The following is a 226,490-nucleotide window of genomic DNA, read 5'->3' on the forward strand; positions in this document are numbered from 1 at the left end:
CACCCCTTCCCCTTACACACACACACACACACACACACTTCACCCTCCCAGTTAAAGCTCTTACCTGTCAAAGTAGAAGCTTGCAGAAGCCACTAGGCATGCTGCTGGAATCCTACATATTCCTCTTTATGCAGGCAGGCTGACATAAGGGGAAATCTCATAGGGTATAAGGCAATATAATTAAATATTTATTCACTCCAGTCTGTAGAGATCTATTTAACAGTGTGATTCTACCACATCTGAGTTTGCGTTTTCCCGCTAATCAATACAGAAGCACCCCAGTTCTCCATTATATTTTCAATCTACAGCTACAATTCAATCCAAAGTTTTGGTCCAATCCACAGCTACAGTTTTCTACAGTACAGCTTTAATTCAATACACAGCAGCAATTCAATCCACAGCTTCATTTACTTTTAAATTAATTTGGCAGACTCTCTTATCCAGAACGGTGTATAATATAAAGCAATAGTCCAATCTACATCTGCCATACACAGCTTACTGTCCAATCCACATCTAGTCTACAGCTACAATCCAAAAAAAATTAAAAATCACAGCATCAGACCAATCTAGAGCTGCAACCCACAACTACAATCCAGTCCACAGCTACTGTCCAATCCACAGTTACAATAGATAGATACAATCTAGTTACAATCCAATCTACAGTTGTAAACCACAGTTACAGTCCATTGGAGAGCTACTGCCCGCAGCTACAGTCCAGTCAACAGCTATAACCCACAGCTACAGTCCAGTGGACAGCTATAATCCACAGGTACAGTCTAATCCATATCTGCTCTCCACAACTACAGTCCAAGGCAACAGTCCAATCCACAGCTATAATAACATGGCTACAATTCGCAGCTACAGACCAAAGCTGCTATCTAATCCTCAGTTGTAATTCACAGTTAAATAAGTACAGTACAGTCAAATCTACAGATACAATCCACGACTACAGTTCAGTCCATAGCGTCAGTCTACAAGAGCTACAGTCTAATCCACACCTGCTGTCCACAGCTACAACTCACAACTACAGTTCAAACAGTTTAACCTTTCGGAATCCAATTCACAGCAAAATAACATACAGCCTAAGCCCACTATCAGCTAGCTTATACCGTTTACCCAACAAACTTCAACCGCCTGCCATCTCTCTCTGTTCGGCCAGTAGCTTTTGTGTACAGTAGCTTCAGCGTGTCATGCCAGGAAAAGAAATCTGATCACTCCTTTCTTGCCACAAACAGGCCACAATGGTTCCTAAACACATGAATGTTTCAGTGGGGAGACTCTTTCATGATGACGGTAAATTTTTAAAGAAGCAGTTTTTAAGTGAGCCAGGCTCTTCTGTCCCCGCTGAATAATGTCCAAAAGTTTAGGTCCACCAACAAGAAAAGTATTTATTTCATAATTTATAAACATGAGTAGAAAATATTACTTAGTTTATACTTATTATTCAAAAATATTTTTTTCTGTACCCAGTGATGACAATGTTCAAGCTGGCAGTTCAAATTAGAAGGCTGCTGGTCAATCATTTTAAATTTTCAATTAAAATGACATTTTAAGAGACGATCACTATTCGGGAATGCTTGCCTCTGGCATGTGAACCGGTTGAGTGGGGATTTTGCTGTGTTTGTTATTGCGTCCATCTGGAACTCTGCACTCTAATTTTAATGCACAAGTCCTTCAACTTGAACTACTGCAGTATTCCCATCTGATGTCGGCGGCAGGGGCGGGTCGAGGAAGGGTCAAGAAATCAAACCATCTCAGGACACAGTCTAGTAACACTCAGCAGGGATACACATGATATATAATTGTAGGTAAAAACAGAAAGAGAAGTTTTGAGAAACAACATACCTGAACAGATGGTACATATAGATAATAGCTTGAGATAATACACACATAAGCTCCCCACACACAAGGACCGACTAATATACACTACTGGTCAAAAATCTGGAATTAATCATTTCAGTAACGGAAAACAAACGTTGCTACACATACACATTGAAATCCCTGTTTCAGTTCACATAAAACCAGTTTTATTGCAAATATTTGTGTATGAAACGAGCAATAGATTATTCCATAATAATTGACAGAAAGCAGTATATTCATTATAACTTTATCATAATGACAAAAAAAAAACATTTTTGTTGTTTTTCAACAGAAACGTTATGTTGTGTCAAAATTGCCAAACATGACAAATTGACCAATAAAAATGGTCCAAAAATTACATGGAAACAAACGACTTCTCCAATAACTTTCATTAAAAGATAAGATTTCCCTTGTCCTGTTAAATGTTTTTGGAGATATGAGGCAAACGATAAACTTATAATATATAAATTGTGGTGATGCCCAGTATTGTGCCTTATTCATTAAACCATTAACAACTTAATTGTTAATGAGTAGAGCTAAACTGCTATAGGCTGAATAGGTAGATTTATGTAAATGGGCTTGTTTTTCAAGACATTACAGAAACATTTCAAACACAATGATACAAACTTTAACTTTTGAAACAGTGTTTTCACTCCACATCAAGTTCTTTTATTTCAAATATTTCGGACATTTCAGTTTTCCATGAACTGGGCCCTTTAACTGCTTGTTATTCCTAAAATATTCCTTGAATTCCTAATTCCTAAAATAACTTGATAGTGATAGTGTACATGTGTAAAATGTTTCTATTCTAAAAGTAGGACTCAACAACTTTACTGGTTTCAAATAATTATTAGGAAGCTACAAAAAAATAAACGTCAGATGTGCTAAGAATAATAAACAGAGCTGTATGATTCAACAAAGACTGAGAAAGTTGTATGACACTGAGAAAGAAGTTATAATAAAATTAACAGTCTCACTTCACTGAAAATAAAATTTTCTCACTTTCTTGAAAAAACACTTTAACAAATTATGTAAATAAGTATCAAGCTGTACCATTCTCTTCCCAGTGCATTGGTCCATACATGAAAACCAGGCTGAAAAATAATCTATGTAATTCATCGTTTTTTGTGGTGTCAAGAAAACCAACATGTTTGCATATATACAACTGCTGATATGTACAGAACAGAGCTCTGAACAGAGCTCATAAACATACAGCAGTTTTACATGCACAGTAACAAAAACAGCCTTTTTGGGTCTGTTTAAGAGACTTTGGGGAGAAATGTGTACGTATGAATTATGGCTGTTTTTGGTCTATAACCATGCACAAACTGTATAAGTGGAAACGAGGTGGAGCCCAAAGCGAAAAATAAAATCCTAGAAAATTGTAGTAAGCCACATGGGCCCTTTACACCCACAAGATCTTGTATTTTAAAAATGCTAACATGACATGATATTACTATAAACATTTAATTACAGTCTATTGTGCATTATTTAAAAACTTTTTTCTTGCTCACTTCTCCCTTAAAAACAGTGGCATAGTTACTGGAGGGGCAGGAGAAGCTATCGCACTGTTACCTATGGTGCAGAGCAGTCATGGTGACTGGGCCCCACTTAAAGTCTTTGCTTGGCCCTTCATTTAGATACTGACATAATTACAGTGGTGCTTGAAAGTTTGTGAGCCCTTCAGATTTTTCTATATTTCTGCATTAATTTCATAAAGTCATCAAATTCTCACACAAATCCTAAAAGTAGATAAAAAGAACCAAATTAAACAAATGAGACAAGAAATATTAGACCAGGCCATTTATTTATTGAACAAAATGATCCAATATCTCACATCCCTGAGTGGCAAGATTATATGAACCTTTAGGATTAGCAGATAACTTGAGGCACCACTGCATACACTTATGTTTGATGGAAGGATCCCATTTCTTTACTATGTTATTCACCAATTAGCTTCCATCTACGCTACGCAGACATCTGTTTATCTCCCACATATTTATTATGCTTCTCATCAAATGGACTTCAACTTGTTTGAGACATTACAGGAAACAAGCAAATTCCATTGTCATTTTCTGTATGTTAATTGATGGTAATTTTAAAAGAGAGGGGCCCTTTTTCTGCACTGGAGCCCTTTAGATCCACATTACACCACGGGAAAATAGTCTCTTTAGTGTGTGATTTATAATATTTCAGTTTAAATAAGTGTTATTGAAGAAAATATCAGCAATTATTAACCTGAAAGCTATTACAGACGTCTGAACAGTGGACGAAGTGAGGACAGGATGTAGTGAGTAATGAGCTCTAACCTCACATTCACAGACTGATTTAATTCCACACACACACAAACACAACCGGTTAAGCCAGTCTGAGGTGACAGGCTGTGTGTGTGTGTGTGCGCTGACAGGTGGACATTTTAATCAGATGTTTGACAGCAGATCAGGTTCCATTACCCAATCAGGCGCTTGCACTGCTTACTCAGCCCACTCACCCCACATACAGCTCACACACAGCTCACTCTCTAAGCCCTTACTCTCTGGCACCAGTTCAATCAGGGACAGATCATTGTCTCAGAAGGCCTCTGTACCTTCAGAAGGCTTTGTGTTTTTTGAGCCCACTCACAACCCGACAATTATAGTAAAAATGATAGAAAAAAAAATAGATGAGAACAACTATTTCAATAAACAGCTTGTGTCTGTGTCTGTTCTAAACAGCGCAGGACAAAAAGGTAAAGTAAACAAACAAAATTAATCAGTCTCAAATCATTTGTAATAGCCTTTTATTTCTTATGTCTTATATCTGCACATTTTTTTGGTATTTTATTGGGAGGCTTTTGATTATTTTAAAATGTCATAATACTAAGTAGATTGAACAAAACGTGTACATGCATGCCTTGCTGTGTGTGTATTTAGCTGTAGCAGGCTACGTGGCTTGATTTGTTGGTTGAAAAACATGTTGCAAATTCACAAATGTGATGCAAACTTTGAAAACCCTTTTAATCAAAATGACTACACTTGAACTGCAAAAACCAAATGCATGGAACTGCAGAAACGCTGCAAAGCCAATCACAACACAGTGGAAGTGAGCCACAACACAGCTGACATGTTTCTAGAGGACTCTGATGGTGGATGGAACATCTGTGATGGAAAATCACAGACAGAAGCCGATAAAACCACAAGACTCACATTCCAGTAAATTCTCGGTTAACCTGGCTGGTCAGTTAGCTACCTGATCTGTCCTAGCTGTACTATGGAAGTTGTCAGACATGCCTGTTATTGCTATTTGAAAGTTTACACTTACCCTCTACAGGTTTTCCATCATCCCATCTACTTCCTTTGACCGGTCAATGTTTATGCGTTATGTTGTATGGCTCCATCCTTTTCGAGTGAGCTCTGAAAACATTTCCATTGTGCTGTGATTGACCATGATTTCTGTATTTGCAGTGTGTTTGTGAAGTGTAGCGCTGCTGCAGTGATTTTGATGAAAGTGTTTGCAGAGCGTTTGTAAAATTGCTGCACATACAGTGCGTTGCCATCTTGATGAAGGCATTTTCCACGTTTGCAGCTTGTTTTTTTATTTTTGGGTCTTGTCAGCCACTGTAGCTTGCTGGTTACTTTGTATCTGCAGGAGGAGGGAGAATGTGAGCTGAGGGGCCTTTATTTCATTTATTTATTAATTACATAATCAAGGCCTATTCATTAAACTAATTTTTGCATTTGCAGTGGACAGTTTCAGGCCCTCCAAGGCCAAGTGTGCTAAATGAATTAGATCTAGCAAATTATATAAATTTTATCAAATTTATAAAATAAATTATATAAAAAATTCCCCAGCTGTCTCTTAAAAAAATAAAATCCTCAGAGAAACAAACCCACACACACAAACATACATTACTACTATTATTATTATTATTGTTATTATTATTAATTTGATTCCATCTCCAATTAACTTGATACTGAATGTGTACAGAGTTTCTCGAGAACGTCATGCTTTTATTTGGGTCTTCAGTCTTCAGATTAAAACATATTTATGCACTCATTTGCAATTATCATTGAAACAGTCATTTTCTAAAAGACCTTGTTCACAGGACGAGTCTTCTTCAGTATATAATGCTGCAGCCTCTAGCTATCAGCTTCAGCATTGGTTCATCATTGCTCAAACCTGCTCCTTAACCCCGTCAATGGCCATAGCCCACTGGCAGGACCATAGTTGTATTATACAATTCTATAACCTAAAAATAGCTCAACAGGTTTGCATTGAAATCCCTGTAGTTCCTGAATAATCAATGTATGTAATAAACCCGAGGGGTTAATAGACATGAAAACATGCTCTTTAATGCTCAGTGACTAAAATAAAGCTCTGATGAACGTAAATTCAGTTTTTCCCCGAGCTACTTGTGGCATTTGTGTTGTTTTATGTACCAAAAACAGTCATAATTCATATTTTATTTTCCAACTTCTTGTTTTCCTTTAGAATTAAACAGTTTTGTTATTGAGTCTTTAATATAGATATATGTAAATGAGCTCTGTTCTGAGTGGTTGCCCTGCATTGAGCCTTGTACAAAAAAGCAGGCTGAAACTCATTATAACTGCAGCATGAATAGGCGGGGCTAAACTGCCGCAAGCTGAATAGATGGATATACATAAATGTGTTGCTTTTTATGACATCACAAAAACAGGCTGTTTTTGATGCTTATTTTCCACATATGGACTGTGGAGTGAAGGGTATTATATACTACATTAACCCCTTATATTGTTACATACTGAGGCTTAATTTCAGTAACTACAGGAACTTCAGTGCAAACTAGTTGAGCTATTCTTAGAATTGTGTAATAGAACTTTGGGCATTTAAGGGGTTAAACTTTACATTTCATAAAAGACTGTAAAATTGGGTTTCCATGACACGGTTTTTCAGAGGTACTCGTTTGTGGTTCTAAAGGTTCATTTGTACTTTGTTTTAGTTGGTTTGGCACAAGATGCTACAAGGTAGCCTGAGCTGAGAATCTGACAGACATAGCAAGAGCAACTAAGGGAAGCAGAATTTTGTCAAATGCCCATTTTACGTGATTGGCACCAAAAGTACTTGGACACAGTACAAGTGAAAATACTTGTATTACAGCACTGAACATCTGTTATGTTCACATTTTGCTAGAAAGGCTGTATTCATCATTTCTGCACAGGGAAGTGAGACAGGTTCAGACGTCTTCATTATTGCACTGAGAGCATCTTGATGTGCTCCATCCGTCACCAACAACACTCTTTTCTGCAGGGCGGAACTTTTTACTGCCATTCCTTCATCACATTGCACACACAGCTGATTTTGTTGATGTTTTGGTTGTGTTGCGGTGGCAAGTGCACAACATTTCTTGTTAACAGCACCCTTCAGGCATTACCCGCTAAAAGTCTGTTACTGTGCAGCATTTTCCACTGCTCTAATGTGGAAAACACCAGACCGTTTTAAAATGAAACTAATCAGCATATTTTCTGGAAAGTTCCTCTGACTGTCACTTTCAATTAGACAGTGTGACACAATACCTTTTGGGTGTGTGCATGTGGGCGATTTAGGAAAATTCTAATTTAATTCTTTGACTGCATGAACTATACTCTACTATATCTACTTAGAACAAACAATAGTTTTAATGAGTACATTCTCACTGTCATTTCAGAACCTTAAAAACCTCTTGTTTTTTGTTTTTACATCGTTTGAAAAACACCAACTGTCTCTTTGTGGGATGTTTGATGAAGGGTAAAACAGAAACATACATTAAAGGAATCATTTGCTGACAAACGAAATTTGCCATTTTTCTACTTCCCCTATAGTCAATCAGCCAAGACATGTTTGGTCTCCAGATTTGGCTTCTTTAGTTTAGCATTGGGGCTACAAGGCTAGAAGTCAATAGTCACCCAAATCTTTTCCTAAATATGTGTCCAAAACATTCTCACCCCATTTAAACCACATCCAGGTCTTCATTAAAGGCGTGCCTGACTGAGAACACATTATGACTTACTGTGAGCTTTAATAATGAACAATTTGATTAGCGCACATGAATCACACTTGATTAGCCCGACTTGATTGCCATATATTCTTACTTGCCGTGAGCTATAAAAACAAAACTTCACCATACAGCTGAACTCTGTGGTCAGCTAACTCCAACTCCCCCTCGCACACATGCGGGTCATTTGAGTCATGTGGAGATATAGATTTTAGATTTAGATTTAGATTTTTAAGCCTGTCTTAAGGGCCAACGTTCAAGATTAAATAATTCTGTGATAATTTGGTTTTCTACCTAACCTCTTCCTGTAAAGTTACCAATTGGAAGATGTTTTCATATTTTTATATTCATGGTTTTATATGAATTTAGATTTCCATTGCACCATGTTTTGCCTGCATTTTGTCTATGAAAGGGGCAATACAAATAAACTTTAGTTAGCTTTATTATTATTATTATTATTATTATGCAGGGTGAAATTATTAACATGATTATATCAATTATTAATATTATAATATTAATTTTTCATTTTAATTATCATCATATGTACCACTACTGGGATATTTTGCTAAAATATTTATAGCGCACCAGCAGACCAGACCAAGACTATTTTAATGACACAATGAAATTAAAAGAATTGGTACCGTAATAAACAATGATACAGATCGCTATACTGAAGCTGTATAATATTATTCTTGTTAGTAATGTATTTTTTTGTGTGCTTACATTTTGACATTAGGGCATAAGTTGTTAGTACAAGTGTAATTCTAGGCGTACTTTATTTACACAGATTTATGTTTAAAATTGCTGTATGTAAGCTGTAGCATCCTGATGTTGGTGCCCTCAACTTGTCTGAAGTAACTTGAACCCCTTACACACACACACACACACACACACACACACACACTTCATCTCTCTCTCTCTCTCTCTCTCTCTCTCTCTCTCTCTCTGACAATATTTGTGGGTGGGCTGAATGTTCTCTTTCCCATAGTTCCACTTCCTGCCTCTGTTCCTTAGTCGCAGAACTCTTGAAGGAACACAACTAACACTCTCCCAAAGCCCTGCAGATTATTTCTGACCACACCTTCATATTAGCACACACACACACACACACACACACACACACACACACACACACACACACACACACGGGTCAATGGTGTTTAAAGTGCTGCAACGCTCTTTTGTCCAATTAGTGCAAAACGAAATGGGAGAAAGCCCTCTAGGCTGTTAATCAACATCAGAGGATGCTTCTACTGCCATTTAAACTCTATCAACCTTAAACCGCCCTCTAATGATCTGCTCAAGTGGAAAAGTGTGTCTGACACAAAATCTCTAAAAAAAACAGCCAGGCAGACGACAAAGCTTTCCAAACACATTAGCCTGCGAGCACATTAGCTTTCTTGGTAAGAACATGGAGTTTGGTGGGAATAAGGCTTAAGGTGAAGAGGTCCAGTGCTCTGGATTAGAGAGACAGTAGTGTTATATAAAGAGCATGTAGTATTACATAAAAAGCTACAAAGAGGTGACATACACAGCAGTGTGTGTGTGTGTGTGTGTGTGTGTGTGTCTGTGTTTATTTTCATAACAAAAATGTCCTGAGAGCTAAAGAAAAACTGTGCTAACCCACATGATCAAACAAACCTGACTGGATTCACAAAAGCCTCATGTTTCATTTTTAAAACTCAAAGAGCAAAACCATTTCTTTTACAGTACTAAGGTTAATATTATTATAAATAACACATGATTTAAAACAATTAATCTTGCCCATAAGTGTGCATAATTATTATTATTCTACATAGCACACATTTAATTACAATAAATGCAAATAAGCATAAATCCAGAAAAGTAACAAGAACGTCTTGTTTTCTAAAAAGTAATTGACATCTTGTGACTTTGTTTCCGTCTATACGTACACATTACACCTACAGGAGCTTTTATGACATCTCATTCTAAATCCATAGGCATTAATATGAAGTTGGTCCCCTCTTTGCAGCTTTAACAGCTTCCACTCTTCTGAGATCTTTCTACAAGATTTTGAAGTGTGTTGGGGGGAATGTTTGCCCATTCAGGCAGAAGCGCATTTGAGAGGTCAGACACTGATGTTGGATGAGAGGGCCTGGCTCGCAGTCTCTAGTTTATTCCAAAGGTGTTTGGTGGTCCAAAAGATGCAAATTCACTTCACAAGATGGCCTTTAAGGCCGCAGCCACTTTAATCAAAGTGGCTGCGATGTGGCCACGATGTAAATGATGAATGGCATCTGTTAATAAAAGTGTGCACAAGAGCGACCATTCCCACCCGGCACGCAGAGATCCAACTCCTAATGTGAATGCACACGCCAGAGGACCTGACTTGCCAAAGAGAACATGAATTTGAGGGGGAACTGAAACAGATACAACACCGGCATTAGCCGTGTTGAATGGCTGTAGCTACATGCTAGTAACTACAAAAGCACATTAGCTTGCGCACATTGATCTCAGTTGAGAATGCAGTTTTGAACCCTGTAGTAATAGTTTATATTAAAATGATGCTTAGGCCAAGCTTTGAAACAAAACTATCACAAAACAATTCCTCAGGTATCATGCAACGCATTTATAACCATTTTGTGTAATAACTCATTTAGACTCTTTTAGAGCCATTAAATGCTTCAAACATCTGGTCCCCTTCACACATCAAAACTATTGAATGATTAAGTCATTCTGCAAAATCGGTGGAGTTCTCCTTTAAGGGCTGTTTATCTGAAGGAGTTCAGAGTTTTGGTGGTCTATCAGCTCTAGCGTGTTTGTTAACTTTTAATATTCTGTTTGACATCCTGTATCCTGTTTTTTCACTTATCTTCATTTAACGTTCTCCTTTCTTATGCAAGCTTATTATCTTACAAGAAAAATGAAACATCTAATGTGTGTTTTGACTGGAAATTAAATAAAGGGGTGGTCTCTAGCATGCATATGTATATATGCTGTATATACATATGATAAATTTACAAAATATATACCATATACATGCCTACAGAGTAATCAGATCACAGCAACCTGTTTCACTCATATCCATAGCTGACATAAAAAGAGGTCTAAACAGGGCATTTTTGTTCCTTTTACTGATATTCCTTTCTCCTCTCCTCTCTCTATTACTTCATGTGATTCTGCTGGAATGGCCTACAGTACTGCTCACAGCATCTCTTCAAGACACGCACGTTAACCTGCTTCTCTCTTTACTGCTTCGCCTTCGGGGGTATTCAGTGAACTAGTGGCACCAAACACTGTGCAAAAGGAAAGCAACAAAGGAGAGAGTGAGTGAGTGAGAGTAACAAAGAGAGAGAAACAGAGAAAGAGGATAAAAGGAGTATTCAGGCAGCATGACATTTGCCCTACTGGCACACTAAAGGTCTCCTGCAGAATGTGATATCACTGTTTAGAACCTCAGATGAAAGAGATAAAAGAGAGCTGAGAATGTACACAGACACACACACACACAGGTGTGTGAAATCACTCCTTCATCTGGACTGGTGAATAATCCTTCTCCCAGTATACTCACACCACACACAGTGGTTTGTTTTTATAGAATATATATATATATATATATATATATATATATATATATATATATATATATATACATACATAGATCCATCCATTTTCTAAGCCGCTTCTCTGGCAGGGTCGCGGGGGGGTGCTGGAGCCTATCCCAGCAGTCTTCGGGCGGAAGGCAGGATACACCCTGGACAGGTCGCCAGTCCATTGCAGGGCATCGCATATATATGGAAATGTTAGCTGCCCTTTACAATGCATTTAAATTTCATTAACATCCATTTAAAGTTAAAAAACGTTCCTTCCCCTGTCAAGTTACCATGTAGGAAACACAACCATGCCTAACCTGTCAAACAAAGCCCAGATAATCAATCTAAAGTTCTCGCTTTGAACTTTTTATGAGAATTCATTCAGCCAGCAACAAGTTGGATTAAAACAATCAGAGGATTCAATCTACTCAAGGGTACATCTCCATTTTTGTTGTTTTTCCGTTTTTGACGTAATTTGAAAATGCATGTTCCCCTTTACATTGTGTGTACATATCATGATGAATGGACCAAAACAAACGCCCCCCCCAAAAAAACGGAATAAAGTCTGGCTCCATTGACTTACATTAAAGGTGAAGTATGTTTTTTCCTTCTCCTATAGTTATCATTTTTCTTCCGACAACAGCAATAAGTGTATAAGTGTATAAGTATCTGTATGTAATATAAGTATATTTCAATATTCTTATACTGTTCCATGTGTAATAACATTTGTTATTAAGTCTAATTCTAAAATTCACCCCAATCTTGATCTCAGGACCCAAAAAATGGTTTTGCTCTTTCAAGGAGACATGGACATTGTCCAGACATTGCTGGTGCTGTAGGTGAGTCCTGATCTTCTGTGGTTTTACTACAAAGTTAGGAGCATGTGTCCTGAAAATATATGGAAACAAAGACACACACACACACACACACACGTGATGATTTAATTTGGTTTCATGCTGTCACTTTATTAATGATTCAGGTTCCTGTCTCTGACACTCAGGTGAATTATAGATGAAAACAGTTGTGTATGTGCGCATGTTTTCAAATGAAGACTTTCCTGTCTGGCAGGTGAATTTTTTTTTTACTTTCCTTGAGAATTCCTATCATTATTGTCCGCTATGACAGTCTGTTCTGATGACATCACTGTCAATGCCAAAGCCACAACAGGAAATTCCCTGCAAGACTGGAACAAACAAAACCTTATCATGACAATCATGCATGCAAGTGCTTCTATGAAGGTTATGCAAGGCACGTTCTGGCATATACACACACACACACACACACACACACACACACACACGCACACAGGTGTCTACAGTGCCTTTCTATAATTAAAATGTCAGCTCAGCGAAAAATCTAATTCACAGTTTCCCCCTCTGACCCTAAATGTACTTTATCAGACAGGACATGTTTAGTGCCTGAAGTTCACTTCTTTAGTTTTACACTGGAGCTATGAGGCTAGGGTTACACATCATGCTAACTGCATCATCACACTTGATTCAAACTGTATCAAATTGTTAGGTAAGCTCAAATAGACTTGCTTATGCAGCTTCTGACATTTTTATCCAAAGAAAGAAAGAAAGAGAAATGACAGAGATAGACAAGAAACAAACAAGACGAGAGGGAGAGTGTAATGGAGAAAGTGAATGAATGAGTGAGACATGTGAGAGAGGAAGTCAGTGAAGGGAGGGAGAGAGATAAAGAGACAGATACAAAAAGAGAGAGAGAGAAAGAGAGAGAGAGAGAGAGAGAGAGAGAGATACAGCGAGAGAGAGCAAGAGAGAAAGAAAGAAAGAAAGAGAGAAAGAAAGAGAGAAAGAGAGAAAGAGAGAAAGAGAGAGAGAGAGAGAGAGAGAGAGAGAGATGTCCTAACTGGGCCACTGCTATATTTAATATATTAAGTGCCTGGAAATGAGGCCATATGGCTTTTTTGCACCAACACATTATTGGGTAGCTTAATGTTAATATAAAATCAACATCTCAGCTCAGTAATGGCAGTAATGAACTTCAGCTTACAGAGTTACATCATCAAACCCTGACCCAGCACTGTTCCCCACTTATTACACAAGCTAGAATTACAGCCATGTGAAGAAGTACACCGTATGAAAATTCTAAAGATGTTTGGAGATACAGACGCAGATATCAAGTCTTAATTTAAACAGTGTTGATAGATAAATGTGATATAATTGAACAAGTGACACATAAAATTAGCATTTTTATCATCCTTTATACTATTGATGTCAAAGTTAAAGTTTATTTATATAGTGCTTTTTACTTTTTACAGAAAAAAACACATCTAAGCCCCCTTGAGCATCTCCAGTGGTGACAGTGGCAAGGAAAATACCCCAAAAAAAAGAGCAAAAGGAAGAAACCTTGAGAGGAACCAAGAGGATCCCATCCTCCTCTAGTCGACACTGGATAGCAGACAGCATTAGTATAAAATATTAGAATACAAAACGGGAAAACGGGTGGTGCAGTGGTTAATTAAATACTTTGAGTTTATGCTGCAGCAGCAGCATCAGCATCAGGAGGGTCAGTTCATGCAGATGAGGTGCTGATCAGCCAACAGAGATGACTCTAGCAGCTCTAGTGGCTCACATGTGGCGACTCAGACAGATGTCACTCAGGGGTTCAGATAAAGGGAGGAAGAGTGAGAGATAGAGAGATAGATAGATAGATAGAGAGAGAGAGAGAGAGAGAGAGAGAGAGAGAGAGAGAGAGAGAGAGAGAGAGAGAGAGAGAGAGAGAGAGAGAGAGAGAGAGAGAGAGAGAGAGAGAGAGAGAGAGAGAGAGAGAGAGAGAGAGATATTAGTGAGTTAATAGCGCAGCAACTGATATTAGCAAAATGCTTGCACAAACAGATGAGTTTTGAGTTTTGAGTATAGTTTTAAATGTAGAGAGAGTGTCTGAGTCCCAAACAATAAATAAAGAAACTTTAACTATGACTGACATAAGCAGTAATGCTAAATCCTTATGTGGAAAGTAAGAACACCTCTACATACATCACTGTCAAAGACTAAAATCAGGCACACCCGATCAGGTGCTAATGATCAGAGGACTGTCTTATCCACCAAATATCTTGAACTTTTTTTATTATTATTATTATTAACTTATTAATAATATTGTAAACAAACTTTATTTGATTATTAATTCAACCTATTTAATCTATTTAAACCTTTTCATTATTATTACAAACTATTTCAACCTCAGATATCTGGTCTGGTTTGCTCTCTGATATGGCAGCATGTCTGGTATCATCATGCCTAGATCAAAAGAGCTCCCTGAGGCTTTCAAAAAGAAGGTAGTACATGCCTGTCTGAGTCTGGGACGGGATCTAAGAAGATATCCAAAGTATTGGAAATCAATCAGTCCACCGTCAGAAGATCTTCTACAAGTGGAGAAGATTTATAACTTCTGTCAACCTGTCCAGGCCTGACCAACACCATCAAATTTAACCCGAAAGCAGACTGAAAGATAATAAAGGAAGTCACTAAGAATCCCAAATTTCATGACAGGATCTGCAGGTAGCTTTAGCCTCCGTTGATATATGAGCATGTATATCTATCATTGGAAAAAACTGAACACATTTGTCGTATATGGTGGTGCTTAAGAAGGTAGGGCTGCTTAAAAAGAACATCAGGGCCAGACTAAAGTTTGCTAATAAATATGTAGGCAAGTACCATGGCTTCTGGAACAGTGTGAAATGGGCTGTATATGCAAGCAACCCCTCAAATATTGCACAGATGAAAGAATTCTGCATGCAGGGATGGGTAAGACTTGCTCCCAGTAGATGGCAGAAACTGGTAGACAGTTACAGGAAAGTTGTTTCTGCCAAAGGGTGCAGTAGCAGTTACCAAAGGGTTGTACTTACTTGTTCAACATGCAAAATTGACACAAAAGTTTATTTTTTTAAAATAAATGATTTAATAAATGATTAAAGTCTAATTCATGTTTTATTACAGAATGTTTATATATATATATATATATATATATATATATATATATATATATATATATATATATATATATATATATATATATATATATATATATTCTATTTAACTGATGATCAAATGCTGATATGTCTGTATATGTCAAAAAAGAAAAACATTTCATGGTGTACTTCTTCTTATGACTGATTATTATTATTATTCTGATATGGCTCTAAGACACACAATTTAAATCACAAGTGAGTGTATGTATGTTGCTGCAGAGCATACCGAGTTTCCACTGACCAAAGCATCTTGGACTAACCAATTGGCAAACAGGTGTTTGTTGAAGGGGCATAAAAATTTAAAACCCCCTTCTCAGTGTGTGACTACCACACTGTGGTGGGCATTCATTATTGATGGCCTCAGACGGCCATTTCACACAGAGTGAGAGAGGAAGAGAGGAAGGACAAGAGAGATGTACACACACACACACACACACACACACACACACACACACACACACACACACACACACAAATCTGCTAATCAAAGTAAGACAGAGCCAAAGTTAGAATGAAGCCAAAACTCCACTCAGGATATTAGGGAAGCTTTATCCTTTCACTCAAACAGGCCATAAGACTGCTTTTTTGGTCTATTTTGCTCTCTACCGTATTTGGCCTCTTGCTTTATTTCAATTAAGCATGGTATGTTTTGGGAAACTGCTGACATGCTTTTTTTTCCATGGTTCGTCTATTACAAATGAGCCATAGTGACTCTTTGCCTGTAAATCAGCAAACTGAAGTTTCAGTGTTAAGACATGCATATTTCAAATACATATTTGCACATGAGGAAAGACAGAAAGTAAAAAAGACAGTAACCCCCCCTTCATTACCTTTTATTACATTTTCAGTCAAAACGGCTGCAAGGTACAAGTTATTCATTTTTCAAGAGATATTACCAAACAGAGTAGATATAAGACCATCCTCACATAAAAATCAAAGGAAAATCAATGGAAAACCAGGAGTTTCCAAAACTGGATATGAAAAGACGATTAAAAGATGTAGAGAAAACGGGACTCCCAATAATTGTGGCAATAATCTGGTAGACCTCCAGAACTTTCAAACAGCACTCAGAGCTTCATCTTTAAGAAAAATTCCACAGGTGTTTCTGTCCGTCCTATGATTGTGAAGAGACAACTTATCGCTATTAGTCTAAAGGATGTGCAGCTGTCAAGAAGCTGTTACTGAGAAAAATAGACCAAGAAAAATCACACAGATCACACAAAGACGCTGCAAGTGTTCACAGAACATCTACTGACCACTCCAGAGTCCAGACCTCTACATCACTGAATGTGTTTGGGATTACTTGGGTTGCTTTGGTATGTTTGGTATGTGTGTGTTGCGCTGGTACGAGATGATCAGACACAGCAGTGCTGTTGGAATTTTTTAAACACCTCAATGCCACTGCTGGACTGAGAAAAGTCCACCAACTAACAACATCCACCCAACAGTGTCCTGTGGGCAGCGTCCTGTGACCACTGATGAAGGACTAGAGGATGAGCAGCACAAACTGTGCAGCAGCAGATGAGCTGTCGTCTCTGACTTTACATCTACAAGGTGGACTGACCAGGTAGGAGTGTCTAATAGAGTGGACAGTGAGAGGACACAGCATTGCTGTGTCTTATCCATTCGTATCAGCGCAACCCATACTAATGCAGCACCACCACGTCAGTGTCACTGCAGTGCTGAGAATGATCCAAATAATAACCGCTATGTGGTGGTCCTGTAGGGGTCCTGACCACTGAAGGGTGAAAATGGGCTAACAAAGTATGCATTTTTCACATGGGATATTAGGAACTGAACGAAGACGTCACGTTCATTGATCCTACATATCTTTTTGCATATTATGCCTGCATACATTTTTTCCATGTGGAAATCGCTTAAACACAAGAAACACTGCCCCCTACTGGACAACAGCTACTTTCGCACTCACCTCTTCTCTAGAAGAAAGCCGTGACGTTGAAGTGAATCAAGCCACTGCCCCCTGAAATAACAGGAAAGCTACAGTTATAAGGGTTAAGCTGAACTAATACAAGCTCCTAAACTTCAGTTAATAAGATGAATTATTCACCAACTACTATTAGTCTAATGCTAGTTATCAAATTAAAGAGTGAGGAGTTAAAGTGTCCACCCTCATACAGATTACATTAGGTTTTAGGTGGTAAAAGTAAGATTTCTATATACACACATGTGTCTAGCAGTGACACTAACAAGGTGGCTTACCAGAAAAGGGTTGTGGAGAATTTCAGCAGTCATGGTCAGAGCTTTTAGCCGGTTCACTACTGTTACAGTAAGACGGAGAAATGTAAAACAGGATGGCCTCATTGTCTTTCTCACAGTCATCTGACACAACTGTCTGCCACAGGAGTCGAACTGCCTACCTACTTGTGAAATTCTGCAAGTCTTGTCTGCCTAACCCACCCTGACCAACACACACTCTACACATCATTATAACTCCCCCACATATACAAAAGGACCTTCATTTCCAGCTGATATCTATCTATCGTATGACTCAAAATCTCCTACAACCTTGCAGAATCAGTGTTTGCTTTTGTAACATTTTCCAGCGTAGAATCCAACAAAAGAAGAAACTAACCCCCAATCGTAACCATCGAAGTCGACAGCAACACCCACACTTGACCATCACACCTATAAGACCTTGTTGGTCATCCTATTTTAAAACCATGAACATTAATATTGAGCTGCAGTCAAGCTAGAACAAGGGCCTTCCCCAAACTGTTGCCACAAAGCAGGGGGCTTACAATGGTCTAAAATGCCTTTGTATGCTTTGGCATTAATCAAATCAAATCAAATTTATTTGTATAGCGCTTTTTTACAACGGATGTTGTCACAAAGCAGCTTTACAGAGTTTCAGAAAAGAAAAAGTTTCAAGAGAACTCTAAGAATGTACAGAAACCCCCCGGTGGGCAAGCCAGAGGCAACAGTGGCAAGGAAAAACTCCCTCAGAACTGAGGAAGAAACCTTGGGAGGAACCAGGCTCACCAGGGGGGACCCATCCTCCTCTGGTCAAACTACCTACAAGTGATTTTATTACTAATATTAACAGCAGTAATATTGGTATTATGAATAACTAGGAGTCTACGAAAACATCAGCGTAGGGTGGGCAGCTCATCCGAGGTAGGTGCTTGGGGCATGGGCAACTGGTCTGAAGTAGGTAGCAGGAGGGCTCGGCAGTCGGTCGTCCTTCAGTGTCCAGCCGGTCATATGGGTGATTGTGTACTCGGAAAGAAAGTAGGTAAATGGAATTAGTTTTGTTCTATCCATTTGTACATAAACAGGGAATGTAAACATTTACAGAGTGTGGCTAACAACTCCGGCAGATCTGACTATGACAGCTTAACTGAAAGGAGAGTACCAGAAGGACACACAGACACGGCAGCACTCTGAAACAATTCGGCATTAACATTACCTTTTACTGGAACTAGAGGCCTAGCACAAACCCTGAAAAACAGCCCCAGACCATAAACCCCTCCTCTAGTCCTGAGCTTTAACATCCACACTATGCATCCCAGTATGTTTTGGTGTCTGGCTTCCACCAAACCCAGACCGGCCCATCAGACTGCCAGATAATGAAGCATGATCATCAACTCCAAAGAACATTTCCACTGCTCCACAATCCATTAGCGGCATGCTTTAACATGTTTAGCACTGCGCATGGTAATCTCAGGCTTATGTGCAGCTGCTTGGCCATGGTGACATGCTTCAGCACTCAGCAGCCTTGCTCTGAGTTTGTGTGGTCTTCTGCTTTGTGGCTGAGCTGTTGTTGCTGCTCGATGCTTCCATTTCACAATAATTGCCCTTACAGATGACTGGGGCAGATCTAGTAAGGCAAAAATTTCATGAACTGACTTGTGGCCAAGGTGGCATCCTATGATAGCATCACACAAGTAAATGAGTGCTACTAATACAACCCACTATACTGGCAATGTTTGTTTATAGAGACTGCATGGTTACGTGCTTGATTGACGGCAATGACCTGTACTCAATTACTAGGAGGGGTGTCCACACACTTTTGGACATGCAGTGTAGCCTTCTCATGAGAAACTGATAGAGAGTATACCTTGAGATTATACAAAACAAAAGACACAGAGTTAAGTTTTGAAGTTTACTTAATTTACAGATACAAATCTCAGCTATAATTTACAGAATATTCTCCCAACATAGATCAGGGTCCAACATGGCTTAGGGTGAAGAGCCAGGGGTCACTGCTGCCCGACCTTTGGGGGCACCCACTCATGGATCTTCTTAGCAGTGGTGGAATACGGGACATAACAGCCTGAAGTTCCACTCATGTTGAACTGGTGAACCTTAGCCAGGAACTTTTTGGGCTCAGGAGGGTGAGTGGTGGGAGGGTCATCAGTCATACAGTGTAGCCAGCGATGCCTGAAAAAAATAAATAAAAAAGGATTTAACAAACGAAGGTTTTAACAAAGACTAAGGCCTGGTTTAAGCTGGTATTCTGACCTGCCAAATAACATACTTAATGTGGCCAACACAGTCATTTAAATTAAAAAAAAAAAAAAAAGGTTGGTGCATCTGTGATTGGAACAAACTGGATCTAGTTATCCTGAGGTAACCTACACACAACACAGGCAGCTTGTCTACACTGTACAGACTGGAAGTCATGTAAGCTCCAGTCACAGCTTTCAGCAACTGTACTCCTCTCTCTTATTCATCAAAGAGGCATGCAGGTAAATATGATCATAAAATGAGTGCATGCAAATTTCACTGACTTTTGTTATGCATCATTTCATAGATTAATGAGAATCTTAATAAATGTGCACATAACAATGCTTGTACTAAAACTTAAATGCATGCTGATATGAATCACTGCAAAGTACTTACATACATACACATATGAGTAGCACACATTAGCCAAACTCTGTACTCATAGGATTCTGGTAGCCAACTCGGGGAGCAGTGGCAGTTTGTTATAAGATAAAGCCATAACAGATCCAGCAAAGGCAGTAAGATGTGTTTCTAAACGTTTAAAACTACTTTTTAAAGTCTATTAACCGATACCTTTGAGTGTTTATATTTAAGTGAAATATTTTATTGTTGTAGTGACAGCAAATGAAAGCTAAAATCTAAACTGCTCAGATTTCATGCCACATTATTACAGCAGTGGCCCAAACCGCATACTAAGAACATCAACATGAACAAAATGAGCTGTAAAAATATTTTTAGTTACATATCGTGTTAATTCTTCATTAAAAATATTAGCAAAAATCTAACCCTCATCTAAGGTACAATTATTAAAAGAAAAACTCGTCATGAAATATTTTTATTAAATCCACGCGTATCACAATAGTTGACTTGCCTAGAAGAGTGAAATTCAACCGAACTACATTTCCATTCATATTTTACGTTCACTTGAGTTATTAGCAACACTTAAATGGTCAGCCATGACTTTCTGATTCACTGCGGAATAGATACGAGATGAAACACAGGACAAATGACCTCAGTCATCGATTGTTATGATAAAGACCAGAGAGCTCAGCAATGATGTGCTACAAAAGATTGTTGAGCTGCAAAAATCAAGATATGACTACAAGAAAATAGCTATACTGTAAACTTAGGGCAATAATTAAGAAGTTTAAACCAACCAGAGATGTTAAGAATCTGCCAGTAAGAGAACATATGTCCATACTGACCCCACGTACAGTGAGGAGGATGGTTCGAGTAGCCAAAGAATCTCCAAGGATCACAGATGGAGAAATGCAGAAATTAATTAAGTCTTGGGGTCAGAATGTCTCCAAAACCACAAGTTGTTGGGGACATTTTCTATGGTCAGATGAGACCAACATAGAGCTTTTTGGCAACAAACACCAGAGTTGGGCTATAGTGCATAGATCTTTTAATACAATGATGAAAGCCTCATTCAAGTGATGCAAAAAGAAAGCTACCATTCTGCAGGCACCATGCTGCCGTCTACGTCCCACACCGTCCTTTTGCCATTCATCTCTGTAGTGTAGATGACCCATCGGTGACGGCCTGTAAGAGGGAAGCCAAACAAACACCTTGTTATGGCTCCATCATGAATTAAGGTTATAACACAGACTAATTACTACTTATATAATCAATTATATAATCATGACAATCTAGGAACAAGTTATGTACAGAAATCTTTACACGTGGAAAGTGAAATGAAAAACAGCAGAAGGTAACATTGTTTTTAAGGTCCTATCCAGAGCTATCCATAGTTTTTTTTATTCCCCCATGTTTTCTGGCCTCACATGAAAACAATCTTTTCTAAAAACATTTAACCAACTCATAAATCCATAACTCAAACAGAGTGAAAGGCCAGAAAAATCCAGCTTCTGTGCCTCAGGACTGTGGAGACGTTTCAGAGACAGTTGTGTAGCCACGACAATGGAAACAGTTCACCATTACCATCAAAAATATAACTGATACAGAAAAAATTAAATACACAGAATTTTTTTTTATGAAATACATTCTTCTGCTTTCAAAAAAATAAACTGAGATCCAGCATAAATAACCACACAGCATAAACCATTATAGTTAACACTACTTGTCCATTTTATCACCTACACTTACAGACTGTAGTCCATCTGTTTCTTGGCATAAAGTTAACACCTTTTTATCCTGGAGTTCAAATGCCAGGACCCTCAGAGGACCACCACATAGCAGGTAACATACATTAACACGGCATCACCATCTTGCTTTCACTGCAAGGCTGAGAATGACCCCCATTGAAAAAACAGGGTAAAGACGGGGTTCACAAAGCATGCACAGAAACTGTGCCTTGAAGACGGCTATATGTAAATGACCTCTGTTCTGATACCTGCCCTCGTGCCTCATTCAAAAAGCCGCTCAGGCTGAATCCCTGCTTGAATTCTATGTGAGTGAGCAGAGCGACACTCATGCAGGATGAATATACATGAAACGTGTTCATTTCAAAACAGAAAGATCAGCGTGGTCTGGAATGGGCCCTTCAACAGATCAGGCAGATGAGATGCTTGGCAACCTGAGCTTATATTACTTTGCCAACACAATGTATTCCTAAACGTTTTGTGTAATAACTTCCTGTGAGGAAGCTTTTAGAGGCAGTAACTCCTCAGACATCTGGCTCCTGTCACCAGCACTGTCAATAATTATGCCTCTGTAAGTTTCATTTCACACCAAACCAGTGTGAATGACTTCGTTTACATCATAAACGTTTAACTGTGTGGAGCGTTTGAGAACTTGGTAGAGTAGCTAGGTTACCGCTACCCGTTAGCTTACCGAAGAAGTAGCGGTTGTCCTCGTAGTACTTGTTGCCGTATTTGTCGATCCCGATCAGAGCTCCGGTCTTCACATCGTTCGCCCTGTTAAAGTGGTGACAGAGTTTACAGTCTTACTGTGCTGTGTGAGAGACAGAAACAACGCTGACAGGTCGCTCGCAGACTGATTAGCAGCTGTTACCCTGCGCTATGCTGTGCTAAGCTAAGTTAAGCTAAGCTAAGCTAAGCTAAGCTAAGAGAGGTCATTACACGGAGGCGCTCTGTCTTCGTGTTTTCTCATGTTCGGGTCCCACTATGTCTTCTGCATCGTTTCCCCTGCAGAGCGTGTTTCAGCCTCACCTGAAAAGCTGCAGGAGGAAGCCTCTAATCCCGCCGTGGCCGGTGATTTGACCAAAAGCCCTCCGCACTAAGTTCACGTACTCCCCCATCGCAGCCGGGCTGTAGACGGGGAGAGACGGTCGCACACGAATAATATTCCGACTGTGAACGATACAGCCTGTATTTAGTACCGGTTGTGGTCAGAGAAGGTACCACCCATCCATCCATCCATCCATTTATTTTCTAAGCCGCTTCTTAAATAAAAAATAAAAAGACACGAGCAATACGATCACTAGGTCAGCATAACCAGCATTCAAGGTAAAGTATCGGACATTATTTATGACTCGGGTCTACACATTTAACTAAAGGAACAGTGCACCCTTCCTGTTTATTCATTTGTTTTAGTTTTAGTTTGAACTCATTTACGCCAGACTTATATAGCACCGAATGGGTTCTGCTATTGTTACGATATCAAGCTTGTAAGAATAGAAAAAAACTCTTTTGGTATTACATAGAACCACACACAACACATGTTCCATCAATTTACCATTTTACCATGCAAAGAACCATTTAAGCATGCAAACAGAACCACTGCCTTTACTAAATAATCCATTTTTTAGTTTGTTCAGCGTTTTTAAATGATTCATGTTGTCTGGAGTGGAGGGGAAATTTGATTTTTGGGCAAATCATTCTTTTAATCTTACTCATCCTCAAAACTACTTGAAAGAAACAGCAATGCGCTTTTGATCTTCTGCCATCAGGAGACAGTGATGTAGCCAGATCTACAGACAGATGTTTATTTACTAATCTACACAAGCGGCATCAAGCTCTACATACAGTACAGCACCAACATAAAGCACAAACAATTATTATTAGAAAATCACTTAACTGCATTTAGCATTCCACACAGTGAGCTCTGGGATAGGCCCCAATGACCCATGTGTGCATCTGTGTGAACTGCATTCATGGACATGAGCAAAAGGGTTTCTCACCTGTGTAAACTGGTAAACAATGTAATGGTAATGCTAGTTAAAGACATACACACAAAACATTTACCCATCCTACAGCAATGCTGCAGGACTCTCGAGAGAAAGATTTTCTCATGTAAAGACTAGGAAACCTCACCAGAAGGGGATTTATCCTGAAGATGGGAGGAACCTTTGAAAAACTGGAACTGATTTCACAGCCATGTAAATACAACTGTCTTCAAATTCACTATAACAATGAGAATAATGGCTCCTTTTATGAAAGGTGTGTCTGTTCAATAAAGAATCACTGTTTTCTATTGTGTTTAGTGGCTGAGGTAAGTGTTACGCTATGATCTACACTTGTTCGTATTTATCAGCCTATATATCAGTAGCTAGGCTTACAGTCAGGACTGGCTGATTCCTAATGGCTGTATGATGTACGTTCTGATTTCACCGATTTGTGAAAACATGAAACAAACCAAAAAAGAACTTAGTCAAACTGAGGGATGCAATGCTGCACTACAAAACACTGCAAAACACTAAATGCTAGTTCTAGGCTGGATTGCCTGGAACAACATGCATACAGTGTTACAGAAAGACTGATGTCACATTAAATGTTTCATCATCAGGAAAAAAAAAATGTTTGTGGTGGCAAAAGATTTTATGTAGGTTGTGGAAGTTTATCAACTAAGCCAAGGATGTCAAACTCACTAAAGGGGCCATCCATCCATCCCATCCATTTTCTAAGCCGCTTCTCCGTCAGGGTCGCGGGGGGGAGCTGGAGCCTATCCCAGCAGTCTTCAGGCGGAAGGCAGGATACACCCTGGACAGGTCACCAGTCCATCGCAGGGCAGACACACAGACACAGACACAGACAGTCACTCACACACTCACACCTAGGGACAATTTAGCACACCCAATTGGCCTGACTGCATGTCTTTGGACTGTGGGAGGAAACCGGAGAACCCGGAGGAAACCCACGCAGACACGGGGAGAACATGCAAACTCCACACAGAGAGTACCCCGGTCACCCGGCCGGGGAATCGAACCCAGGCCCTCCTTGCTGTGAGGCGACAGCGCTACCCACCACGCCACCGTGCCGCCCACTAAAGGGGCCAGAGAAAAAATATTTTTATTTAAATTTTAATTCATGTTGTGCTGTAATCCCAACTGGCCATTGTTTATGCAAAATATGCAAAAACCTCAACAATAGAGGCATTTATAATAGACCTTGAAATACTACATGAGTACTTGAAAAATTCTAAATTTGAGTTTCCCCAAGACCTACGTCTTTTAAACCTACCTATTTGCTTGAACAAGACATCTGGTATCCTTTCTTTGCTACAAGTTCATTAATGCTTGGGCTCAGTTTCTGAGCAGCTGTGCTAATGTTTGGTGTCTATGTTGATTGAACTGCAGATGAAATGCAGCTAGTGCGTTTGGTGTTATGACAGGTGTGGAATTTGTGGGTGTAACCACTGTCCCACTGTGTTGTTGGGGTAAGAGAGTCAGAGCACACATTATGTTGCAGTGCATGCTGGGTACCGTGAAGTGCATTGTGAAACAGGCTAATATTAATAGAAAATTAAAATACTTTTGCGGGCTGGATAGGATTGCCTTGTGTGAGACAAAAAAAGGTTCTTACAGTACAAACAAGTAATGATTTTCATTTTCAAATGATGTTTTCTACATCATAAAATAGGATGTGCTTATATGACCAAATCTCCTTTCCTTGACTGTAAAACATGAAAAACACAAATTCCTGAAGCTTTGCTCTATGAGAGTTAACATTTATTATATTTATATACACGATTCATGTACATACAGCAAAGAGTCAGTGCTCTAGAGTCCAAACTGGGCACTGCACTCTAAGCCATCACACAAATAAGTCCTTTCACGCTTATTCATTTACACATACTTTCTTTATCTCATGGAGAGCGGAATGCTGAAAAACTGAAAGTGTCCAAAGCAAGAGCACACTGTGGTTGACAACATCCATCATTCAATACAAAGAGCCGCGATCCATACAAACATGAAATTAAGAAGCAACTACAATGTCCTCAGTCTCCAAAGTGTACCTGGCTGCCAACAACAAAACTGCCCCTGCACAACATGCTCACTCAAAAGGCTATGGCCTCACCGGCTGCAAATGTTTGACTCCAGGGGTCGAAAGTTCGCCCTCGGGGCAGTAATATCTTGAACGTGTAGCTTGGGACTGCTAGAGAGTGTGTGTATCTGAGGCCAGAGCTAGAGTTACTCTGCAGCGCTGACTGATTGGCTGTTGTAGTCAGTGGAGTCCATTTTCAGGATGTAGGGAATAATGCTGTCGATTTGGACATTCCCAATGAGCCCAGCAAAGAACAGTTCCTCAGTTACAGCCGCACTCATCAGACGCAGGGCAGGCAAGCGCAGCAGCAGCTTTGATAGACTGAGAGAGAGATGGGAAAGATGGGAAAGATGGAGAAAGAAAGTAAGTCCAACAGTTTACCAACTTAAAAAGTAATGTCAGTAAAATCAAAAAGATATAGTTTCCTAAAATCTATAGATTTTATGGTCCTACAGGAATTATTATTAATTTACTATTAAATTATTAGGCAATGCAATACTTCTTAAGGCCAATAAAATATAAAATGTAACTGCAACATACACTCATCATGTCTTAGAATATGGTAAAAAAAAATAATTTGATTAAATTTTCATTTAAAACTTTTAATATTTAAAAAAAAATTCAGTTAAACCAAAAACTTTAAGCCACAACAAGGTAATACGCCCAGCATTAACTAGAAAACAGTCGCTAAGTTAGCCTGCTAAGCTTTCGCAGCCCTAACCAAAAGATGCTGGTGCTAAATAAAAGCAATGCCTTTAGTGGAGAAGTTTTATTTTGCACTCAATGTTTTTCCCTGCATTAGATTACAAAAATCATTAAAGTGTAGGATTATAAGCTTTAACAACGCAGGGTCATAAAATGAACAAATATATCAGAGTCTAACCCATGTGGAGCAATCAGCATTGTTGTTCTCTTTCACTTCGATATTTGTTTTCTTTTGTGAACATTTAGAGTTTAACAGAATAAAAGTTGTGGAAATTTACATGAACACATTAGAACACATCAGTCATTAGTACTGGCTGTAGGATCTTACCGATAAGTGTCCTCTGGATACACCCTGCTGACATAGTCTTGTAGCTCCATGTAAGCTTTCTCCTGAAACCGCTCAATCTGAAGAGTGCTGTCCACTCCAGAATAATCTAGACCACCAGCACAAACACACACAATAGCTTAGAACTGCATCCTCTCTTTCTCTTCTTTTTCCCTCTATGTGTAAGTCCTTTACCTGGGCTGAAGAGGACAGTAGCTTTTAGGTAGGCGTACTCATAGGCATCAGGGTTCACACGACTCATGCTGTTACAAAATTCCTGCATTCGCCAGATGTGCTCCATCACTTGCTTTACTCGCTCTGCAGAGAGTTTTTCTAACACGCATACACAAATTTGAATGTCAGTTCAGATTCATCATCACAAAATGTTTGTTGCTCTATACCAGTGGTCACCTTGTTCCTGGAGATTTCCGAGTCCTAAGCCTGTATTCATAAAGCTTCTCAGGGTAGGATCAGATTCCTCTCATTTAACTATGACTTTACTGATAGAAACACATTGACAACTTTGAGAAGCTTCATGAACATGGACCCTAGAGATCTACCTTTCTGCAGAATCTAATTCCAACCACGATCTGCTCCACCTGATCCAGCGAATTAGTCCTTGATTAGCAGGATCATATGCATGAGTGTTAGGAAAGGGCAGTACGTTAAAAGCAGGCTGAAATTGAACTCTGTATAAAAACAGATCTATAGGAAAAGGGCTGGTGACCACTGCTCTATTTGGATGCCCAACTTAAATCTCCGGTCTTCTTCAGACTTGCATGAACCTGGCTTGTCATTCATTTAAGCCGTACGGGTGATAATGCAGACTTTCTGTGAACTTTCAGAGAGGCTGCATGCGATGCAGGTTCCTCGACTCCACTTCACTCATGGAGCTACAAAGAATTCATAGCAGTGCACATGATAAACAAAACCAATAATAACAAATGAAAATATAATTTCAGACAAACAAATAATGTTATCCCAAGCAAGGTATACACACAATGTGCACATTTTGCTGTCAATATCAACCATGGAAGAGAGCTGAGCTGAAGTGCCCTCTCATTAGACATGTTTTATATGCTTGCAGCTATGTGGCCTTGTCAGCCCAAAGTTTGAGATACCAGGGCCTAGGTACGGAGATTTAGATTGGGCATGAGTCTAGGCTAGAATAGTGTGTTGCACTGAAATGTATCCTACCTTCTTCCAAACTGCTTTGGAGGTGGCTCACAATGGCGGTGAGGATTGTCTCTACATTCATGACCTGAGCACACTGAGCCAGGCCCAAAGCAAACAGCTCATTCCAGCAAGCCTTTATAAGACTGATCCCATTCTCTGGCCTACAGAGAGTGAAACAGAGACAGATAAAAAAAAAAAAAACAGAAAGAAAGAAAATAAGCAGGAACTGACTGATAAGGAAATTGTAGGGCGATGCCAGTATCTGAGATCTTTCATGTAGGTATCTGCTGATGCCGATACCAATACATAGACATAAAAACTGGGACTAGATCCACCTGGATAAGCATCATGGAGAAATATAGCATTTATTTATACAGAGTTACAAGTACAGTAAATTAAATGAAAGACATTTTAGCTCACTTTGGCAGGGCACCAGCATGTTGCCTAAACATTGTTTTTCTACAATAAATAAATGAATCAATAAATAAAATAAATATACAACAAATGTTTTATTTTGGTGTGATATATCAGTGTGAAATATTGGCCAGATCTAAACATCTGTTCAATCCTGATATTTTTTTGGCCTAGAGATATGATATCATCATGCATCACTAAAAATAAGTCAATTATAAAATCCACTCAAGTTTAGGATGACAGTAAAAAAGCCAAATTTAGTTTCTAAACAGATGAACACTCAGAAGCAGCCCTATACACTCACCCGAGGGCCTGGAAGGCAGGTATAGAGCGTGCCCAGTGCATTGAGAGGAACAGCAGACGAGAAGCTGATTCACAGATGTAATTCAGATTCAGAAACTCTGGCATGGGCAAAGGCATCATTAGCTATAAATATGAACATACAAACACAAAGACAATTAACCATTATATTCACAGTAACTGTTATTGTGTTATTCCTACTGTGAGAAATACATCACAATTTGGTTTTATGAGTATATCCTGGGTACCTCTACACACTGAACAACTGCATGTATTGTTCAGATTCTTTCAGCAAATCCCTTTCAGATTGTGAATAGGATTTGCTGAAAGGCATTCCAGGAGCGCCAGTATGTCCCAATAACAGCATTCCAACCAAATCTCTTTTCACTCTACACTTTTGCTTGTATTCTAGCAATTGACAAGCCGTTAAAAAAGTAATGGCCACAGCAAAGTTTATTACAAGTCACAAGCCTCCTGAAAAGAATATGTTTGTTGGTTATATATATATACACACACACACACACACACACACACACACACACACACACACACATATATATATATATATATATATATATATATATATATAAAACCAACAAACATACTGGCGCTCCTGGAATGCCTTTCAGCAAATCCTATTCACAATATATATATATATATATATATATATATATATATATATATATATATATATATAAATAAAACTGTTACCTATATTAAATTTAAATGTGTTTCATAACTATTGTACGTAACCAGTTAAAGTCTCATTTCCAGTGTAGATATCCTGAAGTCTTTGCAATGACATTACTGTTTAGCACTGTTAAGAGTCTGTGCTATTTTCCTGCGCAGAGTGCAAATAAGCCGTTGCGTCAGTGTCGGGGAATCTCATAGTAAATATCAATAATTAGTATAGTTGCAATAATATACTCGTGGTACTGCTATGCTGTTAGATACAGACACTGGTGTACTGATTTACAGCATGGAGATGACTGCAGCACGCCAGTGCCAATATCTCAGGGTATAGCACTTGTGCATTATTGCCCAAGTAACTAAAAAGCTAATTGGATGTCAGCCTGTTATGTAATTTTTTTTAAAGCAACAAATGTAATACCAATAGCTAATGCTTAAAATGGGCGCTCCCTTACAAATTCAAAATACTGGAGGTCTGCTCTGGCCCCTCCTCCCCAGACTTCAAACTCAAGAGGACACTTCATGAACCAACATGATGACTGCAATGTTAAACTTTGACAAAATTAAACAATAGCAAACAAAAATGAGGCATAAATTGTAATTAATTATAAGCTGATCAGCTAATATATATGCTTGCAATGTTTTTACTGTTTACAAATTATAAACCAGCTCATGTGTATTTTTTATGTTAGCTAGATGCATGGCTGGCTACGTAAGTTACATCCATTATCCCAAAAACAAAAGCCCACTGCCACAAAAATACTGGCTGCCTTGAAGAAGCTAAAGTCTGCTTCTTATTCGCCTGCTTTTTGCTCGAATTTGCCCAGTCCACCTTTAATGATGTAGCAGTTAAGTTACGGCACCTGGGGTGTGGAAACAGGCAGTGGTTGGGAACACAGGCCAAAACACAGACAGACAGTATTTCAACTTTGCATGTCTCCTTAAACTCTGATGACATACCATGGATAATTTATGATTTAGTACAATAAATATATTACATACTGTTCCTATAACTTCTGTTTCTGTACCAATTGTACTCATAGTTTTGTTGATGCATTTTGTCCATCACAACTTGTGCACAAGCATCCAAATAGCTCAATGTTGTGATTCATATCATATATCATGAAAATGCCTTCAAGTGTCAGTATTTTTTCCATATCACCCACCCTTATTCACACTCCAAGTGTAATCCAAACACATTTTTTGTTTGTATGAGGAGTTATGAGACATGCAGAGACCCCTGACCTTAAAGGGCACATGCATCTCCGACAGCAGTGGCCCCTCCAGCTCCAGCAGAGCGGCGCTATGCTCCTCAGCAACACTCCCCTCTACAGCTTCCCCACCAGCCTCTTCTGGCTGCAACACCTTAGTCAGTGTGTCAAAGGCCCTGCATGGACAAATACACATACGTCAACAGCTTAAAGTAATATAACATGAGATCTCCTTCACATTCCATGATGCTAAGAAGCCTATACTGTTCTTTTAATTTTTTTTCATTTATAATGAATCGTATTGTTTGCATTTTTTTTTTGTTTATTTGTTTTTTTTTGGGGGGGGGGGCGGTGCTTTGTTTTTTCTTACTTTCTTAATTTTTTTGCCTTTTACCTTTTCACTTTAGTTAAACTTTATACTCTTGTATGACATCATTTGTAAACAATGTGAGGCATTTTATTATTATTATTATTATTATTATTATTCCATCAGAGTAAACCATCTCTACTCTTACTGAGAGATCTCGCTGGAATTCTGTTCATCTGGTGGGACCTCAGTCATGGAGTTGTCTTCATTACTCATGGTCTCCATTCCTGATAGGTCAGTACTGCTGTCTGTCACCTCACGGCTCTTGTTCATATGTGCAAGCGATGTGACGACATTGGCCAGTGTGCTCAGATCACCCTGACAGGCATCATTCTGGCAGAAGATAAGAAAAAGATTACACTGTGAAGTGAACACTAGTCTGACTAAACATTAGGCCATCACAGTAGATTTTGTCACCGATACCAATTTTAAGTAATTAAAATTCTGAAAACAGATACTGTAAACTGATATAATTTATTACAGTCAAAAATAAAAAGAGAATGTAATAGTTTTAGTGCTTTAATGACTACTATAATGCAAATGGTCAGTTCTAACACTAAGTGCACAATTAATGTTGACAGCCTCATGGTGGGATTTCCACTAATAAAAGACAAGAAACCTTACTAGCCAAACTACACATAATTACTTCATGATTATTACATATATTACCATATAGTACTTGGGCTCAACACCCATTCTTTTATGACTGAAACCTTGTTAATATTATTTGAATAGCATGCTTGTTACCTGGTCTGGTGAGGAAGGGATGAAGATTGTGTTGTCCAATTTAGAGAGGGACTGCTGGATGTTCAGGAGCATGTTAGTATCTAATAGATTGGCAGACCTGTAAATAAAAAAATGTAAATATATTTAAGTCAATATGAAATCACAAAACATTTTCCTTCTGCCGTGTTAGGTATTTCCAAGTCAAATATGCTATCAAGTAGGGTCTCTCAGCATTTTATCTCAAGGATCGGTGGGCTTAAGAGAGGCGGAAGTGAAGCACATTAGTGATGGTTAATATTATTTTCCCCACTTATGTGTTATAAAGGGGAAGAAGACATTTTTTCTTTTTCACAGATGTATACCTGGCGGTCTCTTTGTCATTGACGAAGGTAGGCATGGCAGCGAGAGGGCTGCAGAGGTTCTTGCGGATGTATATCTTCTCAATGGAGGGGGCACAATTAGCTGGTTTCTCCCTTGATACCTCCACTGGCTTCCTCTCACACTGCACAGCTGACAGAAATGAAAGCAAGCTAAACTTCCACTTTGTTAAATACAAACATGAATTCAGGAATAAGAACAACACATTTCAGCAATTCGAAAGGAACAGTTTGTGAATGCACAAAAGCCAGCTAATAACACTTCAACAGTTAAAGCAGCTCCAGAAAACTGTTGATTGTTTTTGCTAACTTAATTCGGTTTATACAGTAATTCCCTGTAGTCGCTATTGTGTTGCTACGAGGTTGCTATAGTATTCTAGCTTGTTGTTAGGGTGTTGTTTGGTGGTTGTTAGCTGGTTGCTAGGTCATTGCTATGGTATTCCAGGTGGTTGCTAAGGTGTTGCTAGAATGTTGCTATACTATTCCAGGTGGTTAGCATACACATTGTATCAAGAGGCTGCTAAACACATTGTGTCAAAGACACAGGATGTTGGATGGTTGATCTGATATAGTGAGTGAGAGAACAAGAGAGAGCGAGCAAGAGAGAGAAACAGAAAAAGAGGGGGAGAGGACAAAAAGGGGAGTATATCTGCATGAGAAATGGTAGAAGTCATAATGATTTAATTAGCCGTAATGTGCACTCACAGTCCTGTTTCATGCCAAGGGCCATGCAGCGCTGCAGTCTGCAGTACTGGCAGCGGTTGCGATGATGCTTATTGATCACACACTCCCCAGTGCCACGGCAAGTGTACACAAGGTTCTTTCGAATGCTCCGTTTGAAGAAACCTTTACAGCCCTCACAGCTCACTGCCCCATAGTGGCGACCTGCAAAAGAACGACAGAGAAAGAATTAAGAAATGAAAGTACCAGTCAGAAACCACTGCTTTGAGGCAGCCACGGGACACCTCTGGCTTCATGAGGCTAAAGCAGTGCTGGATGATGCAACATCTGTAACCATACACTAGTGTAGAAGTCACAAAATGATAGTGATGATTAATTTTAGCAGTATTGAAAGATAACAGAAACTTAACTACAGTTAAGTGGATTACTCTTCAGTCAGTATAAAATACATTAAAGCAAATTGAAATAGTAGATACTCTTTCTGTAAATCTAATTTGCTTCTGCTTCATGTTTACAATACATGAAAAGTGGAAAGTTTCTTTTTGTGTAATTTTAAGAGAAACAGTTCAATCAAAGCCTGCTATGTAAGGTCTCCAAAATGTTATTTTAACATAAAATAGTAGTACTGAGAAAGCATGAGATCATTAACCTTATAAATACAACATTAAATATTATCTGTGATGTATTTGCAAAAGTTTATTATACTGAAATTTGTCAATACCATTCAGCACTAGCTTAAAGTAAAAAAAAAAACAAATCCACATAATTTCAATTAGAAAACTAAGTTAAGCCCCAAAACCTGAGATAAATGAACCTAGATAACAACTTGTGAAATTGTGTTGTATTTATGTCATACTTTTAGAATGAAAAACAAAATCTTTATTCCCCATGTAGTCCATCTGTTTGTCTGCATACCCTGCCAGCTCCCCCAACCTGCTCTCCAGTGACCAGGACCCCCACAGAGCAGGTAGAGCTGGTTCATTCCCTGCACTGACACTAACATGATATCTAAATAATGAGGAAAGGCAATACCCTTAACAAACAGCCTACCATCACTAAAAAGTGAAGTCATGACAATTCTTGTTTTTGATGGCAAGCTCTAAATGAACTCAGACGGGCAGCGTTAATTTGAGAAGTGCTTTGAGTTGATGGGCAGGAATGGGAGGCAGATTCACAGAGAGAAAACAAAAGTTTGGGTGTCGTTGCAAGTCATGTATTCAACTGCTAGAGGTTAAGTATCTTGAATTTTGACTAATGTACTTTTTAAAAGGTACACACAGGGGTCCACACTTCTTTGTACTACCTAGCCATAGTGTGTGTGGGACTAACTCACCAGAGGCCTTGTCTCCGCACACGACACAGTACTCTACAACAGGTTTAATAGGGCTTTGCTCTGTGCTCTCTGTCACAAACTAGAGGGAAAAAAAAACAGAGACATCAAAATGATAATGGAATTCACCATTTAAGATTTTCTTCCATTTTACTACCTACTACAAAAATAAAAGAGTGCCAGTTGGTCACCAAAGCAAATCTCTCAAGCATATGTTCCTCTGGATCCTCCTTAAGAGGATTAGCTTTACGACGGAATCAGCATTTTGTAAATTACAATAATGAGACAAAATAAATACAAAATTGGTATTGGTATTATATGAGATTATGAGAATGATGCTGATGGAAAGTCATATCTTAGCATAGCTAAAATCTGAATTAAACTGGATTAAACTGGATTAAACCAAGCCATAAGCTTGATCACAATTTTACCTGTTCAGTGAACTCATGTATTCACATGGAATTACTTTAAAACAGACCCTTCTCAAAAGAATAAATATCAATTTCTTATAAATTACGTAACTTTTCATTGCTCATCAGCTCTGTCACTAGGCAACCATTACACATAAGCAATAAAAAAAAACAAAAACAAAGAACTCATCAGTGAGGAGGTTCGTCAAAAATGCACCCCTATACAAATAAAACTGTCATAACAAAACCTTGAGTTTTCAAAATGTCTTCAAAATCTAGAATCTTCAAAATATTGGCAGCTTAACACAATTTTGACCCTGTTTTACCTCGTTTAGTAGAAACCAATTCTGCCTGATAGCTAGGTCTCCCTCGATCATGCCATACTTCCCAGCTAGACATGTGAAGCGTCATGGACTCTTTTCAAACTGCCATTAAAAAAACATCACTGGACAGCTCAACACAGCAAGTCAGTAGGAGAATGATAACTGATGATTCTACTACTTCAGCTAACTCTGTGGTTAGCACTGAGCATGGGGGGCATCAATCAGCAGGGAACATAAGCACAAATTTAACATAACTTTAAGTTACTATAATGAGATTGTTTTCAAATTGATTTTGAATAATTTCTGTGGATCCATTCATCGTAAAACGTTGACAGAGATACAAATACATGATAAATGCATGAGCTATGTGTATGCCAGTGTCTTACCTGGATCTGCTGACCCGCCAGTTCAGGTGATGTAAAGAGCAGTTGATTGACAGCTGACCCATCAGCAGAAGTGAGAATAACTTTCCCAGGTGAGGATTCATGCTTCAGTAGCAGTTTGTCCTGGCTGGGGTAATCCACGTTGGCTAATATAAAGTGCTGTTTGCCGCTCCCTGCCTGATCATATGCTGTTACTATCTGTACCTTTTGGCCCAACTGCTGATCTGTTACAATCTGTTGCACACACACACGCATACGTTAGCACCAACTGCAATGAGTGGAGAAATATTAGGCAAAGTAAATGTTGTTATAATGCTAACTATTACCTGTAAGCCTCCATCTGCTGACACCAGCTGAATTCTGGGACTTTCACCTGCCATGGTACTGATCCCACCCTTCTTTGGCTCAAATATGACTCTCCATGAGACACATGCATCCACACACTTTAACACACCTAATAAAAAAATACAATTGATTAGATACACAAACAGATACACCCAAACACAAGCATCAACAATGATTTGCTATGAGAGACTGAGGTTTTATAGTCTGTCCTCCTTTACTGCAGTAATAGTCCATACTCATCTGGGAAGGCTACACTAGATGTTGGAACACTGCTGTGAAAATTTGATTGCATTTGGCCAGAAGAACATGAGAGAGGTCAGATGGGTAATTCTGGATTCCTCTCCAACTCATGATGGAGCTCCATCACTACAGAACACAGTGCCACTGCTGCAAAGCCCAATGCTGGGATGACACTCGGCATTGGGCTCGGTGGCCTTATGCTCATGTGTGGCTGCTCCTGCATGAGCAATGGGGGGGGGCAGCTTAAACTTGAAGGGGTGTCTGGAACCCTTTAGACATATACTGCACCTATGAAAATACATCTGGTTAGGTAGACCTAGAAAGGGCATGCACAGGAGAAAGTTATATCACCTAAACCAATTTGAAAGCTTTCAGGTAATTAATGAGTCATAGCCTGCTAATTATTTCATATTTTTGCTGATTAAACCACAGAGCCTGATAAACACACTGCCTGAATTCCTTATATACTCCTGCCATAACAAAACCAACTACTAAAAAAGAACAATAATATATGTTCGCCCACATAAACCACACACTGACTGCAGGCTATATGCTGTAAACGGGTGCGAAAACGTTTATTTGATCGTATAAGAGAAGCAGAGCTAAAGCCACAGCCTGCCACCAAACTTCGTGTGGCTTCTCTGATGAAGGCTGCGCTAGCTTTATTAGCACGCTGGCTAGTTAGCCTAGCACTACGGTGATGCTTTAATTTAAACGCCTATCCATGTTTCCTCCTCCTTCTTCTTCCCAAACAGAATGAATTAGGGCACTCAAAGGAACAAAGCCCTGCCAGAGGACAGGTTTGATACGGAAGATAAAGAAAGCTTGTCTTCATCCAGGGCTGGGTGAAAGGTCAACATTGAAGGGTTAAAGCAGCGCTTCCACTCGGGAATAAGCCCGGCGAGCTCCAAACCAACAACCAAACACACTTTCCGCTCTCAGAGAGACGCGCTCGTCGGTTACTGACTCGAACTACCGCCTAAACTCACCACATGAACCTGCTTCAGCTGTTTCCTTTTCGTTTTGTGCAACAAATTTGAGAAAACTCTGCGGTTATTGCTGAGACGCGGAGATCAGCAGGTCGTCATTAGCCAACCGTTAGCTCGACGGCGCTACGACGCTAGCCGGTGGTGTTAAATGTTCGAAACGCCGTGTTAGCTAACGCCATGTGTTTGGGAGACTCGCGGGACTCTGGTAAACAATATCAGATCATTTGGGTGGGTCAGGTCACTTATTTCACGGAACTGGAATAACTACATGTTTATTTGACGTTGGCTAAGCTAGCCTGTCTAGCTACTAACTCGCTAATACCGTTAGCTGCAGCTGTACGAGACCGGCTATCCTCACTGCTGCGGACTTCACCGACTGAATTCAGCTTCCCCACTCGCCTGCTTCATTGACGAACTTCCCCGTCCCACCTTAACCGGCGCAGCAGTTTAAGCAATACGTTTCTAACGATTCTGCAGCACCATTTAAGGTGGAACGGGGAAATAGGAACCACATACCAGACGTTTAATGCTCCAAACATAGCTAGCATGTTACGCCGAGCTAACGCTAACCGCTGCACCATTTAAGGTGGGACAGGAAAATTCCGACGGGAGATTTCCGACAGGAAGCTTTTTAGCTTCGTTACGAACCTGTTGCGCTTCTAAAATTCACCATTTTAAAAGTTTATGTGCTAACTCGAAGTATTTGGGTAATGTTAACGCACTGCGGTTCACTCAATCTGCAAGCCTACAGCCAGGTTAGTTAGCTAACCGAGCTGTTAGCAGAAATAGCCGTGCTCGAGTGTTAGCTGACGTTAGCCGAACATGACCGTATAGCTTGAATATAATTTCTCTACTAATGCGTGACTTGAGTAGCGACGATGTTGGCAGGTTGCTTGTTCAGCTGAGCCCCCAAACAGCAAAACGGAAGATGTATGTTGGAGTTTTAGCTGAAGTAAGCTGGCTCCCCATGCTAGCTGGGCTAGCTGCGTGGCTGTGGGAGGCCGGCTGTTTTCAGGGCTCTCGCTGCAGGTAACCGCTGGAAATGCCGAGCCGCTGTAGCCGCTGTGTACGCGCGAAAACACCCAGTCAAAAGGCAGCGCTTATTATAAAAAGATCCTTACCGTGTCACTGTGGATTATTTCCACAACACCTGTGTTTTTAGTATTTTCTTAAAGTGAAATCAGTTCGGCTCAGGTCAGAGTTCGCGACCTGGATCTGCCCAAACGCCTGGGAGCGATCATGCGCAGAACCAGCGCGGAGTAGCTCAAGAGCCGTGATGACATGAAACGACGATATGCGGGAAGACTCCTGTAATCATTCGCTACCTAACTCGCGGTTCCTCACGGTACCTGTTTGGCAGCTTATTCATGTGATTATTCTGTTCATTTGGAAAATGTTTTTATCTGAGTTCTGAAATTCTTGACTTTTTTTTTCTTCAGTCCGCTCATGCTCCCACAATCCCCAGAGCAGAATCCAGTACTACAATGCTAAACTCATCACAAAAAACTCGTCAACTGCTGAAAAGATTATTAGTTTGATTATCAGTCAAGGGAGTTTATTAACACTGAGATTAATAACCGATTCCTCACTTTGGTTTATCAGTCTACTCAGGCTTTAGCATGAACTTCAGTGTCTGTATAGGTCCTCCAATGAGTGCTTGGTACCAGTAACACGCTGATTTTTAAAACATTTCGTAAACGTTAATTGTGTTTCTTTTGAAGATTGTTTTATTTAATGGCTGAATAAAAGTTCTAAAAATGTGAAGAGTAACTTTATTCTGAATACTGCCTTTAGAAAATGTAACTTGCATTGAGTAGTTACTGAATATTCCTGATACTGATGCGTCCCAACCCTGCATATGAATGTAGTACATCAAGGTAACCTAACGTTTGGTATAATCTTGTCTGGTACCAAGTAACACTAAGGCATATATGGCAATACCTTCACATTTGAAAGTCTCCTTGTTCATTTAAAAAGAGAAATTCTCTGATGTCTAAAGTCAAACGTATTTGAATTCTTTTACATTTGTATTAAAGCAAGAAATCTAGTTTAAGATTTAATACCACCATGCCCCTTAACCCATATGGCTGTTTGGGCCAGTGTGTGTGCATGTATGATTAGCACCTGGCAGAGTTAAAGAAGTTTCTGTGCTTCATTTATTTATTTATTTTTTGGTTTATTTGCTACAATCATTTCCCTTATCCATGATGCATTCTGTTTCTTTAAAACATAAATATTCGATGAAATGGATCATTGTAGAGAAATTTAACCACTCAGACTTCTTAACAGTGGTGCTGATAGGAACCAGGGGTCACCATGTCTGCACTGCAAAATGACCATTCTATTTACTATCCAAAAAAAAGCGAGCGTACGTCTTAGTTTTTTATGTGTAATGTTGGTGATTGTAACAGTCATATTTTAGGGGAGAGCTGTTTTGACTCAATAAATCTCTCTAGTATGGTACGTCACGTTAAACCACTCTGTTACTTAGATTTTAACAAATTAGGTATGCAGAAATTCTGAAAGATTGGTGGTCTTCCCCTTTAAAGAGAATAACGAGTTAGTTTTCAGGTAAGGATCGATTGTCAGAGGGAAATGGCAGGAAGCACTGCTACTTTCCTTCTGTATGCATAGATCCACATCTTGGTACATCTGATAGAAAGATTAAACCAGAAGACCAGCCAGTTTACCACTGCTAATCCGGAAAGTCTAAAACCTCCACGTTTTTTTTCATCTAATGTCTAACAGTCATTTAATGGTTAAATGTTAGTGTTTGAAGGAACAGAAGAACATGATTCCTACTTTACAATCTCATACAACCACCAACATCTCATCGAAAAACTTACAGGGTGTTTTAAGGTAGACTGTAGGACACAACAGAACAGTCTAATCTAAGGGACTAGGGGTTAGAAATAAAAGGTGTTGTGTAAATTTGTTCATCAAGGTACAAACAATGTAAACGTACAATGGTTTTACAGTGAAGTGTGGACCTTAAATAGGTTTTCCCCAGTGAAAATGACATGTTTGTACCTTTTCATAACCTAAAGTCTTAAAACAGAACAATGGAATAAGAAGCCTGGAGATCAGACAGGGTTTGTGGAGTCAGTACAGCTTAGAAAATATAATTTCATAATTTCCGCATTATGGTACAATTATGTTCCCTGACTAAAGGTACTGAGATGTGCCCTTGAGGGTTCCACCCCAGTGACATTGTCATACCTCTCTTTCTAGCGTGCAGGCTACTCCTACTCAGCACTCATACAGCAATAGTTAAGTAGCATTTATTTAAATTGTTGCTGTCCAATAGAAAATGTGTCTTCACAACAGTCTAAACAATGTCAATGTAAGTTATTGTGAAGAGATTACATTCAAAGTAATTATAGAGCATTTCTCTTTGTCGAGTCACAGCTGTTGTGTTTAAATGATGTGGAAAGCTAAAAAGCAAAACAAACAACAAAATACCTTTTTTTGGTCAGCAACAATATTTAGCACATAAAAATCTAACATTAATTCTTCTGTTCATATACAGCTGCATCCAAGTCATAACTGCAAAGTGATAAAAAGTGGCCCACTTGACTGGATATCCCCCTTAGCCTGAACTCATCTCAAGTCCATACTGGGAGTTTTGCATATTTTTCCTCCTGTATGTGACACATTTGGAATTTTGGAGTTTCTAACTGGATTATTTCTAATAAGAACATTACTTCAGTGACTAGTTACTGACTAGACATTCAGCTCTTTTTAACAACTTTAAGACGAGATGTGAGGATCTTTATAAAACGTGTTGAAATGAGAAAAAAAAAAAGATATTGGTAGACTTTTAAATGATGTACTGTCACTATGCTCAACTGTAAAGACAAATGTACTCGTCACATCTTTGCTGCGAACTCATAAAATAATTCATCTTGATCTTTAGTGAAAGCTACTCCTCCTGATAGTGAAACAAAACAAGCTGATTTTCTTACTCCTGGTTATTCTGATGTTCTTAACAGTTTCACATAGCTGTATTATCACATCAGGTATTTTGTAAAACCATTTTCTATTTCCTTCATTCAGATATTAAATGTGAAACAAAAACACATTAAAACATCTCGGAAGAAATAACTGATTATATGAGGATGGCGTTAAACAGAATGTACAGACCCGAGTCTGTATTTTATGCTTTTTCAGGTAAAAGTACTTTTCAGTCCCACTTTTGTAACAAAATGTAAGTTGCCCAACATGTGAGGGCTTTTACAGTCCCCCCCCCCAAACACAACAAACATGTACACACAAAGAATAATCAGAAAAAAGCTACTTAAAATTATTTATTACAGTTGGTTCTTTACATCTAAGTTTGACATACTGAGGGCAATACTTCCTTTGAGTGTTTTCAACTTATCGACTGTACACTATAATTAACCCCAACCAGCTGGAACGGTGGCAAGTGACTGAAAACAGCAGATAAAATTCCAAAGTGGTGGCTGTTCAGTGTGCATTGCACAGTGCATTTTGTCCCATTTAAACATCACGTTCCCAAAGTGACACAATATGCTGTTGTATATCTCAGTGGACACAGTACAGAGTACACACACAAACATCAACAAGAACATATTAAACTTATTAAACTAGATTGGGTAATACTGTAGGACACTTCTATAGAAAACTGTGATGGTTAGATCATGACCATTTAACACAAATGTAAAGAAAATAGTTTCACTGTAATACCCCAAAAAACAAGGTGCACAAAGAAATTTAACCAGTAAAGAAACTAACGTTATTTTTTTTTCCCTGATAACAGAGCTAACAGTTTTCACTGAGCTGCGTAATTCTTCACAGCTTAGAATGCTATGATCTGTATTACACAGCGATATTACAGCGATATGAAAACTGGAATTCCTTGTTAAATTACAAAATCATTAAATTCATTCAAGGAGACTAAAAATCCCAAACGGTTTTAAATACACCTGCATTATATTACCATGTACAGCATATTTACATTTATATCCAGTTATTTCCCAGTAAAACAGTTTAATGTTTTTACCGTGAGCTCTACTTTATACAAACGAGGAGATAAAAAAGAGGTTTTAAAAAGCTAAACGTACAATAAAAATGTGGTTTCTTTAAAGGAACAGCTCAATAAAACATGCTAACATGGCTAGCAATGAATAGAAACCAGATGATGTCAATTAGCATGACTCTTTTTTCCACAATGCTAATAACTGGCTATTCACTTTCATTCACTGTTAGCAGCACAATGTTAGCATTATGGACTTATCTATTCCTTTAAGGTGTCTAAACAAGGAAACTACTGGCTTTCACAGCAGCATCCAACATCTCCCACAAAGACCTGGGCAGACATCACATACATAGACTCTGCCACAGAAGCATCTAGAGGCACCTGACATTCCTCATGTCACACTTGCTCGTGCACTTCCACACTTGACCCTTGATCACACCTGTGACCTGTTCATTTGATCTGTAACCAGGCAACCAAATACACCTTTAACCAGACTCTTCCTGTCACTTGCTCCTTAATACCTCCGCCCATTCTAATGTATCAAGAACATCACACTGGATGTTACTGGTATGTTCAAAAACATTCAGTGTTCAAGAACATACAGTTTTGTGTGCTTAAAGTTGCAGAATCTGGAATGTCTGGCTGTCTTCTACTAAAACCCCATTAAAATCCCTTGGAATCCAGCCCCACAAGGAAAAACTATCAATCTCAAACACATGAATCAATTGTTTAGATTGCTTATGGTGCGGGGCACGTTACAAAAGAGGACACAAGAGTGGAAGAGGCTACAATAACCTTAATGTTGAAATGGTGGTTTAATACTAGTAATATAGTTTGATGAAGACTAAAACTACATCTACCAGCATCCTTTGCTTCAAATGTTACTGTAATTCTTCTGAGAGTCTTCTGAGCTCAAGTCACTATTTGCCGGTCCAGTGCAGCAGGTCAAAGGAAGGATTTTAACCAGAGTGACATTAATTTAAGCCACACAGAGTAGTCAAAGAATCATCGCCTCCTGAAACGCCTCAATCCATCTGAAAAACAAACACAGATTTCAACACACTGTGTAAGATTGTGTGTATAACTACATGCTGTGTACACGTGTATGCACGTATTTCTGCACTGTCTTCCCAAGCACTGTAAAGTGTAGGAGTTCTAATAAGGAGCATTTTGCTTCTAAGTGCTTTTTAATCAGCTATTATGTGTGTAGGCCCACGTTTGACCCTTGCAGTTTAAGGGGTTAACGTCTTTATTTCTCTGTGGTGATGGTTACAGTTAGGTTTAAGGCTTAGTGTTAGACATGATCAGTAACAGTGAGGTTTGGGTAGTGAGAAATACACCATGCAAAAAGTTTGGAATCACCATCATCAATATTTTGTAGTTATTTTATTCAATAATAACTTGAAAAACTTTAGACAGAAATATTGTAAAATGGACTACAGAAGGTAAAGAAGCCCTAAAAGACGATGGGTTTGCATTTTTTTTTATCCATGATCAGTTATCTTCTTTAGTTTTCTCAAGATCTTGTGATGTCATTATAACAGCAAAAGAAATTCTGTTTTCTTAAAATAACATTTGTTACGTCGTGATAAAGGCATAACATAAGATGGCATGACAAAGAGAAAAAAAAATTTCATTTTGTGATATAAATAACTTGAGATCTCCAGAAAACAAATTAAAATAAAAGGTTATCATGGAAAAATTGGAGTAAAAAACAAACGGACAAACAAAAACAACTCAATGGCCTTTTGGGGCTTCCATTAAAAAATATTTTTACGTTCTTTATTCAATATTTCTAGGGGTCCCAGATGATACCGGAATCGTAATGGTATTGGGAGATGTTTGCTTAAAAATCTATATGAGACATTTGATGACATTTCAAAATGGTATTTGCGGTACTCCAAAAGAGCAGAATGTTTAGGTGATGCTGGACTACTGTGCTAAAATGTCTGCATTTCACTGATTTTACTGCATTAATAATCCAATAGAAATGTCTCTAATGCTAATCCATCACAGATAGATCTAGTCTCAATTTCTACATTTGATAAACGTTTATGTATCAGCATCGACAGATAACTAAATGAAAAATATCAGATATCAGCATGAGCCCAGAACACTCATAACAGTGCATCCCAAAATAATGTTTTGGGAACAGCAAGATGTAATGAAATAATGGATAATATACTGTATCTACCTATTAATAGTAATATCTTGTATGCCTCAATTGAAACAAGCTTCTGAATGGTAGTGTATATAGTTACATGAGTGTGTACCTCTGAGCTGTAGGGATATCCTCTGCTCTGAAGATATAGTAGAGAGTGTTCTTGTGATAGAGTTTAAACTGTAGTTTCTGTGCCGGTCCAGACTTTTCTTCTCGCAAGAAAAATCCCAGTAATGGCTGACTCTCCAATGCTGCAACATCCTGTGCATGAACACACACAGTAACAATCATATCGCCAATTTTAACCTTGTTGTCATTAGCTCATCACATTCATGCTCACGGAAACAAATAAATGACACAATATATTGAATAGGATATATATAGACAATATATTGAAACCCAAAACACTAGGGCTGGCTCGGATAAATTAGCACACCAACAAGATCATACCATTTTATAAATTATTATTGTAAATATATTTTGCAATGCTAGAAAGTGGGAATGTGTGATTTGAAGCAAAGCATGTGTCTAGTGCAGCTGGTGTGGACTAAAGTACTAGTTAAAATATAGCCACATCTATTCCATCAGACAGATGACTAACGATTAAAATATTATTGCTTTTAAGGGTGACTTTGAAAACGAGTATTCCAGCACTTGTTTACAAATTCGTTACCCAGTATTCAAAGCCTGTAAAATGCTGTTGGGGCCAGTCCTGCACAACATGAGTAGCGTACCTCACTAGCAGCGTAAGTGTAGAGGACTTTATTCTTGATGACAAACCACAGCCTCTTCCAGGGTTTCTTGTTGCCTTTAGACCTCTGCAGATAGCCGCTCATAGAGGAATTCTCAGTGTTGGCAGAGACCTGGAAAAGGAAAAAAAGAGGACATTTAAATAAAGGACTAATCCGTTTTATAACTCATCAGAAACAACATGGCATTACATTTGCAAGAATACACTCAATTGTACTTTATTTAATTCAACTGATTTTGAAATAACTGCTAATAAGAGAAGAATATCCAGAAGTGCTAAACTACAGGTGGTCCTGTCATTTTTAATAGTGGTAAGAACCAACTTCTTATATGAATACAGTTTGTGTCACAGGTCAGTTTCTGACCACAGGTCATTGCTGGCTGGATATTTTCAAATACTGGGGGACTAATGTCAGCTCAGCAGTGACACTGAATTATTTAAAAATCCAGCAACACTGCTGGGCCTGATAGACTCACACCAGTACAACACACGATATCATGCCACTACAATGTCAGTATCACTGCTGTTACGAAAACAGTCCACCACCCACATAACATCTGAAGAGTTTCATTACAATATGCTGCATCTCCATTTGTAACAGTTTTGGATGTAACACTTTCATTCATTCACAACATCTGGCAGACGCTGTTATCCAGAGCGACTTATAATGCGATTGTTTTACACAGGTAGGCGAAGGTAGTGTTAGGAGTCTTGCCCAAGGACTGTTATTGGCAAAGTGTAGGGTGCTTACCCAGTCAGGGCACTGAACCCCAGTCTACAGTGTAGAAGGCAGAAGTGTTACCCAGTACACTAGACTGTCCACTATTTTTGAAAAGAATAACAGTTGACATGAGAAACACATTTTTATTTCTGTAATAAAAAAAAAATATTGAAAGTGGTCTATAATGCATACTGGAACGAAACCCTTTATATATTCAGTGATAGGTCTATGGTGGTCTTTTCCATTGTTGGATGGTGTAGAGGAGGGCTGATAAATTATGAACCTACAATTGATACCTTAACAACAGATGAGCTACAGTCAGTACATTCTACACCTGCAAAACGCTTCAATATGGTAGGTGTTTCTGATAAAATAGCTTTCCATGTAGTGCTATCATTATTTTATACATCCCTGTATAAACAGGGATAACAGTTCAGTCACAATGTATTGGTACAGCAATTGTTGCAGCTCTGTTGCACGAATGCTGCTATAATGATTAAAGATGGGATCATAAAAATATTAGATAAATCAGGATAAAACCACATCTAGGACATTTTCCATTTCTGCTAGGGGAACTGCAAACCCATAAGGCCTCTTCACACCAAGTCAGAGTTTTGACATAAAAAAAAACTCAAAACCGTCAACTTTTAAAAACGTACACATTAACACTAACACTAACGCCCTCTTTCACTCCAGAGCTCATGGTTGCTCTAGCACACACAGCACTAGTGTAGAGAAAAAGATAACTGGTGCAGTCACTACTCGATTGGTCCAGTTCTCCTGAATTGATGTGAAATTTTCAGTTTGTAAAATTAAGAATGCAATACTGTTTTCTTTTTTTCTGTGCTCCAGTGGTCTCCATTACAGCATACTGATCAATCACAGATTGAAGCGTACATGCAGACAAAAACAAAAAAACCCAGAACCAGTCACTATAATCAATAAGTGGTCCTAGCCCTATGGTTACCTCTTTCAGTGCTGAGGGAATCTTCTTCTGTTTCCTAGAGAAGGAGAACGCTGAGCCTGAGCTTCGTCCACTGGGTGAAACGCATACCCCCGATTGGTCACCTGGGGAAGGTGAGACAGGTGAAGATTTATGGTAAGATTCAGCTTAATGTCAGAAAATAAATGGTATTAAAACAAACAAATAAGGAGAGAATTGTGAAACCTTTATCTTTCTGCTGGAGTTTGCCATAGCAGTGGTCACAAACTCTGGCTAGTTGATTCTTCAGGTACTCCAGGTAATATTTATTTGATGAACATGCCTGGCACACAACCTGCCAAAAACAAGTACACTTTAATAGAAATGAAATTTATTTTCAGCTGCACAGATGTACTGACACTGTTAAGGGAACAGTTCAGTCAAAAGTCAAATGCACACAATGTTATCCCAAATGCAACTGATCAGTCAAGACATGTTTAGTGTCTGAAGTTTACTTCTTTACTTGATCACTGAAGCCATGAGGTTAATGTAGCTAACAAGTAATGGAAGCTTAGTGCATGCCTGTATAATTACACACTTAAGTTAAGTGACACTTATTAGTCCCACAACAGGGAAATTTCACCTCCGCATTTAACCCATCCATGAAGTGAAACACCACATACACTCTAGTGAGCATACACACACTTGCCCGGAGCGGTGGGCAGCCCAATCCGCAGAGCCCAGGGAGCAGTTGGGGGTTAGGTGTCTTGCTCAAGGACACCTCAGTCATGCGCTGTCAGCTCTGGGGATGGAACCGGCAACCTTCTGGTCACGAGGCTAGTTCCCTAACCTCCAGCCCATGACTGCCCCACTTGTCTCAAAATCTGAATTGTTAAGTAGTGGTGGGCAATATGGCAAACAAATAATGACATGACATTGCATGATTTATTTTTTCCTAACATCTGATGTGTTGCAACGGGAAAACAAGAGCCAATAGTGCCACATTTAAAAAATACTATCAAAAATGTTCAATACAAATGAGTTATATTTAATGTTTAACACTGTTTAGTGCAGCATCTCACAAAAGTGAGTACACCCCTCACATTTCCGCAAATTTTATTATATCTTTTCAAGGCACAACACTATAGAAATGAAACTTGGATACAAGTAGTCAGTGGGCAGCTTGTATAGCAGTAAAGATTTACTGTCCTCTGAAAATAACTCAACACACAGCCATTAATGTCTAAATAACTGGCAACACAAGTGAGTCCATCTCACAGTGAACATGTCCAAATTGTGCTCAATTGTGTCGTTGTCCCTCCCTGGTGCCATGTGACTTGTTAGAGTTACAAGGATCCAGATGTGAATGGAGAGCAGGGCTGTTAAATTAGGTGTTTTGGGTACAATTCGCTCACTGGATATTCAACATGGCACCTCATGGCAAAGAACTCTCTAAGGATGTGAGAAATAGAATTGTTGCTCTCCACAAAGACGGCCTAGGCTATAAGAAGATTGCTAACACCCTGAAACCGAGCTATAGCACGGTGGCAGAGGTCATACAGCGGTTTTCCAGAACAGGCCTCGCCAGGGTCGACCAAAGAAGTTGAGTCCACGTGTTCAGCATCACATCCAGAGGTTGCACACAATGCATCAACTCAGTCTGCATGGTCGTCGTCCCAGAAGGAAGCCTCTTCTGAAGCTGACGCACAAGAAAGCCCACAAACAGTTTGCTGAAGACAAGCAGTCCAAGAACAAGGATTACTGGAACCATGTCCTGTGGGGTCTGATGAGACCATAATAAACTTGTTTGGCTCAGATGGTGTCCAGCATGTGTGGTGGCGCCTTGGTGAGGAGTACCAAGACCAAATTGTCTCTTGCCTACAATCAAGCATGGTGGTGGTATGTCTCCAGACCTAAACCCAATTGAGCACCTGTGGGGCATCCTCAAGCGGAAGGAGGCAGAGCACAAGGTGTCGTAACATCCACCAGCTCTGTGATGTCATCATGGAGGAGTGGAAGAGGATTCCTGTACCAACCTGTGCAGTTCTGGTGAATTCCATGCCCAAGAGGGTTAAGGCAGTGCTAGATAATAATGGTGGTCACACAAAATATTGACACTTTGAGCACAATTTGGACAAGTTCACTGTGAGATAGACTCACTTGTGTTGCCAGCTATTTAGACATTAATGGCTGTGTGCTGAGTTCTTTTCAGAGGACAGTAAAACCGCTATACAAACTATACACTGACTACTTTGTTATATTCAAGTTTCATTTCTATAGTGTTGTCCCATGAAAAGATATAATAAAATATTTGCAGAAATGTGAGGGGTGTACTCACTTCTGTGTACGTCACACACCGTACATGTCCAATTAAACAAGATTATTTACGCTCTCTTTCTAATGTGACAGAGATGGGCTCTCTTCTAGAAGTAACAAAGCATGCTGTGACACACAGTGATGTCATTTTTCACAATAATGATACACGTTATATTTTCCACTCCTTTTGTAAGTAATCCAACATTGACGTGGTTATATAGTTATTGACACTGTATAGTATACTTTTATCTATAAAAAGGACAAAATCAGGCTACTTAACAAACTCCACAGTTTGAGGCGAATATGATGATGCATGTAGCTTCCACAATACTATTTAGTATCTATAAACCTCCATTACTTGTTAGCCACATCAGCCTCATTGCTTGAGTGCAAAAAACTAAATTGAGAAACTGCAGACATTAAACGTATCTTGGCTGATCGGCTACATTTAACGTTAATGGGGACAACTGTATATATTTAAACTTTAACTATCACAGAGTATAAAAACTGTCCTTTTCAGTAAGACTCTGACCCCTGACCTTGCCACAGGCCCGGCAGTGATGACGTCTCCAGGTAAGTGTGAACTCGCAGGTGCAGATCATACACATAGTGGTCCGAAGGTCCGGGATCCAGATAGGAGCTTTAGAACCCAGCGGAGGACCATCAACAGACATACCCTCAGACTGCAAACAGCAGAAAAACAATAGTTAAACATACAATATATTTCCAAAAGTATTCGCTTTTCTTCCTTCACACACATATTACTTGAGTGACATTCCACTCTTAATTCATAGGGTTTAATATGATGTCAACAAACCCTTTGCAGCTATAACAGCTTCAACTCTTCTGGGAAGGCTTTCCACACAGTTTAGGAGTGTGTTTATGGGAATTTTTGACCATTTTTCCAGAAGGGCATTTGTGAGGTCAGACACTGATATTAGACTAGAAGGCCTGGCTCACAGTCTCCACTCTAATTCATCCCAAAGGTGTTCTGTTGGGTTGAGGTCAGGATTCTGTGCAGGCCAGTCAATTTCTTTCACACCAAACTCGCTCATCTATGTCTTTATGGATCTTGCTTTGTGCACTGGTGCGCAGTCATGTTGGAACCGGAACATCCCCAAACTGTTCCCACAAAGTTGGGAGCATGAAATTGTCCAAAATCTCTTGGGTCTGCTGAAGCATTAAGAGTTCCTTTCACTGGAACTACGGGGTAAAGCCCAACTCCTGAAAAACAACCACACACCATAATCCCCAACTTTATGCTTGGCACAATGCAGTCAGACAAGTACCGTTCTCCTGGCAACCGCCAAACCCAAAGTTGTCCATCGGATTGCTAGACAGAGAAGTGTGATTCTTCACTCCAGAGCTGCTTTACAACAATGCTTTGCACTTGGTGATGTAAGGTTTGGATGCAGCTGTTTGGCCATGGAAACCCATTCCAAGAAGCTCTCTCTACGCTGTTCTTGAGCTGATCTGAAGGCCACATGAAGTTTGGAGGTCTGTAGCGATTGACTCCACAGAAAGTTGGCAACCTCTGTGCACTATGCGCCTCAGCATCCGCTGACCCCACTATCATTTTTCGTGGCCTTCCACTTCATGGCTGAGTTGCTGTCGTTCCCAATCGCTTCCATTTTGTTATAATACCACTGACAGTTGACTGTGGGATACTTAGTAGTGAGGAAATTTCACGACTGGACTTGTTGCACAGGTGGCGTCCTATCACAGCACCACTCTGGAATTCACTGAGCTCCTGAGAGCGACCCATTCTTTCACTAATGTCTGTAGAAGCAGTCTGCAGGCCTAGCTGCTTGGTTTTATACATCTGTGGCCATGGAAGTGATTGAAACACCTGAATTCAATGATTTGGATGGGTGAGTGAATACTTTTGGAAATATAGTGTATATACCAAATAAACCTTATGACAACACAGAAAAGCTAGGAGAGTTTTTTAAACTAACACAAAATATTTATACTACACACTCACATAAAACACCATGAAATGCCAAAATAAGTTAATCAAATTGTGAAGAAATCAGTTTTTTTTATTATTTCTACATAAAACAAGATGTCATGAGTGGTTTGATGTGAAATGCTTCATTGTAGAGAAATTGACCATTAGAACTGTTCACAGTGGAGATACTAGGAACCAGATTTCTGAAGAGATTAATGTTTCTAACGGTGAAATAGGTTTAAATTGCTTGTCACTCGAGAAAACTTATTTTAAATCTTTCCTATTATCAACACTACATAAGACCTCTGAAGGCAGGAAGGTACACTGGCCAGTTTGGATAGTAAATAAAATACAGTAATATGATTTTATATGACCTATGGGCATTGCAACCACTGGAAATAAATCTGTGTCAGTAAGTTTCTCCACAATAAAACATCAAATCACTCCTACACTCCTAAACACACACACTCTCATTCAGTAGACACTACACACATGCTCTTGCACACAGACCTCCTGGCTTCGGCTGGAGATGAAAGAGATCTTTTTCCTGGTGTAGTCCTCTATTGCGGTGGTGATGGCTTCTAGCCATTCATCTCTCTCTGTGGCTGAGCTGCAGATGCACATTGCAGAAATCAAAATCAGGATCAAGACAGGAGTTCAGATGCTCTCAATCTATTAGTCCTTGTGTGTGTCTATGTGTGTGTGAATGGGTGCTTCTTACCTGGCAGACAGGATAAAAGAGCGTTCCACACTCTCAATGTTCAGTTCATTCTGATAAGCCTCCTGACTGGGCTTGCTTACCTACAAGAAATAGAATAAACATTTTAAAAAGATTTAAACCCTATAGAGATATACAAATTATCTTGGCAATGCTTTTCAACTGTCTGAAGCTATTAATGCTGAGTAGAAAAATACTGGCTCTTTTTTCTGTAAAAGGTTGTCTGCAAATTTACACACAAAACTTCAACATTTTAGGAAATTTAGGGAACACATGAACTAGTCTGTTTTTAAAACTGCATATATGGTAAGTGGAACTGATGAATTAGACAAAGAGAGCAGACACAAGGAGGCTGCTCAGGTGTATATACAGTATGTGTGAGCATGTACACATATAAGCCCAGGCATATGCAAAAGTTTGAATACCCATAGTTATTTCCAGTAGGTTAAAAAAATAAAACAAAGAACCTAAAATGTGCCATAACTTTGGCACAAGCCACATTTCAAATTTAAAAACATTAAATTCAGCAGTAACTGTTTTTCTTACAAAGTCAACAAAACATAATTTGACCAGGGACGCCCAAACCTTTCCTTACAACTCTACTTATATAAACTCGGCTCATTTTTGAAGTACATAACCCTTCCTGGTTACTTTAGTACTCTGATATCTGCCAAAGACAGTATTAATAGTTAAGTAAGTAAATTGTCGGATAACTGACCTTCATACCCGCCAGAGAGAGCATGCTGTTGACTTTATACTGCCCAGACTGCACTGGAGTGGTGTACAGCAGGATGTCATTAAACTGCAGAGAGAGAGAGAGAAAGAGAAAGAGAGAGATATTTATTTTTTTTAGATTACTACCATCTCAATTAGTGCCTTGGGTTCTGAATACCTTTTTTTTCTTTGGGCTTGTGGGCTTGCAGTTTGATATACTTGCAGTAAATCAGACACACACTTCATGTGTGCAACTGCATGAGTATGTACACAAGCCCACATACACATACACACAGGTACACACACAGACATACACAAAGCTAGACTTTTATCTCTTACCAGGAAGAACATTCTGGGCTGCATGACCTTCCTTGACAGTTTCATCAGGGTGCCCTCCTTAAGGAATACCTGCAAAAAAAAAAAAAACAAACAAAAAAACCACAAAACAAACTTAGTTCATAGTCCTTTTTATTCTGAAAGAGAGGATTATGACAAATCCTTAGTCAAAAAGGGAGGATTGTGGGTAACGCAGTTCTCAGCACTTACCCTTCCCGGCTGCACGATTTCATGATGGCCGTTCAAACTGTACTGAACCTGCATCAACTTCTGAAAGTTATCCTGAATGATGAATAGGGAGAAAACATTTCATATCAAGGCGTTGTAGCACAGATAACAAGAATTAAAGGAACTGGTGGGAAAGGGAAATAAAAAAATATAATCAGATTAATGAACTCATCTGACAAACTGACAAATAATTAATAATAAGCATAGAAAAGAATGAAAATAGTACAATGAATTAAATACTGAGAAATGGTGGAGATCAGAAAGAGAGATCTGAGGTCAAACAGATTGAGCCCATCCCCCTGTCTATGGAAAATAAGTCTTGGCTTAAGCTCATTCTGTCAGATATGCAACAAATTTGACTTTGAAAAAGTACTTTATGAGACTTCATAAGAGCACGGTGTACCTTCCTGTATTTGTTTACAGGAGGATAAGATTAGACAAGATTATTTTTAGTGGAAAAAATAGCTTTAAACAGTCTTTATATAGTGCTGATGTCGAGCATGTGTGTATTTATATTATGCATACCCCTTGTTTCATGATGTCATTGGCATGGTTTGCAACTTCCTTCACCACACCAAGAGCAGCTGGATAAACATAAAGAGAAAACAAACAAAAATTAGGAATCTAAGCAAAATAAGTGCTACTGATTTCAAACCAACTTCCCAAGAACAAATGATTCATCAGTCAATAGTTTTGGTTGATGTTGACTATCTGTGGTTTTGAGTGCTGAAAATGATTTACTACTTTGGTTTTGAACTTGCAAAACATTGCAAACTCAATAGGGTAAAAACACTGTGCCACTGGGTATATATGAGGCCACACCTGTTTAAAGGAATAGTTCAGTAATGAATCAAAATTAACCAGTTTTCCTCAGATGCAATCGATCAGCCAAGACATGCTTGTCCAAATTTTGCTTCTTAAGTTGAGAAATGGAGCTATGAGGCTAATGTTGCAAACACTAGAATGCAATAGTCACCCAAAATAACCATTTCTGTAAAAATACATAACCAAAACGTTTCGCAACCTGCTCACATGCCATCATAGTCTACATTGAGGTCACGCAGACTTGTTGATGTGGTTTAGAGCATGGTATGACTGATCTTGGATCAGAATCCTCTATAATTATGACAGTCATTGCCATGAATACTGAGAAGATTAGCACTCCTATTCCCGAGGTGGTTTGAGAATACACACCCTGTTGTCTAAACTGACTGCCTGCACTTTTGTTCATTTTTAAAGTTTAAAGAAAGTTATACTGTATCCTAAACCACACTGACAAATCTGCATGACCTTAATAATGGTTGGTGATGTATTTTTACAGAAACTATGGGCTGTTTGGGTAACCATTGAGTTGTTTATTGTTTGTTAACAATGTTAGCCTTGCTCCTGTAATTCTAATTTAACAAAAGCAAAACCTGGACTCCAAATGTCTTGGCCAATTGGCAATATGGAATATAAGTGGAAAAATGACATGAATCTGATATTTTCACCACACCCTTTAACTATTTGATAGAAATAGCTAAAGAATAAATGGTTATAACACAAAAACATTCAATGAAAAGAACTAAAGGAACAATTAAGAAAAAAATAAAACAAAAACACAAAGTATTAAGGGTAACATCTAGTGATCTAGTGATAATTACTTATATTATTTAAGACTGTGAGTTTGTTATTTTAGTTTAAGTAATATAATATATATATATATATATATATATATATATACACAAAATAACAGTAATATTTCACAATTCACAGCTTCCAGTCAGTAAACAACCACTGAACCACTGATAGGAAAATATAAGTTTAAAATTATATTGGTTATCAGAATTTTTCACCTCTTAAAATCAGTAGTGACCACAGACTTTTCATACTGGTCAGGTTTATACTGGTTATGTATTCATATCCATTATTAACACATCCCCACAGAGTTTTCCTCTGAATTATATTTAACCAGCTCTCCTGCAATACAACAAAGCTGTGGAGAGCTCCAGCTAATCTTCATTAACCTACAAGTCAAAGGGTAAACTATTCTACTAGTAATATCTAGTATTTACTAGAAGTATCTCCCTTGCAAAAACTTTAAACATCAGAGCATACATGATTGGTTACACTGCTCATAAAACTGGATGCCTAATCCTGCTCTTGGAAAAAAAGCAGTTCTTTATTTCTAACCTAAATCTTATTCCTTGGTCTAGAACATTCCTGGGGTCCTTGATCAGATCGACCAGGCATGTTGGATTAAGCTGTGACTTACAATCTGTTGGGGCCTACTGATGTAAACACCCCATTAACCCCAGATTAGTTCAGTGTGTAAGTTTACTGTTTGTTACGCATATACAGCACTCCTACAGTGAGATCCTATCAGTATTCATTACTGCCAAGTATTTCTTAAAAATCATTCCTTTAAAGGATCAATATAATGAAACCGAATTTTGCTCACCTTTGTAAAATAGAAAAGTTTAATGCAGCATGTAAAGAAAGTTTTAAATATGCCATTCACTTCCCAGTCTGTATGGTCCATCCATGCAAAGGCAGGTTGTTCTGGATTCAGTTTTTTGTGATGTTTCAAAACCAAAGTATTTACATATATTCACCTACACTCATCAGGCATAACATTATGACCACCTCCTTGTTTCTATGCTCACTGTCCATTTTATCAGCTCCACTTACAATATAGGTGCACTTTGTAGTTCTACAGTTACAGACTGTAGTCCATCTGTTTCTCTGATACTTTGTTAGCCCCCTTTTACCCTGTTTTTCAGTCGTCAGGACCCCCATGGTCCCTCGCAGAGCAGGTATTATTTGGGTGGTGGATCATTCTCAGCACTACAGTAACACCGACATGATGGTGGTGTGTTAGTGTGTGCTGCGCTGGTCTGAGTGGATCAAACTCAGCAGTGAGTTTTTAACCACGCCACTGTCACTGCTGGACTGAGAATAGTCCACCAACCAAAACTATCTAGCCAACAGCGTCCTGTGACCGCTGAAGAAGGACTACAGGATGGCCAACACAAACTGTGCAGCAGCAGATGAGCTATTGTCTCTGACTGTATATCTACAAGGTGGACTGACAAGGCAGGTGTGTCTAATAGAGTGGACAGCAAGTGGACTACAGTCTGTAATTGTAGAACTACAAAGTGCACCTATACAGTAAGTGGAGCTGATAAAATGGACAATGAGTGCAGAAACAAGGAGGCATAATGTTTTGCCTGATTGGTGTATTCAGCCTACAGCAGATTAGCCCCACCCATTCAGGCTGTTGTTAGTAAGAGGGTTTCAGCCTGGACTATTTTTTAAAGCCCATTTAATCCTAAGAGACAAAGAGAGGTTGCAAAACGGTCATGTAGAAGTGAAATAGGACTGTTCTTGGTACATTCACCTACACCAATCATTAGTGGACCTCAGGGGGGAAAAAAAAATAAATACAAGAAAAATGTAGGATATGGGCCCTTTAAGCCTAACGTTCAAAATGTTAATTTCATGTGCTGACAAGGCTTGTTTGTATGCTGTGCTTACTTTGTGTATCTTTGTAGTCAGATGAGTCTTCAGGAAGGTTTTTCAAATAATCTGTAAAAGCATGGAAATAGCAAATAGGAAAATGAGTTGTCAGTCATATTCATATTTGTAAAATTATAAAGCCCCATAGTTTACTACAAATAAAACAAAAGAGAACATGAATAAAACAAAAAGTTTATAGTAAAAAATGTATTTGATGACATCAAAGCCTGTTTTTGCTCATACAACTGACTTCTTCAGCAGATTATGGAGAGCAGCTTAAGACCAACAAGTAAAAGGGTAGTTTGAGTTTACAGCAAGATATAAGTGAATGCCTGGATGTGATTCAAGGCTGAAACATGAACTGTCATTACATGCTGCCCACATGCACCCTTCACACTTGGGTGAGAGTTCGAGAGCACTTTGATATTTTGTTGCCAGATGATGTCTTCATCATGTATGGCTAAATAAAGCCTTGAGTCAAATGTGGGCACAGGAGAGTGGTTTTAAATGCCGTCGACTAAAACTCTCAATTTACTAACACACTACTAACAGACTACAGACAACTAATTATCAGCATCACAGAAAGAAAAGTGGAGAATGGTCACCAACTAGACACTCCATCCCTGTCCAAGTTTAAACCTTAACTGTCACTGTTTTGATTTTTTCGTTTGTTATCGTTTGTGAGATACAAGGTATTGCAGAACAATCTGTGTTCCCCGCCCAGTTTGCACTGTGCAGGTGCACCACTGTCATGCATGCATACACTGCTTGACATTATGACACTGTCCAATCTATGTCCTCTTCTTTTACGACACCATATTAACGGATAAGTTTGTGGCAAACGTTTAATCAATTAATCAACAATCAATGCAATTCACTATAAAGCAGTGGTTACTGCAGAACCCACTATACACGTCTTATTCTCTTTCACAGTTTACCTACTACTAGGTTTATTACATTTCACTGCTTATGCGTAGAAGCCAGTATATAATGACCTATGTAGTGAGCACTACAGTATGAAGTCACATTATTCCATATTAAACCTGCAGTTCGATGAAGACCAAGCAAAAAACATTAGAATGACCATGAAAAAGATGAAAATATATTGGGACGCTTTAGATGCAGTCTCATGAGAACACTACAAGACGATTGGCTGGATTGGTGGACTGGATCCATATAATCTGCACACATCTCATCTTCAGAAAAACCCAATGCATTTGATTTTCCAAAAACTAATAAAAACAGCTATAAAACTGTCAAAGCTTTCACACAGTAGACACAATGCAGCTAGAGCTAGCGTCTTATTCACCACTTTATTATTCCAATTTTCTCTTACACATTTTACACACTTTTCTGTTAAATGCAGCAGTCACAGAAGCTGGCGAATAAGTAGCCAACATCATATCACAGAAACATCTGTAGACATCTAGCTTACTTCAATAAATGCATCTTTAATCAGAAAATACCTTAAACTTTCATCTGTAAACTTTTAACAGCCAACTAACAAGGACAGCTATAATTAGCCACTGGAGCTGCCAGTCTGTTTAATGCATCTCTCTGGCCGATCTAATGTTGCATTCTCATGTTTTACTATACTGTCTGATTTGTCCACCATGTGCTTTTTTATGATACTGTATTAGTAGATTAGCTTGGGCAAACATTTCAGCAGATCTGCTCTAACGTTAGGATTACGAACATGAACCAGCCACACAGATCAACATAAAGCAGTGTTTAATGCAGTAACCACCATACCAAGTACACCAAGTACACCTACTCTCTTTTCTAGTTTAATACTACTCACTTTTAAACGGCCTTCTATCTTTCTATGGACAAAAAGCATTCAGATCAGAGCACAGGGAGAAGAGAGTAGTGTAGACAAACACCTGCTCAGTGTTACTAACCATTTTGATCAAGCAGGAGAGCATGTCTGTGGCTAAATCTTGTTGATATCCAGTTTACTTTGATAAACGCATCCTTAATCAGGAAATACTTCAAATGTTCACTTGGAAATGTTTAATAAGCAGCACAACAATCCTAAAATCAGCCTCTGGAGCTGCTGGAGCTGCTGCACTCAGTGGTTGAGCTAATGCCGTGTCCCAAACCAAAACACACACTCCTATTCTTTTACCTTATACACTAATGAGTGCATTTGTAGTGGTACTTTGTGCTACTATGCGGTTTGGGACGCAACAGCAGAAATCTCAGCTATTTGGATTTTAGCTTTCATTTATAATCAAATTAAACAAAACACACTCAAATATATTGGTTAATAAAATTATATGGTTAAATAATTAGTTTTTGTCTGAGTAGTAGTGTGATTGCGTGATGTCATCATAATACTATATAGGGAGCCACTTCAGATTGACCTTATACTTTGCCGACCCTTATGCAACAGCTATTGTGGTGCCCGTACAAACTAAGAACGCAATCATAAATCAAGCCAAACTGGTCAGGTAGATAAACACACGTTAAAGCTCTGTGTTTTCACAAATAAGGAATAAGGAATGAGGAATAACTAGCCAGTTGAGCAGAAAAGACTGCAAAACACACACACAATGATAAATGCATGGCACAGATTGGGCAATGCCAGGAAGTTCCAGTACAAGCATGTGCTCTACACATGGCAGGTGTGACAGGTGCACAAAAGGTTTCATCATCAGTGAAAATTTGCATGTTCTTGCTGAGTGAGAGTGGACTAGCACCCTCTACCTGTCAGGAGGAGCTGATACTGTGGAATGCGCTGCACTGGTTTCAGCAGGTAATGCTTCAGAGCTAGACTGGCACACCGAGGACTTGTCTAGCACCACACAGAGAAAGAAAGACAAGGAAACGCAAGTATTAGACCACTCCTAGCTCATATGCACCTGCCATTAGGTCAATGGCTCTTAATTACAGTCCTGGAGGCATTATGCACTGCACATTTCTGTGTTTGCCCTATTGCCTTAATTCAACTCAATAGGAAATTTCATAAGGTGGTACTGTAGTAGGGAAAACAAATGTACAGAGGGACTATGTACAGTTTACTTCAACAAACTTGCATGTGCCTCTGAGCTACATATAACACTAAACAAGTAATGTTTTTTTTTTTATGATCTCAATAACATCAGATAACCCTTCCAAGTCGCAGTTGCCACGGCAGGAGCAATAAAATGCAATAAAATTTTACATTGTTTCTCACTCATAACTCATTGAAAGTAGCAAAGATATTCTAAAGTGTGGAATCAAGTTTTTCAACTGATAACACATTTGTGCTTAAGTAAGTAAACTAAGCAGAAAAGAAGACCATTTTATTATGATTTAAATTTGATGAAATCTTGTTTTTGCCATGATTTTGCTACTTTTGACCAAAAAAAAGTGGCAAACTCAAATCTGAAAAAACATGTAAATTTTATACAAACTATGCCACTGATTACACCCTTATATAATTATGTTCTAGAGAACAGTAAAACTGCAGTAATAACTAGATGTCTAAGGGTAAAATAAAGCTTTCACATGAAGCAAAGATTAAGATGCAAATTAAAATCATTCACAGAGTCAGAAACACATGCAAAAAGGCATACAGACAGAGAAACACACAGAGGCCCACCTCAAACTGGCGCACAACTGTGGCGAATGAGGGGTTTTTGCGGCACTGTTCATCCAAGAGAGCCACATTGCGGTCAAACTCTCGGATATAAGTGGAGTACATCTTCAGATACGGCCCCTTCTGCACAAAAATGTCAGCTAGCCTTTGGTGATCTGACCTGTGTGTTAGAGAGATCACACAGACAGTGTTTGAGCATTAAGAAAACTCAGTTGGCTGAAACCCAACCCATTTTCAACCTTTTTCTAGCCGAAATTCTTCAGTGGCTGAAAATTTGGTGCATCCCCAGTTTAATCTGAATAAATCTTTGATAAGCTGTGAGCAATGTTAGCAGCTAGCTATCTAACTAATCTTAACATTGTTCTGCAAGGTTATTATCATTAGCTTCAGAAATAAAATAAAAACAGCTGCACCCTCCAGATGACCAGGATAGCACGTCTGAATTACACACTCCTCACCTTTTTACACCTCTTAGCCCAAGAGTGCTCAATCCTGCTCCTGGAGATCTACCACCTCGGAGAGTTCAGACCCATCACACCTTGCTGTAATTGTCAGAGGCTCCTGAAGGTGTTCATTTCCTGGATCAGGTGCGTTAGATTAGGGTTGGAGCTAAACTCTACAGGGTGGTAGATCTCCCGGACCAGCACTGAGCACCCGTCTTAGCCCAGTAATGGGGACTAATTTACTGCCATCACCATTAAACTCCACATCTGTTCCGAGGACATTTTTATTCACTTATCAGAAAAAGTACTGCTTAGAAATGGCTGCTAAGCAGTGACTGATTGAGCATCCTGTTAGTCATTCTGCAAACGGTCAGACTGTGGACCACAAGTTGGTTTTAATTTAGAATATGGATTCCAAATTCATCTGGTGGGCCGGGTAAAAACATAACTGGGCTGGTTCTGGGCGACGGGCTGTATCTTTGATATTTTATACTGTTGGTGAACACTTGTGTATTGAAGCGTCGGGGTGTGTGTGTGTGTGTGTGTGTGTGTGTGTGTGTGTGTACCAGTGTGCCACTCTCTCCTCCAGCTCTCTCAGCAGGTCTTTGTTAAGCTCATAGAGTTGGGGCAGGTAGTAGAGGATCTGATTCAGCACCCGCTCCTCCACCACAGGTTTTCCGCTAGCACGGGTTGCCTTGGCAACAGCATCCCGGAAGTCCTGAAGTGAATACAGAAATGCTACAGCAGAGTGTTGCAGAGTGACCAAAAGTTTACACTAGGGTCTGACCGATACGAACATTTTGTGATAAATACCGATACAGACTTTAAGGTGATTAAGCAGGGGGCAGTATAATTACATTTTATATTTCAGATTATTTTTTATACTAAATACATTTTGCCACAGTTCTCTTTATAGTTAGGAGTATATATCAGTTCAGACTTTACAGCATTTGTGAGCAGATGATTTTCAGTTTAGCAGACAATATAAGGACCGGAAATAAATAATTAGATCCTTTAACATCAGAGCTTCATAACAATATAAGACAAGCTAATCAACAGTCAACAAGCTAATCATGATCGAAGTAATCCCAAACACATTCAGTGATGTTGAGTTCTGGACTCTGTGTTGGTCAATCCATTGTTCTGAGAACACTGACAGCTTCTTGTTTGTTCTGCAAATTTTCTTTTGTACATTTCTTTCTTTCTTTTTCCTCAATATTAACTTCTCGACAGCTACGCATCCTTTCAGATTCATAGCATTGGGTTATTATCACAGTAGAAGGATGGACAGAAACACATGAGAATTTTTTCAGATCTGAAGCAAGAGTGGAGCTTGATTTTCTCCTCTCTCTCTCTCAAAGATGAAAACTTTAAGCGCTGTTTATCTGATGGTGAAAGTTTTGGTGGTCTACCAAAACCGTGTCTTGCACGGTTATTAGGAGGCCCATTTTCTGTGAATCATTTAACCATTTTTTAAATTTCTGCCCCCCCCCCCCCCATATTTTCCTTTGACTTTCCCCTTTATTATGAAAGTGAATTATATATTATCTCTTTAGACATAAATGACTAAAGCTGAACCTGATAGATGAATAACTTGTGCTTTTTGTCTGTTTGACTGGAATGTAATTAAATGAAGGGTCGACTTTTGGACTTCACAGTATGTACACAGACACACAGACACACACAGACACACACATAAACTCACAAAATTCATCAGTCTAAAATGTCACATTACACACTTGCAAAAAATTTAGAAATTGGAAATTGTACTTTAATATTAATCGCCAGTGTAGTAATTCTTAAGTACCCTTAATTCAAATGTTAACATTGTCAGACAATACACAGCTCAGCAACCCAAAAACAGAAAACTGAACAAGCACCAGACATAACCAAACAAGCAACAACCCTGTCTGCACCCAAAAAAACAAAAAAAAAACCAAAAGAAAAACCTGCAGAGAAGTACACATAATTTACACAACCACACGCTTCACATTCCCAAAGTTATTATTTAGATCAGTTTTCATGTGAAGAGCCCAGGAGAATCTACTTAAGAGTTCTGGTATGAGGATAATCTCTCCCTCATTCACACACGCACACTCACACAACCTTCTCTGGGGCAGCTGTTAAGGGTCATAGCCAACTGCGTGGGCAGGACAGAAGGGTGGGTGTGACCTCTTTCCTAAAAATCTCACTCTCTTCTCTTCCTTTGTCTCGCTATCTCTTGCCTTCTGTTTCTTTCCCTTTATTTCTATCTCAGCTTTCTCCCTGAACTTCAAGCGCTCCTTCATTCTGCGTATCTCTTTCCTTCTCTCCTTTCATTCATGCCCCCATCACTCTGTCTCTTATCCTCTTTAAGCCTCATGCAGGGTCCACACTCCTCCACACTCATTACAGCCCAGTCTGAAATAAAGGGACAGGTGTGTGCGCATGTGTGCCTTTCAGTGTTTATACTCTGCTTAAGCTTTTCCGGTGACCAAAAGTGATCCAACTGAGAAAAACATCAAAACATCCAAAGAAAACACTATAAATCTGTGGCCTTTGCAATATAAACACAAGCATTTGTCAAATATGTATGAAGACATTTGGTCTTTTCAAAATATCTGACGTTTTCTCACAGCTTGGACCAAAAGACTGTTTAGGAATTAACATGTGAATGCATTTATAGCAACTTACGATGTGTAGCAACTTCAAAACATCCACGAATCTGTAAAAGACACATTTATAAGAATTACATCCATTCTATATATTGCCAAACTGTGTCTATTGTAATAAAACCTTGGTAATTTCATAAAGAATGAAAAAAGTTTAACTAAACTTTAAGCTTAACTAAAAGTAACAAAAATACTCATTATATGTTCACAAAATGTAAAGGACAGCTGATATTTTCCAAATAAGTTACAAGGTTTTGACAGCAATGACATGACCCATAACAATAACCGGGGCTTTAAAAATTTATGTTACTTAATGCTAGAAATGATCAACACCACCGTTTCTTTTCAATGCTGTTAACACATTTTCCTAAACTTTTCCAACCATCCATAGTAACGCAGGATGAAACCCAATTGGTCATGCTAAAATTCATGATTGTAGCCTTCTTTAAAACACACCTTTTAAAAGGCTTTTACAGTGATAACTTCAGCTCCTTTAGCTGACTACACTAGAAAATGCTCATGGGAGAACTACGGATAAATCAACAAGCAGCTAACTAACAAACACAACAGGAAAGCATAAAGTTACAGATCAGCTGGAGAACCTCCACTGTAACAAGAATCCACAAGCTGCATGATCAAGAGCAAGAGGCTGCAATCACGGAGGAATTGTTGTGTACAAAACTTTGGGCGCCCTTGATCAAGTGACATGATGTTGATTTTCTAAGTAAAAATAAGTGAACACATCCTTTTGCACATTTTCATGCACTGTTTATTTGCTGAATTCAACATACTGGAAAAGAATAAAAAATGAAATATAAAATGTGCCATAATCCAATATGTTAAATACAGCAAAAAAATATAAATTGTGCACCAAAATTAGCAGAAAAATTCCATATTTAAGGCCGTTCCCTGCAGAGGATGCATTAACTTATTTTCACTTAGAAAACCAACGAAACGTGTAATTTAACTAGGAGTGTTAAACTTTTGCATGTGACTACATATGATAACATATAAACACTGGCTAGAACAGGCAGTCAACATGGATGCTGAAAATCACTATGATCAAATGATTTTCATGTTTACTGAAAGCTGCATTCATATGATAATAGTGCTACTGAATTACTGAAGGTAATAAATACATTCTGATGAAGCTTATTTGTCCACTAGCTACAACAAAATGCACTGCTCTTTACATGAAGATTTTTTAAGGGTCAGCAAATAAGACAAATGTATTTGTAATTAACTACACAAAATGTGATTGTGATCATGTGTCATTAATTGTTTGTCAGACCGAACTGTAAATACACACCCACACACACAAAATCACACATAGAACAAACAAACAAACAAACATACATACAAACACATACACAGCATGCTTTTACTTACACTTTCTCTGAGCTCATGATCTCCATGGCAATGTGAACCACTTTATTCCTCTTCGCCTTCTCTACCTCCTAATCGAAGGAATTGTACAAACATAATCAGCTATAATATTATAGTATACTGACAGTTAATACTAGGTATAACATGATATCAAACTTACACACTCATTGCATTCAACCATGTCTGACAACTGAAAACACACGACTTCATATCAGTAAAAGCTTGCAGACTTCTCACTCTCTACAGGGTCTACGCGTGAGTCTGTGGGGAGTGGGGGGAGTAGTTTTGGGCAGGGTCTTTCAGTCTTTATTTGGATTCAGTGTCTGTCTCAACATAAGGACGTAGTTTGACTGAGTGAACCCTCTGTTACTGCATGAGTTCTGTATGTGTGTTTGTAATATGGCAGACCGATATATTGGTCTAACTAATAGAACTTTTTAGGATATTAATGGTTTGATGTCCTTCTACCTTTTAATACTTCATTCACAAAATGCTGGCCTGCTGTCAAATCAGGGGGGAAAGCTTTCTCTTACAAAGCCCCCCAACATACTCACTCAATCTTTAAAACTAGAGGGCAAAACCTACCTATTTTCCCCAAGCTTTAGGTTTATTCCCCATGACATAGGCCTGCATGTATCGTTGTCATAATATTTATTAATCTGTTGAAGCTGTCATCATTTTCCGGTGGTAAGACTTTATCTATATTCCCTAATGTTTACCTTCCTGTCCCTCTTTTCTGTTGTTCCGACTCCTGCTGGATCTTATTCCAGCCTGTTTTGCCAGCACAACAAGATGTCCAAGGACAATCCTTTATGAACAGCAAAGGGCCCATATCATGTAAAACTGTACTTTCTTTTTAAATAAAACTCTCTGATGTAATAATCAATGTTTCATAATGTACTGGTCACTCATGCCCGTATATGAAAACTAATCCTCTTATTCAGCCTACAGCGGTTCGGTCCCGCACATTAGGAATGGTTCAGCCTGGAATGCTTTTTGCTCACTACAGAGCAGCCAATCAGAACAGAGGGCATTTACATCAGTCTTCAAGGCACAGTAACAAAAGCAGCCTGTTTAATTCTAAGGGATAAAGAGAGGTTGGAAAATGGTAATGTAAAAAATGGATGAGTGGTTTGGTACATAAAACTACTCAGACAATAAAAGCAAGAAAATAAAAAATACAAAAAGACTATGATTTAACAAACTTCCCACCCTTTATCTACTACTCAAACTGTTCACTAATTCTAATATCTCACCTCAACACTAACTTTCTCCCTATATTTCCACAGCTCAATACCATAATCTGGGCTGTGATACCACTCCTTTGAAGCTGCTTTGTGGCAGATCTTAATTGCAGGTTTTGCTACACAAACTAAATTAAACTGAATCTACCACATTTTACAGTAGATGAGCACAGCAGTATAGGCTAAACTGATAAAGATAAAACAATCAGGGTTAAAACAACAAAGCATGTAATATGCACACCTGACCTACAGCATTAGCAGAGAAACTTCGCCCCAGCATTTCTATATTTATATCTATATATATATATATATTTATATATATATATATATATATATATATATATATATATATATATATATATATATTCTATATATATTTATATAAGACTTCCGGTTTCCACTATTTGACGATTGAAAACTGAAAACTGACTCCCTTATATCAAAGTTTTCATATCGACTGGCCCCTAGTTTGCGAGCAGGAGCAAAAGAGTGTGAGGAAAAAGGGCACAATAAAGAACGTTAAGCAATAAAAAGCAGCTTACAGTTAACAGTTCGGTTATGTGCCCTGCTTACTTCTTTTCAATACTATCTACTTCAGCATTTTTAACTGAGCTACTCATTTAACCTCTTCAGTTCTCAGGCTTAATACATCCCATGTTTGGGATTCTTTTTATTCAGAAACTGCATGGAAATAAGTCAACTGGCTGACATTTACTGGGATACTCTGACCCATGCAAAAAAATGACCCATCACTACATTTGTTGTAAACGTGCCAACTGGTGTCATAGTAGTCTCTGGAGTGAAACCTTCTGATTGAAAGACAAGGAAAGCTCCCTTCTCATTATTCAGGGAGAAACCTTTGAAAAACCACAACTGCTTTAAGGTGGGCACCTGAGGGAATGCTGCTTGAAATGTACAGAAATGCTGAATATTATGTTTGTATTTAGCAGCCTGTACTCAGAGGCTATGCTAACAGTCGAGATTTCTTTACTGTTGTGGAGGATTCTCGTCATGGATCTCGTCTCAATGTTTTTGCATAACGCATGCTGGCCACTGTGTTTAGAGACCACTGACAGGTGAAAACACAAAAAATAGGATAGAAAATCTGAATTCTGTCAAACTGGTGATCTGTGCTGCACTACGGAACACTACACAATCCAGTTAAGAATGGAAGCTTGGACCCTGTCCATTTAGGGGCTTAAAGGGAACTCTTAAAGAAGTGGTTCTCAATCCCGTCACCAACACTTTACACTCTTTTTGTCTTTTCCTGCTCTAACACATCTGACTCGACGGACCAACTAATCATCAAGAGCTTCATGAGTCAGGTGTATTACAGCCGGTAGAAGACAAACTTGTGCAAGAAGTAAATGGCTCCCTCAGCATTAAGAGCCACAGTCTTACTGGGATTAGTCAAAAGCTCAAAAACACTCCTACTCCACTCCCTCTTGTTAATCTTGCTACCCTAAAAACATACCTTGAGAGGATGAAATACAGTACCTACTTATAGAGGTTTTACTCTTTTTTTATTAGTATTTTGCCCCAAACTTCAGAATGATAACGAAGACACCAAAACTGAGAAATAATTTAAGGGAATATGCAGGCAGAAAAACCTTCCAAAATATTCTAGTTTAGATTATTTGCCTTGATGTAGCTTTATATACACTTTACATAGACATTCTCTTAAGCGGCTTCATGAGGAGCCACCGCGGATGCTTTTCCAACAGACTTGACTTTTCAAAACAGTACATTTAATTTTCAGTTTTGGAAATGAGTTCCTAATCATCAGCTTCAGTGTTTATAACTCTCTAATGTTTCAGTCATTGAACATATGCCTTTGGACCAAAATGATTTCAAGATAATATATACACAATCTTTAAGATCAGATGTTAAAAAATGACAACACAATTAATTGTTAACTGACAGAAGCACACAGTTTGGACTGATGCTCCTGGTTAAAGAGTTAATTCTATTGAAGATAAAGAGTTGATGGGTTTTTCATTCAACTTGAGGACCATTTTTTAAATTGTATGCATGAGAGTGCAAGAACACAACTTGTAATGTAAAAGTCTCATAAAACTACATTTGCGTTTACATTCACGGCATTTGGCTGACGCTCTTATCCAGAGCAACTTACAATTTGATCATTTTACACAAGTAGGCGAAGGTAGTGTTAGGAATCTTGCCCAAGGACCCTTATTGGTATAGTGTAGGGCGCTGACCCAGGTGGGGATTGAACCCCACTCTGCAGTGTAGAAGGCAGAGGTATTAACCACTACACCACACCACCCACACCACGATTTTCTAAAATCTGATTGGCTGATCCACGTTCCAAGCAGCTGCAAGATACTTTATACAAATTTGATTGAACACATCGACTGAATTCTGTATTTATTTATAATATTTAGTCATTACAAACCATCCGGTTGTTCATGGAACAGTTCGCTGTAGTTTCAGCTCATTAGCTCATCTGAGGCAGCCTCCATTACGTTACTCATGTCAGTTTCCTTAAGCTATTTCTGAATAACAAAAAATTTTTTGAAAAGTATTTCTCTGAGAGAGGCTACATTTTTGTGTAAAACCAGTGCTGTCACCCAGAAGCATTAGCTGGGCATGTAAAGATCCGGGACTCAGCTTGGTTCACTGTACAATCGTTACGGACACCTTCCCGAATTTTTGTTTTTAATTAACCTGTGAAATGTCTTTTTGGGAAATACAGATGCTTAAATAAAAATACTGGGAAAGGTTACTGTTTAGTTGCTTCACCCACAATAGACAAGCTTTTATCTTTGGTATCTTTAATTAGCTCGTAATGCAGCACTTGTCTGCCTCAGGGTTGTGCTGTAGTAAATTGGCACTCTAGTCCTGTATAGACTAGACATGTGTAACGCCCAGGATACCTCTGAAAAACCAGAGGCCATAGCATATCCATAAATCTGAAAACTCGTAAAATTTCACAAGATACTGGCGGAGTGAAACGTTACTCACTTCTCAAACCAAAGACAAAAAAGAAGATGTGTAAAATCTCAGTTATTGTGTGTAAGACCCCATTACTAAACTAGCATTTCGAGAAGAAGACTAGTTAAACCAAACATCTTGTTGCCAGTAAAACTAGCAACACCACTGCTATGGCAAATGACTCAGCAGCCAATTATCACTGGAGTATTGGGCCAACATGGGACCCCGTGAATTCCAGGGGATATTTCACACACTACTTTCTCTCTGTATCAACCATCTCTTCTAAACGTCACTTTTCAAATTACCTTCAAAGAAAGACAAAATGTATCTATAGTTTTTAAAAGCTAAACAGATATTCAATAACATTCTTGTTGCCTAAAACCAAACAAGAAACTATGTTTTAAACATCAAAGATCGTGTTGAAGCATTCTAACTTAGTAGTTTTGTGAGTTTCCTAATAAGCAGGAAGGTCTGCAGGGTGAGCCAAGCCTCATGGGCCAAAATTTTGGGGACACATTTTTCACAACATCAGGCTCAGGCTGGGCTGGTTTTAAAAATGTTTTTATTTTTTTTTGTTACTCAAAAAGTAAGTAATCTGGCTGTATAAAAATGTATTTTTTTTTCTGTTAACTTGCCACTTTCCATTTAATTAACTTGAACTTTCCAGAAAAGAAAAAAGTGGCATAGTCAAGAGTGCCCTTAAAATAGAAATAGCTATCCATTTCAGTGACAGCCACTGTGTGCGGAAGAAATGGTTGCTGTTAGTATGTATAAATGAGATTATTTATCAAACACTGATTAATGATGAATGGTGTTTTATAAAAGAAATACGCCTCTCAAAATCACTGTGCATTACAGTGATTTTACCATGTAAGAGGTTTACTCCACATTGTGTCTGACAACATTACTTACTTGTGGTAGAGCCATGTAATAGACAGACGCTCGCTTACATTACAGTTTAATGTTTTTACCAGGCAGTTGGTATTTGTTGATACCTCTTTGTCTCTGGACTGGTCCATATCTTCCTTGCTGGAGGTGGAGCTGTTATCATCGTCCTCATTTGAGCTCAGCCCCTGCTCTTCCTCAGACAGGTCACCGCCCATCTGAGCCCTGTCAGCAAAGCAGGAAGTCACATTGAGTCTATGACATTGCTTCGGAAACCAGATGGACCTCATAGTCAAAGCAACACATGTGTACACACACACACACACACACACACACACGCACGCACACGCACACGCACGCACACGCACGCACACGCACGCACACACTCCCTACAAACCATATTAATGGCTTTCTCACAAAAAATACAGTTGGTTGAATACAATATCAAAGCTGTGCAACTGACATGCATTCAAGAATGCAAAAGTCAGTGTTTATTCTTCTTTCAATATTTCTTACACTTTTTCAGTTGTACGTTCACACACACACACACACACACACACGCACACACGCACACACACCATAACCTTCGTTTTTTTTTCCTAAACTGTCAATTTTTGAGGAATTTGTTTTTATTTGATTTGCTATTACTAATATTTTAGATTAATGATGATTAATGATTAAGATGAATGATTTTCACGTTTCAACATGTTTTGAACATTTTTTTCATTCTATTATCTAGTACTTACTAGTCTTATTATACCGTGTCCTCAAGATGACTTGAAAGGTGCTTATAAATAAAACTAAAATTAAAATTACACTTGCATGTGAAAAACACTCCTCGCTTGTCTGAATGTTATTGGATTAGAATAAGTAGTCCATTTTTAAAGTGTGAAGTACTAATTTCTCACACTCACACAAATACACCATCTTTTGCTCACCCTCCCTTTCTTTTTACTCTTCTCTACCACTTTGCTCCCTCTCTTTCTGTCATTCTCTCTCTCTCTCTCTCTCTCTCTCTCTCTCTCTCTCTCTCTCCTGCAGGCGGACAGAGCTCCTCTTGTTTACTGCCTCAGGCAGCTTATATAAACTCACTCTGTAAAGGGACGCCAGAGAAAGAACACACACAGACACACACACAGACACACACACAGACACACACACAGACACACACACAGACACACACAGAGTTTAATGTTTTGACCAGGCACTTAATCAATGTTAAACTAATAAATGTGGCACTATTAAAACGTGAGGAACAGGGGCTAAGGATGCTGCATGCAAAAAAAAAAAAAAATCTCTGAATACTTAACAGGTCTCCCTCAGGATGACTGTTTAAAACAGACTCACACACAGATTCATTTTTCATAGCTTGTCAGCACATGGGGTCACGAGTGTGTTGAGATTAAATAATTTTTTAATAATAACATTGTGTATATTTCTATATATGGATCTACATGTAATAATTCACTGCTTACATACCTCTGTAATATATATATATATATATATATATATATATATATATATATATATATATATATATATATATATATATATATATATACACACACAGAGAGATGCACTTGAAAGAGGCCCCAAATATTCTGTAATAACTCTCACTAGGACAAAGCAATCTGAACGAATCCACATGCAATCTGCTCCTCAGTATTTGAAGCTTTGAACAAGCAGAGATGCCCCTGTGTCGGAGCAGTGAGGTAGGCACCAGTCAACCACCGTGACATTTAACCTCTGCAACTTTCAGGTGCATACCCCTGTACCCACTTCATGTGTCTGGAAGAAAATGGAGATCACTTCCAGCGTTGCATTTAATGCAATCGATTACACATACGTCAAGGTATGTAGTGTATTTTGTGGGTCAGATTGCTTCATCCTAATGGGAGTTAACAACTGAAAAGTTGTTATATATAAATTATATATATATATAAAAACAGCAGAATCGTATCTTCAGCAGACAAAAACAAATGATCTTGTTCAGGTGTAAAAAAATTAAACATGAAGATTTTCTTACTGGGATTAGTCAAAAGCTCAGAAACACTCCTACTCCACTCCCTCTTGTTAATCTTGCTACCCTAAAAACATACCTTGAGAGGATGAAATACAGTACCTACTTACTTTTCTTTCTTCTACAAAGTCAGTACATGCACACACAAACAGAAACAGACACACGTCAGACAGTAAATGAAATTACATAGCAAGTGCTCACGGCTGACTTGCATTAAGTAGACAAGAGTGACCAGCCACTGGAATACTGAGAGCAAGACCGAGAGAAAGTAGGCCTACATTTGCTTAGGGAACAAAGTGCTTTGGTGTTTTGAGTGGAGGACCTTTTCTAATTAAAGCACCACACTACACTGCAATTAGGTGCTACATTATTCACAGAGACTTGTTTTTAAATGCTTTATGCTCCATAATTCACTTATACTGTCTCCATTCTATTATTCTTACTGTGGCGGTTAAAAAACTTAATGGTTGGAGAGGGGTCTGACAAAGCAATGTGTGTGCAAGGGATCTGCTGTTCTTCCAACAGCCACAACAACATAGGAATGTGTGCTGTTTTATTGGTTCTGGAATACGGGTGATGATATGTCATGTACACGTTTATAAAATGAACCAGTTCAGTTTGACTCATCAAAATGATGGTCTGCCATGATAGTTGACCAGATGAAAGCACACAGGAGGCACAAGACAGCTGGGTTCCTGTCCTTATTGTGAAGAGTTTCATTGTAATCTGATGAGGATTATGAAGAATTACTGATTAACAATACAGGTTAGGGTTGATATACTGCAGCCATAAACCCCTTAAAAGAGGAGACTTATTCATAGCACATATAATTTAGTTCAAAGCATGTTTCCACTGAGACGTCCATGTGGGGTGGGTATTTAAAGAAACATTAATTAGGGTTGCACAATATGGATAATATACCATGCTGCAATTATATTTTTGCATATTTTAAAAGTGACATGATTTGTACCATATAAAAAAAAACTTTGATGTAGAAAGATTAAAGGCTGGCCTGCATTATTTAGACCAAGACTGTTCATATTTGTTGAATCATGTGAGTGTCTTGATTCTTCAAAACATCTTTGGAACATGTGACTTTGTTCTGGATGCTCACAGCTAGGGAGGGACATTATGATGACTTGTATCATTACCATGATAAATAATTTGATAATTATGTGATAAATTATGTTTTACGAAGCATATTGTGGATATCACCAGACATGATAAAACTACTACATGTTTCTACCACGTTCCATTATGCTTAGTTAGACCCATTGAACTGGATCTAGTGCAGCGCTGTCTGCAAAATGCTGAGTAAAAGTCATTCATGGTTTTTGAGGGCTTGTATTTGTTTCAAATCATCAAAAAAATGTCTTAGTGTTGAATTAGCATGATATATTTTTGTCATATCGCCCACCCATACTAACAACACATAATGCAGATTTGGGACTGATTAGAGGACCTATTGCATATTGCAGCCATTTGCAATATCAATATACCAAAAAACAATACTAAAATAAAGATTAACAAACAATGTGTTACGAATATGCTGTTCATAATTCTAATGCAGAAAAATGCTGAAGTCAACACTAAAAAACTATGTTCTTCAAGTCATGACTTGACTATTGTTATACTGACAATAACCTCTAGGGTATAAGATAAAGAAAGTGTGTGGGTGAGAGAAAAATGAAGAAGGATAGTCACAGAGAGAGAGACAGAGAAAGAGGGAAGAGAGAAACACACAGGGAGAAAGAGAGACAGACACAGAGAGAGAGAGAGAGAGAGAGAGAGAGAGAGAGAGAGAGAGAGAGAGAGAGAGAGAGTGTGAGGGAGAGAGACAGAGAGATGGAGAGAGAGAGTGCGAGAAAGAGGGGGGTGCGAGAGAGAGCGAGAGAGAGAGAAAGAGGGAGAGAGAGGGAGAGAGAGAGAAAGAGAGGGAGAGAGACAGAGAGATGGAGAGAGAGAGAGAGAGTGCGAGAGAGAGGGGGGTGCGAGAGAGAGCGACAGAGAGGGCGAGAGACAGACAGAGATAGAGAGGGGAGAGAGAGAGAGGGAGGGAGAGACAGAGACAGAGAGAGATACACAGAGAGATAGAGAGGGGAGAGAGGGGGGGTGTGAGAGAGAGAGAGCGAGAGAGAGAGCGAGAGAGAGAGAGAGGTTATTTTCCAGAGGCTCGGCCCTCTCTCCTCTCCAGACATTTCCTGCTCTGGCCACTGAAAATAACCCACAGGAAAGCAAACCGGCCTGGACTCAAAGAGTGGACTATTGCATTCACTGTTTCAACTTGCTTTCATTTTCTTTACAACAAATACTAATTATCATACAGCTAGATATATAGATTAGGTGCTACATAAAGAGTTATTTAAAAGACTCAATCATAACTATAACAGTTACCTAGATGCTTTCGGAACAAAAGAACAATTCTACAGCATTGTTATTTACAGGAAAGTTGTTTTTTGAAAGTAAATTTCAAAGTAAAATTAATTCAAGCAAATGATTCAAACATCAATTGTCAATAACTGCAAAGTAAAGGAGGCCCACACTTTTGCATATGACCACATATGCTTTGACTGGTATTTATCTTCCATTATTTGATGTCTTATTATCGACCTGCAAAATGCATTGACTACTGATTGAAGCTTTAAGGTTTAACTAGTTCTTTAAAGCTACACTATGTAAGTTTTGGAGATTTGGAGACCTCTCTGGTAGAAATCCATTACTGCACGCAATATGCAGAAGAACGTTGTTTACTGTTGGTTGTGCTTTGGACCTCTTCACCAAGTGGTTGTGAGTGCGTTGAGTAAATCTTCAAAGAGAATTCAATTAAAACTTTGTGAAGAGAGTGTCTTCTGAGGAAGTAAGTGAATTATCTACTTCTGTCATCATATCTTCATCAGTACAATGTGGATTTTGAATTTGAGGCCTGTCCTTATTATTTGAGCCTTGCGAGTGAAGTTAAAACGTTGAAATGTATGATGAGGTCTGGAGAAACTTCAGCAAAACCTGACTTGACACCCCGCACTTTTAAATGATTACTTCAGGCATTACAGGGTGAATTGTAGCAGCGCATGCACACCAGTCTTTGCTGCGTTCTCCTGATTCAGCAATGCTACTCCTTTCGATTTCAACACATAAATCACAGTGATGCATAAGGGTGTATTACACAGGGCTGTGTTGGGATTTACTTTTTCTGTAAATAAATATAAATAAAAAATGTAAATTAATAAATCGATCATTAAGTCAAAGCTTATCTTAAAGTTAATCTACGGCCACCGGTCTTAAACTTTTGTTTAGCCTAACCATCTATCTCAAAGGCACCACTTTTTGTCTGACTTTGTATGTTGTACTCATGAGGTAGTACAGTAACATTACATATCAGCTTGATTTCAGCCACAGAGGACACAAGCAAATGCTTCTTTGAGTCTCAATACTTAAGAAACTCCTTTTACTCACAATATCATAGTATTTTTACTGATGTCTTGATTCTCACAGGATTATAATAACATAGGTTCATTTCTACTGCTTGTTTTTTTTTTAGACATGGTAAATTCTTTACTGACCTAAGAATGCATGTTGGTAAAAATGCCATGGAGGATTCAGTCAGGACTAAAATCACTGAGGAAGGCCAGTGTACATTTCAGTGGCCACCTCATTATATAAAACTAATCCAGTCCGAATAGGGCTTAAGAAACAGTGAGGAAAGGTGTGGGAGTAAGACTATTCATTCAAACAATGAGTATTACAGTAGGCTTTTATAAAAACACCCAGCATAGGGTCAGCGCTCACATTTACAATAAGTAATTCTGACACGGAGCCTGTATGTGGAATCAAACTCATAACACACTATAGCTTTCCATTGAATTTCTGTGCAAATTGCAAGCAACAAAATAAAAATGCATAAAAATTGCGGTCCCGCTTTATATTGTCTCTAATAACTGTAGTTACATATGAATAACATATGTAACAACATTGTAACTACTGATTTAGTCAATGTTACAGATGGATTACAGAATTACAGCCTATGTAATTACACATGTGTATCACCTTCAGCTTTGCCTCATGTAATTACACAAGTGTATCTTTTTGATACACTACAGATCAGAAGTCTTTTCCAACAGGAAGTATGTTTTACACAACATTTATGTACATAACAGTATATAAACAGTATATAAACAAGGGAACCTAATCACATCAAATTGATTAATATTGTTCTGTAATTACACTGTACCGATATAACAACTACACAGGAACTTTCCTGTAGTGTAGTGTTAAAGTTACTTTAAAATAAGTGGACAGTTCCTGTGTTATGTAGGTACTGTGTAATAGTGGAGTGGTAATATAGAAACTGCTTTGGTGGAAATGCAACACATTTATGTTATATACGTTACATGTGAAGATAAGTGGACATCTGCTTTACTGTCACATTACAGAATGTTTTAAAGTTGAAACTGGTTACAGCACTAGTAACAAATGATAGCTAAATTTTAGGAAAGCTGGCAGATACATGTTATTACATACTTCATTTTACTGCTGGAAAAAACACTTTCTAAAAACAACTACTGTTTCAGTCTGATTACAAATGTAATTACATTTCTGTTATTAACCTTGTATAATCACATGAAAGAGAATCAGCTGTCACAAACTGAACTTGATACATATGCGTTATTACACAAGGTGTGCTTCTGTAATCCATCTGTAACATTGACTTAATCATTAGTAGTTACATTGTTGTTGTATATGTTGTTCACCTGTAAGTACACAGTTATTGGAAACACAATATAAAAAGTGAGACCAAAAAGGTTTGTGATTTTTGCTGTTAGGTGCGTTTACATTTATTGGGCTGAGGCAAAAATGAGCTTTTCAATAACATATTAAAGACCAACTAGATGTTACTCAAGATACTAGCAAGGCACTGCAGATATTTCTCCATGAACCATAAAATCAGGCATTGCTGGTAAATTTTAAAAGAAGTCAATGTGAATACAAACTTTTAATGAGCAGTATACAGATACATGCATATACTTTGACACTCACCTGTGCATTTCATATGGTTCCTGCTCTTCATAAACTCCAGTGTCTTCATTCTGACTAGAATAAACCCAGGGCAGGTTCATATATTCTGGGATTTCCTCGTAGAGTGGAACATTCTCATACTCTACCCCACAGTCACCTTCATTGTCATCCTGGGGATCCTCCTCAGTGGCTGAGGTAACCTTGCTATTTGTATGATCGTCAGACTCCGCACTGGTGCTGGTGCAGTCCAGAGACTGGCCGCTACGCAGCAGCTTCGGAAGCAACCGGACGCAAGCCCGCAGTTCCAGAAGTTTCCTCAGGCTGCGGCGCCTTTGCTCTGAGCGCACCAGCTGCTCAGAAGATCCAGGACTCTGAGTGGAGCCCACTCGCAGGAGATCAGCAGACGAAAAGGATTTTGCTCTCTGTTTGACCAAGAATGGCCTTGCCCCACTGGCCTGTGGCTGGCTACTGCTACGATTTGTCTGTTGCTTGCCGAAAAGAGGTATTCCTGGAAAGGTGATGCGCCATGATGGCTTCTCCTGTGGAGGTGCAGGTAACTCTCCAAAAATGGTTGGACTAGGCTCAGGAGGGGGGGCCGGTGTTTGCGTTTGTATTTGAGCAGGTGCGTTTTGTTTCCTCAACAGTGCAGATGCAGGCAGGCTGTGCCTTTGGGGCTTTTTAGGAACGACCTTCGGAGACCTGTCCTCCTCGGAAGACGCCTTGGTTATCACCGTGACCCGAGGTCGGCAACCAAGTCTGATTTGTTTGGGTAAACTCCTGGTGATCGGGTATCGAGCAAAATTACCATAAGCACCATCTTTATCTTCATCATCTTCATCTTCATCTTCCTGTTCCATGTTGAGCGTTTCCTCAGGGTTACAAGGATCAGCGTGATCAGACAGAATCAGATTATCCAGCGAACATGAAGTGAAATGACCTTTTTGTGGGAGGGACTTTTGACGAGGGGGTGGGGCTGGTGGTTGTAGCTCCTCCTCTTCAACAGCTGCCTCCATGGAAATAAAGGCTTCGGCACAGGCTGGATCGGAAAGGAGATTGGGTTCTTGGTGAATGACGCTAACATCATGTGTGCTATGGGCGGAGTCTCTGTTGTAAGTGAAGCCAGTGTTATTTGCAGAGCCCACACAGTGGGAGGAGTCTGCCTTGTGTTCCTTGTTGTGTGGTGAATCTGGCGGAGTGTCTGAAATGGTACTGCAGTTCGCTAAAGTGTTTTTGGGCATTTCTGGTGAAACGTCTCCAAGACTTCTGTGTATTGTGTCCGACGGGAAATCTTGGAGGGTTTGTGTGGGCGTTTCTGGCGGAGAACCCTCTACCACATTCTGACGGAGAAGCAGGGTTCTTCGAGGCCGCCGTGGTTGGGGCACAGGAAGGGGCTTACTAGGGGGTGCAGGCACACTGATCTCAGCATGTACATTGTTAGCAGTGGAGCAGTGCAAGTGTGAAGCCACAGACTGACACTGTTCAACAGGTCGGTCTTGTTTCTGGAGGGTTTCGTCTCCACAAGTGTGGGTGGGAGGGTGCACTTGAACATGATCCTTTACGGGAGTGAGTGTTTCTTCACGTACAGGAGGAGGAGTGCTCGTGGAGTGTGTGGGGGTGTGTATTTGTTCTTGCTGAAGGTGTGCAGTTACTTGGTCCTTTGTACTGCAGCTGACCTCCTGTGTTGGGCTACCTCTGGCTTTTAGTGCATCATCATCTGCTGTTTCACTTCTTTCTTCAAAACCCTCTGACTTGCCATTGCCTATATGATGACTCTCGGAGCAAGGTGGTATGATGTAACGTGAGAGGGGTGAAGAGCGTAAGGATGGACCCCCATTTTTTGAGACAGGGAGAATTTGTGTTTTGGAAAGGGTTTGTCTGGCCTGGCCTGGACTTTGGGTGATGGATGGTGGAGGTTTCTGGGGTGCTTTGGGGCTTACCTTGGACAGACATGGTTTAGGGGCTACAGCAGGTTTGCCCCGTTTTACTGCCATTGGAGATGGAGTGGGCAGTAAGGTTTCAGGTTTTGGGGCGATTGGAGGAGGGGCTGGCTTTTGAGGTGGAAGCAGCCTGGGTTTGGGGGCAACCGGTGGCTTCTTCATACCTACACACACACACACACACACACACACACACACACACACACACACACACGGAAATGTTAAAAAGTAACACAAAAACACACTAACAAAGCTGCTTCGATGAAGGAATAGCAATATGGCAAAATATGATGTCAAGATATTTTCACAGTACACAGTATAAATAAATGATATTTAGCTTTATTTAGCTTGGAGTAAGTTGGAACAGACACAATGCCCAGCAATGCTGTATTTTATATAACACTGACCAGTAGGATGATTGACAGTTTTTCTAATTCAATTAGTTCAGTTTCATTGCATATCACTGAATCCAATTAGAACTTGAAATATTAGGCTGAACCCAACAAGGTCCAACTTCGCATGTTTGATTTAGATGACATTATTCAAATTACTGTTGGGCTCCGGTCGGGTTCAAATGTCACATTTAGGTACTTAGAACCCGCCTCCCATTTTAACAGATGTTACCCGACATTTCCCCAGTTTTCTTCTGTCTTCTCCTTACTTTACTTTTCACTACTTTAACAATTGGTTTTTAATCTGGTAAACTGAAGTCTCACTTCGCACTCACTTAGCACTGAGGTCTACAAGGCCCACACTCATGAGAAAACAGGACATATAAAGAGAATCGATATAAGTAAGACACTTTCAGTGCAGCCACAAGTACATTTGATTTGTTTGGCCAAAATATTTTTATATATTTAATGTTTTATGTAACCTGCTCTATGTGCATCAATAGAGATCTAATATTAAACAGGTGAAGCTGTCATATCAGCGCTACGGAGCATGAGAACAGCAGAGTATGGAAAATTTACCCATATTAACCCCTTATTCTCCAGGGTATATTTTGGTTTGTCCATATGAATTGACATGACCAAATCATAAGGCAAATTATTTATTAACTCCATGAAATAAATGTAATTTTTAGATGTTATTTATTTTAAAAGCTCCACTCATATGAACAGAAAATGTGTTTTATGATCACACACATATTGCTACATGCTTACAATTCACTGCTTTGCCGTTTTCTTTTTAAGTTCAACTTCTTTTATTAAAAGTGTTCTATTAAAATTACATTACTCATCTATTTAACTGGATAGAAGACAGTTACAGCTCTTATATTACCCACTTTGAATGTAGATTATGAAATATGAAAGCACAGCACAACCATTTTTTTGACAAATAACTTCGCTAAAGCAGAATTTAAACTTAATTTAGGACAGGTATATATTTTAATATGGTATATAATTTTATAATGTCTTATGTTTTATTCACCCTTGCTATTATATTCACTATTATACACACGGATCTCATGTGAAAATCTAAGCAATGTGGGACTTGGTCAGGCCTTGTATTTAAAACTAACTGACATTAGAAGTTCCAATCAGGTGATGAACCTAAGCTTTACTTCGAAATGAACATGAGTTTGAATGAAATTAAGAATTTTAAAAATAATCAGCCTGTCCGAAGTCCTAATAGAGTGGTGGGGTAAACTGCGCTGTCCTGTCAAGTTTTATTTTGCACTTTGTGTGATAAATGAGTTGAGTCTGCAAAGAATGTTTCACACTTGGATCAGTTTTAAACTCAAAACATAATTTGTTGTTAGGGTCACATTTTACCAGAATTCTGTCAGGCTCAGACTAGGTTCAGACTTGAAATGCAATGCCATACGTTGGGTCGGTCTTGGAAAATAAATTCTCAGGCTGTATTTGGGTTTGAACCAAAAATATTGGGTTAAATCTGATTAAATCTCTACATCCAAATAAGAATAATTTTCTCTTAGAAGAAGTGTAGACTTCTGACCTTCTGACAACAGGGTGAAATGTCAGATGCCTATCCCACTTGGGCACCCTCTTTAAGTCTCTTCTTCATGAAACACGTAAAAGGTCAGTGTTTTTTAAATACTAACAATATCCGCAACCTTTGAGAAAAGCTTGTGTGTGAAGTAATTTGAATGTAATAATAATGTTAGACCTGTATCAGTAATAAATTCTTCTTATTTGGGTAACCGTGTGGAAAATAACCGATGTAAATGATTACAATGGTTTGGGAGAAGGGTGGACGTTTGACACATTAACAAACTACAGACATGACAACAAGTGGCCTATTACGCCTAGATTATTTTTTAAATGACAAGCCGTCTAATAGAAATGTACAGTCTTGCAACACCTACTATACTGTCGCCCTTAATTTGGCCAAGAAACTATAATTAATCTAGTAAGAAATAACAGAAGTGCAAATCTCACCATACAAAAGCCGAGACCTGAAATTGTTTTGTCTGATGTGTGAAAGATCTCATCTTAATCTATGGTAGGTACAATACATGTGTTAGTAATGTAAGATATGCTTAAAAATTAAATTATGTTTATGTGCGGAAATACTAGTCAAGCTAAGTTAATATTTGAACAACAAGTGTTTAAACCAGCTGTAAATTAGTTTTCAATGGGGTTCTACTTACTACTGCAACTTGGTTAACTGTCACTGGGCACAGGCTTAAACATATTGTCTTTGCTAAAAGAATGCAGTAAAAATGTGTACTACAAAAATGGGTTTGTGGCTGGCATTAAAATACAGCCTTTACCTTATCATCTCCATCTCTACTGTGCACTTTTAACAAGATTAAATCAATCATATGTATCTGTGTCCAGCTTGTGTGCATCAGCCTAGAACAACAATTGGAACACATCAACAACAAACTTTGTCTTCTATAATTTCACACATGCCACCCATGTCCTTCCCAGCTACAGGTTAGGAACACTGAAGTATTCCAATGAATTACTGGGAACCCAGATTTACCCACTGGATGAAACTTGACAGAAAACTAGAGAATGCCGCATGCAAATGGTTTTCAGCCCTAGTTCTGTTAGCCTCCCGCACAGCCTGTACTGTGTTTATCTGGATGTAAAATGCCTGATTTAACACATGAATGGCTTGATGGTCTACTAATAGAGTTGCGTCAGGGATGTTACTGCCAAGAAAACACTAACCAGCAGTGCAGGGCCCCTTCAGCCTGGGAACAACTACTGTATGAAATAGAGAAAAAAAAACAAAAAAAAACAACAAAAATAAACAGCACTCTCATTGTGAAATATTTTGTGATAGAACCTTATGAATCTTAGTTAATACAGAAACATGTTCTTTACTATTCTTTTTAAGTATAATTTATTTATTTCTTTAAATTCTTATCTATCTGTGTCCACGAAGAAACTGTTCTACATGAGGACTACGCTGGAAATCAGGCTTTGAGCTCATATATATATATATATATATATATATATATATATATATATATATATATATAAACAACCTTTTCTTTTTGATGTCTTCATCTCAATAGGAAACTGAAAGTTGAGTGTGAGTGTGAAAGAATGAGTGTGAGGAGCTGGAAGAGAATATATATACCAGTGATACACCAGAATTAAAAACTGTCTGAAACAGAAATTTAAGACACACCCAGCCAAAAAAAACAAACAAACAAAAAAACCCAAAAAAACAAACTGAATGTTTGGGGATTTCTTTCTTCTTTTTTTTTTAAGAATACTGAACAGATAAAACTACGAAGTAATAATGATTATAGACTTGTATTGTTCATCAAATATGTTCAATAGGACAAAACCAAGTCAAGCATAAATAAAAGCAGTTTACATAAAATAAACTTGTTATAATGTTTACAGTATGTTAGTGTTGTTCCTTTTTTAAATATTCGTCATGAAAAGTCAATATAAATTGCCTGTCTAAAGTTGCTCATCAAAGCCCTAAAATAGTTATTTTGTTTTGTTTTGCCGCTGCCGATTTGCAGCTGTTGTGATTTGTTTGCACACGTCTGTGCTGACCAGAGAGAGCAAAACAGCACTTTTAAAACACTGTCAGTTTTATTACCATTCAAATGTTGTTAAGTGTTAGATTTTAACACAACTATAGTTCTGTTTAATCTTTTGGCCTTTTGTTGTGGTGGCTGATGTTTAGTGAGCGCAATCAAACTTTCTACACATTTTATATCAAATATAAGCTACATTTCATAGAAAAAAAAAATATATATTAAAATTAACAATAAATGAAAATTCTCGATATGAATATTTTTAGGCAAGGACTGATCTTCAGAAGAAAATGTCAGGATGGGACCCATCGCCAAATGGCAAAGCAAACTTCTGGTTTAAGAAGGATAAGTCTGTAGCATCCTTAATGCTGATGATCTAGTCTACCTTCCTACAGAATTTAAGACCAGTTCTATCCTGCCTCCAGTAATCTAACTAATCTGCAATTTCAGAAGATCCTGATGCGCTTAAGGGTGTTAAATCTCTTTCTGAGCTGAATCCTGGAAGGCTGATCTCCAGAAGGAGTTCTAGTGCCCACAGCAATACAATATACATAGTTAAAGATCCTCTAACAAAACAGAGGATCTTAGAACATTAGGAACATTATCCACCCAGTGCTGAATTCACAGCAAGGAGTCACAGTAAGAACAGTATTTAAAATACATAAGTTGGTATAATTTCCTAGTTTACTTGGCCTTTCATGTTTATACTCTGAGGGCAGCAATCCAAGAGAAATGTGGGAGAGCAACTTGGCCTGGGATGCCTCTCTCTTTGGTTTCAAAAAAAGACGATTGCCCTTTCTTCTCTGAAAGGGATTCTCAAAACTGACTGAGCATGAACAAAAGTTAAAGGGCCCATATCAGAGAAAAACAAATTTTCCTCCTTTTTTGAATACCGTGTTCAGACGCTGTTCAAGTTGAAACCAAACAGCCCATTTTCGATTCATTGTTTTGGTGATGTCACAAAAACCAACACATTTACACATATCCAGCTATGGGCCTATAGCAGTTTAGCTCACCCCATTTGTGTGTTAGTGTTACAGCCTGGGCTGCTTTGTGAACAAGGCAAAATGCAGCCAATCAAAACAGAAGTCACATACAAAGTCAGGCATAACATTAAGACCACCTCCTTGTTTCTACGCTCACTGTCCATTTTATCAGCTCCACTTACTGTGTAGGTGCACTCTGTAATTACAGACTGTAGTCCATCTGTTTCTCTGCATACTTTATTAGCCCCCTTTTCCCCTGTTCTTCAGTGGTCAGGACCACCATGAACCCTCACAGAGCAGGTACTATTTGGGTGGTGAATCATTCTCAGTACTGCAGTAACACTGACATGGTGGTGGGGTGTTAGTGTGTGTTGTGCTGGTATGAGTGGATCAGACACAGCATTGCTGGAGTTGTTAAACACTGTGTCCACTCACTGTCCACTCTATTAGACACTCCTACCTTGTTGGTTCACCTCATAAATGTAAAGTCAGAGGCGACAGCTCATCTGCTGCTGCACAGTTTGTGTTGGTCGTCCTCTAGTTCTTCATCAGTGGTCACAGGACGCTGCCGGTTTGATATTTTCGGTTGGACTATTCTCAGTCCAGAAGTGACATTGAGGTGTTTAAAAACAGAGGCACTGCTGTGTCTGATTCACTCAGATCAGCACAACACACTACCACACCACCACATCAGTGTTAATGCACTGCTGAGAATGATCCATATATATATATATAGGATTTATATATTAGTTCATTCTTGTTATATTGTTTACACCCTTACTACTGTCACTGTCCTGTGTGACTGCTACCTTTCCTTCGGGATCAACAAAGTGAGTGAGTATATATGTATATATGTATGTATCTATCTAGTAAGTGGAGCTGATAAAATGGACAATGGTGATCATAATGTACTGCCTGATCAGTGTGTATCAGTCTTAAAGGCACATCTACAAAAAAAGCCTGCTTACAAGGGCATCTAACCCAAAAATAATTTGAGTTTCACAACACGCATCTTATATTGGGGTTGCAACATGATACTCGCTGTGCATCTAAATACATTTTGATTTCATGCTATAAAATGTGTCATACAGAGAACGCTTTGTATAGTTTTCTGTTTAATCAATGAAATTCCCAAGAGTAATAATGAATGGTTAAAGAATGAATGAATGAACGAATGAACACATGAATGGGTGAAGCTAATAACTCTAAAGCGATGCTTTCAGATTTTGATTTGCACCAGTACTTGGTTGTAGAGAGTCCTGGATTCTAGAGTTTGCTGGGAGTGATTAATAAATGTGAAAGTTAATTAACTTCTAATTCTGTATTGAAAATGTATTGCATCATGATGCAAAAACAATATGTATCGTATTGTGAAATCTCCACATCGCTCTACCAATATATAATATGTTGTCCATCATGCTACGCAGTATCCTGTAGCACGGCGACACATCCCTCAGCCTCAGTGGTTTGGCAGAATTCAGCATCTTGCATCCTTTTCGTGTTTCCATCCCTCAAAAGTTCTCTCACTACAATACCCAGCATTAGGCACATATGTCATACAACCATTAGGAATTCCCTTATTGCAATTAAAAAGTCCTGACTGCTAGTGTAGACGAATCAAAGCAGATGTGGAGGGGTGGCCCTAATATTCAGCTGAATGATGTACTTGTTCAAAAGTTTCTCCTACCTTGATGTAGAGCTGGGGCAATATGACAATATCGTTATCATGATAAATTACAAAATATGTCACAATGTGCTTTTCTGAGCATACTCCAGATATCTCCAGTATTTGGAAAACACTGCCAAACTGCATGCTATGCACAAAGCATAACTAGTCCAGTTTATTTGGATTTAGTTGAATACTTGAGCAGAAATGCACGGATTCTTTTGGGGGCAGTCGTGGGCTGGAGGTTAGGGATCTGGCCCTGTAACCAGAAGGTTGCCTGTTCGATCCCCAGGGCCGACAGTCCATGACTGAGGTGTCCTTGAGCAAGACACCTAACTAACCTGGGCGCCGTGGATAGGGATACCGCTCCGGGCAAGTGTGCTCACTGCCCCCTAGTGTGTATGTGTTCACTAGTGGTGTTTCACTTCATGGATGGGTTAAATGCAGAGGTGGAATTTCCCCGGTTGTGGGATCAAAAAGTATCACTTAAATGTTGAAACCAAATAAACAAATTCACAGTATGTTTAAAATGTGGGCTTCCTTCTGTGCTAACTTATCAGATCTCATAAAAAATAAATAAATATCACAACAGATAATAAAAAAAAAACCCTGAAGTATCGTGAAATGATATTCTGCCATATCGCCCACCTCTACCTTCAACATACATCATCAGGAGGGGGGTTTCCCAGTCCTCAAACCTGCAAATCTCACTCTGCAGCACTGCTGTAGGATGCAAGCAGGCATGCTCACAACAAATGTAGTGATTGTTAAACTTCTCATTTTTGACAAAACTGCCCCTTTAATTCTAAGTGATGAAGATGGGAAATGGTCAGAATGTAAGAATTAAGGTTTTAATACATAATGTCATTAGAAAACCTCGGCGGAGACAATAAGACACAGGAAAGGTGAACGCCTGTGTTCTTTAAATCAACGACTAAGCCTGTTAAAAGAAGACACAAGCGATTCTGTGAACGAAGTTAGAAGAAAAAAATAAATCATGTTCACACTTTTGAGAGCTGAAGACCGAGTCATCGAGCGGATGTGCTGAGACAGCCAAGTTCCCAGCTCACCGCTGTGGGCCATGGAAAAAAAAATCATGAGACTTCTTAACAGTCTCTCTGATCAGCTTATTTACAGCGACCATAACGGCGAGGATGCACGTTAGAAATGTGAAAGCTTTCCAAAGGACGGCCTGGGAAGCATGCGCCTAGTTAGCGTGCGGCGAAAAAGCCAAATGATCCAATCCGAAACTGAGACAAAGAATAATCCCACCAGGTCTCTCCGCAGGAACAACGCAAACCACAAAATGTTATTATCCGCATTTTGAGCTGCCGTGCTGTCTAAGACACTCTGAAGAACACGAGCACTCAACCTCATCCCCAGCACATAATTCAGAGCAGGAGTGCAAGACTGTTTATGTAAACTACCGTTAGCTAGCTGGAACACATCATGGCTCACTGCTGTTAAACTTTGTTAAAACTTCCAAAAGGTACGACGGCTGCATTACTGAGCGCCTCTTCGGCGAACTTGTCTAACCCATCTGCTGTAAAAGTGGCTGTTACAGCCGAAAAGTGCGCTGGGAATCAAACGGACACAGCTACCTGGGTTCTAACGCTTTGCTAACTCGTGTTATTCCTTCAGGAAACTAACCTGTACTCATGATCCCCAAACGTCTGCCTTCACTCCATGAATGAGCCGCTTTCAGGGGAATTCCTTCAGATTCGGCAGTTTAAACTCGGGGTGTCCCATTGTAAGTCCGAAACACGGAGAAAGTACACCATCCACTAAAAGACACACGAACGATAGCGGTTTGTCCGAATAAGAACAAACTGAACAGAAAGCCGTCACTTCGTTTTCATTCAGCCTTTATCCACCACTTTGTACGAACGGTTCTCGGCTCCACCGCTTGGGGCTTCGAATCCAATATTCTTCAACTCGCCGCTGGAGGCGCCGTGGAGTTGCTTAGCCCGCCACGTCACACGCGATTGAAGCATCATGGGAAATGTAGTTTCGCGCGCCGGCTCGCTTTGCGCCACTGAAGGGCTCATGAAGCCGCAGTTGTTAATGCGTATCGACTACAATCCCGGCATGCGCGATTGTTCGGGCGCATATGGCGGAGAGCTATGACTGAGGATTTGGATGAAGAGGTTGTGTTCGAGGTGAGTGCTTGGGGCTCAGAATTTCTGCGTTGCCAGGTTTTAGAGGCAGGGCGCTCTGACTCGGGTGGTGTTCCCTTTCCCTTTCGGCCAGCAGCTGCAGCTCAGTGCATTGGGAGCGAACGACAAAATGCGCTGGCGGACAGCTAACTGGGCAGTCACATCTCCAAACAGCGCCTAAACCGTGTTAGTTTGGCTTTCATGCCCCGGGCCGTTCGGTAAAGCCAGTGGCGGTGAGAGAGAGGCGTGTGTGTGGAGGGGAGGATAGAGAGAGATGGGTGTGCTCGTGAGGAGAACAGAGAAATGGGGCATCTGCATTCCTGTTTAGGTAGTTACTTCTCGTGTGTTCTGCGTTTCCGTGTATTCAGTTCACTCTCAGATGGCAGCAGCTGAGCGGTCCGCCCTTGATCCGGTTTCTTTGTGGTGCCAACATCTAACATCAGCCACAAGTAGTGAGGTCAGATCAGCCGTGGATGAAGTGCTGCAACACTCGCTGCGAAATGACGTATGCTGGTGGTCATAAACGTGCTAAGAGGGGCTGATGTTAGCTGCCACTGCACTAGCTAAGCGCTTTTGGTTGTGGAGTAAAGTTTCTCAGCAGAGTTTTCTAAAAATCCATCCAAATCTGTTTTTTTTAAAAAGCTGACTTTCACAAACTTTCTCACCATAACCTGCTGTCTAAGTACAGTGGGTTCAGTGTGTTTTACAGTAAAAAAATATCTAGCTCCTAGGATGAATACTGGCACACTGTATCTGAACAATGGAAAGATTTTCTCCATTACTTTGTATTTATTTCTTTGTTTTCAGCTTGTTGACTGGTTAGTCTGACCATCCTTCCTCTAATACTACTTCCAAGCAGCAGGGTGTGTGTGTGTGTCTGTATTTTGGGCTCTTTCTTTTGGTCCATTCTTCATGAATCCTAAGGACGATGTCAAAGGACAACAGGCGTTTTTCAAATTATGTCAAAAACAGTAAAATGGCAATAATGGAGATACAAGGTTTTCTTCTGACAGCAGCGATATACGTACACACACACAAATGAATGTGAAATGGTTCATTGAATCACACCGTCTTTATGACAGGAATGAGAACTTGTGATGTCCATCATGCAGATCTAGCCAGTTATTATCCAATAACAACTGGTCGACCTACACGTGAGTTTTTATATCTAATGTTGTTAATGGTATAATAGTGATTTTCTTTGAGGACTGTTTTGCCTTTCAATGCCAGGCATGTACCTCTCTGCCATAAATGAATTAAAAAAATATGTTTTAGGCCAAAACCTTATTTTAGAGCAATCGTAGCGCAATGTCTCAGGCATCAGGCAGTGTATTCATAAGCGCTGCATATACTAACGTTCTGTGATGTAGCTGTGAGAAGCATTCAGTTCTTAGAAGGTCTAGTTCCTCTAGCCAACAATTTTCTGACTTGGTAAGCTGCTCTAGAACTAAGCATTTTACATCAAACCATGCTAAGTGGCTTTGTTTCTATTTTAGTATAAATCGCCATTAAAAATGGGTGGACTTGCCCTTTAAGAGAAGTGACTTCTAAAAAATAAAAATGTAAATGTATGAAGCCATATGAGTGATGAAAACCATTGAAATTTAAGTGCATCATTATTCTTAAGTGATTCTTCAAATGATTGACTTTTGGTATTTTCTGATGAATAAAGGTTTATCATTTATTTGAGCAAAAAGTAGATTAATTTGGCCTTTAAGTGAATCTTTAAGTGAATCTATTTGGCTTTTGTGATAATAGTAGGTTAAAAGAAGAATTCTCTAACTATAAAGAATTTTTTTTATTTTATTTTCTCTGAGAAATGGACATCCTTTACTGGCCCAAGTTAATATAGTGTGCGTTCATATTTGTATACATACAGATGATCTATTATGTTGTTGTGGAAATGGTGTGTGAACTTTTGGGCGTGAGCGATGTGGCACAAAATATAATATCACACTTCTCAAAGACTTTCACAAAACTCGATATGTATCACAAGGTTTAGTTTGTTTAGTGTATCCTGATAATTCTAAAGTATCTTCATATTGGCCGCCCCTCGTGTCCCTATCCTCTATTTTTCCTGCATCATCTGGGCATGGTGCGTGTATTTTACAGGTCCTGTGTTGCTCAGACTGCGTCTTGAGGGAGTAAATATATCAGCCGACCAGATGTCGGCACAGACCACCTCTGTCAAATACTGTCTGCTCTCATTCTAATGAACTGTGCACTGAAAATGAGGTCTTTCCCCGCAGGCCGGTTCAGCTGCTCTGCCTCGTTCAGATACAAAAGCTAACTGCTTCCCTTCTCCTGCTGTGGAAATTAACCGCACAATGGAAGTTTCAAAGTTCATAGCTCGAGGCTTGTAGCCTCAGCAAAGGGGCTTTTACTGCCTGAGATTAGTATGATTGATTTGATTGGAGCTGGGGTATAAAAGCGATAAAGCTTCTTTAGCCACTCAAATCCAGTTGGAATGGAAATGTGGGTCGGAGCCTGATCAGCGATAGCGAGCATGAATTCCGGCTCTCCGGTCGGAAACTAGGACCTACGAGAGTAGACTGATATCCTGTGTGGAATGATGAAGAGGCGTGGAAGGACTGGAAGAGAAGTGAGGGATGATGGAGAGGTAAGGCAGGCGGTGGTGGAGGAGGAAGAGGAAGAGAAGAAAGGATGCTTGAGCTTTTCCTTTCGACTCCATTCAGTTTCCTGAGAGGAATATCTGAGTCATGACCCCTCTCTCTCTCTCTCTCTCTCTCTCTCTCTCTCTCTCTCTCTCTCTCTCTCTCTCTCTCTCTCTCTCTCTCTCTCTCTCTCTCTCTCTCTCTCCAGAACTCTCCACTGTTCCAGTATTTGCAGGATCTAGGACATACAGATTTTGAGGCATGTTCACCCATCTCTCAGGCTCAGGAGGAGGAGCTGAATGCCCAAGAGAGGCTTCTTCCCCGGGACGTCCTCTCCCCTCCTCGAGTGAGTTGCAGTGTTCTTCGCATTCTTGTGCCGTTATTATATCATCAGCATTCTGTGGTGTGACTGTGTGTTAAAGCAGTAGAATATGAGAGGGAGGGTTATTGTGAATGTTCATCTCAGCCATACTGTAACTGTTGCATTTAAACAACAGTTTTGCAAAGTAAATAAAAAAACAAAGCAACGAAGCCAGGAGCTTCCTCCAAAAAAGTAGCTCCAACAGCTTAGAGTAAAATGACAATCATTGTTACATATCAACTGGTGGCTATCGGAGTGATACGGATATCATAACAGGTATTATAGGGTAAATGTGCTGTTACTAGATGTAACAACACAAGTGTAATGGGTTTCAGCCAATTAAATTGTGTGGTCGGGCCAAACTATTGTGTAAGCCATGTTGAGGTATGTAAGGTGTATACATGGGATGCTGTGCTTTGTTTTAGCTGCTGGGAGGGCAATAACTTGTCTCAACGTGTCAGGTTATAAGAAAGAGATTAATATTTAAGATCTTAAAATGTAACCTTGTTGTAATGTGATATAACCACAAGTTTATATAATGTTGTATGTGACTCTATAAATCATGTTGTAAGAAACCAGCTGCCCATTTGTATGAACATTTCTTGACCAAGATATAGTCTGAAGAGCAAACCTTTCAAGTTTTTTTTAAACCTCTGAAATTCTGAGTCTAAACTTAAGTCCCTCTCATAACTGTACAACTTATTGTATTACTTTCAAAGTATGTACTAAATAAGTAGAGCTATAAGAACTAAATGAGTAATAAGCCTGAAGATTAATGACAATAATAAACCTTGGTACCTGCATTGGTTTCTCTAGTTCTATGTAACAAAATCCATGATATCTCTAAAAGTAATGACGTAAATTGTAATGTTAAAAAAAAAAAGTATTTGCCCCGTTGAATGCAGTAAAGATGAGCAAAAAGTACTGGCAGACTGAACGGTGACAGTATGTTGACATTGCATGACTGTCAATTACATGTGCGAATACCTCAGTTATTCTAACTAATTTGTGAAGACATGACTGAGAGTCTCAATTACCAAAGCGAGGAGGAAAGATGAGTCACTGCTAGTCACCGTTCAGTCAGTGCCGATTCTAAGTGAGTGGGGAAAAAAACCATAGGGATGCTTATAGCTGCCAATTTGCACCAGTACTTGGTTGTAGAGAGTCCTGGATTCAGCAGTTTGCTGGGAGTGATTGAGCAACACTAAAATCTCCTGTCAGGCTCATTTCAGCCAGAACGTAATATCCACAGTTTATTTACAAACACAAGATCAGTTTGTAATGCTCAGTTCTTTTTTTTCAGATGTATGTTTTGTCCACAAAATTCACTTTGATTTTCCTGAGCTATAATAAGACACGTGTGCAACATGTAGCATACATCTTGAAGATGACAAGACGAGCACACTTCTCTTTAAAGAAAAGAACATTTTGTGAATTATTCAGTCATAAATGAAGACGTGAATAAATGCTAATGTTAGCATTTCTCTTTTAATTCTGTATTGAAAAATGTCATATCATGACGCAGAATAGCAATGTGTATTGTATTGTGAAATTTACCCCCTGCCTCTTCATTTTTATCTAAAATTATTAATGTTCTTGATTTTTGTGGACTGTCTTAACTGCTAAGAGATCTTAGCTTAGTCACAAAGCATCATTTTCCCTTAGAATCAATGCTTCTGGGCCCCACTACAGGGGGTTGGTTTCTGAACTTGTCACCGTTTTTACTTATGATGAATGATCTTAAGTAAAATAATTAAAAATAGCTAATTTTAAAGCTACATTTAAAAAATGTTAGGAAAAGGATTAGTGCTATAATGCCATCTGTAGTTGAACTGACAGAACTTGGACTGGGCAGCAAAAACTTTTTCAATACACCACTGCAGAGGACTGGGATTGCTGTGTTAATTAACTAGAAGCTGCTTTGAATAAGGAATGTCAGCATTACAGCTTTGCATGTTGAACCTTTAAGGCTCTTAAAATACACACATGCACAGAATCATGTGTACTACTCCAGTTAATGGGACCCTATTGTTTAAACCTAAGCAGATGCTGTTGCTTCCACTTAATCTGATATTTCTAAATACAGTCAGGCATGTGGTCCAGGGTGACGCACTCTGGGAGCTAGTGTTGGTCTGTTGGTCATCACTGTAACAGGAAGTGATAAATGTTGAAAAGATTCTGAGGTTGAGTAATGTGCTTCTGTTGTGTGCTTTATGTGTGTATGTGCACTCTTGTGTGCTTCAATGCCATGACTGCTTTATATGTGTGTGTATGTGCAGATACCTGTTTGTTTCATTTTGAAGGGAAAGAGTAAAAGAAAAAAATGACTGTGATTGAAAGTAGAGTTATTATATCTGGATACTCAGGAATGCACCAACGCAAGTCGATGCTAATACTTGATATTTTTAATGTTTGCTCGGCTACATTGAAAATGAGGGTTGCCCTCAATGTACTTCCGAGTCAAAATAAAGGTTGATTGATTGATTGATTGATTGTATCCGCCAATGGTGTAAAAGTAGAGGAGGCAGTGGATAGGGCAAGGTGGAGGCAGATGATCCGCTGTGGCGACCCCTAAAGGGAGTAGCCGAAAGAAGAAGTATCCGCCAATGGTGATACTTAAACATTTATACAATAAAGAAATTGGGACTAAACCTACCTGGAATAGTATTATGGAGAAATGTAACATTTACTTTTGTACGGCTGCATTTGATTAAATGATCAATTTAGTCGTGTTTTAAATGTACCTTAGATATACACTGATCAGGCCTAACTTGTTTCTACGCTCATTGTCCATTTAATCCACTCTACTTACTATATAGGTGCACTCTGTAGTTCTACAATTACATACGGGATCAGACACAGCAGTACTGCTGGAGTTTTTAAACACTGTCCACTCTGTTAGACACTCCTACCTTGTCAGTCCACCTTGTAGATGTAAAGTCAGAGATGACAGCTCATCTGCTGCTGCACAGTTTGTGTTGGTCATCCTCTAGTCCAGAGTACCGGTTTAGTGACTCGGGAAACTCGCAGACCAATTGCATCCACTGTAAATATCACACGTGACGCTATTCAGCCAATCAGATCTGTGCATTATGATGAGCGCTGAAACTCAAGTGACACATACACAGAAGTCGGAAAAGAAAGTGAGTCAGATGGAAGTTATTTCACGTAGCACTCTAAAAAGAGAAAACTGACAAATGTTGTTGAAATATCACTGAATTGCACTTTATTTGATTTGACATTCAGTTGTTGACTCCATAAGACATTGATATAACTAAGATAACTACTAGGCTACTATGCAGTATATGGCACTGAGTCATAATGCAAGTTAGACATTGTGATGTTCCGGACCTTTGCTTGAGGAAGTTTTCTCTAGCTGGACCTTATTGAATTTTAATTAAAGACCCCTGCTCTAGTCCAGTGGTCACAGGACGTTGCCAGCTGGATATTTTTGGTTGTTGGACTAGTTGTTGGACTTCTCAGTCCAGCAGTGACATTGAGGTGTTTAAAAACTCCAGCAGCACTGCTGTGTCTGATCCACTCAGACCAGCGCAACACGCACTAACAGTCCACCACTACGTCAGTGTTACTATAGTGATGAGAATGATCCACCACCCAAATAGTACCTGCTCTGTGAGGGTCCATTTCTGTCTGTCTGTCCCTCCATCCATCCACATACACATTGTATTCACTCACCCATCCAAGTCATTGAATTCAGGTGTTCCAATCACCTCCATGGCCACAGGAGTATAAAACCAAGCAGCTAGGCCTGCAGACTGCTTCATGCTTCAACAAACATTTGTGAAAGAATGGGTCGCTCTCAGGGACTCAGTGAATTCCAGGATGGTACCATGATAGGATACCACCTGTTCAAGTCAAGTCATGAAATTTCCTAAATATTCCACAGTCAACTGTCAGTGGTATTATGACAAAGTGGAAGCAATTTGGAATGACGACAACTCAGCCACAAAGCGGTAGGCCACGTAAAATGACAGAGCAGATGCTGAACCACATAGTGGGCAGAGGTTGCCGACTGTCTGCAGAGTCAATCTCTACAGAGCTCCAAACTTTATATGACCTTCAGATTAGCTCAAGAACAGCATAGAGAGCTTCATGGAATGGCTGAGCAGCTGCACCCAAGCCTTACATCACGAAGTGCAATGCAAAGCATCGATAGTTCCAGTGAAAGAAACTCTTAATGCTTCAGCAAACCAAGAGATTTTGGACAATTTCATGCTCCCAACTTTGGACCCTTCCTGTTTCAACATGACTGCACCAGTGCACAAAGCAAGGTCCATAAAGACATGGATGAGCGAGTTTGAGTCCTGACCTCAACCTGATAGAACACCTTTGGAATGAATTAGAGTGGAGACTGCGAGCGAGGCCTTCTCGTCCAACACCACTGTCTAATCTCACAAATGCCCTTCTGGAAGAATGGTCAAAAATTCCCATAAACACACTCCTAAACTTTGTGGAAAGCCTTCCCAGAAGAGTTGTAGCTGTTATAGCTGCAAAGGGTGGGCCGACCCTTCATATTAAACCCTATGGATTAAGAATGGGATGCCACTCAAATTCTTATGTGTCAAGGCAGACGAGCAAATACTTTTGGCAGTAGTGTATGTGTGTGTGTATATACCAGCAAATATACAGTTCTGTGGTTCCAGGTGTCTCTCACCAGCCATCACATAGATTTATTACATTCCATCAGCAGCTCTTTGAATTTAACAGAATGAAGAATTGATTAGCCATACTAGCTGTAGGAAGATAACTACACATAAATCTGGGCAAAACACCTTGATGTACATAAAACCACTGCATATTGTAATAATGTTATTTGTATTTATTTGAATATTAGTATTAGTTCTTAGCTTGTAAAGTCTGGCTGAGCAGATAATATATAGCCTTTTGATCAAAATTTCTCAGGTTCTAAAACTTTTGCATAATGCTGTGTATATATAACACACATGAGGCGTTTTATCATTCAACATATTATTACATGCATACACTCACTGAATAGCCTGTACTGAGTAGTATAAGCCGATAATCTCACAGTTAGAGTAACGCAGAGCCAGTTAGGCCAACTTTGTTATTGTCTGATTTATAACACTGTTTTTGCATATATTCTTTACTGCTGAGGTTTCTACTGAGCAAAGCAAGTGTACATGGTGTACTCTTTATGTACACACACACACACACACACACACACACACACACACATCCCATCTCTTTCTCTACTTTGCTTGCTGTCTTGAACACACAAAGCACCCCGAATGTCCCAGAGCAACGCTAACAGAATACAGAATGCACTCTGGCTTTACCTCAAAAGTTCTGAGGAAAAAAAGTTCATTCATTTCCTTTATCCAGTCTTTTGCATTCATGCTGATGAAAAGTGAGCACAGCTCACAGATTACAACATAAGTGTCCGAAGAATGTGGGCAACGGGTAACATAGACGCAAGTTAGTTTGAATGTGCAGTCTGAAAGTTGCACTTTTCAAGCTTGTAGGACCGCTAAGCAGTGAAAACAGAAGTGCAAAAGCTGGACAGTTTAAAGCTAACCAAAACAACAACACAGTCCTGAGGATGGCGTGGTGTTTAATAATTGAGTGGATGTGGCCCAGACTGGAATCAATGATCATTCTGTGTGTGTAACGTGCCTCAGGGTTTATCCGGATTTACCCCTGCTGTTATAATCTAACGTTGCCTTGCACGTGTTTTATGTGTGAGTTTGATGACTCCAGTGATACAGGATGTCGTGTTCCTTATAGTAGTTGGTTTATTCTCACGAACATGACAAACTTGCTGAATAGCTGAAACATATTGCTCTCCTTTTTGGATATGCAAAGAGTGATGCCTGGTTGAATTATTGCAAATTAACCTGAATGATTTAATTGATTTTAAATTGATTTGTAGTACCATTTTCCAATTTAAATGCCCACAAGCTCATTAATGTAACACTAAGGTTTGAAGATAAATCTGTAAATAACCCCCCCCCCCCACATGTTCTTTTCAAAAAGCGTATTTAAAAGTTATATATGTATGTAAAATTATCACATAACAACCAGTTCATGTCACTACCACGGGTCAGTTAGGTTTTCTAACATTTTCCTAACTTGTTTTTACAAGGAAAGTAAGTTTGCAAGGAAAATCGTGAAGTAGAAAGATTAAAAAAAAAATAAGAATAACACAAACTTATTATTCTATTAAGAGAAAAAGAGATAAATATCTGTTATTACTTCCTCCTATCAGTACTGCATAAAAATAATGTTTCTGATGTTAATTTGTAATATTAATATGTGGAGCAATAATCAAATTATGCTATTTTTTATGGTTGGCAGAATGGTGGTATTTGGAGGTTGGCTGAGGCTCTGTGGAGTCTGACTCCGTTCCATCAGGGCAGTGCCCCCCTGCGGCTGGAGCAGCAGCTGGTAAGTAAGCTCAAATAAAGCTCACCACTCAGCATACACACATACACACTCTACCACCCAGCGCAATAAAGGCTCTTCAGCTGTGTATTGCTGTAAGGAAGCTTGGGCAGTTCATTTGACCCTGCCTTCATGTTCATATACTGTACGATGTCTGGTGTTTAAATACTGTGCAGGAGTCTGAGAAAATTATACGTAAAGTCATTTTTATCTGGGCCATGAGCATTTACTTGTTGAACAATAGAAGAAATATAAATAAACAAAAAGATATGTGTTTTGGTTTAATGTGTGTCAGCTTAACCATTTCAAATGTCCAGGGTTAACCATCATCATCCAATACCTAGTTCATCTAATTAGTCCTTCATTAAATAAAGTCAGGAGTGCTGTTGATGAGCTTTAACAAGTTATTCTTCTAGTTAATTATTTAAATCAAGAAAAACACAATCTTGATCTTGAAAAAGAAATCATCTAGATGGCAGCCTATTTTGCCTTAGAGTCCAGTGGCAGAATGCTTTACACCACTCCAGTCGACGCTTGGCACTGCGCATAGTGATCATAGGGTTGTGTTCAGCTGCTCAGTCATGGAAACCCATTTCATGAAACTCCCACCGTTTTTGTGTTGGTTTTGCTTACACAGGCAGTTTATAACTCTGTAATGTGTGAGTTTGCATGGTCTATTACTTTGTGATTGAGCTGGTCTTACTTCTAGACACTTCAATTTCATAATTAAGGCAGTAACTTTTGATGTGGCAGATTTAGCTAAGCATAGATTTCCTGCACTGGCATAGGTGCCATCCTATGACAGTGCCACATTTAAGATCACTCTTCAGTGTGACCCATTCTACTGCTAGTGTTTGTCTCTGGAGATTACATGATTATTGATCTTTATACACTGGTTAGCAAGGGGTGTAGTTGAAACAACTCAATCATTGGGAGGGGTATCCAAATACATTTGGCCATATACAAAAAAAGGAAAAGAATACATATCTCTTCTTTGTGCTGTTTTCAGTGAAATACTGGTAAAACACAGTTTACAAATCTCTAATATTTTGGGTTTATATTTATACCTTTTTTTTATACCTTTTTATTATATTTTACTTGCAAGAATACACTTGTTGCTGAGAGAGTTTTATTTAAGCAATGGCTTATTCAAGCTCTGTATTTAAGCAATGAAACACAGGAGGGAGTGCCTTATGAATGAAGGTGGGTACCATGAATGGAGGTGAGAAGCAAGGGAAGAGTTATCAGAAGTATATATGACTCAAGAAAAATATGTTTTACCACGTTGGTGCCCTTGCATTCCAAACTGTGTTCCAGTAGCTGTCTATTATAATAATTATAATCACGGATTATCACAGTTGTGACAGTCTTGAGTGTCTTATTGTGTTTATGCAACTGTATATTTAATCAAATGTGTTTAATATTGAAAACTCCTTCCACCAAAAAAGTAGAATCCTTTTGCATTACAGGTAGAGCCATAAGCTGTCACAGTATGGCTTTTTAGTTGCCAGACTAACATGATGTTGTTTTGTTCCTGCCAGTCTGTAATGCATTTCCCAGCCCATCCGTTTGGTTAGTTTCTAGCTAATTCAGGTTCAGAATTTAATGCAGTCCTTCTTAAAGAATTTACCTCTAATGTGTCCGTTTTCTGTTTTCGTGTAGTAGTTATTTATCAACCGATGCTCATTGAAGTGCTAAATGTGTTTCGTAAATAACAGCATGGCTAGAAAGCTTCTCAAGCAATCAGACCATGAGGTCAGAACTAACTGTTTGGTGATGCAGAAGTTAGGACATGTTAAAAATATAGCATCTATTTCTACAAATGTATTGTTGTTGGTAATGTTTTGTCATAAGCAATTAACTTCTTGGTTTTGTGGAGCAGTAAGCAACGACATCGACTAATGTAATTTCTGAAACGGCTTTAGGGGAAATGGCATCTGGCATTTTTTTTAATGTAAAATTGTTTTATTCATTATTAAAAAAATATTCATTGTTTCTCAGTTCATTCAGATAGTTGCTAAAGAGAAATGAGAAGAAGGGAAGGAGTTATCAGAAGCACATTTGGGTCAAGAAAAAAATTACTTTACCACATTGGTGCCCTTGTGTTTCAAATAAACTGTGTTCCAGCAGCAGACTATAATGCTGGGGTAGGTAATTAAAGTATTGATTTGCAGTCTCAGACAAATTTGATAAATTTGTTTCTCGCTCGCTCTCTCTCTCTCTCTCTCTCTCTCTCTCTCTCTCTCTCGCTCTCGCTCTCTCTCTTACTCTCTCTCTCGCTCTCTCGCTCTCTCGCTCTCTCTCCCTCTCTCTTTCCCTCTCCCTCTCCCCCCTGACAGGACACTGCATTTCGTCAGTACTCTCTGCGCTGTGTCTTGTCTCAGGATGTGTTGCTGCAGGAGGATGTGGAGCTGATTGAGCTTTTAGACCCCAGTGCTCTCTCTCTAGGCTCCACTAATACTGTCTGCCCCAGTGCAACCACAGCTCTCCCTGCACCATACTACCTCTCACCACCGTCACTATGGTACACACACACACACACACACACACACACACACACACACACACACACACACACACTCTTATAGCAGTGATTCAGCCAAAAATATAATTTCTTCCCCCTGTAAAATTGTCGTCAAAGATTGTCTGGACTTATGTTTGCTTCTTTAGATTTGCCCTTAAGCTACGAGGTTAATGGAGCCACCCAGAATGGTGCAAACCTCATATCTAAGAAATCACACTCGCCTCAAACCATGTTGAGTTTTTTAGTAGTCATAAATAGGTCTATTTATGTAGTTTCTGACACGGTATGACATCCTGTTATCTTTGAAGTGTATGGACAAAATACAGCCCATCTAGTGTTTGACCCTTGATTTGTCTATTTTTGTAGTAAACAGTATGTCACACAGTGTCACAAACCAAGTCTGTTAGAAACCAATTCTGTATTTCAAAATTTATGCTTAAGTCAATCATTAAGTTGTAATCAAAGTCATTCAGAATGGTTTCTTGTGAAATGGTGCAATGTGGGGAAACATACAGATTTCTTCACAGTGGTGGTGATGGGGACCAAGGGTACACAGTGATGGGGACCAAGGGTCTACAGTGCAAATATAGTACAGGTTTCTGTAGAAAGCCACATTTCGCATCAGATTACTTTGAATGACTTTGTTCAAATCTCAATTGTTTATGTTATGGAGAGGTTTTAAATCTCTGGACATTCTTTTGACCAACTTGATGTGGTTTAAGACAAGTGTGTGATGATTTAGACATGGAGTTTACTCATTTTATGTTCAAAACGTTCTATTATTGGTCTTGTATCTCAATCACAAAACTAAATTGATACCTAACTTTGGTATGATTTTGCATAATAGTCTGATCGACTACATTTGGGAAAGGGTAAAAATTGTATAAATTAAATTTTTGGTTAAACCATCAGTTTAAATGTGCAGTATATACCATACAACACCTACAGTCAAATACATTAAGCATTCTTTACTGTAAGCATGGCAGTAAGGATGTGTGTTTGTTCACAGGGATGTCTCCGTATTGGTCGGACTGGTGGCCGTCCTCCTTGCTGTTTGGTGTTCTTGTCCTGAGGATGATCAGGCCCTGTTGTGGCTGGGTGTGTGTGCAGTGTGTGTGCTGTGTGTGCGTCGTAGTGTGTCTCTCTGGCGTAAGGCAGGGCTGCAGCAGCGCGTTCAATCTCAAGCCATCCAGCTGGAGAGTCTGGTGATGAACAGTCGAGCGCTGACGAGCCTGGCCCGCAAATCACTCCGTCTAATCCAAGAGACTGAGGTCATCTCACGTGGATTCACCCTGTAAGTGTATATTTTTCACTTTCTTTTTTATTATTTTTTGCAACCTGTTCTATAAAAGTGTCCGTTGTCTGAATTTGCTGTTTGTGATTTACACCTAAAGTTCAAAGTTAGATACTGAATCATTCATTGTAGTGGTATTACTTGTTGGAGAAGCGCAACATATAATTTGCTAATAGTTATAGTAGTATTTATGCTTGCTATGAATAAGCAAATGAGCCCTCTAACCGATCAGTGTTTTTTAACTGTGAGCATTCTGATCAATCACCGTTGTAGATGAGAGTGGGTGTTTCCATCAAGTATTCATATAATCCCAGAGGGATGCCTGATCATGAGGTTTTTGTGGAGTTTTTATTTCTTTACTGCAAATGTGTCAAACTACTTTACTATGAGCCCATATTGCATATGTATAATTCATCCTTAAATCTGGCAGGCACATCATTTTTTAATTTTTCCTTCCTAAATATTTACATCTGCCTCCCTTTCCAAGCATTTTTGCAGCTTACCCAACATTAGCTACGTAACAACAGTTTAGATTGATGATTACGGCATTAAAATCATAGAGTGCTGCGTGCAAGAGGAACCATTCAAACTAAACACCCAGCATGAATGATGAACACTGAGAAGGCATGTCTGTAATTTAGCTTTAACTTATTTTAATTTAGACCAATAGTTAAAGCTGCCCAGATATTCATGACATGTCTTAGATGCAGCAATCAAATTACGAATTAAGAAGTTCAAGAAATCAGTCAAATTGGCCAGTAGACGATTTGTATTAACTTAAGGAAACACACCAGCGCATTTTCAGTGTTTTCTTTTATCCAAAGTCACAATATAAACAGCATTATTTGCTTGTTACTAGACCAAACCGGCGTTTTAAGCTCATAAACGAAATTTCAGATCCCTAGTGAAAACATTTGTCAAAAATGTGCTACATGGAGGTAACTGGTATTTGTGGTGCTGTGAGTCATGTATAACATTTTGTTATAGGTGTAGCAGCAGCATTCAAATACAGTGCAAGCGCATTCATTTGTCTCCCATTATTTATGTCATAAAACTGCAACACAGATCGACCAAAATGAGAATAGTACATTGGGCCGATTACATGTTTGGAACAAAATTGTGCCGATTCTGATCTTGGCTGATTCCGATTGTGCTTTCCTATAAATGCAACAAAAGAAAATAGTTTTGGTCAAAATATTACAGGCCGATTAACAACATTTATTTTTACATTTTTAAAAATATATAAATATGTCATATATATGCTGTGATATGCAGCAATATATTTGCTGTACTAGTATCCTATTCATTTCGCACAGATCTCTTCCTGTATGAGTCCCGAGATAAGTGACTATTTTGCTTTGTGTTTTACAAGTTGCTAACTAGGATGTGCAGTTTAAGGAGTTCCTTTTTTAGCCCCATTCCTTGTTTGTTGTAGGTTTCTTCCATGATTCTGGTCCATTTCAATGTTAGAGGTCATTTTGTGATATGCTGTGGCAGCAGTCCGTGCATGAATGTTCGTGACTTTACACTATTTTGACATGGAGCCTACGCAGTGGGTTAATATCATAAAGATTGTGAAATCTGCCCCAGGGAAAGCTGAACATTGTGTGTGTGTGTGTGTGTGTGTGTGTGTGTGTGTGTGTGTGTGTGTGTGTGTGTGTGTGTGTGTGTGTGTGTTTGTAAATCGGGGGGGAAAAGTTGCTTTACCATGGAATGCAATTATCACTTGACATAAACAAACAGCTTAAACCACTCAAGGCTTCTTGGAATTCAGAAATTACTCAGGTTTGATTATTAACAGACAACATATGTAAACAATCAGCTTATCTCCAAGCTAAATTAATATATACATGTACAAACACACAGACTCTAATGCTCGAGAGGAAAGGTTAATATAACCGATTATATTTGTTCTGTCATATGGTGTCATTTATGGAATGTGTTGTCCATATGTTGTCAAATATGTGTGTAATTATTTAATTGCTATTGTGTGGTGCTAGTGCATGTTGGGTAATGCATTTGCAAACTGGATGTGTTTTGATTTATTTATGTCTACCTAGTGCATGCTGCTGTCTTTGTTGTGTCTGGTAGAATAAAATAAAGCCATCAGACAGGTGTTTAAATTTGAACATTATCTCAAACCAATATTTGATCGTGTTTTGTTCTTCAGAAAAGCAGAATGTTAAGGTGATGCTGGGATGTTGTACTAAAATGCCTGCATTTGATTGATTGATATCCTATCTACCACATTAATTGTACCTAACTTAGAATAGAAACAAGGCTGCCCTGGCTGGACGTGTTAAGTGTACATTTTAGCACATCCTCTGACCAAAGCATCAAGTTTCAGACCTTGAAAAGCTTCAGGTCTCAGAACAAAAACCCTGTAGTTTCTAAGCTCTCCTACAGTCAGGCCAAGCTAAGTGGCTACTGACACCATGGCACTGTACGGTTCTTTATTACAAGATTGATTACAGTTTATTAGTAGATAATTAGTTTATTATTAGTAGTTTAGAATTTTTAACTGTGCTTTTTTTGATGTTCTTTTATTTGATAAAGATTAATCTTCAACTCTCACACTATCACTGCATTTCCTCCCATATCCGAATCAGAGTGAGGAGCTATCTCAAAAATGCTGGAAGAAAAAGTATTGCTATTATTATAGTTTTTATTAATAGCAGTAGTACCTCTGTAAGTACATGCGCAGAAGGTTTGATCATATCATCAGTGATGTTGTTGGAAGCATCAACACTTGTACTTATAGAGATAATAATACAGTTTATGTATTTGCACCTGGCTGTTACAGTTTTTTATTTACATATGACTATGTAGGTATGTTAGTGACATAAAAAATATTAATAACATTTTTTTTTAGAGCTTTAATTTGTTTTTATATATATTTGCGCACTTTGAAGCTGTATACTGTCACATAAATAGACAAAAACAGATGGTCTTACCTACCTCCTGACTCTTGCCATCTTTGTGAATGTTGTAAAAATGATGATGACTTAGGTCATCATGATGATTTCTGAGCCCGTTTGCTCTGGTAGGTCACACTACAGGCTACCTGCTGTTTATGTGCTATAACAGGAGAATAACAGTGAACTGAAGTGCGTTATGACTGACGAAAGACACCATAATCGCTGGCAAAATGGGTTAAACACGTCAAAGTCCGACACAACCTAGATTTAAATAACATCTTTTTCTCAAATATCCGCTAATGACATGACCAAAACGTACTTCTCTGAGATATAGACATTTATTCGGACTTATTATATCTTTTTAAGGTGTGGGTTTAAAGGGGAATTCCACCAAATTTTCAAAATTTCTTCAAAATTCAATTATCTACATGTAAACAAAGTTTTTCAGAGTCGTTTGATCTGAAATGGTTTGATGTAGTGAAACATACAGTTTACATGTACACGTTTTATTGATTTCTTTCTTTTTACAGTGCTGCTGATATGAACCAGAGGTTGCGAAGCCTAAAATGCAAATGTAGTCATTTTACCAGTTAATCTACATGTCTTCTGAGATTCTAAATGTAATATTGGTGATAGTAAAATAGTTACAAATCTGATAAAGGTTCTTGTTGGGTGGCGTTTTGCTTTACAGTGCCCTGCATGTACCACCCCACCATAAATGCATTAAAAAAAGTTTTATGTTTAAATAGTTTTAGGCCAAAAGCTTATTTCAGAACTATAAAACATGGTAAAATTTCTATCAGACAGGATATTCATAACCATATAATGAAATAACTTTGATGTAGCTGTTACTCGCATTAGACACTTCAGACATCTGGTTCCTATCACCATCACCGGGAACAGTTCTGATGGTAGGTTTCTCTAGAACAGAGCTGTCCTCCTCATCATGTGACTTCTTGTTCAAGTGTTTCTCAGTTCTCATCTGTTAAGCAAATTTCAGATAAATCACTGGTGTTAGCGCAACTAAGCGGTCCAGCTAAGAGAAGGCAAATTTAGCCAAGATATACATACATAGCTAATTACATGTAGCAGTTAGCTAACTTTTTCGCAGGTGCTGCTCTTTCTCCCACAGTCTCCTTTAGCCTCTCGCTTTCACTCTTTCACTCTCTCCCCCTCACCTGCTCAGAGCTTGGTTCAAGTAGCAGTCGAATTCAAAGCATGTTTTTTGAAGCAGTTTAATAAAATTGCTAAACTTTTTTTTAACGGTCATAATATGCATGGGTTGGTGACCATATATTTTGGCGCACTGCCAAAGTAGAACCTATATGTGGCAACACGGTTCACAGTAATAATAATAATAATAATGATAATAATAATACATTTTATATTTTTTATAATAATAAAAGAAACTCTTTTTAGGCAATTCCTAACTATGATGCGGACATGGGAGCAGAGAAAATGATGGTATGTCAGTTGAAGTATAATTATTAAATTAAAGATAAAGCAATAGGAAAAAATACCCCCCCCCCCAACCCATGTTAACTGTGTACAGCAATTTTTTTCATATAATTATTCAAATGTAGGGTGTACATGTATGATTTTTCTGTAATGGCTTGAATGAAGTACATAATTGAATGCTGATGTGTGTGATTTCTGTGTGTAACATGTATGTGGATTGAATGAAGTGTACATATTGCATGTTTGTGTGTTGTTTGTGTGTACACTAACTGGCTGTTTTATTAGGTTTACCTGTTTCATATCTACACTCATTATCCACGACCACTTATTGTATAAGTACACTCTGTAGTTCTACAGTTTTAGAGCAGGTATGATTTGGTGGTGGATCATTCTGTGCACTGCAGTGACACTGATGTGGTAGTGTGTTAGTGTGGTGCGCTGCTATGAGTGGATCAGTCCACTCTGTTAGACACACCTACCTTGTTGCTTCATCCTGTAGAGGTAAAGTCAGTAAAGACAGTAGTTTATCTGTTTAGTTGCAGAGTTTGTGTTGATCATCTTGTAGTCCTTCATCAGTAGTCAATTTGTGGACACAGGATTCTGCCCACAGGACTGGATATTTTTGGTTAGTGGACTGTTCTCAGGCCAACATTAATGCTGACATTTTTAAAAAGTTCAGCAGTACTGCTGTGTCTGACCCACTCAAACCAGTACAACACGCCCTAATACTCCACCACCATGTTAGTGTGGTCACACTGCTGAGAATGATCCACCACTCAGTGGTTTGTGGTCTGCTTTGTGGTGGTCTTGTGGCAGTTCTGACCATTGATGAAAGTAGTAAACACTACTAACAAGTTATGCAGAGAAACAGGTAGACTACAGTCTGTAATTCTAGAGCTTTAGCTGTAAAAAGTCCACCGATATAGACATAGACCTGATAAAACAAACAAGTCTAGATACAAAGTAAATGAACCTAATAAACTGGCTTGAGTGTTCATGATTTACAGTTTGTAGTATGTGTGTTTGATTGAGTGTATGCTTCTGTATTTGTAAATTTAACTGTAGTGAGTGTGTGGTATGTTATTTGTGTAGTGTGTATTGTGTCTGCCCTGATGGTTCTCGGACGTCTGCACAGTTGGATCACGTTTCACTTGTCAAGTTTACTCGACAGGGTGAGTGCGGCCTGTCCCTTTAACAGGGCGGGGCAACTGCGCAGCCAGCAGCTGATTGGTCTGAGGAAGGCAGCCTATCAGAGTCTACGCTGCGCCTTCAGAGCCTCCCGGCTCGCTACCTGCATCATGCTTAAATCATATCCTTCTATTACGGACTTATTCTTCATGAAAAAACATTCATATTTACAAGTTGGGAATTACTTATCAATTTTTTTTTGTTATTTTCTAGACAACAATAGTGTATGCAGTGAAAATGTTATATATATAGTACATATTTAAACATTATAAACTAGACACAGGAATGTATATTAAGATGTTTTTCAATATTTGAACTATTTTGAGACCAAAAAGTTAGTCATATGTAAAAGTTTGAATACCCTGATCAAATAACATGTTTTGTTGATTTTTATTTTTAAAGCAAAAACAAGTTAACACACCACCTATAATGAACACATGTCTGCACATTTTAAAGATTTTAAATTACTGTTCTTGCTGGGTTTAATATATGGTGGTGGGGGGGGGGGCAAAATATAACATGCAAAGTATAGGAACATTGTGCATTAAAGTGTACAGAAATGTGTTCTTTGAAGAGAATGTATACTTATTTTCACTTAGAAAATCAAGGGGTGCCAGTTTACATATGACTATCAAATAATAAGTAATATTGTACATGTAACGTGCGATCAGAACAGAAGACAGGGTGGAGGGAGCATGTGAAAATGAATTGACAGTGTTTTCAAATTATCCACAATAACAGTATATTATGTGTTGAATGTTGCAGTAAACCTTACTGGCACGTCTAGTTCTGAGTAAAGTTTAATGCCTGTAATGTGGTTTGGTTTCTCCTGTTTAAGCTGTTGGATCCTTAACAGTACGTGCCTGTACTTTTCCACTCAATTCGGAGATCGACAATGTCACTAACTACGTCTCCACTGTGCCTATCAGAGAGCTCGGTCTCGGCCTGGGGGCGGAGCATCTCTCGGATGAACAGGCACAGGAGCTGACCAATGACTACAGCCTGCCTGCCCTAAAGGTCAGCAAAACTCGCTGTGGCATTCAGTTTTCTGTACTTATCCCACACTTGCCTCAAAGCCTGTCAAATTGTTAAGGACTCTGTCATATACTTGCTTATGTGGTTTCTGACACTGTATGACACTGTAGAGTATGTAGAGCACGTAGCATAGCTTGTACAACAGTTGTAGCAATCATCTTCATGCCTGAATTCTTCTCTGTACATTTGCGCAAATCACAGTAAATCTGTTTGAGATTACTTAACAACGCAATTTGAAACTTGAAAGTTTTCGTAGCGTTTTTAGTTATATTAGCATCATAGCTCCAGTGTGAAACTGAAGAAGTGCTGAACATCAAGTCGGTTTTGTCACCACTTGTTTTCAGTCTAGCAATACGAGTACAAATCGGATCCTGTCAACTAATTGTTCTTCATTGTTTCGTCTTCAGCTGTTGTTTCAGTTGTGGGTGGGTCAGAGTTCGGAGTTTTTCCGCCGACTGGCTCTGCTTCTGTCCTCGGGGAGAGAGGAGCCAGAGTCCAAGCCCCGCCCACTGGCCTACAACAGCGTGGCTACCATTACTAGCTCCCTCCATCCCACCCTGGCTGGTTGCCTGGGCGAACTGCAGCGCAGCTACGACTTTCATCGTTACTTTGAGACACAGCATCAGTCGGCAGCCTCAGGTCGGATGGGACGTGCCAGGCAGAAATGCAGAGAGCTCAACTCCCTGCACACGTCTGTCCGCAGCCTGCAGCTCCACCTCAAAGCCCTGCTCAGCGAGTATGAACCTCTCTATCTACTGCTGCTTATTCCCTATTGAAAACCTGAAAACAAATTAGTTTAAATGTGTCATAGGCACCTGCTAACCCAGCGTTTCTTTTGACATCAAGGGTATTAATACAGAGATTGTCCTCCTCTGCTGCAATAGCAGCATTTACGCTTCTGTGAAGGATACTCTAGATGTTGGAACATTGCTGTGAGAATATGATTACATTCAGACACATGAGCATTAGTGAATAATCAGTTCTGGATCACAAACGCCACTCAATCTCATCCTAAACAGATTGGATGGAGTTGCATCACTCCAGAGAATGCAGTTGTACTGCTACACAGCCCAGTGTTGAGGGGCTTTATACCCCACTTGCTGACACTTGGCATTGAACATGGTGACCATAGGCTCAGGTGTGGCTGCTCCACAGTGCCCCACTCTGTTGATCGATACTATGGCGATTATACAACTCCTTTGTATAATAGCAGTTGTCGGGTTCAGAGGAACAACATTAATGCAGTTATTTTAGTTATTAGTTTTTAGGTGTTAGAACTTTTTTTTGTAGCGATGTCTTCTAGATGGAAATGTTGTGGAGCAGTTGCTCTACAACTGCTTTAATACTGTAGATGAATGATATGTAAAATATTTAATTTATATTTATTATGTTATACAATAAATAATGGATTATTGCAGTAAGTAATAGACTACTATTCAGTTATAATATTCAAAGCAGCTACTATTTTGCTTAATATCATGTTAATGTGCTCTCCCTTTCTCTCACACTTTTTCTCTGCCCCTTTCCCTCCCTCCCCATCCCTCTTTCTCTCTCTCTCTCAATTTCTTTCTTTCTTTCTTTCTCTCTCTCTCTCTCTCTCTCTCTCTCTCTCTCTCTCTCTCTCTCTCTCTCTCTCTCTCTCTCTCTCTCTCTCTCTCTCTCCTGTTCTACCTGTCTCTGTAATTTCTCCTCCTTTCTTTCTGTCCCTCCCTCCTTTTCTACCTCTCACTCTCTTGCTCTCTTTCTACGTCCTCTTACTCAAGGGTGATCATCTTGGAAGATGAGTTGGAGAAGCTGATGGTTGCTAAGGAAACAGAGGAGGTGACGTGTGCAGGGTATCAGGAGTTGCGGGAGAGGCTGCACCTCCTGCAGCCCCACATGCAGGCCAGCTCTTGCTGCTGGGATGACATGACAGCACAGGTGGAGCGCATGCTGCGCAGGGTCACCAGCTGTCCAGGTCAGTGGCCACTCAGCCAGAAACACTGTACATTCATTTATATATTTATTTCTGTTTGAATTAAATTGAATAGCACAGTTCGTGAAAGGTACTCGCATGTATTAGACTGAAGAGGTCACGTTCAGAGCAGTCCCTTTTAGTGGAAAGGGAAAGTTAACTAGATGTTTTCCTGCCAGCAGAAAGTACTTACTCCTGGAATTTCAATGATGTCGTGTAGTTCCCAAATGATTATCAGACGCTGTGGGCTTATAGATTAGAAGAGTCTGGGTTAGGCAAATCCTATCTCAAATGTAGCTGAATAACTACTTACATGAAAGAAATGAGAGAAATTCTGTGAAAAGTGCAGATTCTAAAATCTTAATACCAAATTTGTGTTTGTGAGAAGAAGAGGAAATAGTTTATTTAATGTGATTTGAATTAGATAAAAGGTTTTTGTTATGTGTACAGGCTTATTTTGAAAATGTCCTTTATTTTTTGGTATATTTGTCATTTCTTGACTTATTGAATAGAAATGCAGATGTGAACCTACAGATACAGCATGTAAATATACAAACTCAATTTCAAAAATGTTGTGACAGCAGGGAAAATGCAAATAAGTTTTAGATGGCAGTGACTTATAAGCACCTTCTTTTTACAAATAATTAACATCACAAAGACGAGATGTTTAATACCTATTAACATTAATTATATGGAATATATATAATGTGTGTGTGTGTGTGTGTGTGTGTGTATGTATATGTGTGTGTGTGTGTGTGTGTGTGTGTGTGTGTGTGTATATATATATATATATATATATATATATATATATATATATATATATATATATATATACTCAAACTGTCTACAGCACATTCCATAAAAGTTGGGACAGGTGCAATGTGAGCCAGGGAAGTTTGTGGAATGATAAAAAAAACACCTGTTTTGGAACTTTCCACAGGTAAATAGGTTACAGATGATGCTACCATGATTGGGTGTAAAAGGAGCATTCAGTGTTGAGCAGCTGAAGTGAAATTCCACTTTTGCAACTACAGCAATTAGTGTCTTCAGTTTCCAAGCAGTTACTGAATGTCATTTAAGGAAGGGGGTGTAACACAGCATTAAACATGCTTCTGTCTCTACTTTTTCAGAACATGTTGTAGGCATCAAATTTAGAATAGGCATATATGTACAAAAAAACAAAGTTAATTTGTTGCAACTTTAAATATCTGGTTTTTGTACTGTTTTCAGTTGAATACAGATCAAGGATTTGCAAATCATTACTGTCTGTTTTGTTTACATTTTACCATTTTTTGGAATGGGGTTTGTAATTCGCTACATACCTAACCATATAATTAATTAGCACTTTATTTGCGTAGATCACTGTCGATGCTTGCAATCAATTTGTTACATTCACCTTAACTTTCCCTAAACCAAACCTTAAGCTAACTCTAAACCTCAGCCTAATCCTCACCCTGATCCTAAACCAAACCATGGCCCTAATTCTAACACATTTTACCTGACTTAAGTCACCATATAGTTAATGTTAACAATTTGAACATGCAGAGTGTATATGGGGGTGTCCCAATGAAGTGGGACACTCAATTGTATTTAAATAATGACGCAAAAAGCCAATAACTCCTAAGGGTTTAGATGGTGCTCGTTCTTTTTTAGTGATGCATTTGTTAATGAAATGAGTCAGTTTAGTGGGCATGTGGTAACAGCTTTATTTGTAACAGCAAATCAGATATTTATATCATCATATGATTTTGGAGTGTGTGTGTCTGCGTGTGTGCGCTTCACGGTGCATTCCCATGCCGTACACAGAGGCACCTCAAGAATGTCTTTCTGTGGGTTTCTATAGTAACCGGGTGTTTGGTGGGGGTATTTTTAGAGTTCCTTATTCGGCCTAGTTCCCACCCAGTAGTTATTCTGAGACTCATGGAGGAAGACGGGGGGGAGTGTGTCTGTGTGTGTACGTCTGTGTGTTTGTGTCTTCATACTCTGGGATGTGTCCTACTTTAAGCAAGGACAGATGAAGTCATCTCTAACAGGAATCACATATGAAACTCGTACTTTGATACAGCTCAAAGGTCAAATGTAATGTTACTGTGTACATGCATATCTGCCAGTTAGAGCTGTGCTGTTCAGCGTTATTACTGCTGTAATACCTGACTCAACTCATGGAGGGCGAGTCAGATGTTGTTGGAGGAGGGAAAGTGTCCATGCCTTTTTAACCCCTTAAACTGCAGGCTTGTTATTCAATTATTTTTTAGTTAGAACATTTATTATTAATACTACTACTATAATCAGTAACTGTGCAGGGGTGTAAATGTTTGAAATAATAAGAGATTTTGATATTTTACACACAGCTAAAAGCAGCTGTGTGGCTTATTTTTCGTCTCCTTTCTCACTTGCAATCCATGCAGTCTAAGCAGTTGCAACAGCTCTGACACTTGCACGAACGAGGACTTGCAGTCCGCTGATTGGATCACATGGAAATAGTTCATGGTCAAAGTGTAAATGTGCCCACTTCACATAGTCTCTGACATTGACATGACACCTGCTGGACATGTGACTGTGTTTGTGTGTGTCCCTCAGGAAGTGCAGAAACTCCAGAGGAAGCAGCCGGTCCTGCCCCACCTCCTCCTGCCCCCATCACGCACATACAGAACAGAGACCCCGTCCCAGAGGAACAGGTAACTGAGCATGTGTGTGTCTGTGTGTGGATCTAAGGTAGCAAGATATCACACATTCGTTTCTGATATGATACCTTGAGACAGATTCCTTGAAACTTTTAGTTTTTGCTGACACCAATAGAAATGCCAGTTTCTTCTTTAAAAACTAATAAACTTTATTTTAAGTGAAGCAGATCACTCAAGATTAGCATCTAAAAGTAGACTATTATGCTGAATTTAGCACTTTCTGCTTATATTGACCTGATGGTGATACCTGGTACTAGACCAGTGCCTTCTCTAGTGTAAATGGGTAGAGGGATGGAGAATGAATGAAAGAGAAGAATTTAGTAATTGAGTGCAGTTTGTTGTTGCTGAATAAGCCATGCTGTGCATGAGAAAATGCATTTGGTGATGGAGATGATTTTAGGTGAGATAAACAGGATTTGTGTGTGCTGAACAGGAACTGGAGGCGTATGTCTCAGAGTCTGACTCGGACACCGAGTGGGGTGGGGCAGTGGACATGCTGTCGCCATGGGAGCGCGAGCGCCAGCGGCGTGAGAGGGAGGAATCGCGCAGAGTCCTGCTGGAGCTCAAATCCGTCCTGGGGATCCGAACGTCAGAGGGAGAGAGAGACAAACGCAAAGTCATGCTGTTCAGCGACCAAGGTACTACACACATACACAAATACTCGTATGCTGTAGTGTGTAAAATGTTTGGGTGAAAGAAAGTTTGAAAAATTGAAAATGGGCACACATCCTCTATAGAGAACACAGTTCTGCACATTTTGATGCACAGTTTATGTTTATTTGCTGAATTTAACATCTTAGAAAAAAACATAACATGAAATGTCACCATATACAAAAGTCATGACACTTTTTCCATTCTATGTTTCATGTTTTGCTCATACAGATGAATAGAATTTATGCACTAAAATGTTCAGAAAAGAACTGTCAAAAGTTTGCTCCCTGCAGAGGATGTGTGAACTTATTTTCATTTTCACCTTTTCATATGACTGTACACTGCACTAATACATCCTGGAACCATAAGTCATGTTCCTGGTAGTGTAGTGTATGGGTGGATGTGTGCATATATGAATGAATGAGAGAGTTTACATGATTGTTCACATTAGTCATATGAATACCCACAAACACCCTAAACATTCACTATATCGCTGTTATCCAGTCCTGTTCCTAGAGATCTGCCCCTTCTTACATCAGTTTCAGTAACAATCTATTACTCATGATTCAGCTAATGCACTGAACACTAAGGCTGCACTACCATCCAAAAGAAGAGAATCACTTGCCATGTTAACAGTAATTTTACGTGCAATAGTAACTTACTTAATATGGAATTAAACAATACTAGTAATAATAATAGCACTTGCCAAAAGCCATTTCTAGATGTTTTATTCAATATTTCAAGAATTCTGTGAACAAGAAGTGTATTATATTTTGTCAGCTTAGTTGCCATAAGACTAATATGATGATTTTTGGATATTAAAATTTAGTTTTAACTTCACTCTTGATGTTATACAACTTTTCAGTTATTTTGGAGTCACATACGGCATCTATTTATAATAAATAACATGTACAGTAGATTATGCAAGAGCATAAATAATATGTATAGTAGATCATAAATAAATTAATAGATTGTGCAAGTATTAATATGCTGATATGAATATACATGCTGACGTTTTAAGCTGTGCTTTAGTCTGGACTGCCTTTTTCATCTCATTCAAATCAGAATTCTAAGCAATAGATTAAAGAGTCAAATTAAAAAATGGTCATAAATATGAATTGTCTATATATATATATATATATATATATATATATATATATATATATATATATATATCCTGATTTCCTAATATAAGGAGTAATGATTAGGGAACCATTCCTGCACTCTTACTTTCTTTTCCTCTTTCCAGCCGCTTTGGCCCAGGCCGCAACAGAGACATCAGAGCATCCCATTATTCCAGAAACCTCAGTCGTTCCAGACTGCCTGGAGCTCACAATTGCTGCAGGCAACCATGTATCTCAGCAGCCGCTAGGAGGAGAGGGAGAGGAGGAGAGGGAGGAAGGACAGACTGAGAAAGACAGCACGGAGGACCGAGAGAAAGACACAGAAACGACAGAATTCTGCTGCGGTACCGCAGACATCACCGGGGATACGGGAACAGAAGATGAGGGAGGGGGGCGGAGTGTGACGGAAGGAACGCAGCTCTTTCAGTCGGATGGGCTGATTGATGAGGAGGGGGCAAGACAAGACGGGACACACCCCCTTTCTCCCAGAGTCCCCACTCTTTCAGTAATTGACAGGCTGACAGAACTGCATGGCTCAGAAGTGCTTAGTTTAGGCTCCGCCCTCGCCGCCCAAGTAGCTGCTCGCTCACACACCTTCACACACCTGCAGGAGTGCACCTACGGGGACTCAGAAGAGGGGGAGGAGGAGGAGGAGATGTCACAGTTGGAGGATGTGACATCACAGCCCGAGGAGCAGCGCTGAAGAGCTACAAATTTTGAACTGTTTTACCACATAGAGGTTATTTATTCCCATCTAGATTTATTTATTGAGCTTGAGTTCAGGACATGGGCATCAACGGATGTAGCTGGTGAATGAGTGAGTTTTATATGTTCTTTGTGTGCCTCTGTGTGTGCGCGTGTGTCTGTCTGCTTGTCTTTAATGTCATATAAATCCATCAGTCCCACTTTTCTCCCAGTATCCCTCAGGTACAAGCTAGCACATACAGACACATCCTACAGTTGTCAGCAAGCATGTATACACACACACGCATACACACCTTAATAGAATAATTTACATTCATACTTCTAATGCTCATTATTTGTTTGTTACATGTCTAGGTGCAGCGTATATTGTTGCGATTGAGCTTGTACAGTGATTCATATTTACAGAATCACAGATCAAATCTTGCCAAACAAGAACAAACCATGTTATTGATGTGAAGCACCACTCTTACGGTACAAGTCACACAAATTCATCACCCGAAATTTCACCCCAATTCACTTTCAGCAAGGTGCGGAAAGTTGAGCTGGCTTCAGCTTTACACAAAGTTGACGTGCCATGCTGACTATTTAGGCAAAAAGCAACAACAAGGGTGCCTACGTAGTTCTGTCTGAACCAGGTATGTCAAATTCGTTTTACCTTATTTAACACTGAATTCAGTTCATGGAGGCCTTGCTCATGAGCTGATGAGTTAAATCAGATGTGTTCAATGACACAGAACGCTGTGAAATAGCCAGTTTAGGGGAAGCCTTGCCACCTTTCTATTCCTCCCGGAAGGTAGATCTTTAGGACAAGGGTTGCTGACCCTGTATTATAGCAAACAGGTTTCGGGCAGTAGGACACTAGCTTTACTGCGGCTTAGTGCTGTTCAACTCATTGGTGGAGTAAAGCGGTTCAGTCTTACTGATGTCATGAATGTACATGAAGCCCTGTTATGAAATCTTATAAAATTGATGAGTAAGAATTTACAAGCTATGATTTTGCACAAAAGATCCATAGGACACGTTCATTTTGGAGTCTCTCAGGAGCACCCTCTAGCATTTGACAAATCCAGAAGACATTATTGACTGGAAATTCATGCATGGTCTAGCTAACTTAGGGTGCTTATTCTCCATATTTTTAGCCGGATGGAGTGGGAACATGTCACTGGAAACGGTTGTAAATAGGCAAAAAATAATAGTTTAAATACACTACATGGACATACTTTACAAAAGCATTTAATTTAAAAAGGCCTTTTAGAACCAACTCTGCAAGAATAGTCAACTTGAGAAGATAATTTATTTGGATTTTTTTTTTTTTTTTTTTTGGACTCATGATTGAGTTCATTTGTATCCTACGTTATAGAGAGATGTCCCTCAAGCACTGGCGAAGGATACAGAGGGAGAATTCCGTGCTGCTTGCAGGGGACACATACCATTAGGCTGCATTCAGATGGCAGGATGCAGATTCCATGGCCTCCGTTCATTCCGCTATGGCTACCGTTTTTTTCTGTTGGGATGCTTGCATTGCAGATTAAGTTGAAAAAATTTCAACTTAAGCCTTTGTCATTTGTAATTTTTGACAAAATAATCAATCAAAAAAGAGAGTGGGTGAAGTTGAACTGGAGAGACAACATGGGGCTATAGGTCTGTAGGACATATTTCAGCTCGAGTATACTTATTAATTCACTAGGATACACGGCGTGCTCTGCAATATTATTAATCTATTGTTAAGGTTTGTTTAAAGACTCTGAGAAATAGAGGAGTACCCCTCACCAACATAGCTTGGTGTGTAGCTTAACTTTCATATCACATTGCTTCCTGGTTATGGTGTAAATGCCATTTGCAAATGTTGAATCCTGGTGAGCTTTTTCCATATTTTGCTACCTATCAAGATCCAAACCATTCCTTTTGCACTTTGCAAAAATATCCTCTGCCATCTGACTGCAGCCTTTTGAAGCAGGAAAAGCTACCTGACTGTTGATAGTGCCCACTTGTGGAGAATTCTGCCTGCTAAATATGAATGAGTCCATGAGGTGCTTCACATCCAATAATGACTTTTTGATTGAGGAGCTGCTCCTGTACTGTGCTTCTGAAGGAAAAATGTCCATCATAGAGTTTGCCCCTTGGTTCAGCTCCGACCAGTGGCATAATCTGGGATGTCTGTTGTTATCTCACCATCTGGGGTTGCACGGTATGTTATATTAAGATATTAAGATTAAATATGGGGTGGGCAATATAGCAAAAATATAACCTCATGATACTTTGACATTTTCTTGATAAAAAGAATCACAATATTGAATTTTTCTGAGGTTTTCACAGGCTGCACTAAAGTAAGTCTAATTAAACGGCTAATTATGCTTTCTTTGTAATAAAACATGCAGTCAGTGTTCAACGATGTCCACAATATGGCCAAAAAAGCCTATTGTCATCTACAAATATAGTCATATTGCCCAGCACTATACGATATAGCTACATATTGTGATATGCCTTACAAAATGCATTGGTGAATCAGTAATATAACATGGTAAAAAGGTTGGCCTGCATTGTTTTGTCTAAAATCCTTTACTTTTGTAGGATCCCGTTGCCTTGATTTAACCAAAAACTCATCTGGAATGTTCGCGCTCCCAATAAACAACTTTGCTTAAATACTTCTGCAGCCTTCTGCAGTACCATTATTGTAAAGGCCTGTATCTTGATAACAATTAATACACAATATATTGTGCAGCCCTATTACATACAAATGATATAAATTAAATATGAAAAAGGTGAATTATTAACAATGCTATACTATATATTTTATTACATAGTATTCATACTATTTTCCTCTTGCTGGTGATATCTTGAGCAGACATGCTGGCTATAAAACAATGTAATGAGGTATTAGAATATTAATAAGCTAATAATAAGATCAGAGACGTCCTTTTGCGTGTTGTTATTTGTGCTAGACGGGCTGTGGAAAGATATTAACTTTGAGTTGAGCTCAATTCTGTGTAGCTGTAGCTTTGTGCTGAGCTTATTGTTGTCCTAAATGGGGTTGAAATTTCTGCCCTCATGTGAACCTCCTGGCTTTTCAGACGTGTCCCAGCACAGAGATCACCATAAGGTGGTAAGGTGAATGTATACTTTAACAGGAAATTCCACTTTTGTATTCTTCAAAGTTGATGGCTGATTGAAGCAGTCAGAGTGGACTTGGTGTGAAATGCTCCCTTCTAGAGAAACAGTCAGAATTGTTTAGTGTTTCTAAAAGTTGCATAGTTTTTTACATCAAAAATTGTAACAAATATGATATTATGTGATGCCTGAGGCGTTGTCCTGGAGATTGTGGCCTTGGTTTTGTTTTTTAAATAGGGTGGAGGCACATGCAAGGTGATTTATCTATTTATTTATTTATTTATTTATTTATTTTAAAGATTTACCACTAATTTACTATCACCAGCATACAACACAGAAGGTTCACTGTTCTTGTTGGATAGTAACTAAAAAGGCTACATGTCCTGTCACCACCACTGTAAAGAAACGCGAGTCAGTAAATTTCTCCACAGTGCAGCATTTCACAACAAATCACTCGAAATGACTCTAAATATCTCAAAGGTTTAGTTTTGCAGAAAATTAGAAAAAAAAAAGATCTGTGGAATTCCTGTTTAATTATTTGGTTAAATTGATCTTAACAGCAGCTTGGACTATATTACTACCTCTATAAATCCATTTCCTTTAAAGGCCGCTTCCAAGATGCTTTTGTACTTTATTACCATTGTAATTTTTGGAAGGATAAAGTCCAGACAGTAGAACTGCAAGTGGATAAACAGTCTGGATGATGTCATTTATGACATGTCAAGGCATGGTTCATTAAGGTTCAGGCTAGCTATAGTGGCCAGTTATGACTGGGTGTGGACTTAGGTCAGGGATATGCACGTGAAAGATTAGTAGAAAGTGCGCATCATATGTGGTCATATAATTGGAGCGTTACCTTTTGGAACCATCCTTAACTATTCATTCTTAGTTTTAGTTTCTTTAAAGGGCTCTTAACAGTTGCGCTGGGATTTCCCTGGTTGTTTGTGTCTGTTTTATTGTCATCGTGCTTTTGACTTTAAAGTTCAGACTGTTTAATCCACTTGTGCTGTTGATGTGAATGGGCCAGTTTGAGAAGAACATGATGTACACATCTTCTGGAGGTAGCACTTTACCTGAATCCTGCTATGTGACACATACACTATAAACGTGTGTGGCAGATGTCATAGGTTGTCATGAGTTGTCATGACAGACTATTTTCAGTAACTGTTCCCATTATCTGTAATTGTCATGACATGTCGTAATGTTTGATGTCATGACAGCCTTTGTCACATTTCTGTGTATTTTCTTTAGCCATCATGACATTTAACAATGTGACGTAACATGACAGTTACGCAGTACTAATAATAAAGAGGTGCTGTCAACTGGCTGTAGTGCTGTATCTTCGGCCTTGTGCCGATAACAGCAGCACACCGGTACCAATACCTTATCATATAACACGAGCTCCAGTGTATTATTGCAGTTATAGCACTGATTATACGGAGTTTCGTTCATTTTTTTTTATTAGATTTTAACAATTATGACACAAACGGATTAAGAAAGTTTATTTACGCTCTGTAAAGAAAAATAGCTCCAATCTAGCGCAGCTGCATATAAATGTTACTAAATGAAGAATCACATTCCAAAAACTTCAAGATGTCTGCACTTGAAATGTCGTCTACTCTTCAAGACGAAACATAAGATATAAATTTGTCAACTAATAGCATCGGAGAACTAGCTACAAGTTTTATATGTGTGTAACAACTGAAACTTCCAGCAGACCGGCAGTGTCCTTATCCAGAGAAGAGGAGGGGTCAACAACTCGCTTTTAAGCACCTCTTCGTGTGTTTTTGGCTAGTTTAACTGTGTTTTGAAAAACGGCAGCTTAACTTCAGTATTTAAAGGGGAATGCTACCAAAATTTCTCATTAATTACGTGGTTATGATGTAGACAAAGTCGTTCAGAGTGGTTTGATGTGAAATGCTCCAAACTAAGAAATGTTAGAATTTTCTGGTCAGAATAGTTCACAGTGGTGGTGATGGGAACCAGACATATGAAGAGTTTAATGACTCAAAAAAAATTAAATTAAACAAAAAAAGCTCCCTGACAGAAGGTTGTCATATGAACTGGTTAGAAACTCACTGCCTGATGCCCAAGACATTGTTTTCTGATAGTTTTGAGACGCTTTTAGCCTCATTCATTCATTCATCCATGGCGGAGAGGTACATGCAGAGCATTGTAATGCAAATTGGTCCACAAAGAAAACATATTTTTCCAGTTTTACCAGTATTTCACCATTAAGAACATTACATATAAAACTTAATAGGCACTTGAAGGTTCACTGGTGGTTCTGAATAGTAAATAAAATGGTTGTAGACATTATGACCCCTGGTTCCTATCACCACCACTGTAAAGAAATAAGAGTAAGTTTCTCTACAGTTAACTATTTCACATCAAAACACTGGATGACTGTCTACGTCTCAGTGACTGAATTATGCAGAAAATATTAAAGGGGGTGGGGGGGGGGGTTCTCTTTAAAGGTGGAACATTGTGTCAACAATAGAAATTGGGCATCTGTTTAAAAAAAAAAATGCTCTGCCACTTGAGCCTGGCGAAAACAGCTTTGTTGCTTACATTGGGAGTGCTGTTGCTCGCTTGCTTTGCTTGCTGTCATTATAGTTCTTTTCCGGTGGCTTTTTACTTGTAATGAAGTTGTAGCTGTTTGTCTTCGCTACGTTACAGGCGACAGGTAGAGTGATCCTTAAAGAGATTCGTCCAAAGTGTGATTATAGAGAGAGACTGGCGTTCATAAAATGCCACTCAGCCAATCACATGTTGTCAGAAGTATATGGTGTAATTAACGGTAATTATAACAGGACACTATTATTTTTTGGAACTTTATTTTCGAGCGGATACCAAGTAATACCTTATATAACACTAATACCATCACATTTAAGAGTCATTTCTGTGGGACATTAACATTGTGAGTATGAGGAGCCGAGGGAGAGGGCAGAAGGAAAAGTAGCTCCTATCCTCTGCATTTGCTGTATAGTATATAGCATATGTATATGATGGTATATAGTATCTATATTGTCATGTGAGGACAACCTGTCATAAAGCAATGTCAGGCATCAATCTGCGCATCCCTAGTTATATTACTTGACAAAATTGGTCATGACAACTCTTATGTTGTCATGACATCTGCCATGACATGTTTGTGGCATGGTTATGTGAATGTCATGTATCACGGTTCGAGTAAAAGATTACCTGTCCTGGTGCAGCCACTACAGGCGGTGTAAAGACACGATCTGTTACCTCTTCAAATCACTGCTCACTTCTGGTACAATCTCTTATCCGTTACTTACTCTGTTGTTGTTTTTTTTTGTGAAAAAAGTTCCAAAACTCAAGGGAGCTATGTATAAACCTTGGTTGAATCCAATAAAAGTATTTGATAGTAAAACATGCCTTAAACACTGTTCCCTGATCAAGGAGTGTGATTTGGACCCACGCACTTGGGCCTTTCCAAGGGATCCTACAATGAGAATGAAATTCTAGAGACAATCTTACATATATATGCATCACTGTCTGTATGTATCTGTTCTTCTCTTGTAAACCTATTAGCGTGTTGGTCTTGTGCCTGCTGCTTTCAATTCTTTTTCCATGTGTAAATCCTAAACTTCCCCAATCAGCCTTCGTGACCATGACACACAGTGTGTGTGAGTGACTGAGTGAATGAGTCTGTGAATGTGTGTTTGTCTGTGTCCTCACTTGGCATCAACTACGCCTTTTCTAATGGTTGTTACTTTTTTTTTCTGCACTCCAAATAGCAAAACTCCTTCCATTTCATTTGTGAAATAATAAAGAGAGTCATCAACTTGATCTGTGTTTTGCACTTTTTTTAGAATAACCGAGGTAGGCTCGAGCAAAAACAGGAAGATTTGCCTTCTTCTACTATTCTTTATAATGCATCCACGAAATTGGTCAGTTAAGCAACATTGGAAACAAACTGATCTCCTTCCATAATACTGGGATCATCATCAACATCCTGCCAGTGGTGGTTTAAGCGCAGGTTATTTCTTTGAGAGAAAGTGCTGGCAATGCTGACACCTGCTGGACATTGTTAGCAACTGCAAGATAAGCATTTGATAAACAGCGATGATGAACAGAGCAGCCTAAAAACATTTCAAGGACAGTCTTGACAGTTACAAGGAAATTCTGGCCAAAATTCATAATGTAATCATTGCTACATCAGTTGTGAACATCCCTGTTTGCCTCCTACAGCAGTGCCACAATAATCTCTAATGTGAGATTTTCCTATTTGAGGAATAGGAAAACCTGCTTATGATGAGTGTTGAAAGTGTGAGGAACTTTTGAAGTACTGTAGCTGTTTGCGTGGATTTTTTTAGTTTAGGCGGTTTGAAAGGTTTTTGTTTTTCTTTCTGTTTTCTCATTAACTGGCCTAATGCAGAAGGAAGCCAGAGAGATAATGTTCTTTATAATAAGGAGCTGAATACCTGTGTTTATTGGCCTCTACATCAGTAGTTTTCTGGTACAGTTTAGTATTGTAATGAATTATTTTTAAAGTGCTGCACTATTTTTGTATTTAACTGCCCACCACCCCCCACTTTGTGTGGTTTATATAACAAAATAGACACAATTTATTTGTACCTCCATTAGAATTAAACAAGCTGCTTTTATCACTGTCTTTAAGACTGATATATATAATATATGAAATTTACTGCTCAAAAAAATAAAGGGAACACGCAAATAACACATCCTAGATCTGAATGAATGAAATATTCTCATTGAATACTTTGTTCTGTATAAAGTTGAATGTGCTGACAACAAAATCACACAAAAATCATCAATGGAAATCAATTTTTTAACCAATAGAGGCCTGGATTTGGAGTCACACACAAAATTAAAGTGGAAAAACACACTACAGGCTGATCCAACTTTGATATGATGTCCTTAAAACAAGTCAAAATGAGGCTCAGTATTGTGTGTGTGGCCTCCACGTGCCTGTATGACCTCCCTATAATGCCTGGGCATGCTCCTGATGAGGTGGCGGATGGTCTCCTGAGGGATCTCCTCCCAGACCTGGACTAAAGCATCCGCCAACTCCTGGACAGTCTGTGGTGCAACATGGCATTGGTGGATGGAGCGAAACATGATGTCCCAGATGTGCTCAATCGGATTCAGGTCTGGGGAACGGGCGGGCCAGTCCATAGCTTCAGTGCCTTCATCTTGCAGGAACTGCTGACACACTCCAGCCACATGAGGTCTAGCATTGTCCTGCATTAGGAGGAACCCAGGGCCAAAAGCAACAGCATATGGTCTCACAAGGGGTCTGAGGATCTCATCTCGGTACCTAAGTGGCAGTCAGGCTACCTCTGGTGAGCACATGGAGGGCTGTGCGGCCCTCCAAAGAAATGCCACCCCACACCATTACTGACCCACTGCCAAACCAGTCATGCTGAAGGATGTTGTAGGCAGCAGATCGCTCTCCACGGCGTCTCCAGAGTGCTCAGTGTGAACCTCCTTTCATCTGTGAAGAGCACAGGGCGCCAGTGGTGAATTTGCCAATCCTGGTGTTCTCTGGCAAATGTCAAGCGTCCTGCGTGGTGTTGGGCTGTGAGCACAACCCCCATCTGTGGACGTCGGGCCCTCATACCGTCCTCATGGTGTCGGTTTCTAACCATTTGTGCAGACACATGCACATTTGTGGCCTGCTGGAGGTCATTTTGCTGGGCTCTGGCAGTGCTCCTCCTGTTGCTCCTTGCACAAAGGCGGAGGTAGTGGTCCTGGTGCTGGGTTGTTGCCCTCCTACGGCCTCCTCCACGTCTCCTGGTGTACTGGCCTGTCTCCTGGTAGCGCCTCCAGCCTCTGGACACTACGCTGACAGACACAGCAAACCTTCTTGCCACAGCTCGCACTGATGTGCCATCCTGGATGAGCTGCGCTACCTGAGCCACTTGTGTGGGTTGTAGAGTCCGTCTCATGCTACCACGAGTGTGAAAGCACCACCAACATTCAGAAGTGACCAAAACATCAGCCAGAAAGCAGAAAGGTACGGAGAAGTGGTCTGTGGTCCCCACCTGCAGAACCACTCCTTTATTGAGTGCGTCTTGCTAATTGCCAATAATTTCCACCTGTTGTCTGTTCCATTTGCACAACAGCTGTGAAATTGATTGTCAATAAGTGTTGCTGACAGTTTGATTTACTTGGAGTTATATTGTGTTGTTTAAGTGTTCCCTTTATTTTTTTGAGCAGTATATATATATATATATATATATATATATATATATATATATATATACATATACATACACATACATACATATATACATACATACATATATATATATATGTATATGTAAATAGCCTTTGTTCTGATTGGCTGTACTGCTGCCTCATCAAAAGTCCTACCTGAAACACTCCTTATGAGTTCTGTGTGAATGGGTGTGGCTAAACTGCTGTATAACTGAATATTTGGATATGCAAATGTTTGGTGACGTCACAAAATCGATTCAAAACGAACTGCTTTCTTCAGCTTCGTTTCCATATCCGGGCCGTGTTGACTGGGAGTGAATGACGCGTTTTGAAACACAAGCTTATGAAAACATACTTGTAAGAAATGTGAGGAAAATGCGGTTTTCCATCGTATGAGCCCTTTAAACCCTCTACTTCAGGGTTGTCTAGTTTTACCCGTAAAGGGCCGAAGGTCTCGGGTTCAACGGTCTGAACACTAAACCCGTGTCACAAGTCGAGCCAGGCGGGCCTCCGCGGATTTTGACTCAAAGCATGTTCTCATGTAAATCTCTGTGTCTGTCTGCCTGCCCTGCGATGGACTGGCGACCTGTCCAGCGTGTATCCCCACCCCGCGACCCTGAGGGAGAAGCGGCTTAGAAAATGGATGGATGGATGGATGGATGGAGCATGTAGTCCCCCTTTTGCGCACAGGGTTGCCAATTGCTTTAGTTTCCAGCCAAAAAAAGTCAAAAACCCTCCACAATGCAGGTGAACGCACGAAACGGTCATTTTAACCATAAGATTAAATGCAGCATGTAAACAAGAGCTTCTGGGTACATTAACCGCGTCTGTCTTGCCCTCGAAAATGAGTAGACAGGTACTGAAGTGGCCGCTAGATGGCGGTGTCAGTTTTTAAAAAATGGGTATATCAGCTATATCACCGATAAGAAAATAAAAGCTATTCACGTCCAAGTTTTACAGTCTCTGCTACAAATGACAAAGAAACCACAAACAACGTCCGTGAATATAAAATGACAATAATGAAATGACAAGTCAGACTTGTCTGCCCCGCCAAATCCAGCCAAAATCCACCCAGTTTGACGTGAACCCGCCCAATCTGGCAAATAAGATTCAACCTTTCTACTTTAGTTAAACGCACAATACAAGAAAATACTGCCACCTGCTGGACACCTGGGAACTGCAACGTAAAAGCGTGGCAATAAAGCTCTTGTATTGATTATTATTATTGTTGTTGTTGTTGTTGTTGTTATGCAGATTATGTATAAATGCAGGTTACGCATCAGTAAATCTGGCACGTTCATCGTGAGACTCTATCATAATCGTTACCTGCTCGCTGACTTGGGACGAGATGAAGCATCTGCTATGGGTGAGGAAATCAGGCTGACCGTTACTGCACATTTCAGCTGAATGGGTGTGTTAATATTCCGCTCGCATCATCATCATCATCATCATCATCATCCTGTGGAAGTCCCTCCCACAGTGCACCGCGCGCTCTTTCCCTCAGCTGCAGTGATGGAGGAGGCGGGCAGCTCTGCGCCGCTCTGTGCGCCTGCGAACGGAGAGGCAGACGCTGAGAAGAAGAAGAAGAGAAAGAAGAAGAAGAGCAAAACAGCTTCTGCAGGTAAGAGCAGCGGACTCGAGAGCTTACTTACTCCCGCAGTAGTGCCCACCAGGCAGGGGCTGTGTCCCAAATTACTCCCTGCTCTCTGAAGTGCACTACATGCAGCATGAAATCGGAGCAAACTGTGCAGCGTGAGTCCAGTTAGGGGGTCGTTGGGATTTAGGTCACATTTTTCTGCAACCCGCACTAAAAACAAGCTTGTATTCGCGTGACTGAACTTGATTGAAATGTGTGCAGCAGATAAAGTATATAAAATGAGCAGTTTCTGTCAAAAGCGAGTGAACTGAGCAGAGAACACATCAACTGTGTCTCTGATTCATATGGAACTGATGTACACGTTTGAATCAAGTCCATTTAGTGCTTTACTTTTCAGTGCACATGACTTGGACTCCAGTCCTGTAGCCCACCTGCTTTGCAGTTTTGTGGCTTTCCTGATGTAACACCTCTACTTCAGCTCATGATCGATAGCTGAGATGAAACTCAGGTGCAGCGAGAAGAGAAAACTGTAGACTGTGCAGTGCAGGTGGACTAAGAGAGTGAAGGTATGAAGCTTGAAATGCTGATCTAGCTGTTCTTCATTAAAGATATCAGAATAGGTTTGAATGCTTTTCTGCCACAAGAGGCAAAAGTGATGCCATGTCCAGTATATGCAAGTAAACCAGCCTAATTTGTTGTTATTCAGTAATTTTATTACTTCCCTTACTGTTCAGGTAGTGTTTTGCTTTATTGTGTAGAGCCTGCAGAGTTATATGCCCTTGCCGAAACAATCATAATCATTAGGATTATATCTCTGCGGCTGTTATGGCACACTTTGTGTTTTTTTTCCAACAATATGTTCAAACTCAGAAAATAAATAGAACTTGTGTATAAAAGTTCACAGAAAAAAATGTCACATTTAAGCGTGTCCCTGTATAAGGTGTGTTAACATAGGTTCCCTAAGAGAATTATTAAAACCTTTAATTTCACCAGGTGTGTTTAAACTTTTGCAAAATTTGCATGACTTGCCCTTCAAATAGTCTTGTAAGTAGAGCTGGTTTTTCCATCTCATATTTTTTTTCCAATAAAACTCTGTATCCTAATAGGTTTGTGCAAATTTAGAACCACAAACTATTAAATAATGACAGAACTAAACAGTACTGGCGCACACACTGAGACATGTACAGTGGTGCCCAAAAGTATTTGGACATTTAAAACTTTTTAACCCTTGGCAACTTTACTGAACCTTAAGTGTCTAAACTTTTAAGATTCTTAAGATTACTTTATAAAATGTTTAAAAGAATCATGAGATGAAATGGTGGAGAAAGCTTCTAGATGAATTCCCAAACTGCACTAAGTCTACTGTAAAACATAGAGCAACATAGTGAACTTAATATATTGTTATGTATGGCAGCAGTGTCCAATGTACCATGTGTGCCCCCTGTATATGAACGAAAATCAGAGTTATCCCAGAAGACGTTTTATTGGAGAGGACGTTATTAAATGCCATAATCTGGGTTCGGCTGTGTTCTTGTGCTGGGGCTGAATATGTTTAGCCACATCAGGTTCACTGTGTCGTGTCCTCAAGGTTATAGGACGATGCAAATGATCTAAAAACTGTGCCAACTTCTCCATCTCATGGATCCGTTATGTGGGATGGAATTGTCCGGGATCCAAACTGACAAGCGTTGCTCAATCAGTCACATTCAGCCCCGCAGCATAAAGAAGTTGTTGATGAATGCACCTGGCACAATTAGCACTTACTTTGCTTATGGGCTCACTCACCTGTGTGTATGTGTGTATTTGTGTGTGTGTGTGTGTGTGCGTGTGTGTGTGTGTGCGTGTGCATGTGTGTGTGTGTGTGTGTGTGTGTGTGTGACTTTGCGGCAGGACAAGCTGAACTGGGCGAGGAATGCGAAGTAGATTTGAGGAAGCCACTGGAGCAGCAGAGCCTGGAGGAGAGAGAGAGGGAGGAGGATGCAGAAGAAGGTGCACTGTACAAACACACAGTGTGCTCAGTTCCGTCCAAATACAAAGTTATGGCTGTTCTGAAGTGTGTATCATTTCCATATATGGAACTCCAGGGCTACACTGATTTCTCCATGGGCAGTTAAGGCTGAAATGTAGAACGGGCTATTCAGTTCAGAATGAAATTCTCAAGGACGTTAGAAAGAATAAACTTCAGCTACTCTTTTCAGTGTGTGGATCCTCTGCAAGGTTGAAGTAATACATTTGTGTTCCAACAGCCAGGAACAGCACAATGTTTAATTCGCTTTTCCCCATATTTTCTACTCCAATAGCTCTGCTGCAGACCGCAGGAACAACACTCTGTGTCACTTCAACATGAATAAATGGTGTTTTCAAATATCACCGCATCCGTCTTCCTGTGGGGAAGCTACACAATTCCAAACCGGATACGTTTTGTCCGACATACATTTTTCCCCAGAACGTCACAGGATCCTCTGTATTACTGTCTTTTACAAATAATACTGCTTACATGCTAGTAGCAAACGAACACTACTGTGCATTGAAATAATGTTGAAAGTAAATCTGTTAGGAAGCGCTTTATGTAACATCAGCTACTCAAACTGTATACTGCCACTGCCAACGCAACAAAACTACCACTAGTGTTGCTTACTTGTGTGGAGTATTTTGGTGAGGTTGCCAGTCTTTTGATGTCAATTCAATGCACCGCAGTGTTAGCTTGCATGTAATAATGTTCATCTTTTTACTCCTTAAAAAACTTGTGATTTAAAGGATCCAGTGACAAAATGGCTGTATGGCAAAATATTTCAGGTTTGGAACATTTTTGGAACATACACAGGTATGAATATGTACATTTACACTCAGAAAAACGTATTTAAGGTGCACAGTTGGACCTTAAAACCAGTGTTGTACTTTTGAGGGTACATTTACACTGTATGTACCTTGATGAATGAAAGTGTCCCTGCACAGGACCTTTATCTCTGAAAGTGCAGATGGTACAATCTGCAATGCTGATATTAAATCTTGAGTATCTGCTGAGACTCCAATCTTTTTTGTAAAGCTATTAAGCTATTTATAATTGATTCACTTCATGTAAGATGATCATCTAAAAGTAGATAATAATAATGTTAATTTAATAATAATAATATTATTTTAAGTAGTAGTAGTAGCAGTTTTAGTAGTTATAGTAGTAGTCATTTGTCATTAGTATTAGTATAAATACACATTGTTCAATAAACCTTTTTGTGTTGAATTAAATCAAGTAAACACTGAACAGCAGAATATTATATGTGACTCTTTGACAGCATTTACATTTCTCCAAGTTGGCAAAGCAACTTCCTCCAGCTCATTCCTGGGGACCACAAGCCGCTGCCAGGCCAGCTTGGAGATGTAACCTCCAGCGGGTCTTAGGACAACCCCGGGGTCTTATCCCGGTAGGCTGTGCCTGGTACATCCCCACTGGGAGGCGTCCAGGTGGCATCCAGCCTGCAGCTGATCTCACGATCCCTCTTCCCATCATTCGTGAACAAGACCCCGCGATACTCCTCCACCTGGGGCAAGTCCTTTCCCCTTACCTGGAGTGGGCATGCTATCCTTTTCCAGGCTAAGACCATGGACTCAGACTTGGAAGTGCTGATTAGCATACCAACTGCTTCACACTCAGCTGCAAACTGCTCCAGTGAGTGCTGGAGGCATCCATGTGATCCAGCCAAAAGAACAACATCGTCTGCAAATAGGAGAAATAGAAAAACCCTCTCCTACTCAGGGGTTGCACAGGGTGGGAGGTGCCGGGCTGGTGTGGGTTTACTCACGAGTCCCCAGCTGGCGGCTGTGCAGTTGGAGTTTGTCCCGGTGGACGAGAGGGTTGCCTTAATGCGAATTAAACTCGCAAAGAGGAAAACTCTGACTGTTGTGTGTGCTTATGCACCAAACAACAGGTCAGAGTATTTGGCTTTCTTGGAGCAAGTGCGCGGGGTTCTGGCAAGGGTCCTGTCTACAGACTCCATAGTCTTACTGGGAGACTTCAATGCTCATGTTGGCAATGACTGGGAAACCTGGAGTGGTGTGAATGGGAAGAACGGTCGGCCCGATCTAAACCCAAATGGTGAATTGTTATTGGACTTCTGTGCCAGGCATGGATTGTCCATAACAAACACTAAGTTCGAACACAAGGATGTTCATAAGTGTACATGGTACCAGAGCTCCTTGGGTCAAAGGTCACTGATCGACTTTGTTGTCGTTTCATCTGACTTGGAACCATATGTTCTGGACACTCGGGTAAAGAGAGGTGCTGAGCTGTCAACTGATCAATATCTGTTGGTGAGTTAGATCAGATGGCAGGGAAGACTGATGGTCAGACCCGGTAGGCCCAAGCGAGTAGTGAGGGTGTACTGGGAACGACTGTCGGACGCCCCTGTTCTGAATGATTTTAACTCCCACCTCCGGGAGAGCTTTTCTCATGTTCTAGAGGTGGTAGGGGACATGGAGTCTGAATGGAGAGACATAGCCTGACGTAGGTGTGGTCAAAAGCTTGTGGGTACCTGTCAGGGCGGTAACTCAAGAACCCCCTGGTGGACACCAGTGGTGAGGGAGGCTGTCAAGCTGAAGAAAGAGGTCTTTAGGGACTGAATGGCCCGTAGGACTCCTGATTCAGCAGACAGATACCGACAAGCAAAAAAGGTGGCAGAAGCAAAATCCAGGGCGTGGGAGAGTTTGGTGAAGCCATGGAAAAAGACTTTTGGTCAGCTTCAAGGAGGTTCTGGACAACTGTCTGGTGACTCAGGAGTGATCAGGGTGGCTGCGCCCAAGCTGGAGAAACTCTGACTTTAAATGACGATATTGTCGGCCAGTGGAAGGAGCACTTTGAGGAACTCCTTAATCCGGGAGACATGCCTCCCTCACAGGAGTCAGGGCCAGAGGCTTCTGGCGTGTCAAGCTCGATTTCCCTGGTGGAGGTCACTGAGGTAGTTGGCAAGCTCTTCAGTGGCAAGGCACCAGGGGTGGATGAGATTCATCCTGAGATGCTTAAGGCTCTGGATATTGTGCGGTTGTCGTGGCTGACACGCCTCTGCAATATTGCTTGGACCTCGGGAACAGTTGCCTTAGCCTGGCAGACTGGGGTGGTGGTCCCTATTTTTAAGAAAGGGGACCGGAGTATGTGTGCTAACTATCGCGGTATCACACTGCTCAGCCTCCCTGGAAAAGTCCATGCCAAGGTGCTGCAAGGGAGACTTCGACTGATAGTTGAACCTCAGATTGAGGAGGAGCAGCGCAGATTCTGTCCCAGTCGTTGAACAGTAGACCAGCTTTTCACCTTCTCACGGATTGTTGAGGGGGCATGGAAGTTTGCCAACCCAGTCTACATGTGTTTTGTAGATTTGTAAAAGGCTTACAACCGTGTTCCCTGAGATATCTTGTGGGAGGTCCTCCAGGAGTATGGCATGCCGGGGCTACTACTCCGGGCCATTTAATCTCTGTACTCCCGAAGTGAGAGTTGTGTTGGTATACTCAGCATTAATTCAGACCCTTTCAGTGTTTGCATTGGACTTCGCCATGGTTGTGCCCTGTCGCCACTCCTGTTTGTGATATTCATGGACAGGGTGTCAAGGCCGGAGGGTGAAATTTCCATTCATTTATTAATTCTGACACACTGTATCTTTCACTAAGTTATGAATGAATCCACAAAGACATATTTAACACTCTATTGGTCTAAATTAGAATAATGGCTGTGGTGTGTAACTAAATTACAGCCATACTCAGTGTGCAGTGTATATGCTGCATGAGATTTGTGAATGGTTCCACTTTTGCTTTTAACAACGTACGCATCAACTTAAGCTGATTTATACAGCTTATGTTGGATAACTTGCCACAGTATCTGACAAGTGAAGCGAATCTACCTGTCAGATGTAATTATTTAGCTGCAATGAAAAATAAAGTATTGAGAGTATGTGACGGGCCATATGATGCTGTGGCCTGGGGGCTGGTAGTTTGAGATCCCTGAGATAGACATTAAGTTGAAAAATGCTGACGTATTCCATTAACGTGTCTACTTTCAGGCACTCTGACAAAGAAATATACCATGCGCAAAAATTCACTTCAAGAGGAGGCAAACTAATACAGCCCTGCCGTTTATTGTATTGGTTTGTGTGTAAAATGTTTCTGTGTTTCTTTTGTCACAGATGGAGAAGAGGGAGAGATCTCTGCTGGGAAGAAGAAGAAGAAAAAGGCCAAGAAAAAGAGAGGCCGTAAGTCTGCTCCTGTCACTGTTCCAGCTTGCTGCAAGCGGTTGTGCTCATGTCACGCCTGGCAGACCAATGCAGAGGGCTGGCCCTGCGCCAGTTTGCATTACTCCTGGGAAAGTCCTGCAGGGCTAATTCCACTTTGTCTCACTCTTATGCCACAGAGCCTGTGATCCTGCATTAACCCTCAAACTCCAGGCTTATTATTGAGTAACGTATCATACAATTTATTATCCATTAACTACTATGAATTACTCAGAAACTACTACAATACTATTATGCATGTTATATAGTTATTAGAGAGAGAAAATGTACACTGAAATGTACATATAACAAAAAGTCATAATTAAGTTTTACATGACTATTTTCCAACCAGTCTTTTTTCCTTAGAAATAACAGGCTGTTATTGTTACTTTGCCTTAAACACGGATATGTGTAAATGATCTCTGTACTGATTTGCTGCTTTATATTGTGTTCGAAAAGAAGTTCAGGCTGAAATGTGAAACGAACTGTTGAGCTCAGAATGAAATCTCCAAGGATAGTCATATAATATTCTGCTGTGAGAAGAAATAAACTTCAGCCACTCCTTTCAGATATGTGGATCCACTGGAAGACTGCTTCCTAACAGACAGGAACAGTAAATGTTTAATCACTTTCCACTCCAGTAGCTCTGCTACAGTCTATAGGAACAATGAATGAGCAAGGCTAAACTGCAGTAGACTGAAAGGGAGGTCATACGTATGTTAATGTGTTCATGGCTGTGACATCACAGCCATGATGAATTCAAAACTGGCTAGTTTTGCAACTTAGTTTCCTTATACAGCGTGTACAGTATTAGCATAGCATAGTTTTGTACATATAACAATCACCTTTACCAAAGAACCCTTGAACGACTACTTTTTATAGTGCTGGATTGGAGAGTGAAGAGTTTAACGTAGTATATTAAACCTTTCAAAAAACAAGAAAACATTGTTCATTCCATGATGTGGGTGCTTTAAGGGGTTAACATTATTTTGACACTACTGACACTATTGTCTTTTTTTCAGCTAAAATACAGACTGATCCTCCATCTGTGCCCATCTGTGAGCTTTATCCCAATGGAGTGTTTCCTGTCGGACAGGAGTGTGAATATCCTCCGTCGCAGGATGGGTAAGAGACTAGCACTCTCCTTATTTCCCTTTCATTTTTAACACAAACAGGGTGTTGTCTTTTTTTAACACAGGAAGTGTGCTCGGATTTTGAGCACATCTTTAAAAACTCCTGTCAAAGTCATAAGTCTGTTCCTTTATTTATTCCATTTGCAGTCAAAACCATTAAGTACAAATGAAAAAAGAATTTAGGTGATATTTCCCAGGATATAAGATTTGTAATAATCCACTTGCATAAGAGGGGAGGATGTCAAAAAGAAAAAAAAGAAAAATAAAGCAGGAGTTAAAAAAAGTTAAAAGATTAAGAGAGAAATTGGGACTAACAACAATGCAAGAACTGGTAGACCACCAAAACTCACCATCAGATAAACAGCACTCAAGCTTTCATCTTTGAGAGAGAGGAGAAAGTCAGGCTCCACTGTTACCTCAGATCTGAAAACATCCACAGGTGTTTCTGTCCATCCTTCCACTGTAGGAGAAGACAACTGAACACTATGAGTCTAAAAGGATGCATAGCTGTCAAGAATAAGAAATAGAGTAAAACAAAGACTTTCTTCAAATATAGAAGCTGTTGGTGGTCTCAGAGCAATGGACTGACCACCTCAAAGTTCAGACCTTAACATCATCGTGAATGTGTTTGAAGTTGTTTGGACCGTAAAAAGAAGAAAGTGCTACCAACTTCTAAAGCTAAATTTTTGAGGTGTGGAAAAATTTCCTGCAAATTTCTTTGAAACACTGAAAGCAAGTCTCCTGAACAGAATGGATTCACTGAATACTGATAAATGTGATATCATACGTAGCTAAGGTTTTGATGTCCTTTTCTATTAAATGATCATTATTATTATGCTGAAGAATGAATTGCTTGCATTTAATGGATGTTTTGCCTGGCAATCAAATAAATGAAGGTTGGTTTTTGACTTTTGAACAGTACTGTGTGGTGTTTTTTTTATTTATTTATTTTTTTGGTAAATGTCATTTTTTGTTAAATATACTTTTATTTATTTTATAAATACATTTAATGAATTGTATAGATATACTTTTATTTTATTTTTCTTGTACATTAACTTATGTCTAGGTTTATTTCTGTTTTCTATTTTCTGCATAGTATATGCAAGTTTATGTGCAGTTATATGCATCTATCTGCAACATAACACAGTCAAAAAATAGACTAAATAACAAATTAACATGTAGTTCAGTTCATTAGCAGCTAAATCAATTAAATTAAATTTCTTATCAAATGTACATTACAAAAGTTACAGGTCTGATGTTTTAACACAAAGTGGTGTTAAAACAGTGGAAATAAATGTTTTTCTTTCATTTACTCCTCTTCTAACCTCTTCCCTTGTCCTCCTCTCATCTCCTTAGATCACCTTGTCCTATGTGAAATGTGCTCTACCTCAGATTACCCTGTGCTCTGTGTAATATTATATTATATTTTTGCTGAGGCACCTGACGTAGAGGTCACTGGCACTCTAGTACTATTTAAGGTGGTCCCACAGTGAACGGTGTGAATAAAGGCAGTGTGAGGTACAATTTCACATGTACATTTATATGTAGGCTTATATCTCCTGTTTTTTGTCCTGCTCCAGCTGCTGAAACAAATTGAATACTTGTGACCTTATGACCTTCAAACATCTTTTGCACCAAACTGCGACAATTACAAGTATAGTCAGTTGATTAATGTGTGCTTCTAGTCCTCTGTGAAGCTGAGAGTGCTGGGACTGGCCTGAATTATTCTAATATTTAATTATTTATTTGTTACATTGGTATTTGATTCTCTGTTTACCATTCAGAAGCTTTGTCCTTAGCTTAAAAAATCTAACTTCATTGTAAATGTGTAGCTTAAACTACTGCGCGTTTCATAAGCAAAGGTCAGTAGTTGATAAAATATTAAAAATGTGGAAAATACATAAATTATAGCTGGTAATGTCATCAATTCATGCTAGGTGTCTACCACCTAACCAACTCTACCACCTTCCATGCAGCCATTGAAGATAAAAGAAATTAAGAAAAATGTTTAGTTCAAAATTTACAATAAGCGGTTGGTATACCACAGAGGCACAGAAGTCTGATGAACAAGTTCAAATATGTAAGTATATATATGTAATTATATATATGTAAGGTGATGCTAAAACTGGAGAGCTCAGCACTTCAAGCCCGTTTGTTGTGGTGAGTTTTAGTGGTGGTGGAACAGGCCTGTGATCGGTCATAGGCATTTGCTGTTGCTCCCTATTAGGTATATTTTAAAATCTAGTGACAAACACCCTTAAAATTTTGTTTAATTATGAAATGTAAATATATTTCTTTTTCAGGGTGGTTTCAGAACTAGTATTCAAGTACTCATTCAAAAACACCAGCAAGCGTTTGAAGCCTGTAAACTGCTATTTGGTCAATTGAGAAAAGTGATGTGATGTAACAACATGTCAAAAAGCGTCTATGTGTTTGTCCAGACGGAGTGCAGCGTGGCGGATGAGCAGTGAGGAGAAGCGTGTTCTGGATAAAGCCAGCGAAGAAGTGTGGAATGATTATCGTCAGGCTGCTGAGGCGCATCGGCAGGTGCGGCAGTATGTCAGAAGCTGGATCAAACCAGGCCTGAGCATGATTGAGATCTGGTGAGGGTCAGACAACTACCACTCAACTACGGCTTCAACCTGACAAGGAAAAAAAGTTAAACTCTTGTTGCGCATTTAGGAATAATAGCAAATAAAACCTACATAATAACAGAAGGAATTATGCGGTGACCAAAAAAGAAATCTAATCTATTTTAGATCATTTTAGAAATTATATACATATGTGCTTTTTTTTCCTGACATGGAAAAATGAGTAACTTGCACATAATGGCCATTTTGGATTAATTAAATGAAGGGTGCTCTAAATTCTTGCTCGCTCTCCCTCAGTGAGTGTTTGGAGGAATGCAGTAGGAGACTGATTAAGGAGAATGGGCTGAATGCAGGCTTGGCCTTCCCCACTGGCTGCTCTCTCAATAACTGTGCTGCGCATTACACCCCCAATGCTGGAGACCCCACCGTGCTGCAGTACGACGATGTGTGCAAGATTGACTTTGGCACACACATTAATGGTAAACACATACATGCACACAGGTTGCACAGAGGTCATGAAAGGAGTCACACTTCATTATGGCACTGACCATTCTACACACTCATTCAGACGAACACACACACACACACACACAGCTTCGCCTGTTTATTGATGTGTGTGTGTGTGTTCAGGGAGGATTATTGACTGTGCCTTCACCGTCACCTTTAACCCAAAGTATGACCGTTTGCTGGAAGCTGTAAGAGACGCCACCAACACTGGAATCAAGGTGTGTGGATGTGTTATATTAATAATTGATGTATTTTTTTATTCAGCGATAACTTTTATGAAACAAATAGAGCAAATCTAAAATCTGTTTGGCTGAGCTGCATTCAAAGCCACTGTAAAGTACTTGATATACACTCACCTTTGACCACCTCACAACACCTGAATTCTCTGTGCCAAGTGACCAAGACCATTGTACTCTTCATCTTTGATTGTAATGCTGCTCACCTGGATCACCGAGTGTATTGATGAAGCAGGAGCATATTTTTTTAACTGGGGCTCTGAAGGCTTATTTTCTCAAAGCTCCAACAAAAAAACCTTTTCAAATAATTTTTCTAAATGTCTGCATAATTCAGTGGTTGAGATATAAACAAAGCCACTTTGAAACAAAGCCATTTTACTATCCACCAGTGAGCCTACACATGTATTCTGTGTTTTATGTGTAATGCTGATGATGGAAAAATAATCATAAATCTGGGGGGAAAAAGTTTTCTTTGTGGACTATTTTGTCCCAGAATACGCTTTATCGGTTAGAATAAATTGATTAAAATACATTTTAGGCCATCATTTTATCACCAAACTATCATGAAGAATGTTTTTGTGAGGGAGCTTTTAAACATGGATGTCTGGTTCCTATCACCACTGTTGTGAACAATTCTGACTCGTTAAGTGCTGCTAGAATGAAGCGTTTTACAGCAAACCACTTGGAATTGTGCACACTTGCTGAATCCCAAATAGGTATTTCTCAGACATATCATGCAGCCTTCAGTTTCAGGAGCCAGTATTTGAATCCCTACACTAAGTAGTGCACTGAGTAGGGAGCTGTTTGAGATGGAGTCCTAGCAGAGGAAAAAACACAGAACATTGTCATATATATATATATATATATATATATGTATATATATATATATATATATATATATATATATATGAAAAAGTCCATGAAATGATGGCAGTACACAGTGATGGGAGAATGAGTTTTTGCCCTCATTCAGCAGTCCATAGTTGCTTGGCAACAGTAACATACTCTAAGGGAACTACCTTTCTTGGCAGAATAATTGTTTATCTCAATATTAATAAAAACTTAAATTGTCAATTGAAAAATTGTATACTTAATCATATATATTATCGTCCACTGTTTTGCAAAACCAGTAAGCCACTTGAGGCCATGCGTTACAGTGATTTTATTCTATTATTGTGTTGTGCCTAATAACACTCTTACATGTGGCCTTTCACGGCTTATTGCTTTAATGCAGATTGACGTGCCATATGCTAGACCCCAGATGGTATTTCAAGATTTTTTCAAGATTGTTATGAAAGAATAAACAGTATGCTGTAATTATTTATAGTGATTTCCTGATCTGCCTTATGAATGAGGAATATTGGATGTTCATTTTATTTAATCTTCATAACTTCTTTTTCAATGTTATACACCTTTCTTGGTCATTAGGAGTCATCTGCTGCTCTGTTCATCATTCTGGAAATTTCGTTATTTACAGCTTACTACTAATTCTTTGAAACCAGTGAAGTTATATTATCATAGTTATCATATTAGAATCATTTTATGCATTTATCTGCAAAAATATTTTTTTATATGATTGAAAACAGTGATTGTTGTAAGTATCTGGTATCTGATAATGATATCTGGCTGTTTGTGACAACTGTGTGCGTGACTCTGGCCGGCTCTCCCGGCAGTGTGCAGGGATAGATGTACGTCTCTGTGACATTGGAGAATCAATACAGGAAGTGATGGAGTCATATGAAGTGGAGATAGATGGGAAAACATACCAAGGTAGGAACAAACACATTAACCCTGCACAGAAAAAAAATACCATAAACATTTTGTCTTTTTTATGCACAAGAAGTAATTAAGTCTATTTAGTCTGTTTTCTTGCCTAGTTTGTTTGCTGTCCACATCTGGGTTTCGGTTTTTGTGACTCATTTGGTTCATTTGATTTCCTAATACAAAGTGCATGAATGATACATGATACATGTTGTTGTTTACTGACTGGACAGAAATTTGGTGTTGTTACATGTGCTCTTTCACTTTGCTGCCTTTTTACTTTTCTCTGTTTGCTTCTATTAATGCCAGAAATAGTCTATATTTATTTTTAAGTCTGTCATAGTATAAGATCCAAATCTGTCCTAGATGTATCTCAGTACGAGTACATTTGAATTATTTGTATTACTTGGATTATTTGTAGGTGGCCTGTTGAATACATACTTTCACATTACCATTTTCATTACTTCCAGTTAAACCAATCCGCAATCTGAATGGCCATTCCATTGGTCAGTACCGGATACATGCTGGCAAAACAGTGCCCATTGTAAAGGGTGGCGAGGCCACTAGGATGGAGGTATGTAGGCTGCATCAAGCTTATTCATAAACTTGATCAAAAGGGAAAGAGACGAAGTCTTTGAGCTTTTACTTTGCTGTGAAGGTTTTTTCAGTGAATGTGAGCTTGCCTGTTTAGCAGTGTGTTCATTCAGTTATGTTTATTTTTAGACTGCTGTGTTGACCCAGATCATCCCAACATCTTACTTTTCAACCATGTAATACATACAGAGTATGAGCATACTGATAATTCTTGCCACTTCATTTTAAAACCTGCATAATAACTTTACAAAACCCAGTGTAATAAAACAACTGTGGCCAGGATGTTTTGAGGACTCATTTTTTTTTAAGAAATGATCTTTTCTTATACACTCACCTGCCACTTTATTAGGTACAATTGCTTGTTAAAACAATTAGCTAATCAGCCAATCACCTGGCCGTAAATCAACACATTTAGGCATGTAGAGGTGGTCAAGACAACTTGCTGAAGAGCAGACTGAGCATCAGAATGGGGAAGAAAGGGGATTTAACTGACTTTGAATGTGGCGTGGTTGTTGGTGCCAGACGGGCTGGTCTGAGTATTTCAGAAACTGCTGATCTCCTGGGATTTTCACACACAACCATCTCTAGGATTTACAGAGAATGGTCTGAAAGAGAAAATATTCAGCGAGCGGCAGTTGTGTGGATGAAAATGCCTTGTTGATGTGAGAGGTCAGAGGAGAATGGACAGACTGGTTCCAGATGATAGAAAGGCAACAGTAACTCAAATAACAAACCAAAATCTCTGAGGAATGTTTCCAACACCTTGTTGAAAGTCTGCCACGAATAATTAAGGCAGTTCTGAAGGCAAAAGGGGGTCCAACCTTTTACTAGCAAGGTAATAGTGTACCTAATAAAGTGACAGGGTGAGTGTATATCTCAGCGGGTTGCAGCTTTTCTTCCTTCATTTGTTTATATCATATTTCAGCATGGTATAATAATATGTGTATAATATTTGTACATCTTGATGACTTTAGGCTTTGTGTGTTTGTGTGTACAGGAGGGTGAGGCATACGCCATTGAGACGTTTGGCAGCACAGGGAAGGGAGTGGTACATGACGACATGGACTGTTCACATTACATGAAGAACTTTGATGTAGGACATGTACCAATCAGGTAAGAGTGTGTGTTTGCTTTTGTATGTTTTTGTGACAAAAAATGTCCTTACTTTGAAAACCAGAGAAAACAAGATATATTTGGTCCATATTATTATTACACATAGGAACTTATATGTCGCTGCTGTTGGGACAAAGCCTTGTATCTCTAAAAAGGTAACTTTACAGGACAAGGAAAATGTAAATGTATATTCATTTACATAATTTTGTACCATTTCTGATGGTCTGTTCATTGTGAAATTTGACACATCAAAAAGGACAAAAAAATTGAGATTTGTTTTGACAGCAACGATATATGTAATACATATGGGGCACATTATTATTACATATAAATACTTACATATACATATGGGACAGACTATTATTATTACATGTAGTACATATGTAATGTTACATAAAATTATATTACAGTAACGCTACTTTTGTTCTGTGTTGTTTTGGACTGTTACTATTGTTTCATTCAAAACAAACTTTTGACACAGTATGAAGAATAGCTAGCATTTTCAAATAATTATGCATATGAGACATATTATCACAACATATTGGTACTTAAATATATACAATGCATATGGGACATAGATACTTACATATACATTTATTACATGCCAGGCTGCCGAGAGCTAAGCACCTGCTGAATGTGGTGAATGAGAATTTTGATACGCTGGCGTTTTGCCGCCGCTGGCTGGACCGGCTCGGGGAGAGTAAGTACCTGATGGCTCTGAAGAACCTGTGCGACTTGGGCATCATCGACCCCTACCCGCCACTCTGCGACGCCAAGGGCTCCTACACCGCACAGTATGAACACACCATCCTACTCAGGCCCACCTGCAAAGAGGTAGTGAGCCGAGGAGACGACTACTGAGGCACGCAGTGCGGTATTTTCTATAGCAGGATTTTTTAGCTAGCCGGATTTCTGAAGCCAAAGACAAGCCTTTTCAAGAAGAGAAGAGCTACAAGACAATCGTGTGGACAGTGCTTGTTTATGACTCCAGTTATCCAGTTGAACTAAGAAATCCTGCTTTGTAAAATACCCCCAAGGTTTCCCACACACAAATTGTGCTGTAAAAACAATGTGAAAAATGAGAATCACACTCCAAATGAGTGTACACAATGCCTGTCAACAGTTTGGGGACACCTAGCTTTTAACCCCTTAAATCCTGAGTCCATGTGTAGGGCCCATGCATTATTTCCTCATTTGCATAACTGTATAACTTGCATAATGGTTTCATAGTAATTAAAAAATAATGTAAAGCATTTATTGAACAATAAGTCTGAATAACAAGGAGTTCAAATGTTTAATTTGTTAGTTTGCAATAACTTTACATATTAAAGGTGATTCAAGTTTATTTACAGAAAACAATGTCATGTGTAAATATTAGTAATTATGACTGTTACCTTGGGAATAGTCTACCCATGCTATCCTCTTGTTGTGATGTCAGCACTCATTAGCACACCAAACATTCAGGTGTTGAACATATTTGGGTTGAATCTTTGTGCTTCTAACTATATTTTGGAAACAAAAAACGTTAGTTATTATTTATATAAAATCTGCTCTTGATACTGAGGAAGACACTTTGATGAACATTAAGCTGAACATCAAAGCTTATTATACATAAAGGATTAGCACATACAGTTATACAGGGAGATTTGCTCGAAAAAGGCCCCAAATATTCTCTTGTGACTCCAGTAAGGAAGAAGCAATCTGGACCAAAAAAATACACTTCATACCTTGATGTATGTGTAATCGATTGTATTACATGCGATGCTGGAGTGACTCTCCCTGTATTAGATGTAACTTATATTCACTTTTGCGTATGACTGTAGCTGCTTTATGGTAACAAAACATTTGCATTTTTTTTCTTATTGATTTAAATGTAATAGCAAGAAATTTTCAAAAAGATGTAAAGTGTCCCCAAACTATTACAGGTAGTGTACAGACGCAAAAAGAAAGTACAAACCAACTTAAAACCAGCTGGTTACTCAGCAGAGAGCACTGGACCCTGCTGTACTGTTCCACAGTAACGCTCCATGCTTCTGCAATTTTCTGCATGAAAGCTGTTTGAACACTTTAACTATGCAGGAGGATAGGCTAACTTCTCTAGCTGCTGTCCTGGGCCTGATTTCTCCACATATGCTGTAGCATGGGAAACACTCTGAGCACTCCATTACAAATAGGTTCATTTTAAAGGAACATTCCAAAGTCTTCAACTTAATTTTTAATGATAAAAAGGATGCAGTTTTCAATGAAGTAGAACCTTAAAACCAAGTCCGACACCTCGAGTAGTAATGATGATGAATTTATCCTTTTTCTACGAAGCTCTGCAACTAAAGGCACACATTGGAAACGCCTCATTCTATGGAAAAACAACAGGGGGGATTTCACCACCTTATTCAAGCTAATATGCTTATTGCAGCTGTATAATGAGTGACTCCAAAGGTTTTTTTTGTCTTTCTGTGAGGGAGTTTGAGACTCTGCTTCTGCTCATAGCTCTTCAATTTAAACTTCATTTGTGCTCTGCCACAAGCAGAAACGAGTTGTTATCCATCTTGCTGCACATTGGTTTGGCACATTGGCGCGTTGGTCAGCCTAATTTTTACATATCTGTAATATGCAGGAAATCGATCTGGCTCTGATTAAAACTTACAAAGCAGTGTTGTACATCAGTTCGGAAAGATGGCAATAACATGCAGGTGTCCATTTTCATGTCCATTAAAATCTTGGTGCAAATACACCTTTATACCATCAGTTATCACATAATAACTAACCTATAACGGAAGGCAGTGGGTAGCTGCTGAATTCCATCAGTAAGTGTTAATGGCAAACACATTTTTGTGTAGAATACTTTACTGAAATTCTTTATTCATTCAGCAATTTGTAAATTAAGATGTTTCAAGATGTATTTCTGTGTGGTTCATTCTTTCAGGAATGGGACTAGATGTCTAGGTGGTAGAATGTGTGGTTATGTATTACCAGTGTAGTGGTGTGGGTGTAGTTTTGACAGATTCTACCTGTGCAACATAGATACCAGCAAACTTTGAGAGGAAAGCAAAAGTAACCGGAATTCCTCTTTTAATTGCATTGCTCCATTGGTCAAGAGTCAGATCAGTTTTTGTACAGTTTGGTGCGTCATTCTGTCATATCTGTTTGATCCAAAGATCTGTAACAGTGTAAAGGTTGTAGTTTTGTGTTCTCATACACACACACACACACACACACACACACACACACACACACACACACACATTTTCCAAACCGCCTATCATTCTGGGTCATGGGGGTGCTGGAACCCCTCCCAATGGTCATTGGGAGGAAGGCAGGATACACCCTGGACAGGTGAATTTGTGTTCTCTAGTTACAAAAGTTATGTTTTTTTTTTCTTCTTCATGGAATTCAGCCACTGCCCATTGGCTCCTATTATAAATGTGTTCTAAGACAGTAGATTTTCTGTCAAGCACAGGGAAACACATCAATTATTTTCCATGGTAATCCACAGAATTAAACACATGCAACAGATAGATTTCATGTTGAAAGATTCTGGAATATTCCTTTAACAATGCTATAGCAAACCAGAGAACCCAGGCCCCACTTAGTTCTCTCTCTTTTTACCTGAATAATAAAACAAAAAACAAAAGCTTGTAGTCAGCGGCTCTCAGTCCCGGTGAACAACCTCCCTTTTGCATTTCCCCTGCTCTAACATACCTGACTCACCTTCTGAAGGGCTTGACAGTTACTTGATTCAGTGGATCAGGTGTGTTACAACAGAGAAACTGTAAAAAGACTGCGATTGAGAACCATTGCTGGTGTTCATTTCTACTCTGTGCCTAGCAAAGGGGAATTATATAAATCATTTTTAAAAAGTAAGAGTATGGCTGCTTAACTTCACATAGCATGAGGACATCTGCAAACATAAAAATACCAAAAATGATATGCACTGCTTCTGAAATGCATTGTATTTTGATAATAGGATCTCTGAAACAGATGCTTGTAGCATCCATTAATTCATTTTAAACTTTGTAAAATAAAAATAAAAATGAATTAAATCCCTATTGGCATTTACTAGCTCTGTGCATGCTTTCATCGTTTTCTCCTTTGGCAGTCAAGTATGTCATAGTGTCATCTGCAAAACTGATAGCACGCTTGTCTGCTTGATTGATGGATTAGTAGCCATCGATCAAACAAATATATCACGGATATTTGTAATAATTTGCTTATTGAGCAAAATGAGTGTTGGCCTAAAATGTTCTCATTTTAGGTCCAATCTTTTTGCAAGCAACCGGTTAATCATCAGTTTAAAAAGCTTAGCTATTTTCCACATATCAGCAATATCAAACCCCACATGTCGGATTTTTCCCTGTTGCCTTTACAGCAGTCAGAGAGATCTCTTCAGTTTCCATTCACTACATGTATCTATACTGCAGAAATTGCATCTTGGCAAGTAAAGTTTAGTCAATATACCTAATATTTCTCTTTCATTTCTGATGGAGCCTTATTATAAGAGTATGTAACTTGTGTCTAGATATTTTCTCTTGATTGACTTTATTAAATGAATTTATTGATGGCTTGTTGTAAGAAATATGATTAAAAGTTGTTTTAAGTGATTTTAGAAGGTGAAATTATCTCTGTATATTGGCAGATACTTAAAATCACTTAAAACAAGTGATAAATGACTAGAAATAAGAAATAAGCTTATGGTGATCTTGAAATAAGTAATACTGTATTGACAAGGTTTATGGTAATTTCACTTGCCAAGGTACCATTTTTAACAGAGTAGAAATTTCAGCTTAGCATTGCCTGATGAGAGTGGCTGAAAATCAGTGCACTAAACATTTAAAATTCAGGCTTTTTTCACGGCTGTCTGATCTGGAGCCTATGGAGCTCAAAAGCAAGCATAGAAAACCATTTTAAAGCCACAGACAGGACAGCCTGTGTTTCCCATGGTCATCCATCTCAGTCTTGGTCATTTTGATTCAATTTCCAGCACGGCAACATTTAAGATTTTGAACCTTTGATGCATATGAACTGAGTAAGTTGACACTGGGCCTGTCACAATTATTATATAATTGCCTAATCATAGTTATTTAAGATGGTCACAGCTGTTTAAGCCAACTGAAACTCATGTCACTAATGTTAGCTGGCTAGCTTGGTACTCACCAGTACTCACTGTCATGGAGGCGTCCATGGTTTTCCTGACTTTGTAGCTCAAACAAAAGTTGAAAATTATGTAATTTCAAGCTCTGACTTCTCAATTCAAAGGCAAGTGGAACACCACATTAAAGCTACACTGTGTAGGTGTTGGGGAGAAGAACATTTTGTAGCGTGGTTTGTGCTTCAGACCCCTTCCCTGAGTGGATGAATCTGATGATTGCAAGTGCGTTGAAAGAGTTCAAACAAAACCCGGTCAAAACTTGGTGAATGTTGTGTCGAAGATGAAAGTGAATTATCGACTGTTGTCATATCTTCATCAGTATTATGTTGATTTTGCATTTGAGACCTAAACATTGAGCCGAACCTTCTTATCAAACATGTGCGTGTGACGTTACAGTCTGAAAAACTCCTGCCAAATCCAGCCCGACGCCTCTGACTTTTACATGTTTATTTCAGGCTTTACAGGCTGAATCAAAGCAGCGCATGCAGAACATATTTTGGTGTGTTTTTTCCCTGCAGACTCAGTAACGCTACTTTTTTCACTAGCTCCATTAGCCACCTAATGACTACCATTGAATGCAAAATCCTGGATTTAACCATTTTATTCTAGAGGTTAGCTACATTAAACCCTTAGCTCCAGTGCAAAACTATGAAAGCAAACTTTTACACCAAACATGTCTTGGCTGAGTAAACAGGACAATTGTGGAAATTAGACTTTCTGCCAAACCGATGCTTCGATGTCACTGCTGTCATGTAGTTGCTTTTGAAGTAAGCGGATTTGCTTGTAATTACAGAAAACAAAGTCTACAGAGATTATGGATTTGGAAATGGATTGATATCCCCTGCCCTTGCTCCAAGGCAGATGTTCGTACTGGTGTGATGGTGCTACTGCTTGAGGACTGCAAAATAGGGATGCAGAACAATCTTGCCAATTCATTATTGATAATGATGATAAATAATTCCTTAGAAACACAATATTAATAGCAATATTATGTGCAATATTAGGTTCTGACAGAAGTTCAATGTCATGATGTACTGATATGTGTAGTTGCACAGCCTGTGGCTGTCACCAGAACGCCTCTGTACCATTGGCTACATAAAGAAATACTTTTAACTCCCCACAAAGCTTGTTTTACATGTTACTTTCCTCCACAAGCAATAAAAGTGAAAAAAAAAATCTGCTGATATAGAAATGTAATCCATGATTATTGGCTGGGTTTATCTGTCTATTGGTTCTAATCTTCATGACTATAAAATGTCCTTGGGTTGGAATTCACTGAGTTGTGTGAATCTGAAAGAAGAAATGGGTGTATGGAGTTGTAGAGAACTGTGCAGAAGTCAGAAACCATTCTTCATTTGTATAATTTGCTGTGCAAACAGCCATTAAGTACAAGAAAATTACACAGAAGCCTCAACAACTAAGAAAAAGAAAAAAAAAAGTTTTTATTGTCTCCATCTTTTTCCTTTATTACCGTATTTCAAAAACACCTACAGGGATATTTCTCACTTCCAAAGTTCACTCTTAGAAGTTGGTTGCATTTTTCGTCTATTTTGATCCCAAACACCTCATCACATTGAGGTTTTGGCTCTGGGGTGTTCTGAGAACACCAGCAGCTTCTTCGTTTGATTTGCCAACGTTTCCTTTTTTGTCTATTTCCTTTTCTCAGTAACAGGCTCTTCACAGCTACACATCCTTTCATAGTGTTGAGTTGTCTTCTCGCAGTGGAAGGCTGGACAAAAAAAAGAATCTCTTGGAAACTTCAGTTTCTTCCACTTATTTTCTTTTGACTTTCCCCTTCCTTATGCAAGTAGATCTTCTTGCATCTCTTCTTCTCAGAATCTTCTCAGAAATGTCTCAAACACTGTACTACTTGTGCCTTATTTGTTTTGACTAATTGAATAAATAAAGGGTGGTCTCTGACTTTTGCACAGTACTGCAGCTTTAGCATCTAGTGTTTGAAAGTGTGTGTGCTTGAAAGCAGAGGAAACTGTAACATCTTTAAAAGCAACAACAAGGCACACACGTTGGAAGTCATTTTTTCTAGAAAAATGCAAAAATATTTTCCTTTTTATTGAGGTAAAGTTCTCTATAAATTGAGGTAACAATTTGCATAGTTTTACATCTATACCTGCTGAAGAGTGGAGCAACGTGGACTTAGAAGAACCGGGAAAAAAAAGAGGCCGACTCTGAGCGGTGTGTGATTTTACGACAGAAGAATTACCTCCGTTCTCACACGTCAACACAAAACACACCTACACAGAGAGCGCGCTAACCACAACAGTCACAGAATGAATCCAGTCAGCTACAAAACACACACTCTCTCACACACTCACTCACTGTACATACAGCATACATGTGGTGTCTTCGCTGGTGAGAACATTACAGCTTTTTGTATATTCTAAAATCACTTTTTTTTTTTTTTTAGAAAAATAAAAAAAAATAAAAATCTTGTTTACCCAAGTACTGAGTATATAAAAGTACATTCTGGAGAGTCTAAACAGAAAAACAAAAATCCTGAATCGTTTAAAACCATGTTCTGAGTGCTCAAAAGGAGCCGATAACACTAGTACAGCCTTAAAGGGGAACTCGCACACCTTTTCTGAATTTCTGTGCAGGCAAATCATTAAGATGTTAATAATGTAAAAATGTTAAAAGTCATTCGGAATGGTTTGATGTGAAATGCCCTGTTCTAGAGTCAGAACTGTTAACAGTGGCAGTGATGGGAACCGAATGTCTAAAGGGGTTATGAACACACTGCCTGATGTCTGAGACTTTGTTTTATGGTAGTCTTAAGAAAACATTTTGGTGTAAAACTAATTTTTTGTATTTATTAAACCATATATTTTTGTACATCAGTTATTTATTATATACATTAGTTATGTGAATAGTGTTATTTATTAACAAAGCCTGAAGTACAGCCCAGGCAGAGAAGTAGATACAGGGAGTTGTGAGGCATAATAGACCCCAATGAAAACTTGCTTTTTCATATTTACCACTACAATTAACATTACAGACATCCTCTACACTCAGTCTCTCACACATGTACACACACACAAAGCTGGAGTAATGCTTCTAGCTTCTAGATGGGACTGATATTTTGACTCTCTTGCACAGGTTCATTTTGGATAGTAAATAAAATGGCTATATTATGGTGTAATCACAACCCCTGGTTCCCATCACCACCACTGTAAAGAATAAGAGTTGATGAGTGTGTCTACACTGAACCACTCCACATCAGACCACTCTGAATGACTTTACATCTCAGCGACTGAATTATGCAGACATTCTGAAAAGGAAAGGAGGAAAAAAAACAAAACAAACAATGGAATTCCACTTCAAAGAAGTGGTCTAAAACATGGCAGGGCACTTTGAGAGGGGGATTGTGGGGAATATTGTCAGTTTCACACTCATACATGCACACCTGTGATATGGTCATTTGCTAATCTACCCCTTTCGTGAAGAGGGCCTGAAGCAAATCAGGAAACAGTCAACATTCAATGTTAGGCTTTTGTTTTTTTTTTTTACACTTTGGTTTCTGGGCAGTATTCTGCAGATTTTCATCTGCGCTGAAGTAAAAACATTTAACATTATAAGACTCTACACTCAGTCTCACACGTGCACACACACAAAACCGTAGTAATGCTTCTCTCTGGGACTGACATTTTGACTCTTACACACACGCACATGCACACAGCTACAATCACTGCAGAGTGCCTACTGCCAAAGATCTGTGTAAGGCATTAAGAGCATGACAGAATACACCGTCTTCAGAACTGCTGAACCCTACTACAAATACAAAGACACACACACAAACGGTCTTAAAATCATATCAACAGAATGTACAATACAATGTCTCTGTGGCTGATTGGCTTCTACCAGGGGTCAGAGGTCGCTGGCCTTGCCTTTATCCTGAGAGTTTCTCTGGGTGTAGAAGAGAATGTAGGCCTGCGCCTTACAAACCTCCTCCACCGCACACACACTCAGCTTCGAGTCATTACAGTGCACCCAAAATCCTGAGGGGGGAGGGGGTGAGGGTTGGGAAAGATGGAGAGATTGTTAGACTGTGAATCCATTGACCTGGCAGATTCACACAGCTGTCAGTTTAATAGGTCACAATTTACAGTATGGATGGACAAAATATTTCAAAAACCCAAATATTTGTTCGTTATGTAGATATTTCAGTTCTCTACCTATTATTTATAAACACTGTTTTTAATCCTTTTTTTTTAAATCAGCAAAATCCTTTAGACAGAACGGTGTGTGTTAAAGCTACACTGTTCGTTTTGGAGACCTCTCTGGTGGAAATCTGTAATTGCACACAACGTACAACGACATCAGCTGTGCTTTGGACCCCTCCGAACAAATGACTGTGATTATTAACACGTCAAAAGAGCAATCAGAGAGAACTGAGTCAAAACTTGGTGAAGGACGTGTCTGAGAATGTAAGTGAATTATGCACGGTCCTCATATATCATCATATTTTCATCAGTATAATGTTTATGTTAAAGACGTATGACATGGTCTGAAAATCACCCCCAAAATCCAGCCTGACGCTTCCGGCTTTTAAATGACTATTTCAGGCTTTACAGGGCGACTTGCAGCACTGCACACACCTTATTTAATCTTATTTTTTACAATTATGCTTACTTTTGTAATACGTTTCTATTTATTTATTACTGCAGATTATTTCTTCAAAAGAAAACTGTTCTGTCCAATCCAGTTTCCATCTTGTTCAGCTCTATCTTTTTTGCAGAAGCAAAACAGAACTGTAGTCGTAGACACACAAACATAAAAAAAATGCTTTTATTTATAAAGTAAACAAACATTTAAAACAGGCTTTTTCTTTGCATATTTAACAAATGTCTTTATCCATAGCATTTTTATGCTCTCAAAGGCAGTTTCTTACCTCCTTCTGTGTTGTAACAGAAAGCGGTGTAATGGCCAGAGCCAAAACCCTTCCCATGATGCATCACAACAGCAGAGAGCTGGTAGAGGAAGTGTTGGGGCCGTGGTGATGTGTTAGAGTCTTTGCAGCAGTATGGCTCCATGTTCAACTCCTGCTCAAACTGCACATGAACACCAATTTTCTCCCTGTGGTTGCGACCAGACCACCTACACAAGCACAAGAAAGAAAACGGCTGAAATGAAACACACACGAACACCCGCAGGACAGTGTGCATGCCACAGGAATGCGCGTGTGTGGTTGTGTTTACCTGAAGCGCTTGAGGTGCAGTCGCAGGACATGAGGCAGTTTGTAGACCATTAGCTGCTTCTGAGCTTCAGTGAGAACCACTTGCTTAGAGCAGAAACGCCGTCGTTTATCTGAGAATAAAAGGTTTTTTTTGTTTTTTTTTTAACAAACATACTATTCCAACTGAAATATGCTGTCTGAAGACCTAGACATTGTTTTATGATAGGTTTGAGAAAATGTTGGCCTAAAATGTGCGCGTTTATTCATTATTTATTTATTTACCCATTCACAGTGGAAAAAGCATGTAGGGTGTTGTAAGGCAAAATAGTTCTCACTGTCACCATTATACATAGAAACTCAGAGGACACATGTAGGTTCACTGGTGGTTTTGGACAGTAAATAAAATAGCTATATTTGTGTTGTAGACATCACAACCCCCTAGTGAATTTCTGTATAATGAACCATTCCACAACAAACCAATGTGAATGACTTCTATATCTCAATCTTTGAGCTCTGCAGAAATTGAAATATTGGTGACATTCCCCTTCCCCTTTACAATTTTAAGTTTCTTTCTTCTCTGGACTGTTAGCTTGCTAGCCTGCACACTTATTTATCATCATACACTTCAGAGCATGCTAGCAATGCAGAGCATGCTGATCACACTGGGCAATTAGAACAGACATTATGCCCTCAAATACAGCTCTAATACAAGCTGTTAGGAGTCTCAACAGCCCAGCCTCTGACTACTGCCGAGATATTACCGCAGCTTTTATAGGAAAGGACTGTTTGACATGAAAAACAAAAAGACTAATCATAAATGAATGTTTTGCATGATGTGCAGGCAGGTTCTTTTGATCTCTTTAGATACAGTACTGCTACTGACTCACTAGCATTTAGTCTCAAACAAAAGCTTGTTTTTTTCTCCTGGTCAGAAGGAAAAAAAAAAGATGCACAGAAACATGTGCTTTCACAAAAGTCATAAAAGGTATCAGTTATTCTAATTGCTTTCCATTTTTCAATGTTTTAATTATCAAATTTCATCAAATATTTGTTGCAGCCCTGATGTATAGCTATATCCATATTGTTATTAATGGAAATTAATCAGCTTAGTAAGCCTCTGAAGTTCTGAGCTTTTACTAAAGTGATTTGTAACCTAAGATATGTGTCCCAGTTATTGCATAATTACAACTACTCATGTTCGAGTGCCTCTATAAGCTAAGTTTGTAATGTGACTATGTAAGAGAGGCTCACTGTTGCAGTGGTCACAGGCATAAATAGCTCCTTCCAAGGCCTCCGTCTCTGTAAACTTGGCCAGCATCTCCGTCAGTCCACATGGAACCTGTGCAGCATCCTTACTGTTGCTATGGTAACGCTCTGGAAACTCTAACGACAGATCCCAGAACGGCTCCACCGTGTTGGAGCGGTAATCACAAGCCAAACACCTCACCTAGAAAGAATACAAAGATTAGAATATGCAAATTTATGCATATTTGTGTAATGTACCTTTTCATTTTAGCATGATGTTTTGGTGTTTGCATACGGGTGAAAATATGCATGTGATCCAGCACTCCTCACCTGACTTAACAGCTGGCCATGAAAGATGGTGTTGACCACACTGAGCACCTGTTTGATAAGTCGTCTCTGATTGGCTGGCACAGTGGCGGGCGTTAGCGTTCCAGTTCGTTCCAGCTCATGCTGGACCTTATCCAGGAGCTCGCACAAGAACTCCTGTGCATCCTGTTGCGCATAGCCTCGGAACGCTGGGATCAGCTGCCACACTGAGTGCAACATCGCGAAAGGAGACACCAGAGCCCATTTCCCTGACCACATCACCTACAAACACAAACATATCCTGATTAGGCTGCACAGCATTATGTACACAACAGTCATATTCACATCTAATTCACAAGGAGGATCCAAAGTTAGCATTATTCTGCCCTTCTCTCATCTTTGAATGTAGGAGCATACATTTAAGATACAAAGCTTATAACTCACTCACCTTTCCACCAAAGTTTTTTTTTAAGAAAAATGGTGTAATGCTTTAAAAAGGTTTCTTGATATAGGCTATGGAAGCAGAAACTGTCAGTAATATCTTATAAATCTTAATAAAACCTTTTCTGCTCAATTCTTTTTGTTTATTTATGTCATGAATACCTCACTGAAAACTTTTTTTTTGAGAAAATGAACATTTACACAAATTTTATGTGACACCCCAACATGCAACATCCAGGGAATCCAAATAAATCCAAATAATATAGTTAATAAGCTGAGAAGTAGAGCTGTACTGAGGCAAAGACAAGGATTTTTATTTTGAATGATGCCACTTTTCAAAAAGGGATGCTCAGAAAAAAAGCAGTTTTTAGGTAAAGTCCTCAAACAAGTCCACATGGCAGAGAAAAGTGATCTCTTGCATAATGGTTCTAGTGAGGTGGAAGAGTGAATAAATGAAATCAAATAAACAAGATTTATTTTTCCTTAAGTTATGAGGAAAATCAGGGAAGCCAAAACTAAGTTGTGAAATGTCAAATTACAGATGGAAGCCTGTCAACATTAACTACTTATATCAAACAAAAAAACATATTTGCTAAAAGTCACATCTTTAGTAGCATTTTAATCTCCAAAAATGATTTTTAAGTTTCTGGGCATCAAAATGGATTTTTTGTAATGCATTTTCATTTTATCACTTGCAAGTTGGCCAGAAAGTGGATGGAAACTGAACCCTGCGTGCCCGTGTAGCAGGCACATCACCCTGTTACTTCATGCTATTACATAACTGTTATATAGTTTTAAATCCAATTTAGTTATAACTGTTAGAAGAAACAATTCAACAAATTACAAAAGCTCAAATTTAACCGCAATTTGATCATTTTTAAATAAATAAAAAATAAAAAACTCGCTAAATACAGAAACGTGACTGGAGGAGTTATTTGTACTTGAACCAGCCATTATAAGTAGTACATTATGACTATTTTGTTTTATTATTTTTTGCATTTAAAAATAGCCCAACAAATTTATTCTGGGGGGTGGTGGATTTCCCTAACTCACTGAATATATTTACAATCGATAATCATGTTCCAAAATCAGTTGAATTGCTCCCTAATAGCATGTTGTCTCTTACGTGTTGTGTGCCTACATATAAAGAATCATATACCTGGAACAAAGTGTGTAACTCATGACAGAGGGAGATGTGTTTGGAGCTGGGCTCTTTGGGCTGGATGAGCTCCATACTCCGTGAGCGGGATGCTCCCCCGCTGAGCCCTGAGCCCTGTCCAGAGGCTTTGGGCTGGGTGCCTTGCTGAGCGGAGAGCCCTAGTTTGCGGCTGACTGCAGAGGCCAGCAACTCCAGGGCCTGATTCAGATCCAGTCTCAAAAAGCATTCCCTAAACACGTGCAGGTGACTCAAAACCTGCAGTATGGAGTTCATGTAGCATGTGTTACCAAGGTTGCGCAACCCCGTCACACCTGGTGTGACAGTGGGCCGCCTTTTGACGGGGGAGTCACCTGTCGGTTTGGGGGGCGGAGCTTGAGTCTGTTTGGCCTTGGCCTGGGTGCGTTGGCTCTGCAGAGGCATTTTGCTTTTAGAAGTCCGTGTTGCAGGGGGTGGAGCTGGCTTATGTTTGGTGGATTTAACTGGCTTGCTGGTTGCTGGGGAAGCAGTAGCGGCTGCTTTCTGGCTCTGCCTCCGGATACGGCTGCTCTTCCGGGGTGGAGCGCTCTCAAGCTGCTCCCTGAGCTGCCGTTTGAGCTTGCGCCTCCTCTCTCGTGCCTCCCTTTTCCTCTCCTCCTCCTCTTCCTGCTGCCGTGCCTCCTCCAGACACCTCCTCCCGCACTCCGTCTGCTCGAACCAGACACGGAAGATGCGACCCATTAGTGCCCGGCGGCGGTGCCACAGTGCTGTGAACATGCGGTCCTCGTCCCGCAACTGCAATTCCCGTGTATTGCCATGTGCTGGTTGCTCCAAGGGAGTCGCAGCAGAGCGTAGTGTGCGCCCGCTTCTTGTGGTGACCTCATAACGCTGGCTTTTTATGGCGCTGAGAGTGCTGCGCAGCAACTTCAGATCACCGGTGGCATTATCATTCAGCACATAGTCGTCACACAGGTAGCAGAAGACATACAGCTCATTCACCTCCAAGGCCAAAGGGTGGTGCTGTTCCTGCAGGATAAACAGGATAAGCCAATCAATAACAGACAAAGCAGATACAAATAGCAGTACTATAGAGCAGATCATAAAAAATCATAAAAACAGACATTACTGCTATGGAATACGGGTGTAAAGCACGGGACAAGTAGCAATTTAACTGCATCAACTGTTACCAATTTGCAATGTTTCAATTTCAAATGCTTTAAGACACTGAACAAAAATATAAATGCAACACAAAAGTGAAAAGATTTTACTGAAATCCCACAAAAAACAGGGTGAATTATGAAACAGAACTCTCGCATTAATACCTGGGGTGAGCACCATTTGTAGCAGTGTGACACATTTCTGGGAAAAACTACTGGATATTTTTATGTTGCATTTATGTCTGTTCATTTCCAAACATGTACTGCTTTATTGTCTGTAAACCACTGCCTTCGACCTATTACATTTGTGTATTCAGCATATTTTTTTAATTATTCCACAAAAATCACACAGAACCTAATTGTGGTGAAATCTAGGATTTTGCAATGCGTTTTATTGTGTACTAATCACACAAGAATGAGGTGATAAACTTACCTCCCATTACTGAGTAAACCGTAAAGCAAACAATACTCTCAAAATTGTACAGACAGAAAAAAACGACCAACCACAGATAAGCACATACTCATACCTGGAAGTGCTGCAGCGCATGCTCCTCTATGTAGCGCCCGCAAGCCACATGCGAACAGCTGAGGCACGCCCACACAGATTCGGTAGTGTTGCAGTCCACGCAGTGCCATTTCTGCGGGTTCAGGATGGAGTGGTCCCGCGCAAGCCTCAAACGACCTACGTGCTTACACCTGTCCATCACAGTCAGTCACAACCACTTCACATCACCATGGTGAAGGCAGCCAGTGGTACAACTACCTCCTCCCAGGGCATGGTTAGTCTGGAGAGGTACATAGAAACAGTGCATCATTGAAAGGCAGGAAAAACTGTGGAAATTCAGATCTTCTATTCTCACTAATGAATGCTATTTTTGAGAGGAGAGGCTTTATTACTTTGAGCTATATGGAAAAAAAATCCATATAGCTTTTTTTTATAAACATGAATAATTAGGCTCACTTTGTAATGAAACATGTAGTTAGCCAGTGTTATTTAAGCGCTGATGATGTCCACAATATGCTTAAAAAAAGCTGATTCTAAATCACATGAACCACAACCACTATAAACACTTGAAATAAGCCTACATTTAAACTAAACTGCAATGCCAATGGTGTCATCATTAAAAAATCCCATTTAGTCTAGGATTAAGCTTAATCTGGGTCTGGAGTGTTGGTGTGCCGTTTCAGTAACAGGGTTTTTAAATGGTCTACAAAAAGAAAAGCAATGCTCCTGTTTTGGGAAGGCTTCTGAACAGGAGCCCCTTCCAACAGGCTATTCCCTCACCCTGCAAAACACACAGCAGGCTTCACCACTACAGTCAACCTATAAATGAGCCTAAGCAATTCCTTTTTACCTGGATTTATCACAGCAATAATACACCTGACCGTAAACAAGTAAAAACCATGACTACTGTGTCTGACCTGCTTTTGCGTCAACAAGTCATATACAGGCAAATCAGAGGCAGCACTCCTACTGCAAGCCTGAGCAGAAGAAATACAAATGAACAAACAGACAAAACATGAAACAAGTTTGCAGTTGTAGCTCCAATGTGCACCCGGTCGACCGCTAGAGGCGTGTATGCAGTAACTTAACTAACTCATCTGGCCGAGATTGTAAACAACTAAGCCCAGCTAAGTTCACTGCTGACCGGTTTGGTTGTTGACGTCCTACAGCAGCTGACTTTTAAAGGTCTCTTTGTCTTTCTTCAGTCGCACAGTGTTATTCTGATGAAGAAAATGTCTTTCTGTTGACCACACAGCAGGACTATAAAGGCAGCCAGCTAGATTAAGAGTTGTTACCATGGAGTTAGTGATAGCCTAGCTAGCTCACCTAGATAGCCTTATTACGAGCGGAGATTCAACTCACCCAACGTAAGCTTAACCAACATTTTCCTGTAGTTCTCCTGTTCCAGCTCATCTTAGTTTAGCTCCTAATATCTTGTTAGCTAGCAACTTCACCTGACATTAATTCGGAAAAGAGCCGGCCGCACAACGAGCCAGGAATGACGCTGTTAGCCATTTGGCTAATTAGCTATTCATTCTGCATGTGTTAATTATGGTAGCCACCCTGATCATTGCCTAACTGTAACAAGACCGCCATGTGAGCAGACAATTCCAAATGAGTAAGGTAACGCGAATGGTCCGTGTGAGTCTTTAAACACTCAATTCTTTGGTGCGGTCACGTTAGTGTGCGCTAAAGTTAGCCGCTAACGATAGCAGGCTCCGTTGCGCCATTTAGATCCAGTGTTTCTCAATCAGGCACAGCGCGTTTTATTAACCTTTCCCTGCCACCACTGTACCTGACTCAACCCATCAGGCTGTTACCAAGCCCTTCATGAATGCACGATGGGTGTGTAGAGCGGGAACAAGCTCAAATGTGCCGTACACTGACGAAGCTGAAGTCAGTTCCACCTTAAATGGTGCTGCAGGTACGCTCTGTGCTCCGGCGCTACAATTACAAGTGATGGAACTGTTGCACCATTTAAGGTGGAACGGGACAATCCGAACAACTGGACAACACCACCTTAAGGTGTCAACGGCGGAGAGAAGGGTAAAGAGAAGTGAAGGCTCGGTTTACCCCTGATCTGTGCTGCACCGTTTAGTGTTTTTATTAATATTATTATTTTGCTCCGAGTCAACAGTTTCAACCTTCTCTTTACCCTTCTTTCCACACTTGACATGATCAAGCCAGTCCTTCCCAGTCCTGCTGCTGGGCGCCATTCACCGCACATTTTTGTCCTCCTGCTCCAACACACCCATTGTAAACTCGTGAAAGGTCCGGTAGTGAGCTGCTCACTGAGTCCGGTGTGTTAAAGCAAAGAAACACTGGAGTCATGTGTAGTCCAGGAGGGGGTCCAGAAGGGGAGCCAGGAGCAGGGTTTACAAATGCTGGGCTAAGAAACAGGCTGGCTGTCCATTTTAGCGAGGGATGCCTTTCCAGAAGCGCCCAGAAAAAAAGCTCACCAACTGCACAACAACCTTACAGCCCACAAGCACAGCTCACACTGCTGCACTGGTGAATATTTATACTGTTTATTAACTCCCCTTCTCTTCTACTGGCCTTACCTCCTGCTCATTTCCATCCTACAGCCAAACCTCTTTACATTTCACATTCTTCCTCCCTCGCTTATACAGCTAGTTAATTATCTTGCATTCTTCTACGGTTTTCTGGTTTTTCATGGTAACGGACAGTCGCGTAAGCTTGATTTGATTTTTAACGACACACAGGACTGGGGCGATACTGGCACTGACATATTGTCAGTGCGCCAAAGAAACCTCGTAGCTGTCTCCAAACATGTATACAGACATGTTTACTTAACAAGGAGCTCGTTTACTGTTAAACCCCTTTAGTGCCGACAGCAACACCACGACACTACTCCACAACCCTGAAAAACTAACAACACAAATGTAAGTTGCTCCACAAGGCACCGACTATACTATAACGGCGCAGCTGAAGTGAACGGGGATGTTCAGGACTTGAGGAAACCAAGTCCAGGGCAGTGGGGGGTGTTCAGATCGTTTAGCTGGGCGGCTAGCCATGTTTGATTTAAAAGTGCCAGCCTGGATGGCAGTAAAGTTAGCCAGAGCCAGAGCCACGCTGATCTGCTCACCAGATAACAGCGCTGTGCGCTAACAGTAGCCAGCTCAATCTGACTGGCCAGGCTGGGATTAAAATCTACGAGCGGATCACAGACGCTCCCTGCGAATTAACCCGAGCTCCGCCGCCGGCCGCAGCTCACAAGAGCCGCCCTGACGCTCCGACGGGTGTTATTTTCAGGCTGGACTCGGAGAACAGTACATACCTGTTGTGTCTTTTCTACTAGCGGTGTCTTGGCTTAAGCTACACATCGGGTGCAAACCGCAGTCGCCATCTTGTCTACAGTTGTCGCGTGGTGTTCCCTCCGTGCGACATTACGCTCGAGGTGACGTCGCGTTACGTCGGCCAGGACCTCCATCTTTTCGGCTGTGTTCCATTCGGCGTGCTTGGCCGCTGCGTTGTTGTACACTTAGTAATTCCGTTATCGTCTATCGGACTACACTGGAAAGTGGAGTTAAAGTAATAGTTTCGCTACTTTAAGCTACTTAAACCACTTCCCCGTGCTGCCTAGCAGTGTTCAGTAGTTAAATAGTTTACATCAGTGTATATTAGTTATAGCAGTACACGAGCGAGTACTAGGACATTTATAGAGAGATGGACGGATGGACAGAAAGATAGATAGAGAGAGATAGATGCTTTACTTTATTGATCCCGAAGGAAATGTGGCTAATGTCAACCCAACCCTCCAATTCTAACTTTACTTAACTGCCAGCATGCAGGTCACTTAGAAGCTTTCTGAGTGCTGTTGCATTACTAAGAACACCAGGTGAAGAAAACGTCCTCCCGTAATCTGTACACTAGCAAGTATGCTAAGAGCACCAGCTAGTGTAAATCTAACGTTACTCGCTATTCAGTACAAATTCATTCTACAGACAAGTAAAAACCCCGGCTAGTGTAAACTCATAAATTCATTAGTATTCGGTACAATATCATTAAGTGCAGCAGCTGGGATAGTTAGCTAGTCACTAGCCATGAAGAATGCTAGGCATGACGATCGAAGTGCCTTAGAACACAATTAGGGGTATTGGAGCGCAGCCTTTCTGTGAAGCGTAGGGGAAGGTCTCCCTTTCAAACGATGTCAAAGGAGATAATACTGCTTTAACATTAAATCTGGTGCAAACGACGCGTTTCAATCATTCGTATGTCACAGAATAAGATTACTGTATCTACATGAGCGAGGGTGCGGATGTGTTCCTGGCGTCAGACGTCTATTTTCGTGTTAGTAAACAATGCAGTTTTTCCCGCCCACTTACACCGCCACCAAGCTCAGTGTGTACCCGCCGGCTTCAGCTCAAACAGTTTCTGATGAAATATGCAGTGTAATCACCAAAAAATACTTAATGGACATCCATGTAGATGATCACAGACCACTACATTGACTAAAGTTTGCGAGAAGTAAGCCACTTTCCATTGCTCTCACACTCTAGATTACAGATATTTCCATTGAACAAAGTTTTCAAACAGCAGCGTATAAAAAATGAAATAAATTAAATTAAATGATTTAAATAAAATAATAATAATGGCTACGAATAGTACCATTTTACATAACAGGATAATAATAAGATAAATATTAATATAGTAGAAAGTAAAGTAAAACGAAATAAGTGAAAACAAAGCATGACAAATTTTAATATGCACATAACCTGTCCACATTACAATACATTAAACATTTCGCTCAGTGAAAATGCGTTTCCATTTGGACAAAATTTTCTGTCGCTAAGTACCTGAACAAACACTGGCCTTACTCAAATGTCGGCGGTGTTAGGCGGACTTTTATTTTGAACATAGGCTTTTTGAAGTTTAAGTGTTGGGAGAAGATTTTGCCGGCCTTCAATTTTATTCAAATAAATCAACGACCAGTTCAGGACAGTCTCTTGTATGTTTCTGTCTGTCAGTTAAAATACAAGCAACAAAAACAAACCCGCATGAAGATACTTAGAGATAAGCAAGCTGCATTTTAAAAGCATTTCCATCCGTTGTCCTGTCAACCGCTCCAGTCTGGCACCGTCATCTCCGGGTTCGTGATGGCGGTGGATTTGACTCCGAGGTTCAGGAGGCTGAACAGCCAAACTAGAGGTTTTAGAGAAAACCAACACCAAACAGGTAATATGAGTAAGATTTGACGTGCGCACACATTGCTGGTTGCTGATAATGTCTTCGGATATACTCAGAGCGAGGGAACCTGTAATTGTAGCGTTATAGTCGGGTGTAATTACACGGTCACAGCCAACCTCACTGACTTTGGTCGACAGGAGTCTGTCAGACTCCAGTATAACTGATAATACAGCTTATTATTATCATCTTTACCCCTTAAATGTTCATCGTTAAATGCTCAACAGTGAGAGATTTGTCCGCACATGGACCCAAATATTAAGTATGTTATGAAGAAAGTTTCTACAAATGCGTAACGTTTTCAAAAGGATTTCTTTCACTGGACGACATGGGTTTGGTTTCTGTGATCTTCCAAAAGAAGCAGACCTGCACAACAATATGCTCAAGGAATTTCTTTTCCCCACATAGTATAAAATCAGAGGTGGACGAAGTACACAAACCATGTACTTGAGTTAAAGTAGAGATCCCCAAGGTAAAATATTACTCCAGTAAAAGTAGAAGTACTCTAGACCTCAATTTGATTAAAAGTACAAAAGTATTTGCCTTCAAATGTACTTAAGTATCGAAAGTAAAAGTATTAAAAGAGTAATTATGACTCTGATGTCCTGTTATCTTTTTTAAAACAAGAATCGCTTCATGAACTCATTTTAGGTGAAAATCCTCCAGCGTCTCTCTTGGTAAACCAGTCTTTTAATAGAAGGTAATTAATTAGTGACGCTGACGTCTATTAAAATGATCATAAGCACAAAACACTGAAGGTAAACAGTTTCCATCAGGTAGAACCGAGTGGCTCTGAAATCACTTTATACAAACAAGCAAAGTTTTAGTTGAAGATTACTTTGTAACTTAGTTACAAGTTGAATAAAAACTGGCTTTAAACTCAGGATCACAAATAAGTTTTCCTTTACTGTGTTGATCTCTGTTCATAAACGTAAACTAACCGAAACTAATTTACTATAAAATGAAAGTGTTTATATGAACTCAGAAAAAAAGAAACATTACAGTCACGACTGCATATGTGGACATATTTCTATATTGTGGTCTATTTACACAAAGTTAGGTTAGTTCATCATTTAGGTGACGCATGTGCTCCCAAATATTTATGCTGCTGCACTGACGTTGAACCGTGTGCTGCACTGGGTCGGTATGACTAACAGGTCAAAACAAGCTCAGAACAAAGTGACCGCTGTGCCCTGATTGGTGCTCTGGCTTTGCTCTTCTTTTGTTTTGACATGTTACTTTTTTATACACACAAAAAACAAAAGGAACGACAGATTTCTCAAAATGTAGTGGAGTAAAAGGTCAGATATTAGACTCTGAAATGTAGTGGAGTGAAAGTAAAAAGTCACCCAAAATGGAAAAACTTAAGTACAGATATACAAAAAAACTACTTAAGTACAGCAACAAATTACATTTACTTAGTTACTGCCCACCACTGTATAAAATAAGCTTTATTGTTCAACCAAGGCTAAAACATTCCAAGCTCCCACAGCCGGTCCTATGCAAAACACCAATCAACAAAAATATGCACATTCACATTTAAGCATAAAAACTAGGGATATGCCAATATGGACACTGTGAGGCAATGTTAATATCTGATATTTTTAATGTTCAGACCTGCCAATACATAAACATTTACAAAATGTGAAACTGGAACAAAATCCACCTGAGAGTGTATTTCAGTAGGGTTTCTAATGCAGTCAAATAATAAAATGCCGAAGTTTTACAGTGATAATAGCCCAGTGTCTTTTAAACATTATGATCTTCAGGAATACAGTGAGTGCATTACTAATTATCAGTCAAATGTAAACAAATATCTGATGCTGATCACTTTTAAAAGGTCCATATAAAGTAAAACCTCCCCTTTTTATAGTAAAAGAGTTTGATGTAGTATGTAAGTACTGTTAAAGGTTTACTGTACTGTTCACTCAGCAGTCCATGCAGTATATATATGGAAAGCTAAGCTAAGGAAAATATGCCATTTTGAAGTCATAGATTTTGCTTTGTGATGTCGTGACGAAACAAATAATTTATATATATCTGCCTATTCAGCCTATAGTAGCTGCCCCACCCATTCGCGCTGAATGAAGAAGCAGTGTTTCAGCATGCACTGCTTTTTGAGATAGGATTACGTACATTTGCCTGAATTATTCATAAAGGGCACAGTAACGAAAACAGCTTGTTTAATTCTAAAGGATTAATAAAGGAAAAATGATAAACATCAAACAAAACTGTCATTTAATGATTTTTTCCATTTTTAGATTCTAAATGTTAAAATATGAAGGTGACATATCAGTGGCCTCATTGTTTGTGTATGAAAAATACCAATTCATTGGAAAATGTCAAATAAAAGGTTCATTTATTTGATTAGTCCACAGACCAAGAATATTATTCAGCATTCATTTATGGAACATTTCTTCCCCTTTCCATCATTTTCTAAAAAAAATGACCCAGTGATGGAGAGGTATGGAGAGGTAACTAATGTGACAGTGTGGCTCAAACTGTCTCTCTATATGACCTGTTGGTTCTAGCCTTCATCTAACATTAGAAACTCCTGTTCATTTAATTAATTCAAAAAGAACATTTCATTCTCATTAAAGTACGCTTAATGACCAATACTGAACATGTACAACAGTTCAAATAGTTCATATATGCATATAGATATAGATAGTGAGTGAATCAGTGAGTGAAAGACAGTGAGTGAGTGAATCAGTGAGTGAAAGACAGTGAGTGAGTGAATCAGTGAGTGAGAAAAAAGTGATTTTCCTATATCTTTACACAATGTTTTATATATATATATATATATATATATATATATATATATATATATATATATATATATATATATATATATGTATCTTCTGTGAACAGGGACACATAAGTAATTATGAGAATAATAAAGGTTTGATAAAAAACATTTATTTGGTCATATTTTATATGCAAATGTGATGTTGGTGAGAATGTGAAAATGACCATGTACTAATGAAAAATGATTAAAAAAAACAATGTTACTCATTAGAATTAGTATTTTCTCATATACCATGTTAACAATAACTAAGTAGCTTTAGAATTAATAGCTTTAAGCTTTGGAAACACATTTAGCACATTTTTGTATCTTGTGCATCTCCTCAAATGTTGTGGACCCAAATGGCACCTGTTTTGTAGAATGACTCAGATGCCTTCTTAAACAAGCTTCTTGATTTCTGACTGTAAGTAATCTAGCCAGAGACTTGTTTCATGGCCCACAGCCTGACCTCATCTTTACCTATACTCTTCCACTCAGGTGTGACAGGGCCATTCAGGGCAACACAGCTCTGGCGAAACATTATTGGGGCCTTACAGACACAGGTTGAGGTCAAGCGTCGCCGCCAGCACTTGCGAGTGCACCGAGAGTGCTTCACTGGCTCTGATGCCGTCGATGTGGTGCTCAGCCATCTCATGCAGAACATCTATTTCTGCTCCAGTGAGGTGTCCCGCCTCAAGGCTGCAAGGCTTTGTCAGGCTCTCATGGACGCACGAGTGTTTGAACCTGTTGGAATGAAGCTCTTTCGCAGGGAGAAGGAGATGGCCTTTGAGGACTCCAGCTGCAGCCTGTACCACTTTCTGGACTGTGATGCCCTTCCTGGATCAGCCAAGGGTGGCAATATGGAGAACGTAACACCAGTGAAAGAAAACGGAAAGAAAAAGAAGGGGTCCAGGTCAGTGAATGACTCAATAATGCTATCATAACCTTACAACTAGGAATGCGCTAATATGGGAATTCTGAGCAGATGCAGATATCTAATATTTTTCCATGTACATATTCTTCGATTCCCAAACATAAACGTTAAAATATCCACCTGGGTTAGCATCACACAGAGAAAAGCATTTGTGTAGGGTTAGAAATGCAGTAAGATGAATAAAATGTAGTTATTTAAGCACATCAGCCCATCAGTGCCAGCAACATTCTGTTCTGCCTCGTACGTTAATTATGTCATCAAATATTGGTTTGAAATTTTGGCCAAATTGAAGCGTCTGTCTAATGTCAACATCTGTCTTACGTCCAATTAAATTCAGATATTATTGTTCATCCCTACTTCGAATCACTTTTTTTACTAAATAGATTTGCACCTGATTAAGGGTTGCCAATATCACAAAAGACATACCATTATGTTGGTTGGATTTTCATACATATTCATATGTGATTTAAATGATTTACACTTTTTGCTCACAGATTCTTTTGCAGATTTTTTGCTGATATTTTGTGAACAAATTTGAACAAAGTTCTTAGTGCTCCAAAAAAACAGTGGTGTCATGTTTTAAAAATGAAATTAAAATTATGTGTATTATGATTTTTTTTATTCTTTGAGAAGAAGCGGGTAGAAAAAAGGAAAAAAAAATGAAAGCATGCCGTTTATGAGGAACGGTCAATCACAAGAAACTTGAGATGTCATGGCATTTTTTTCAAAGAAGGAAAAATCTATGTAAACATGTAGAAAGTAAAGCAGTGCTGTTATTGTTAGTACTTTTTGGAGTAAAAATTGCTTTGTATTCTTGTATGAATATGTATGACTTGCTTCCTCTGCTAAAAAGCAATATTCTTCACAAAGAAAAAAAGTCACCAGAGGGATCCAACTCCATCATCCCTGATTGGTCAGAAACTCCCCTGATTGGTTCAAGAGCTGTTTATGATTCAAAATCCTGAATTTATAGGGGAATTTCACAATAACTAATAGGTACATTTCTGTATAATTCAATGGTTGAGATGTAAACAAAGTGGTTCAGAGTGGTTTAATTTGAAATTTTAAGAGAAACTAATTGAGAGAATTGTTCACAGCATTAGTCATAGGAACCAGACATCAGAAGAATTTGAGGAATCGAAAAGTTACATCACAGTTTTACATTAAATAGTTATGAAAAAGCTGCTTGATGTCTGAGACGCGGTTTTGAAAGCAAGCTTTTAGCTGAAAATGTATTTTTTAAGCTGTTCAGGGTGGAGAGATACATGCAGGGTTTTGTAAAGCCAGACTATATTTTTTTACAGATTTACCACAATTTATATCATCAACATTACATATGAACATGGAAAGGAAATAAAGTGGCAGTTTCTGGTTCCTATCACCACCACTCTAACACTCTAACAAATAAATCAAACCAGTCTGAATTACATTGTTTACAACTCATCAGTATAATTATGAAGAAAATTAGAAATATAGTAATATATCTCTGAAACAGAAAATCTAGAGTTAGATTGAACTAAGCTTAATGTTGCTCAGGCACAAATCCCACTTGGTGAGACCTTGGTCTAAATCTGTCCTTTTACACATGCAGTTGTTTAGTGTTCTAGGCGACTGACAATGCCAGTAATATACTCAGAATAGAGACTGTATGTAATATAATGTGATAAGGATAACATATCCCTTTATTGACCACTGCTACTCCTGATACATGTTTATTTGAAGGTTTGATGGTGTGAGAACCATCTCTAACCCCTTGGCACATGGATCCTCAGACAGAAGGGTGGAGAGAATACTGCAAACAATTAACCTCCAGCCATCCATGCCCTCTGGCCTAAATCGTGCTGGCTTATCCTCCAGTTACCTCTCAAAGAAAGGTGAGACAGGTGGACGTGAAGCACTTGAGAAGATGATTAAGCGTCAGACCCTAAAGGCCCATTATTTTACAGTGATTTGAGCTCAAATCAGAACGTATTGTGATTATTTGTAAATACAGGCCCTAGTCTGTTAGCTTCTTGTCCTATGCTATCAAGAGACCATTAAATGAACACCTTTCATAGACAGATGTTCCTTATTTTTATAAAAAATAAGAGTTTGATATATGTAAATATTGTTACATTTTAAAACTGAACGTAGCCTCATGACTTAAAAAAAACATTTGCTCCCTAGTCCATATAGTCTCCATATGGAAACTAAGCTGCAAAATCAGCCAGTTTTGAATGAATCGTCTTTGTCATACCAGGAAAACCAACACATTTACATATATCCATCTATTCAGCCTACACCAGTTTAGACCTGCTTACTCACACTGAAGTTATAAGGAGTGTTTAGGCCTGGAATGCTTTTTGAATGAGGCCCAATACAGGTCAACCAATCAAAAAGGAGATAGTTTACATATATCTGCGTTAAAGGGACAGTAAGACAGGTTGGAAAATGGTCATGTAAAAATGAATTATGACTGGTTTTTGTACGTAAAACCACATGTTGGACCAGAAAAGAAAGTAAGAAAAATGTAAGATTTGGGCTGTTCGGGCAAATTATTTTAGTGCTGTAAGATTTTCTTGTTTTTCGCATCTTCACCTTCATTTTCACCTCTTTTTGCCTCTAAACAGCTACCTGGATGTAGTACATACATTTATGTAATAGTAATTTGAATGTTGAGGCTTGATACAGTGTTATATTTTGCAGTGGTACAGGAAGTGTGGAAACAGCAGACTCTCCTCCAGCTGCTACAGTTAGTGGAGTTACCCGTGCTGGACTGCATTCTGACCTCACCAGCAAAACCTGAGCCGCTTCGCATGCCCGTGCATCGTAACCACGAAGACTTGGTCATCTCCAACACCTGCGTGGACCGGGAGGTGTCTCAGGTCCTCAACCTGCCAGAGTGAGTGTGCAATTTGCATGGTTCCTTGAAACGATCACTGGCCGTTTCTTCGTTATTAGGTTTTAAGATACCTGGAGCTGTTGTGTGAATGCCACATGTCTTTCAAACTTAATGTGTAGATATCTGTGTTATTCAAATGTAATTTCATAATTAATAACGTAGTACTTTGGTAAAGAATTATGCTTATATTCTGTATTCACATTAGGGCTGTCAAGATCATGAATTTGTTTGCTGATGTTTAACATATGAATACTTGTTATTAAGGATTTAATTGTGTGTTCTTGTTCATTGTTTACAATTATTAAAGTGTAAGCCTAAAGTTGCCAAAATGCTTTCTAGCGATGTTTATTTAGTAGCTACCCCTACTGTCATATGTAAACTTTGGCAAAGCGGTACGTTCTTTTCCTGAAATTAAATTCTTAATATAATATGTTTTCTGCTTACAAACACAAATGTAATATTGATTGAAAGATTGCAATCTACAGGCCTGACATATTTCTCCTCTCTTCTCTCCATAAGTTATGACTAGCACCCCTAGTCAGAATGTTTTGTTGATTTTCTAAGTGATAATAAGCACACGTCCTCAACAAAGAACACCCTTGTACACATTTTGGTACACAATTACAGTTTGTTTGCTGAAATGAATGTTTTGGGGGAAAAAACATAAAATGTGACCTGTGCAAAAGTTTCATATTTTATGTTTTATTTTTTCCAGTATGTTAATCTCAACAAAAAAATATAAATTGTGCACTAAAATCTGCATAAAATGTCATATTTAAGTGGGTTCTCTGTGGAGGATGTGAAATTTATAATTCATTTTCATTCAGAAAACCAACAAAACATAATTTCACCAGGGATATTTAAACTTTTGCATACAACTGTAAATAATAAATCAAATCCCATCATTTTCTAATGAATTCTCTAACTGCAGCTTCTAAGGGTTAAATTTGTTATAGTTATATGTTTATTTCATCTTTATTGGGTTGGTTTTGGTTTGCTTGGCATCATCACATCTACCATTTGTCTTTGCAGAATGGACTCATGGCTGATGGCGGCTGTGGACTGTCTGGAGCTGTTCCCAGATCAACTGATAGTAGCGACAGGAGAGCAGCTTCTCCAAGAAGGTGCTATAGAGGGTGAAGAGAGGCTTGGAGTCCAGAAGAAGCTACTGTTTGACACCATATCCAAGTACTACAGCAGTCAAGAGAGAATGCCCTTACTGGCCGGACGTTACATGGACATCCACGCAGGCATCCTTAAACTGTTAGGTAAAAGTGGTGTGTTAGTATAGTGCTGAGAATAGATGATTTAGTATTTTAGTATGGAGTATCCATTTCTACAGTACAGAGGATTAAAAACAGGGCATTATCTGTTGTTCCTAAACATGTTTTGTTGTTATACTTGTTGTAATAATGAAATGTGGGCTGTGTATATTTTATGCTGTATGTTTTTTTGTTATGCTAAGCTTGTTATATTAAGTTTTCTTAATTTTGTGAAAAAATTAATTACATGCACAACATATAAGACTGTTATATTTGTTTATGCGCTTGTCTGTTTGTGTGTTAGACTGTGGGAGGAGTGAGGATGCTCTGAGAGCATCTCAGCTCTGTCTGCGTCTGTTGGACACCAGCTCTAGAGATGAGCTGCGCAGACTGCTAACCTTCATGGCTGAAGCTGCAGACTCCAAGGCCTTCAAACTGCACAGACAGGTATCAACCACAAGCAGCAAAACAAAAAATGTTACAGTTGTATGTAGAAGTATGACCCTACTTCTGCACGTTTTAGTGCACAGTTACTGTTAATTTGTTGAATTTAATGTATTGGAGATTAAATGTTGGCTTTATTCAACCCTGATAATGTTGTTTTCTCCATGTACTAATTATCTTTTTCATTTGGTACCATTCTCATGGAATGACTTATTGTAAGTGATAGTTATGTTTTGGATATGGCCCCTTATTTTTTAAGGGGCCAAATGAAAAAATGAGAGAGAAAAAGCTGTGAAAACCGAATGTCGGGGATGTCTGCTTTGTTTTTTCTTGTTTGAGAGCAGACAGAGAACAGGGCCTTGGTCAGCAGGATGTTTGTGAAGGCTGTGCTTCAGAGTAAAGATGTTGGCCGCGCACAGTGCGAGCAGCTGTTATTGTTTCTCATGGACAACCATGTAGACCTGTTCAAGGTAACATAAACCCAAAAAGATATACTGACATTTTTACTTTTATTTCTGGTTCTATTGTCTGACAAAACATATAGTACCTCGAGGACGGTCTATTAATTTTTCTGTTTTGATTTGGTAAAACTAGACACCAGTGTCCCTAATTGAAGCGGTGAGGAAGGCCCTTCAAACCTTGCAGCAAGGGAGGGATCCAGATAACATAGCCTGTAAGTTTACATTATTACATGTTGCATAAATGTGTTCTTATTAGTTACTAAGTCTTTCACTACACGATTATATGATTCACTTACACAAAATTAATCTAGAATCAGAATCGCTTTATTTTGCCAAGTGTGTTACACATACAAGGAATTTGTCTTGGTGAGTGCACATATGTATGATATGACCAGACAGCGCACAGACTGTAAGAAGGGAAAAGTAAAATAAATTGCAATAAAGGTACATGTAAAATAAAGAATAATAATAAAAAAACAGCCAATGTAAAAGGAGTTTAGGAGATGTACATATAAGATTCGTGGATATCGGTACATAAGGATGTATGAATGTCTATTATTATGATATTTAGATATAAGATAATGCACTTGCATAAGGAATGGGAAAGTCGAGGGAAAATAAGTGAAAAACAAAAGTTTCCAGAATAGAAAATATAACTCAGTGCAACATCTAAATTAGTAAGATCTAAATTTCCTTTGTGCTTTGTGATGTGCTATGGATGCTAACAGATGGCCTCAGCTGATAGTTTGCTGGACATAGCAACAATAAAAAGGGAAGCAGGACTATGAATTTTGCAGCCTGTCAGTTATTTAGGAAATAATTCAGCGCTCAATTTTCAAACATTCAGTTCTGTTTGTCACATTCAACGTGCAAATGTAACTGGAGGAACTAGTGGAATATAGACAGTAGGGCAATAGTCCTTATTAGACATCACATTTTAATGTCCATATCATATTGTGAAGCCATAATAATTAGGAAAACAATGTTGTAAAATTGCCCAATAGTTTTATTTTGGACCAAAAACAATGTATACATTAGTGAATGTTGTTATCAATTGTAATTCATTCTAACTCTTATGCAGTTGACTCTCCACTTGTAGACTTATGTGTTTTTTTATACCCCTAGTTCTAATGTGTTCATGCATACTGAAACATATGCCTCCATTGCCTTGTAGTGTTCGTGTTCTGTCAGCAGGTGTCGATGAAGCAGTATGAGGAGCAGCGAGAAAAGGCCACCTTTGACAGCTTAAAGGAGCTTATTGACAATATTACCCTCAGTAACGACCTGTCTGCCAAAGAGAGGAGGCGACTCATCAAGGCGTTCCAGAAACACCACCCAGCAGTGTTTCTCCAGCATTTCTCTTCCACCTTCTAGAGATATAGCGGGTACTTTGTCTGTTAGTAAACATACTGTTGTATTCAACATATTGAACTCCCCTGGTCAAATGACGTTTTGTTGATTTTCTAAGTGAAAATTAGTGAACACGTCCTTTACAGATAACACACTTAAATAAGGCATTTTTTTGCAGATGCTTGTGCACAATTTTATTTATTTGCTGGGTTTAACATATTGAAAAAATGAAAAGATAAAATGTAAATGTGCCATGTTTTTTTTATTAAATTTTATTCCCCCTATATGTTAAATTCAGCAAAGAAACATATTTGAAAAGTATTTGCATTAAATGTGCAGCACTTTGTCCTCTCTGGAGGATGTGTGCTTATTTTAAAATCAACAGAATGCATAATTCGACCAGAGCCCAACGATTTTTTGACAAGACAGTAGACATTTTTGCATTTGTGCTTGTCAGAACCGTAGCTGTAGGTATTAGCAGTATGTAATGTGCAGGTACTTTTGAGCTGCTGTATGTACTTACAGGAAAAGGTAAGGGCTGACAAAGCGAAATTAACAAACAACGTAGCCTCGTGACACTAAATGATTCATTGATAGTTTGCACATCAACGCTGTCATATCAATATCTGATAACCCCATTATTTTTTGGTTATACCAAAAAAATATTTTTTTTGGAAATAATAGCTTTACATTGTGACTGTATGTGAGTGAAACACTAGCTCTGTTTTAACAGAAGTTCATCAGCCAAGCCATGATAATTTGTCTACTTCACTTAATCTGATTTGCTGTACATATTGAATCGTTTTCAATTTCTAGTCTGAACTGAGAATGACTTGAAGTAATAAATACATATAGTATTTGAAGTATAATTACAGATAGTCAGGAGAGTTACTAAAATTGCTAAAAATTTTTGCTATGTTTCATTAATGTAGTCGACTCAGGTTCTGTTAGATGGTCGTAGATCCACTGGATGCTGAATATGACTTGAAATTAATGATCTCTTCTGATCTGTGCAGGTTTTGGGGAAATATGTGATGATTCCTAACATAGAAAGGGATGTCTATTATGAAATGTAGCACAATAATAACAAATAATTTAATTCACCTGTTGAGAACACTAGTGTTTTGAAAATGTAACAAAATAATTTTATAGTTTTGAATGAAAAAATGAATGTGTTATTGTAGTGCTTAACATGAACTGGATTACCTGTGATTATAGGTTTTTTAAAAATGTAGTGCTTATTGAGAGGTGTACAAATCACCACATACCAACATTTTTATTTCTTGCTCATTTAGAAGCACTTTATGTTTTGATTTCTAACACTGTTATACAAAGTGAGTCACCACTGTTTTTGTAGCTGTACTGATGCACTATTTTGACCTGTTGTTGCTGAAGTAAAATTGAGTTGTCGCTAAGGTAGTGTTTGTTTGTTCTTTATTACCTTTTTGTAATACCATTGCTAAAAGGTCTTGAAACCTTATATACCTCTGACATAAAATGTGGATGTTACTAGGGCTGGGTATTGTTACTTTTTTCCCCTTACCAGTCCCTTGACTTCAATACTGGTTCCTGATTGACGATTCATCCGTATCTTGTTATTTGTTTTTTGACATGGTTGTGATTGAATTGAACAATACTTCCTTATACCATCTTTTATTTGTTCACTTACTTTTGACATTGTTTTGATTGAATTTAACACTTTATTTAGTTTATTAATAGGTCTGGCTGTTGTTCAGTACTGATGCCAGTACCTTAATTTCAATACCGATTTCTGGACCACACTATTTCCATACCTTTTTTTTAATAAGAAAAATATAAAGTGAAGAGTTAAATTTCAGCAGTTTGCAAAGTTAACAAAAGGTCTTCACTTGATACCACAATACAGTTTGGGAACACTACTGATAAGAAATGTAGGTGTTATAAAGTAATTTACCCATAGTATTTACTTGGCTTATTTAATAGTCTTTTTTTTTTTTTAACGTAATTCTAGCAAAGATTTTATTTTGTAAATTACTTTTTGCTGATATGAAACGTCTATATTATAAACCAGTAATCTTCCCATAAGCATCACCAGCCGTCTAATAGTAGGTGAGCTATTTATTTTTATTTTTATTTATATTATTTACATTCACTCCAAGACTTTTATGTCACTGAAGTGCTGTTCCTCCGGGAAATGTAGTCCTGTTCGCTCCCTGTGTTTCAAGCTTCACAGAGAGGCTCTTCACAGGTGTTTTGATGTAGCTGCTCCAGGCTGTGGGCTACTGGCGCTATACTGACGTTTAAATAGCCCTAAAATTGACGTGAACGTGAGATACGTTTCGCTGTCACCTCGTCGCGTATAAAGGTAAGAAACGACGCGAGCCGACTCGAAACGGTCCGTCTTCAGCGAAACGTTACGAGCCGACTCGGACATCTCAAGAGTGACGTCTCGAACAAGCTAAGCTAACTTAGCTCCTCCGCAGCAGTTCAGTGGCTTTTAAAACTGTTTTCCTCTAAACAGCTTTAATTTACCTCACAGCCGTGTTTTTGTACAGTTTCTCGTTTTCTGCCTAGATCTGTGTAGTTAATATTTCACGGGAACAGAATAATGAAAAGAGGGAAAACAAGTCGTTCATTTTTGTGTGGATGAGACAGACGTTTTGTGTACGATTATAGAGTGGGTTTACCTGGCTGAAACACTCTTAAGTGGGTTTAAATGACATAAATCAGCTTTAACGTTGGTTTTTTGGCAATAACGCCGATGGTCCGGTGTCAGCTACGCTAGGCTAAGCTAACTAACACGTAGGTTAGGTTAGCTGTGGCTGTATTTGAGTCAGACCTGGTTGGTCCCTGGCTGCTAGACGAACCTGCTACCAGTGTGAAGAATAAGACGGTAACAAAGACGTTTGAACTGCCTCTGTTTATTATTTCTTTGTTCTGAAATGTCTTTAAACTTCAGCTTAGCGTTCACCCTAGCCAGCCAACGAGAAAGTGTCTTCCTTAGCTTTAGCTGACCTAGCAAGGAGGAGTGTTGATGATGAACTCGCCAGCTTGCGCCTTCTCGGCGGTGTTTTAAACGCTGTTAGACATCATTTCTCGTCATGGTTTCGGGTTAAGCGACTGCTCTTAAAGCTGAATAAGATTTGGGAGTGACAAGGCAGGATTCACCTGTTAGCACCTGCTCGTAGGTCACGTACGCATGCAACTGTGGAAGAGGACAGTAGCGGATTTTCTGTCTTATTAATTCATGAAACACCTCGCCTGGTCAGTTCGGTTGACCCAGGTTAACCCTGCCGACAGCTGCCAGACTTGTTTTCTGAACATGGTGCTCTGAGTACCTGTGGCCTTCTTATACACCTAAACCTGTTCATACTACACTCTTAAAAAGATGGTGCTTCAGAAGTTATTTAGTAAAGGGAATGGTTCTGTAAAGAACCCTTTAATGCTTAAATGGTGGTGTTGTACATGGTTCTATGCAGCATAAAAAGGTTCTGTTGATTGACATTGGATCAATAGAAGAACTCTTTTTGGTGCTGTATAAAACCACTTTCAAAAAATGCTCTATATAGAACTATCAACAACTCATTTTGAAATGTGTTGGTAACTGGGCGTGTTATGTTATCTTGCATTCATTCCATCTACAGTATATGGCAGTAAAACATGCACATTAACTACAAGACATGTTCAAAAACAGAACATCACAAAAACAAATCCAACGAAACAAGACCAAGTGAATGGAACTGTGTACAAACAGAAGATAACGTTCCCTTATCTGTCTTACTCAGCAACGCAGTTCCACTAGGGATAAAACAGTCTTTTAATCCTATTACAGCTCATTTATTCTGCATTACTCTGGTAACTGGTAAATATTAGAGAAAACCCTAAAGTCATTTCAGTGAAATATCAAATCGAGTAACCATTTAAAAAGCCTGTCACTGTGTCTGCCTCTGCTCCGAACACCCACCCAGCTGTTGTGATTACCGTTTGAAACCCTAGAAAGCGGCCAGTAGAAACAGCTGTCCATCACTTTCGAATTAGAGTGGTTAGATGCTTTGACAGATTGTCTGCCGGGTTTAAGACGTGTCCCGCGCTCCTGCTGCTCACAATCAAAATCAGTGTCACACGGTCAGCTGGAGGGAAGCACATAATGTATACACTGTGTGCACAATTATTAGGCAAGTCTTATTTTTGAGGATTATCTTTATTAATCACCAACTACAGTGCTCTCGGTTAATCCCAAATGTTTATAAACCTCAAACATGAATGTTTAAGAAAAATAAAGTGAAGTTTTGTTTTTCTTAGGAGAATATATGTGCACATTTATTGGGCAACTATGATGGTGCAGAATTATTACGCAACTAAATGAAAAACACATTTTCCCATTTCACTGTTTTATTTTCATCTGTTCAAGTGAGAATTATAAACAAACAAACAACTCAAAACTTTCCAATGAACATTTCTGAGAAATAAAAAAAAAAATTGTGACCAATACAGCCACCCTTCTTTTCAATAACAGTGACAAGCCTTCCATTCATGGAGTCTGTCAGTTTCTTGTTCTGTTGACGATCAACTTTTTGTGCAGCAGCAACCACAGCCTCCCAGACCCTGTTCAGAGAGGTGTACTGTTTTCCTTCACTGTAAATCTCCTGTTTAAGAATTGCCCACAAGTTCTCAATTGGGTTCAGGTCAGATGAGGAAGGGGGCCATGTCAGAAGTTTTTCATCTTTAATGCCTTTACTGGCGAGCCATGCAGAGGAGTACTTGGATGCATGTGACGGAGCGTTGTCCTGCATAAAATCATTGTCCTTTTGAAAGATGCAGATTCTTCCTGTACCACTGCTTAAAGAAAGTGTCTTCTAAAAACTGGCAGTAGGCTTGGGAGTTGATTTTGAGCCCATCTTCAACCCGAAAAGGTCCAACCAGCTCATCTTTAGTAATACCAGCCCATACCAGTACCCCACCTCCACCTTGCTGGCGTCTGACTCGAAGTGGAGCTCTGTCCCGTTACTGATCCAGGCACGGGCCCATCCATCTGGTCCTTCAAGAGTCACTCTCATTTAATCAGTCCATAAAACCTTTGAAAAATCTGTCTTCAGATTCTTCTTGGACCAGTCTAGACACTTCAGCTTATGTGTCTTGTTCAGTGGTGGTCAGGTTTCAGCCTTCCTTACCTTGGCCATGTGTCTGAGCGCTGAACATCTTGTACTTCTTGGTACTCCAGCTAGGTTGCAGTTCTGGAATATGACAGAACTGGAAGATAATGGGTTCCTGGTAGCTTCACACTTGATTCTTCTCAAATCCTTGGCAGTTAATTTGTGTCTTTTTTTTTTTTCTTTTTTTTTTCTTCGTTTCTTGCGACCCTGTTGACTATTTGCAACAAAACGTTTGATGGTTCTGTGATCCCGCCCCAATATCTTAGCAATTTCAAGACTGCTGCATCCCTCTGAGAGACCTTTGGTAATTTTTAACTTTTCAGAGAAAGTTCAATCTCTTTTTTGGCCCATTTTGCCTAAAGAAAAAAGCTGCCTAATAATTATGCACACCTTGATATAGGGTGCTGACCTCCTTAGGCCACACCCTCCCTCATTACACAGATACACATCACCTGCTATGCTGTAATCCATTAAGCATTCAAGTTTATCCAGCTTGCCTAAAATGATATGGTCAAAATACTCACTTGCCTAATAATTGTGCACACAGTGTAGTGCATAGTGCTTTCATGAAGCAGCTTTACAGAAACCCTAATGAGCAGCGCTAAGAGTGACCGTGTCAGGAAAAACTCCATAAGAGCACGATGAAAGGAACGCTTAGAGGATCCAAGACTCAAAAGGAGAATCCACAGACAAGCCAGAAAAGGCTGGACTGCTGATTGTCAGACATGCGCAGGAGGTTATAGATCAGTTTATATACAGAGTTGCATTTAAGTGTAAAACTGGAGTGAATTTAAAAAAAAAAAGCAAATGACGTAGTTAAAAATCAATGTTGAGAGGGATTATAATTCCACTGTCTTTTCAAAGTAGCACCTTTTCTCAAACAACCTCTCTATTCCACAGATTTATTTGTACTAAAAATATTTTAGCCCTTGAAAAAGTGTAACCCTTTACCCTCATGTGTGGTGTTGTATGAAAACACAGACTGTTTATTAAAAAGTGATCTCAAAGTGCTGATTCTTAGTTGTCTGTTTCACACGCTGGTTTGTGGTGCAGTTCGAGTGTTAGCTCATGAGAAGTTGTTGCAGTTTAATGAGAAGCTCTGGATTGAGATGACCAATTTGGGACTCTCAGCAGCTGAAAACTGTTTCCCTGTTTACAGAATCCTGGCTGTTGCAGCTCGTTCGCATGTGCCACCTGATCACAGTGTGAGAAGGCAAGAGAATGATTTTAGGGAGATGCAGGAGCTGCAGCTACGGAAGAGTGATGATTATACTAGAGATTTCATTTTAGGGTGTTTTTGACTTAAGTGCACACTCAGTGTGGGTGGTAGGCTAAAAATATTATATCACAGTGCTTGTAGATGCACTCTATTTCACAATATTTGATGTCTTTTTTTTTTTTTTTTGGAGGTTTGTGAATTTCTCCATTGTGGGAATTATCTTGTGAAGATGTTGGGATGGAGAAAAGACATCAGCAAAGCAGTGGTGTTGCATTAAAAGAAACCTAAAAACTATGAGCAAAACACTCAGTCACTGTTCCTTCTTAATTCTTTTTGGGTTCTACAAGAATAAAACTGAATTGATATATTAATAAAATAATAACATCTGTTCACATTTATTTGGTCCATGCAGTTACAATACACCATTTAAGAAGGAGCAGTTAGAAGAAAACTCATGCAACTGGTAAAAATTAATTATTAAAACAAGAAAATGGCATAATTGCCAGACATCCAATCAGGAACCTGTGATGCAGTTTATGCAGTTACTACACCAGTTGTTGTTTTTTTTTTAAAGTTCTCTCTAATTGGTCTAAATCCATTTCTTTTTAATGATCCCTGCTGTTGTTCTGTGTTCTGAAGTGGTGTTGTACGTGTGATATATTCAGAAAAGCATTTTATGCCGTAATTTATTGCAATTTATTTATTTATTATAAATTATTTCAACCTAGTGTGGGATTCTGATGTTAATTTCTGCTGACAGGTTTTCCTAGTCATTCTAGCTTCAAGTCAGTCCTTTTACAAGGGATGTCACTCTGTATTTGGTAATGACTGCCATTTCCACATATAACAGCCTAAGTGTTTCATTGTTCAAATCAGCAACTAAACAGCTAATGAAACAAAAAGAGCGCTCACCTAGAAAAATTACTGTTCTGCTGGACTGTTACTGGAATTAAATTGTGAAATATTATGACATTGTTAATAAATTACTTTTGACATACATGGATAGACAAAAAGTGCTGTAGTACAGCAGACAGTCTTGTCAGATTGACAGGTTTTATGTCCATTTGTGCAGATATTGGATGGGATGGGAGCCCTCCCACTGCATAACGTGGCAGAAAACTGCCTGTCTTGTCAAGAAGAGTCCATTTGACACACCGATTGACCAGTTACAGCCCTCTGTTTTGGTGCGATGAGGAGGCAACTGTGGAAATCTGATACAATGCACTGAAAGTCATTTTTGGATATGATGTCCAGTGCTGGCAAGTGTTTGCTATCACTGAGCAGAATTTAGTTGGAAAAACAAAACTGTGTTTCCATGTTTGCATGATAAAAATGTTGCATGGAAGCACATGCTCAGACATGCGGATAGCCAGTCAGAATGCAACTGACAAAATCCTGATAGTCGTGGCCAGCTTTGTATGCAAAAATATCTAGGGTTAGGCTTGGGGTTAGAGTAGGTTGAGTCAGTGGAAAAAGCAGTTTGATGGGTGGGGCGTCATGATTTTAGCGGGTTATGTAAGTAATTAAAATGAATAAAATACGTTGCTTAACACACGTTTTGTGGCTATAACTGCCTCCTCTCATTTGGGTGGGCTTTCCAAGAGATTTTTGGAATGTGTCTGTTGTAAAATGTGCTCATTCAATCAAAAGGGCATTTGTGAGATTAGGTACTGATATTGGATAAAAAGCCCTGGCTCACAGTCGACGTACCATTTCATCCCAAAGGTGTTCAGTGGGGTTGAGGTCAGGGATCTATGCAGGATACTAGGGTTCCTGAACATCAGACTTGTCAAACCATTTATTTATGAAACAGGAAAGGTCCTTCCCAAACAGATACCATGAACTTGGAAGCATAAAATTGTCTAAAATGCTTTTGTATTTTGTAGCATTAACACTTATTCTTGACTGTATTTAAGGGGCTGAACCCAAACCCTGAAAAGAGCCTCAGACCATTATCCCTCCTCCACCAAACTTTGCTGTTGGCACTATGCTTTCTGGTAAATTGTGTTCTCCTGGTATTTGTACTAAATTTATCCATCAGACTGTGAGAAAGTTGAGTGTGATTCATTGCTCCAGAGAATGATGAAAGAGTCACCTGGATTTGTGTAAAGCATGCCACCACTGAACTCTGGAGGAGGTTCCATTGGCGTTGCCTGACGGTGTTCGTAGGGATTTTAGGCTTGTGTGACGTTGCTTGGCCATGGAAGCCTATTTCATGAAGCCCCTGACACACACATTTTGTTTTGATGTTGCCTCCAAAAACAATTTGGAACTGGTACTAAGTGACTCAACAGAGGATGGGCAGTTTTTGTGTGGTACATGGGTCAGTACTCAGCAGCCCTGCTGTTTTACTGTTCCTAGATGCTTCCATTTAACGATAGTAGCAGTAATGTTTGACTGGGGTAGATCTAGACGTACAGAAATGTATGAACTGTGATAAAGGTGGAATCATATGACGGTGACATGTTTCAAATCACTGAGGTCTTCAGAGTGACTCTGCCAGTGTTTGTCTATTGTCTATATATGCTTGATTTTAGAGATCTGTTTAGCCATATAGTGTATTTCTGCTTTAATGCCCTCACCTTTTGCCTCCATAACCCTCATATCCTCTGCCCCATGCAGAACACTCATTCAACACTCATTGAATTAAAATGATTTCATTTTCCTCAATCTCTGAGATGATGCTCTGAATCTGTCATCTTTTCTCTGTTTTTTTTGGTTCTTAAAGTTCTTTTTGAAGACTGGAGCACTTGCAGGGCTTAAACTGTCCATAGGCAGGGAGTAAGCTCAGAGATTTCTGCTGCTGTTATTTCTTCATTCTTTGTTCGTCTTTGACATGTGAAAAAAAGCAACTGGGCAGAGTGCGAGAGAGAAAACAGATGCTTTGTGTGTTAGTGTGAGAGAGGCGTAAACTAACTGAAGGTGAGGAAACTGGCTCTAAAAAGAAGTTTCCTACATACAGCCTGCTACATACCGCTTTGTTTCTTAGCTGACTTTGCATTCACAGACGTGTTCTGTGTTTCAAAAATAGTGTATCGTCCAGTACTAAGGGTGTATTGATGCATTCATCTGAAGGTGGTTATTCCACTGCAATGGTTTTGGTATGTTAGAATCAATAAAAATGTATTCTAATATATTGACTAAAAATAGTTCTTCATTCAGAATAAAGCTTGGTTTTGTTTTCCACCACAGACAAGTAGATTTTTAAAATATACAAAATTCTGAATCATACCAAAATAAGATCGAAGTGTATAGTGGTGCAATTGTAAAATTGATGATGCTTTGATTATTTATTTATATATATATATATATATATATATATATATATATATATATATATATATATATATATATATATATATATATATATATATAAAACCAAATAATTGCAATGAAATTTAATTATTGTGAGGGCAGATATTTGCATTCCTGCTTAGTATACATGTAACGACAAAGTAGTTGCCCTGCAGTACTGGACAGAAGTCAGAGACCATCTTCAGTTTCCAGTCAAAACAGCCATAAAGTTCAAGTTACTCATTTTTCAGGAGATCTTTCTGAGAAGATTAGATATAAGATAATCCAAGAAGGGGAAAAACGGGAGTTTCCAAAACTGAAGTTAAAAATGATTTAAAGATACAGACAAAATGGGACACTTAACAACCATGCAAGACCTGGTAGACCACCAAAAACTGTTACCTTCAGATCAACGGTATTTAAGTTCTTATATTTGAGAGAGAGAAGAGAACTAAGCTCCACTCTTGCTTCAGATTTGAAAACATCAACAGGTGCTTCTGTCCATCCCTCCTCTGTGAGAACACCACTCAACACTGAAAGGATGTGTTGCCGTCAATACGTTGTTACTGAGAAAAGGAAATCAACTAAAATCAAAATATGCAAATCAGAGCAAGAATAATGAACTGACTACCAAACCTCAGCATCACTGAATGTGTTTGATTACTTAAATTGTGAAAAGCAGAAAATTATGAACTTCCCAGACTGAACCTTGGAAGTGTGAAAAAAAATAGCCCTGCAGACTTCTTTAAAAACTGATAGTGTCTGGAAAACAATGGAAGCGTTGAAAAAGGCAAAGCGTGGACACACTAAATACTGAAAACTGTGTTTTATGTAGTTGTTGAGACTTTGGTGTAACTTTTTTCTTAAATATGTTTTCCTGATGCTAAAAATGAATAACTTATGAAAGCTGTTTTGACTCGACATGAAAGAAATGTGGTCCCTGACTTTTGCACAGAACTGTGTACATGCCAAGTCATTTAGCGGTTGCCCACAACTGGAAAATACATAGTACAGTGAATTTTTGAAAATGCCAGTTTTATGTTTTTTTTTATATTTTTGTTGTTTTATCTGATCGCCATAGGTTGACGGCTGACTACATCATGGAGTCCATGCTCAATAAGCTAAAAAGCACAGTCACCAAGGTGACGGCTGATGTGACCAGCGCTGTCATGGGAAACCCTGTGACTCGAGAGTTTGAAGTTGGCCGCCACATTGCCAGCGGGGGACCGGGGATGTGCTGGAGGATTTACAATGGCACTAAGAAGTCCACAAAACAGGTGTGAGACGGTTTCTCAGAATGATGTTCAGAGAATTTTAAGTAATTTGGGCTACATGATTGAAGAAAATAATCTTGAAGGTTTTATGGTTTTTATTCCTTTATATAACTCTGTTAGCAAGTCTAGGAGTGTCTCAAATAGCAGAGTTACTTTATGTTTAATTGTTGGTGCTTGTTAGTACAGATATGGATGCTCGCGAGGGGTAGAGAAAAAAAATATAATATACTCGTAAATGGTAAGTTGGAACAGACTAAAAGAACCAGTAGTGCCACAATAAAGAAGTATTAAAAACCAAATGCACTGATTTTCTGTTTAACATTTTACATATGGCTGTTCACTAAATTCAGTTAAACAGGACTAGGCAGGACTCTTTGTAATGAAACATGTAGTTGCTCAGTGTACTTTAAGTATTAATGATTTAGATGCACTGATATGAAAATTGGGGACTGATGCCCATACATAAACTGGGACTAGATCCACTTGGATTAACATTATGGAGAACTGTAGCACTTCCTTGTATAGTGTTACAATGCAGTAAATGAAAAGAAAGAAAAAAAACTGAATTTTTATTCAATAGCTCAGCAGTGACAAAAAAATTTGAGTATACTTACTTCATTGACAATAATTACCTCATCATTTTTTTTTCTTTTAAAACAAGTATCTGCTAAAACAGATAATTCATATTTCGTCATTTGTCATATTTCATCCTGACTGGTAAACCAGAAATTATCAGAAAAGCATAATATGGCATTAAATTATCACTTAAAAAGTAAATACTGTGATCTTGCCCACCCCTGTAATGTTTCTTTTGTTGGCTATGAAGGCCATTTAATTTTCAGTAAGGCAGTTAAAGGAGGCGACAGTATTTGGTAGGATTTGTACAGAAATGATGAAACAGTTAATGATGTTGCAGCTCTAGCTCTGTTTTTCCCTCCTTCACTTTATGATTGTGGATTAACTTGAGTAATTGATAACATTAGCTGAGAATAGAATGACGGCTGTTGAAGTGAGATAAACTGCAGTAATACAGGATGTAACACTGTTTTCTTGATAATAAAGAATCCTGCTTTACAGTTAAAAAAAGTTTTTAAACAATTGTACTTTGAAACTTACACATTATTCTAGAAATTTAGCATAAAATCCTTTGTTCTTTTATACAGGAAGTAGCAGTTTTTGTATTTGATAAGAAGATAATTGACAGATATCAGAAGTTTGAGAAGGACCAGATCATCGATTCACTCAAAAAAGGAGTTCAACAGCTAACCCGCTTACGACACCCACGCCTTCTTACAGTTCAGCATCCTTTGGAAGAGTCAAGGTGAGATACGGACATAAACATATTAGAATCATTTTATACATTTACCTGCAGCAAAACTGGTTTTATATTATTCAAAACCTTGATTACAAACATTTCCAAACCAAATGGCCATTCTGAACTTTTGTAGAAACAGTGTATAACATTTATTTAAAAAAAAAAAAAAAAGAAAACTAGCATAGAAGACTCAACACAGAGCAGAGAGCAGAACCGTTACTCTCACTCACATTGAGAGAGAAGGGGGTGTTTGAGTCAGAGCACTATTGGATCTCTTGCTTTCAACATAAGTGCTGTTGGACTGCTGCGTTGGGCCTCAGTATTGGATCAAAAGACTCGGCCAAGCTCTGGGGAAGAGGCTATGAATAATGCATAGATGAAGGAGCGAAAGATGGAATAGGGAGCAAAGATGAGAGTTTTTGCGCCCCCTGTGGCTTCAAATTCAGTTTGTAAAAACATCCATGTAGGCTTCATGGATTCTTCCCCTACTGTTTGTGTCTGTGTATTTCTGCCCAGTAACTGCTTGTACTGCTGTTGTTTCTGTGTATATTCTGTCACTGGACTTTGCCTCTTTTTGACACATTTTCTTTCTCTCTCTGTCTCTTTCAGGGACTGCCTGGCATTCTGCACAGAGCCCGTGTTTGCTAGCCTGGCTAACGTGCTGGGCCAGTGGGACAATCTGCCTAGCCCTCTTCCCACAGATATTAAAGAGTACAAACTATATGATGTGGAGACCAAGTATGGCTTACTGCAGGTAAGATGAACCTACAAGTCCTGCTGAAACCTACTGGGTTCCCTTTAAGGAGATTTGTGAAAGTATAAATGCAGTAAATAACATGAAATCAAATAAAGTGCTAGATCAAAAGTTAAAGGTGACTCTTTAGCACAGTTAATCTTGCATAATTATTGAGCAGCATAATGACACCGATTGCTTTTGCAGCAAAATTGGACATTTCCAATCTATTTCTTACATATGCATTTCCTTAGGAGATTCTGATTTATAGTTGTCACGGTTAGGTATGTGCATTCTGACTGTCACATTCAAGCATCTGCCATAGTTAATGAACAGATTTCTGGTTAACCACAGGAAATGAAAAGGAACAAAGAAAGGACTTTATAAAGGACAAAATAGCTGAAGGAAATCGGTAGGCTTTTTGTCCAAGTTTCAGAAGCTGCCTCGTCAGATGAGCTAATGAGGGAACACTGCTACAATGTTGACTGCTGTTGAAGACTTGTCATCTTCTATATGAGGTCTATTCTCCTCAGTCGATGATGTGCCAACATTACGTTGTCCGAGATATGTATGTTCACTGTTGCTGGATCTAGGTAATATCAACAAGAGCAGCCTAGGAAAAGTGAAGTGCATATTTGTAGGTTGCTCAAAGAATGCTGTCACCATTAAAACTACTGGTAGGATAATTTTATATCCTAAAAAGTTCTTATCAAAAAAGCTACCAGTATTAAAGTTGAATTTCAGATTTTTTTTTTTTGTTCTTCATATTTCAGTTGTTTATATACAAAGTCAATCAGAGTCGTTTAACATGTTAAAGTTAGACTGATTACCACAGTGTAGAATTAAAAATAAATAAATAAATAAATTGAACATATACGTTGTGCAATGCTATTCTGAATAGATAGCAGGGTCTCAGTATGCCACATGCAATCGCAGGTTGTGTTTGTTGGTACTGAATGAACACAGAGTAGCCTCTCAGACTTGTTTCTTAGCAAAAGATAAAGCTTACAGTTGGTCCCTTGTCTTCTCCATCCTTCCACCTCCTCAGATCTCTGAGGGCCTGTCCTTTCTGCACAGTGGAGTAAAGATGGTACATGGTAACCTGTGCCCAGAGAACATCATCCTGAATAAGAGTGGAGCCTGGAAGATCATGGGCTTCGATTTCAGCATTTCCTCCAGCAATCCATCCGACGCTGAGGTAAGAGAATAGCTTGTGCTGCCCCCTAGTGTTCTTTACAGGCAAATGTGCAGCAATGAAGCTAGGAATGTGAGGGAGAGGAGTAAGACGAATATGTAGTGTCTGCAAAATATTTTGTTAGTAATTATCACAATACCTAATGAACACTCTCATAAATTTCAAAATGTGTATTGTGCATTGTGAGCATCCTGAGCAATGTCAGATGTCCTAGAGTTTCTGTGGGTGTTGCAGTGAATTAAGTAATTCATGTTTTCCTTTTCCTGTGTCCTATAGCCTAAATATGTATGTAAAGAGTGGGACCCCAATCTACCCCCGCTTTGCCTGCCTAACCCCGAGTATGTGGCCCCGGAATACATCCTGTCTGTCAGCTGTGACTCCGCCTCCGACATGTACTCACTGGGAGTGATTGTACATGCAGTGTTCAATGAGGGGAAGCCAGTCTTTCAGGTCAACAAGCAGGACATCTTCAAGAGTTTCAGCAGACAACTAGACCAGGTGAGTGAGTAAAAATGTGGTACAGGGCCTTTTCATCTAAAAAGATAATTGTGCTGGGGCAATTTATTGTAGTTTTTTCGGTGTGCTGGTTTTGCACAAAAATATAGCAGCAAAATTTGTTAATATTTATTTTTCAAATCAGCTCAGGGAAATTAACAAGTTATTGTGTTCGATCAATAATGGATGCTCCTTCAGATGGCATGAGCTAACAAGTCTAACAAGTGTCACTTTTAGTGCTGATGAGGACCTGTCAGCTTCTTACAGGTGATATTTACAGGTGATATGTGCAAAAGGCCACATTGAATTGTATTTCTAGTCATATTTAAGTCACGTTTTTATGTGGTTTCAAATGTACTTGCGTGAGTCTTCGTTTTAATAAGCAATCTGGATATGCAGATGATTGCGACTACAGTCTGACAGTACAGATGGACCATATGGATTTGGTCACTTGCAACTTTAAATCTGAACACTGAACTCTAAAAATCTTATTTACCCTGCTGTGCCAACAAGGCCTGTAAAAGTCCCACTAGTTGTAGGAAAAGCTCAATTATAACTGTAATTATAACTTTGAAATCATTTTTTCTCTTGTTTTAGTTGAGTCGTCTGAGTCCAGGAGTGCTGAGCCAGATCCCAGAGGAGGTGCGAGAGCATGTGAAGATGCTGCTGAGTGTCACGGCCAATGTGAGACCAGATGCCGACCAGATGACAAAGGTGAGGGTGCTTTTTCCTCTTGGCGTGAGTCTGTTGCAGCAGTGTTGTTAGTTTTGTGGAGCTGAATTTGAACCTTTCTGTCTGTTTTCTGTGCTCTGTCCTGTTTATACGTTGATATCTTCATGTAGTCTGTGTGTATGTAAATGCATAGGTATGTGTAATGTTGTCTATTTCTGTGCATATAATGTCCCATGTTTTTTCTGCTACTAGAGGCCCTAGATTTGGCCTTGAGGACAGATAGAGTACATATGTCTAGCCATCTATCTGTCAGATGCTTTAGGGCCCTGCTATAATACCACTAATTCACCATAGGAAAGTCTTGCTAAAGCTTATGCATGGAATCAGGTCTATTGCAGAAGAGAAAATGCATCATAAATCAAAATACACAAATCTCTGCATCACATAATTGCGCCAGGAATAGAAGTGTTATATCTCTCTGGTTGTTTTCCTATGTGTCTGTGTTTTGCGTTCTTTTCAGATCCCTTTCTTTGACGATGTTGGGGCCGTGACTCTGCAGTATTTTGACTCCCTCTTCCAGAGAGACAATTTACAGAAGTCACAATTCTACAAAGGCCTCCCCAAAGTTCTGCCCAAGCTTCCCAAGGCAAGGAGGAGTGGCTGTGTCCAGCTAGACACATCTTGCTGGTTTATTTAAAGCTACACTTCATCATTTAGTCATTTTCCTTGATACAGATTAAGCCTAGTCTTGGACTAAATTGTACTGCCCATGGTGAATCACAATTGGAAATTCTTTTTATTCTAGGATTAGGCGTAATCTATGTCTGGTCCTTTGGTGATTTTATTTCTTGTTAATTTTTCAGTAATTTGCTTCTGAACTAATTATGCACTGAAATGGAAGTCTAAAGTGCCATATCTTTTGTCCTAACTGTGAATAATTTTGTAATTATTGTGAGAGGCCTAGCTGATACTGATATCAATAACTGAAAATTATAGATTTTTTTTTTTTGTATATTGGCTGAAATTTTAATATCTATCTGATGGCACATAAATACATTTTACCATATATGCTTTAATATAGAGGGCACCACAGTGGCTCTCAAGTGAATTGATGTTGCTTTTTACCCACATTCTTTTAAAAGACACATGTATGGCTGTCCTTCAATATTAGTGCTGATTCATCTTTTGTAAGGCCGTAATCTGACTGCTAGAAGTTTTCTCTGCAGAGGGTGGTGGTGTACCGGATTTTGCCGGCACTGACCTCAGAATTTGTGAACCCTGATATGGTGCCATTCGTGCTGCCCAACGTGCTATTAATAGCAGAAGAGTGTACAAAGGAGGAATATGTTCGTCTGATCCTACCAGACCTCACCCCAGTGTTCAAACAACAGGAGCCCATTCAGGTATTGCAGGGAACACACCAACATGTTTGTTTTTATGCAGTGTCAGGCTGATGTAATTAGACGTCCCATATTTATTATATATATCGCTGTTGTCGGGACAAAACCTCTCCATTTTTGTTGTTTTTCAGTTTTGGACATAATTTGAAACACCTGTTGTTGTTCTTTATATTGTGTGTAAATTTCATGATGGAAAAAAGTCTGGTTCCATTGACTTACATTAAAATTAAAGTATGTTTTTTCCTTCTCCTGTAACGTTACTATTTTGGAGATACTAGGTTTTGTTCCGACAACAGCAATATGTAAACATCAATGTGTAATATGTCCCAAATGTGGTATGTATGTATGTATGTATGTATATGTATGTATATAACATTAGAATACAAGTAAGCATTAATGCAGCAAAAAGTAAAGTATTTTCTTGTTCTTCTCCAGTAGCCATCACGTAGATTTGTTAAACATCAGCAGCCCACCTGATTTGAATTAATTAAGCACATATTAGCCAAACTTGGTATTGGATGATGATTACAAGTAATACTGGGTCGTTGAAAATTTAGTGGTTAAGGGTTAACACATTAATATACATAAAATATTGCGGTTTATTGTATTAATGCTAGTATTAATAACATTAGTGCTTTTCTGACCAGATTAATTTTTATGTCTGAGGCTTTTTGCCCAGTGCTGTATTTTAATCTATCTTAACTTGACCTGAGCAACCAAAAAAAATGGTTTTGCCCCTCATGTTTTAAAAAATAAAACACCAAAACACTTTCCATTGGTAATTACCGATGTGTTCACAGTTTACACTGACATTGTCACACAGACACACACACTCACTCTTCGATGTCCTGTTGTTCCAAAATCAGTATTACTTCCTCTGAGCTTGTCTCTTTGCTTCTTTCTTTCATGCTCTCAGGCCAGCAACATGGTGAGTGGGCTTTATGAACATGTCACTCAACCTGTTCTGATAGTTCCCATAATTTTGCTGCAGTTAATTCAGTTCCCTGCCAGTAGCTTCCAGTAATTACAGTATTAACTAAGATTATGTAGCAGTCCGTTATAGTATTCCCTCTTTTTAATATTGATTATTACTGCAGATTAGGGATGCAACTAATGTCAGTGCACTATTATTGTGAAAAAATGACTAATCGAATCATTATGCCTTCTGCCATGCTTTCATTTTGTTCCATTACAGCTTCACCATCCTTTAAATTTCTAGTGAGCGATGGCAGACAATTTTATAATGCACTTAAGCAATGGATGCTACGTTGCCCTGCTACATTTTTTTTTTTTTATCGTATTGCTTTTTGTGTAAATGACCCTGTGTGTCATATCAACTTTATGGACCACTTTTGTTTACAAGTAAATTTAAGTAAAAAAATGTGTTATTTTTGACTAATTGTTGCAGCCCTAATGAAAATCCACCCTAACAGTATATGCCTTTATAGCACATTATCTCTTTTGCTGTTCTTTCATGGGAATCTGTGTTTGTGAATTGTGCATCCCCCCCCGCATCTCATCCCCCTCTTCCCCTGCTCTCTTTTTATGTATTCAGATCTTACTGATATTCTTACAAAAGATGGACCTGCTTCTGACCAAAACGCCACCTGAAGACATCAAGAACTGTGTACTCCCAATGGTCTACAGAGCACTGGAGGCGCCTTCCACTCAAATCCAGGTAGCCATACAATAAGCAATATTAAACATACTACAAAGCTCAATGCCTTTTGGGGAGATTCATTGTTTTCAAAATCAGCGTAAGAGTGGTTAATTACAGCATGTCATGATTTGGCTAATGTTTTATTTTTCTGATCTATTCAAACCTAAAATAATGACTGCAACATCTTTCTGAAGATTTGAAACCGGTTTTAATTACCCTGGTTTTATTCAGATGCAACAGCAAAGTGATTGATAAGTAACCACTTTTATTCTCGTTTGTTGCTTCATGACAGTTTAACTGTCTTTTTTTTCTACAGTAGTGTTAACTTACTAAATCAACTTGACGATAACATGAGCTATCGTCAATAGCTTTTGACCAGACAGTACAAAATGGTTAATATGTTTAAATTATTATTCGGTCTAGATGGTTAGTCAAAACCGTATTACCTCTTCTTGCTTAGGTATTTATTAATATGAGAGATATGGTGTTCACTGTTTTGTTCACAGGAACTGTGCCTGAATATCATTCCTACCTTTGCTAATCTGATTGACTATCCATCCATGAAGAATGCACTTATCCCTCGCATCAAATCGGCGTGTTTACAGACCTCCTCGTTGGCTGTGAGTCGTGCATACTTTCTGTTGACATTTAGCCTTGTTGTGAATGCTACCACACGTCAGACTTGCACCATTTAGAATGTAGCACATTTGATGATGGTCATGTAAAAATTAATGGCAAAAGTTAAAAAAAAAAATTAATGGAAAAAATTGATATACTTGAAGTCTACATATTTATACATTATTGTTATTGACTGTCTCACATTTATGTCTTCTGTGAAATCTGTGGTTTTTTTTATGTTCCGGATGTCTCTTTGCTTGTAGGTGAGGGTAAACTCTTTGGTGTGCCTGGGGAAGATTCTGGAGTATCTGGATAAGTGGTTTGTCATTGATGAAATCCTGCCCTTCCTACAGCAGATACCTTCCCGAGAGCCAGCTGTACTCATGGGCATCCTGGGTATAATTTTATGCTTTTACTTTTTTGTTTGATGATGTTGTTAGTATATTAGTACAGACCCTGCTCTATAATTAAACCATTAGTATGTAAACAAAGTTATTTAGAGTGGTTTGTTGTGAAGTGCTTTATTCTAAAGAAACTCACGAAGTCAGAAATATTCACAGTGGTGGTAATAGGACCCAGATGTCTGAGAAGTGCCTGTTTTACTGTAGTTTTGAAGTTTTTTTACCATCATCAACATTACATTTAAAACTAAGAAGACCTGTGTAGATTCACATGAAAATGGATATTTGTATTGTAGACATTGTAACCCCTGGTTCCAATCACCACCTCTGTAAAGAAACAGGTTAACAGGTTTCTTTACAGTGGCCCACTTCTCATCAAACCACTCTGAATGTTTACATCTCAACAACTAAATTACACAGAAATGTCGAACTTGTTGGAATTTGCCTTCAAGAATTTAACCTACGATTTTGTTTAGTTGTGAGCAGAACTGCAGTGAAACCAATTCAATTCTTCCCCCCCCCAGGCATCTACAAGTGCACTTTTACCCATAAGAAACTAGGCATCCCAAAAGAGCACCTGGCTGGAAAAAGTCTGCCTCATTTGGTTTCTCTTAGTATTGACAACAACCTTAACCTCAATCAGGTAAACACTCACTCGCAATGTTGGCAATATTATGACTATGTAAAAATGTGAAGAGTTTATAAAATACATAAGTTTGGCCTAACATTACAATACATAACATTACATAACATTCACCAGTGCACTTGTTTTAGGCCCTTCGACTGATTTTTCAGTTGACTGTGTTTCAGTTTAATTCTTTCATGGCTGTGATCAGAGAGATGCTGAGTCGAATGGAAGCGGAGCACAAGACCAAACTGGAGCAGCTCCATAGCATGCAGGAACAGCAGAGGTGCCTGCCAATTCTCTTCTCTCCTCTCATCATCCTCTATCATCTTTATAAATCATCTTGCCTTATTTGTAATTGTCCTTTCCTACATAAAATGTTGCAGCAGTCTGCAGCTTACGTAAGCACTTTTCACACTCAGTGCTAGTACAGTACTGGCATGCCTTCACCTTAACGATTCAGTGTGTGCTTTGCATCAGTCACACATTGTCACTGTCAGTACAACATTTTGTATATTCAGGAGAGTAACTTTACAGGAGAAGGGAAAAAAATGTAAATTCAATGTAAATTAATTGAGAAATTATTTATTACAAGTCAATTTGGAGCATTTTTGGTCCATTTATCATGAAATTATGACACAATGTACAGGACGGTTTCAAGACACAGAATGTCAAACAAAAAAATGTCAAAAATAGAGACACAAGGTTTGGTCCCAACAGTGACAACATTCAGCACTTGTATGGTATTTTACCAAGATGCACGAGATTGAAAGTCAAGCGCTTTGTACATGATTCAGAAAAATTATTTCTGAATCATGTACCAGATGACCCCCCCACGTGAAACCTGAAAACATGACTGTAAAAACAAAATAGTCACAGAAATGTTCCCGTTTGCCAGCAACACTGTTTGTGCTGTACTAGCCACACATGCATGGAGTAGGAGTGTTTCCACCTTTTTCAAGTTGTATGCCTCTTTAATAATACACTACAGTGTTGTTTCTCATCGCAACAGAACACTTGACTCTATTAACAAAAGAAGCCAATACATTACTCAGCTCTCCCTGTGATGTACCAGCTTCTGTTCACACATGGCCATCCTGCACTGACCATTAAAATTTTTCATTTGTTTGTGAGTATTTGTATTGGCTTCGTATTCTACGTTTTACCGATTCCCTGCCATAACTGTCCATCAGTGAGGGAAAGAGTCCCTGATGCCACGTGAGCTGGTTATTGCCTTTAAATTAGGTTAATATTTTTCTGGTCATATTATTTACGACCTTGGGGCAGAAACGCATGCTCTTACATTTACTGTTGAAGAAGCAGGCTATGGTGACCATGGTAATTATAATCATAGTCATATCATAGTCACAGGAATTTATCTGGCTAACCACCGTTAAAAAGACTGCTCACTGCAGTCACTTTCAACAATATAAAACCAGTTTGTTGAAGAGCCATGTACAAAACATTTTGTTAGGATGCTACTATCATACAGCTTTATTGGTTAGGTTAATATTATTTTATAATATTTATTTGTTGTATAAGATTATTTATTGTTCAAAAAACCTGACATGTTGAATGAAACATCTTTTAAAACACTTTCTGGTGTCTAGCTTACAGTATTTCACCCTACATATTTATAATTGAATAAAATAGCAGTTGAAAGTTCTAATACAATGTGATTCCTCACTATTGAATGCTAGGGAATTGGACTGTTTTAGTGAACAAGTTCTTATTCCAAATGAAATATGAGTAATTGCTAATTTGTCTGTTATATAGTTAAATGGAAACTGCTAGATTGGTCATTGCTTCATAATTACCTTCCTGCTGTGTAGACATGTATGTGAACAAACATTGTCTAAGCTAATATACCAGCTAAAATAATTTCTAGATGCACTTAAATATGTAAAATTCTGTTATGTAAAACTAATATAATTATTATTTATTTGACAAATTAATTTGGTCAAAGAAGTAGACATTTACAACAGATTGAGGATTGCAATAAAATTTAAAGGGTAAAGTTTGGGAACTATATCAAGCTTCATAAATTGACCCTTAACAAATTAAAAAAAGCACAGTGGCAAAGTTCTGTCTCTGAAAGGCTCTGATAATGAGTAGTGAACTTTCTCAGGCTTCGTTCCTCAAAGTCAGAAGAGTAGCCAGAGCTGTTGCCATGACTACATCCTTGAATCAGCCGTTCCCCCCAGGCATTCCAACAATGCTTTCATTCTGGATAGGACTGTGATTGTTTATTTTATTTTTAAAATAAATAATTTCTGTAGTAAAGCAGTGCTGGAGTGTGCATGAGGATGAAAATTTTTCACTTGTGAAATTGCCTGTTATTCTTTGAGTTGTACATATTTTCTCATAAGGTCTTCAAAGAGGAATAAAGTGGTGAATGCCTGACTGCATTATGCTATTTGAGCTTGAACCATGAAGCTCAATACAGACCCTGCTTAGCTTGGCTTTTCTTTCTTTTTGAGAGTGATAGCGAGAGAGAGAGAAAAAACAGGCTCAAGGACAGGGCTCCATTCTGTCTATGGTGGTAGTTAACAAAGCACTTCAAAGAGAAAATCCGCTTTATTCAAGATTATAAACGTGTGTATCTGCATGAGTACAGAAATATGTGCATTTGTAATTGGGATACATTTGATCCTGTTGTAAATTATAGTTTTCTAATGTTGTGCAGCTCCATTTTTATTATTATTATTTTTAAAACATATTTTAACATGCCAACTGGCAGTTACACTATGTTAAACTTTCATGATGGCCAGGCTAATAGAAACGCTTCAGAATTGTTAGGAAAATTTTAGGTTTTTTTCTTTCCCCTGAAAAATGACCATTTCAGATATGACCTTTTGTTCTGACAGTGATGATAAACTTACCACTGTAATAAATGCTGTATAAGTACCAAGTACTTTACTTTTTTTAAAAAGTTTTTTCCTGGAATCATCCAACTTAAAGTACATTGCAAAGTCACAGTAGACATGGTAAATGAACAGACGTGTAATTACAATTACAAAGGATTAAAACACATTAATGACAGAATTAAAACACACATTTATGATCACAGGTTACAGATCACACTATTTACATTTTTATGTTTTTGTCAGCGTTATTTGAAGGCTTAACAGCCTTGTAACAAAATAATGTGGTTGTGGATGGAAAGTATGTTGTAATGTCATTTCTTGAGATAACAATAATATTGTCCACCCCGTCTTTGCAAATAATTGTGTTGTGCTAAATTGTTGATCTATCTTGTATATATCTATGATATATCTTAGGAGCCTGAACCTCTCCAACCAAATGAACCCTTCAGAAGAGACAAAGAACAACCTAAATCCACCTAATCAAGTTCGAGATGTGAGTGCTATTCTGGCTTTACTGTTTAGCCTAAAATGACTAAGCCATGTAATGTATGTATTTGACATTTGACAGTGTAAAGAAATGACCTTTTCTTTTTAGATTGACGACATCTTTGGTGGGAGCTCAGCGAATACAGGCGTGAATGTAAAAGAAAACGGCTCCTCCTCTACCGTCTCACAACCCTCTAGAGTGAGTTCACATCTGGCATATCCGTAACACAGAGACAGCAAGAAAACAGATGGCATACACCAATCAGGCATAACATTATGAACACCTCCTTGTTTCTACACTCATTGTCCAATTTATCAGCAACATTTTACAACTGTAAATTAAAATATGTAAGCAGACCATAGTAAATAATATATTTAAAAAATCATACATTGTGATTTCCAGGTTTTTTTTTTTTATTTAGATTATGTCTCTCACAGTGGACATGCACCCAAGATGAAAATTTCAGACCCCTCCATGATTTCTAAGTGGGAGAACTTGCAAAGTCGCAGGGTGTTCAAATACTTATTTTCCTCACTGTATATATACACACACACACACACACACACACACACACACACACACACACACACACACACACACACACACACACACACACTGGCCACTTTATTAGGTACTAGAAAAAGGTTAGACCCCCTTTTGCCTTCAGAACTGCCTTAGTTCTGTTAGATAGTTAGGTAGTTTTCTATCATCTCGAACCAGTCTGCCCATTCTCCTCTGACCTCTCACATCAACAAGGCATTTTTGTCCACACAACTGCTGCTTGCTGGATATTTCCTCATTTTTGGACCATTCTCTGTAAATCCTAGAGATGGTTGTGCGTGAAAATCCCAGGAGATCAGCAGTTTCTGAAATACTCAGACCAGCCCATCTGGCACCAACAACCATGCCACAAAGTTCAGTCACTTAAATCACCTTTCTTCCCCATTCTGATGCTCGGTCTGCACTTCAGCAAGTTGTCTTGACCACCTCTACAGGCCTAAATACATTGAGTTGCAGCCATGTGATTGACTGATTAGTTATTTGTGTTAACAAGCAATTGAACAGGTGTACCTAATAAAGTGGCCGGTGAGTGTATGCTGCTATATATATATATATATATATATATATATATATATATATATATATATATATATATATATATATATATATATATATAATAGAAATTTATTTATTTATTTTGCATTTAAGTAAAAATTTTTTACAAAGGCTCATGTTTTTAAAACATTTTAAAAAGTTTGGAATCACTGTTTTCATGAATTTAAAAAAGGTTTGTAATGATTCCATAATGACTAAGAAAGTTGTATCTAGAATGTCCCAAATTCAAAAAGCGCTGCTCAAAAATAAAATGGCTATTTACAGTAATGATGAGAAATGATAAATGGGTAATTACTTTCCTTAGTTCCCATAATACTTCATGTTTATAGACAATTAACTGTCTGATTTAAGACCTTCCTTCCTTTTCCCTCTTTCTCCCAAGTTCCCGTGGACAATAAAATTTGCATTTGTTTTTTTTTTTTTCCCAAAAATTCATGGTGTAAATAGACCATTACACTATGTTGTAAGTTGTTACTGAATAACAATTTTTTATTTAATATGAAGATTAATAAGTGGTGTATGTTTAAAAAAAAAAACGTTCACTCTTTGAACTTGTTTCCATTTACTATAGAATGTTTTTTTTTTTTATTCTATTATTAATCTTAACTTATTCTTCAACTGTTATAAATGATTTGTTAACTATGAAGCTATAATATGTAAGTTATGTGGGTATGAGAGTGAGTAATTGAAGTGCAGACCCACATACAGACCTCTAGATTTTCAGGAGTTAAGATTGTCCTATTACGTTTGAATTCAGATTCCCTTAGTTTTATGCGTGTGTGTATTTTTGAAGGTTTCTCTGACTCTGGAAGAGAAACAGCGTTTGGCTAAGGAGCAGGAGCAGGCCGCAAAACTGAGGAGCCAGCAACCTCTGGCACCACAGAGCGTCAAACCTGCCACAACTACCACACAGGTTCCTTGCTCTGCTTTTCTTACATGCATGTGCACAGTCTTTTTCATTTTGGAGACTCAATTTGGAGTGAATAGTCTTCACTTTATGAGCAGCAAACATAATATGGAAACTAGTGAAGGTTTATATTGCTTAGAAATGTTATGTTTAACATAATTTTCTTGCTTTACGTGACTTTTATACACATTTTTCAAGATATGAAATAAAAATGAGAGAAGAGCCATTTAACCGTGTAAAGAACCATTAAAACCATTCATTTTTTTAATTTATATGGTGTACATATAACTTTTATCTTTAATAAAGAACCATTGAAGAACTTATTTAAAGGCTACAGAAAAAGATTTGGTGATAATGGTCTAATTTCCTGCCAAAAACCTGCTGCACAAGTTCTTCATGTAAACATTGATATCAAGATTTTTATATATAGTTGTAGGCAAACATATTTTGTCCAAGGATGCCCTAACATGGTTTTGATTTTCTAAATGAAAGTAACATAAAAAATTATACGGATGTGTTTTTGTTTTTTTTTCTTCTATCATCCACATCAACAGTTACTGTTTATTTACATATTGAATTTAACATATTCGGGGGGAAAAATAATAAAATATTGCCAGTGCAAAAGTTATGGCACATTTTTATATTTTCTGTTTAACACCCCCAGACCCCCACCCCTACATTTAAAACATGTAATATGATCAGAGGTGTTTACACTTTTGAATATGACTGTATATTTCAAGTGTGAGCAAATGGTTTATCTGGGGGGGAAAAATTGTATTGTATGAAACATTTCAGTGCATTTTGCATTTTAAATTAAACACTGGATATTTGTGTAGTCATACTGTATTGATTCCTTTTCCAGGCAAAAGACTTGACCAGCAGTCTACTGAACAACATGACCTCAATCAACAGCTTATCCCTGAACTCTGGGCCTCGGACAGTGCCCATGCAGTCTGGTACACTCTCTTCTGGTTTCTCTAGTGGATCCACCATGAGTGGCATGGGCACCATCAGTAATGGTTTCAACTCCACCATGGGCTTCCAAACAGGAGGTGTGGGTATGGGCATGCGGCCAGCCACCCCTAGCCTATATGGAGGTATGGCCACCACCACCAGCACCCCGAATTTTAGCACCCTCGCCCAGAACCAGAATCAGCCTAGCAAACCTCCAGACATGTCAGCCCTGGATTCTCTCTTCTCTGCTAACAAACCCAAAGTCAGCTTGAACCAAATGGCCTCCAAGCCTGCCACAGGTGCCGCAGCACCATCCCCCTGGCTCAACCAGTTCGGTACAGGTCATCCCACGCAGACTGCAGGCGTGCAGGCAGTACCATTGGGGATGCCGGGGGTGCAAGGTGGGTTTGGAATGCAGGCTAACCCTTTCTTTAACCCACAGAACTTCTCACAACCTGCCACTGCTCCCACCATGAACACAGGGATGCTGAAACAGAGCACATCAGTCAATACTGATCTGAAAGATCTCTTTGGATAAAAAAAAAAAGAAAAAAAGTTGGACTGCCGTTCTTGTTTCCATTTGCCTAGCAAAGAGAGCTCTAAACGAAACAATATCAAGTGTCGGCGATAAGATATAACAGTGAAGGAGGTCAGTATAGTCCATCTTAACGGACCATTGTTTCATTTTGTTTTGCGTCTGGTCTATTTTGAGTAGTGTATTTCTCGTGGTGGACCTTTTTTGTTGAGCCACAGTCAATCAGAAGATGGCCACTAGCCTTAAGCAGGCAGGGTCATGCGTATTTCTACAGGTCACACTTGTCTTACTGATATCCTGCCTCAGTACTGCATATACCGTACGTGAATGTGTTGTTTTGTTTCGATCACTCATCACATACACTAGCATCTGGGCTGGAATTATCCAAAATGAGGAGTCATAAGGCAAGGTGCCGAACAAGGAAAGCGTCCTTCAATAAGGAAGAGAGTATTAATTTCCTTCTCTATAGGGCTTGGGAATCAAAGTCACATTGTGCTGTATTATGGGATCGTTCTGCAATATTGGTGGGGTGCGGTCATTGTGAACATGCTACAGATACTCATAGAGATTGCTATTTTATTTTGGTTTTTCAGAGATGTCCTGCATAAAAGTGAATCAAATGAAAAGAGGTGTGTCTTAACCCACTCCAGAGTGATGCTTAAAAATCTTATATGGATAAAAATGAACCTTACTGACGGTGTGGATCCATACAAACTCCCAAAGTGAAATGAATGAAGTCCATGTACAGTTGATGAACAGTTATTCCCCCTCTGCCACTATCAAATATAACTTACATGTTTTATCTCGCTGACATTTCATACATTTAAGGCATTTAACTCACTTATTGGCATGTCTCACTCAGTCACTGCCATATTTTAGTAGAAAGGATTTATAAAACCTTTGATTTCACTCAGGCACTGACATATTTCACACAGTTACTTGCATATTTTACTCTTTTACTTTAATCTTTGGTTCAGCCAATGACCAATTTAACTGGAGAGAACTTACACAACCTTTGATTTAACTTGGCTACTGACATACTGGTACATTTTACTGAGTTTTTGGTATTTTGCTCCCCGCAGCTGAGTATATAGGCAGCCTTTTAGCAACACTGTCTGATAGTTAGTGAACTAATGACTCTGCTAAGGTACTGTACTATAGTAAACCCCACTAAAATACATGTGATCTCATGTGTGGCTGAAGCTCGCACTGAAGAGGGAGTCGGTATAAAGTCTTGAAACAGACTAGGCTAGGTTCATCATAACTTCACCTCATACCTTTTAGATGGGAAACAGTTTGAGTTAGATAGCCAATGCCAAATTCAACTTTCAGCATCATTTAGTAAATTTATTTAATTATACCTTTAAAACTAGATCAATAAAATGAGCTAGAGTTTGATGTTTATCCACATTGTTTTTTTTTTGTCTATGCTATTTAACAAGAGCTGCATCCATCAGTCAAAATCAAGGAAAGCAGGTAGGGCATAAAAATTCATTCAAATATTCAGAACCAGCCTACACTGACTAACCCTGCCACAGTGACGGATCCCTATAAGACACTACGTCATGACATCACATTCCCAGGCCTTAGTAACCGGTTAGTAATCACGGGTTTAATCTTATTCATTCCTCAGTTTCTCTTTGCACTTTTTTTTTTCCCTCTCTGCCACGTTCACTCACTCTGAGTTACCTGCTTATTTGAAAACTCAAAGGCTTTTAAATGCTTTTTATTTGCAAACTAATTAGAAGAATACTGCAGCTTTTTTCAGTCTAATCTCAATTTCAGTCTAATCTAATTTCACCATGGTTCTCTATAGGGATGAAACAATATAGAAGCTGTAGCTCAGTGCAATCTGATATTTTTCATGTATGTATCTACCTATGCCCTAAATGCTCGGCTATTCCGGTGTACAACAAATACATCGTCAAATATTAGTTTAAAATATCCCGACGTCTGTCTGATGTTTAATATTTAGGTATTCAACGTGTTTATTAATTAGATGATATTGGTATCAAGAGATATTTGCTTAAGTATCTAAATTTCATTCCAATATTATTGTGCATCCCTAGTTTGCTCACTTGAAACCCACTTGGTTTCAGCACCTACTTGGCTTCTATTATAATTGTGCTAGGAGTCCGTTGGTTTTCTTTTTCTGAATACAGGGAAAGTGTCTGTTGTAATCAAATGTGCACTACAGGTGCAGCAGACCCAGATCAGGTTAAAGAAAAACACAAATATTTTTGTTCATCCAGGAGGCATCATAATACTATTCCACCACTGAGAAGATTTAAGATGACTGTCCTTTGGCTTTGTGTATACAGGCTGTTCTTTGTCATTTAGCTCATTTTTTCCTCACACTAATCATTCACACCTAGTCATATCTTTTGAGATCCGGTTTGAACCACATTCCCCTAAGGATGCTTTTATTTCAGGAACTGAGCACATCAGTAGTATGTAGGGCTGACCTGAAAAGCATTTTACAGCATGTTTCTGAAAAGTACTGAAATTCTTTCTCAAAACCAATAAAACCTTGAAGATGGTGATAGTTGCATTTCATATTTAACCCTAATTTTTAGAATGTATGTTACTGCTGTTCAAAATATGTCTAGTATGTAAGGCATGTAGCCTGTTGAGTGGATGATTCATCAAACCTGTTGTGCCTCCATTGTATACCAGCCACTTGTTGCAACTTTTGCACAGAGCATTATTTTAATCGTCTGTTTCTTTAAATTGTGATGTCTTTCTGAGGCATCTCTGCTCTTTTAGCTTCAGCAGCCACAATTACATACATACATACATACATACATACATACATACATACATACATACATACATACATACATACATACATACATTCTGTTGATAAGATCTCTTGTAGTTTTGGCTACTTTTTTTTTTTTTTTGGATCTTAATGTTTCTTTAAAGACTAAATAAAAAACTTAAACGAACATAAATAAATATGTGAGTTCAGGTCAGCCCTAGTAATCTGTTTAAAGTTATGTAAATTTTTACCCTGCTGAGTAGTTGGGGTTAAGGAAGGAGGGAGAGGGAGAGGGTCGGTAATTTCCAACATTTCTCCTGAATCTCTGCCTAATTCAGTTAAGATGTGAACAAAGTTATTCAGGGTGGTTTGATTTGAAATGCTCTGTTCTAGTGACACTTACTGAATCTTGTTCACAGTGAAGAGTTTGTCTCCAAAAGCTACCTCACATAAAGCTATTTCCTGAAATGGTTGTAAATTTAGTTCATAATGCCTGAGACATGTTTAATACATGCTCATGGACATGCAGAGCAAAACAGAAAATGAATAATTTCTAGATTTACCAGTTTTACCATCTTCAACATTATGTATAGAAACTGAGAAGATGTTTAGATCCATTAGTCATTTGGATAGTAAATAAAATGGCTATACTTGGGTTGTGAGCATGATGCCTGGTTCCCATCAGTACTGGAAAAAAAATCAGCGTTGGTTCATTCTGGAGAAACTCACTATTTCCCCTCAAACCGCTCTGAATGACTGTTTACATCTACTGTACTAGAGTAAACCCTGCTAATATCCAACCATTAAATTATGCAGAAATTTGGAATGAAATATTGAACTGTGAATGTGAGGGAATTTATTTATTAGTGTTTTGGGTTCTTGTTTTCTTTTTTTGAAGGGGGATATTTATATTCATGAGTGTAATCTGCAGTTTGAGGAAAGGTTCTTTTTTTTTTTTTTTTTTTTTTTATCAAATCTGCAGATGAAAGTGCATTGATGGGGCACAAACCATAATGGAGTTTGTTTCGGTCATTTTAATAATTAAATAGAAGTCCTTAAATGCCAATAAAGTTGCATATAAATATAAGAAATCTTTTAAAGAAAAAGTTAACTGTCATTGATGGTATTTGATTAGGAATTTAGTCGTTTATCTAGAGATCGAGTCTATAATTCACTAAATAAAACAAAGCTTTACTGGCCTTTAAAAGCTTCATTAGAAAGGCAGTATATGTTTTGTTAGTACCTATGTTTGTCCGACTGGTGTCCTCTTTGTATGTAACGTATGTTTTGTTTGCTGGTTGCATGTTACTGATCATACCTGCACTGGAGCCCATTGTGACGGTAGCATCAGGACAGAGGGGGTGGAGGGTTAAAAAAAAAAAAGAAAAGAAAAAAAGGCCAACTGTACCTTTTAATTCCTCATCATGACCAAATAGAGAAATAGCTGCAACATGGTGAGCCAGTCTTCTAGAACTGTGTATAGTATTTACATATCATATTGGATGAAGTGTATAATATATTGAGATTAATTTGATATCAGTTAGGATTTTTTTTTTTAATATATTACCTTCAGATCACTTTCTCAAAGGGGACCTCTATGAGTGTATGAATGGAGAAAATAAGCCTTATGAAGAGAGGTGTGCAATAATAGGTCTTTTGAAGGGGTTTTGTAAAAGGCTTGCTGTGAATGAGCGTTTTAGCACATACAGTTTTCATATATGGGCAGTATCTGGGCTTTGGTTTCAACAAATAAATGACACACTGGGTTATCATCACTACAGCAAACATAAAGCAGTTCCATTGAATTATGAGCTGGTTAAGAGTTAATGTAAGAAAACCTTTGGTGGAGCCAGACCACATATTTGTAATTCAGAAATTTCTTTATGGGAAAACTGGACTTTGCCCTCTGTCAAATGGTCCGATTCTGATTGCCAACGCAACCAGTTTGACACCTAAATGAATGAAGAAAAACAAAACAAATGAAAGCCTATTCTTCTATCAGAACCTTTATATTCTACCAATGTAATATGTGTACAACGTGGCATCTTTGTGAACTTTGTATTGTGTTACGAGGTTGTATTGTCTGAAGTTGAGAGTTTTCATGAAAATCTGTAAATATTTATCAAAATACACATTGACATTCTCTTTAATGCCTTTTGATCACTTCATCGAACAGACCGATTGTGTACATTTCTAATTGCAGTGTGTAGTTTTGGTCAGAAAGAATAGAGTTGATGAATAGGTTGAAGGTTTGAATAAAGCTCTTCAAATAATGGGGAAAAAAGGAAAGAACTTGCTTTTTTTCTGGAGATTAAACCTGATGTATGAAATTGTCAGATACATGAATAGTGTATTATAGACAGTACTGGAACCTGTGAAGCAACCTAGGCTGGTACCTAAGATGTTGATGGTGGCTCCAAAACGAGTTAGCAACACTGTTGTTACTACTATTGATTATTATCATGTCAGTTGTCATAGTTTTTCACATCACAGCAGCTATTTTCTTACTGGATACTCTAGTTGGCCATCATGACGGATGTCATGACAACTGCCAGTAATGACAACATGACACTGTTATATTAATGAACAAACTTTGTCATGACAAATTATGACAGCATATGGCATCTACCATGTCTTGTTTATGGAATTAATTTATCAGTTTTATGTATCAGGGTTCAAGTAAGCTAGCTAATTTGACTCCTCATTCACATCTACTATGTTTATGAAGTCAGTTTCATGGGCTGCTTAAGCTCTGACACCAGTTATCAAAGCACACATGAATGCAAAATGTATGTAGCTCCATTTCCTTAACAAACTTACACCTCCCTCAACCTGTGTGTGTGTGTGTGTGTGTGTGCGTGTGTGTGTGTGTGTGCGCGTGTGAGAAAGTGAAAATATTCTCTAATTATTTTCACTTATCTAAATCACCAAATTTGTCATTTATCCAGGGACAAGAATGTCCCCTTACAATGTCCAAACCTGCTGTGTGATGTATCCAGTGACATACGAGACATAAAAGAAAATAACTTTATTCTTTTAATTTGCTATTAACATTGCATATAAAGTACCTCCTAAAATGGCTTTGAAAAATGCAATATCACAGCTAAATACCTTTTAAAATGTACATTTGGCCCATGAATAAAGATAAAATAAAGAAAAACAAGCAAAGCATTTGGCGCATGATAGAAGGAAAGGAAAGCAAATTCAAGAACGCAGGGCTGTAGAAGAGTAAGTGACTTTCTCCAACAAAGTAGAAATCCCTTCACTCCAGTAATTTGGGAAATGCCTCTTTCATCAACCTTCTGAATAGATGCTCCCCTTAAAATACCAGCAAAATAGCAGCGATTACCTAATTCCAGTGGCCGTTAACACAAGAATTTTTTTTTTTGAGAAAGAATAAGAGCAATAATTGAAAGTTGAAAGCTGGATGTCCGGGGAGTCTGACATGGCAAGAGGTACTGAGCAACATAAGGCAGTGGTGGGGTAGAGGTGTTTGAAAAACACAAGTGTTTAGAAGATACAGGTAAGCTGATGCCAGATATAACAGTAAACTCCATTGTTGCGGAGAGATTTCACTGCTCTTCAGCTGTCACTGCTCACAGTGTGTCGGACTGACCAGCGCAGTGTCACAGGCGACGGACTGGCCTCCTTGTAGAAGTGGAAAGGTTTGTCTGGACCATAGCTACAATAAAAATACAATTATACTTTACAAACAATAATGATGCATCTCATAGAAAAAGCAATGAGCTTATGTGTTTTTAAATCTAAAAGACTCTTAAACTCTGATTAAATACAGTACTGTTATGTGAAAGTCCAACCTTTTATTTATTTAATTCAGTCAAAACTGTTGTTGAGTACAAGTATTTATTTTTCAGCATCAGAAAAAATGCAGACATACTGTATATTTAGCAGAAAATTGCTCAGTATTTTTCCAGTCTTTATTACAGCTTCATTTTTTCAGTTTTTCAAAGAAATCTAGAAGATAGTTTTCCACACCTGCAAAGTTTAGTCTTTTTTGTTTACTTCCTTTTCTCAGCAATGGCTTAAGTTACACATCCTTCCAGACTCAGTGTTGTTTCTCACAGTGGAAGAATGTCAGGCACTTTTTTTTTTTTCTTTCACCAGATCTGAATGAAAACTGGAGCTAGACTTCCTCTCTCTGAAAGATGACAGCTTTAAGTACTGTTTGACCATCTGACCATTTGGTTGGTCTACCTTGGTGAATTATATCTAATCTCAGAAATATTTCCTTTAACTGTTTTAGATGCACATGAGAAGTTTGCAGACACCTAAGGTATGTTCGGGTAGTTACTTGTGTGAATATTCGTGTCTGTTTGAAGGAAAACAATGTTAGTGAGAGTCTTGAGAGCAGCTTTTGTTGGGAGGACCCAACTGGAACTGGTTGGTTATAAGATGGGATGGATGAAAGAGTGAAAGTAGCAGTAGCTGCACACAAGAGTGGAAAATTATTATTCTGATTTTGGATCATACTTCCATATTGTGTTTATTCCGTGCTATTTTCTGTGAAATAAATTTCCTACTTAATAATGAAAATAACTTGTACTTAATGGCCGTTTTGACTGGAAATGGAGTAAACCAAATCTGACGTTTGCACAGTGCTGTAGCCGGATAGATTGGATGGAAACTGCAAGAACAAAAAACTATTGCAAAGCACATAGATACATACAATACCATTTCACATTTTGGATACACCTACTCGTAAAACATGCTTTTCTTTTTCTTTTTACTGTTTTCCACATTTTAGAACAGTAGTGACAGAAATTCTGAACAAGAAACAGTATTTAGGATAATATTACGATGATGCAACAGAGGTATACAATTTTTATGGGCTGGGTGCACAGCACAAGGCATTCCTGTGAGCTGTTATTCTTCCTAGATGCCTCCATTTCACAATACAAAGCACTTACAGTTGGCAGGGGCAGATCTAGCAGGGCAGAAATTTCACAATTTGACTTGTGGCAGAGGTGGCATCCTATGACAGAGCCACGCTTAAAGTCCCTGATCTCTTAATTACGACCCATTCTACTACAAGTGTTTGTCTTCGTGGACACTGCATGCTGATGTGCTTCATTTTATATATCTGTTAGCAATGAGTGTGACCAAAACACTCAAACTCATAATTAGGAGTTATGAACTCATAACAGTTTTTGTATAATAATTGTGGTTTCAGCTGTACGTTTTCCACCATAGCAATGGAAATGGAAAACTAAAGGTTTTAAAAAAGAACTATGTATAATGTTTTTTTGTTTTGGACATAAATCCATGCATAGGTATGAATAAAGTATAAATCTTTAGATCAAAAAATGAGTTTATGGAAAATATAGAGTCACGAGTATCCAAACTTTTGAATGGCACTGTACATTATGAGAAGCTATTACAAAAAAAAGGTTACATGAGACTTAGACACTAAGGGTTTACAAACTGCACTTAAATGCAAGTGAATATTATGTTACAGGAGAAAGAAGAAATATTTTAAATTTAATATGCAATAATGTAAAGATTTTATATCAAGAAATTTTGGATCTTCAAATGATCCATTCGTTGTAATTAATGTGTATGTGTATGTGTGTGTGTGTGATATATATAATATATACACACACACCCACCCAGCCACACACACACGTAACGTCAAGGCATAACATTATGGCCACCTCCTTGTTTCTATGCTCATTGTCCATTTTATCCGCTCCACTTATTATATAGGTGAACTTTTTAGTTCTACGATCACAGACTGTAGTCCATCTGTTTCTCTGAAACTTTATTAGCCCCGTTTCACCCTGTTCTTCAGTGGTCAGGACCCCACAGGACCACCACAGAGCAGGACTTATTTGAGTGGTGGATCATTATGGTGATCACTATGGTAACACTGAGGAGGTGGTGTGTTAGTGCATGTTGTGCTAGTATGAGAGGATCAGACACAGCAGTGCTGCTGGAGTTTTTAAACACCTCAGTGTCACTGCTGGACTCAGAAAAGTCCACCAACCAACAATATCCAGCCAACAGCGTCCTGTGGGCAGCGTCCTATGATCACTGATGAAGGACTAGAGGATGACCAACACAAACTGTGCAGCAGCAGATGAGCTGTCGTCTCTAACTTTACATCTACAAGGTGGACCAACAATGCAGGTGCGTCTAACAGAGTGGACAGTGTTTAAAAACTCCAGCAATACTGCTGAGTCTGATCCACTCATACCAGCACAACACACACACACACCACCACGTTAGTGTTACTGCAGTGCTGAGAATGATCCACCACCTAAATAATACCAGCTCTGTGAGGGTCCATGGGGCTCCTGACCATTGAAGAACAGCGTAAAAGGGGGCTAACAAAGTATCAGAGAAACAGATGGACTACAGTCTGTAATTGTAGAACTACAAAGTGCACCTACACAGTAAATGGAGCTGATAAAATGGACAGTGAGCATAGAAACAAGGAGGTGGTCATAATGTTATGTCTGATTGTTGTATTTTTCAGATAAGATAACATCAGAAAAACAGTAGCTACAGAGTAGTTTGTATAGTTTATGCTCTTGTTTACGTACCTGAGAAGTCGAGTTGATAATTGAACTTTCCTGTGCTGAAGCTCATAGTGCCTGTGCTGTTCTGCTGGTATTGAGCCTCAATGTCCTGACTGGAGACAGTGCACCTGCCCCGATTACTGCCCTACACCCAACCAACCAGTGACAAACCAACAGATTCGGTTACTATCTAATAACTTAACAATAATAATAATAATAGTAATAAAAGAATGAATATCTAATGTGTATATATATATACACTTGTATAATGTATAAGGTACACTTTCATTACAGCATCAACTACATGCTTTTCACATAAGCTGGACAATTCAGTGGTAACTGCAGTCTAGACTTTACACTTCATTTTAGGGGTGTAAAGATTCACAAAATTCATATAATTCAATAGTACCGATGATTAATATTTTTTTAAGCTGGTGTGACTCATAGACACAGACACTGGTTAATAGCCTATTCTGCAAAAAAATAAAAAAATAAATAAATTAAGTCCCAAGCTGAGGAACTCTTCCAAAGTTATGTGGTGAGTGAGCAATGCATTGAGCGAGCAAACTACTAGTGCAACAGCATTAGTGTTAATGTGTACAACTTCAAAACTATGTATATTTTTTTTCCTCTGTAAAACTTGAACACAACCTGAAAAGCCTTAAGATTCTGTTTTCTTCTCTGGTGCAAAATGTGCAAACTGTCTTTCATACACAATAAGTCACAGCAAAATTCACTCAGCTGGACGCAAGCTTTATCGCCCCTGGTCAAATGACATTCAGTGAAAATCAGTGAACACATCCTCAACAGAGAACACACTTCTGCACATTCAATGCACAATTACTGTTTGTTTGCTGTATTTAGCATAAAAAATCATAAGCAATAAAAATCAAAATGTGGCCAGTGTACAGGTTGTGGCACATTTTATACAGTATGTTTTATTTTTTCCCATTAAACAGAAATTAGCAAAAAAAATAAATTAAAAAGCCACATTTAGGAGTGTTCTCTATAGAGGATGTGTTAACTTATTTTAACTTTTAAGAAAATGTTAAGAACATTTTTAAGAGAATCAATAAAACATCATTTTACAGGAGGTGATCAAATTTTTGCACACAACTGTATTTATTAACAATTTTGTCTCAATTCATATATTTTTCAAAATTGCTTGCTGTGCCAGCTCTAATCCTAATGTCTAATTCTAACTGACAGTTTCAGTTTTCAGCACATTCAACAATATAAAAGTACTAATATCTGATACTTCAGAGTGGCTCAGTGGAATTCGCTTGGTACTTTTAGACACTAAACAAAAGCTTTATAGTGATCCAATCTAGTGTGCTATCTAACATTATCCCAAGCTACCTCATCCAAGCTAGTTAACAGGAACATTTAGTTTATATGCTAAACATAATAGCAATAAAATATCAATTTTGATTGTTGTTTTGTTACACCCCTAATTAATTTACTGAATAATTTGCACAAATGATTTGACATTATAATAGTTTACTTAGGTTACTAGGGTATGCTAACATGTATGCTTGCAGAAACTTGCCAAGAATAGACATTTCTCTCACTTTAACATAGTCCTTCCATCGGCCGTCCATGTCTTTGAACTGCCAATGAGCTTGAGACAGAGCGCTAGGGAAACAACAGTGCAGTGACCATCAACAAAAGCGACAACCGCTTGCAGGTGTTGAATTAATTTCAGCAAGTGTTACACTCATTTACAACCTCACTCAATAGCAGCAACACAACAGTTTTATTCCAGAGGAACTGTTTGTGTGATTGTTTATTATTGTGTTTGCAGCACTGGTGGATTCAAACCTGTTGTTGTGCTGATTTCCACTTGTCCTCCTGACGTGCCGCTTTGTTCCAAAGGTATTGCTGATCTGATACATTCCTATGGGAAAACATGCTACTGTAACAGATGAACTGTACTGAAAAACAATAATGCATTGACTTGATTTGAATGAGTACACCATTTGGACATTAATCTATTACACCACTGCCAAAAGTGAACGCATTGCGTTGAAGGTTATTTGGTGCAAGTGTGTAAAACTCACCACTGAAGTAGAGCGTGTATGTGTATCGGCCAGCTGTAAAATTAAGCTGGCCCTGTGGGTTGAGCTGATATTGCTTCTCTATGTCCATACTGTCCAGAGAAGAACCCTGCAGAAAAACATGAAACCTTTATGTCTGAAAATATTTCCTATATACTATTAACCCCTTTAAATTTTCATTGTTTTCATTCTTAAATATTTTTCCTTTCCCTGCAGAGCATGCGTGTGGAGCGAAGCCTCCCTTCCTTGCTCAAAGCATTTCTGTAATCACTCTGCTCCGGTTCCGCTCTGGGTTTTCTATTTCCCACTCCTCGCTCACACATCAAGGAACCCTAGTCTAAAATGTAAGGACAAGAAACTATGCAGTCTATTCCATTAACTATATAATTTCTGGATACTATTAAATGAAAAACATGCCTTGCTACACGGGCTTTTTTCATTAGGTGTAGGCTTGAAGAGATGGCCCAAATCACAAACTAGAAAAGTGCCGAGGGTTAACAAATGCACAAACTTTCAACACCATATCCTTATTATTCTTGCAGCAAAACGGACGACACGAGACTCGGTTAATGTCTGTAGACCTTCTGCCTGTGAATTTCCAACATGTAGGTCTATTGAACAGTTCTGCAGTGCAGACTCTGACTATAAATGGTGGTCATGTGAGCTGTAGGGTCACTGCCGCATCACTCATACCAAATGTAGTCGTTGTTGGGAAAAAAATACGACTGTCTGGCTCACAAAATGGAGTTATACCGGAGTCATAATACTTTGGCAAATTCACGCAGCTACAGTCGCTGCTTTACTCCTACTCTGCACCACTCACATTCTGTTTCCCTGTATGTTTTTCCCAGATTTTTGGTTGTTATTTCTATTCTTTTGTCCTTACAAATAAAATAAAATCTGTAAAAGTATAATAGTAAAAACAGTCAAAAATATACATAATATTACCAAAAAATTCATAGTTATGTACAGTTCTAGTTATTTGTTGTTCATAGGGGTGGGAGAAATCAATACAGTACAATGTTGCAGTATTTTTGAAATGGTATTGGAGACCCAAGTACGGATATTTTATTATTAATTAACTATTAATATTTCTAAAGTGTACTAAAAGCAGGTGCAGTATGATGTATTGTTATTATCATGATAAATTGCATCGCAACTGTACTTGCAAGAGCACTGACCACCTGCATGCTTCATTACAAAGACAGCATAATTAGTCCTGTTTATTAGTCCTGGTTTTAGTGCAGTGTGTGTAATACATCACTGTAATCATACTTTGAGTCCAGTGAAGCAAGAATCTCATTATTTTATTCACCCGCCACTGTTAAATGCTCTGGTAAGGACGAAGCTCATACTGAGTGCTGATTTGTCTACACTCTCTACTGGAGTGAGATGAAGACAGTTTAAGCTTCAATAGATAAAATTGTTCTTTTGCAGGTACAGTCTTCAGTCATTAGCAGTAAATCCTAAGATACCTCAATGTGTCAAATTACAATACCGAGCACATCTTTAAATATCACAGTAAAATCGTACCATGGCTCATCACAGGGCTTGTAGCAAATCTCATTCCTTTTAATTAATAAATTAGAAGCCTTAAGATTAATAATAGTTTGAGTAGTAATACGAGACAACTGTTTGTATTTTGTTGCTTATGTGCAGTAATCTGGATGGATGTCACTCACAGGTTTCTGATACTCCATCCAGACACCTTCATCACCAATAAACTCCCAAGTAACGGCAGTGGGTGGATTTAAGGACAATGTGGACAGTGAAGATGATGCCAAAGCCATAGAACTGCACACAAACAGAGATATAAGACTTTAGATTTTATTTCCCCCCTCTTGCAAGTTTCCCTCCATTTTTTTTCCAGTTTTTATCACAGGAAAGATCGTTTTTGGATTGTTTCACATTTTTTCTTCAACAAAAGACAAGATACTTCTGAAATACTCACCACATGACACAAAAGCTAATTATCCTGCCGTTGCTCATCATTCAAAACTCTTTCAAATCTTAATATCCACAGTACCTGCTGTTTGCTGAAACTACAGAGTTAAACTTTGGTCGTCTCCGCACTTTCCTGGTCATCAAAGTGGACAGGTTGGTTTGGGTCATGGCTATAAATCAGCAAGTAAAAAAAACAGTAAATGAAAATAAATCTGTAGATGCTTTTTTTTTAGCAAATAATACAGTTATATGCAAAAGTCTGGGTCAAATTACATGTTGTTTTTGATTTTCTAAGTAAAACGCATCTAGGCGTGGTGACACACCTCCAGCAGCGGTGGGGCAAAAACACACAGCTGGTTTATTAACCCAGTGAATTAGTTTGTGTATCACAGTAAAAGCATGTTTACCAGATTAGTGAGCTGCAGATCCTCTCCCTGTACACAAACTCCCAAAGTCTCTTTGTGTCTATAGCTCTGTGCAGTGGTCTGTGCAGCACACATTTTAAATTCTGTTCTTTTTTTTACAAATATGTTAAACTCATCAAATAAAAAATCATTTGTACTTGCAGACAATGAGTTAACTTATTTTCAATCAACATGTAATTTGACTGAGATGTTCACATATTTGCATGTGACTGTACTTGTGCTCGAGGAAGTTACCAGAGAAGTCCAATTTGTAGGCAGTGGATCCTACTTTAAACTGAAAGGAGCCTCTGGGGTTAGAGTTGTATTGCTGCTCCAGGTCATGGCTGTTTACTGAAGAAGTGTTGTGACTCGATCCCTGAGGGAGTGGCCAAGGATGGGACTTTCAACATGGATTCCCCTGAGACAGATTTAGCCCTCCCCTGGCCTAAATTTTATCACAAATAATCTGTTTATTTAAAAAAAAATCTATTCAAGATCTTCTTGGATTAAAAGGCACTTGGGAAATCACACTGTAAAACAATTTGCTCACCCCAGTAATTATAGATCATAATAACTCATTATAATGACTTTCTTTTCTTAAAGATGAATTACACTGATTTTATTTTCTGGATAATTCAATGGTTAATATGTAAAAAAAGTTATTTTGCGTGGTTTGATGTGAAAATCTCTGTTCTAGAGAAACTTACCAAGTCAGACTTGTTCATAATAGTGGTGAAAGGAACAAGATGTAGTGTTTAATGCCTTTAAAACTTCCTTCATAGAAATACATAACATGAAATGGTAGTGAAAGCACTGCCTAATGCCCGAGACACTGTTTCAAGATCAGTAAGAAGTCAGTAAGTTTCTCTACAATGAACCATTTCACTTCAGACCATTTAACTGTTTACACAGCACTGATAAAATTATGCGGAAAGTTCAAAGTTCCAATTACAAATCTGTGGAATTTCTCTTTAAGTTACAACTAGAGCTGCTCAATATATTGTTTGGTAATTGTTATCATCATATTAGCCTTTGCAATACTGATATCTCTGAAGGCTGCATGTGCAGATGAGCTCTCTAACTAATCACAGTGTTTCTACTGTGTGCTCATGATGACCAATCATAGTTTCGGATAGGTTTCTGTGGGTGTTCTGAAGAATCAAGGCATTCACATAATTTATCAAAGGTAAATTGTTTTGGTCACAATAATGCAGGCCAATCCTAAAACATGCTGCATTGGTTATTCACCTGTGCATAAATAGCAAGGCGTATTGCAACTGCAATATACAGGAATATAATAACAATAATAGTCTTTTGACTAAATTATGCACAACTAGTTACTACCATATTTTCAACTGGTTAAGCATGTTTTACAGTGTATGTCAATGTATCACATCTTAGATTAATTCATCTATGTTTTCTGAACCTCTCTGCACTAAGACAACTCTGTATAGTTTCTACCTTTAATGCACAAAAAGCTCACCTGTGATCCATATTCACACCAGTATGTGTTGTCTTTATAGTACCATCCTACTTCTTGACTCTGGTTAAATGGTAGAAATGTTTGTCGTCGCACACCAAGTCCAGCAAAAGGCCCCGTTACTGTCATATCATCAAAGTCAATGTGAAGAGACCTGTTAAATTGATGGAAAAAGTGGCGAAGACCATTTGTCATGATTAAATCAATAAAAACTCCACATGACCATGTAGAAAGTAAATATCTGGGACTAATGCAAACACAAAAGCACCCCAAGTTGGTATAGATGGTCATCCCTCTTGCTCCTGGCTGGCAATAGTGACACTCGATGATATGGTCATTACAAATCTGAGACCACTGCTGTCCATCAAACAACTGCCACTGAGAGCTGTTTCCTGTGAACCAATGTAGTAGGAAAATAAAAATGTACACATTGCATAAACTGATGACAATAAATTAAAATACATAAAATGTTAATTTAAGAATAAAAAATATTAATTTAAAAGCACAAACTTACCTGAAGCATTCCCTTGACCTGTTGTTGAGGTTGAGTCATCATCTTCCTCATCTTCCTGTGAGAGAGATTTTAATCATTCATGCTGGCTCCTTTACAGTCTCATGCTACAGCTGAATTCCTCTATATCTAACTCCATATGTAAGTGTTAGGCTGCTACAGGCTAGTGGGGGTCAGCTATGTACACAATAATAGACATACTCACCCACAAGCTGGAGCTGAACACTGTAAAGAAACACAACATGTAAGCATGAAGCCTTCTCGACCGGTACAGAGGCATCCTCGCTCATTTAGTCCGGCCACAGGGCACCAGGTTAGTTAAACTCTGAACTGAGCTACGCGAGCTGGTTAGCAAAATCCTCTTGTTTAAACGCTGATTAGAGTAGGAAAGATCAGACCACTTACTTGTGAGAGGCAGTGAGCAGCAGCCGGCACAGATCTGATCAGCTGTGTGAGTGTAAGTCGAGTTTTACTTTCGCTTTCTTTTCCAATAAAAAGCTACATAACAAACGAGGGCACTTCCTCGAAGCCACGACATCGGACTTTAGCAGAGGTGCAAAATTCCGGTCCAGAAAGTAAAAATCCTTCCCAGGATTTTGTTCCAACTGCCTGGACAGCTCTGCTGGTGGTTTGCTCTAACAAGCGAAGCCAGGGCGTTGGAACAAAATCCTGGGAAGGATTTTTACTTTCTGGACCGGAATTTTATACCTCTGGATTAGCATAAGACATCAGACCGATGTAACGGTTAAAATGGTCCTGAAGCTCACTGTGTGGGAAACCAGTCAGTTAGCCATGGCATTACATTAAGGCAAAGAAACACTGACAGACACTGTCATTACCATTTCAGCAGTTGGCAGGTGTTGAAAACTGCGCTAAAGTTGGTTTCATATTCGCGTATTCAGATGTATTATTTATTTATTTATCAATGACTATTGGACACCATCAGGAACCAGCAGAAACTTTTAATGGGTTGTATGTTTTTGTTTTTTTTTGAGATTCCCCAAACACAGTATGTATCTGAACGGCTCCACAGTTCACATAACCTGTAAACATTAATATCACATACTTAAAAACACAAAGGGAAACCTTTGCTGACTACTGTTTTAATAATTAAATACAAAACAACACAATACTTTACAAAAATCCAATAATTCATATACAAAAACCTTAGAGAGTAAAGTTGCCAATATAAGAGGTCATAGTGCCTCATGTGGATTACACATAATTAAGTACAGCAGATTTTGGTGCAGTATGGTGAACCATTCAAAATCTATTGAAAGTGTTTTTATGAAACTTTCCATTAGAATGCAGTAGGGGTTAAAGGTACTAATGTAAGTGCTGTAGTTTGTTGTGTATTTTATTATATGCCACTTGTTTTGGAGCAATACTGTCACATGCTCAAAAGCTACTGGAATTAATTTACTAAAATCTTTCACTACAGACCACAGGGGTTGAAGCTGCCAATGCAAGAGGTGCAGTACATCATGTCAGCTGCACTTGATTAAGTACAACTTGTTTTGGAGCAAAATTGTCAATTGTTCAAAAGTTATTGAAATGACTTCCTGTAAACCTGCCACAAGAGTATCACAGAAGTTATATTTGTTAATGTAAGAGTTGTAGTACATCATGCAAGCTGCATGCAATCTTTTGCATATGGCTATATGTCATGTAGAGGGATGTGTCTGGGCAGATTTGACCCAGGTTTTAACTTTGGTTTTGATGATTCATTCATGTGAGTCAAGTGAGCTTTTGTTAACAGAGCAATAATTAAAAATGCAGCTTTTTATAAAACCTCTAAGCGCTCATAATTTGTGATCTGCTTAAAAACCTACTGTGTGTTAAAAACGTGAAATCTTTTCTCCCACCGAGTGTCTTTACAGTACACTCTCAAAAATAGGGTTCTTCATTAAAAAATATAGAACCATGAAAACACAGAATGCTTTGCATGATTAAAGGGGTTTTGTGCTGTATATGGTTCTATATACCTCCAAAAAGGGGTTTTTATTATTATACGCTTAATAGCATTTTGGTGCTATCCAGAACCCTTTTCAAAAAGGTTCTATAGAGAACCATAAATATTTTCTATCTGAAGAACCCTTTAATGATGCAAAGAACCTTTTAACAAGCAAAGTGTTCCCTGAGTGTTTATGGTTCTGTATAGAACCATTTTCTTTACTAAACAACCCTTGAAGAACCATCTATTTTAAGTGTGTTGTGGAACTTTTAGATGGCCCCTTACCTCTCTGGACGTTGCCAGTAGAAAGTAACATGTTCCATAGTTTTTAGAAGACAAGAGTTGTAGTTGCTTGTCTTGGGTGCATTAAAAACTGCATGCACCTACGGAGCCCTGCTGGTGACATCCTGTATAAATAAATATGCATGGCCACAACTTATTAAGGTATTTGAACGAGATCCCAATGTCTTACCATGACTTGGTTGATCACCATCATCATCATCATCATCATCATCATCTATGACTGTGCTCTTTAATGCTACTAAATAACCTAATAACTGATTTGTTCCGTCTTTTTTACTTTATTTACTTTGGGCTGCATATGTTAATGTTATTTTGCATTTGAACCAAAAACAAAACATAGTGAGCCCATCAAGATTTTACGTACAAGTACATGCAGCTGAGTAAATGTAAGTAGTTACTACTATTTGGAGCTCTTGTCTCTGTATATGAGCACTGACTGGTGCAAAAAGAGTTCATGTTTTGATTGAAAAACTGGTCCTGTCCACTTTAGACATACATAGTACATGGTCTATGCTACAGAATCTACAAAGACTCCTGGGAATGTCCTTTACAGTCAGTTTATCATGTGTGAATAAAAACAAGAGTATTTGATAGACATTTATTTTGTCAGTCCGTTTAAATAAAATAAAGTACAAAACAACAAAGTATAGTTCTTCTTTCATTTTATTTCACTAATCTCCCATCAAAGCATTTGAAAAATTGATCTTACGGTTGCCTTTTATAACTCACTTAACATACTGGACAAAGATCAGCATGTCTTTACACCTGGTTGAACTGAGTACAAAATAATGTAAACTTTGGTATGTCAAGCATATCAACTGACTTCAATCCATTAGTTTCTGTTTAGGAGAGTAGCAAAAGTCAGTTATCACATTATATTGTTATACCACTTGTAATGTATTTAAAACACATTGGTGAATCAGTAATCTGACACAAATGGAGCCTTGCTGGTGACATCCATCCATCCATCCATCCATTTTCTAAGCCGCTTCTCCGTCAGGGTCGCGGGGGGATGCTGGAGCCTATCCCAGCAGTCTTCGGGCGGAAGGCAGGATACACCCTGGACAGGTCGCCAGTCCATCGCAGGGCACAGGCACAGACAGTCACTCACGCACACACACCTAGGGGCAATTTAGCATGTCCAATTGGCCTGACTGCATGGCTTTGGACTGTGGGAGGAAACCCACGCAGACACAGGGAGAACATGCAAACTCCACACAGAGAGGACCCTGGCCGCCCAGCCAGGGAATCGAACCAAGGCCCTCCTTGCTGTGAGGCGACAGCGCTACCCACCACGCCACCATGCCGCCCCTTGCTGGTGACATTCCTTCTTAATAAAAATGATGCTGAATAAAACCAAACAGAATGCAGGAATGTGCTTTACTCATGGCCATGACTTATTAAGGAACGAGATAATTAAGTCATAACTAAGACTTAGTAAGGTATGAGATAAAAGTCACGACTTTGTAAGGCACAGAGACGAGATAATTAAGTTGTGGCCACAACTTAGTAAGGCATATGGATTTAGTCATAGCCACACCACAGTGAGGCATAGAAACAAGATAATTTAGTCATAGATACAATTTAGTAAGGCACAGGAATGAAGTCCTAGCCACAACTCAGTAAAGTATAGCAACGAGATAATTAAGCTGTGGCCATGACTTAGCAAGGAGCAGGAACAAGATAATTAAGTCATAGCCATGACTTAATAAGGCAAATAAATGAGATAATTAAGTAGCCACAAGTCAGTGTCGTGCAGGAATAAGATATGACTTAGTAAGGTGTAGAAATAGCATAATTAAGTAATTCACATGATTTAGTCAAGTGCAAGTACGCGATAATTAAGTTGTAGCCACAACTTAGTAAGGCAGTAAACTCCTAAGAGGGAACAGATTCCTTAGTAGGAATGAGATAAGTGATTTCTAAAAAACAATTATTCATCAAAAATCATTAAGCAATCATATAAATCGATTGGTGTATGTATGTGTATCTTTGTGTGTGTGTAAGTGTGTGTGTGCTTGCACATGTCCCTTTATAGTACAGACAGGCCTGAGGTTATTTATAAATGGCAGTGTAGACACCATGTAAACAGATGGAAAGTAAATCAAACACCCCCACATACACAAACACACCAACAGTCCAAATATATCACGGTATCTCAGTATCTTCCTGAGTGGTACTAATGTCTTTCAGACCTCACATAGCGTGTATTGGGTGAAAATCCACCCAAGTCAAACATTACATAGCAGTAACTTGTGGCAATGCAGCTATCACTTTTTATAAAACAACATTAACATGAATATTGTGCTTTTTATCTATCCATGCTGCAAAATCTTAAAATCTATATCACTCTGTATGTGCAATGTATTGCCCACCACTATAAGTTTCATAAAGAAAAACTCTCCATTAATATGTGAACATCTTTGGCACAAGCTGAAGTGAGTCATCACTGCTACACACGCTGGACTTTGCGGGTGGTGTTTGTTTTCAGGTTGGTCTGGGTCATCTCTGTTTGGAAAAAAAAGGCCAAATGTCATTGAAATTCACTCCAAATCACAGAAAAATGAGAAAACAAGTAGGAAAGAAAAACCCTTACAGAATTAACTCTAAAACTGCACCTTACTATACACCAATCTAGACATATAGTAATCTGCAGAAGTCAGAGAGCAACCTTTGAGTTATTTCATTTCCAGTCAAAACAGACATAAAGTAAAAATCTTCATTTTACAATGTGAGAAAAACAGTAGAAAAACATCTGTTTAACATAAACTAATGCTAAGCACTAAGTGTAATATCAAATATATGGCTGTATTCAGAAACGTTTGCTATGCCTGTCCTCCCACTTCTTTCCTACTGTTACTCTTGTACCCCAGAAGAGCGCAGAGGAATCAAGCAAAGGAAAGGAGCAGGAGGAATAGAAGGAATGAGCACAATTAGGGAAATGTGACAGCTGATTCCTTTCAACATCATTAAATTTGAAAGCACACCATGTATACTCCTTTATCCTATCACACCTTCTACACAGCCGATTTACATTTGTGCGACTTACAACTCAATGTTTTTTTTTGTACACCGAATACAAAATACTCAACATAAAGGATATATAAACACAAACAGCATAGTTTGTTCCGTGAAAATCCATTCTCTCTCAGCATGCAAGCAGTGATCTCACTTCAAAATCTGTAAAAGTCTGTTTAGTGGACACTCATGTATTGTCCACTTGAGCAACTTCTTTTATCTCCTCCAGTATGTAGACAGCCAGTAAGATGCCGTCATGAAATCGGTTTCCAGGTCACCGAGGAGAAGAGGAGGATTGGTCAGAAAAATCAGTAACTTTCAGGCTTTCTAACTGCCTTGTCCACTCTACTTTTTTTGCAGCTACTGCCACATAAACTCTTCCATCCTTCCAATCTTAAAACCAAACAGTTCAGCTGTGTCCTCCAAACAAAAGCTGCTCCCAAAGATATGACTGACATTATGTTCCCCTTCAAAGCGAGACTGAGATTCACACAAGCAACTTAGACAAACAGCACATATCTGCTTCCTGCAAATTTCTTTCCCATATGCATCTAATGGCTTAAGAAGAGATTTCTAAGAGAATAGATACACAATAACCCATCAAGATAGACTAACAAAACTGTTACCATCAGATAAACAGAACTTGGTCATCTTTGAGAGCTAAGAGAAAATCAAGCTTCACTCTTGTTTCAAGAAACACTAAAACAGGTAAAGATTTTACAACTGATGAGTCTATATTTATATACTATAACTGTGATTACTTAAATTGTGCGAAGTAAAAAATGCAACCAACTTCTACGACTGAACACTGGAGGTGTGAAAAACATCCTGCAGACTTCTTTAAAAACTGAGAGCAAGTCTCCCAAAAAGAATGGAAACTATAATAGTGGTAAAGGCTGAACAAGCTATACTGGAAAAACGACCCAATGACCAGGCTCCAGCACCCCATCATACCCAGAAGGACAAGCGGTTTAGAAAATGTGTGTGTGTTGTAAAAATGTTGATGCTATTATTTCGATATAGTCTGAATATACTTTCTTTGACATACTTGAGAAGTCAATAGTGTACCGATCTCCATTTACAGTGAAGTTGATTGAACCCTGTGGATTACGCTGGTATTCTGCCTCAATGTCTTCACTGGATACTGAACAAGCTCCCTAGAGAGACAGAGAGAGAGAGAGAGACTGGAGAATGTGTGCGAGTGGGTATGTGCTGGCTTTGCAAGTTCTAAACAGGCTGTACAACATAGTTCTTCCCTGACAGCCAGTAACTGAAAGTATAACACCTCATACTAAAGAAAAGTATTTGTTCATATATTTCCTCAAACTCAAAATACATCTCAATATGTGTACACACATATACATATACATATATATATATATATTTGTGATGTCTTAACACAGCATATCATTTATGCTGTACCTATAGAAAGAGAAAATAGTATGTTTCTAATGTTTTGTAGAGACAGACACCTCTGGGACAGAACAGGTTTTGCGATATGTGCACTGTGTGTTGAAAAAAAAAACAACAGTCAAGATTCATAAAAGTGGCATATTAACATTCAGAAGTTTGAAATCACTTAAATCACTTGCCATATTAATGATTTGTTATTAACAATTAAAATATACAATACACAATTACAGATAACATAATGTGGCTTTCGCCAAACTGTATTTTACTGAAATAGGTTGCAGCTGAGATTTTTAAAAATATGTTTCACATATTTCACAGAGTTTCACAAGCTCTCACTACACTGTCACGTTCAGATTCCTATGCTTAAGGCAAACTGGTTTGTCTGCTGATCTTTTGCTTATATGTTGACTTTCATGTTCAGTGTACTATCTAGAGTTCCAAAGGTCTACCAAAAAGTCAGAATGGGAAGAGAAAGACACGGTGCCCATTAAAAAACATAAATGCATGAGGACTGTGGTGCCATTATACAGAAAGCCATCAGGGACATTTTCCAGCGATAGAAATCTCTAAAATGTATAAACTGCCAACACGTTACTGCTATTAAAAAATGATAACACTACATATATTGACATGTATTATCTTATGGTGTAGTGTTTCTTTCTTAATACAATATTGTAAACTGTGATAAAAAAGAATTCTCTAATGAAACTAATTAAACTAATTCTCATGAATTTATTTTATCTCAAAAATATATTTCAGAACATGCCTGATTAATAATACACTGCAATTTTTAGTTTGCAGAAATGTGTGCCTTAATATTTGACCTCTACTTTTGATGTATGATGAATTCTGGATTTTATTTTATATCAGCAATAATATCATTTAATTCTCTTTGACACTCAGCTTTCTCAGTCATGTATAAATCTCTGCTCATCATTCTACACATACATACAGTACCATTGCTTAATTTTTATGTGCATTTATGTTTATGTAACTTTTGAGTAATAGTGCATCTCTGTTATACAGTAGTACGCAAAAGTTTGAACACCCTCAGCCAGATCATGTGTTGTTGATTTTCTAAATGAAAATAAGTGATGTGTCTTATACACTTTTACACTAATCTAGTTTTGATTTATTTGCATTTGAGTTTACCATGTTGGGAAGGCATAAAACATAAAATATAAATTGTGCCATAAGTTGTGGACCGGTCACACTTTTTGTTAAAATCAGTAAAAAATAATTATGCATTATAATGTGTGTTCTCTGTAGACGGTGTGTTATCTTGTTTTCATTTAGAAAATCAACAATTTGACCAGCGCTGCCCAAAACATTTGCATATGCCTGTATATGTATGTATGTGTGTATGTGAAAAGAAGCCTTACTCGATTTGTGAAACTGTGCCAGTGTCCTCTCTGGCCACCAAACTGCCACAGTGGTGCCTTCTTTGGAGAAATTGATGTCAAGTTCGTGAAAGCCTTTGTCAGTGTTCTGATTCTGTCGAGGGAGCATCAGAGGCAATCAGACAAACCAGCCTGCTAACTTTCCTGATGCACTGCAGGAAGTCAGTGACTGTAAATTATGTATGTTTTTCTTTTTTATCTGAGAAAAATACAACACCAGATTTGATCATATTACAGATCTTATGGAAACATATCATTGTTCTCTGACTGTCTCACTGTAGCTAATTACTCTTTTTTGATGTAATTATAGAGCAGTTCTGTAAACAAACCCACCCTCCACCAGACGGAGTTTCATATTTCGGACGCCTCCTGATCCGCCTTCTGTGGCCGGTGGACAAGTTTTTCTGACACATGTCTGGGAAAATGACACACCCAGGAGAACACACATGATTAACAGATTATAATGCCTTCCAAGCACTTTACTTTTGCTTTCTTTATCGTCTGCTTCCGTCACACACACCTTTAAATCTAATCTCATAGTTGGTGGAGTCGATGCTGAACTGGACAACTCCCTTCCGGTTCTTCCGGAACTCTTTCTCTAGTGTGGAGCTACTGACAGTACTGGCTTTCCCTTGCGAATCCTGTAGATATATTCAAAAAATATAGCTGTATGCAAATGTTTGCACAACTCTTGCCAAATTACATATTTTGCAGCGACATTGTACAAAATAACATTTTCTGTAAATGTTAGTGCACAGATATATTTGATTAGCTTAAAGAAAAGAAAAAAAAGAAATTGTGACATGCAAAAGTTTGGACGCAATTCCAGTTGTAGAATCTCAGAACTTAATTAAATTAGGCCCTAATTGACTTGTTAGGATTGGTTAGGCAGGTCAAGAGTTGTTATTAGTAACTGCCAGCTGATGACAATTCCAGAGCGTTATAAATATTCTGACTCTTCAAACCTTGTGCTAACACAGGTCACAATTTTCACTGCCTGAAACTATATTTATGAATGGCAGTTAAGGGGAACTGTGGTAAAGATTAGCAAATTAGCTAATGTGATCAGGGTTGGGAATTTTGGCGTTCTGGTTTTAGCTTCAGATCATTCAAAGTGAATATTTTGGCTTTTGCCTTTAGATGTCAGTTGTCTTTGTGTTGGAGTGACTTACCTTCTCTCCATAAAGATACCAGCCATGGTTGCCACGGTAATGCCATAGCCACTCAGTCTGACGGCCACCTTTGCGTCGGACTCGCAGGTTAGTCTTCTTCAGAATGTGCATTTTAGTGAAGTCAATAGACAGAGCGCTAGACATGGGAACGTAACATATACTTTTTACATCAGAAATTCTCAACCTGCAAGGACTGCCAGTACAGACATATTTTTGTTCTGATCCAGCTCCTAAATCATTTGAGTCGGGTAATTAGAATTCTACATCCAGAAAAAGCAGTATATGGATAAAATATTTATATTTTATGTAGATTCTCAATACATAACAATGTATTTTGTAATGAAATCTAGCTAGCCCTGGATTAACGAGCTCATGTGTATCCAGGGCTTCATTTGAGGCAGGGAAAACTGAGGGGATGCCTTTGCCCATGCTGGAAAAAAGACAAAGATTATGCACTAAATTACATCAGCAATCTCCATCTGCTTTGGATTAATGCTATTATGTTTTATGTATTTGAGTTGCCTTAGATGCCTTGGGCCAAGTTGTTGTTTGAACCTACCAGCTCCTTGAAATCGTTTCACCACTATCTGTATTGGATCTGGGACAAAACTAAAATGGTCTTGTTATGGGTCCTTGAGGAACCTCTATTCTTATTTGTACATTACACAGTAATCTGTTGTTCCAGAGCACCATAGGATTGGAAAACTTACCCACAGGGTGTGTTGTAGATCCTGATGCCTTTGGTGTTGGGACGAGAGTATTGAGCCTCCAGGATATGGTCATGAGCAACATCCTCCCAGCCATTGCCCAGATCCAACTGCCATCTGTAGGGCTTGCCACTCCACCCTCCATCTGTATTGTGGTAACCATGTTAAACAATCATACTAACACATACACACACTACAGGGCTATTTTACAGTTTTATTTCAGGAGTATCTGAACAGGGGAACTGGGTGAATATAATAATAATAATAATAATAATAATATAATAATAGTAAGAATCACTTAGTTGTACACTATTGTTGCAAATACTTTGTTTATCAACCTATTATAGTCCATTATATCTTAAAATATAAACATACAACCATTTGCCATACAGCCCTACCATCAGATGAAGAGCTGCTGCTCCGTTCCCTGTAACGCTGCGTCTTCTTTCCATGGCTCCTCCTCCCTCGATCATTATGCCCAGAAGATAAATCAGAGCCTTGGATATGTTTGAGGCGACAGGCAGCGCCATAACGACAGGTGCCTTTCAGGGAATACTTGCACACGTGTAGGTCGCGACACTTTTTCCCATAGTGGCAGTTGCCATTATTGTAGTACTGGCAGACTTGCTGCTTGATCAAAGATAATACAGTGGAACGACAGTTATATTAGTCATGAATCATAATTACTGAGAACACAAATACATTTCTGTTGTCCACTTGTAGCACCAACTCAACTGCAGCCTCAGATTTACCCAAATGGAGATACCTTGTCTCTGTTCATAGCAGTTAGAATCATAGTTCATAATCTTTAAAGGTATACTCAATTTTTCAGCCTGTTCTCTATCTGCCACATCTGAAGGTACAGTACATCTTCGATTTCCATAGAGAGTCATTTAAAACACAACACGTTTCCCTGAACTTAGAAAAGAGAAGGAAATCTGTTGACTCATAAATCATTTTTATGAAGGTGATTGTTGCTGAATTCCATGAATAAATGCTTAGGATTTGACTATATTATAAAAAATTCACAAGAGAGAGACATGAGAAAGTGTCTTAGCAAAGCTGTTCTGGAGTTTTAACCAACTTTCCAAAACTGGAGCAACACAGTAAATTAGCACTCAGCAAAATGGGGCCTTCACAGATGTGCAAGTTACCCATGCCATGGGCAATAATACCCCCCATATCATAACACACACTGGCTTTTGAATTTTATTTTGGTAACAGTCTGGACGAACCTGTTCTTATTTTTCTTGGAGAACATGACATCCACTATTTTCACAAACAATCTGAAAGCCTGACTCTCTGCACAGAGATTCCCTGAATCTTCTGATGATATAATACATAGTAGAGGGTGAAATACCTAAAATCTTGTAGAGGAATACTGTTCGAACACTGTTGGATTATTCACTGATGTACTATTTGGCAAAGTGGTGAGCCGTAACCCAGCCTTGTTTATAAAGGACTAGGCCTGTGCTGGTTGCTCCTTGCATACTCAACATATTTGGAATATGTTGTGGGCATCAATTTTCAGAAAAATTGAGACTTCATGCCTGTTTTAAAAACTTTTTCTGACAACCATATAGAAGACTGTGACTGGGATGGAGAATGCTGGAGTGTTCATTAAATATGGTCATATGGGCTCCTCTTAAACCTACAAATAATACAATTTTGTACATTACACAAATATTGTAAACATTTTATTTGATGAACAACAAAATAAAAGAACTGACCTGGGTTCCAGATGGAGCCCGGTCAGAGTCTGAGTTGGATTGGTTGTCTGAGGGGGCGTCGGTGTCCGTATCACTGAAGTCGGATAAGCACTCATCTAGAAAAGGAAGTCAAATTCAGCTGCAGCTGTTTTGAAGCGATTATAGGCTCACTGTGTTTGTACTTATTAGAACCTTGGACTATGATCACCACACCCAATAAACCACTATGTCCTGTTTCATTTCTGTTAACAGCTGTTAAGAAAATTTGGACAGTCCTCTGCCTAAGCTATGAAAGTTTTCCAAAGGGCTGGGCTCTAAAAACTGGTGAAGACAAAACTTGTTCTGGTGGGGAGATATCCCAAGTGTTCTCAGTGTATTAGTTACGCCTTTGCTGCTGAATTTGAAAATATGGAGTGCCTAAAATATAGTACACTACTGCAATATTTTAGTATTTAAAAACAGCATTGATACACATTGAATTACTGATTTTTACAGATACCGATATAAGGCACAATTTGTTTTTGCATGAAATCAAGGCTTCTGTCAGTGGAGTGTTACACAGAATAATTTGTTGGTGCTGTGGATAACATGCTTGGCTGCAACTGGGAGCATAGGGTTCAATTCTCATTGAGCCAGGAATCAGAAACACTGGCATACCAATGAGTCTTTGCATTGGGCAACACCTCTAGCATTACATTCACCCACCAAATTGAAAAGCTCTGGATAAGAAAGTGTTAAATATGTAAGGAGGCCTGTTCTGAATGATTTTTGTCTACATCACAAATAAACACGTCTGCTAAATATGTAAATGTACAAAAGGACAAAGTCTTGTTTAATTGTTTGTCTGCTGTTTGACTTCAATATAAGATCAACAAAATTGAGATGAACCAATCATAAATTAAATCAGATCAAAAAATAAAAAATAAATAATAATTTAAAAAAAACAACAACACATGAATAAGTTGCACCGCACTATGTCATTCATATCTTCCTGTGGTTGTGGGACTCATTCCTGGAATGAGCCCCACATGGAATGCACACACTTCAAACTAAGCAATTCACATTGAAGGAAAGTAAAAGAGACAAAATATTCCTTTTCACAAGTTCTTCAGAATAGGTGTGTTACATTTGAGCACTCCTTGAGGCAATGCAGGTCTTTATGACTGTACTACAGCAATACATCTTTTTTAGGACCTGACAGGAAACATGAAAGTGCTGATGCTCTGGGGACATCTGGCTTCCTTTTATGAGGAACCAAAAGTAAAAGTACCCGAAGATTTCGGATTCTGGGTTATAGTTAGGGTTGGGTTACTAGCAGCTATGCAAAGCAATGGAAATAATACCCCTCAAAGACCTGAACACACGTCTGCAGCTGTTTCAGCTGATCTGTCAGCTGATTATGCCAGGCTGGCTCAGGGCAGCTTGAAAATTCAAGGAACATCAATATCAATATGTTCCTATTGATTTAATGAGGGATGAAAAAATAAATGTACAATGGATAAAAATACATACACATTCTAATTAAAACACTTTTTAAAGTCTTTTTTTCTAATTAAAAAAAGAACTTTACTATGCACTCCAACTTTTACTTTGTCTGATGAACAGGTGGAACCAGTTGGGCTTGGAATATGAATGGAACGCTATGGAGTGAAAGCAAGCAGAGGATGAGAGAAGGAGTGGGGGAAAGGTGTGAAAAGCAGACGACACATTTGGCAACAGTACACAACACCCATCCCCCCCCCCCACCCCCCCCCCCAGCAAAAAATCCCGTATGTAAATTGAAACAGCGTTTTTAGGAGGAAATGCATATGGAAATCTGAGTGTTACCACTACAGCCGCTACTACTACTTATGATAATAATAGTAAAAATTAAGAAGAAGAAATAAAGAAGCAATAAAATCAATAACACGTACTTCCAAGTTCTCTCAGCAGGCAGCCGAGTGAACACTGAACATTAAACAGACTCGGAGCTAAGGAGCCGAAACTCTCTAAACTTGTGGTTTCATTATGCATTGATGAAGAATGACACAGCACGCAAGACTCACCTTCTGCTTCTTCATAGTACGAAGCCATGTTTGGATCTGAAAGGAAGCCTCATAGTTTCAATTTCTGTTCATCATACTGACATCACCGTCAGCCTTACACGCCTCTAGGCTTTGGATCATACAGTCTAACATAACGATACGCGATAAAACTCCTGGATTTCAGTACTACTCATTTTAAAATCCTAATCCTACAGAAATGGTCGTGCTATTTTCTGCAGGTACTCATTGCGGTTAAACCGGTCGCCTTTCGCCCAAACTCGGTCAAATTAACCGTAAGTGCACGTAACATTGGCGTGCGCGGCTACTACACACACAGCGGTAAGAGTCCCAGCACACCCTGACCTGAGAAACAGAAGGCCCGAGGTCAATTCCCTGCTTCTTAAAACGGTCATTCCTGATAAGACCTCCATAAAAGCAGCAGATACCAGTTTAGAGTT

The 226,490-nt window shown here is 38.7% G+C and overlaps 10 protein-coding genes and 1 long non-coding RNA gene across 21 annotated transcripts; 4 read left to right on the forward strand and 7 right to left on the reverse strand.

The window, feature by feature from the left end:
* Positions 1 to 19,506: 19,506 nt before the first annotated feature.
* On the reverse strand, positions 19,507 to 23,152 carry ndufa12 (NADH:ubiquinone oxidoreductase subunit A12). Its single transcript, XM_017696901.2, has 4 exons — positions 22,999 to 23,152; positions 22,661 to 22,743; positions 21,322 to 21,409; positions 19,507 to 19,798 (listed from the first exon to the last, which is right to left on the reverse strand). Exons 1-4 carry the CDS (start codon positions 23,085 to 23,087, stop codon positions 19,618 to 19,620), a joined length of 441 nt encoding a protein of 146 aa, XP_017552390.1. The 5' UTR covers positions 23,088 to 23,152; the 3' UTR covers positions 19,507 to 19,617.
* Positions 23,153 to 25,708: 2,556 nt separating this feature from the next.
* Positions 25,709 to 38,316, reverse strand: nr2c1 (nuclear receptor subfamily 2, group C, member 1). 4 transcript variants are annotated; one of them, XM_017696943.2, is made up of 14 exons: positions 38,166 to 38,316; positions 35,797 to 35,924; positions 35,474 to 35,704; positions 34,358 to 34,436; positions 33,049 to 33,228; positions 32,329 to 32,476; positions 31,988 to 32,084; positions 31,389 to 31,573; positions 30,908 to 31,049; positions 28,977 to 29,098; positions 28,280 to 28,419; positions 27,278 to 27,415; positions 27,086 to 27,191; positions 25,709 to 26,373 (listed from the first exon to the last, which is right to left on the reverse strand). In XM_017696943.2, the coding sequence occupies exons 2-14, from the start codon at positions 35,848 to 35,850 to the stop codon at positions 26,199 to 26,201; spliced, it is 1,797 nt and encodes a 598-aa protein (XP_017552432.2). In that variant the 5' UTR covers positions 35,851 to 35,924; positions 38,166 to 38,316; the 3' UTR covers positions 25,709 to 26,198. The 4 variants fall into 4 exon arrangements, with proteins under 4 accessions (XP_017552432.2, XP_017552433.2, XP_017552435.2 ...); XM_017696944.2 differs by lacking the exon at positions 38,166 to 38,316 and adding an exon at positions 37,899 to 38,044; XM_017696946.2 differs by lacking the exon at positions 38,166 to 38,316 and adding an exon at positions 37,367 to 37,486.
* Positions 38,317 to 41,336: 3,020 nt separating this feature from the next.
* Positions 41,337 to 87,015, reverse strand: fgd6 (FYVE, RhoGEF and PH domain containing 6). Its single transcript, XM_017696949.2, has 21 exons — positions 86,752 to 87,015; positions 76,561 to 78,640; positions 69,617 to 69,731; positions 64,426 to 64,493; positions 63,059 to 63,089; positions 60,952 to 61,103; positions 59,946 to 60,102; positions 59,069 to 59,156; positions 56,378 to 56,428; positions 53,387 to 53,445; positions 52,844 to 52,915; positions 52,637 to 52,705; positions 52,302 to 52,385; positions 51,587 to 51,666; positions 51,376 to 51,475; positions 49,454 to 49,597; positions 46,845 to 46,953; positions 46,644 to 46,744; positions 44,939 to 45,067; positions 44,317 to 44,465; positions 41,337 to 43,077 (listed from the first exon to the last, which is right to left on the reverse strand). The coding sequence occupies exons 1-21, from the start codon at positions 86,759 to 86,761 to the stop codon at positions 43,041 to 43,043; spliced, it is 3,885 nt and encodes a 1,294-aa protein (XP_017552438.2). The 5' UTR covers positions 86,762 to 87,015; the 3' UTR covers positions 41,337 to 43,040.
* A 106-nt stretch (positions 87,016 to 87,121) lies between these two features.
* vezt (vezatin, adherens junctions transmembrane protein) lies at positions 87,122 to 116,836 on the forward strand. 2 transcript variants are annotated; one of them, XM_017696950.2, is made up of 12 exons: positions 87,122 to 87,260; positions 90,081 to 90,218; positions 96,570 to 96,659; positions 98,996 to 99,180; positions 100,190 to 100,474; positions 106,010 to 106,159; positions 106,908 to 107,055; positions 107,481 to 107,809; positions 108,837 to 109,030; positions 111,608 to 111,705; positions 112,145 to 112,349; positions 113,612 to 116,836. In XM_017696950.2, exons 1-12 carry the CDS (start codon positions 87,225 to 87,227, stop codon positions 114,187 to 114,189), a joined length of 2,436 nt encoding a protein of 811 aa, XP_017552439.1. In that variant the 5' UTR covers positions 87,122 to 87,224; the 3' UTR covers positions 114,190 to 116,836. The 2 variants fall into 2 exon arrangements, with proteins under 2 accessions (XP_017552439.1, XP_017552440.1); XM_017696951.2 differs by having other exon boundaries at positions 106,022 to 106,159.
* Positions 111,840 to 125,202, reverse strand: LOC108427046. The gene is made up of 4 exons (XR_001857819.2): positions 125,162 to 125,202; positions 124,836 to 125,058; positions 113,593 to 113,730; positions 111,840 to 112,285 (listed from the first exon to the last, which is right to left on the reverse strand). It is a non-coding gene; the product is annotated as an uncharacterized LOC108427046 (long non-coding RNA).
* Positions 124,951 to 145,621, forward strand: metap2a (methionyl aminopeptidase 2a). The gene is made up of 11 exons (XM_017696952.2): positions 124,951 to 125,130; positions 126,997 to 127,095; positions 131,271 to 131,336; positions 132,377 to 132,479; positions 134,929 to 135,090; positions 135,376 to 135,557; positions 135,709 to 135,803; positions 137,495 to 137,591; positions 138,053 to 138,156; positions 139,174 to 139,289; positions 139,898 to 145,621. The coding sequence occupies exons 1-11, from the start codon at positions 125,022 to 125,024 to the stop codon at positions 140,148 to 140,150; spliced, it is 1,386 nt and encodes a 461-aa protein (XP_017552441.2). The 5' UTR covers positions 124,951 to 125,021; the 3' UTR covers positions 140,151 to 145,621.
* An 838-nt stretch (positions 145,622 to 146,459) lies between these two features.
* usp44 (ubiquitin specific peptidase 44) lies at positions 146,460 to 157,801 on the reverse strand. 4 transcript variants are annotated; one of them, XM_017696956.2, is made up of 9 exons: positions 157,714 to 157,744; positions 155,333 to 155,392; positions 154,438 to 154,695; positions 152,778 to 153,779; positions 151,202 to 151,459; positions 150,878 to 151,073; positions 149,649 to 149,757; positions 149,342 to 149,547; positions 146,460 to 148,448 (listed from the first exon to the last, which is right to left on the reverse strand). In XM_017696956.2, exons 3-9 carry the CDS (start codon positions 154,612 to 154,614, stop codon positions 148,318 to 148,320), a joined length of 2,079 nt encoding a protein of 692 aa, XP_017552445.1. In that variant the 5' UTR covers positions 154,615 to 154,695; positions 155,333 to 155,392; positions 157,714 to 157,744; the 3' UTR covers positions 146,460 to 148,317. The 4 variants fall into 4 exon arrangements, with proteins under 4 accessions (XP_017552445.1, XP_017552442.1, XP_037396682.1 ...); XM_017696953.2 differs by lacking the exon at positions 155,333 to 155,392 and having other exon boundaries at positions 157,714 to 157,801; XM_037540785.1 differs by lacking the exons at positions 155,333 to 155,392; positions 157,714 to 157,744 and adding an exon at positions 155,778 to 157,697.
* A 1,613-nt stretch (positions 157,802 to 159,414) lies between these two features.
* On the forward strand, positions 159,415 to 171,152 carry depdc4 (DEP domain containing 4). Its single transcript, XM_017696958.2, has 9 exons — positions 159,415 to 159,611; positions 162,904 to 163,318; positions 165,062 to 165,213; positions 166,025 to 166,220; positions 167,253 to 167,488; positions 167,787 to 167,929; positions 168,271 to 168,396; positions 168,521 to 168,599; positions 169,562 to 171,152. Exons 1-9 carry the CDS (start codon positions 159,533 to 159,535, stop codon positions 169,759 to 169,761), a joined length of 1,626 nt encoding a protein of 541 aa, XP_017552447.1. The 5' UTR covers positions 159,415 to 159,532; the 3' UTR covers positions 169,762 to 171,152.
* Positions 171,153 to 171,947: 795 nt separating this feature from the next.
* Positions 171,948 to 201,670, forward strand: scyl2 (SCY1 like pseudokinase 2). Of its 3 annotated transcripts, none has more exons than XM_017696959.2 (19): positions 171,948 to 172,081; positions 180,464 to 180,659; positions 181,820 to 181,977; positions 182,581 to 182,725; positions 183,753 to 183,902; positions 184,176 to 184,397; positions 184,992 to 185,108; positions 185,587 to 185,712; positions 186,293 to 186,469; positions 187,383 to 187,394; positions 188,022 to 188,144; positions 188,633 to 188,746; positions 189,008 to 189,140; positions 189,670 to 189,788; positions 189,956 to 190,056; positions 193,052 to 193,130; positions 193,233 to 193,322; positions 195,034 to 195,153; positions 196,010 to 201,670. In XM_017696959.2, the coding sequence occupies exons 2-19, from the start codon at positions 180,483 to 180,485 to the stop codon at positions 196,637 to 196,639; spliced, it is 2,793 nt and encodes a 930-aa protein (XP_017552448.1). In that variant the 5' UTR covers positions 171,948 to 172,081; positions 180,464 to 180,482; the 3' UTR covers positions 196,640 to 201,670. The 3 variants fall into 3 exon arrangements, with proteins under 3 accessions (XP_017552448.1, XP_017552449.1, XP_037396008.1); XM_037540111.1 differs by lacking the exon at positions 171,948 to 172,081 and adding an exon at positions 172,154 to 172,201; XM_017696960.2 differs by lacking the exon at positions 187,383 to 187,394.
* A 740-nt stretch (positions 201,671 to 202,410) lies between these two features.
* Positions 202,411 to 212,843, reverse strand: si:ch211-244b2.3 (uncharacterized protein LOC557230 homolog). Of its 2 annotated transcripts, XM_017696962.2 has the most exons (13): positions 212,738 to 212,843; positions 212,538 to 212,557; positions 212,336 to 212,390; positions 212,090 to 212,213; positions 211,825 to 211,975; positions 210,597 to 210,717; positions 210,020 to 210,107; positions 209,676 to 209,787; positions 207,997 to 208,102; positions 207,758 to 207,833; positions 207,508 to 207,571; positions 205,961 to 206,081; positions 202,411 to 203,079 (listed from the first exon to the last, which is right to left on the reverse strand). In XM_017696962.2, coding segments are annotated over exons 1-13 (1,095 nt in total). In that variant the 5' UTR covers positions 212,739 to 212,843; the 3' UTR covers positions 202,411 to 203,023. The 2 variants fall into 2 exon arrangements, with proteins under 2 accessions (XP_017552451.2, XP_037392780.1); XM_037536883.1 differs by lacking the exon at positions 212,738 to 212,843 and having other exon boundaries at positions 212,538 to 212,726.
* A 2,954-nt stretch (positions 212,844 to 215,797) lies between these two features.
* Positions 215,798 to 226,270, reverse strand: si:ch211-244b2.4 (uncharacterized protein LOC541512 homolog). Its single transcript, XM_017696963.2, has 10 exons — positions 226,054 to 226,270; positions 224,030 to 224,124; positions 222,698 to 222,926; positions 222,303 to 222,444; positions 221,593 to 221,728; positions 220,941 to 221,061; positions 220,754 to 220,835; positions 220,403 to 220,514; positions 218,656 to 218,764; positions 215,798 to 217,097 (listed from the first exon to the last, which is right to left on the reverse strand). Exons 1-10 carry the CDS (start codon positions 226,079 to 226,081, stop codon positions 217,042 to 217,044), a joined length of 1,110 nt encoding a protein of 369 aa, XP_017552452.1. The 5' UTR covers positions 226,082 to 226,270; the 3' UTR covers positions 215,798 to 217,041.
* Positions 226,271 to 226,490: the final 220 nt, after the last annotated feature.

Source organism: Pygocentrus nattereri, chromosome 1 (genome assembly GCF_015220715.1).
Source record: "Pygocentrus nattereri isolate fPygNat1 chromosome 1, fPygNat1.pri, whole genome shotgun sequence".
NCBI lineage: Eukaryota > Metazoa > Chordata > Actinopteri > Characiformes > Serrasalmidae > Pygocentrus > Pygocentrus nattereri.

What these genes read in the sequence shown, in the direction of transcription:
- si:ch211-244b2.4 (XM_017696963.2), bottom strand. Translation starts at nt 226,081, where the DNA reads ATGGCTTCGTACTATGAAGAAGCAGAAG. An exon ending in GTACTATGAAGAAGCAGAAG is followed by an intron (nt 224,125 to 226,053) that starts GTGAGTCTTGCG and finishes TTCCTTTTCTAG; the next exon opens with ATGAGTGCTTATCCGACTTC. An exon ending in GTACACTATTGACTTCTCAA is followed by an intron (nt 217,098 to 218,655) that starts GTATGTCAAAGA and finishes TTTTCCAAACAG; the next exon opens with AGATGACCCAGACCAACCTG.
- metap2a (XM_017696952.2), top strand. Translation starts at nt 125,022, where the DNA reads ATGGAGGAGGCGGGCAGCTCTGCGCCGCTCTGTGCGCCTGCGAACGGA. An exon ending in CTTTGGCACACACATTAATG is followed by an intron (nt 135,558 to 135,708) that starts GTAAACACATAC and finishes GTGTGTGTTCAG; the next exon opens with GGAGGATTATTGACTGTGCC. An exon ending in GCGAGGCCACTAGGATGGAG is followed by an intron (nt 138,157 to 139,173) that starts GTATGTAGGCTG and finishes TTGTGTGTACAG; the next exon opens with GAGGGTGAGGCATACGCCAT.
- ndufa12 (XM_017696901.2), bottom strand. Translation starts at nt 23,087, where the DNA reads ATGGGGGAGTACGTGAACTTAGTGCGGAGGGCTTTTGGTCAAATCACC. An exon ending in TTCCTCCTGCAGCTTTTCAG is followed by an intron (nt 22,744 to 22,998) that starts GTGAGGCTGAAA and finishes CCACTTTAACAG; the next exon opens with GGCGAACGATGTGAAGACCG. An exon ending in GGACAACCGCTACTTCTTCG is followed by an intron (nt 21,410 to 22,660) that starts GTAAGCTAACGG and finishes TCCCTCTTACAG; the next exon opens with GCCGTCACCGATGGGTCATC.
- vezt (XM_017696950.2), top strand. Translation starts at nt 87,225, where the DNA reads ATGACTGAGGATTTGGATGAAGAGGTTGTGTTCGAG. An exon ending in ATGAAGAGGTTGTGTTCGAG is followed by an intron (nt 87,261 to 90,080) that starts GTGAGTGCTTGG and finishes CTCTCTCTCCAG; the next exon opens with AACTCTCCACTGTTCCAGTA. An exon ending in CAGGGTCACCAGCTGTCCAG is followed by an intron (nt 109,031 to 111,607) that starts GTCAGTGGCCAC and finishes TGTGTCCCTCAG; the next exon opens with GAAGTGCAGAAACTCCAGAG.
- fgd6 (XM_017696949.2), bottom strand. An exon ending in TTTTGAAGTTGCTACACATC is followed by an intron (nt 61,104 to 63,058) that starts GTAAGTTGCTAT and finishes TATTCACTTCAG; the next exon opens with GACTTCCGGGATGCTGTTGC. An exon ending in ACTCCAGCAGAAAGATAAAG is followed by an intron (nt 46,745 to 46,844) that starts GTTTCACAATTC and finishes CACCTTCCCCAG; the next exon opens with GTGACCAATCGGGGGTATGC.
- nr2c1 (XM_017696943.2), bottom strand. Translation starts at nt 35,850, where the DNA reads ATGGCAGGTGAAAGTCCCAGAATTCAGCTGGTGTCAGCAGATGGAGGC. An exon ending in AATGACAAAGAGACCGCCAG is followed by an intron (nt 32,085 to 32,328) that starts GTATACATCTGT and finishes TTTTATTTACAG; the next exon opens with GTCTGCCAATCTATTAGATA. An exon ending in AATTCCAGCGAGATCTCTCA is followed by an intron (nt 31,050 to 31,388) that starts GTAAGAGTAGAG and finishes TTGTCCATGCAG; the next exon opens with GGCCTTTGACACACTGACTA.
- depdc4 (XM_017696958.2), top strand. Translation starts at nt 159,533, where the DNA reads ATGGCGGTGGATTTGACTCCGAGGTTCAGGAGGCTGAACAGCCAAACT. An exon ending in AGGCATCCTTAAACTGTTAG is followed by an intron (nt 167,489 to 167,786) that starts GTAAAAGTGGTG and finishes TTTGTGTGTTAG; the next exon opens with ACTGTGGGAGGAGTGAGGAT. An exon ending in GGATCCAGATAACATAGCCT is followed by an intron (nt 168,600 to 169,561) that starts GTAAGTTTACAT and finishes ATTGCCTTGTAG; the next exon opens with TGTTCGTGTTCTGTCAGCAG.
- scyl2 (XM_017696959.2), top strand. Translation starts at nt 180,483, where the DNA reads ATGGAGTCCATGCTCAATAAGCTAAAAAGCACAGTCACCAAGGTGACG. An exon ending in TGTACTCATGGGCATCCTGG is followed by an intron (nt 189,141 to 189,669) that starts GTATAATTTTAT and finishes TCCCCCCCCCAG; the next exon opens with GCATCTACAAGTGCACTTTT. An exon ending in CTGCCACAACTACCACACAG is followed by an intron (nt 195,154 to 196,009) that starts GTTCCTTGCTCT and finishes TTCCTTTTCCAG; the next exon opens with GCAAAAGACTTGACCAGCAG.
- usp44 (XM_017696953.2), bottom strand. Translation starts at nt 154,614, where the DNA reads ATGGACAGGTGTAAGCACGTAGGTCGTTTGAGGCTTGCGCGGGACCAC. An exon ending in ATGCGCTGCAGCACTTCCAG is followed by an intron (nt 153,780 to 154,437) that starts GTATGAGTATGT and finishes TTTATCCTGCAG; the next exon opens with GAACAGCACCACCCTTTGGC. An exon ending in CTGTTACAACACAGAAGGAG is followed by an intron (nt 148,449 to 149,341) that starts GTAAGAAACTGC and finishes CTCCCCCCTCAG; the next exon opens with GATTTTGGGTGCACTGTAAT.
- si:ch211-244b2.3 (XM_037536883.1), bottom strand. Translation starts at nt 212,612, where the DNA reads ATGCCTCTGTACCGGTCGAGAAGGCTTCATGCTTACATGTTGTGTTTC. An exon ending in GGAAATCAGCACAACAACAG is followed by an intron (nt 207,572 to 207,757) that starts GTTTGAATCCAC and finishes TTGTTTCCCTAG; the next exon opens with CGCTCTGTCTCAAGCTCATT. An exon ending in TTATCAACTCGACTTCTCAG is followed by an intron (nt 203,080 to 205,960) that starts GTACGTAAACAA and finishes TTTTTATTGTAG; the next exon opens with CTATGGTCCAGACAAACCTT.